Source organism: Onychomys torridus, chromosome X (genome assembly GCF_903995425.1).
Source record: "Onychomys torridus chromosome X, mOncTor1.1, whole genome shotgun sequence".
Classification (NCBI taxonomy): Eukaryota; Metazoa; Chordata; class Mammalia; order Rodentia; family Cricetidae; genus Onychomys; species Onychomys torridus.
Window position 1 is genome coordinate 38,563,747 of NC_050466.1, and position 288,358 is coordinate 38,852,104.

General features: G+C 38.3%; 1 protein-coding gene, 1 non-coding gene and 1 pseudogene across 11 annotated transcripts; 2 read left to right on the forward strand and 1 right to left on the reverse strand.

Moving 5' to 3' along the window:
* Positions 1-18,228: 18,228 nt before the first annotated feature.
* Atp11c (ATPase phospholipid transporting 11C) lies at positions 18,229-204,624 on the reverse strand. 10 transcript variants are annotated; one of them, XM_036174822.1, is made up of 31 exons: positions 204,576-204,624; positions 203,674-203,772; positions 122,938-123,057; positions 113,732-113,821; positions 111,486-111,566; positions 109,174-109,281; positions 103,057-103,185; positions 100,374-100,477; positions 97,653-97,703; positions 96,529-96,593; positions 96,119-96,200; positions 94,864-95,014; positions 94,020-94,217; positions 80,453-80,614; positions 79,655-79,806; positions 79,032-79,103; positions 75,286-75,359; positions 73,812-73,915; positions 72,985-73,166; positions 70,068-70,331; positions 64,370-64,544; positions 60,230-60,332; positions 58,564-58,709; positions 46,140-46,199; positions 42,598-42,725; positions 39,570-39,705; positions 37,398-37,463; positions 35,046-35,149; positions 31,443-31,596; positions 24,159-24,263; positions 20,666-20,726 (listed from the first exon to the last, which is right to left on the reverse strand). In XM_036174822.1, the coding sequence occupies exons 2-30, from the start codon at positions 203,698-203,700 to the stop codon at positions 24,162-24,164; spliced, it is 3,390 nt and encodes a 1,129-aa protein (XP_036030715.1). In that variant the 5' UTR covers positions 203,701-203,772; positions 204,576-204,624; the 3' UTR covers positions 20,666-20,726; positions 24,159-24,161. The 10 variants fall into 10 exon arrangements, with proteins under 10 accessions (XP_036030714.1, XP_036030718.1, XP_036030720.1 ...); XM_036174823.1 differs by lacking the exon at positions 204,576-204,624 and adding an exon at positions 204,484-204,554; XM_036174821.1 differs by lacking the exon at positions 204,576-204,624 and having other exon boundaries at positions 18,229-20,726; positions 203,674-203,856.
* Positions 55,274-55,379, forward strand: LOC118574859. Its single transcript, XR_004943756.1, has one exon. It is a non-coding gene; the product is annotated as a U6 spliceosomal RNA (small nuclear RNA).
* LOC118574869 lies at positions 128,945-129,040 on the forward strand (annotated as a pseudogene).
* Positions 204,625-288,358: the final 83,734 nt, after the last annotated feature.

Here is a 288,358-nt window from a genome sequence, read left to right on the forward strand (position 1 = left end):
CTGGCCTGCAGGGATACATGCAGGCAGAGTACTGTATATGTAATAAATAAATCTTTAAAAAAAAAAAACAACACAAAAAACAAAAAAACAAACATTTAGAGCCAGCCATGCCTGAAGAAATTATTCACTTCTTTCCTAGGTTTCCCAGTTATATAGATTGCTATGTTTTCTTTTGTGTTTAAACCCATTTGCATTTGGAGTACTGTCATTTGCAACTAAAAGATGCTCAACTAAAACATTAAGACTAATGCAACATATAACTTCATTTAATTCTGCACTAGTAGAACCTTGGTGGGGCACAGTTAACTGCAGGGAAGTTACCTTGACACAATATGCTAAGCTTGCCCAAAGAAATGAATGAACCAAAGCAATTACACAAAGACACAATGTTTCTTCCTTCTCAGGAAGAACCTCAGAAAACGAGGCACACCTTTAATCGCAGAACTGGGGCGGGGGGGCGGGGCAGAGCCAGGCAGATCTCTGTGAATTCGAGGCCAGCCTAGTCTACAAAGCAAGATTCAGGACAGGCACCAAAACTACACACAGAGAAACCCTGTCTCAGGGGCCAGGGGTGGGGGGAGAAGAGAAAGAAACTGAGGGAGGGAGGGAGGGAGGGAGGGAGGGAGGGAGAGAGAGAGAGAGAGAGAGAGAGAGAGAGAGAGAGAACATATCCTCACTTGTTTTTATTTTTTTCAGTTCCATCTTTTGTGATTTTAAAAACCTAAACTTTGCTTTCTGTAGAAAGTACTGTTTCATGGGTCAGCTTTTTCCCCCCCTGATATTCATTAAAAGAAATTGGTCCTTCAAAACTTGCTGTTCTGATGGTTACATGCTTTAAGAACAGTTCCAGTGCCACTATATTTGTAGGAAACAAATCTCTTCCACAAATGTCATCAGTCCTTTCATGAAATGCTTTGAGTACGATGAGGATATATTCAAAACAGAAATATTACTGTTTGAGGAAAAGTCGACTCTAGAGTAGCATTTGATATTATAACTCCTGACTCTTTCAATTTTTAGCTGCAATTAGTGATGAAGCATTTAGGTGTAATCAGTAAAGCGAAAGTACAGGGTTGACTGCTAAATTTCTGTACTGCCCAACTAATTATTTACTAAGGTTAATTAGGACTCAATACTGGCATTTGTGAGACAGTGTGATCTAAGAAAACCAGTGATACCATTCTGGTTATGTAGGTTGCCTGACAATAAAAAAGTATATACTTGACAGACCCAAAGAAAGCTTATTTATCATAACACACACACACACACACACACACACACACACACACACACACACACGGCTGGGTATGGTGATTCATGCTTTTAATTTCAGCACTGGGGAAGCAGAGGCAGTTCTGTGAGTTCAAGGACATCCTGGAAGACATAGGGAGTTCTTGGCCAGCCAGGGATACATAGAGAGAGAGATCTGTTCACGGTGGTTCTCTAGAGTGAAAAGAAAGACATCCCTTAGGTGCCCATGGAGGCCAAAAATATTGGATCCTCTGAGTCATGGTATTTGTGAGTTGTCTGACTTCTCTCTCTCTCTCTCTCTCTCTCTCTCTCTCTCTCTCTCTCACTCCTTATACTATAGCTCAAGATGTTCTGAAACACATTATACAGCCAAGCTATCCTCAAACTCCCAGTAATTTTTCTGCCTCATTCTTCTGCATGCTGGGATAACAAGGGTAAGCCACCTTACCAAACTCAAGATTTCTTTACTTTGGAGCCTACTCCTCTTTTGCTATGATAATTTTTTCCAACCCAGAACCTAGTTTTTCATTCATGCTATCTATCTAAGGCTGTCCAGCCCAGATAGACAGCTTTATCCAAGCCTCCTACAGCCGGAGCTGTGCACTGCCATATCAGGATAATGATAACCATTCTTATTTTGAATAGAACATTGATTTGGCACAACTTAAAATAACCTTGTAGCTGAATAAGAATCTTGCTATAGCTACCAGAATTGAGAACAAGCCTGGAGCCAGAAGCTTTGTGTGCTCACCTGATGTCTATAGCAGTGGGATTGATGTTTGCCTGAATAGTAGATTCCTCCCAGTTCACAGTGGTTCTCCAGAGTGCAAAGAAAGACATCCCTTTCGCTCTTTCTCCCCAGTGTTTAACTCAAGGATTTTTTCTGTATAAAACTTAGCCTAGGTAATATGAAATAGCAAAAGTAACACATACCATTTCCATTGTCTTCTTTTTAAATGTATAAACCCAGGGCTGGAGAGAAAGCTCAGCAGTTAAGAGATGCACAGTTAAGAAAGGACTGGAGTTTTGTTCTCAGCATCCAAGCTGGGCAGCTCAAAACCACCTGTAACTCCAGCTTCAGGGCAATCTGATGCTCCAGCCTTCATGTGTACCTGCACTTAATTGCATCCACAGATGGACACACATACATATGTTTTTAAAAATACATAAATTTATAAATTTACAAGGGTAAATTTTGGAAAGTCACAAGTGAATACAGGCCATTGTGGGAGGCTCCAGCTTAGGTGGAGTGGGAGAAAACCTCATGAAAAGACATATGGACCAAAGGGAGTTGGTGTGACCTTATACAACCTGGACATCCAGAAGACTGAGAGATGGTGGGTACTGCTGAAGGGCTGGAGGGAGACATATATCTAAAGACGGTGACATTCATTGACTAACATAGAGGAAGTCTTTGCCTCACCAGCCACACTTCTTACAGATGGACATCAGCACATTCCCCTAGCAAGAGAGCAAAAACTTTAGCAGGGGTGGGGGTGGGGTGACTGAAGAGCTCCTACTATTTCTTGGTTTCTCTTTCCATCATGGGATTCCCCTCACCAGCTTTTTAACACGAAAGCAAAAGGCTGGCAGGCAAGGAGTCCTTTCTGTGAGTTTTCCAATCAGCAATTCTGGGCCTGGTTTTTAAATATGAACAGACAGGCAAATCACCAAATGATAGAGGTAAGTCGCTCTGGTGGTTACTTTTGGGTTTCCCTGGCCTCCCCCCAGCCAGGCCATAGTTATTCAAACACTTAATCTGACTGCTGCCTTTAGGTATTCTGAACTGTGGTTAACATCTGCAAATCAGTTGACTTTAAGCAAAGGAGATAATCCTTGAAAGCTTGGGTGGCCACATTCAATCAGCTGTAAGGTCTTAACAGCGAAACTGAAGTTTCCCTGAGGAAGAAGTTCTGAGGCGAGTCTCTAAGAACCTTTCTGCCTGGGAGTTGGCTGCTCGTCGAGATAACTCCTCCCACCCCCACTCCTGCTCCTGCCCGCTCTGGTTTGGAGAGTACCAAGCTCTCTTATGTCTCTCTCTCTCTCTCTCTCTCTCTCTCTCTCTCTCTCTCTCTCTCTCTCTCTCTCATCAACAAATTATAGGTGTGTGTGTGTGTGTGTGTGTGTGTGTGTGTGTGTGTGTGTGTGTGTGTGTGTTTAAATAGACACACAGCTACACCCACTTACCCACATAAGACTCGAACTACAATTGACACAGACACCAAAGGCAAATAGCGGCCAACATGAACAGCAAAAGTGATCTGCTCCCTTCCTGCCTTGCTACACATCTCTTCCATACATTTGTGGCCTGATAGTCCTGCAGCCTAGTCCACTTGCTTTCTTCTCAGAACATAACCCTTGATGTTTCTCAGCACTATGATTACACTTGCCTGCTCCTCTGTGGTCAAGTTCCTGTTTAAATGTTATTTCCTCAACTGCCTCCCTTGATCACCCTACTGAAAATATAGTGCCATCTACTCTCACATGCTCCATCCCATCACACTGAATTATATTCTCAAATGAAGGATGACGTCCTTGTATTTGATTATTTGTTGGTACGTTTACTAGTTTATTATCTAAGAGTTTTCTTTTTTTTAATGAATCTTTTGGGAGGGATTGTTTTGGGTTTTTGAGACAGGGTTTCACTGTGTAGACCAGGGTGGCCTTGAACTCAGATTTGCCTGTCTCTGCCTCCTGAATTATGAGTCTTGCTCACTGTTGGATTACCATCATCTAAAGCAGTGCCTTGTCCTTTAATAGTTGATATATGGGTGGATTAGTAAGTGGGGATGGGGGGGGAGTTGGGGGTGGAGGGATAGGGGATGGGGAAGGGGGCTTGGAAGAAACAAATGTAATTCAGGAACAGGAGAGTTTGGAAAAAAACAAAGCAAAAAGCTAATAGCTATAAAATAAAATATTAAAGTCATTATCATAGTCTATATATAATAATGGATTGTAATAACTAAACCAATTGGAAAACAAGAAAGAAAGATCCTATACCTGGGGACATGATTGATAACAAAAAAAAAATCCCATGGTGTTGGGAATGTAGTTAAGTTGGAAGAATGTTTGCCTAACATTCAGGAAACCCTGGCTTTGATCCCCATCACTGATTAAAACTGGGTGTGGTGCATGCCACCTCACACCCAGCTCACAGAACTTCTTCTGGGTTAGCTTAGAATTCTATATTGACCCAAGCTGTTAAGCAAAATAATAGTCAAATATATTTACAAAAACACAGAGAAATCATTTTTTGTGAGATACTGTCCTAGTTAGCTTTTTTGTTTCTGGGATAACACCATGACCAAAAGGAACATGGGGAGGAAAGGGTTATTTGGCCTACATGTCACAGTCAGTCTACCTGCATGGGGAGCCAGCACAGGAGCTCACAATGGGAACCTGGAGGCACTAACTGAAGCAGAGACCACGGAGGAGAGCTGATTAATGACTTGTTCTCTATGGCTTGCTCCATTTGCTTTCTCATACAATCCAGGACCACCTGCCTGGGGTGGTGCTGCCCACTATGGCCTAGGATCTCCTATATCAATCATCTGTCAAGAAAATGTTGCATAGACTTGCCAACAAGCCAATCTGATGGAGGCATTTTCTCATTCCTCTCATACACAAGCTCAATGACAAAAAAAAAAAAAAAAAAAAAAAAAAAAAAAAAAAACCAAAAAACAAAAACAAAAACTAAGCAGTACAGAGATGTGAATAGTCAGAAAGCTCATCACTCAGAAAGCTTCCTTGGGAGATACTAGAGAAAGTAGTCTCCTCAAAATGAAGCATTACATTAACAAGAGGAAGCTACAGATTCTAAGGAGAAAACAATGGGAATACAGACAAAGGAAATTCTAGAAAGTGATGTCCCTGGAGAAAAGCAGGCTCAGGTCTAAGACAGAAAGCTAACTTTGAGAGGGCCCGTTCTCATTCCTTTCTATAACTTTCTAAATGATGAGCTTTCATTAGGGACTTTGGGTTCTTAGATGCAATCTTCTAGAATTTTGCAAATCAGAGAAGGAAATAGTGGGGATCCGTACCTTCTTCATTTTTAGAAACTTCTAAGCTTCTTACAAAAATTTTTACATTCTTTCCCCCAGAAACTTCCTGCCTCTCAAATCCATACTATGGAAGATTTGCCTCAAGAGATACCCTGTCCAAATATATGAGAGATGAGCTGGGCGTAGTGGCTCAGGCCTGTAATGCCAAGTACTTGAGAGACTGTGGTAAGAGACTGACACATGTTTGAGGCTAGCCTGAGGTAAAATAGAATGAAAACAAAATGTGAGAAATGTCACCATATTCTTTTAGAAGACTGTTCTCAAGATGACCTACTTTCATTTGGTCACCTTCTGGGGATCAAAGAGAACAGAATCCCCCCCCCCAAAAAAAATTTAGCATAAGCAGTAGAAAAAAGTCCTTTCTTTACTAAGAATATATATTCTAGTATCTAAATGTACAATTAGTCCTACACAAATTCAGGTAACACAGAGCACTTTCTCATGCCACAATTATGACAAAGCTCAGAGACATACATTTGGATTCCATGGGGCCCTCAGAAAGGTGTTTACATTGGTGTGTATGTGATGTGCATGGTGGAGATGTGTGTATGTTATAGCATGCTTGTGGGGGGCAGAGACAACTTTCAAGAATATGTTCTTCCCTTTCACTATGTGAGTCCAGGGATCAACTCAGGTCAAGAGCAGTAAGTGTCTTTACCTACTTGAGCTGTCTCAGCAGCCTGGAAAAGGAGTCTATTCAGGCCACACTAGTGGAAGCCCATGAACTGTGGACTGGTGGCTGTGGAGCCCCCATGGGACTGGACTAGGCCCTCTGGATATAGAAGACAGTTGTTTGGCTCAAACTGTTTGGGGGGCACCCAGGCAGGGGGATCGGGATCTGTCCCTGGTGCATGGGCAGGCTTCTGGGAGTCCAGTGCCTGTGGTGTGACACCTTGCATAGCCTTGGTGCAGTGGGAAGGGGCTTGGACCTGCCTAGGCTCAGTGTGCTGGGCTCTGCTGACTCCCCATGGGAGACCTCGATTTGGGGGATGTGGGGTTGTAGGGTGGCTTGGGAAGGAGGGCTGGGGGGTGGGAGGAGGGAGGAGGGAGGATGGGAGGTCTGTGGATATCATGTGGAGTGAGTAGAAAATTTCTTAATAAAGAAAAATGAAAGAAAAAAGAGTCGATTATGGAGATGGAACTAAGCAAGTATGGAGGACACTGTTTTAAATAGGAATATCCCAATATGGGAATAGTCTATTCACGCCTCCATGTTTTCCTTACATTAATCTATGGTAAAGATACTCTTACCACAAAAGTCTGTCCTTCAAACAATTGTGGCTCATTTTGTGTCAGCCAAAAGAAGCCACTGGAAACCCCATCCTATTCCAGTTAGCTTCACTTGAGACACATTCTTGCTCTTACCTTCTGATTATCATGCAACAAAGTTTCCAAACCAAACCTTGAGTTGCAATACACTCAGAACAAATCTGATAGAATCATACACTGTATCACAGTTTTATTTTACAAGGTCAAATTGGGAAGAAACCAACTAGTTCTGAAAGTATTTATGTACTGAATACATAAAGGAGTTTTAGAGTCTAAAAGAAAAATCCCAGGCCAGGCAAGCTATGAACCTCAGCAACTGCCTGGAAGATAGAAAAGAGAAAGAGAAAAAGCCATGTCTGCATGGTCATCAGGTATTTGCCAGATAAGCAACCCCTTGGCAGGGAAGAGAGGGGAATTTTAGGGAAAATGAAAAAGCTCCATGTACCAGAGAAAACATACTTAGGCCAGCATCTGAAAGAAGGAGAAAGGAGGGAAGAAAAAGGGAATGCTACACCTTTCTGAGAAGGAGCAGTAATAGTAGTGTTAGTTAAGACTCAGAAAGGTAGGGTGACCTGAACAGAACCTCATTTGGCAGATTTTATTTAATTTATAAGATTATAGCTATAAGTGTTGGATGCCTTTAATCTCAGCACTCTTGAGGCAGGTGATTTTCTGTGAGTTTGAGGTCAACCTGCTGTGAGAGTTCCAGGCTAGTCAAGGCTACAGAGACTCTGTTTCAAAAGATAATATACATATTATAAAAATAATAATTTACAATGTGACCATTTTATATATGTATACCTAGTGGAATGGCTAATTCAAGATACTATCAATGAACATAAACACACACACACACACACACACACACACACATATATATATGGTTGTGCATATTTTAACAATTCTAGGGATCAAATCCAGGGCCTCATGCTTGCAAGCCACTATATCCCAATCTGCTTTTTCTTCCTTTCTTTTCTTAAAATTTTTAGACAGGGTCTCTCTATTTAGTCCTGGATGGCCTGGAATTTGCCTCTTTTCTCCAGAGTGCTTGGCTTAAAGGTATGCCTTTGTTGTTGTTAGGATTTTTGATGTTTTTTGTTTTGTTTTGTTTGAGACAGGGTTTCTCTGTGTTGTTTTGGTGCCTGTCCTGGATCTTGCTCTGTAGACCAGGCTGGCCTCAAACTCACAGAGATCTGCCTGGCTCTGCCTCCTGAGTGCTGGGATTAAAGGTGTGTGCTACCACGCACATTATTTTTGTTTTTGACAGAGGCTGTTGTTTTCATTTTTTCAGAGTCTCTTGTATACCAGGCATGTGTAGAACTCCCTAGGTAGCTAGAGATGACCTTGATCTTCTTTCTAAGTCCACCTCCTGAGTTCTACAATTACTAGTGTGAACCACCGTGTTTGGTTTATACTGTGCTAAGGACTGAATCCAAGGCTTCATGTATGCTAGGCAAGCACTCTACCACCTGAACCTACAATTACATCCCCAGCCTACAATTACTATTTTTTTTTTTTTACCTTTTTCTTCCCTCAGGTTTTGTATTATGGGAACATGTAAAATCTACTTTCAGCAATTTCACCTGTACAATATATTGTCAACCGTGATCATCACCATGTACACTAGATCTCTTGAACTTGTTCCACTTGACTAACTGGAAGTTTGTCATTTGACCAACATTTTCTCACCTTTTTCCAACTCCCAGCCCATGGTAACCATGATTCTCCTCCTCTCTAATTTATTTTGTTTGTTTTATTTATTTATTTTTGAGACAAGATCTCACTATATAGACCAGGCTGGCACCAAACTTACAGATGTTGCTTGCTTCTGCTTTAAGAGTGCTAGGTGTGAAGTTATTCACTCATCCTCAGCTCGCAGAACTTCCTTCACTACCAAATCTAAACTAGCACACATTCTCACTCTTTGAAGACTTGTGTTGACTGCAGGGACAATAGAGTGTTCCAAAATCATATAAAAAGATAATGATAAGTGGACAAAGAGAACAACAGTTACAAAATACATGACAAAACAAACAATGGGCAAAAGAAATAAAATGATTTATTATTATTATTATTATTATTATTATTATTATTATTATTTTTGGTTTTTTTGAGACAGGGTTTCTCTGTGTAGCTTTGGAGCCTGTCCTGGAACTCACAGAGATCTGCCTGGTTCTGCCTCCCGAGTGCTGGGATTAAAGGCATGTACCACCACCGCCTGGCTGTTTATTTTTTTTAATGAATGGGAGGCCTTGCCCTTTCTGAGGAGTGGATGGCAGGGGTAGAAAGAAGGTAGGGGAAGGGAACAGGAGAACAGGAGGGAGGGGAAACTGTGGTTGTATGTAAAATCAATTAAAAAATAATAATTTAATTATTTCTATACTTAAGCAAATACTGCTACTATAGTTTGAATATGAAATGCCTCTCATAGAGGAACCTTTGTTGTTAAAAGAGAGGTTCACAATGGTGGTACTATTTGGAGAGGTTCTGGATTCTTCTGAAATTAGAAGTTGGGGCTTAGCTAGAGTAAATAGGTCACTGAGGATGGTTTCTTGGGGACAGGTATCTTTTCTTTAATGAAGTTATTTATTTTATTTTCCACGTGTGTTTTGTCTGCAGATATGTATGTGTGCTATGTGCATGTCTGGTGCCTGTGAAAGTCAGAAGACAATGTTGGATCCTTAGGAGCTGAACCATCTACCCAATCCCAGGGGATAGGTATATTGTCCCTGCTCACTGCCTGTGTTTCTGTCTTTTAAGTTGGTCTCAAAAGTATTTTGATTAGAGTAACATAAAGTTACTAATATAACTAACAAGAATCATGTAGTGCTTTTTCAGTAATTAGCTAGTAGAAAACTCCAGCTTTGTTTTATATAGTCTTTTATTCCCCACAGTCCTTTAATAATCAAAGCCAGTGGGTGGATGGCTTAGCAGTTAAAGGCTCTCACTATGCAGGACTGGCAACCTGAGTTCAATCCCTGCAAGGAAAGACCAAGTCCGCAAAGTGTTCCTCTAACCTGCATATATGTACTGTGCCACATGCATGTTCCCTTCCACCATATACACACAATAATAATAACGATTTTTTTAAGCAAGATGCTAATTGGAGTTGGCCTTGGCCTAATAGTCTTGCTGCCCTCATCTTTTGGGAACAATTAGTGCTGTCATTTGTTTTGGTACAGGTTAATACAGTTTTCTGAGGGGCTAGTTGTCCATTGGTATCATTTTTTTAAATATTAGTTGTTTTATGTGTGTGAATGCTTTACTTGCATGTATATATGTATACTACATGTGTTTGATGCCCACAGAGGCTAGAAGAGCACATTGAATCCCCTGAAGATAGAGTTACAGAAAGAGGTTTAAGATCCACCATTTAGATGTTGGGAACTAAGCTAGGGTTCTCTGCAAAAGCAGCAAGTGCTTTTAACCATTGAACCATCTCTCTAGCCATACATATCAGATTAAAAAGAACACTTTATTTATTTATCTCTATTTATTTATTTGTTTATTTATTTATTTAGTGTGTGTGTGTGTGTGTGTGTGTGTGTGTGTGTGCCACAACACACTGTGGCAGTCAGAAGACCACCTGTGGACTTCACTCTTTGGCCTTGGAGTTTTCTTGTTTTGTTTATTTGTTTGAGACATGGCTGTGGCTTGTTCTGCTTCTCTGATCTTCCAGCATTCACCATGATAACTGGCACTGGGTTTGTTTTTATTAATAAGACCATTTGAGATTTGTGTTACATCTGGCACCCAACATTCATAGTACGAATTCAAGAAAAAACTACTTGCTTGTGGCCTTGTGGGCCCCAGCTCAGACTCGAGCTACATATTGCCAGTCGTGGTGACACACTGTTTGGCTTTATTGAAGGAGGCAAGGCAGAAAGATCCCGAGTTTGAGACTGGCCCGGGAGGCTTGCTAAGGAGAAGCGGTGGGACCATGGAGGTAGAGGATGCTGCTCTGAGTTGCTGGCTCCTTCTCATCCTGTTGGTGACTGCAGTGATGCTGTTACCTGAGATGAAGGGTTTACTGCTGCTTGTTCAGAGAAGAATTGCCAGGACCATCATGTTACAAGAAAGCATTGGCAAAGGTCAGTTTGGAAAAGTTTGGCAAGAAAAACAGTGGGGAGAAATTGGTGCGAAGATTTTCTCTTCTAGGGAAGAATGTTCATGGTTCCAAGAGACAGACATTTATCAGACTGTGATTGCTCCAAACCACAGAGGAGACACAAAAAAAAAAATCTGCAGGGAACTATGACCAGGCCTAACAGCAAGTTTGAAATCTTCAAAAGGATGATGGGACCCCACAACGATTCCACACAGACTAGATAAAGCCATTAAGGGATTCCACACAGACTATGATAAAAGCCATTAAGGGGATTAACACCACCAAAAGATCTGTTTTGGACTACAAACTGCTCAGGACAATTTCGAGATGGCTAGCTGAGATGATCCAGCCTAACAGACTACTCCAGCAAGGACTTGAGACAAGCCCTGAACTCTCCCATTGTGTGGAGACTGGAAAAATGATACAGGACTTGACAATTAACCCCAAAATTTTCTTTTCAGGATCCCCTAAAGATGTCTTTGCCCCCAGAAATCAGGAAGTAATTTTAAGAACATGACATCCATATTCCCAAGAGGTGGGGTGGGTGATTTTTGGTCATTTAACGAGTTATGGATATTGTCATTGTTTATGATGCTTGGTTACAAGTTGTTAATTGCTAATGGTCAAAAAAAAAGCTAAACAAATGAGATTAGATACAGGGTTCTTATTTAAAAAAGAAAAAGAAAAAAGAAGATATAGAAAAGGGTAGATCATTGAATCTACTCTGAAAAAAGGGAAGATATGGAAATGATAAGATAGAAGGTAGATTTTTTTGATCTACTCAGAAAAAAAGAGAATATGGATAAGATAAAAAGGGAGATCATTGAATCTACTTTTAAAAAGGAACTACTTGTTTTAAATAGGATAAGTAATGAAAATTTTTATCTGAATCTGTCAAATGATAATGGACTAGACATTGTTAATTTAATTCTTGACTGTAACCTTTTATTATTTTAGAAAAAAAGGGAAATGGGGTGATATATTGAGTTCCCCAACATATTGTGCATCCTAATAAACTTATCTGGGGTCAGAGGACAGAACAGCCACTAGATAGACATAGAGACCAGAAAATGGTGGCACACACAGCTTTAATCCTAGCATTCTGGAGGCAGAGATCCATCCAGATATCTGAGTTCAAAGCCACACTGGAAATAGCCAGGCATAGTGACACACTCCTTTAATTCCAGGAAGTGATGGCAGGAAGGTATATAAGGCATGAAAACCAGGAACTAGAGTCTGTTAAGCTTTTAGGCTTTTGAGCAGCAGTTCAGCTGAGATCCATTTGGATGAGGACACAGAGGGTTCCCAGTTTGAGGAAATGAGGAATTGGCGAGGTGAGGTGGCTGTGGCTTGTTCTGCTTCTCTCATCTTCCAGCATTCATCCCAATAACTGGCAATGGGTTTATTTTTTATTAATAAGACCATTTGAGATTTGTGTTGCAAGACATGGTCCCATGTACCCTAGGCTGGCCTTGAATTCACTTAGCAGCTGAAGATAACTGAATTTCTGATCCTATAGCCTCCACCTCCTCGGTTATGGGGTTATAGGTATGTATCACCAAGTATACTGTATACAATGAAACCAGGGCTTTGTACATGATAGGCAGTTCTTCTACTAAGCTATTATACATTCCCAGCTTCTATATATGAGAATTTTGATCACATGTATACTTTATCCTAGAAATTCTTTATTTTTGATTTTAAATGAAGAATACTATGGAAAGAATGCAAATATTTGTGATGTTTTCATAATAGCAGGTAGCAGGAAAATAAGAAACCTATGCAAAGCTTGACCTAGTAGTGGTCCCAGCACTTGGGAGGCAGAGGCAGGTGGATCTCTGTGAATTCAAGGACATCATGGTCTACATATCAAGTTGTAGGCTGCCAGGACTACTCAGTGATCCCCCCCACACCCCACAAAAAACCAACCAACAAAGAAATAAAAAACTAGAAAGAAACCTAAACAGGAGCTGGAGCGATGACTCAGGGTTTAACAACACTTGATGCTCCTGTGGGTTCAGATCCTAGCATCCACATCAGGAGGCTCACAATCCTCCAACCTCAGCTTCAGGGAATATTATACCTGTTCTTGACCTCCATGCACACCTTTACACATGTGGCCGACACTCATACATACAGACACATTACAAAAAAGCCAGGTGTGGTTATGCACGCCTTTAATCCCAGCATGTGGAAGACAGAGGCAGGCAGACCTCTATGAGTTTGAGGCCAGCCTGATCTACAGAGTAAGATCCAGGACAGCCAGGACCACACAGAGGAACCCTGTCTTGAAAAATTAAAAAGAAAAGAAAAGAAAAAAGAAAGAAAAGAAACAAACATAAATAGTTATCAGCTAGGGAGTGTTTAAATTAACTATATGCATGAAAACAGTGGAACATCACTCATTTGTTTAATAGTGTTACACATTTGAAGTAATTAACGTGGAACAGCCTTATGATTTTTTTAATTAAAATAGAAAATAGTACATAAAACATTGTTCAGTTTATATAGTTACACACACACACACACATACACACACACACACACACACACACACAAACAGGTTGACATTCCAAACACTATAATTATCTGAGGGGACTGTGACTTATATAAGGCATTGTTTGATTCTCAGTAGATATCATCACTATAATCAGAAAAATATATAAACGCCTATTGGATTATTTTAAGTATGTTTTTCAATTTTATGTATGAGACTGGGTGGTGGTGGCGCACGCCTTTAATCCCAGCACTGGGGAGGCAGAGCCAGGCGGATCTCTGTGAGTTTGAGGCCAGCCTGGGCTACCAAGTGAGTTTCAGGAAAGGTGCAAAGCTACAAAGGGAAACCCTGTCTCGAAAACAAACAAACAAACAAACAAAATTATGTATGAGTGCTTTATCTGCATGTATGCCTTTATGGCTGAAGAGGGCATCAGATTCTACTATAGCTGGTTGTGAGCCACTATGTAGTTGCTGAGAATTGAACTTAAGAACTATGGGAAAGCAGCCCGTTCTCTTAACCACTGAGCCATCTCTCCAGCCCTTATTGTATTTAACAAGACTTCAGGTCAACTGAAATGCAACAATTTTCTAAGATAATTTTCTGAAATTATCCTCTGTTAGATATTTTCCATGTCTGAACAACCCATGCTTTGGGTTTTGTTTCTAAGTTTATTTAGTTAAACATTAAGCCATTATCTAATGAACATTCTTTTGTGGAACCTAGGATCATACATTTTCATATCTCCCACCTCTTTTTATTTGTTTTAGACATGGTATCACCATGTATACCTTACTGGTCTGGAACTTGCTATGTAGAGCAAGCTGACCTCAAACTCACAAAGATTCACCTGACTCTGCCTCCCTGCTGAGTTCTGGGATGAAAGGCTGGTGCCACCTCTTTTCAACTCAGCATTTGTGGGACAGAACACTAGCCTGATGTTTTCAACTAGTTTGGGTCACACAGAAGCTGGAAATATGAGAAAATGACCCCACTGATCAAGGCAGAGGAGCCACTCAAAAGTAGGAGTAAAGGAAGAATGGATGGTGTCAAAGACCTGGTAATAGTAGTCACCAGAAAAGAACCATGGAAGTTAGAGGCAGTGTCTGACTCATCACTTGCCTCCCTGTACAGCCAGACTGTACAGTCCTTAGTCACTCCATCATACAATTGTGAATAAACATAAGTATCCCAGCTCTGGTGTCCTCCAAGCATGTTGTTTACACCATTTTCTACACAGTAATCATGAACAACTCAGTATTGAATTAGAAAGGGTGAGCTGCAAGAGTTACAACAGGATTGAGGCTTTGCCTTAGGTATTGAAAGGATGTCTTGAAGTGCAAACCTAATTAGTTTTATTAAATAAAAACTGGGAGTCATATCAGGGTGAAAGCTGAAAGATCAGAGAAACAGAGCACCAGCCACTAGAGACTTCTTACCTCTTATCTGAGACCAAATGGGGGGCTGAGATACTGTCTCCACCCACCTTATATTCCATCTCCATGCCCTGATTGTCCTGGGATTAAAGTCTTGCACCACTGCCTGGCTCTGTTTCTCTTTTAGACTTGGAGCAATCTCATCTAGCCCAGGGTGGCCTTGAACTCCTGATCTACCTGTTTCTTTCTCCTAAATGCTGGGATTAAGGTGGGTGCCACCACTGCCTGGCTTCTATGGTTAACTAGTGGCTAGCTCCGCCCTCTGATCTCCAAGTAAGCTTTTTTGTCAGAATACCAACAAAATATCACACAACAGTGTCATAGTCATTGTTCTATTGCTGTGAGACAACATGACCAAAAATAAATGCTTACAAAAGAAAGCATTTAGGGCTGGAGAGATGGCTCAGAGATTAAGAGCACTGGTTGTTCTTTCAGAGGTCCTGAGTTCAATTCCCAGCAACCACAGGGCGGCTCACAACCATCTGTAATGAAATCTGGCGCCCTCTTCTGGCCTGCAGGAAGAACACTATATACATAATAAATAAGTTTTTTAAAAAGAAAGCATTTGGGCTGGAGAGATGGCTCAGAGATTAAGAGCACTGGTTGTTCTTTCAGAGGTCCTGAGTTCAATTCCCAGCAACCACATGGTGGCTCACAACCACTTGTAATGAGATCTGGTGCCCTCTTCTGGCCTACAGGGACACATGCAGGCAGAATACTGTATACGTAATCAATCAATCAATCAATCAATCAATAAATAAATCTTCAAAAAATCCTCAGATATATTAAAAATTGATAAAAAGAAAAAAAATAAAGCATTTAATTGAGGGCTTGCTTACAGTTTTAGAGGGCTAATTCATTATCATCCTGACAGGGAACATGGCAGCAACCAGGAAGGCATGGTGCTAGAGAAGTAGCTGAGAGCTTTACACTTGATCCACAGGCAGCAGCTAGGGATCAGAAAGAGACTGGACCTAGCATGGACTTTTGAAACTTCAAAGTCCACCTCCAATGACACACCTCCTCAAATAAGGCCACACCTTCTAATCCATCCCAAATAGTTCCCTTGATTCCAGAGAGACTCAACTATCTCAATACACAGAAGGTGGTAGATATGAAGCAGTATTACCTAAGACTAGACCATAAAGTCTAGCTCTTTCACCTTGCTCTCAGGATGGTCCTCTCTTATAAGGAGCCACCATGCTGTAAGGAAACCCAAGCAGCTCAGGAAAGACCTGCATGCATGAGCAGTAAGCCTGAGTAAGCTGCACTGCTGTAGCTGAGTAGCTCACCTAGAGCAGCACACACATTTGTCCACCACATCCCTTCCTGATCTGTCCATTCCAAAATAGGCAATTCGCTTTTTTCCCATCTGCATGTTCTCCTCATCTCCAAATACATAAGCAACTTATGATGTTTAAAGAGCAGGCATGGTGGACACATCTGCAATCCTAGCCTTTGGGAAGTGGGAGAAGGGGATCAAGAAGTCCAAGGCCAGCCTGGGCTACTCAGTGAGCTACAGGACAACCTGGGCTACAAACTGAGGCCCTGATTCACAAAACAACAAAGATTGGGAGCTCGAGAGATGGCTCAGTAGTTAAGCAAATATATTGCTTTTGCAGAGGACCCAAGTTTGATATCCAGATACATTATAAATTATGAAAGTTAACGACTCTAACATATAAACTCTTACAAATGATCAAAAAAAAAAAAAGAACAAAGAAAAAACATGTAAAAGCTCAAATCAATGAAGGGGAGAGGATAGGGATGTCACAAAGTTACTTTAAAAATTCAAAATTAAGGAATACCAATGAGTGTCAAGTGTGGTGGCCAAGTGCCTTTAAGGCCAGCACTCAGGAGGCAGAGGCAGGAAGATATCTGAGGGAGGCAGAGACCTTGGTTTTGTGACTTATTTCCCATATGCTCAATGAGGAAACTATCAGTACGTATCTCCTAAGGCTTTTGGGATTAGGAAACATGTAAAAACTATACTGTGGCTAGAACACTGTTACCTAAAACAAGGAGCTGAACATTTGGTGGTTTTACTAATAGCATGTTCTTGATAGTTCAGGAAGAAACTAAAGCAGCAGCAGCAGGTGACTTAGCAATGTGTATCCTTTCTTCTTCCCTACCCAAAGAATAGGGCCCAAAAACTTAACTGTCAGCAGGACTTCTGGCCTACCATGAGGTACCCTGTTCATTTTAGCCACCAATCTGTTTCCAGTTCTTGCTCCTAAGACCCCTGAGATCAGGCCTCACTTAACCCATAGAGGAACATTTCTTTAGAATGAGTGAACTAGGCACTAAGCTCTGATTCCTTGCTCATCCAATGAATGGGAAAAAGTGAATAAAAACAGGAAACTAATGCCATCTCTTTTTTTTTTTTTCTCTGAAAACTATTTCCAGAACTCGGGCCTCTTGGCTTCATTAGTATGCATCCAGCACTTTACTCATAGATGCATTCACTGAATAACCATAGTGATAACCTCAGCCCCTAACCTTTGCATGTGTTTCTTGCTGAAGAGGTCAAATCACTCAAGACCTCACAACAGTCACTGTATTGGCAATTGAAGGCAGACAATGCAGGGAGACAGAGAATGACCCATAAGGTTGGATGGGGGAAGGGAAGGAATCCTTAAGACTGACTTCAGTAAGTTAGAAAGCATGTATTACATATATGTGAAATGTTGGTAAATGCCAAAGGTTCATTAACTAGTGTCACAGCAATAAGCAAGTCTTTAATATAAAAATAACTGTGCTTCCACCTGAGTAGCAAATTACATTTAACAGAACAAGTCTCATTCCTTAACTCATTTGACTTCCATCACACTGGATAAGAGTATCTGAAACGTTAACTCAGATCTTGTTTCTGAATACAGCACATTTCTGACAACAATAAAAAGGAAATACAGACTAAACAGAGTACTAATTGAATTGAAAGGGTACCAAAATGAAGTGACTGAAGTGCAAAATGCAACACAATCAGATTTAGGTGGAGCAAACTGCTTAACAGCTGAGCATTCTTCCAGAAAGAGGTCTTTCTCAAGGCCAGAGTGTAGCCAGAGCAATAGAAGGAGGCATGAAGGGAGATGTGAATATGCACATCTTTGTACTAAATTCAAGCTACAGCAAAACTTCATCTCGGTTACTTAAGAATCAAATAGTTTCGATAGGTCAAACATGCAGATCACACAGAATATACATCACAATCCTCCCTCGAGTGTGTGGGCAGCAGTAAAAGCCTACCATGAACATTTAATATGCATTTATTGAGCTGGTTGGGTTTTATACTTTTTTTTTCTTGGTGCTTAGGGATCAAAACCAAGACTTTGGGCATGTTTAATATACACTGTATCATCATTACATCCTAGCTGGGTCTTTATTTATACAATTATAAAATATGGTCTTTTTAAAAAATTTCACAAGTTTCTTACCTCAAATTAGATACTGCCATAAAAAACCAGTTGAATTCATGGAGATGTTGTAGCAACCTTTTGTGAACTACACATGCAAACAGGAAATTAGAAACTTACTTCTTATCACTAAATTGCATCTATAACATTTTGATATCAAATTGATACTTTAAAAAAAGAGGCCCAAATATCAATTATATCATACCAAAGTTTATTGATTACATCAAATGAAAATTTCTGTAATGAAAAAGGCAAGTTGCATTCATAAAAGATGGCATTCACGTTCATTTTAGAAAGCAACAAAGTAGATGTAAAAAATTGCTTAAGTGAAAAATGTAATATTGCAGTTCCATTTTACAAGCTGAAAAATGATTTCATCAACATCTGCATAAAATCTGCACATTTATATACTGCATGTTATTAAAAAATTCCATCACTAAATTATGACTTTTGTAAATTTAGGCTTACATTTATACTGTTGCTGGTGTATATGTAGTAGATATGGAATGAATATTTCTGTTTAATAGGCAACATCCTCAAACAATAGACAACAGTTTGGAAAATACAATGGACATTTCGATAGTTCAAAAATCATTCAAATTATGGTAATATGGTCCTACTGTTTTCTTATTGACTTCTTGCCCTCTTCTGATATAAGAGTGGTTAGATTATAGTGCTAGGAATACTGATGGCTCATTTCAAGTTACTTCATCTGATAATCCCATGCTAGCCATGTTTTAGATCATTAATAAAAATCCTTCAAAAAGCAAACCCATGCTCCTCTGATTTGAGCTGCAGTGTACAATGTAATGTGTAACTGATATATAACTCTAAATACCCCTCACTTGCTTATTTAGATTTCTCTCCACTGCCACGTCACACATATTCAGTTTTATTTCTACTATCCTGGATATCCTGATTATATCAACTCCTCAATTGTTCTGCATTAACTAAGCCTCTCTATTTGGCTCTTATAGTTATTCACAGTCCTTATAGTTCTGATGTAAAATAATAATACAGCAGCAACAACAATGATGACAACACTAACAAAATAGCAAAGCTTTCCTGGGTTAGATGTTTTAGCTCTTTGGAATAGGCAAAGAATAGAAAGACTTTGCTTTCAGCAGATCACCTCAAATACAGGCTACAATAGCACACAGCACACTCAAGCTGTAAATGACACCTAACAAAATACTCAAAAATAATACTGATAGACAAGAACAAATTAAATTAATTATGGAATGGTTTCTGGTAACTGAAATTATGACCTTTTTAGAATTTAAGAAATATTATATCTAAACATCAACACAATATATATGGAAGAATCAAATGTGCCATATGGACTATATAAATATACTGGAATAGAATGAATCTAATACTTCCCTAAATCAAGATACAATATAAACATCAAATAGTACAGGCATGACAGAAAGAAAAAAATTGGAAACTGATAGAAAAATATTTTCTAAATATCATTTTAACTTAGCTTTCAAATGAATAAAGGCATTTCACACTTACTTCATGTTTTAAGTGAACTTATTAGGGGTTAAAACCTCTTTCTTATCCAGTAGTTTGAGGATCTTATCAAGGTCCACCTCATAGTTTAGAATTAGACTACTTCATCGTCCCAGTTAGCTATAGGAGACAACATTTATGTCTAAAGAGTCATGGCTCTTACAAGTTGAACTGTCTTGGAATGGATCTCTCCCCTACCAAATTGGTAACTTAAAAAAGTGCTGCATATATACACTAACACGACCTCTTTCAAATAAAAACCGTTAGTAGTTTAAAATAAGCTATTCCTCCTCTCTTTGCCACATAAAATTATAAAATACCAATGTTGAGAATGGCACTTATTTTTATATATTTAATCCATCTTACCTCATCACTCAGCAAAATTGACATTGAAAATATCTTATTGCTTAACTGTTTTGAGGGGCTACTACCCAAGTGACCAAAGTGTTTTATTTTCAAGTTTAAATATATAAGTGGTGTGTAGTTCAGAAGAAAACAAACCAAATAACCTTTTACAACCTTGTTTCTTCAATAATACCCAGAATTAACAGTATTGCACAAAGTATTCAAGGTATTTTTTAGAAAGGATATTATAGACCAAGACAATTAGCCTATGAATGAACAGAAGATGAACTAACTATTTGTCTGATGTAGTAATATCATTTAGTCCTTCTGTATTTTCAAGTATTCCTTTTATATTTGGAAAAAATAAGATAATCATTCAGCAGGAACGAGAAATGTGATACAAACAGCCTACGTCTTTTGCCAGGCAAAAAAGTTAACACTGTTTAGCAAAATCTGTTCATTTCCATTGCATGACTTCTACTTTATACTACTATATTTAAATCCATTCATGAAGTCAATGGGTTAAAAGAGCACCCATTTTATAGTTACTTTATCTAAATCCAGAATTCTAAGTATGCTTACTTTATACTTTCATATAATTCTTAACTTTTTGGCCATAATGGCTACTTACAATAACTGTAAATGGTTAGGAGAGTTATTTGGTATTTTAATGGACATTTATTCTGAACCCTACACATGAGAGTGGTTTTTGTTGCATATTGAGTATCCTGAGTTAATATCTTTTGTAGTTGTTCCTTCATGCTTTCTTTAGCTGCAACCACAGTCAATATGCTTGTAGGACAACAACATGGGCAGTTCAAGATTCGGATTCTGAAAAGGTTAAAATATAGAGTTACAAAATTTATTTTAGTAACAACATATAACCATCTGTTTAACATTTTAAAAAATAAAGCAAGTAGTAAATTTTGTTATGAGAGTAAAGCAACTGTTTTAACAAAAGTGCCAAGTTTTATTCACATGCAAGAGGGAAAAAAGTGACACAATAACCAGATTTATGATTTTTCTTCATCTGTCAGCTGAATAGTTCAGGCTTGCTCTTTGCTTTTGGATTGCTCCAGGGCTCTCCTAGTAGGTTTTCCCACTGGGACTGCCTATTACTGGGAGCTGCTGGAACACAGGATCATGATAGTTTTATCTCTAGCATCTAGTAAAATGCTTGGCATGTAGTAGATGCTCAGGAATTGAAGGAATAAGTTGCTTATTTTTTTAATGTGTGAATTATCTTTGAGTATGTATGTATGTGAGTATACATACGTGTGTGTATAACCATGTAGAGGGCAGAGGTTAACCTCTGGTGTCATGCTTAGGTGCCATTCATTATTTTGAGACAGGAATTCATTATGTAGCCTGGACTAGCCTTGAGCTCACAGAGATCCACCTACTTTTGCCTCCCAAGTGGTGAGATTAAATGTGTACAGCATGACACTTGGCATTCATTTTTAAAAAAAAAATTATTTATTTATTTATTTTTTTGAGAGAAGGTCTTTCAGTGGGACCTGGGCTTGCCAATGAACGAGGCTGACTAGGAATTCTCTTGCTTCGTCTTCCAAGGAATCCTCTCATTTCTGCCTTTGCAGCATTAGGATTATAAGTGCACCAGCAATATCTAGCTTTTTCTGTCACTGCTGGGTCTTGAATTCAGGTCCCTATGCCTGCACACCCAGGACTTTATAGCCCCAGCCCCTAGATTTGTGAATTTTGAGATGTTCAGTTTTGGAAATTTTCTGTGAAAACACTCCTTTACTAAAAAAAACCAAAAAAACCCACCACCCATATTATCAAAGTTATTTCTTCTTTTTGGTAGATGATATACTACAATTCAAATGACTCTTTTTCTTATTCACCATCTACTTAAAAGAAAAACCAGAGAAATATCCCTAATAAATCTGCAGATTCTTCTCTCTCCTCTAAACATCATTTCATGCTGTGATCAGGATGGAGTATAATAGACAACCTGAATATAAACACGGAAGTCATGTGTCAAGAATAGGGGGTATACCTTTGATTTTCCATGATAAAATCAAGCTTAAAGTTTGTTTGAAATGTATTTATTTAGAGTGTATTGTGTTTGCACATGCCACAGTGCATGTGTGGAGGTCAGAGACTAGCTTTCAGGAGTTGTTCTCTCCTTCCAACATATGGGATTGAACTCAGCATCTTTATCTGATGAACCATCTTGACGGTCTAAAACTCAAAAAATTTTGAATTACAGTAATGGAAGAAGGACTTAAAATGGTACTATTTTGTTCCCATTCTGAGATAACTTTCTTTTCATATTGGACTATAAATTCATTAGAATACCCTCAATTTCTATTCTTGTTTCTCAGTCTTCAGGTCATAATGACTTTAACCAAAATAAGGTTGCCACTCACCCTGAGAATATGTGAAAGAAATCAGGTCGTCCCCTTATCTACCAAGGAACAAACTCAGTGGCTGAATTGACAAATATTTTCCTTGAAGAAAAACTAATACTACATGAAAATCAATTCCTGGAAGAAATAACTACATTAAAAGTGAAAAACTTTTTAAACTTTTTTTTTTTTTTTGGAGACAGGGTTTTTCTGTGTAGTTTTGGTGCTGTCCTTGATCTTGCTCTGCAGACCAGGCTGGCCTAGAACTCACGAGGTCTGCCTAGCTCTGCCTCCCAAGTGCTAGGATTAAAGGCATGTGTCACCTCTGCCCGGCCTTTTTAAACTTCTTAAATTCTAGATATTTTAGTTGAGGCCCTGGAGAGACCAAAAGCAGTAGCAGTGTCTGCTACTCAGCAGAGCCCCCTAACCATAGACCATCTAAAGAAAGCAATCCAGGGGGATACAAAATTAAATGCAAATACTATAGCTGAGATGCATCTCATAGCTTACTTAGGACACAGCAATCCGAAACAAAATGGCCAAAGACTTTGAAGGCTACTAAGAAGTAAACTCATTACTAAGGGGAATAACATGCAGGTGAGTCATTTAAAAAATGTATACCATACTGACTGCAGCAAAAGAAGTCTGTTTCCAAAATAACACTGCAGACACAGAATGTGGTAAGTGACAGGAGGTAAAAGAACCAACAGATTCAATCTAGTAAAATGGGCTAAGGTAGAATAATAGATTCAAGTATATTGTCCCACAATTTTATTCATATGATCACATTTTTTTTTTTTTTTTTTTGGCTTTCTCAAGACAGGGTTTCTCTGTGTAGTTTTGGTGCCTGTCCTGGATTTTGCTCTGTAGACCAGGCTGGTCTCAAACTCACAGAGATCTGTCTGGCTCTGCATCCCAAGTGCTGGGATTAAAGGCATGTGCCACCACTGCCTGGCAATCACAATTTTTTATGTGCGCATAAAAATCAGCCCTGCTATAAACTGTACTGAGTTGCTTGTAGACAAGTTTATAAGTGAATTACTTGGGAATTACTCCAAATTCCCTTCAATGGATAAAATACCTTTCAGGACCTCGAGTGTCAGAGTCCTCTGCAGTAAGAAATACAGATTGCACATGAAAGGAGTCATTCTGAGTTCTAGGCTCCCTCTCATGATATATTAATTCCTCTAAAATATTTTTGAGGTAAATAAAACCAGTATTATAAAATAAATTTGTTTAGAAACATGAACTAGGAAACATTTTGTCAATAAGCATGCATCCCCCTGAATAGCTAGGAAAGATTTTACCTCTGAGAGCTGAAACATTTGGCTTGAATAAAACTTGACATTAAAAATGTTATAATTAGAGAACTGGATCATTAACATATATTTGGGGATTAGACGTTTACAAGGACATTAAAAATGTAAACCTACAAACATACAGACACATCACATGAAGGTACAAACACATTTGATTATTTTCACATAGTTCCCAGAAAAACATGCAATGCTAAACTGACTTGGTATTATACAGATGCAATTTTGGAATATTTGTTTCTCCAAATCATCCTTATAAGTCAAAATTATATTATTTCTAGATCAATATTAAGTATTTTCACATGATGACACCACCAAACCAATTTGTCCTTCACAAATCAAACATATTGTATTAATATTCAGCTCTGAAAATGTCACCATTATGAGTTTCAGCAAATTTAAAATATAAATTTCTCCATATTCCAAGCAATGCATCTTTATATTTTTGCAAAGAATAGTATAAAGTTCACCACACCAACAGCAGAGAAAATTTAAAGAGTGATATTTTCATTTTTTCTTTATAATGCTGTTAATCTGTTTCTTTAAAGCCAGCCCACTTGTTTAACACTAGGTACCTGTTACAATATATTAGATTCGTCTGAGAATGTTCGTAAAAGAAGAGGTCTGACTGAAGGTCTGGCGGATAATGAGTCAGATGCCCTTCTACAGCTCTGATTTCTCTGTAATAGTGAGGCAAAGATACTTAAAGCATTTGAAGATAGGTTAACCTACCTGGTGATAAAAATGTAGGAGAAAAAAAGAAATCATTTCCTACAGACTACTTTCCTGGCCCCAAAGTACAAATTATTTTACTACACAGTAAATGCATAACATTCAAATGAATACACTTAAAGGACCAAGAAAGTCTCCAATTCAAACTGGATTTTTGTGGTATAAGTGACATTAGCAGTATGTGGAAAACTTGGGTTTCTGGGATGGCATTGTAGGTTATATGGTAAGATGAGTCAATATGGCTTGATTAATGAACCTTACCATCCTTTTGGTGAACACCTCTGAGAGTTGTGCTGGTGCTCTGAGTGTGTCAAAAAGGAGAAATTTATGCAAAATGCTCTTGTCCTGATGAACAGGCTAGGTCTAACATCATGGCTTCTATATTGCATATCCCATATTACAAAGTTATAGTTTAAGTGTTTGAAAATTACTCCCTCTGCAGTAAGACAATTTAGAAGGTGAATAAATGACTAAAAGAAAATGACAAAATATTTTAAATATCAATAGAAAATGTAAAAATGAGTCATGAGAAGTAACTTTTTATGAAGAATCAGAAATGGTATCAGGCAATGAGAATGCAAGCAAGTTGGTACATTAAGAAAGGAAATCACCTTATTCACTCCAAGAGAAACTGTGATTGCTGGAAGTTTGAGAAAGCATGAAGATAGTAGATGTTCCTGAGGAAGGGAGGCGTTTCATTACCTTGTTCACAATTGCACAAAAGGTGGAAAATTGCAGTAGAAAAGAGAGAAATGCAGAAAGCATAAAAAAGAAGAAAAAAGAAAGAAAGAAAAGAAAAAGTAAATATTCTCTCAGATGTAAAACATTTAAAAAGAAACCTTGAGAACAGGAAGTAGAAATGACATGTTAGTTTTGAAGACGTTACTCACTAAAGTAAAAGTAGAGTTAGTTAGAAATAATCTATTATATGTGCCAACTGCTATTTTCCTGTATATCAACTTAAAATAATTTTGTTAATGGGGATATACTAGTTTAAATCAAATAATTCTAATATGCCTCTTACTAAAAAGGTTAATCTCTAATCAATAATTCACTACCTTAGGTTGGGTTAAAATCCATTGGTCAGAGAGCTCTATGTTCATGTTCCATCACAAATCATTAATGTACCTGAAGTAACTATACACATTATGAAAGAATTGACTGCTCCTTAGGCAGCTACAGGTTAAAAACAAACAAACAAACAAACAAACAAACAAAACAAAACTAACTAAAACCAATATAATGGGAAAACATTTGGTGCTGCAACCATCCTACCATTTGCCTCTGAATTAGTGGTTAATTTCCTTTTTTTCTAGCATAGTTTGATCAGCTTCCCTATTTTTCTTACATAAGAGACTTCTTTACAAAGGTAGGCTAAATTATTCTGAAGTACACATTTTTCAAACTCAAAAATTATAAGTTGTAAAAATTTAATTAGAAAATCTAAGAGATTCTTTTTCCTTATCTGAAATCATAACATAATTTGCAGAGTTAGCTTTGGCATTGCCCATGCAAGACAGAAGATGGGAGGTCATCTATGGATGGGGATGAACTCAACAATCCCTGCAACAAGATTAACATGATACCATGTCCCCATTCCCAAGTTTAATGTGCAAACCTATCTATTTAGACACTGCAACTATGAGCACATTTTGTTGTGTTCAAAAATATGTATTCAACCTCCAAAGATAAAAGGAAGCAAAAGCTTTAGAGGTCAATAGATTAGGTGTTTAGAGGACTTTATAAAAGAAAAAAAAAGGAAATATGAACATACAGAAAGCAGTAAAAAGCATGACATGAAAAGAGTATTCAAAACAATTAAAAAAAAACAGAGCTAGCAACTGGTAGTGGTAGGTGAGGACAGGTGATGATGAGCTAAAACATTGTAAAATGCATACATTCCTTTGCAGTCATCGATAGAGCTTTGAAAATAGCTCAAGTATAGTATGCCAAAGAGGCCAAGGATAAAGGCTTGTCCCAACAACCATGATTTTAGGATTTTTCCTTACAATAATATTAGAATGTAATTTTACTTTCAGTAATACATTTTTTTTCAGGAGTACTGCCTTCTGAATACATGACTGTATGTGACACTGTAAGTATTGCAACATGACTCATCATTACCATTTATTATTACAATGATGCTATATTTTCCAAAATGCATTCTCTGAGAACTTTACTTAGGTAGTTGACATTCTTTCTTTCTCTGTGTTTTCCTCTTAAATGGCTTCATATCTATACATTAGAATATTCCCTTCATATTTTGTGTAGACACCTCATACTAGGTATTGGAATGTTACTGGGTCATTTCCTACTAATCAGACAACTCTTCTCATGTCTAGCAGGCAGTGAAGCCTCCTTTTAGATTGAGGCAGATTATATGAGAAAACATTACATAACAAAAGTTGGAAAATCTTCTTGCTGGAAATGTAAAGTAAAACAATATTTACTAATTGCCTAGAAGGTACAGGGATATTTCAATGATTTACATGGAGGCTATTGTGTTTATATGAGATATAGCTTCCTGAAATACCTCAAATCTTAAACCTTAAAACTCATCTTCAGGTGTTATCTTGCTTCTTCACTGTTCAATGCTCAATGGTAGTCCCATAAAACATTGCCAACAGTATGGTTATGCAGCACTGTCATTTCATAACCTAAAGAAAAGCTTTACTGCTTTTTGGTTTTTTTGTTTTGTTTTGTTTTTTGTTGCTGTTTTTTGGGTTTTTTTTTTTTTTTTTTTTTTTTTTGAGTCAGGGTTTCTCTGTGGCCTTGGCTGTTCTAGAACTCACTGTGCAGCCCAGGCTGGCTGGCCTCAAACTCAGAGAGATCTGCCTGCCTCTGCCTCCCCAGTGCTGAGATTTAATGTGTGTGCCATCAACGCCTGATGTAAACTTTACTATCTTTAAAGATGGGGCTTTAGCTCAAAAATTAACCACCTTGCTGAGAATTAAGCTGAGAGGTAAATGGTTGAATTATAGTGAGCTGAGTGAGCTTATTTTCATTGAACATAGGTAGGAATGCATGCCTAACATGGCATAAACGCATAGATCAGAGAACAACTTGCAGGAAGAAGTTGGTTCTCTCCTTCCACCATGAGGGCACCAGGGATTGAACTCAGGTTCTCGGGTTTGGCAACAAATGCCCTTACCCTCTAAGCCATCTCACCAGACCCATGAGCTTATTTTCAAAGATATATTTTTAAAAATTAAAATTAGAAATTCATCACTTATAATCATTTATAGCTTACTTAGGCTTTTTCATTGATGTGCTTTTCTTTTTTTAAAATTTTATTTATTCATGTATGTGAGCCACGACATGGGTGCTGGGACCTCTGAAAGGGCAGCCAACTGCTCTAAGCTGAGCCATCTCTCCAGCCCTCGGATAGGGTTTCTGTGTGTAGCCTTGGCTGTCCTGGAACTTACTCTGTAGACCAAACTGGCCTTGAACTCATAGAAATCTGCATGCCTCTGCCTCCTGAGTGCTGGGATTAGAGGTGTGCACCATCACTGCCCCGCAAATAATATGCTTTTCTTTCTAAGTTTTTCTTGAGACACTAAATATTCCAAAAGCTCTTTTTATCTCCAGCCCATTGCAATTGTATTTATTCTTTGGTAATTTTATATATGAGTGTAAGATATTTAGATCACATTCATCTCCCCTTCCAATTCTTCCTACTCTGCATTCTTTACTTTTTGAGATTTATTTTATGTTTAAGAGTATATTCATGTTTGTCTGTAAATGGTAAGCATGGATGGCAGCTGTGTAGGTCAGAAGAAGGCATCAGCTCCCTTACAACTGTAGTAGAGATGGCTGTGAGCTACTATTGTCGATGTGGACTTGCATCCTCGGCAAAAACGTGCATTCTTAACTGATGAGCCATTTTTCCATCCCCATGAGCATTATTTATAATGCAAACATCATAACAGATCTTAGCAGTGCTGGGGGCTGCCATTATTAGCCTTTTTACTGGATATTTCAGGAGGAAGTTACTCCAATCTTGTTATGCTATCAAAAGCCATATAATTGATTTCATTATTATGTTTTATATCTGCTTACTTACTGAAGGGTTCAAAATGAACATATTTTATAATGTAACTAGAAGGAAAGTTCCAGAGAGCTGGAGGCCATGTTTGATTCATCCCTGAATTATCACCACCTATGCTAGTAGCTAATGAATGTATCAAGGATCCTCAGACAATATAAACTGAATTGTTAGGAACCCAAAATAAAGATGCCTTTATAATTATTAAATATATATTAGCTTCTTTTTCAAACATCATAGAGGCATGTTCACTACCTACTGTTAAGTCTCCTTTTAAAAACAGCTTTCCAAGACCCACTTGTGGATAGCACTGACAGGTTACCTGCTGCAGACAATTCTAGAGTATGTAGAGAATGTATAGTATGCTTACTGAAGTTAGGGGCACCTTCTACTCCAGATAGGGATATACATTTCAATTTCACCCTATTACAGAATCTGCTAGGCTCTGGGCATGACCCAGTGTAAAGTAACATTCTGCTTCAATTTAAAGTAAATCTACCCTCTTGTTTAACAAGGAATACTGAGCAAAATAAGAAATCACTCAAGATTTCACACAATTAGTCGTTAAACATAAAGACTAATATATTTTATGGAAAATAAGGTAGTCATTCTCCTTTAAAAGTTGGTAAAGTTGGTTTCTTCTTGTTTATCAATGGCCTAATGGAATCTGATATGACCTATGGTTGCCATGATTCTGTTGTATGCATTCGTATATAGTACCTTTGTGCATCTCCACAATGTTGTGCGGGGGGGGGGGGGGGGCGGCACCACCCCCATAGTGTAGTTCAGTGCCCACAACTGTTCTGACACATTTGTAACTCTCAAATTCCTACAGAGTCTGAAATACAATTTAGCTTCAGACACTGAATATATAGAGAGATGTTCATCAGCAGATGGTTCAACAAATGTTTACTGATTCAAAAAGGGTAAGAGTACATGAATGAATGAATGAATGAATGAATGAATGAATGAATGAAAATGATTATGAAAATTTTCCTGCTTGTTCAAGCATATTTTCATGCCAAGCTATAGCACAGATATTAGAATTCCCTCCTGTCATGGATATAAACCATGACAAAATTCATGCTGACCCACTGGTAACATTCTATGTTTTCAGTTAAAATTTGGAATCTCCTGTCTACATGGAATAAAAATGCTCTGAGTTATGAATCTATAGCTTCCTAGCAACATGCCTCCACTTAATGGTCTATACAAACATCACTGGACATTCCAGGTAGTGACTCATTTTTAGAGGGGGCCTAAGTAAGATTGGGATGATACATTTGAAGATTTTGAATTCTGAGTTTTGTTTTTTTGTTTTTGTTTTTGTTTACCTTTAAGAGCATGAAGCTTGAGTGTGAGCCATTTTGCAACATGAGCTCCATTATCACAAAGATAAACATTAAAAGCAGGCTAAAACGTACTTTTCAGGAAAAAAAGGAGAATAATTCAAAAGAACCTCCTTTTAAAATTCTGTATTGAAAAAGAATCTCTTTCCTTCCCTTCCTCCCTCCCACAGTCTCATGGTATAGCCAAGGATGGCCTTGAACTGTGATCCTTTTGTTGGATATTACAGGCATGGGACACTATATCCATTTTAGGTAATGCTGAGTATGGGATCCAGGCCTTTGCTCATACTAGGAAAGTACTCTACCAACTGATCTATATTTCCAGTCCCTGAACCATTTTTCTTCTTTCTTTTTCTTTTCTTTCCCTTTGTCTTACTTGAACATTTTTATTTGGCTATATGAAAATTGCCACTTGAGCCAGTCTGGAAGAAAACTGTTCCATCAAAACTACTTTCTATCCTAAAACTAAAAAAACAGGCTGGATGGAGCTAGTTAAAGGCCATTGAAAGGATTAAAAGTGTAAACAAATACAGTTTATCTATCCTAAAATTGTGATCATTATATCCCATAAGCCACATAAAAAAAGGAAGCTCAGAGCAATTCTGGTCACCTAGCTATCTATATACTGATTTCTTACACACACCCAGTACTGAGGATTAAACCTAGGGCCTCATGAATGTTTTCAAAGCTCTACCACTAAAGCTGTATTCCTAAGCCAACTTTAAAATTTTGCTGAAGACTTTTCTACTTTCATAATTTCACATCTTCAGGTCTACATGATGTCAGCCAACTGGGTTTCATAATTCAATATGCAGGACGACCCCTATGTTATACCAGTGGTGTGGTTCAATTGGTTGATAAATTTGATTAAATACATCAGGTGGTCATGACTAGACTACTTCCTGAAACTACTGCCTTAGAGGTGTTATAAGAGCTAGTTGATTTCAATATGAAAGAAACAGGAGTGAGCAAGTGTTGGCAGGAGTATGATACACTTAATGAGTCTGCTGTCAAAAATTTACCAGTGGTTTTTCAGGCAATTCTAACCTTTTCACTTTAAAAGCTTTTAAAGAAATGTTCAAAAGATACCAGGTAATGTGACAAAAGGAAATAATTTCTCTTTACAGAAATATAATTTAACAGTTAAAAATAAAGACACACTCATAAACTATCATGATTGTTAAAAGTGTGTCCTGGAGAGTAAGGATGTTAAAACCACATCCAAGGAATTCTCTTTGGGTGAAATATACTGCTAGGAGAAAGGGCTAGAAGCAACACAGAGATTAAGCAGCACTATAATCAAAGGAAGGGGATAGGTTTTAAAGAGGCAAATTAGGATTATCAAGTGAAAAAAATCTGCAAATAATCCACAGGGAAATTTCTAAGGTCAAGGCTGAAATGTTGGTGTGGAAATTCCTGATGTGAAAATTCTGAGATAAATACAAAATAAAGTCTTTTTTCCCTTTAAAAATTCCATATGGAGCATATGAGATACTCCATATGGATTGCTAAGGATCACACAGAACACTATTAAGGAATCTACTTACCACCTGCATTGGATAACGAAGTTTTTACTATACTTTTTTATGCAGAAGAGGAAATTAAGTGATGAACCTGCAAGGAGGGGTTTAACATGCTGTAACTAATGCAATTCTCTAAGTAAGGTTTTCAGTTCATGGTATAGAACGAAGCCTCTTCCAAATATTAGACTAAAACATAAACTTAGTTCTTACCCTGGCACTTCTTCTTCGTACATTCTTTACTACTATTAAGAGAATCTCAGGGAAAAGGCTGATAAATATTAGGAGAATTATGGCCAACCATGTGGACACAGAAGACAGCATTTGAGCAAACACAAAATACATTCTCTGTTGTTTCAAAAAAGGCCTAGAATGGAAAGAAAACACAGAATAGAAAAACAAATCAGTTCCTGTCTTTTGCATTTAAAAGGAAATCTTCCTCACACACATTAATAAAAATTATCTTCTCTAGAATATATCAAAAGCAGTAAACAAATTTTATTTACCAAGTGTTTAGAAAGAAAAGGGATGTGAATCAGGAGAATTGGAAACAATCATGTAATCAATTATAAAGCTGCCAAATGGTAACTACTTATGTGCATTGGAAAATGCCAGAGCTTAAACACATTTAAGAGAAATGAAGTTCATTTCCATCCTAGTAAGAATTTTATTTCTTCAGCTGTCTTATTAAAAAGAGGAAGGATTTTTTGCTCTACATTCAGAAATCTAACTTTTTTAATGAATTACCCCAATTGCCCCCTAAAAACTTCAGTAAAAATATAAAAAAGAACTGTACAGTCCACAGTCACTCATAAATGAAAAGAATCTACTTTTCTTGTCTACAAACATATATTGAGTAATAATTTGTGCCCAGGAGATAGATAGATGTCAGACTATTGTTAATAAGACAGTAAGCCTTAGAATCTAGAAATCCAGAAGAATCCTTAATCTGACATTTTATTTCAAATCACCTACTTAATTGTGAAGTGGAGTTGAGAAACACATCCCATCTCCCTTATCCTCTAAACTGTATACCACAAAATCTCACTATCTAAAGTATTGTTCTAAACTGAGGTGAAGGCAGTAGGCTGTTTAAGGTCAGGATGCATATCAGATAAATGATTTAGAACTCAAGGACTCTAGGTTGATAACTACTTGGGTCTATTTATTAGATCACTGATCATGTATCATACTTCATGAACTAGTTTTTTCTCTGACCTCCACAAATACACACTTACATGCAGAAACCCCTCCCCCCACCACATAATAAATTTTTAAAATCTTAAAAAAGGAGGGTTTCAATGTTTCTGTGTAAAATATGTCCAGAGCAATTAACTGTAATTCAGCTAGAGTTTTATATAATTTCTAGTCACATTTTGTTGGTTGCTTTATAATTTTAAGCTCATGTAGCTTAACCTGAACAATTCTACTTAAGCACAGAACTTGAAATAACAAAATAAAACAAAGATCTGGTCTTCCTTTATCTATGTGATATATGTGCAAGAGCCCTAGTGGGTACCTGAAGCCATGATTAGTACCTACCCTTGACAGTTTCCAATAATACCCATAATAAGATTTATAGAACATGCATGAAAAGACAATAATGAAATAAAATAAGACTAAAGACACCAACATCGTTAATTACTCTTGTACTTTGTTGACCCAAAATAAGGGTCAGTTGAATACAAGCATTGTGATACCATGACAGCTGACCTGAAAGTGAGATAGGTACTAAGCAATTTATGGGTAGGTGGCATATATGGCTTGAGTACACAGGACAAAGGGATGATTCATGTCTCTAACAGGACAGAGTTGGGTGGTGTGCAATTTTATCACACTACTGAAAACTGCATTTAAAATTTATGAATTGCATATTTCTAGGGGGTTTCATATGATTTATTAGTCTATGATTCACTGAGAACAATCCAAACCCTCAAGTGAAACCATAAGTAAGAGAAGACTATTGTACTTCATTTTCAGTAGGTATCACTTAATGAATGTAAATAAGTGTGACAAAGTCTTTTAAATGACTTAATGAGGAAAAATCTGTATGAAGGGCTCAAAATTGTTTAGGTTCTAGAAACATTTATTATTGTGGAAATTTGCCTAACTTTTGAATGTTCATTACAGAGTCACAGAATTATAGTATTCTGGGTAGACAACTACATACTGCATTTAGTTAAATAAAGTTTGGTTTGATTGTATAATACTAAAGAAAACAATGGTTTTTTTCAGTTTTGTTTGCTGTTCTTAATCATTAACTACAGAGGTGTCATATGTGCTATAATTACACCTTTTTATAAGTGATTCAGTGTGTGTGTGTGTGTATATGGGGGGTGTTTTATTTTGAGACAAGTTCTCACTATGTAGCCCTTACTGGTCTGGAACTCACTACACATCTCTACCTCCCCAATTCTGACATTAAAGGTGTGTTCCGCTACACCTGATCATATTCTTTTTCTTTCTTTCTTTTTTTATTATATTTGTGTTTTAATTTTACACATCAGCCATGGGTTCCCCTGTCCTCCCACCTCCCGCCCCCACCTTCCCCCCAGCCCCTCCCCTCCATTCCCATCTCCTCTAGGGCCAAGACTCTCCTGGGGATTCAGCTCAACCTGGTGGATTCAGTACAGGCAGGTCCTGTCACCTCCTTCCAGGCTGAGCAAAGTGTCCCTGTGTAAGCCCAAGGTTCCAAACAGCCAGCTCATGCACTAAGGACAGGTCCAGGTCCCACAGACTGGATGCCTCCCAAACAGTTCAAGCTATTCAATTGTCTCACTTATCCAGAGGGCCTGATCCAGCTGGGGGCGCCACAGCTTTTGGTTCATAATTCATGTGCTTCCATTCATTTAGCTATTTGTCCCTGTGCCTCTCCAATCCAATAACTGATGGAAGTGGATGCAGAGATCCTCAGCCAGGCCCCAGGTGGAGCTCCAGGAGTCAAATTGTCAAGAAAGAGGAGGGACTGTGAATTGCTGATCATATTCTTAAAAGATTTTATCTTAAATAGCTTTTCAAAGGAGAAACTTTTCCCAATTTGGTGTGTGTGTGTGTGTGTGTGTGTGTGTGTGTGTGTGTGAAGGGTGATACAGGGTCTCTTGTATTCCAGGATGGCACCAAACTCAATATGTAACTCAGGATGACCTTGAACTTCTGGTGATCCTGCCTCTCCTACTGAAGGAGAATGCTATCATTTAAGTGATAATAGGGTCTAAATCAGTGGTTTTCAACCTTCCTAATGGTGTGACCCTTTAACATAGTTCCTTATGTTATGGTGACTCCAACCATAAAATTACTTTGTTACTACATCATAACTGTAATTTTGTTGCTGTCATGAACAGTACTGTAAATATCTGATATGTGACCCTTCAAAGGGGTTGTGCCCCACAGATTGAGAACCACTGGTCTAAATGGACAATAATATATGTTTTAGCCAATGTTATCAGGTTGAAATGTCATAGAACAAGCATTTCTACTGGAAATCACATTTGTAGTCAGGCTATTAATTGTTTTATTTCACAGAGAGTTGATAATATATCTATAAATTTAAGTATTTGGGCAGAGGCTATACAAATATTGAATGATATATGAATTCAATCTCTTCATTGAATGAATGGACTAATAACATACCTATATTTGAAAATTTACCTAAAAGTAGCACCATTACAAGGTATAAGTAACTTCTAATTCATTAATATTAAAGATTAGCCATCTTATATACCAGATATAGTCAAAGCTTTAAAAGTATGTTTTACATATAAAGTATACATATATATATTGCTATTTAATATTGCTCACATATATATAGCTGCTTACCAAATAATTCCTCCCCAGAAGAATGAGAAAAAAACATAAAAGGCTAGAGAACCCCAAATCACAAAGTGATTTATCCATGTCCAGAATCGGGTATCCAAGGCGAGCTGAAATGACATGACACAATCATTTTTTTGACAGGCACAAACAATACTATGTAATACATTATGATATCTGATGATTTATACAGATACAATAGTTATGGGAGGATTTAGCCTTAGCTATGGCTTTAGAAGGGGCTGTAGCTAAAAGAGCAGAAGCTAGGCTTTTCAAAGTACTAAAGTAAGAATGCTGAGCACTGCCCTGAGGTCATTAAATTCCACAGTACAGGCATGAAAGTGTAGTTAAGTCAAGCAATTTATAGGTAGAAGGCTACAGATGTCTCGGGATTGAGTGACAGGTGACAAATGAAGCAACGGTAATAACTTGGAGGCCAAAGTCCCAAACGGAGTTACTTGCCCAAGGATATACAGTTATAAAATAGCTAGCCTGAGATGAATTGTAGTATTTATTTAAAATCCTACAAAAAAATGCTGGCAAGATGGTTTGGTGGGTAAGGTGCTTTCTTGGTAAGCCTGAAAACTTAATCCCCACTACCAAATAGTGACCTCTGACCTCCATAGGAACGCCTTGGAATAGAAATACACACACAAAGAGTAAAAGTTCTATGCTATTACTGAATTAGCAGATGAATGTAGATGAATAATGAAAATATTAGAACAAAAATATAAAGAAAACAGAGAAGTCCTATGACAATGATATTTCTGAATTCTGATTCAATCTAAGACTCTATGTGAAATATTACTAGAAGGATCAGATAAATTTGATTATGCTTTCAAGTATGAAAGCCCAATTCATGAGTCTTGAGGACAGCATTCAACAAGGTTTTATAGTATTATTACATGGCTGCATATCAATGACAATGATTTTGCCAAAATTACATTTCTTCTGTTGCATGGGTATTTTTGTTTGTTTTTGAGACAGGGTCTTTCACTCAGTCTGGCCTGGAACTCTCTATGTAGGCCAGACTGGCCTTGAACTTTTGGTGATCCTCTTGCCTCAGTCTCCCAAATACAGGAATTATAGATACAAACAATCATGCCTATCCCTGTCACATACCTTTATATACTTCTTTAACTAACATATAGGTAAATTTCAGTACTTAATAGAGCTTATAAAACTGTATTACCACCAAGCTCTTTTGCATACATGTCTTCTATACAGACACTTATTTAAGTGTTTTAAGCACTAAAATTCTTTTAGAGCCAGCCAGGGATCCTTAAATAGATGACAATTTTTCAAAGATTCAAGTTTTGTTTTTTTTTTTTTTTTGTTTTTGGAGACAAGGTTTCTCCATGTAGTTTTGGTGCCTGCCCTGGATCTTGCTCTGTAGACCAGGCTGGCCTTGAACTCACAGATATCTGCCTGGTTCAGCCTCTTAAATGCTGAGATTAAAGGCGTGCGCCACTGGCCCAGCAGATTAAAGTTTTTTTTTTAAATAAAAAAAAAAATGATTTAAGGGCTGGAGAGATGGCTCAGTGGTTTAAGAGCACTGGCTGCTCTTCTAGAGGACGAGGTTCAATTCCTATCTCCCACATGGCAGCGTGCAGGGGTCTCTAACTCCAGTCTGAAGGAGATCATTGCCTTCTGGTATGCAGATACCAAAGAGGGTGTTGGATGCCCTGCAGCTGATATTACAGGCAGTTGTGAACCTTGCAGCATGAGTGCTAGGAACAGAACTCTAATCCTAAAACTAAGCAAGTGCTCTGCTGAGCAATCTCTTCAGCCCTATGATACAAGTTCTCAACACGGAAATAGTATACGTATATATCCACAAACTTTCAGCCTGTTTATATGTAATTTAGTATAATGCCTTAACAACAGTTAACTTTTCCTTTGCAGGTGGGTATCAATTGTAGATAGCTTCTTGGTTAGGGGTGGGAATATATGCCCACTTCCCCTCTGGCTTCCAACACACTGTTTTTGAGTTTTTGTTTTGTTTGCCTGTTTGTTTTCTAAAGAGAAAGAGAGAAAGAAAAGGCATGGAATTAAGTGGGTAGGGAGGATCTGAGAGGAATTAGAGAAGGGGAAAAGCGTGATCAGAATATAATGAATGAAAAATTTTTCGAAAAATCCAGTTATTAAGAAGGAATATGTTTCCAAAAAGTATGGTGTCTGAATTTCTTAACACCAAAACAAAATAGCATAGAACATGTACTAGAAAAAATGATAAATAGTATACAAATGCTAAAACCCTTAGCATCAAATATTTTTAGTAAGCATTCAGACAAGGGCTTGGATAACATACAGTAACACAAAGATTACACAAAATATATCTGAATAAATAAATCTAACCTTTAGAGTTACAGTGAATACTAAGACTGTAAAAACAATGGTTCCAAATGTCCAGTTTCCATATATCTGAAAAACATTAAACAATTACATGTATCATAAATACATAAGCCTGCTAAAGAAAAAAAAGTCAGGTTTAATCCTGCATGTAACTTTCAAAGATCTTTTTATGAATTATTTGAGAAAATAGTTGATTAATAAGATTAAGTCACAATACTATATTTTCATGGATAGATATACCACACCTGTGGTTAGCTGGGTTCATTACCATGCAGCATCAAACAGGGAGTTCATGGGTTTGATAAAGGAGGAGGGAAAAAAATATTACTCCACTAGAAGCACCACTCATCAAAATAAGACATCTGGATGACTCATGTCACTAATGAGTTTGATATGTTTTTGTCCTACAATATAAGGAAGTTCTTATATAAACACAAGTGGACTCACATTTTTAAAAGTCAGTCTAATTATTACTACATCTGTTGGCATGTGCACACCAAAGAGAAGCAGTACCACTTATAAATCCAAACGATGGCAATGAATGGCACATAATGCTTACCAAACGCTGTCAAGATCTGAATGCATAACATTGAAACAGAAAATGAGATGTAAACGTTTTTAAAAAATAAAAAACAAAATAAGGTTACTAGAAGAAAAAAGGATTCAACCAATCATACATGGGTTTAGCTGCTGATAAAAATTCTTACGCTTATGTAATTTTAGCAAATACTTAAAAAGGATGGTGACATACACAATAAAATCTTAATTTGGACTTCATGACTTCAAAATGCATAATGAATCAGAAACAGCCTGGGCCAATGATTCTTATATACCACCTGGAATGTTGGCTAAACCCATGAATGTCAGTCAACATAAAGCAAATTTGAAGCAATTACTAGCCAGTTATATACAATTTTTGTGTCAAAAACTAAAAAGTAAAAGTCCCAAAACTACTCATAGGTGAAGGATCTGAGAAGTCATAAAATTGAACCTCTACCTACTAGAAGGCAAAAGTTGACTTGGAAAGCTAATGAGACTTTCCCAAGGATGCCCAAGATTTAGCAGGACCTTCTGTGGCAAGTGCTAGGTATATACATTCTAAGGTCACTTAATATTTTTCTAATAGTTACATTATGATTAATAATTAGAAAGGATTCATACTAAACTAACTTGTTAGTCCAAATTAGGAAGGCCTGACTCTGTTATCTAATTTCAAAGTATCATTCAAATTCATTGAGTTTATACTTTTTTTTTTTTATAAAGATTTATTTATTATGTATACAGCATGTATGATTACAGGCCAGAAGAGGGCATCAGACCTCATTACAGATGGTTGTGAGCCACCATGTGGTTGCTGGGAATTGAACTCAGGACCTCTGGAAGAGCAGTCAGTGCTCTTAACCTCTGAGCCATCTCTCCAGCCCGAGCTTAGACTTTTGTAAGAGATGTTAGTTGTGTAGGTTTCAGACATATTATATGCAGTAAATTATTTTTGAAACTTAGCTTTTTGCCTCATATTTATGATAGGTAAGAATGACCATAAAAGAAGAGTATCAAAAATGGCAAAAGAGAATACGGTGAAAGCAACATGCAAGGCACAAGTTTCAATTTCCCAGTGTGTGGCTGAAGGAAGATGGACACTTGTCACATCAATATTTCTCTCTTAGAGTATGGGTAGGACAAAATCATTCCAGTGTAACTGCTCACTGATATTATCACTTTCTCAGCAGAATCAACATAGCATTTTTCAAAAGAACACTGCACAACCACTCTGAAATAAAAGATTTTCCTCTTCACATATTTGTCTAACACTACAAAGACACATTAGCTACCCTCTTCAACTCCAAACATGGAAGGCTACTATGAATTAGAAATGCAGAAGGCCATGCTGTGCCGTAACATAGGAAAATATCTTTCTTCCTATTACAACACACAGGCATTAAGTCTAAAGTCCCAAGAACTCGATTCACTTTCTAAAAGCTATAAACAAATTAAGATTCTAGGGGGTTTGCTTAAGCTCTCTTCCTAAATACAGACATAAAAGTGATTTTCTTACTCCAGTACTTCTTTTATGTTAAAGACCTAGTAGTGTTAATAAAAATAATTTGCAAAATGATTACTGTAAAAGTGTGCGACAAATGCAGTACCTATAGGAAAAATACATGTTCCTTTTACCTTTCCATTGTCTTCTAAGGATGTAGTCTGAAAAAGGAAATAAGTTCCAAAGAAGAATACTGTCCCTTCAAAGGCAGCCAGAAATGTCCAATATAAGAAGGGTCCCAACTGTAACATAGCATTGCCAGTAATTTTCCTATAAGGAAATGGAGAGAAAAACTTAGGAATCTCTGTAAGCTGCTGAGTTAAAGATGAAAGGAAATACCAAAGATGGGCAGTAATCTGACCTTGTTATAATGAAGGGACTGCCCATCATGATGGACAGAAAGATTTTTTTAAATTAAGGGACAGACTGACTAAAGTTACATCTTCATGGAATCACTACCTGACCAAGACACTGAAGTAAACTGTAAAATATTGCTAATATTTTGGCCAAGCAACAGGATAAAATAACATCAATAATAATTATATACCATTTAACAGTTATTTATAAAATGGTACAAGCTGAGTTAAGATTGATCATCCATCCATCTACATACCTATAACTTTATACATGTATACATAAATTAAATCAGTATATACACACACACACACACACGTACATACATAAACAGGCAGAGAGAGAAAAGCAGAGAGAGAGTGTGTGTAAAAACTAGGTATCATTATTCTCATTTGCAAATAAATCTCAGAAAGGAATAACATAATGGTTCCCAAACTCCACACTTAATTAACTGGGGAATCTTTCAAAGCTAGTAATGTATAAAAAGACAAATACCGTATGTTCTCACTCACTTATGGAAGCTAAAGAGTTGACCACATAGAATTAGAGTTGCATAGAGGTTGCCAGAGACAAGGAACGTAAGGAGGATAATGAGAATGTGAATGATAGTTTTCAAAATACTGTTAAAGAATAAGAGGTAGTTCTAATGTGGTTTAGTACAGTAAGATAACCAGTTTATCAGTTTAGACACTTCAAGATAAGCCAAAGAGTTTGAAGGTCATCAGCACAGAGAAATGATGGTATCTGAGAAGATGTAAATGTTAACTGCTCTGATTTTTATCATTACACATTGTAAACATGTATTAAACTATAATATCATAATGCATAATCAAAAAATATTATAATTTAATAAATACCCCACATTCTGATTTTACTAGTAATATGTATAACCTGAACATTATTTTTAATTATCAATTTTACTTATAATAGTAATTATACATTACTAGCTTTGAAAGATTCTCAGTTAACTAAGTGTGGAGTTGTTACGCCTTTCTGAGATTTATTATTTGAAATGAGAGTAATGACACCTAGGTTTTGCACTGTCTCTCGTTTCTCCCTCTTCCTCAAGTGATTCTAATGTACAGAAATTCATTCAGTAAGAGACAGAGCTAATATACAGTGCTGCATTGAATTAACTTCAAACACATATTCTTTTAGCTGGGTCTTATGGCACACACCTTTAGTCCTAGCAGAAGGACTAAATAAGACATCTAATGAAGCAGATCTGCACAAAGAAGATGGCTTTGTGTATGTATCTTTTTTTGCTTCCATTTGAAATTTCTCATATCTAAGAGTGTCTAATTACTCAAACAGCACACCTACTGATAAGTCTACAGAATGTCATTGAACTATATTATCATAGCTGTAACATAAATGCAATGGTTTTTGGGACACGGAATGAAAACATGACAAATTATACAACTTTTTAACTTATAGGACTTTTAGGTGCAAATCTAAAGTTCTGGGGATGCTGTTTGTAAATAGAAAAAGAGAAGAAAGATGTGGCTGTTTCTCAGAAATAGGAAAAGGACCTCTCTGAAGACCTTTGGAGTGCCTATCAACTGCTAACCAATGTGGTTTTCTAGTCACTGACTTAGACTGGAACAAAAACAGAAAGTGATTCCTGTCCTTGTAAAAATCTATGAAAAAAGAATGGCAGGAGTATCATGGTATCCTGAATTCCCAGTCAGACTTTTTAGCCGCACTAAGATGAAAAAAACTGTTAGAAACTCAATATAGGTCACCCAACATGAAGGAAAGCATAAATAAAAACCAGGCATAAGGATCTGGAGAAAGGCTACGCTTGAGTACCTCTGTATGACAGGGAGCAGATGTTACCAGAACCTTCACTTTTTATTGCTTAAAGCTCAAGAAGTCAACTACACCTTCCTCCTCCTCCTCCTCCTCCTCCTCCTCCTCCTCCTCTTCCTCCTTCTTTCTCTCTCTCCCTCCCTCCCTCCCTCTCTCTCTCTCTCTCTTGAGACAGGGTTTCTCTGTGTAGCTTTGCGCCTTTCCTGGAACTCACTCTGTAGACCAGGCTGGCCTTGAACTCACAAAGATCAGCCTGCCTCTGCCTCCCGAGTGCTGGGATTAAAGGCATGTGCCACCACCACCTGGCACCTATCTACTCTCTTAACAAAAGAATTAGTTCAGTTTTCAAATTTCTATTAAGAATATGAAAACAACCAAATGTTTCACATCATATTTTTTCAAAATGTGAGTCATTAAGTTCTAAAGGTATAATGCATAATGTCACTGCTAAAATTCAGTAGGACACTGTAGAGGTCCATATACATAGACCAGGACTTCATGTTTATAAAGAAGTTGTCAGGGTAACAATAATCTGTTGTCCAGGAACAAGCTAAGATCAAGTTTGATCAAAGCAGGCACCCATTGCTTACAATGTTAAGAAGGTTAAAATTATACTTTAGGCTGGGTCACAGTTATGTGATAGCATTTACTTTGCATCTCTATAAAATACTGTGCAATAATTTATGACCTATACATGGAGCATAAGTATATCCATTTAAGTACAAAACTGATATCTAGGAAAATATACCACTCTCCTGTTGAATGATCTATTTTAGCTGAAAATTCCCAACAGAACCACTTATTGAACCAAGTGATCAATTCTGTGTCCCTCCTACCTGTAGATTAAATGAAACCCACTACTTAAAGTCCAGCATGGTGATTTATACCAGCAATACCAGAACCGACACAAGAGGATTTCACAAATTCTAACATGAGCTACACAGTAAGTTCAGACAAACTTGAACTATAGAATGGGAAATTGTATTTTCAACTTACATATACAATCTGGGATCTGAGGTCAGAGTATCAATGTTGATGTGCTGTTCCAGTAGACTGTAGGCCAGGATGGGCAGGGATGTGAAACAGATATTGTACATTGTAAGATAAGCAGCATCATAGAGTGGCTGAAAAGACAGACAAACAAAGAGGAAAATAATGTACTGATATAATTATGTATTTGTAAAAACCTGTAGCTAAATAGTTTTTTTAAAATGTGTTTTGGGGCAGCAAAGGAAACCTTGTAATAAAAACATTGAAAAATTCTGTATGTCATTATTAAAACCTGACCCTTTAACAGGATCTTAACAATATTTGCATGTATGCCTTATTTCTAATAGATATTAACTATTAACTTTATGTAAGATTTTTCAGTTGCTAAAAATGTAGATATTTAGTAGCTATTTTAGAAAAGACCAAATAAGTACAAGTAGGGAGTCCTTACAGAAACTAAACCATGTTGGCCTACCTATTTTGCAGATCTTTCCTGGTTAACACTTTATGTATTTTTGGTTAATGTTGTGGTATTGTGTTCCCCACAATATTGTGCACCCTAATAAATTTATCTGGGGTCAGAGAACAGACAGCCACTAGAACAAAGCCAGAAATGGTGCCTAGAAAATGGGAAGAGTAAGCCATAGCAGAAGTTGGGTGGTGGTGGTGTACGCCTTTAATCTCAGCACTTGGGAGGCAGAGCTAGCCAGATCTCTGAGTTCAAGGCCCCTTTAGAAACAGCTAGGCATGGTGACACAAGCCTTTAATCCCAGAAATCCAATCTTTAATCCCAGGGAGTGGGGCAGAAAGAGAAAGATATATAAGGCACGAAAACCAGGCACCAGGGTTAGTTAAGCATTTGGCTGGTTAAGCTTTTAGGCTTTGGATTCATTCTGGATGAGGACTCAGAAGCTTCCAAACAAGACCAGCTGAGGAACTGGCGAAGTGAGGTAGCTGTGGCTTGCTCTGCTCCTCTGATCTTCCAGCATTCACCCCAATAACTGGCCTCAGATTTGTTCTTATTAATAAGACCTGTAAGATTCCTGCTATAGGTTAATATTTTATAAGCCCAAATCCTATAATAAAGCTGTTTCTAGCACCCTCTTCTTGAGAATTCCTCTGGTGTGTGTACTTACTCTGTAAGAACTAATAAACCGAATTTGATCAACTGTAAGTATGAGCCTAGTGATCTTTGTCTTGAGTGTGTTAACAGGACTGAGCTCCCCAAACAGAAGTTCTACCCAATCAGAAGTCCTGAAAGCATTCAGTAAGTAATGGACGAGTGAACACAGATGTGAGTGAACACAGATGTCATACCACATTTGTAAATGATTGATCAGGAATTATAAACTTTTTCAAAAAATATTTCTAAAGATTTTAAAATGATGAGTATGTGTAGGTCTGTGTATGGGTAAGTTTATGTGAATGCATGTATCCAAGGAGGCCAGAAGAGGGAGTACGATCCCCATAGAGGCAGAGTTACAGATGGCTGTGAACTATCCAACATGTGCCATCTATCTACCTACCTACCTACCTACCTATCTATCTATCTATCTATCTATCTATCTATCTAACACTATCTAACATCTAGCTATTTAACACTGTGCCATCTCTCTAGCCTACAAAACTTCTATTGGAAAAATTTTAAGTATTGTTATGACCTTCATTCAGGCGAAAGTACTTATTGAGTTCAATGTATCTAGACACTGCTAGGTGTCATCATATAACCATTTGTGTTGTCTGATTAAAGGCATCCTACATTCACACTTACACACACACACACACACACACACACACACACACACACACACACACAGTAAATGTTCTCTGATTAATAAAATTCACTTAAATGTGACTCTAATCAATACAACTACATATTTCCAACCAGTGAAGCAAACACATAATTACAATGAAAAGTGATTTGAAAAGGATGTAAACAACTTGAACAGAACTTTTTTTAGTTTATTCACTAGTTGGCTTCAAACCATTAATAGAGAACATAGTAAGTACCAAGCACTGAGGACAGAAATGAATCTTCCTTATATTCATCCAGGAGTTCTGATTCAAGACAGAGAGTAGTTAGGGTATATAGGGAATTGGTAGACCCAGGAGGCATTACATTCTTTGATTTCAACAGAGAAAAAGCATGAGATATAGTACACTCAACATCTCAATGAAGTGAAAAGAATGGTTCTGCATAAAATATGGAGACAATTTTCATACTGTTTCTATGAACAAAGATTTAAGATCAGCAAAAAATATTTCATTGAAATAAAAACCATAAAAATGTGCTATACTTCTCATTTTCAAATCAGAGTACTAGTCCATGACTTACAATACTAAATTTGCTTTGGTAAATACCCATTTTCATGAAGAAATTAAAAGATAAACTCCCAGATTCACTGATATGTAATTTAGTCTTGAATTTACTTCAAACAAAACAAGCATCAATTTACTTTTGCTTCAGAATGAAACTTTAAGGTTACATGAGAATTAATTGTAATTCTTGGATGCATAATTAGAGGAGACAGAATGTTTCGCAAACAAGGTTTAGTTGATAATACTGCATTTTGCTAAACCTGTAACAAATGTTATCTTTTTCATGGAAAAATAGACAAGTAATATCCTAGGCTTCAGTAAGAATAAAGAGTTTTTTGGTTTAAGTAGTGTGATTCCATTTCTACATTTTCATAGCTCGCTTTCTGAACTCCAGAGAGTATCTAATGAGGCTATGGACTGAAAAAGATAGCCCATATGTACTTCAAAAACACAATATGCCGGGCAGTGGTGGCACATGCCTTTAATCCCAGCACTCGGGAGGCAGAGCCAGGTGGATCTCTGTGAGTTCGAGGCCAGCCAGGGCTACCAAGTGAGTTCCAGGAAAGGCACAAAGCTACACAGAGAAACCCTTTCTTGAAAAACCAAACCAACCATACAAACAAAAAAAACCCCAAAACAAACAAACAAACAAAAAACCAAAACACAATATAAAGCATGCTGCTGCCGGCCCTAACACAACTCCAAAGTAAAAATTAAAGATTTGTGTTTCATGCCACCTCCTCAGAGACCATCCCTTTACCTTTAACATTTTAAAGATGTCTGCTTAGTTTCTTCCCTAAGGTACTCAGGTCTCTGCCTCAATGTTCCAGATAACTCTTTTAAAATAGTAGCCTCTTGTCTTTTCACAGTATATCCTTTTATTATTAATTTATATTTTATTATACTTTATATTTTTTTTTTCAGGGCACCAATACTGTATCCTACATCACGTATTTGTCTGCCTCTTCCCTATTACTATCTTGCAAGCTTTAAAATGATAACATTTGTTTGTATCATTGCAATATCCTCAGAAAAATATTGCTTCCTAGCATTTAGACTCAAAAGAAATAAAGCTTTTTAAATTTGGAAATTCAGTCACAGATACCTGTGACAATGTGGTTATCTAGTTTGTCAACATCATTAAATTGTTTATAGATTAACCAAATTTCTGAGTCAATCATCATTATAGTTCTTGTATCTGCTACACTTCTACTAAGAAGGACACATACCTGTTGTGAGAATCCACAGAAGAATTGGTACAAAAACTGTGGCAAAATGAAACAAAGGTTCTGAAAAATATTAAGACCGAGATTAGTATTTTCACTTCATCAACTTTAAAAACCCAAACAGGGCACTGTACAAAGCCACTCCAAAATCCTTCTAATGCTAGAATGCAACAACTCTGTGTTGCAAAGATGTAAATAAGTTAGTTTCAAATGATTAATTGAAATCAAATGAATAATTCATAGTAACTTTTGCCCCTACCTAAGCTATTTCTGATTTTTTTTTTCCTTTTTGAAGGCAGGGCGTCACATTGTAGTCCAAGGTAGTCTGGAACTTGCCATATACTCCTATCTGGTCTCAAACTCATTGTTTTCCTCCTGCTTCAGCCTCCCATATGCTGGGACTACAAATGTGAGTTACCATGCCTGGTTCTCTATATTCTTGTTACAGGAAAGAAATGTGTTCATCTGACACGAACACCTAATGTACTGTCCCTTAAATATCAACTGGATTTATAGAATCACTATAGACTTACATAATACCCAAGTGTGTATTTTATTTCATTTAAATATTTTATTTTCAAATGTGTTTATGTGTGTATACATGTGAAGGCCAGAACAGGGTGTTGGAATCTAACTCCAGGCCTCTGCAATAACAACTACTGTTAGCCCCTAAGTTTCTGACCTCAAACATATATATTAAAGTTGATTAATAGTAATACATACTCAGAATATTATTATAGTTTATGTTGACACCAACAGTTATTAATGATACTTGCCTTTATAATGCCTCAATAAACATCATAGTTAAGCACCTGCTACAAGCAAAGATGGTATCAGTGGTCATTATCAAAATGAGCAGCCAGGTGTGGAAGCACAGGCCCTTAATCTCAGGACTCAGGAGGCAGAAGCAGGCAGATCTTTGTGAGCCAGCCTGGTCTACAAAGTGAGTTCCAGGCCAGCCAGGGCTATACAGTGAGACCCTGTCTCTCTCATACACACAAAGGAACAATCTTCTCTTCTAAAAGTTATCCTCTGACCACACACATGCACCGTATTAAATAAACAAAGATAAAAGAAATAGGGTGGCTGGTGGGATGACATCACCAGGAAAAGGCACTTGCAGGACAAACCTGATAACTTGAGTTTAATCCTCAGAACACATAAAGGTAGAAGGCTAAAACTGACTCCATAAAGTTGTTCTCTGGCCTCCACATATGGGCTGAATTAGGTCTTAAGGATGAACAGGATAGTAAGGACCAAGGCAAAGTAGTATTCATTTCAAACATGTGGTAAAGCCAGGCATAATGGTGTACAATTGTAACCTCACAGTACTCTGGAGGCTGAAGCAGAAGGAGGCAAGTTCAAGGCCAGTCTGATCTACAAAAAGACACATACACATTTAAAACAGCAAGACGATGACGACAACAACAACAACAAAACACCACATCCAAGCCAGGCGGTGGTGGCTCATGCCTTTAATCCCAGCACTCGGGAGGCAGAGCCAGGTGGATCTCTGTGAGTTCAAGGCCAGCCTGGTCTACAAAGCGAGTTCCAGGACAGGCACCAAAGCTACAGAGAAATCCAAGCTTTTAGGGAAAAGAGTCAGATTACCAGACAAATCTATATGACAAATGATCATGGAGATCTCCTATTAGGGGAAGGTAAAAAACAAACAAACAAACAAACAAACAAAAAAGAACAATAACAACAACAAAAAACAAAAAACAGTGAAGCCAAGCCCAACAGACCCTAACTCTGATGTAGATTACTAGATTTAATCTACTGTGGGAATATAGTTCTTATATTTCCTAGCTGTAGAACCAAGAACTAAGATAGCATTTTCCTGAGATCCATTTTTTATATATTTAAAACTGAGATTCTGCCGGGCGGTGGTGGCACATGCCTTTAATCCCAGCACTTGGGAGGCAGAGGCAGAGGCAGGAGGATCTCTCTGAGTTTGAGGCCAGCCTGGTCTACAGAGTGAGTTCCAGGAAAGGAACAAAGCTATACAGAGAAACCCTGTCTCAAAAAAAAAAAAAATTGAGATTCTATAATTTGCCTCATAGGAGGCTTGTGAAGATTAATTAATAAATGAAGTGCTTCTGTCAAACAACAAACTATTTTACACATGTTGGGTTCAATTACCATCATCATAATTATACTTTTTCCTTCTTCAATGTTTGGCCCAACAACTAGTTAATACAGGTTGGGAAGGCAGGGTTTTTAGCAAATCTGGCAACCTAGGATCAGTGATCATATATAATAGTATCTATACATTTTTCCTTCTATATACATATACATGTGTTATCTATAAACATTTTCTTTTCTTTTTATTTTCAAAGACAAGATCTTCTCATGTAACTCTGGCTGTCTTCAAATGTAAATAAACCAGGCTAGCCTCAAACTCACAAGAGGTCCACCTGTCTCTGCTTCCTGATTAAAGGTGTGCACCTGTGCTTGATTAATTTTTTTAATTTTTTATTTAACAAATGCATATATAGGAGTCTTGGCATCTGATGATATATATATATATATATATATATATATATATATATATATATCAAGAGGGATCACTGTTGATGACTCATTTGATGGGCTATAGATGACAAAATGAATAAAGAAGTGAAACAGGAGATGTTATACAAGTGGTGGACATCATACATGCTTGGTCTGCTAGATTATCTAGGGAATAATCTGGGGAAAGCTAGTTAACAGCTATCAGAAGAGATTGGTAATGGCCACAAAATCTCCAGTCTAGTTCAAAGTGAAATAGGAAACCTTCGAAATCAGAACAGAAAAAATTAAAACCTCAAGGGATAGCATAGTCTGGGGAATTCCCTCCTCTCTGTTAGAGTGACTATTGAAACTTAAGATAGAGTCTCAAAAACTGGCACAATACCCTCAGTAAAAGATATTTATAATAGAAAAGAAAGATGGAAGAAAGGGGACAAAAGTTACGCATAGTGGCTGCAGAAAAAAAGATTTTCAAAAAAACAAAAACAAAAACAAAACCCTTTTTCTTGGCAGTGAACTGGAACAGTTGTAGAATGCCATTTTAAAAGACCCCTGCTGAAAAAAAGACCCCTGCTGAGTTGATAGATTGGCAGGCTACAAACAATACATGATCTGAACCCTTGGGAAACTTAGAGTAAGTATTACAGAACTATAGGCTGAACCGATGGTGAAGAAACATTGCATCAAAACCTCATAGTACCCAACTAGGTGGAAACCTGGTCAGAGATAGTGTGAATACAGACAAAGGTTCCAAAGCAGAATATTCAAGATAACACAAAAAGCTAAATGAAATAAGTAAACAGAGGAGATGAAAATAGAATCCAACAAAGAGTTAGAAATGCTAAAATAAAAGAACAAATTGAAATACTGGTAACAAAACATTCAGTATGTCAAATTAAAAGCCCCTTAAAAAGTCTTACCAATAGAATGGATCAAAGTGAGGACAGATCAGGGTTTAAAAACAAGGTAGAGGAACTGAAACACAGGACAATGACAAAGATAAATTAATATGAAGACAGAGAGATGGCTCAGTAAGGGCATCTGCTGTCAAGCCTGACAATCTGAGTTCAATACCCAGGACCCACATGGTAAATGGAAAAAAATGACTTCTTCCAGATGCTGCAGCACTTGTGTATGAGTGTGTACATACACACATAAGTGCAAGAAGGAACACAAAGTCACCTACAAAAGCAGGTTCATTAGAATAATACAAGGTTTCTAAACAAAAACTTTAATGGCCAGGAGATCTAGAATGATACATTTCAAGCCCTGAAAGCCAACAGTCAACCAAATTGCTTCCAACAAAACTGTTATAATTGAAGGAGAAAGAAAAGTTAACTGTGATAAAACTGGATAAAAGAATTCATAACCACTAAACCACCTACACAGAAAATACATGAAAAGTTTCCTTTGGACTGAAGAAAAAGATAAACACAACCATGGGATTCAGAAAAAGAAGCTATAGTTAAGCAAACCAGGAATAGAAATAAAAGGATTTAATATATTTCAATATTAACAAAACTAATGTCTCAATTCCCCAACCAACAGACATAGATAAGAAGATTGATTAAAAAATGGGATCTATCCATTTTTTGCCTCCAAGGAATACACCTCAGCATCCAAGACAGATACAATCTTAGGGTGTAAGGATAGAAAAAGGTATTCCAAGCAAATGGAATCGGGTGGGGGGAGCAATAATACCAAAACAACAAGAAAAGGTGCCTTTAATAACCAACTCACAAACAAATAATTATCCTTATTCAAAAAGGTGTGTGTTGGAGGGTGAGGAATGTCTGGGTTAAATGACATCACAGATCAAATGAATTTAACAGTTTTCTATAGAAATTCTATCTGAACACAGCAGAGTGTAGTCTTCTCAGCATCCCATGGACCTTTCTCTAAAATAAAACATACAGTAACAACAGGACACAAAGTCAGCCTTTTTTTCCAAGATAGGGTTTCAGCCCTGGCTGTCCTGCAACTCACTTTGTAGACCAGGCTGGCCTTGCATTTACAGAGATCTGTCTCTGCCTCCTGAGTACTAGGATTAAAGGCATGCACATACCACCATCACCCAGCTCAAAGTAAGTCTTAATACATGAAGGAATATTAAAGTAATTTCTTGTACTTCACCTGATAAAAATAGACTACAACTAGAAACCAATAGTAAGAGAAACTACAGGCCATATACAAAATCACAGACATTATAAAACACTCTCTAATCCAGGTGTGGCAGCACACATCTTTAATACCAGTACCTATGAGTCTCAAGCCAGCTAGAGCTACAAAGTGAGTTCCAGGACAGCTAGAACTACATAGTGTGGCCCTGTCTCAAAAAAAAAAAAAAAGAAAAAGAAAAAGAAAAAAAAAAAAAAGACCCAGAGTCCTGCCTCTAGGACCTAGGCCCTGGGATACAACCAGTCCCCAGGAACCCCCACCGATCAGTGCCCCAGTTGCAGGCCACCAGGGAAGACTCCTGCAGGAAGGCTCTCCCACTGACATGCCCCCATTGGACCCTGCAATCTGTAAGACCCACGCCCTACCCCAAACATACCCATCCCTCTGCAAACTCAAGTGGCTTCCTGAGACACTGAATCCACCAGATCTCATTGGACTAAGAGAGTCCTGCATCTAGGACTTACGCCCTAGGTCCCAAGTCCCTGGGAACCCCCACCCATCACTGCACCAGTTGCCAGCCAGCAGGAAAGACTCTTGTGGGCAAGGTCCCTCACCAAACCCCCTGATCAGACCCTGCAATCTATAAGACCCACACCCTACTCCAAACCTACCCACCCCTCTTGTGACCCCAGTGGCTTCCTGAGACACAGAATCCAGCTCTGATTGAACCAAGAGCTAAGACTGGACCCAGTGTGGTCCCCTGAGACACAGGCACAGCAAGCACAGATTGGACAAAGAGCAGCTTGCTCAGGCATAGGCACCTCATGCACCTATTATAGGAAGAGATGGGTAGACGCCAGTGTAAAAATACATACAACAACATAAAGAGCAATATGGTACCATCAGAACCTAGCAGTTCTACAACAGCAAGACCTGAACATTAGAACATAGAAGAAGCAGAAGAAAGCAACATTAAAAATAACTTTATGAAGATGGTAGAGGCCTTTAAAAAGGAAATAAAAAATTCCCTTAAAGAAATTGAAGAAAAGACAAAATAATGTAAAGAAATTAATAAATCCCTTAAAGAAAGCTAAGGAAACCATGAAAAAGCAATTAAACATGTGAAGGAAATAGTTCAAGACCTGAAAACTGAAATAGAAGCAATGAAGAAGACACAAACCAAGGGAATGCTAGAAATAGAAAATCTGAGTAGGGCTGGAGAGATGGCTCAGTGGTTAAGAGCACAGGCTGCTCTTCCAGAGATCATGAATTCATTTCCCAGCAACCACATAGTGGCTCACAACCATCTGTAATGAGATATGGTGCCCTCTTCTGACATGAAGTCATATATGCAGACAGCACTGTATACAAAATAAATAAATCTAAAAAAAAAAAAAAAGGAAAGAAAATCGGGGTAAAGGAACAGGAACTACAGATGCAAGCATAACCAACAGAATACAAGAGATGGAAGACAGAATCTCTCGAAGAGGATAAAATAGAGGACATAGACTTATCAGTCAAAGAAAACACCAAAGCCAAAAAAGTCATAACACAAAATGTCTACAAAATCTGGGACACCACGAAAAGACCAAACCTAAGAATAATAGGGATAGAAGAAGGAGAAGAACACTAACCTGAAGGAAGAGAAAAATATATTCAACAAAATCATGGAAGAAAACTTCCCCAACTTAAAGAAGGAAATACCTATGAAGATACAAGAAGCTTATAGAACACCAAATAGACTAGACCCTCCCCAAAAAAGTCCCCTTGCCACATAATAATTAAACCACTAAACATACAAAATAAAGAAAGAATATTAAGAGGAGCAAAGCTAAAAGGCCAAGTGACTTATAAGAGCAGACCCATCAGAATAACACTCAACTTCTCAACAGAGACTCTGAAAGCCAGAAAGTCCTGGACAGATGTAATGCAGACACTAAGAGACCACAGATGCCAGCCTAGACTAATATACCTAGCAAAACTTTCAATCCACCATAGATGGAGTGAACAAGACATTCCAAGACAAAACCATATTTAAACAATACCTCTCCACAAATCCAGGCCTACAGAAAGCACTAGAAGGAAAACTTCAACCCAAGTAAGTCAGATGCACCCACGAAAACACAGGAAATAGATAACTCCATGGCAGTAAATTCCAAAGAAGGGAAATACATACACACTACAACCAAAAGTAACAAGAATTAACAATCACTGGCCATTAATATCCCTTACTATCAATGGATTCAATTAGTCTATAAAAAGACACAGGCTAACAGACTGGGTAGAAAATCAGGATCCATCCTTCTGCTGCATACAAGAAACACACCTCAACTTCAAAGACAAGACACTACATCAGAGTAAAAGGGTGGGAAAAAATTTATCAATCAAATAAACTTAAGAAGCAAGCTGGTGTAGCTATCCTAATATCTAACAAAATAGACTTCAAACTAAAGTCAATCAAAAGAGATTGAGATGGACATTACATATTCATCACAGGGAAAATCCACCAAGATGAAGTCTCAATTCTGAACATTTACGTCCCAAATACAAGTGCACCCACATATGTGAAAGAAATGTTACTAAAGCTTAAATCACAATCAAACCACACACATTAATAGTAGAAGACTTCAACACCCCACTATCACCAATGGACAGATCTGCCAGACTGAAACTTAACAGAGAAATAAGGGACCTAACAGATGTTATGACTCAAATGGACTTAACTGATTATCTACAGAACATTTCACCCTAACAAAAAAGAATATGCTTTCTTCTCAGCACCTCCATGGAACCTTCTCTAAAATCGACCACACGCTCGGTCACAAAGCAAATCTCAACAGATTAAAAACAAGAAACAAACAAACAAAAAAAACCTGGAATAACCTCCTGTATCTTATCAGACCACCATGGCTTAAAGTTAGATTTCAACAACAACAAAAATTACAGAAAGCCTACAATCTCAAGTTAGATTTCAACAACAACAAAAATTACAGAAAGCCTATAATCTCATGGAAACAGAATAATGCTTAACTGAATCACCAGTGGGTCAAGGAAGAAATAAAGAAATTAAAGACTTCCTAGAATTCAATGAAAATGAATGTACTACATACCAAAATTTATGGGACACTATGAAAGCAGTGCTAAGAGGGAAATTCACAGCACTAAATGCCCACATAAAGAAGCTGGAGAAATCTCATGCTAGTGACTTAAGAGCACACCTGAAAGCTCTAGAACAAAAAGAAGCAAACTCACCCAGGAGGAATAGATGCCAGGAATTGAGAGCTGAAATCAATAAAATAGAAGCAAAGAAAATAATACAAAGAATCAATGTAACAAAGAGTTAGTTCTTTGAGAAAATCAACATGACAGATAAGCCCTTATCCAAACTAACCAAAAGGCAGAGAGAGAGCGCATCCAAATTAACCAAATTAACAAACCAGAAATGAAAAGGGACACATAACAACAGACAAGGAAATCCAGAAAATCATCATGTCATACTTCAAAAACCTGTATTTCCACAAAACTGGAAAATCTAAAAGAAATGGACAATTTTCTGGATTAGTACCCTATACCAAAGTTAAACCAAGACCAGATAAACAATTTAAATAGACCTATAACCCCTAAGGAAATAGAAACAAGAGACAGTTGTGTAGCTTGATCTGCTCAAGGGGCTCCCTAGAAGTAGGATCAGAATCCATTCCTGGTGCAGGAGCAGGCCTTTTGGAGCCCACCACCTATGACAGGAATACCTCTCACAACCTTGAGGCAGGGGGAGGGGCTTGGACCTGCCTCTACTAAATGTACCTCCCTATGGGAGGTCTTATGTAAGAAGGAATGGGGGGTCGGTTGGGAGGGGGAGGCTAGAGGGGCAGGAGAAGGGAAGAGGGGAATCTTTGGTATGTAAATGAATAAAAAATTTCTTAATAAAGAAATACTCTATGGAATGATGAATAGATCAATCAAGGAAGGAATAAAAAAATCAGAGATCTGAATGAAAATGAAAATACAACATACCAAAACCTATAGGCTAAGTAGTCCTGAGAGTGAAATTTATACCTATAGGCATTTTCATTAAAAACATCAGGTGGGGCTGGGGATTTAGCTCATTTGGTAGGATACATGCTCAGCCTGTGTAAAGCCCTGTGTTCAATCACCAACAGCACGTAAACTCAGCATGAAGGCATTCTCAGCTATACATTTAGTTTAAGCCCAGTCTGAGATATATGAGACCTTGCCAAAGAGAAAAGTCAGAGCTAAGAATGTAACTTAGGGCCTTGGAAAAGCAAGTACAATCTGAATTCCAAAAGAAAAACAAAAAAAATATTAAAGTTAGAAATTATTGAAATGGTCAGGTGCAGTAGCACACACTTTTACACTTTTAGTTCCAGTACTTGAGAGGCAGAGGCAGGTGGATCTCTGTGAGTCTGAGGCCAGCCTAGTCTACATAGGGAATTTCAGGCTAGCAAGGGCTATACAGTGAGAAATTGTTTCACAAAATAATAACAGTGCTCACTATAGCAGCACATACACTAAAATTGGAAGGATACAGAGAAATTAGCATGGCCTCTGCACAAGGATGACAGGCAAATTTATAAAGTGTTCCATGCTGTGCGATGTCCTTCTGTGTGTTGTAAATATGTGTTGCTCTCATCAGTTGATAATAAAGCTGTTTGGCCAATGGTGAGGCAGAATAAGTTAGGTTATGTGGTACAATCAAATTGAAGATGGAGATGAAGAAGGGTAGAATCAGGGCAGACACCAGCCAGTCGCCGAGGAAGCAAGATATAGAAAATGAGGTAACAAGCCCCGAATCATGAGGCCAAACATAGATAAGAAATATGGGTTAATTTAAATGTAAGAGCTAGCTAGTAATAAGCCTGAGTGATCGGCCAAGCATTTGTAATTGATATAAAGCTCTGAGTGGTAATTTGGGAAGTGACTGTCAGTTATAATTGGGTATATGGGACAGAAAGCTCTGCCTCTGGTTACAGTTCTATATTTTTGATAATACTTATTTACTGTTGGTGGCATTGCAAACAGGTGAAGCCGCTATTAAGTCAGTGTGGAGAAATCCCCAAAAGCTACAAATAAAACTATCATATGACCCAGCATATACCATACCATATGACTCCTTGGCATATGTCCAAAGGATGAGAAAACCTATTCCACAGATACTTAGCCATGTTTATTGCTGCTCTATTCACAATAGCTAGGAAATAGAAACAACCTAACCTAAATGTCTTTCAACCAATGAATGGATAATGAAAATGTGAGTACATATACACTATGGAATACTATTCAGATGCAAAGAAAAATTAAATCATTAATTTTGAAGGTAAATGGATGGAACTACACCCAGAAAGACAATTATCACATGTTCTCTCTCACGGGAGGCTCTTAGTTCCAAATCTTTAGATGTGAGTACATATCCTGGAGTAACTGTAGAAACCATGAAAGTAAAAAGGAACCATTGTTTTGGGAGCCATAGAGAAGGGAATACAAGTACAAGTGATCTGATTAGGGAAATGGGAAAAATGGGGGCTCTAATTTGGAGGGTGGAGGAGATAAATACAGGAGAAAGAGGGAGAAAGGTGAAGTTATTGTAAGAATGTTTGAAAAAGTCATAAGGAATCATACTGTTAACTATATACTTAAAACACAAACCTATAAAACACGTGTCTGTGTATAAATATACATATACAGTTTAAATGAAATTTTCTCATCTGGGCTAACAACTCTCCCTCCAAGAGCCAAAGACCATCTAGCAAAAAACCCAATAATAGGCATAAGAAGCACCTCTTTTGAATTATTGGTTAGCAAAAACACAGTCTATTTCTATTGCCCTTGGTTGCTCCCAAGAGGTGGAAGAATTAACTCCCTATTGCTGAAGATACCATACACTTCAAAGGGCCTGGAGGCCTGAGTTGAAACTGACCTGAATGTGTCTTACCTGAGGAATAGCATTCAGAAGTTATCATGCAAGCTTCAAAAGGAGGGAGGCAACCTACAGTCCTACCCAGCTATGAGGCCTATGAACTATATTGAGAACTAGAATTGCATAATAACTCTAAGAGTGCAGTAGTGGCCCATATACCCTGGTAGTAACCAACAGCTCTCTAATTGGCTTTAAGACACAATCAACAAGAGGGAAATGATGACTGGTACTGGAAACACAGCTCACTACTCAGTTACATTCTAAACATTTGCCCTTATACCTACAGATTAGTAAGTAAAGTCCTCATCTCTCATCCAAGAAACTTGTTTTAGAAATGGGCAGATAACATTACAAAAAAACACAGTCTAATACAGAGTTGTGGAGCTCAGTACCAATAGATACATGTACAAAACAACTCCCACACCTAAGGCTCAGGGAACGCTGAGGAAGAAGAGGAAAAAAGATTGTAAGAGCCAGAGGATCAGGGAATTCAATGTGAGATTATGTCTCCTAGTTATATTAGAAGCTACATCCATTGAATCTCAACCAACATGACCACCTAAACACCAGCTTAACAAGGACAACAACAAGAGACATACCAAAGTGGATGGAGAAAAGACCATGAAGTGTCAACCCTACACAAGGAATGACAAGCAACTAAGGAATGCCAAGAGTGGGAGAAAGTCTTCCCCAGGAAAGGGCACACCAATTGGTTATCTAATACCAAAAATAGTCAGCCCTGAAAACAAACACACACACACACACACACACACACACACACACACACACACACGGATATATATATATATATATATATATATATATATATATATATATATATATATATATATATACATCCAACATTATCCAGATTGAGCAGGTTATAGTCAGGAAAAAATATATGCATATACATACATACATACATATATACATATACATACATACATACATACATACATATATATATATATATATATGAATGCTACAGCAATTAATGAAAAAAAGGGGCCATGAATTTGAAAGAGAATAACAGGGATATATGGGAAGTTTGGAGAAAGGAAAAGGAAGGGAGAAATGATGCATTCACATTACAATTTCAAAAATAATAGAAGGAAAAAATGAAATGATAATATCCATATATACACACACACACACAAAAAAAAAACTCAATGAAACAAGCACTTGATTCTTTGAAAGGATACAAAAGATCCATGCATCCTTAGCTAAACAAAACAACTCTTTGGCCTGGATCTATACACTCTTATTAGATAAAACAGATAAAACATTATTATATTTAACTTATATTTTAATAAAGTTGACTTCAAAATTAATCTCAAATCTTTAATATCATCAGTAATGCCTTGGTTTTGATTCACATAAATTAAATTGCAGCGCTCAGCATTGTGGTACACATCTATAATTCTAGCATGTTGGAGGCTGAGACATGAGGAGTGTGTGTTAGCCCCAGTTACAGATGACATTTGATTCTTTTATTCCAAGCACTTGGGAGGCAGAGGCAGGCAGATTTATTTGAATATGAGGCCAGCCTGATCTACAAAGTGAGTTTCAGGACAGCCAGGACTACACAGAGAAACCCTATCTTTTTTTTTTCCTTTATCAAATTTTATTTTGCTTGAGATGCCTTTGTACAGGTATATAATGTTCACCACAGCCACTCTATAGATTGTGACATATGTGTCAATATAATGGCATCATCGATGTAAACATCTGAAATGAGAAACCCTATTTTAAAAAACAAAAACAAATATAAAATGATTCAAATTTAGGCTAAGTAGCAAGATCCTGTTTCAAAAACAACCCCTTGTAAAACAGCTAAATTATAAACATTTGATCACATACCTTGTAGAAGAAATACTGTACAAGATGTGCTATTCTCACATAATATAGATGTCCATGAGCCAATAGCAGTTTCTTTAAATGTTTAAATTTTGGAACAGAATAATCACTATTCCTGGCTGCCTGGCGACCTTCTTTTCCTTTAATACCTAAAGAAAGAATATCTCTGTATGGTGATAACTTTATAGAATGAGCAAATGCCTGATCTGTTTTTATATTTTTAAGCTGATTAAACATTACAAATCAAATGTATACCTTAGATTTACTCCTTTCAAAATAAAAAGAAGCTTTAACAGTGATACTGAGACTTGGCAAATAAAAGTATGTTAATTGATGATCAGCTATTTGTTAGTACAATATCAAACAGTAAGCAGAGTCATTATTTCAACCATCGCAAAGCAAAAATTATCTGGAGGGAAAAAAATTCACCTGAATATATATATATATAGTGTATGTGTGTGTGTGTGTGTGTGTGTGTGTGTGTGTGTGTGTGAGTGTGTGTAGCTGAGGATCAAACCCAGGGCCTTGTGCTTGTTAGGCAAGCACTCTACCACTGAGCTAAATCCCCAACCCCTACCTGGACATTATTTAAAGCATTCAGTATGTGCTTAATTGTGCACAACACTAAACTAGATGTAATATTAAGGCAACTCAGAGGTCTGGGGTTTGTGGTCAAGGAAATATGAAGAGACAGTGGAACCTTTAATTGTACGAAACGGAATAGCTTCTCATGGATTTTATGAGCCATAGGCCATTTCCACATTGGGTAATCAATGAGCAAAACTTAGAATTCCATGCTAAATCATTCTACTTCTGAATGGGAGAGGGAATTTGGGAATCCAAACTTCACTATAATAATGTCCAAGATATTAATTCTATATGTACTCCCAATCCACTGCCCAATGTTGCTGAGGTGTTAGGCTGGGTGCTTAATAGCAGTCTGATATGTGAAAACTTTGTGTAGGTGCTAATATAAGATAGATAGGATACTTTATTTACAAAGAGCGATATCCACAGCAGGTGCTAGAAAAGCTGTTGGTGTATGTCAACGTAAGACTTCAACACTATAGCCCATGGTACCCATAAATACCACTGTATGGAAAATGAGCCAGCCAGTGACAATTTCTTAACCTTTAACAATTAACAATCTCAGACAGAGAGAATAATAATAGAGTAGGTAGCCTGGCCAGAGGTGTAAAAAAAAATTAATAAAATGTCATGCATACTGTCAATATAAGAACTACTCAATTAATTTTGACACAAGATGGTTTGAAAAATCCATTTTGTAGTCAGGAGGTGGTGGCTCGCACCTTTAATCCCATCATTCAAAGGGCAGAGACAGGTGGATTTCTAACTTTGAGGCCAGCCTGGTCTACAGAACAAGTTCCAGGACAGGCAGGACTACACAGACAAACCCTGTTTTGGAAATCCAAAAAGAAAAAAGGAAAAGAAACAGGAAAACTCCACTTTGTTTGGCACATATAATATCCTCTAACTACTATGGGAAGGACCTTGGAATGGTCACTATTAGAAGAACTCTTTCACTAAGATTAACAATTATTCACAAATTCAAATTCCAGACGAGTAACCAAAATAGAGTAAGACTGATTTAACCTAAAAAGCAATACTGATGATGATACCTTATAGAGGTCATCACATTGTTTCTTACCTATTCCCACATGGGATTCCAAAATCATACTGACATCATTGGCACCATCACCTATTGAGAGTGTTATGGGGCTGCCTTTCAAGTTCTTCACCATTCTCACAATCTAAACATAAAATACAAAAGAGACAGAAAAGTCAAAAGCAGAATGTGTAATAACTCACTGGGGTTTATTTACAAGTGTAAATGCAGGTTTTACAAACAGAAAGGTAGGGGTTGGGGATTTAGCTCAGTGGTAGAGCACTCACCTAGCAAGCACAAGGCCCTGGGTTCAATCCTCAGCTCAAAAAAAAAAAAAAAAACACCAGAAAGATAGCTTGTATATATAATGTGTGAGAGTCTTGTCGGGTGCAAAGTAGCATAGTCATTTAAAATGCAACACTAGCACCCCATTTGATTCTAGGTCTGTACATGCATAAATGTTCAAAACCTTTCCTGCCATGCTCACTAAAGGTTGGCATGTTTCCTTCTTTTGCCATCTTTCCACATGTTCTTTTCAGATTATATTGTTGAATATGAGAGAGTGGAGGCCGTAAATTGGATCTGACATTAACATGTACAAAGCCATCAGAACAAGAATGAAAAAAATCAGAACAGTGTTTTGGTTACCTCTTAATCCCTTCTTTCTGAAGACATTCCTATCTTCCTTTAGAATACCCCACTGATAATTAAAGAACTTATGCTAATCTTATGCTCCTATATGGCTGCCAATTACAACTCTCCCCACTATCCACTATGGTTTGTTTTCTCTTACAGATAGCTACATTTCAAAGGGGCATTTTAAGGAGGTGAGATTTGTAGAAAAGTGCTGCAAATTCCATCACTTTCCAAATAGTAACTCATCCAGATGTGAAAACAATGCTATGTGGTTCAATGCTGTGTTCAGGACAAATACTGAATAAAAAATGGTCGCTGATGGTATTAAACGACTTCTGCTTCAGGGATCTCCAAAACCTCCTGGGAAATTTACTTAGGAAGAATATTTAGTTCAAAGCTGCCTTTCCACTCTGTTTCAAATAGTCATCATTTGCCATCTACTCTCAAGACTCCTTGGGACTTAGTAGCCTTAACGTGACATATTTGTTTCAGCCGCTAAATAATGCTTTCCAAAAAGTTTGTCCCCTTGCTTTTCCAAGCTTGTTAGCATAAATAAAATTCATTTTCAACATAAATTATGTGATCACAAATAATTTATGCAAGGAACATAATATTTCTTTAAATAAGGCTCAGTAAGGTTTTAATTTATTAAAATCATTTAAAAAATCCTACATGTCCAATATCATTCAATACAAAAATGAAGTGAAATGTTAGCTTTTGCCTGAGCACTCTCATTAATTTGGTTCCTATTAAGAACTTTACAAAAGATTGTCAGAAATAATCTCTTATTTCTGGAAGTGAAAGAACTGAGGACAAAGCTAGAGAATCCAAACTCAATTCAGTTTCAATGGGCTATGATAACGGTTAAGTAATTTGCACTTGGTATACCATGTGCAGCAATAATTTATATCTCAAGGATTAAAAATTGCAACCTGGAAGGCAATATAACTATCAAGGTAACCACCTTCGCAAGAGAAACATAGATTAAGTTGAAAGATTATAATTTTTCCTTGTAGAAAATAATAAAAAGATTTATGGTTACTGATAATAAAGTCATGAATGATTTGGTAATGTAAACATGTATGTTTTTTTCCTAATCTCTTGAAGTTACCCATATTAAGAATTTTTCTCCAAACTGTAGGTAGCTTTCAAGAAAAAGAGGCAATTTAACTAAAATAGCTTTTTTCATTAAGTAGAAATATATGCAATATACCATTCAAAATAATATACTAATATAAAAAAGAAGTATGGCCATTGAAAAGTATGCAAATGAAAGAGTTATAAATACAAGCATATGAGATAACCAGCTAAATAACAAAGATAACAAAATGTGGTCTCTGTACAGGAGTATATGACATTATCCAATTATCCATATGAAAGCTAGTGAGATGGCTCAGTGGGTAAGAACAGACTTCTGCAAGTCATTTTCTCATCTTCACATGTCCACCAAGGTACATGTACCACTCAATCAATCCATCAATAAATGTAAGAAAAAATTCCATGTAAGAAAGCTATGGTATCAAAGAAGAGGAAAGTATTCACCAATTAGGCATTATTTTACAGAAGAAATCATGATTTAAATAACGAAATACTAATAAAATTTGTGTTTGTAGGGAAAGAATAGGGCATTCCAAAAGAAAAGGAATGACATACAAAAGACACACAGGAAAGTAAGAATAGTAAACATTCATAAACTAGGTCTGGTGTGACTAGATCAATGAATTTTCACATATGGATCATGGATTCATATCAACATGGAAGGATATTGTATAAGTAGCACAGAGTACAGAAGGCGCTGGTAGAAAACAAAATGAAGAGGAAATAAATGGAAGCTAGGAGGCTACAAATGAAGTTTAATGAGCTACTCAGTGTCTGGCTCTGGAAAGAAGTTAGAAGAAAAACAAGTAGAAAAAAACTAGTAAAATGTACTAGAAAGCATATTTTGATGGCTAAAGCCACACACAAGAATAAAGCATGAGGGTAGTCAAAAAGTAAAGGTTTTGGGTTTAGAAAGTTGAAACCATAGTAAGCCTGGTTATAGAAATAAGTAGGAGATGCCAAAGAAAATGATGGCTAAGCTGCAGAGAAGGCAGTTGGGACAATAAAGATAACACAAGAAGATGGGTTTGTAACAAAATCCCAAAGATTTGGACAGAAGGTAATGACTCAAACATAGACATAATAAATAGTCTAGAAAAAGTAACTATAGTGACAAAGATAAAATATACTGAAGCCTGAACCACAAGATACCCCATGTTCTTGGTAGGAGAAAAAATATGAGCAACATCAAAAGGTTTCATGAAAATGAGAGCTATGACAAAAAATAGGTGGAACAGTCTATAATGTGAGACATAGGGAACAAATAAAAATGGCCCTAGTAATAGGAATAAAGTAAAACAAGGGAAGAAACAAACTATTCAAGAAAATTGTAAAATCTGTCTAGGATACTAGAATTTAATGTGATAGTAGAGATTCAAAATGGAGATGTCTAGCAGACAGCTAGAACCAGGAAACATACTCTTAATAAAAAGTCAGGACTAAAGCTTTATCAATGGAAGGCAGAGAAATTGAAGAGTTAATCTAGACAGGGAGTCCATAATGTGAAAATCAAAGAAAAATTTTACCACAGAAAAGGAAAACTATTAAGAAAATACAGGATAATGGGCCAGAGAGATGGCTTAGTAGTAAAGAGCACTGGGTGCTCTTTCAGAAGATTCAGGTTCAATTCTCAGTACCAGTGTGGCAGCTCATGAATGTCTATAACTCCAGTTCTAGTGGTTCTGATGCTCTCTCATCTGGCCTCTGGAGACACCAGGAACCCAAGTGGTGCAGAGATATACATGCAGGCAAAATACTCCCACACATAAAAATAAAATAAAAATCTAAAAATACAGGATAAAACAAAATGAAAAGATAATATAATGCCAAAGAGGGGGGAAATGTCAGCATTTTGGGCAAGCACAGAAATCAAGGAAGATTTTGAGGAGAATGTAAACGATAGTGTCAACTGTAGTAAACAAACAAGGAAAAGAATATTGTTTAAGGAATTGAGCCAAGTTTATCTATAACCCAGCCAGCAGAGTAGTAAGAGAAGAAAGATCAGGATACATAAGGCTAATAATGCCAAGGGGAGGATGAACACTGGGCAGAGGCAGTAGGAACTAAGTCTAGAAGGTAAAGAACTGGTCAGCAAACTTGAGGGCACAAAGTATAGTACAGGTTTAAAATAATTTGAATGAAGAGGCAGATGTATCATAGGAGAATACTAGTGCTTTGTGCACAGAAGAAAGGCATATGCGTGTGATTTTATTATTTCTTCATCTTTTTATAGACTTGAACATTTTTTCCTTTTTTATTTAAAAGTTTTTTCTTATTCTCTACTCAAACAAGCAATGTTTACAAATAAAACCCCTATTTAAGCTTCAAAGAAAATTAAAATGATTTGGTAGAGACTGTAGAGTTTGTTCACAAAGAAGGAAAAGCCAGGGAGAGAAATGAGATGTGTGAAGAGGATCCAGAATGGAAAATTAAGTAATATCCAGTTACCTGGGCTTTTTGTAATGGTGCCATCCGGCAGCAGAGCACTGCAGTACATTTCATACAGATTTGTAGGAAAATGCTTTTATAGTTGTTTGAACTGGAGTCTTGACTAGAATTTAGTATGAGAGACAATGTGGAGCCATCAATGATTAATCCATATTCCTGATGCTCTGTCCATGCTCTGAAAAAGATACAAAAATGTGTATGAATCTATTATATAATCAGAATTAACACCTTGATTTTATTTTGTTTTGAGACAGGTCTCACATAGATCAGGCTGTCCTTCAACTCTCTCTGCAGCTGAGGATGTCCTCCAACTCCCTGATTTCCCTGTCTCCCCTTCTTAAGTCCTGGGACTATAGAAATGCACCACAACTCGCTGCTTGATTTTGAGTTTCTTAATCACAGAGGTGACTATCCCAGATGAGACAAGTCACCAGATCTAATTCCTTCATCTATTCATCCCAAAGAATGAACTGCCTCTAATGATAGCACAACAGTGCCTTGTGGTTAGAAAAAGTTCTTTAATTAGGGAGAAAATGAAGGAGGAAATGTCAGCATTTGGTGGATATCACAGAAATCCAAAAAATACAGTTGGTGTTTTTTTCTTTTAATTTTATTGTGTGTGTATGTGCACGCGTGCAGGCATATGCACATGCATGACACATGTGTGAAAGTCAGTGGGCAACTTTCTGGAATTGGCCCTCTCCTTTTACTGTTGGTCCTGGAGATTGAACTCAGGTTATAAGGCTTCTTCTATAGCAAGTGCTTTTAGCTGATGAGCTATTTCACTGGCCTAAGAAGGAGAGTTTTAGGGAGGATGTAATTGATAATGTTAACTTCAGTAGAGAAATGAGGAAGAGAACAAAGTGGATTGTACCAAGTTTGCCTATAAAGAAGCCTATAGACTAGTAAGAACAGAAATAACAGGGTACAAGGGGCTAATAGTACCATGAGGGCAAGGACTACCCACAGTTAATTCCACATTCTAAAATGTGTAAAAATAAAGGTGGTTGTGCAGTCTGACTCTATAAAAAAATTTAAAGTGAGTCTTTTGAACTACAGGTCAATTAGTCAAACTAATGTGAAATGATGCAAAATTTGATATGAAGATAAATAATCAGTTAACTTGAAACTCCTAGGAAACAAAATATCAAATGACTTAGGGGCAAACAAACACAGTATCTTTGCCTGAATGACAAAAGCAATTCATAGAACATGGTTTTTCAAATAGGACCAAACAAAAGAACATTATATAGCTGGGCAGTGGTGGCACATGCCTTTTATCCCAGCACTCAGGAGGCAGAGGCAAGTGGACCTCTGAGTTCGGGGCCAGCCTGGTCTACAAAGTCAGTTCCAGGACAGCCAGAGCTACACTGAGAAATTGTGTCTTGAAAAATCAAACAACTCCCCAAAAGAACATTATATAAATACATACATACATAATTTAAATGAATATCATTCGTTATCACCTAATGGTTCTTAACCCAGGCCTACCTATATTAAAATACTGTCCATGCCTGGTTTCATTTGTAGACCAAGTAAATAAGAAAATATTGGGCACAAATTGGTACTGCACAATTATATTAAAGTTTCCTTAAGAAGTTCTAATGTCTAACTATGACTAAGAGGCATTTAGGTGCCAAGAAAACAAATGTAAAGCGAGATGGAGGTAGGAGGATCAAAAGTTCAAGGCCAGCCTGGGCTACATGAGCCCTTGTTTAAAAAAATCAGTTTCAAACAGTTTCAAAGGGTGGTCACAGAATAGTTCTCTAAAACTAACAAAGCAAGCAAGCAAGCAAATAACCAAACAACAAAGTCATGAACATGAGAAGGGGGTTTGTAGGTAGGTGGAGGGGGTAGTAGAGGTGGGAGAGATTTGGATTGATCACAATCTGAATGCACACTGTGGTAGTTTGAATAAGAGTGTCTGCCATAGGCTCTGACATGTGAACACGTGGTTTCCAGTTGGTAGCACTGTTCGGGGAGATCTAGGAGATATGGCCTTGCTAAAGGAAGTACATCTTTGGTTTCAAAGCCTCATGCCATTTCCAGTTAGTTCTCTCTGCTTTGTGCCTCTGATCTGCCACCACAGATTCTTATTCCTCTGGAAACATACATCCAAATACTTAACTACTATATGTTGCTTTGGTAGTGGTGTTTTACTACATCAATAGAAAAGTGACTAATACACACATAACACAAGTATGAAACTTCTCTCTCTCTCTCTCTCTCTCTCTCTCTCTCTCACTCACACACACACACACACACACACACACACACACACACACACACACACAAACTTAAAATAGACCAAATTCAATCAATTTTCTGTTGCAATGAGGGGAGCAAAACAGCATCCATTTAATTTCTGCTCAAGCAATCTTGGGTGCCCTTTGAGAATCAAACTAGTAGAAGCAGTAAATACAGGAAAATTTCATAATTATAGCTTTACTTATCTACTTTAATGCTATTCAAAGTTTACTGTGTAGAGGGGTTACTTGGCTCACTGATTAAGAGCACTTGCTGCTCAATTTTTTGTGAGGTGAGACACTTGGAAGTCACATTTAAGGCAGAGAAGAAAGAAGTGAAGGGAAAAAATGTATGTTGGGCACACTAGAAAGCAAATTAATCCTGCTTCAGGCCTTTGGTATGATGACCTGAGTACCTGTGGCTAATGGAGAATTACCAAAGGTTTCAGGGTAAAGTTGTGATATGGACAGTACTTTAGTATTTAAAGACCTTATCTGGCAGGGTGGCTTAAGGTGCTGAATACACATGATAGGCACATGATTTGAAATATCAGTGGTAACTGAAGCTTGGCTAAGGCTTGGTGGATAATATGAATTCGAAAAAGGAAAGGAACAAAGCTGGCAAAAGGATTCTGGATCTGAAGCCTATTAACTTGGGAAAAGACTATGCCTAATTCAAAACACACAACCAGGAACAGAGAAAAAACATGAAGTAAGTTTTCCAAAATGCCTGGCTTATTCAAATTGAGTACTACATATTTCTATTGACTGACCTATTTTCTTTCAAACTTATTAATGGCCTATCTTCATTGTGATGATATTAGAAGGTAGGGTTTTTGAGAGTTGATTAGGTTTAGATAAAATCATAAGAGCAGGACCTTCAAGATGAGATTTGTGCCTGTTATGAACTTAATTGTGCCTGCAAAATTCTGAAATACAACCACAAATGAAGTTATTAGGAGACAAGATCTTTGGAATTAAGTTTAACTGGGTTCATGTTTTGGAGCAATTGCTTTTATTTGAAGAAGCGACACTAAAATAATCGGTTATCTGAAAGTACTCACCAAATCATGACACTCTGATCAAACTTTCGGCCCTAGAATTGTGAGAATGATATCTATTCACTGTCTATGGTGTTGCTACAGCAGCCTAAGCAAACTAAGAAAAACTGACAAGTAACATTCATTGTAATTTGGACTGACCATATATGTTATTTGACTAAAGAAAGAAAGGAAACATTTCTCATAGGCAATTGATATGAATATGCAACCTCACTATCAACAACAATAGTTGTTTTAAAAAGTGCCATAGCCTTATGAATGTGGCTTATTAATTTTAAAGCTTATTTAAACATCAAACATGTAGACAGACTATGCATAAGCTTAGCTGTTAAAAAGAACAGGCTCTGAAATTGTACAGACTTGTTCAATTTCTTAATAACTGTATGATTTTGAGGAAGTTACTTTATCTTTATGAGCCTCAGTTTCTATCTATGAAGAGAATTAAAATTGCCTAATTGAGTTGTTAAGAGAGCTTAAATGAGAATAATCATACAAAACACTTAACAGTATTCCATTAAGAATTGGAAAACATGGCTGGAGAAAGGCTCAATGCTTAAGAGCACTTGCTGCTCTTGCAGAGGATTTGAGTTCAGTTCCAAGTACCCACATACCCATATAGATAGCTTGTAACTGCCTATAACTCAAGTTCTTGGGAATTCAGTGCCCTCTTCTAACCTCCAGTGGCATAAAACACATGCAAGCGCGCGTTTGCATGTGCACGCGCGTGCACACACTGCATAATTTACTGATAAAACACCGCTACCATAAAATACAAACAAATAAAGAAGATTTAGTTTATTCTTTATTACATTTGTGGGTATGTACACATGAGTGTAGATGCCCATAGAGGCCAGAAGAGGTCATCAGATCCTTTGTAGCTTGAGTTATAGGTGGTTGTAAGCCACCTAATGTAGGTGATGGGAATTGAACTCAGGTTCTCAGGCAAAACAGTATGTACTCTATGTCCTTTTAATCAGATTCATCTCTCCAGCCCCCCAAATAAATCTTCAGGGAAAAAACAGGAAAATAGTCTTTCCTACAGGAGGTCTCTGCAATTACTGCAGGTACAGCTGGTGGTATTCCAGAAAAGGAATTCAACTTACTTATGGCTACACTAAATTCAAGCAATTAACTTAGACAACAAGAAGAACTGAAGGATGTCTTATCTCTGGGCACTGAGTTGTGAATCAGAAAGTTTTCTTGAAACCCTTAGCCTCCATAAATCTTTTCTTGTTGAAGACAGAATCAAAGTTTATTCATGTGGTTCCTGTTGGAGTACTGAGGCACAAGAACCCACACAGAAAATGGCACTCGGACCTCAAAATTTGTGGAAACTTTACAGAGACTGATGTTATTGTATACAAGATGCCAATGTTTAGAAATTGAACTAATTTAAATTTTTTTAAATGAAAACAACTACTGTTACAATGCAGAAATCTCACTACTGATTATACATAAGAGCAAAATGAATGTCAAAGAGACATATGCACTCGAGTGTTCATTTCAGCACTATTCACAAGAGCCCAGAGATGGAAACAACCTAAGTTATCTATCAACTAATGAATAGGTGAAAAAAAAAAAAAACCAGAATACTATTCAGCTACAAAAAATGAAATTCTGTCATTTGTAACTAAATAGATGACATGGAGCTCATTATATTATGTGTAATATAATGAGCAAGTAAAACAATCAAGGCACAGAAAGACAAATAGTATATGATCTTATTCATATGAATCTCAAAGCATTGATCTCATGGAAGTTGAGAATACAAGGGTGTACCAAAGGCTGAGAGAACAGGTGGATATAAGGATGGGGAGAAGCTGATCAAATAATATTTAGACAGGATGAAGAAATTTTGGTATATTACCTGTAGAGTGGGGTGACTATAGCTAACACTAATGTACATAAATTTCAAAATGCTAGAAGGAATGACTCTGGAAGTTTTTACTGTAAAGAAAAGTGCTTTGGGGAAAAAGTGTGTTTAGCTATAATTTAAACATTATACAGTATATGCATGGATTAAAATATGACATTAACTCATTAGCATGTACAATTTTATGCTTTTGTGTACATGTGAATTATAAAGCAAGAGCTGGGATAACTCAGTGGTAGAGTGCTTGTCTAGAATGTGTGAGGCCCTGGGTTTAATTTATAGCACCTCCAAAACAAACAAATCTTGAGAAATCTAATTTTCTTTTACATTAAGAGAGGGATAAAGTGACAAATGATCTTAAATGGACCGTTAACCAAGTCCTCTGGGGAAGGTTTTAACTTACAAGAATAAAACATCAACATGGAATGATAAATTACAGCAAATAGAGTCTTCTGCAAAAGCATCCATTATTTACATTTGTATCAATGTATAAATAAGAAATAGATTCACTTTCTTACTTTTTAAGGCTTCGAGTGCTTTTAGGAAATTCATGCAGCAACTTCTTACGATATTCTATTAACAATTCATGTAATCGATCTTCTTTCCTTTCACTTTCTTCAATGGTTTTTGTGGTCAGTTCCAAGAGTTCAGTATTGGTTTGGAAAAGGCGACAGGCATAGCAGGTGGATTTGGCTGTTTCCATCTTGTCTCCAGTAAGCACCCAGACTTTCAAGCCAGCTGCATGCAGAGCTTCAATGGTCTCTGCAGCCTGATCTTGCAGCCTATAAACACAAAGAAATCTTGTTAACCTCTAAAATTCATGACACAAGAAGATCTGTTGAAGCAAGCATTCTTACAGCTCACTAGCAATACAATTCTAGAATTTTGACTTCTTATCACAGTTGTGTTATCTCTGGCAAAACTTTTCTTACTAAATTGAATTTCAAACAATGAAGTTCAGAAAATTTCATATTTCTTGAGGTAACTGGTAACCAGTGGCAGAATAAGAATTGAAACTATAAGCAAAAATATCCAGAAACTCACCAAATGTCTATATTCATTACCAGTTTAAATGCATTTTTTAAAATGACATCTCACTATGCAACTTTGACTGTTCTGGAACTTACTATGTAGAGCAGGCTGGCCTTGAACTCATAGAGATCCCTGCCTCTGCCTTCCAAGTGCTAGGATTAAAGGCATAAGCCACAATGCCTGGTGAACCACACAAATTCTTAACATGTTCCAAAATGGAAAGAGCTAAAACATTCTAATTAGATATGGGGACTGTGAGTAAATTTCTATCTTTGAGGAGCTGTTAATATTAGGAAAGCTGCTCAGTATGGTGGCTTGCCTTAATCCCAGCACATGAGAGGCAGATGCAGGTAGATCTCTGTGAGTTTGATGCTAACATGGTCTCTATACTGTGCTCTAGGCAAGCCAGGGCCACATAGTTGAGATCCTGTCTCATAAAAAGAAAAGTAAGTAAGTAAGTAAATAAATAAATAAAGGAAACCCAGTAATTTTTATTGAGATTTTAAGAATAATTCTAAAAGGTAAAGATAGAAGAATGACACAATCTTTGGGTTCCTTTCATCTACCAGAGTATCAATGAAATTTTAGAAAAGAGAAAAAAATATTTAGAAAATAAAATTTGTTAAGAGGAAGAGAAAGAAGAGACATAGGAGGTAGGAAAGAGCAATAAAGGAGAGAAAGATGAAAATATATGCATGTATGGGAGTATTACAATGAAACTTCTTAACTTTTTGTAATATACATTAACAGAATTTTCAGGAGGGGCCGAAGAGATGGTAAGGAGTTCAAAGCATATATTCAAAGCATTACTCCTTCAGAGGACCCTAGTTTGATTTCCATTACATGTGTCAGGAGCCTCCCAACAGCCTGTAACAACCCCAGTTACAAGAGATCAGATGTTTGTCCTACCTGGGCACTCCCAAATACAAGGCATTCTCATTCCCCAACACCCATTTTACACACACACACACACACACACACACTTAAAAAATGAAAATATGATACTCTTAAAAAAATTTCTGGGCAGAAACTGAGATGGAAAGATTTTAGAGAAGATGAGGATGAATAAAAAAGAGGAGATTGGGCAAGAGGGTAAACAAAAAAAAGGGGTATATGGAAAAAATCATGTGGAACTTGCTAGTTTATAAGCTAAATAATAAAATATAATTAAAAACATATAGAAATTCAATGAGATGTACAGACATTGGGTTTTGGCAAGTAATTGTTTGAATACTTCAACATAGCTGCATGGTGTTTTGTAGCTGCATGTTTTGCAAAGTGATGTTTCTAAAATGAGTTTGAATATATATTTGTACACTATGTGCATGCCTGGTACCCAAGGATGGCAGAAGAAAGCATCAGATCCCTCAGTACTGGAGTTATAGATGACTATGGATACCATGTGGATGCTGGGAAATGATCCCAGGTTCTCTGGAAGAGCAACCAGTATGCTAAACCACAGAGCCATCTCTCTAGTCCCCTTCTCTTAATTTACAACACTTTGAAAACTTGTACAATACTTAGGAATTAAAACATTACTTCAAACAGATTACTGATCAAGTCCTGACAGAGCTTACCTTATATATTTAAGTCTTATTTTTAATCTTATTTTAAAATACTCAAAAATATATTCTGGCTTGTTGAAGCATGTTAAAATCTTGTGCTGTTTTGCTTATTTACCAAAATTTTACCCATTCTTCTATGTAATAGCTCAAATAATGATTCTACAATCCTGCTTTATGTACTATAAGGCTGTTTTATAAAAGTTACATAAACAATTAGATGATTTAGTAAATATTCAAAAAAACTATAATGATAAAGGATTCATTTTTTTCTAAGATACATGTATTTAATTTGAAACTATTTCCAGAGTTCAAAATCTGCTGTATTTTTTTTTTTACTTAGTAAACCAATCTTTAGCTTTATACAGACGGCAATGGTAAATGATGTATTTCAAAATATCTGAATAAATTACTAATCTGGGTCATACTACCCCAAATGACTGGTCATTAAAATGATAAAAGTAGACCTGAACAAAGATGATACAGTAGATACGCTAATGTGGCCTGGGAAAGCTCAGGAAGATATAAAGAACTACAAATAAGTAAGGAAATGCTGGCTGAGGGAGGAGAAATAGTCTCCCCCAGGGAAGTGCACACCAACTGGTTATCCAATACCAGATGGTCAGCCCTGAAAACAAACATACCAGTAACATTATATGGACTGAACAGGTATATATTTTTTTAGGAATACACACACAAACAGCCAATTAAAGGAAAAGAAGCCATGAATGTGAAAGAAAACAAAGTAGCATTGGACATGGGAGGTTTTTGAGGGAGAAAAGAGAAGGGGAAAATGATGTAATTATAACTTCAAAAATAATTAGCAAGAGTATCTAGTTACTTGTCTTCCACAGCAGTGGCTCCAATTAAATTCATGTTTGTCTCAATCTCATCAAAAATGTTTTCCAGTTTTTCTTCTCTATCTTGTAGGGCCATTTTTGCCTCTATTAGTTGTGTATTAATTCTTTCAAAATCATCAGGAGCAATTTCTTTGAAAGCTACACAAAGAGTCCGATACCCATCCTAGAAGCAAAGCAGAAGGTCTACAGTTACGTCTATAATAGCTGAATGTCACACTCTTATAAAGGTTTATTTTAATTATGTGTTGACTGTGTGTCAGTGTATGTCTCTGTATGGTTATGTGCACATGAGTGAAGGTGACTGTGGAGGCCAGAGACATGAGATCTCCTGGAACTGGAGTTGCAGGTAGTTATCAGCTACCTACTGTAGGTACAGAGAACCAAACTTGGGTCATCTGCAAGACCAGTGCATGCTCTTAACTGCTGAGCCATCTCTCTAGCCCCAGTCATATTCTTGAAATGCATTTGCTTTATTCATCTGTACAAGAGAAATTCTGACACATTTAATTTTTTAAAAAGAACAGAATGCAACTAAAAAGTTAACTTCAGTCAAGTTCTAAATAAATAATAGCTCTTTTGAAAAGATCCTTGAAACATCTTCACCAAGTACTAGTTCTGACCACAATATTGATCTAGAATAATAATAGTTTGTTAAAATAAAGAATATAGAAATATAACCAAATTTCTAAGTACAAGAAGTAGAGTATAAAATAAATTAAATTAACTTTAATAACTACTTAAAAATGATAAACATAGTTATATGCAGTATTTCTCCATTTACTTATTGAAGGGAGGGGCATAGACTCACCATTGCATTACGTTCCACATGAGCTTTGGTTAACTCAATTTCATGGTTATGCACCCTAGGAAAAATTGATGAATCTGCTCCTTTACAGAAAAGTAGTATATCTCCTAAAATAAAGAATCAAAGTACTCAACCTGGAATTTGAAGACTAGTATTAGGATTTTAAGAAGGGGTAACATTGTTAAGATGGCCTCTCTCATGCAGCTGCTATATATTTTTGAATCTGTCTTGCAATGTTCAAATGGAATGAAATATATAGAGCTTTAGTTTGGCAGAAGAGCAATCACCATCTCTCCAAAACATACAATAAACAAACCAAGTATTACTACATGTACCCTGCTATAGTTTCTCCCAGTAAATTATGGACTACTAGGCTGTGTCAAGGAACTCCAGATGACTTATCTTTGAAAATGTAGCCAGTCACAACCTAGAGCCAAGAACCAAACTCATGCTCCAACAGCTTGAATTCATTTTGAATAAACCAGAACAACACTTGCTTATGGGCTGTACTGGGAAATTGAAAATATGTTTGTAGAATGCTGATATTATAAGTACAGTTTTAGATCATGTACTGTTGAGCATTAAAAGGTACTTTATCCTTATGAGGCAAATAGCTGAGCAAATTAAAAAGTGTAGCTTTGGAACCACTGACCTTTGCATATCATTTTTGCAGGCATTTTACCATTTGCAGAAGAATATGGGTATAGATATGCACATATAAAAGTAGTAAGTATTTAAATGCTAAATGTTTCATTTCTAATCACACATCTGAAGTGTGTTTAAGTCATAAACAAATTTCATGGAGACATACTAAAACCAATCTCATGACTTTTCAGTCATCCCGGAAAGCATGAGTATAGTGAACCATGTTTCTCTATGTGTTTTTCTTTATTCTCCTATTCTCATTAAAGAATTTGCAGCAGAATTAATACTAAAATAAATCAAGGATACTTTGAAAACAAATCTCTTAGGCCAAAGAAACACATGTGCACACATATACATATATCTGAGAGCTTTCAAATAAAGTAGGCGTGCTCTCCCATGGGTTTTTCAGAATCTTAACAGAAGACAAACTACTATAGTGCCTTCCAAAAACACTGAAGAGCCTAGACATGATGGGACCCATTTCTCTGAAAGGCAAGTTTTATTCTTTCACAATTCTTAGCTCTGGAATGAAACAAAAATGCCCTTTCCCAGAAACTTGACTTAATTATACATTTCTACTTGACTTGTTTTCAAGGATAACAAGTAGGAGAATAAGAGAGGTCAGAGAAGGATTGAAAACCAGCCACTCTCTGAACTCTAGACTTCTAAATTGGTAATTCTAGACCATTCGGTGATATAGAGGTGCTGTTTCAGTAAAATCTGCAAGACTGCTTAATCCTAAACTACATAAAATGGTTATTTCCTCAAAAAGTTGATAAATAAATCTTACAAGTAGAAAAAGATAGAGAAGTCAAATTTTAAAGATGTGTACCTCCTTGGGTCTTTACAATTACACTCATACGTCGACGGACAGAATCAAAATTTAAGGTGTGGAGAAGTTCATACCTTTAGGAAAGGAAAGACAAAAAAGTGAAATACCTCAACTATGCTGAATAAGAAAAAGCACATGACTGAAACATCTTAATGAACGCAAAGCTTTGCTCTTTGAATGTGGAGAGCTAGCTTTGTATACAATTGCTACTTTCACTTTTCTTTGGAATTTCTCTGCATGTAGAGCATGCTGATAATAGCAGTGAAAGTTATTTTTATTTTCTCACTGTATAACTTATAAAGAGAGTGACTACATAGGAATGGAAAACAAAGAACTGGCTCACCAAGCCAGTTCTGGAGGGGGTATAGTGTGATTGTAATTTTTGAGTATCTACTGTGGGGTTACACAATGTGCTAGGTTCTGAGGAACTGAGATGAATCTGCCAAAGACTTCTGTCCAAAAACTTACCATATTATAAAGGAGACAAAGGATAATGAACATAACTATAGTCCATGTCCATGAAATACTTAAATCAAAAACATTCAAAAGGGAGAGACCCGAGCACAGAAAAAAGGCCTACTGAAAGAAAGCTTCCTGGAAAAGGGTATGTGCTGGATTCTAAAAGAATGACATGATGAGGAAATGGGGCTGACTCTTAGAGCATAGGGGAGAAAATGTATGAAAGCATGCATACATCTGGCACCCAATGTTCATGGTACGAATTCACGAAAAAGCCTCTTGCCTGTGGCCTTGCAGGCCCCAGCTCAGGCCCAAGCTACACTTGGCCGGTTGTGGTGGCACACTGGTTGAATTTACTGAAGAAGGCAGAGGCAGGAGGATCCTGAGTTTGAGGCCAGCCTAGGAGGCTTGCTAAGGAGAAGCTACGGCCGGCCGGGGACTAGCTACAAACAGTGGCGGTGGAACTATGGAGGCAGCAGCTGCGGTTCTGAATTCCTGGCTCTTTCTCATCCTATTGGTGACTGCAGTGATGCTGCTGCCTGGGACGAAGTGTTTACTACTGCTTGTTCAGAGAAGAATTGCCAGGACCATCATGTTACAAGAAAGCATCGGCAAAGGTCAGTTTGGAAAAGATTGGCAAGACAACTGGTGGGGAGAAATCACTGTGAAGATTTTCTCTTCTAGGGAAGAACGTTCATGGTCCCAAGAGACAGACATTTATCAGACTGTGATTGCTCCAAACCACAGAGGAGACACAAAATCATCATCATCATCATCATCATCATCATCATCATCATCATCATCATCTAAAGTGAACCATGACCACACCTAACAGCAACTTTGAAATCTTCAAAAGGATGACAGGACCCAACAAAGATGAATTAATGTGGACTATGGTAAAGCCATTAGCGCCACGGAAAGATAGACTTTGGACTACAAACTGCTCAGAACAATTTCGAGATGACTGGCTGAGAGGATACAGCCTGACAGACTACTTGAACAAGGACTTGAAACAAGCTCTGCACTTTCTCATTATGCAGCGGCAGCTGGACAAATGATACAGGACTTGACAATTAACCCAAATATTTCTTTTCAGAATATCCTAAAGATATCTTCACCCCTCAGAAAGCAGGAAGTAATTTTAAGAAAACGACGCCCACATTCTCAAGAGGTGGGATGGGAGGTTTTCAGTTGTTTAATGAGTTATGGATATTGTTATTGTTTATGATGATTGGTTACAAGTTGTTAATTGTTAACCGTCAGGAAAAAAGCTAAACAAGGAGACTAAATTCAGAGTTTTTGTTTAAAAAAGAAAAAGGAGAACATAGATATGAGGTAGATCACTGAGTCTACCCTGATAAAAAAGATAAAGAAATAAGATAAATGGGTAGAGTTGAATCTACTCTAAAAAGAAAAAGGGGGAAGATATAAAAAAATGACAAAAGGTAGACTACTGAATCTACATTTAAAAAGGAACTACTTATTCTAAATAGGATAAGTAACAAAAATTTTTTTGTCTGAGTTTATCAAATGTTACTGGACTGAACATTGTTATATATTAATGGAGTTTTTAATCTGAATCTGTCAAATGTTAATGGACTAGACATTGTTAATGTAATTCTTGACTGTATATATTGTATATACTTATTGGATATGATTTTTCTTGTATTAGTTATAAGCTTTTTAATTTTAGACAAAAACAGGGGAAATGTGGTATTGTGTTCCCTGAAAATTTGTGCAGGCTAATAAACTTATCTGGGGTCAGAGAACAGGACGGCCACAATATTAATCACGAGGATAGGCAGTGGTAGCACACACATTTAATCCTAGCATTCCAGAGACAGCAATCCCTGTGGATCTCTGTGAGTTCAAGGCCACACTGGATACAGCCAAGCATGGTGACACACCCCGTTAATCCCAGGGAGTGATGGTAGAAAGTAGAAAGGTATATAAGGTGTGAAGGCCAGAAACTAGAAGCATTTGGATGGTTTAGCATTTGGCTGGTTAAGCATTCAGGCTTTGGAGCAGCACAGTTCAGCTGAGATTCATTCTGGATGAGGACTCAGAAGCTTGCAGTCTAAGGAAACCAGACCAGCTGAGGAACTGGTGAGGTGAGGAAACTGTGGCTTGTTCAGCTTCTCTGATCTTCCAGCATTCACCCCAATAACTGGCCTTGGGTTTGATTTTATTAATAAGAGCTTTTAAGATTCCTGCTTCAATGCATGGCAGCCATGGTTCACAAAGACTTTAAAGTTCCAATGTCTGGAAAACTCAATGACAGAAAAGCAAGAGACAATGTATTCAAAGTATGCAGGAGCTTAGAACTGGGAACTCTGGTGCTATTTCAGAAACATTGCATTTTATCTTAAAACAGTAAGAAGCCAAAGAAGGGTTAAAGAATATAACAACATTCCGAGATGGCTTAGATTTGTCTATGTATGAATGAACTATTAATTAGATTAAATAATACAGAAGAGTTAAAAAAGGAGGGACTTGTGAGGGAATATTTTTATTTATATTTCACAGATAGTTCAGCAAGACTCATTCTGGCTATTGGACAACATGTAAATCAAACTGAAACTTCTACTTCAAACCCTCATTTTTTTATTAAGAAATTTTTTATTCATTTCACATACCAATCACAGATCCCCCTCTTCCCTCCTCCTGTCCCTTTAGCCTTGTCCTCCTCAACTTGTGCCCCCATTCCCTCCTCCAACAAGGTAAGTCCTCCTCCCACAGGGAGTCAGAAGAGTCTAGTCCATTCAGGAGGGGCAGGTCCAAGCCCCTCCCCCTGCCTCAAGGCTGTGTGAGACATCCCACCATAGGTAGTGGGCTCCAAAAAGCCTGCTCATGCACCAGGAATGAATCCTGACCCTACTGCCAAGGGGCCCCTTAAGCAGATCAAGCTACACAACTATTTTGCTTATACAGAGGGCCTAGTCCAGTCCCATGGAGGCTCCACAGTTTTGGTCTAAAGTTCATGAGTTCCCACTAGTTTGATTTGGTTGTCTCTGTAGGTTTCCCCACCATGATCTTGATGCCCCTTGCTTATAGAATCCCTCCTCTCTCTCTTTGACCAGATTCCTGGATCTTGGCCTAATGTCAAACCCTTATTTTGATACTCTGAAAAATAGGTTTTCCTACTCCAACTCAATTTATATAAAATCCTTAAATAGGAGAATACAGTTCAATATTTATAGGTACATAAGTATCTTTCCTTTCTGAATCCATTTAATGTACACAACTGGGTTAAAAAGTAACAAATATCAAAACACAGAGCTACTTACTCTTCTATTTCTTTTCTTTGGTTCTCTACTCTTATATGTCCATTCCAATTTCCCAAAAATGTGAACCCAAACCTATCAAAAACAATAAAAAGATTTGTATCTCTTCAAGAAACAATTAATTTCCTCTTCTGCTGTCATTACCTATCCTTATTAATGCCTTTCTCCTTTTATGTCAATCTCCAATTGCATTTCCCTTTTCAGGATGAGCTGACAACAAAGAACAAGCTAATGACTGGCTACTACTGAATTCAAGAGAAAGACAATGTAATTCCAATTTTGCAGCAAACACAGTGTGTGACCTTATCGGTACTTAGTCATCTTGAATCTCATGGCTAAACTGGATTGTCAGTTACCAAATGACATTAAAACTGCTGGCAGCACTCAGCAAGAACATGTGTTGTCCAAAAGCTGCCACTGTTACATGATTTATAAAATAATAGGACAGTTTGGGCTAGTGAGTGGGATGTATAAATAAGGCAACCTAATCAATGCATCATTATTTTCTTTTTGAACTTACATAATAGGAGAGGCACATGATAGAGTTACTGAAGCGAATGAAAAAACATTAAACGAACTCCTACCCCCCTGTGGTTTCACTTTCACAGAAGTATAAGAAAGCTTACTTTTTTGCTCCTTTAACCAAAGCTATTTCATCTGGTGAGGAGGAGATATAGGTGAATTCAGCTGTTTCTGTAGGTCCATCAACAGCATCATTTGTTTTAATTTCTACAGTGTGACATAAACACAGAGCACGCAAAAAGAGCTCTTCTCGGTTCTGTAGAACAGAAACAGAAAAATGACTATTATTTCTATTTTTATCACTAGGTAAACACACATTGCACAAAGAAAAGGTTTAAATTGACAGAATGTTATAATCTCTAGGAAACTAACTAATGAAAATTTATAAATTCCCAAACCTCAAACAAATATCTAGCAACTAACATAATTAATGGTTCCTAGTCTGTATCCCTGGAATATGTATTAACTCATCCAGATTAGTGTAGTATCACCTATACCTAAGGTGGTAACTTCTTCATGGCCTAAGAGGTAGTTAGGTATCTAAGGCACAATCAAGCAAGGGTTCATGTGTAAGGAGCCTTTGATTTGTTTAATATGAAAAAACTAGAACTTTAATGATTTGATGAGACAACATTCTCAGAGGTGCTGATATTTTTTTTAAAATGTGAATCCAAGTTCATGTTTTGTTCAAATGCCATTTCCTGTAATTCTACCTGTACGTTCTAGTTTTTTATAAATGCTAAAAGTGTTAACAAAAGAAAGGTTTAGTCAAAAGTACAAATGGTTATTCAAAGGTCTGTATCATGCACCATTGGAAAAATTCTGTATTTCTACTATGTAGGGATAAAGCATGCTTACAAAGATTGATTTCTCAGGTAAAATATTAATTTGGAAAATGTTACCTTATCTGCTTTATCAAAATAGGTTAAGGGTCCATCAGTTTGAGATAATCCATCAGCTTCCTGAGTTGTGCCTTTATATTTGTGCCCATCAATGCAACATTCAATGAATTCCATGCTATTTTCAGTGAGTGTGCCAGTCTTATCTGTAAATACATAATCCACCTAAAAACAAAGACATAAACATATACATGTTCTTTAATATTGTTAATTTTTAGCCAGCTATAAGAAAGCAGTCCTATTTCCATAGCCATAGAAATCACTTCTTCTAAGACTTGTCAAATGTTGGAATTATAAATGCAGGATTATCAAATGAATGAGAAAGTTGTGAGCATTTTTAAAGACACTGAAACTTACTTAATGTAGAAGACTAACAGGACAGAAAATTGTGACTATTTTATTGAGCTAAGCACCTTTAATTTAATCCTTTAATGTTTCTTATAAGGTAAAGTAAAAAGTCAATTTCCCAATGAAGAAAACAACATAGTGAACATCCCCCCACCAGCATGTACACAATCCAGTGGAAAAATGTAATAGAAATGTACCTGGATTACCAATAAAAGGAAAAAAACTGGTATTTTCTCCCTTGAAAAACACAATTAAAATGTTATTACAGTTTATAAATTCATTGAGTGTATGTGTATGTGTGCACATCATAACACATAACATGCATGCCAATAAACAGAGGATTGAGGACAACTTGTAGAAGACAGGTGTCTGTAGCTGGAAGTTTTCCTGTGGCCCACCCAGTCCAACAGCTGCTCGGACCCAACTGAACACACAGAGGCTTATATTACTTACAAACTGTAAGGCCTGTTGCAGGCCTCTTGCTAGCTAGCTCTTATATCTTAAATTAATCCATTTTTATTAGTCTGTTTTGCCACGTATTCCACAGCTTTACTGGTCTGCTGGTATGTTGTCCCCTTGGTGGCAGCTGGTGTCTGCTTTTCCTCTCCTTTCTCTTTCTGTCTCTCAGTTTGGATTTCCTGCCTGCCTCTAAGCTGCCTTGCCATAGGCCAAATGGCTTTATTTATCAACCAATCAGAGCAACACATATTCACAAAGTACAGAGAGATATCCCCCATAATGTAGGATCCAGAGATCCATCTTAGGTCATCAGGCTTGTTGACAAGCACCTTTGTCTGGGGAACTATCTTGTCAGGACTCAATAAAAATACTGCATTGATGGCAGTGTGGACAGGGGAGAGACGCTTTTCCACTTACCCCTCATTGCCTCTCATTGCCTGCAACATGACAGACAAGGTAGCTGACATCCTCCTTACCAGCTGCAGCACTCAGGAAAGGGGGCCCTGCTTCTTGCCTGGGCAGCACAATAGAGCTGACCCTGTTGGCAGAGGTGCAGGTGAGCTAGCCCCTAAGTGGGATAGCTGGCCCACCCCCGTCTGCCATGTGGTGGTAAGGGCAAGGGAAAGATGCCCCACCTTGCCCCTGCCACCTGCGGTGACAAGGGAGCTGAACCTCCTCCTTACCAGTTGCAGCACTTCAGAAGTGGACCCTGTACCTCACCTGGGCAACACAATAGAGATGATCCTATCAACTGGGCACAGGCCCCTCTGAGAAGATGAGCATGGGATATCTTGCCTCACCCCTCATCTGCCATATGGTGGTGTGGGCAGAGGAGAGTCATCATCTTCAGTCACTCAGTCACACACACACACACACACACACACACACACACACACACACACACACAGTAGCACGTGGAGAGCTGGCCCAGTCTCTTACCAACTGCACTCAGGAGAGTGGCCCCTACACCTTGCCTGGGCAACACAGTAGAGCTGGCCCTGAAGGTGTAAGTATAGGAGAACCGACCCTGAGGATGTGAAAGAGGAAGAATTGGCCCCACCCCTTCCTTATCACTGCAAGGGGTGAACTAGCCAGGGCAATGCTGGAGAGCTCACCCTGGTGGTGAAAACAGTGGAGAGCTGGCGGACTGATCAACCAGGCAACTACCCAGGCCCAGGCCCAGAGTTAATGAGTTGGCCCACTCCAACATCCACCTATCTATGACCTGCTGAAGGACGCCAGTCCTGCAGACCCAAAGCTGCAGGATTTCCATGACACAGGGCAACAACAGGATATCCAAGAGGAATCCCAGTGAGGGCCCAGCATTGATAGTGCAGCAGAAACCAGAGGCCTCAAAGACTTTTTTTTTTTTTTTTTTTTGGTTTTACAACAGGGTTTCTCTGTGTAGTTTTGGTGCCTGTCCTGGATCTCGCTCTGTAGACCAGGCTGGCCTCAAACTCACAGAGATCCATCAGCCTGGCTCTGCCTCCTGAATGGTGGGATTAAGGGCATGTGCCACTACTACTTGGCCAGTCAAAGACTCTTTGCAATGAACACTTTCAAGTAAAGATATATGGATAAAAGGATTTACCCCGTGACTCACTGTGTCACACTATAGCTTCCAAGAGGAAATTTGTCCTTTTTTCCTCTTAAATTTTATTTTATTTTACAGGGGAGGTTGCAAGGGCAGATACAAAGGGGTGGGAAATGAATGGGATCATGATGCATGATGTGAAGGACACAAAGAATAAATAAAAAGGTTTAATAAAAAATACTGCATTGATGTAAAAAGCATTACAACTATAGAACATATCATACAGAAGAGAAATGTTGACAGTTATCTAGTTAGGAAATACAATAGGTAAAGGGTAATAAAAAACTACAAGTTTTTTCCATTCCTATTTTCTCAGGTATTCCTAAAAAATGTTTCCAAATTTAAAAAAAGCAATTAATAGGTTAAAATATAATATGTATGTATATTTTTACAAATAATGGAAAATATGCTAATGAAATAAAATTTCCATTATAATAAGTCATTTTGAGCATTTTATATGTCATTTTGAGTCTTTTTATCTATTCTATTTATAACATCTGGCTTTTAGAAACCCACAATTTTATCCTCATTTCTGGTAATGTATGCTTAAATAGTTAAAATTATGGGCTGACAAGAACCAGTATAAGCACAAGATTAAGGTTTTTATAAGGTATGGTAAAAGAGATGAACTCTAGCAGTAGTTGCTTTCTAATTATTTTTCAAAGCTTTTCATGGTAGCAGCACTGATATAAATAAAGCATTCTAGTCTTCCTTTTTCCCTATTAGCCAGCCAAGGTTGAATTCTCTTTAAATTGATCCTAGTGGTATTACTTGTGCATCATTTAGATTTTTCTAAATAAACTGAAATTCTTTGAGGCTTTCTAGTCTTGATAAAAATATTCACTTTCAGTTTTCAACAAATCCTGGGTTGCTTCACATCATGCATTTGGATTAGTATTAGCCCATTTAGTCTCTTTTGTGTGTATGTGTATGTGGAGACCAGAGGAGAATTTTGGGTGTTGTTCCCCAGGAACTGTCCATCTTTCTCTAGGATCTCTTACTGACTTAGCACTCCCCAAAGAAGCTTGTCTAGCCAGTCAGTGAGCTTCAGGATCTGCCTATCTCTACCTCCCCAGTGTTTGGGTTAAAGTACATGCCGCTATGCTGGGCCTTTTCTATGTGGTTCCCTAGGATAGTTCTTATATCCTTGTGCTTCTAAAGGAAACACTTAACTGACTGAGCTATCTTTCTAGCCCCCTTTCAGAATCTTAAGGTATTAGTGTTAAAGGTGGTAACTTCAAAGTAAAATATACAATTCTTTTGTCTCTGTGGAACAGTATGGAGAGTAAAGGTCTGTAAATACCAAATCTTGAAAGTATAGGGCAACAAACTATAAACTAAAACAGGTATCTTATTTTCAATTTTAAATTCCTAGGCAATGTTGATTCTGTTGGTTCTAGAATTGGAATACTTAAAAAACTATTCTCATATGCCATGTACTAAGGGAAAGTAGACATGGGGCTAGCTGTGGTTAATATTAAAAAGTATTTTCATATTTAAAGGACAGGGATAAAAGGAGAGATTGCTGCTTAGCCCTGCCTCACAAACTGATTCTTCTTCTTTAATGATAGCTTTGAGCCGGAAGAAAAGACTCCTCTCTATCAGCAAAGTTAAGTTCATCATTTTATGGCTAGAAAGCCTATGCTAGTTGTATATTATAAAATATACATTTGATCTGCTTCTCTGTTTTCTAAAATAGCTTCTTACACATATGGCATCTCCAGCCTGGTAAGAATGTTATTTTGAGACGACAGGTCAATGAGTGTGTGCTCATATTCAGCATGGTGTAACAATAGAAGTATCTCCCTAGATATTCTTGTTTTTCTGGTGATGTTACAAGAGAAGTAGATGCAGATAGAGGACTATGCAATATCTGCTAATACAGGATGCTTCTATGCCCTCTTTCTCCTTTCACAGACTACCTCAATTTCCTTCTTTCTTTTTTAATCTGATGCAATGGCTATAGGACTAGGGTGAAACTATTAAGTGCTGGGCCTGGTGGTACAGGTCGATGATCTCTGCTGCCAAGGAGGCTAAGGTGAGGGTATTGCCAAAGTCAAGGTCTGTCTGAGCTGCAGAATGAGTTCAAGGCCAGCATGGGTATTTCAGGGATATCCTCTCTCAAAAAAGAAAAATGCTAGAAATATATCTTAGTGGTAAGAGGCTTAGCTAGTACGTGTGAAATCCTTGGTTTAATTTCTAGTATTGAAAAAACAATCATATATACAAACATACACAAAACAAACAAAACCCACAACTGCTGGAAGCATAATGACTTTGAAGCAAGAAATTTCAAGTTTTTCATTTTTCCTGTAGGGAATAGGATGCAAGATTCTATAAATGCTAAGCAAGCAGACTAAGGGAAGGGTTCCTCTTAACTAGCTGCCTATAGTCTAGATAATCACAGTAGACAAACTAATTACCCTTCCAAAAGTGAGAAATTTTGGATATAAAAAAAAGCAGGAATCACAGTTGTGGGTCGCAAATGAATAAATGGGATTATGTAATGAGGGCAGTCTAATACTACTTAATACCTTAAAAGGGGCTCTGAGAAAGAGATGACAGCGTCACCTAGTTCAATAAAACAAAAGCCTGCTACTCCTAATTTTAGAATTGGACCGTTTTGGATAAACCTATATTTCTCAATATTCTCACCCTTGGAGACATTCTGGATAATGAACTATGGTAATTATTAATGACTGAATAGGATTTTAGCAATTTGTCATTACCATTTGGGGCTGTATGTCCTCTTCATGTAAAGGGATGGGTGACTGAAATGGGGAAAGACTGTTACATTATGAAATATCTAATATTAATAATCTGTCTCTTGAATACAACTTATAAAAACCTCTGGTAATCACTAGAAAGCGATATGTATCTTTTATATACTAATGAGATTAACTGGTGGTCTTCTATGGCTAGCTATCCTTCTGAATAGCAAGTTACTAGAGAAATTAATGCATTAATTTGATGGCTGAAACTTTCATCTCCATCTCACAACCCCTGTGGGGGAGGATTGTTGTAGAATATTATTTTAAGGTGTGTTACTTTTGTTTATGTTGCATTTGTTTAACTCTGTGAACCTGTGTTACTGTGCCTGTCTGAAACATCTGACTGGTCTAATAAAGAACTAAATGGCCGATAGCTAGGCAGGAGAGAGAGATAGGTGGGGCTGGCAGGCAGAGAGAATATATAGGAGAAATCTTGGAGGAGGAGGAGGAGGAGGAAGAGGAAGAGGAGGAAGAGAAAGATAGAGGAAGAGAAAGATAGAGGACTGAAGAGATCAAGCAGCCAGAGAAGGAGGAGGACTCCAGGGGCCAGCCACCCAGCTACACAGCAAGCCATGGGGTAAGAGTAAGATTTACAGAAGTAAGAGAATGGGAAAAGCCCAGAGGCAAAAGGTAGAGGGGATTAAAGTTAAAGAAAGCTGGCTAGAAAAAAAGCCAAGGTAAAGTTGGGCATTTCTAATTAAGAATAAGCCTCAGTGTGTGATTTATTTGGTAGCTGGGTGGCAGGCCCCCCTAAAAGAGTAAAATACTAACAACAGAGGATAAAAGAGCGGGAGGTTATCACCAATGGCCGATGATTTAAGCAGTTGTATTATGCTTTGTTATTTCTATTGAACCTTCAAAACAAAACAAGAACGACTTTCAGATAGCTGATCATGCGGAGATTTCCTGAAGGCTGGCACAGTGGAGGTGGCATTAGAGGTCTGCACTCCTTCCTGTGTACCTTGTCTGCGGTCATCTGGTTACTCATCTGTATCTTTTTTCATAAACATTTAAATATAATGATAAGCAATATTATGTTTCCCTGAGAGTTTTGGGTCATGCTGTCAAATTAATGAAATTCAATCAAGAGTCTATGTAAATTTTCATTATAACTGGATGATCAGAATCACAAAAAAAACCCCAAAACCTGCACTTGTGACTACCATTTGAATGATGACAGTATTGTGGGTTTCTCTGAGACTAGTGAAGGAAAAAAAATGATTCAAGAACTCTTGAACTAGACTGAACACATGAAGTTACCTATTTTGTAAGTAAAAATTGATTAAACAAAACTAACAAGTGGTTCAACCTAAGGGGACACTTCAGAGGCCTAGCTTTATCACTCAAATCTTGAGAAAAATCTTTTTTCTTTAAAGTACAATATTTGATGGATAAGACTATAAAGTATTAGAATTTTTTTAAGGTGTGTTACTTTTGTTTACATTGCATTTGTTTAACTCTGTGAAGCTGTGTTACTGTGCCTGTCTAACACACCTGATGATCTAATAAAGAGCAGAATGGCCAATAACAAGGCAGGAGAAAGAAAAGGTGGGTCTGGCAGGCAGAGAAAATAGATAGAAGTAGAAATCTGGGGGGAGGAGGAAAGAAAAGAGATGGAGGAGAGAAGAAAGAAGTAGTCAGAGAAGGAGGAGAACATCAGAGGCCAGCCACCCAGCTACATAGCCAACCATGGAGTAAGAGAAGAAAATGGGAAAAATATCCAAAGGCAAGAGGTAGAGGGGATAATTTAAGATAAAGAAAGCTGGCAAGAAAGAAGCCAAAATAAGGCCAGACATTTATTTATTGATTAATACTGACCAAAATAAGTCTTAAGAGTCTTTCTACTGTCCCTTACCATCTAATGTTTCTGATTAATTATAATCATACTAATATAGTTAGGTCTAATATGTTTGCCCAAGCAGGTAGTGGATAATTTCAGTTTTTTTTAACTTCATAATAGTAACTTAAGTACATAGAGCATATCCCTAGTACATGTTAAGACCTCAAAACAACAGCTCTATTGAATTAGTGGAATCAGAATTTACACTTAAGAATGATAATGTTAGGGCAGTGGTGTCACATGACTTTAACCCAGTATTTAGGAGGCAGAGGCAGGCAGATCTCTGTGATTTGAGGCCAGCCTGCTCTACAGACTGAGTTCCAGGATAGCCAGGGCCACACAGAGAGAAACCCTGTGTTGAAACCCCCCCTCCCAAAAAAGAATGATGTCATATAACTAGATATAGCTACAAGACTGGGGGATTTAAAGGAGAAGGATAGTCCTACAACCTTTGCAAGAGACATTAAAACCATTCAGTTTTATGAAAGATTGGTATTTTTAATCAAAAATATCTTATAACCTAGTTAATCAATCTGTGTTTTGTTTCTTACACTAAGCACTGTCCTACGATACCTTTCTATACTGTTTTAATACCAATGGGTCACTAAAGCAAATATTTACAATGGTCTTGATGGCAATGAAATGATTTTTTTAGTAACATAAAAAGCTCTACAGCTTGAATTACGGCTCATAAAAGAGGAAATTGGTTATACTTAATTTTTTGTGTAACAGTCCATTGCAAGCTAAATGGCCTAAGAAACTATTTCAAGACCTCTTTGCATTTTTATTCAGGTAGTTTCTACACATACAAGCTAATAATTATTCTAAGTTGTTTAGTCATCATACTAATTGAAGGAGTGATCTGCCATTAACTTTGTGATTTGGAGAAATGATAACCATATCCAGAAATGCAGAGTTTGGCTGGGAAATTGAATGGCAATTGAAATAAAAGCAGTAGCTTCTTTCCACTGATCAAATTTACCAGATCATTACCCAAAGCTCTACTTAACTTCTTGTAGTCGTAACACAATCTAGAATGTAAGAGCCAGACAAGACTATTCCTATAGGTAATAAAGGTACTGCTGAAGAGGAGATAAGAGGAGATCTGAAAGAATGAGGTAAGAGTCCTATCAAGTGGAACCTGGCCTGGGTATCCCGTCTGCCTCTAGGATCCATTAAGTTTCAACTATGGAATGATATCTATTATACATGCATTAGTGGCTGAGGCTAGCCTTAGGCTATCTAATGCCCTGTCTTCTGCTTCTGGATAGAAAAATCCCTACAACCAGGCAACAAACATGACACAAATTTACTTGGCATCAAAACTGTACTGGTAGCTTGTGCATTTAAATGTTTTCTCATGCCAAAAGCCTGTAGAATAATACCTTTCATTAGGATTAAAGTAACTATTCAACTTGGCCCCTTACGTGCAAATATGAGGCTTAAAAAGGCTGTTATCAACTGTGACAGCTCAATTAATTAATGAAAGAATCTTCTGGAAATACCTAAGGAAAATGTCATTGTTCCATTTATTTCTTGCACTGTTTCAGCATTTCCAGAATCTATGAGGAATGTAGACTCCAAGGTCTGAGCTACCAGTGTCCTGCAGTCAGTTCTAAACAGAGCAGTATATGCAAAGTCCTTTTGCCCTTCCAATTGCAATTGTGAAATGGTACTTTGGATTAGACAAAGGTTGTGTCAAGAGTGGAAATAGAGGCTAGAGATATGGCTCAGTGAGCACTGGCTGTTCTTTCAGGACCCAGGTTCAATTCCCAGACCTATGTAGCAGTTTACAACCATCTGTTACACTAATCCTAGAGGATCTGATGCCTATTCTGGCTTCCAAAGACACTGCACACACATGGTCCAGAGACATACATGCAGCCAGGACGCCCATATACATAAAATAAAAATTAAAAAGGGAAGATATAGAAAGTATGATCATTAAAACGGCTAAATTTAGTGAGTTTTGAGTTAAAGATGCAAATCAGCGCCATTTCAAACAAGTGAGAAGCTTTTTTCTAGCTATAGTTTCATGTCTGAATTTGTATTTTCTAGTCACAGAAATGACATTTATACTACTCTAATATAACTATCATGAGAATTAACTGCAAGCCAAAAGATTCTCTCCAACAATAAGCATCAATACATAACATACAGTAAATTTAGACAAGGGAAAAATCTATCTCAATACTAATAAGAAAGCTAGGTCAAATGGCACAAGTCTGTAACAGATCTACTTGGGAAGCAGAGGGAGGAATATCACAAATTGAAGGTTTTCCTAAGCTACAAGGTGAGTTTAAAGCCTACCTGAGCAACTAAGTAACTCCCTGTCTCAAAAGTAAAAAAGAAGTGAATGTATTAACCAAGTGGTAGAGCATATGCCTACCATTCTTGATATCTTAGGTTCAGTCACTAAGACCAATAAAAACAAAACAACAATGAGAAAAGCACCTAAGAAGTCATGACTTGTAATTACAGCTTGCACTGTATTAGAAAGAAAATGCACCTATACTAGAAACAAGGGCACACGGTCTTGGTTACACTGTTATGAAGCAAGTACACTGGGATATGGTGTTGAGAAGGAAGTAATAAACATAGCTTGCTAGGTCTATGTTCAATGTGGTAAGAAATGTACCCTAGAAAATGTGAATATAGAACAACCATGGTTAACAATATGCATGTGTAAAATAGCTACATTTTATTACACCTTACACAAATGATTCAAAAGTAATGAAAACCACAAATCCTGTTTATAATCTAACAACTGGTGAATTTTTATATGGACTTCTATAATACTCAAATGTATAAATTTTATCCTTTGCAAAAATTCTAGTCAAAAAACTGAAGTGACAGTTGTAAAAATACCATAAACCTTTAATTATTTGTCTGTATTAAATATTTTTCTTTGAGTTATGTATCAATAGAAGGAATGGTTACTGTGGTGATTTTGATAAAAATGGCCCCATAGGTTCATAGAGAGTGGCACTATTAGGAGGTGTGGCCTTGTTGAAGGAAGTGTGTCACTATGGGGGTGGTCTTTGATGTCTCATATGCTCAAGCTAGGCCTAGTGTGACGCTCGTTTCTGTTGCCTGTGAGTCAAGATGAAAGGCTCTCAGCTATTTTTCAGCACCATGTCTGCCTGTACACCACCCTGTTGCACCATGAAGATAATGTACTAAACCTCTGAAAATATAAACCACCCAAATTAAAAGTTTTACACTATAAGAGTTGCCATGGTCATTGTGTCTCTTCATAGCAATAGAAACACTAATTAAGAGAGAAGTTGGAACCAAGGACTGGGGTATTGCTATATGTTTGACCATGTTTTTAGAGGAATAGGGACTTCAGGTTAGAAAATAAGTTGAAGGCTTTAAGTAGATCTTAATGGACCATACTAGTGGGTACATGGAAGACAGTGGTGCTAAGAGTGATTTGAACTGTGGGGGCCTGGCTCAAGAGGTTTCAGAGAAAAATGTTCGTATATGGCCTGGAGACTATTCTCATGATGATTTGGTGAAGAATGTGGTTGTTTTTTGCTCTTGTCCAAAAAGTCAGCCTAAAAGTAAATGGAAGAGTTTTGGATAAACTGCATTTGAAGAGGAGATTTCAAAACCAGCCTAGGGTTCATTGTGTCATATGGCTACTAGTGGCCCTACTTATGGAGATATATAATAAAGAGGAGCCCACTGACAAAGAAAAGTTACAAAATGTACAATTTGAGGAGAAAAGGAGAACCAGGAAGTGAAATACAGCTAAACCCTGTGTTCAAGCAGATAAACAGATTTAAGAAAGCCTGATGCAAATGGATGGAACTAGAAAATTTCCTGAGTGAGGTAATCCAGACTCAGAAGGACAAACATAGTATGTACTCACTTATAAGTGGATACTAGATGTGAGGGAAGGGAAGGGATGGCCAGACTGCAACCCACAGCTCCAGAGGCTAGCTAGTGAGGAAAGACTCTAGGAGGGACACATGGATGACCAAGCGAAGGAGATGTGGATGAGATCTGCATGAGTGGACTGGGTGTGGGGGGTGACGGAGGGCGAGGAGTGGGGGATGAGAACATAGGGAAATGGGAGGGTTGAGCTGGAGCGGGGACAGAGTGGGGAGGGAAATACCGTGATGGATGGGGAAATCATGGGAATGGGAAGAGGCAGGATACTGGGGAGGCTCTCAGGAATCCACAGTGATGACCCCACCTTGGACTGCTGGGTGCCTGGACTGGTCTACTCTGGTGACAGGTCTAATGAATACCCTAACTGTCATCATAGAGCCTTTGTCCAGTTACTGGATGGAGGCAGATGCAGAGACCCATGGCCAGGCACCAGGCTGAGCTCTGGGAATCCAATTGATGAGAGAGAGGAGAGATTCTGCAGGTGGGGGACATCGAGGGAGGACATGCAGAGATGACCGGCCACACTAGTGGAAGCCTGTGAACTGTAGACTAGTGGCTGTGGAGCCCTCATAGGACTGGACATGGCCCTCTGGATACGGAAGATGATTGTTTGGCTCAAACTGTTTGGGGGGCACCCAGATGGGTGGGTGGGGTATAGGGATCCATCCCTGGTGCATGGGAAGGCTTTTGGGAGTCCAGTGCCTGTGTTGTGACCCCTTGCACAGCCTTGGTGCAATGGGAAGGGGCTTGGACCTGCCTAGGCTCAGGGAGGTCCCACCTACCCTCTTCTGCCTCCTCATGGGAGATCTTGTTTTGGGAGATGTGGGGATATGGGGTGGCTTGGCAGAGAGGGCTGGGGGTAGGAGGAGGGAGGAGGGAGGAGGTGGGATCTGTGGGTGGTGTGTGAAGTGAGTAGGTGAATTTCTTAATAAATAATAATAATAATAATAATAATAATAATAATAATAAAAGAAAATCCTGATTAAATGGAACAAAGAGAATGGTGACCTTATGGCAAGATCCTACCTAGCTAGTTTTCCAACTTGTAAAAAGGAATTAAAAAAAAGCTTAGAGCAAGGTGTGTTGATACACACCTTTAATCACAGAACTGCAAAGGCAGAGGGAGAGGCAGGTGGATTTCTGAGTTTGAGGCCTGCTTGGTTTACAGAGCAAGTTTCAGGACAGCCGAGTTTAGGCAATGAAGGAATGCATCAAAAACAAAGCTGGTGAAGATATAATTGAATGAGGGGACTATGTTCCAGCTCCAGCAAGCAGTAGAACTTGGCAGCTTTGGCTACATGGTTCTGGCTTTAGAGTCAAGGATGGAAGAAAGGGGTTATGGAATCTCCCTCCACCACTAAGGAAAGCTACTGAGGCCAGCCATGTGTCAAGGGTGTCCTTGCACAGAGGCCAGGAGAAGCCACTGTGTGAAGCTATGAAGGTAAAACATGGATTGCTTTGGAGACCTCAAGATGTAGGAGATGTCAGAGTTGTGGGATACTTGTACACTGTGAAGATGTGTCTCTGCCAAGGCACATTCTGATTGGTTTAATAAAGAGCTGAATGGCCAATAGGTAGGCAGAAGAGGATAGGTGGGACTTACAGGGGGAAGAGAGTAACTCTGGACACAGAGGAAATGGGATATACTGTACTGTGGGTAAGTAAAAAGCTGAGTGGCAGAGCACAGATTAATATAAACAGGTTAAGTTTTAAGAGCTCATTGGGAACAAGCCTAAGCTAATGCCAAGCTTTCACAATTAATAAAAAGTTTCTGTGTCATTATTATTATTATTCGGGAGCTGGTGGTACAAAAGAAAGTCCAAATGTACCTGTAAAGAAATGCTGCTAACAGGGAGTAGAATTAGTCCAAGAGAAAGAAGTGTGTAATAGTCAACAAAGTTGGAGCTGGAGATCTGAAGAGGGTTCTGACATCAGACATGGAGATGAAGTTTGGAGTTGGTTTTTGGTCCTGCCTTGGTCCAACTTTCCTCACTATGCTTCCTTTCCTCCCTTTTGGAATGGTAATGTATATCCCATAGCACTGTATGTTGGAATTATGTGATCTGCTTTTCATTTTTATTTTACAGGGGATTACAGTTAAAAGATTGCTTGCATCTCTTTGAACTTTTTAAAATTTTAAACAATGTTGAGACTGATAGACTATTTGAAGTTAGTTGGACTAAATGCATTTTGCATTATATGGCTATAAGCTTATGGGGGCCAGGGAGTGGAATGTGGTGGTTTGAATAAAAATGGCTCCTATAAGTTCATAGGTAGTAGCTCTATTAGGAAGTGTGGCCTTGTTGGAGTTGGTATGGCCTTGTTGGAGGCACTGTGTCACTAGGGGATATGCTCTGCAGTTTCATATGCTCAAACTATGCCTCATGTAGCATTCACTTCTGCCTAATGATCAACATGTAGAAGTCTCAGCTCCTTCTCTATCACCATTTCTATATTTACTGCCATCAACATAATGGGCTAAACCTCTGAAACTGTAAGGTAGCCCCAATTAAATGTTTTCCTGTGTAAGAACTGCAGTGGTTATAGTCTCTTCATAGCAATAGAAACCCTACTTAACTAAGACAGTTACATGTATTGGTATTCCACACTAGAAAAGATTTTTACTCTATTTAATTTAAGCAAAAATTGTGTTCTCACCTGACCAAGTTCTTCATTAAGGTCTGATGTGTTAACCAAGGCTCCTTCATTAATTTCTTCATCAAAAAAGTCTTTATCCCATGAAATAAAAAATGAACCTAAAAATTTCTGCATTTCTACTGTGACATACATGGAAACAGGGATAATAAAGTTGAAGAGAACCATGAATGACAAAAAGTCGGTGAACATTTTCAAAACCTAAAATAAGAGATGGTTCATGTTAATTTGATTCACAGCCTCCTCAGATGAATACAATATAAAGTGGCTTTCTTTCCATTTCAATGCTTAACATACTATTAATATAAAGAAACTTCCTAATGACACTGTATTGTGATAGTCAAAATTATTAGTATTAGGAACATTTTAGGCTGAGCAATGGTGGCACATACCTTTAATCCCAGTACTCAGAAGGCAGAGGCAGGCAGATCTCTGTGAGTTCAAGGACAGCCTGGGCTACAGAGTAAGCTCCAAAACAGCCAAGATTGTTACACAGAGAAACCATATCTCAAAAAAAAAGAACATTTTAGAACACTCTTAATTTTATCTATATTTTTTAGTATATGTGCTTTCCACCTCATTAAGTCCTAAGTTCCTTCCATTCATAGGTAGGAATATTCAAAGTTTATACATGGATTTGCACAAGTTCATATTAAATTAAAATGCTTGAAAGCTCATTATTTTTTCCAGTCTCTTAGGGAAAGGGTTAAAAACAAGCATAGACATATATAAAGTAAGGTATAAAATTAAATCTAAATCAAAAGGTATCATTTTTTTCTAAGCAGTGTTTTAGTAAAGGATAGGCTACTTACAAAAGAGTTAACATTCCTCATAGCAAGTTAATTACCTTAAAAGTTTCCCGTTCCTTTTGAGTCTTTTGGTTATACCAAGGTTCATCATTGTATGGGGTACTTTGCCAAACATATTTTAGAGTTGTGCATACTGCAGCTTTGGTCAGTAAGATAAATAAATAAACAATCAAGAAGGCATTAATAGATCTGAAAAATAAGATATTATGTCTAATTACTTAAGACATAAGCAAAATATAAATTTAAATTGTTTAACTTTGATTTAGTTTAGTCTTAAATATCTAAAGACTCTCCTATGTATATTGTTATAATCATATCCCAAATTTTACAAAAGAACCTTAATTATCACAGCTGAAGAATCACTGTTAAATGGCAAAATGGAAAATCTAGCACTGAACTGTTTATTGATCACTAATGTTCTCCAAGGTACAATGTCTGGCTTGTCAAACACTCCTTTTAAAATAAGTGGAAACAGACATATCCATATGTATTAGAACCTACTTAGCCTCTATATAAAGTGTAGTTTGTATTGCCTCCTCAAAAGACTAAATATTTCAAACTGAAGGTAGAATAGCAAATGTGAAACCTCAAGCTCAGCATATATTCTCTTTAATATTATTTCAAAGTATAGTTCTGGGTAATGCACAATGAGTCATATCCATATATGCCTATAAAGAAAGAAGTGTTCTGGCATGGTAGTACGTATAATCCCAGTAGTTGTTAGGCACAGGCAGGTGGATTACAAAATCAAGATAATCCTCAGCTCATGTAGCTAGTTTAAAATCAGCTTGGGCTGCATGAGACACTGTCACACACATATAAAAAAAACCACATAAAAACTAAATTTTAAAAAGAGAAACCCCTAGTAGTGGCACCTTCCTTCATGATCCAGGACCACTCCAATGTCTACTAGAACAATATTGTAGAACCAACTTGAACATATCTGCTAAAGGACTCCAAATTCAATAACAAAAGGAAATGAATTTTACAGTTTAGGTAAATAGTGCCATTTACACCTATGCAAGCTCAGTTAATTCAATTATTATCTTGGAGACCTTTTCTTCGTCTGTAGAGTTCAAAGAACCTAACATTAATTACTTCATAGAATTATTCAGAGGATTAAATCAAAGCAGACATAAATCAGCAAGGACTATTTCATGAACAAAAACAAGTGCTTAAAATGATAGCTGCTATTATTGTGGATGATGAGTTTCTGTATTGTTATTGGGAGTTACCAAAAAAAGTAACTATTTCAATCAATAATGACTAAAAAAATTTGTGGCGCATACTAACTTTTCGACAGCAGAGCGTTTCTGAGATTTCCCTTGGTAGTTCAAAGCCATTTTGGTTTCCATCCCAGTGTAAACAGCAACTCCTAAAGAATAATAGAGTATATTAAAAATCTGCTTACAGGTAAATTTGTTAGCCAACCTCCTACCTATTTGGTTCTGTGAATTCTTCACAGTCTACAATGGTAAAAATTCTAAGTCTTTCTACTCATCAGATGATATATCACTCATATTAAAATTTAAATTGTATAAAGTATCATACTATTGTTAATTTATTATCTGATAAATTATCAACACATAAATATACATTCAGAATAAAAGGCAAGTATCTGCCATGTTCACTTTTAAACATGCACTATTTATTCATAAGCCTTATGAAAAACATTTTAACAGCATATTTTTAAAGTTGTTCACCATATATCTTCTTGGTATTTTTAAGTGTAGCTCCTTTCAGCAAAAGATTTTCAGGTCCCAAAGACCTAAATGAAAAACAATCACAGTTTATCAAAACAACATACAATGTCATCAATAGTGAGGACATATTTTGCCCTGACACACACCCATCTCCAAGGGGTTCAGAATGTATCTATTTCTACCATACACTTACTCCCTAGAATGAGCAGAGTGATCCCTCTATCTGAAGTGACTTGAGGGTACAGCCAGATGGAAGTGCACAGTACAAGAGTAGCCAGCAACATGCAGAGATACAGAAATGCACAGAAGGATCAAGAGATTATGACTTATAGATAGCAAGAAAGAGCTATAAGAAGTGAGAAACAGAGGGTCACAGATAAAAAAAAGACTGGGAAGGCAAATGCAAAGCTGCAAAAACACAATAGCATCTTCATAGAGAAGAAACCTGACTTTTGGGAGATCAAAGCAATTTGGAAAAGCTGAGACAATTAACTATGTGATAAAAGAGGAAAGAAAGCATCCTATTTGTATGAATTGCCTCATAAATGATTAATCTTACATTTTATTTAGGTCCAAGTAATTCTTCTAGTATTTTCCTCACTGTCTAGACACTCAATTACTTCTAGTTTTATTTTCAACCTTGTCAGCCACTATACAACCAAGGAAAATATATGCAATGTCTAGGACAGTTTTGGAAAAGCAGTCAACAGGTACAGAGCTCTGATCTTTTTTTTTTTTTTTTTTAAACTAAAACTTTTCGGTATATGCTTTATTACGTTTGTGTAGGTGCACATGCCACAGAGTATGTATGTGTAGTGGTCAGAAGATAACTTTATGTAGTCAGTTCTCTCCTTCCACCTTTAAAATGGGTTCTGGGGATTAGACTCAGGTAGCTAGGCTTTCGTGGCAAGTGCCTTTATTGGTTAAAAATTTGGCTGGTGATTATTTCAATAATAATCTACACAACACAAAGAGACCCTACTATCATCACCCAACAATGACAAGGTTAGTTATCTTCTTTCACTGTATTGAAGGAAAGGTACTTGATTATTTTAGTGGGTTTAAAAGAGGATTTAAACATTCCCTCCTTCCAATAGGATAGATAAAAGGAATAATAAACTAACCTGGCAACAGTCTCAACACTATCACTATAGATACTGATTCGCCCAACAAACCTGTTAAAAACAAAAAAAGAAAACATAACACCAAGTATAAAAATCCAAATACCAGCAATTGGAAATTCATCAGTTTACAAATAATGAAAAATATAAGACTGAATAAATTTAAAATTCTATTAAGCTTTTGGACAAAAGTTACACTGAAATTATAAATTATATAACATTTAAATCTAACCTTTAAAATAATATGACAAACTATAAGAGTATAAACAAAGATTTTAAATTAACTGAAGCTCTACTTGGTACTATACACACAAAAACATTATGATACATTTCTATAAATAATGTGGCTTTTATTTTAGATTCATTTGAAGAAGAATGGTTTCGGATACTATACACAATTTTCAAAATGAGTAGTTCAGTGATTTTTACAGATGAGCCTGCTTATGAATTACAGTGGGTAGAAAGAAGCTTATTAAACAACAGACGTCTAGGTCCTATCCTTAAACTTCTGTGTCAGATTCTCAAGTGATACTGGTATAGGTAGTCCCAGCTTCGACTTATAAAATTACAAGGCACACTTGACTATATCACCTTGAAAATGTTGTTTGTATGTGGCAATTGATCCGATCCAAGCACTTAATATGGCCAGACACAAAGTAACCCCCATTTCTGCAAAATAGGATAAGAAGGCCTAATCCTTCCTTACTGAGACTTTTATATTTACTTTGTAATTTGCATTATAGTGTTTTCTTTATAGAAACTTGCTGTGGGATGTTCTGCATGCTGTGAATGTATTGCTCTGATTGGTTGATAAATAAAAAGCTGTTTGGCCAGTAGCCAGGCAGGAAACATAGGCGGAACAAACAGACAAGGAGAATTCTGGGAAGAGGAAGGCTGAGTCAGGAGATGCCAGACCTCTATCCAGGGAGCAGCATGTAATGGCACACAGGTAAAGCCATGGAATACGTGGCAACATATAGATTAACAGCAATGGGCTGAGATTAAATGTAAGAGCGAGTCAGTGGAAAGCCTGAGCTAATGGACAAACAGTTTTAATTAAAATAAGCCTCTGTGTGTTTACTCAGGACTGTAGGACCACGGGAGCAGGGTGGGAACAGGAAAACTTCAGTTACAGAAACTAGTGTATTACTATATTATATAGTCCAAATGCTTTTAAAACATTTTGTTTTTTAGAATATTTTTATTAATTCTTTGAGAATTTCATACAATGTATTGTATTTTGATAATATTCACCCCTGCAACTTCTCCCGGGTTCATATCTACATGCTCTCTTTTAAAAACCTATTCATTTTTAATTGAATCTCTATAATATGTGCATCTCTGTGTTTGTGCTTGTGAATGCATGTGCCCAAAGAAGCCAGAGGCATCACATCTCCTGGAGCTATAAGTGGTTATGAGAAGCATCACATCTCCTGGAGCTATAAGTGGTTATGAGAAGTCTAATGTGTGTGTTATGCATGCTCTTAACCACTGAATTATCTCTGTAGTACCTCAATTTAAATACTTTTATATATAAAATAGGAAGATCTATCCATTTACTCTGTTAATTTTGAAAGTACTGTAGATGTTGAAGATACAATAAACTAAAAAGGCATATTCTCTGCCATAAGAAAGATAAGTGAATTTGATAAATACAGTACAAGTGATTTCTATCAGAGTGGTAGAAATACTTGGTATTCTGAAGTCACATTAAAGGGATTCAGCTTAGTAAATTAGAATAACCTTGACTACCCTAATTTCTCCTTCAGATTTAAGGTAACTGTAAAATCTGGGAATTTCCCTTATAAATATGCAAGTATATTGATTGATAACCTTTGTTCATTGAGTTCTTGAAAGTGGAGAAAGTTTTTTTTGTTTTGCTTGTGGCTCTAGTTCTTAGTATCAAGATAAACATAAAAAAAAAAAAGAAAGAGGAAACAAGGAATGAAGTAGGGGATGGGGATTAACATTCTCATAGTAGGATATATTTCCATACTAGAGTAAATCAAATCCAGTCATTTGGTACTCCATTATGACCAACAACATGAATTAACATGATGGCTTGCCTATATAGTGGATGTTACCTGCAACAGTGGTATAGGATGAAATGAATTAAAAACTATTATTACACCCCTCAGCAGTACCACAACCTAATTCAATTAACCAATCCTAGAAGCTAATGCCAAATTTTTGACAACCCACAATGAATATTAATCAGAAAACCTACATCCATGAGCCAGAAGAAAACATACCAGTTTACTGGTCCTTGAACTTAATGGCTTATTTAGGACAACAAACAGCCTATTTGAAATCTTCAGTTCATCATAATCATTAACAAGAAAGGATGCTGTGCCTACTAATTGCACTGTCCCATATACTCTTGCTTGTTTCGTGTTGGATAAGATGTAAAAGGTTTATTTTTTAATTAACTCTGAGAAATCCATTAGTTTAATAGATGAGGCTTAGGAATAACAATCTAAAAAAAAAAGTAACAAAAAGAAAAGGGGGAAAAAAAAACATAGGATGTCTAGGCCCACAATGAATTCTCTTAGGCTGATAATGAGCAATGCTGATTTGATTCATTTCCTCTCCAGGAGAAAGAACAGCTCATAAAAATATACGCAAGAGTAGACTGGTAAGTAAGTAGTGGGTGTTTCTTTGCTATACTGGTGGCAAAAAAAAAGAAGCAGAGCCAACAGCAATAAAGTGAAATAAGGTGCTTACTTGTAGAGGTCAGGTTGAGGCTGTTCACATTCAATTGCTGCTCGGAGGTTATCAATGGATTCGGCTGTACACAGTGCAATGGTATCTCGTACTGCATAATGTGTCTATATGAAAGCACAAGATAATCAAATATAAAGTATTTCTTTTCTTATAACTGTATAGCCAACTGATTTCAGAAACAGCACATTTTAGAATAAGAGGGTTGGGCAGAATATTATAAATGTTGATGGACATTCTACACCATTCTTAAAATATGTTACATATAACTAGGTAAACCTGTTCCAAAAGGATTTCAAAGGTAAAAGAAAAACAAAAACTTTCCTTGACACTGATGTGTATTATATTTGTAGCATGCATGTAATTAACTGAAATCCCCATGAAGATTTTAACATTTTTTCTCTTCTATTACATAAAAGTTTAAAGATTTTGAAACTGTTCAATATGGATGTATTTTATATAGAAGCAGAAAGATAATGTCTTATACTCAATGATTAAAATATTCTACATATGTGTACCATACTCTTAATTCATCCAAAATGCAAGACAAGATCCAATGAGCCTATTTATAAACTGTCAATAAAGTTTAATGCAGATTCAAGTACTATACCACTTATGCACAAAGAAAGCTATTGACACAGTCTTTAGAGATATTAGAGAACTTCTTGCTTTACATTTAAAATTACTGTCTGACTTTAAGAATTCTGATTTATTGCCACTTAATGAATAAAAGAAAACTGAAAATTTTCTTCCCCTAAACAATATCTTCAATGTTAGAATCTTTAGGTAGATTTCTCTCTCTCTTTTTTTTTTTCATTTTTCAAGACAAGGTTTCTCTGTGTAGCTTTGGAGCCTGTCCTGTAACTCACTCTGTAGACCAGGATGACCTCGAACTCAAAGAGATCCACCTGCCTCTGCCTCCTGAGTGCTGGGACTAAATTCGTGTGCCACCACGCCAGGCTAGACTTCTCTATCTTGATAATCCCTAAAATATAACTCAGTATTTGAAAAGACTAAGACACCAGTAAATTAGTGTCACATGCTTGAAATACACAATCTGTAAATAGTAACAAGTAAAGCTTTTATTTCACACTGAGTCCTTAACTGCACAGGGAAAAAACAAATAGGAGACTTCCCCAAAGATATACCCACATGATGGGTGATGGTACCCTGCATGCTGTGAATTGTTGTTCCCATTGGTTGATAAACAAAATGCTGTTTGGCCAGTAGCCAGGCAGGAAGTACAGGATAGATAAACAGACAAGGAAAATTCTGGGAAGAGGAAGGCTGAGTCAGGAGTTGCCAACCAGACAGAGAGGAAGCAAGATGTGAAGGCAGAACTGAGAAAAGGTACCAAGCCACGTGGATAAACATAAATAAGAATTATGGGTTAATTTAAGTGTAAGAGCTAGTCAATAATAAGCCTGAGCTAATGGCCCAGAAGTTTTAATTAATATAAGCTTCTGAGTGATTATTTTGTAAGCAGCTGCAGGGTCTGTGGGGTTGGGCAGGACCAGAGAAAACTTCAGTTACACCCACATGTGAGCTCATTAGTATTACTACCCTTTTTCTTTTAAACAGGATCTCTCCATGCAGCACTGGCTGATTCAGAATTCCCCATGTAGACCAGGCTGGCCTCAAACTCACAAAGATTCATTTGTCTCTGCATCTCAAGTACTGGGATTAAAGGCATGTACCACCACACCGAATCAGAACTCCTTAAAGGCAGCACAGAAAGGATAAGTCTTTATGCTCCATGCAACACTAGATGACAACAGCCCAAAAATGGCTTTGACAGAAAGTACCAGCAGAGTACACTATCACCCATTTTGATTAAATTGACTATAACGTACTTAAAATTCATCCAAGTTACAATAAATAAAACATTTATTAAACTATTTCCTAAGGTATTAAAACATGTAATGAAATTAACTCCATATCAGACTGGGTATATCACAGTAATATCACAGGAATAGTTATTTAATTTTGCGTGTATGGGTGTTTTGGTTATATGTACATCTGTGTACTATTTGTGTGCCTAGTGTCCAAACAGGTCAGGGCATGCCCAAGCAAGCCAGGGACTCAGGTCTCCTGGAACTGGAATTACAGCTGATTGTGAGCTACTATATAGGTTTTAGGAATTGAACTTAGGCCCTCTAGAAAAGCAGTTTGTGCTCTTAACTATAGCACTATTTCTTCCGACCCAGAATAAGTGCAACCCTTTTAAAATAAAAATAGGTGAATTAAAGTTACAATATTTGAAGTATTTTTGTAGTTATGTAGTTTGAGCTCACACATATTCTCACTCATAAAAGCCTAGGTTAGTAAAGTAGCTCAGTGCTAGTTGTACTGTGCATGTATGAGCCAAGAGTTCAGTCCTAAGTACAGCAACAAAAACACAAAGTTAACTCAATTATTTCAATATTAAATCTGAGTGGTGCTATAAAAATTGTGATGGCTTTTTTGGTTAGGGCATGGCTCCCTGCATCCTCAACAATGTAAACCTATTCTCCAGGGCGGGGGGTGTTTACTCAGAAGCTCAAATATAATTACATAACTGTCTACAAATACAAAACCTACATGAATAGTAAAAATGAGGTAAGGGATCAAGGAGTGTTAGGAGACAGTACTGTCTCATTAACCATTCTGAGAATAAAATGCTCAGGTCAGGTTTAGTCTCCATTACCTTGCAATTAGATTCACCATCAAGACTGGCTGTAGTGACATAACAGGTTCCATCAGTTGTGCAGGATGACAGAAGAATAAGATCACAGGGAAAGGTTTCATCTGCCTGTACTTCTACTACATCACCAACCTAAAATAGCAGAATAAATATTTTCAATTCTAAACAAAGCATTCAGTATAGCTCACATTAAAGCTACAACTTTCTTAAGAGCCATCTACAGATTTGAGACTTTGAGAGGATCTTAGCATTCTCCAGCACATGCAAAGAAATGAAAGACTATTACTAAACATTCAGACTCCTCTTAAAGGGCATAAGGACTTCGGATACTTCCTGTCCTCTTATGAGAAATTCTGACATCCATGTGTTGTTCTGTGTTCTCTGATATTCCTGAAACTGATATGCAATAAGATAATTCCTCTGCAAGATGGCTCAACAGGTAAAGACACTTTGAAGAGGAAGAGTTGAAACATCCATGGGTTCTGTGTAGCTGGATTACAGATCTCTGACATTAGGACCAATAATAATAAAAATTAAAGTATTTTTTTCTATTTTAATTAACTTATTGCAGGTATATGATATGTGTGGGTCCATGTACCACAGTGAGTACTTGGAGGTCAGATGAAAACTTGTGGGAGTCATATCTCTTCTTCTACCATGTGGGTCCTTGGAACTGAACTCAGGTCATCAAGCTTGGTAGCAGATGCCTTTACTCACTTAGCCATCTCTCTGGCCCTCCAATCAATTCTTTTTTTTAATTAATTAAACTTATTAATTTATTTTACATCCAAGCCACAGTTTCCCCTCCCTCCTCTCTGGAATATTCCTTCGCAGTGTGTGAATATATGTCACTGTAATTGGTTTAATAAAAAAGTTAAACAGCTAGTAGTTAGGCAGGATTTTCAGGGCAGAGTCTGGGGAGTCATGAGGAGATGCAGAGAAAGCAGGACATGAAGTTGTCCTACTGAGAAAAGGTACCAAGCCACATGGAAGAGCATAGATAAGAAATATGGGTTAATTTCTCACTCATAGGAGGATACTAGATGTAAAACAAAGATGACTAGACTGCTACACAACTCCAGGGAGGCTACCTAGAAAACGGGACCCTAGGAAAGACACAGGGATCACCCAATGACAGAGAAATGGATGAGATCTACATGAACAACCTGGACGAGAGTGGGAGAAATGAAGGGCAAGGTTTGAGGGAAGGGAGGCTTGGGGGAGCAGGAGATCCCAGCTGGATCAGAAACAGAAAGGGAGAACAAGGAATAACAGACCATGATGGATGAGGACCACATGAGAACAGGAGTGGGCAGAGTGCTGGAAAGGTCCCCTGAGGTCCACAGTGATGCATCCTCTGTAGACTGCTGGCAGTGGTCAAGAGAAAGCCTGATCTGACCTAGTCTGGTGATCAGATGGCCAAACACCCTGACGGTCGGGCTGGAACTCTCATGCAGTGACTGATGGAAGTGGATGCAGAGATCCTCAGCTAGGCTCCAGTTGTCGAGAAGGAGGAGGGACTGTGGGAGCGTGAATTGTTGAGTCCAGGATTGGACAAAGCACAGGGACAAAAGGACAGATGAACGGAAGCACATGAATTATGAACCAAAGGCTGTGGAGCCCCCAGCTGGATCAGGCCCTCTGGATAAGTGAGACAATTGAATAGCTTGAACTGTTTGGGAGGCATCCAGGCTGTGGGACCTGGACCTGTCCTTAGTGCATGAGCTGGCTGTTTGGAACCTTGGGCTTACACAGGGACACTTTGCTCAGCCTGGAAGGAGGGGACTGGACCTGCCTGTACTGAATCCACCAAGTTTAAATGAATCCCCAGGGGAGTCTTGGCCCTGGAGGAGATGGGAATGGAGGGAAGGGGATGGGGGGAAGGTAGGGGTGGGGGAGGGAGGGGGGAGGACAAGGGAACCCATGGCTGATATGTAAAATTAAAACACAAATATAATTTTTAAAAAGGGAAAAATATGGGTAAATTTAAGTTATAAGCACTAGTTAATAATAAACTGAGCTATTGGCTGAACATTTATAATTAAAAAGTCTCTGTATGGTTATTTGGGAACTGCACTAAGCTCCCCCACTTGCCTTAAAGCTTGGTAAGGCAACCCAGTAAGAGGAATAGGTTCTCAAGAGCCAGCTAAAGTGTCAGGGACAGGCTCTACTTCCAGTGCTTGGAGTCCCATAAGTAGACCAAGCTATACAACTGTCACACATATGTACAGGGCCTAGGTTGGTCCTTAGCTGTCTGTCCAGGGTCTTAGAGCTCCTATGAGCCCAGGTTAATTGTTCCTGTGGGTTCCCTTGTAATGACAATGAGACACAGCCCTCCACCAGCTCGTACAATCCTTCCTCCCTCTCTTCAACAGGATTCTGGAGTTCAGCTCAGTGCTTGGCTGTGGATCTCTGCATCAGTTTCCATCAGTTATCAGACGAAGCTCTCTGATGACAATTAGTGTAGTGGGGGGCATTTCGGGGTCAGGTGTAGTGGATAGCCATCCCAGCATTGGCCTGGAAGTTCCAACCCCCATTGAGGCTTCGGTAATGGTCATGCCCACAAGGCAGGGCAGAGGAGGAAGCAGAAGACCAAGGATCGGAAAGAGAGCTCGCGCTTGGTTCCCGGACCCTGGACGCTGGAGGTAGACCGAGCAGAGTTCTCCAGAGAACACCGCCGGACTGCGCCATCCCTTTCCCAGACCCTGCAACCTACTCCTTCATTTGTAAGTTACCCCACAAAATAAACCTCCCTTTTAACTACGTGGAGTGGCCTTAATAATTCCACCAATAGGTAAAAACTTGGTGCAAGGGAAACTCCCACAAATTTACAAAGATGACCCCAGCTAAGACTCCAAGCAATAGTGGATAGGTAGCCTGAACTGCCATCTCCTTCAAGCAATTCTTAAAAGCTACAGTGACAGTTAAGTCTCCACATGCTTGAGAGTTAAGAGTGGACAATTGCTCAGCTCTTTTCCACAGGCTCCTACTATGCTCACGAGAAAGCATGAGGACCTAAAAGGACCATCTTTACTGGTACAGCCACAGGAGTGATCAACTGGGGAGACAGGCACAAAGCATGAGAGCATCATGAATCCCTCTTTATAGGAAGCATAAAGCTAATTTACATCTAGGACAAATGCAGAGAAGAGGTAGAAGAAAGAAAATACAAGCAAGCTGTTGCAAGAGATGAGATAGGAAGCCCATTTATACAAAGAACCTGACTACCATGAGAGACAGGACTGTTAAGACTAGAAAACTAGTTTTATATTTCATATAAAACTCAGGGGCATAGTGCCGACATTGAGATTGGTATAGGAGAACCAATAAATTACTCTGTTCCTCTCTGACATTTCATATTAAGTAACAAATAAGAAACAGCAGTATACTGCTTTGAGAAAGAGGCATATACTGTTAGTCAGGCTATCTGGAATATGGTAAAGGAAGATGGTGGAAAAGTAACATTAGGAAAAACACTCTAGCACCCCAGGTCCAACACAAAACTCAGCATAACTGCCATCAATCTTTCAAAAGAATTTAAAGCCCAGTAGTGTATTAAAAATAATCATAATTACAATAAAAGAAACAATGGCAACCTGACTAGACTGACCCAAATACCAAACACTAAAGTTCTGACAGAAGCAGAGATAGATCCACTTCAGAAAACATGTACTACTAATCTCCATATGAAGATATTAAGTCTAATGAAGTGGAAACTTGTATCACATAAAAACCTATATTTGAATGTTTGTAGCAACTTTACTCACAATTGACAAAAGTGTAAAGTAAAATATATTCCTTCTCTAGAAGGTAGATGATCAAGTAAAATGGTATATTCAGAAAAATTAATATTACTCATCACTACAAAGAAATGACCTATCAAGCCATGAAAAGATATGGAGGAAATGTAAATGTTAACTAAGTTAAAGAAGTCAGTCTCTTAAAAAATGGCTATATATGGTATAGTTTCTACAATATAATATTCTGGAAAATGCAAAAATATGTAGTAATAAAAGTGATTGCAGGGATTAACGGAGAATGAAGAATAATGAGGCACAACTGAAATTATCCTATATGATGTTTCAATGTTAAATACATGCCATATATTTGTCAAACCTCACAGAATAGACAGCACTAAGAGTGAACACTAATGTAAACTAAATTTTATATTCTAAGGGAGGAAGTTTACTGATGTTTATAATAGAAAAGGGTCCTTATATATAGCAGAGCATTGGCTGTAAAGCTATACTTCGTTAAAATTTGCTGTGAACAGGTTGACCCCACCTTGGTCTGCTGGCAGTGGTCCAGAGGGTGCCTGGACTAGTCTACTCTGGTGATCAGCCTAGCAAATAACCTAGCTGTCATCATAGAGCCTTTGTCCAGTGACTGATGGAGGCAGATATAGAGATCCACGGCCAGGCACCAGGCTGAGCTCCAGGAATCCAACTGATGAGAGAGAGCAGAGATTCTGCAGGCAAGGGACATCGAGATCATCAAGGGAGGACATGCAGAGATGACTGGTCACACTAGTGGAAGCCCATGAACTGTGGACTGGTGGCTGTGGAGCCCCCATGGGACTGGACTAGGCCCTCTGGATACAGAAGACAGTTGTTTGGCTCAAACTGTTTGGGGGGGCACCCAGGCAGGGGGATCGGGATCTGTCCCTGGTGCATGGGCAGGCTTCTGGGAGTCTAGTGCCTGTGGTGTGACACCTTGCACAGCCTTGGTGCAGTGGGAAGGGGCTTGGACCTGCCTAGGCTCAGTGTGCTGGGCCCTGCTGACTCCCCATGGGAGACCTCGATTTGGGGGATGTGGGGATGCTGGGTGGCTTGGGAAAGAGGGCTGAGGGGTGGGAGGAGGGAGGAGGAGGGCCTGTGGATAACATGTGGAGTGAGTAGAAAATTTCTTAATAAAGAAAAATGAAAACAAAAGGAAAAAAATGCTGTGAACATAAACCTGTTCTAAACAGCAAAGTTTATTATTTAAAAAATCTACTGGCAACCAAAAAAATTTGATGTTGCAAAATCTAAATGTCATCTGGCAGGGATCTTATTTGGTAGAATAAGCAAACAATGATTAATTTGAATAAAATATGAATACCACCTTGCTCTGTAAATATATACAGTATACCCCCTGTGCAAAAATGGTTTGGTAGTTCATTAAAATTATCATAAGACTAGCAATTCTCAACCCAGGCATATACTCAAAAGAAGTGAAAACTGACATTCAAACAAGAAGTTGTCCTTGAATGTTCAAAGCAGCAATATCTATAGCTGCCCCCAATAGAAACATTAGGTAGTAAATAAAGAAAACGTGGTACATAGACTGTTATTGTCTAACAATCAAAAGAAATGAATTGTTGATACATGCCACAACACAAATGAATTTTTAAAATATTCTGAAAGATGGAAAACACAAAGTTCATGTAGTGGATTATTTCATTCATGTAAAATATTAAAACCGTAAATTCATTGAGAAAGGTTAGTGCTGACAGGGCTTGGGTAGAAGAAATAATATGTAATGAGTATGGAGTTTCCTTTTCTAGTTATGTAAATAGCTATGGTTATATGACATAACACTGCAAATGCAATGATACTGATTCGTATATTTTCTTTTTTTCGTTTTTTTGTTTTTTCGAGACAGGGTCTCTATGTAGCCCTGGCTGTCCTGAAACTTGCTTTGTGGACCAGCCTGGCCTTGAACTCAAGAGATCCACCTGCCTTTGTCTCTGAGTGCTGAGATTAAAGGTGTGCACCTCTAGCACCCTGATTTGTATACTTTCAAGTGTACATTTTTTTTTTTTTTTTTGGAGCTGGGGATTGAACCCAGGGCCTTGCACTTGCTAGGTAAGTGCTCTACCACTGAGCTAAATCCCCAACCCTCAAGTGTACATTTTTATCTGCAAGACTGATTGCAGTTGTCCTGAGTGGGGCCAGGGAGATGACTCAGAGTGCTTGCTGTGTAAGCATGATGACTTGATTCTGAACCACAGAATTCCTGTCAGAAAGAGGGAATCGACTCCAGAAATCAGGTCCTCCGAACTCCACACATATTCTGTGGCATATATGTACACATACACACACACACCATTAAGAGTCGCTTTAAAAGGTAAAACAGTACCTTGATTTTTTCACTTTCTTTTCTCACTCGTTCTGCGTTTTCAATAATGTAAACAGTGCTTTTGTTAACTTCATTATCAGCTCTGTGTCTAAGCCAATCTTCATATCCCTAAAGATAAGAAAAATTGTATTTATAACTTTATAATGTTAATTTAACACAGAATGCCACAAATACAATGATGAACACATTATTAGAACATTTGAGGCAAACTTTAAACATACTCTTTAGGCAAATAGCTTTATTGTATTATAAGGTTCCTTAATTCTTCAGATATATGTTAAAGATAAAACGGGTATTAGAGACTTAACATTCTTAATTGTGAAAAACTATGATTTATTCCTGTAGTGCAATGCCTACGTTGTCTGTAAGTCTGAAGAATTAAGGAACATTATAATTTTTAGAATTCCTAGCCACTCCCTGAGCTACATGGCCGCACATGCACTGTTCAGTAAATAGGCAAGATGCTTAGTCAACCCAGGGCCTTATGTCCTATGTAATTCCTATGCTGGGTGATCACGTAATCTATGCACAGGCTTGGCATAGCTACATAAGCCCATATGCACATGTGCGGGGGAATCTAGGAAACAGGGTCCCACTTATCCCTCTGCCCCTCTTCCTGAATGATCTTTCCATAGGTCTAAGCACCCTCTTCTGTTCCTTTCCTTTAATAAACTCTTATAGTGGGTTTTGTTGTACCTCGTGGCTTTTCTCACATGGTAAACAGCACCACTTAATGAGTAACATTGCACAGCTTAATAAATAACAATAATTACTTCTACTTTGTTGGAAAGATTTATTTGTTTGTTTTTATTTTATGTGTGTTGGCATTTTGCCTTCATGTATACCTGTGCACCATGCGTGTGCAGTGCCTGGGGAGGTAAGAAATGGGTGTCAGATTGTCTGGAACTGGAGTTATAAATGGTTGTGTGCTGCTACATGGCTGCTGTGAATAGAACCTGGGTCCTCTGGAAGCGAAGCCAGTGCTCTTAAATACTGAGTAATCTTTCCAGCATGTCTTTCTACTTATAATTTGAAAAATAATTGTTCTGACATTTTATTATAAACTTAATCACTTAGAAATGGAATTTTTCTCATGCAGAAAGTAGGAAAATTTGAAACTGTTTTGCCAGAGAATTTACACTGTAGAGATAACAATTAAAATTCTCCACTGACTTAATGATTACAGAAAACAGAAATTAGTATTTGCTTTTAGAATTAAAAAATAATCAGAGAGATTTAATGGTTCATTTTCCTTTAGGCTTTTCATGTGGAATAGATTTAAGCTAAAAGAGCTAAGAACGCAGGATGTTCATTTCAACATGACCTCCTCTTTTTATATCCAATGCTTATTTTCCCTCATTGTAATATCTGTGCCTTTTCAAATATAATCTGTTTGGAAAAAAATCTCGATTGCTTTTTCTCCCTCTTCCCTTTGTTTCTCCTCATTCCTATTCTGTCCCTCTTTATGAAAACACTAGGCTATCATTTCATAGGTACATTCTCTGGTGCTGACGAAGAAAGGAAGGATGTAGCATGAACTAGGACTGGAAGTACAATGAATCAGTAAAGCCCTTTGAAAACCATGCTACTTTTAGAACTAAAAATTTATGATATTAAGGAAAATAATCTAGATAGCCAAAGGGAAAGAACATTCCAATTCTTTATTTAGCAATGAAATACATAATAAAACTATTTGTAAAATTCCTGGTAGGCAAGAGAGAAGATCAGATAACCCTAGGAGGAAAGGTAACCTTGTTCCTTCAATCTACAAGTTTCCTTAAGGTACTTTCAAAAAGCATGTTGATAGGTACTATCTAAAAATATGTTTGCAAATAAGCAGATCCTGGTCTGTTCCTATACAGTTAACCTACCTCTCAAAGTTTTCTGTTTAAATTTTCAATTTCATTTGGACAATTTTAAAGGTACTAACACATAAAATGTTCAAAATACTTCAAAGACAATCACATCATACCACCTCTGAGAGGAAAGATAAAACTCTCCCCTACCCAACACCCACCTCAACAGTATTACTGATAATGTAGGAAACAATAACTAAAATTCATTGGAATGTGAAACTTTAAGATATATCATATTAGAATAATTAATGAACAGTAAAAACCCACTTCCCATTTCCCTACTGAGCCAAACTTTCTACTTGTACTTTGTATTATGTTTATACCACATATATATATATATATATAGATAGATAGATAGATACTGAGGAGGAAAAGAGTAAATAAATTAGAGAATTTACAAGAAAACTCAAACCAGCTTGCATTGAAGGCCAGGCATAGTTTAAGTAAGAAATTTACCTGCTTGATTGCGGTAACAGTTATAACAAAGAAAAGTGGAAGTCCACTAGTAACTGGGCTGGTTGGTGTGTCTACTGTGACCTACATAAAGAAATTAAATTGAAAATAAAATTAGCTATTAACTCATATGTAGCATTTACATGTTGCAAATATTTCAAAATACATTCCATTAGTGAGATGAATACTAACTTTAATTATAACAAAAACAGTCTATACAACAGTTAATTTAAGACAATTCAGCACTAGTTTTTATCCTAGATTAGATGACCTCATTTACTGAAATATGCACATTGGTTTATCAGATAACGGCTAAAAAGCATTCACTGTGCCAGCCCCTGTACTGTTACCATCCAGCTGCTAGAAATATTGCTTAAAAAGGATGGAGAGGTCTTTGTCTTCACATAGCTGAAAGTTTATAAGGAAAATAAGACATTAAAGCCAGTGTACAGATGCTGAGATCCATGGGGTACTTAGGCGTTAACTATTTCAAAGAGGGTTCAGGTACAATGGACAATATACACAGTCTCTCTTCTAAAAGGGGAAAGTGACATGTGTATAAGAAAATAAATTAAAACAAAACAAAACAAAACAAAAACCAATGCCAAAAAAGTGTGGTGTGAGATAGTGTTGGAGAGGCAGGCATGAGTCAAACTGTGCAGGGAAAGCTGTTGACTTTTGATTTATTCATTCCACAGGGAAAAGTAACAGGAAAATTTATTCTCAATGCTTTGTGAAAGACAGACCGGAAGAGAGTAGGAGTGACAGGGGTCTATTTGGGAGGCTATTACTGGGATCCAAGTAAAAGATGATGGCTTGGATTAGGGTAGAAGTAACAGATGTGGAAAGAGGCACTGAAGATTTTCAGTAAGAAAAACTGGCAGGGCTGGTAAGTAATGAGCTGTAACTATTGATTGCAGATATCTTGCAAGTGTTTGATTAACATGCCTGGGAGAATGTTGCTGCTATTCACCAAAATAAGAAACATGGAAGGAGAACTAGATTTGAGGAGGGGGATGGTCATGATTACAATTGGTTTTCAAATCTCACTATCATCTCCAGCCTCCAGTCAGACCTATTCTACCCGACACAAACAAGTGTACACATAAGACTTATAGACGTTTACAAGGTAGATATTTCTTTATGCAACCTCTTCTCTAGTCCTGAGATGCTGGTGTAGCATTCTCTGCCATGGAAACTTCTTCTAACCCTTCAAAGATCAGTTGAGATATGACATACTTTTGAAGCCCTTTTAATCTGTTAAGTCAATACGTGACTTTTTACAACTTTAATATAAATTCCTTAAGGGTAGAAAAAATCATTATTTGGATCATCATATTTTGTTTTGGGGACTACTGTACAACACACTGTAGGGACTGTAGGTGGTTAGCATATATTTGCTTAAATAAACTTAATTAAATGCACTCTTTAATAAACTGAATGATTCTTGCAAGCAGAATCCATCTCATGTCTCTAAAACAAAGTAACAGTTTCCTAGAATCAATGGGGAAAAGCCTAGGCATGGTGGCACATATCTATAATCCTAATATTTGGGAAGATGAGATAGGAACTGTATACTGGCTGGTTTTGTCTACTTGACACAAGCTACAGTCATCAGAGAAGAGAGAGCCTCAGTTGAGAAAATGCCTCCATGAGATGCAGCTGTAAAGTATTTTCTTAATTAGTGATCAATGAGGGAGGGCCCAGTCCATTGTGGGTGATGCCATCTCTGGACTTGTGGTTCTGGGTTCTATAAGAAAGAAGGCTGAGTAAGTCAGAGGAAGCAAGCCAGTAATCAGCTCTCCTCCATAGCCTCTGCCTCAGTTCCTGCCTCCAGGATCCTGTCTGGCTTGAGTTCCCGTCCTGACTTCCTTCAATATGAACAGTGATATGGAAGTGTAAGATAAATAAACCCTTTCCTCCCCACCACAAAAGCCCCTGGTGTTTAACAAAGTAAAATTGTTAGTTTAAACTATTTTTAATTTTGATATATACCAAATCAAAGTTGTTATACAATATACATTTAAGATAAAGATACAAAATCCATGAAAAATTAAACAATAAAATAAAATCTCATTTCTAATACAACTTTAGAAACCTGTAACATCACATAATTCTTGAAGTACAATTATATTTCTACCTAAAAATAATAACCAAATATTTTTAAGTCACAGGACAACTTAAAATTATAAATTGTTTGAAACAACCAAATTTCTTAATGTTGAAGTGGCAGTTCATGGAGTTCTTACCTGTACAAGGAAAATGATGAGAAAATAAAAATTCGCAATTCTTCTAAACTGTTCAAACAAATTCTTTGGGAGGAAATTCCAAAGTGTATACTATAAAAGAAATTGAGCCAAAAGTATTATTGGAAAAGAAACTTGAAATGTCTTATGATCATATAAAGTATTTATTATAGCAAACAACTGAAAACACATACCACATGTTACATCAGCATATATATATAGAGAGAGAGGTACAGAAAACATTGTTTTTTTCAGAAATAAAGCTTCACTGAAGATTTCATTTGTCATCTAAGTACTACATTTTTTTTATTTCTCCAACCCAATCTAAAACAAATTCCTTGCTATATGGTCTCATATCATATTACATGTACTTTGACAGCATTCATTACCATAAAAACATTAAATATTAGCTTTTTCTAAACACTGTAAAACTTTTGTTTGCCATTAGTGAGTTCCAGTCATTTTATCTCTCCCATTTTGTAAAACCTGTATGTAAATGTCATAATCTCCCAACCTGACTGGACAAAACTTTTGTTTGCTGAGTTGCAACTCATTTAATTAAACTTCATTACAATCCATTTACAAAAGATTATGAAGTCAGACACCAACCAATGGGAAAAACACAGTCACCATTAGCATTAGAATAAAAACCAAGTGAACTTGCTGTCCTGGTGTTCCTGCTCTTCCATTTTGTGAGTAGCTCATTTTTCTGATCAAAATTAGTTTTACTTTGTCAAGACACTTTAATTGGAGTGATGACCTCTTTTTTTAAGACCCTGAACTTACTTTTAACAATTACTATATGTTGTAAATGTGTATATGTTTTCAATAAGGTTTTTCCCTCAATAGGCAATGACTTCCATAGAGATACATCATTCAGTTGTCTTCCCTAATATTCCTTCTAACAATTTCTGGTATAGATAAAAGTTTTTGGATGAATGAATGAGCACATGAACATGAGTTCTCTTGCCTTGGGCTGATCACTTGAGTTCAGATCATTGTCAGAGATAAACTTTTGTCTCTATCAGTACTGCCTATCTTCATGACTGCTGAGAATGTGTACATAGGTGAAAAGGTATTCACGCAACCTGAGTGCATACACAACATGTAATTTCTTATTAATGCCTTAAGCTCAATGACTGGGCCATTTAAAAATCAACAGAAGTAAGACATATCATAATACAGAAGACTTGAAACCAGAATGAAAAAAAAAATCCTTTTAGGGTAAAAGGCTAAATTTATACTTGGAAAGTCTCTATTCCAATTATTTGCATATCATGATATCCACTGATAAAGCAACTGGAAAGCCAAAGTCTCAGAGCATGACAGACTATATGAGAATTTACTAATAGCTTTAAAGCTTTTAAAATTTATTTTAAAAGAATTTTATGTATTTATTTTGTGGATAGGAGGGGATGAATGCACTATGGTGTGCATATGGAGGTCAGATGATAATATTGTGGCATGATCTCTCTCCTTCCAACCTTTATGTGGGCCTAAGGTATCAAGTTCTGGTTGCCAGACTTACATGGCAAGCTTCTTTTACCACCTGAGCCATCTTGTTGGCCCCTAACACCTCTTTTAAACAAGGCTTAGGAGCTCTCAAAGTTCAGAGAATCTTAAGAGAAAGAAGACAAAAGAAGGTAAACAGCTACAGTAGAACTGTGCTGGACAGGTTTTGGTTTCTTCTTGTTGTTGTTCGACACAAGCTAGAGTCACCTGACAAAAAGGAATCACAATTGAGAAAATGCCCCCATCAGAATGACCTTCAAGCAAGCCTATGGGTAGTGCCATCCCAGGACAGGTGGTCCTGGGGTATATTAGAAAGCAAACTGAGCAAGCTAGGAGGAACAAGCCATTCCTCCGAGGTCTTCAATTCCTGCCTCCAGTTTCTGTCCTGATTTTCCTTCATGATGATAAACTGTAAGGTAAAGTAAATACTTTGCCTCCTAAAGTTGCTTTGGTCATGCTGTCTTATCACAGTAATAGAAAGCAAACTAAGATAATAATCAACAGCCAACTGAAGAATAATTCTAAGGTCCAAAAGAGGTACCTCAGAGAAGACCAGGGACATGGCTCAGTGGTTAAAGAAGAACAGGGTTCAGTTCCCAGCACACATAAGGGCTTACATCTAATGTCCTATCAGAGGGCACCAAGCATGCATGTAGTGTACACACACACACACACACACACACACACACACACACACACACACAAAATGGCACACATGCACACAGTCAAAATACTCATAATGTTTTAAAAAGTAAATGAAATGCCAGGGACACTTTTAAGCCCAGCACTGAGGGACAGAGGCAGCCAGTTCTCTATGAATTGCCTAGGCTACATAATGAAACTGCCACAAACCAACCAACCAACCAACCAACCAACCAACCAACCAACCAACCAAAAAATTAAGTGCTGACTGAGCATGGATGTGTATTATTTGGGAGAGAGTCTACATTTTTCATGATATTCTCAAATTTGCTTGTGATAAAAACGATAAGCATTCAAAACCAGTGATACAGTCACTTTGAAACCCATATAATCCAAAACCAGAATTTAACTGCCCCCCCATCAATTTGAAGTAAATAAATAAATAAAATTTAAACTCTAATAAACTGCTAGTAACTGAACTTCCAGGACACTGACCTCCTGCTCTCTAACTAAACATTTTTTTTAAAAGTTAAACAGGTAAGCATTAAGGCCACTTAAATGTCCTTATTGGGTAATATTAACAGATCAAAGGGAACTTTTTTTTAAATCTAGTCTCATTAGGCTACTGCTGTTATTTTGCAATGCTTAGGATTCAAATAGGGCTTTACATAGCTACACCACTGAAGGACATGCTTTCTTTGTCCCATTTAATCAGATTGACTTTTCCCTTAAGAACTTTGGTTAGTCCTTTCATTGGAAACTATTGCTCTTCTTTCCTTCATCAGGACATGAGCTAAGATCTCAGCGTGTTGTAACCTCCCTTACCATAAGTTCTTGGCATGGTGTTTTACAAGAAACATAAAGATGTTTGTTTCAAGCAGTGTCTCATACTATATACAGCCCAGGCTAACCTCAAAGTTAGAGCAATCGTCCTGCTTTGGCCTACCAAGTCCTAGGACTACACTGAGACTTTTACATCAAGAAATCATGAGTAAAATTTGTACACTGGCCATTTAAATCACTGATTTAATTAAAAGGCAAATTAAGATACAATCATCTATTCTATATACTAAAACCAACATTTTAGCACAGATTAAGAGAATTCTTTTTAATGAGCTTTCTAATTAGAGGCAAAATGGAACTATAGACATATATATGAAGTTATTAAAATTTAATTGTTTATCTAAAAACTGAACTCTCACACTTGGTCTGCTGTTACAAACCAAAAACAATGCCAATCACAGGACAAAAGTGGAAACAATAGTTGTTTTAAATACAGTGATGAAAATCGATTTTCTGTCCTAAGTTCTTGCCTAGAGGAGTAAATGTATCCTTATACTATTTTTAGAAATAATTTACTCATATTTTATGTATGTAAGTGTTTTTGCCTGTATGTATGTCTATGCACCATGAGTGTATCTGGTGCCTATGGAGGCCAGAAGAAGCATTTGAAGCCCCTGGGACTGGAGTTACAGAAAGGTGTGAGCCTCCATGTCAGTGCAAGGAAGAGCGAGCGCTCTTTACTGATGAGCTGTCTCTCCAACTCCCCTTTATACTATTTAGTATAGAACTATAAAATAAAATGTTAGTCCAAATACTTAACACATTTAACTGTTTCTACACAAAAATACCAGCACAGCAAGTTTTGTTTTGTTTTTGATACAGGGTTTCTCTGTATAGCCCTGGCTATCCTGAAACTCTGTAGGCCAGGCTGGCCTTGAACTCACAGAGATCTGCTTGCCTCAGCCTCCTCAGTGCTGGGACACAAGGCATGTACCACCACTACTGGGCTAAAATCCCTCACAGGTGTACCCAGCCACTTAGGTTTTAGTTTGTTTGTATTTATTTTTTTTACATTTATTTAGGTATATATTTTATGTATATGGGTGTTTTTGTCTACGTGTATGCATTGGATCCCATGGAACTACAGTCAGAAACTGTGGGCCGCTATTCGGGTGCTTGGAATTAAATTCAGGACATTTTGAAGAGAATCCAGTGCTCTTAACTGCTGAGTCATCTCTCCAGACCTCCAAGTATTTTTTTTATAGAAGACATTTTTCACTTATTTTGTAGTTGGTACATACACATGGCTTCTAAAACTGATACTATATGAAAAAGTTGTGTTACTGCCTCAAATATCTAAAAGCATCTAAAACCATTTTTTTTTCAAATAAATCTCCAGGTGTATGAAGGAGGGAAGCTGAAATGAGTATGAACTAAGAGACTGAAGGCTGCATGAGAGTATGGGTATGCATAGCTTAATGATAGAGTGACTAGCCAGCATGCATGTGTTCCTATGCTTGATCCCAAGCACCAGAGATGAGAAGGGAAAAAAACTGTTTTTATGTAAAGTTCACCAAACTTTTCACTTAGCATTAAGAATGCTGAGGATAAAGCTCTAAGTAATGTGTTCTAGTGTTTCTGTATAGGACCAGCAATGTATAGGACCAGCAAAAGGGAAATCAAGTTGGACGTGGTGGCACATGCCAGTAATCTTAACTCAGGAAGGTGAGGTAGGAGGATTGCCAGGAGTTCAAGGACAGCCTGGACTACACAGGCAAGCCAATTTGGGCAAAATAACAAAACCTTGTCAATAGCAAACAAACAATAAAAAGGAACAGGGAAGGACACAGGCAAAGATGAAATAGTAACTATTTAAAAAGTAACTGATAAAGTTACCAGCAAACTGAACTACACAAAGAAAACAACCTTCTGTAACTACTAGAGCTATCCAGATGCAATAGAATAAAAAAGCAAGATTAATTATCAGTAAGTATCTATATTGGTAACTGTTCACTTTGCTGAATTACTATATCCACGTTACTATCAATTTCCTTTTATGTTGGCATTAAATGGAATTCTGAGCTTCACAGTTTACCTTCATTTTTACTACTAACAACGCCACACAGAACTTTCATTTTTCACACTGTTCAAGCCACTGTAACTTCCAATCTCTGAAAAGTCACTGACCAAAACTGAATTAGAATTTACTACAATTTGAAGGTTATTTTTAGTGCATTAGACAAAACTAAGAGAAAGACATCTTTTCAGTTTTAATAAACTGCACTATCGATGACTCTGGTTTTTGTCATTTATTTGTTTGTTGTATGTGTATGCAAGAACACACATATGTATGCCACAGTGTACATGTAGAGGTCAGGGGACAACTGATGAAAGTCAGTAATCTTCTTACTCCATGTAGGTCCCAAAGACTGAACCCAGATGTGGTGGTACACACCTTACCCACTGAACCAATTTACAGGTCTCAATTCAGTTTTTTGAATTAGGGAAAATTATCTAAAATTCTGATCCAAGACAAGTTTAACTTTCTAAATGAATTATGTATAGCTCACTGATTATTTCACTGAAGCTCAGAATTTGTAAAACAGAACAAAACAAAACAACCAAACAAACAAAAAACCAAAGTTAAAAAAAAAAACCTAAAGAACTTAAGGACAATTAGCAGTGTAATTAATGTTCCTTTTGTCAAGGAAGGGAATTTCCAATTTTGTAGCAGCTACAAAATTCTGGCGATAACCAAAAGTCTCTGCAGAGTGCTTTAAATTATTGATGCCTCAAGGGACATTTTTCCCCCTAAGGAAGTATTTGTGTTCCCAGAAGAAAAAGAGACACTAACTTTATAAGTAAATAAAATTTAAAGGTCAAAGTGTTTCTTCAGTGTTCCCTGTATTAACAACATTCATTCCCTGTTACATTGACTTTACAGGGGGTTATTTGTAAAAAAAAAAAAAAAAAAAAAAAAAAAAAAAAAAAAAAAAAAAAAAAAACAACAACAACAACCCAAGTGTTATTTTATGACAAAATAGAGAAAGGAAAATAACACTTGCTACTGTTGGAGCTGGAAGACAGCAAGACATGTTCTATAAACTGTATATTTCTTCTATTAAAAGAGTATGGTACAGGGCTGGAGAGATGGCTCAGGGGTTAAGAGCACTGACTGCTCTTCCACAGATCCTGAGTTCAATTCCCAGCAACCACATGGTGGCTCACAACCATCTGCAATGAGATCTGGTGCCCTCTCCTGTATATATAATAAATAGATCTTTAAAAAAAAAGAGTATGGTACAAATATATGGAACCAAAAGGTAATGTGAGGAAGAGGCGGTCCAATTATAAAATTATTGGTTTCTCCAGAGTAGATCCAAAGGCCCTCTACTAAAAAGGACCCTCTCCATACATTCGAATCACAAGAGTCCAAGAAAATCAATAGTAATGCACTGGAAAAATCACAGAAAGACAGCATTTACTAGGCATTAACACATTCCAAACACAGCAGTAAATGCTTTATGTATATCACTTTATTTTTATCCTCACTACAAATGAACAATTCAATATACCTATTTTATAAATAAGAGATCCCGCCCCCCCCCAGACAGCGTTTCTATGTGTAGCTTTGGACCCTGTCCTGGAACTCACTCTGTAGACCAGGGTGCATAAAAGAATTAAGGTTCAAGGTCTTTTGTTTGTTTGTTTGGTTGGATGGTTTTTGTTTTTTGAGACAGGGTTTCTCTGTGTAGTTTTGCGCCTTTCCTGGAAAAGGTTCAAGTTTTAACTTCCTACTCAAAGTCTTTGAAGGTGGTGGCGCATACCTTTAATCCCAGCATTTGGGAAGCAGAGGCACGCAGATCTCTGTGAGTGTGAGGCCAGTCTAGGTCTATGGAGTGAGTGAGTTCCAGGATAGTCAGGGCTACACATTGAGACCTTGCTTCAAAAACAAAGACAAAACAAAATAAAAAATCCCAGAAGTCTTCTGTCCCCAGGGTTGAGGCCTTTGTCAACAAAAACTTGTGCACTATTATCACTCATTATACTAAGGTTATGGTATTAACATTTCTTTCTAAACCTGATAATATTAGCACATGAGAGGTGGTGGAAAAAAAATAATAATAATGTGAGTTTGAGGCCTGCTGAGCTATATAGCTGGTACAAGGTCAGCCTGGGTTACCTATCAAGATTCTGACTCAATAAAAACAAACAATAAAAACATTTTCTTCTTTTTCTGAAATTACTATATTGCCAATTTCTCTTTGTTTTGCTCAACAGTTGTTTCATTAAAAAGCAAATTAGTTAATTAGAAAACCTATAATGACATTCAGAGAAGGGGGAACAGAGGTATCTTAGTCTTTATCTGTACAAAAATGTTGACTTTTGTATCATGGTTTTGTTTAGAAACAGATTTTTAGTTCTCATGTGCAGTTTGAAAAATAAATACAAAAACATGGTATTGCAGTGTTTTCAATGCAAACAAAACTGGAAGCTACATAAAATAGGGAAAAGCATTCCATTAAATACATAAAGACTGAGAACAAAAGTAAAACAATTATCATTAATTTAATGAAAAATCATTATCAGCATATTACTTTATCGTCTTCCATATATGGTAATATAGAAAATCGTAATTCTTTCATTTTGATGTGGAAAGAAAAAAAAGAGGAAGGTGTACAAATAGTGTAATGTGAAAAGGGCTCTTTTCTTCAAAGTTACTGGGCCTTATACAAAGTTTTGTTTCTGTGTTTTCACTGCCTGCTTGCTTATCATGATGGGAACTTTCTTTGGGTTTCTCTAAGTCAACAAGATGAACCTCATAGGACCTTTTAATTCCACGAATCTATGATTATGAACCAAAGGTCTATAAGTGATTGCTTAGTTGGGTAACACAGTTAAAATCTGTAGAGCAAGTACAATTCACTATCCCAGATACAAGTATATAAGCCCTTAACTGAGGATAAAATTTCTGTGACAAGGCTTAAGAGTAAAAGAAAATCAAAATTTTATCTGATATATCACAGTGTTCTACATGCCTATATACATATCTGTTCAGTTTTCACATTTATATTTTACATATTAATGTTTTCTTTTTTGTAGAAACAATGTCTGATACTATACAATCTTGTTTCTCCTGGAACACAAAGAGAACTGTTTGCTTCTGCCTATAGTTTACATATTAATCTTTGAACTAAAAACAATCTCCATTATGCCATTACCTAAAGGAGAAACCAAAGGAATATTTGACTACCAAAATGTGGTGTATTATTAAAGGAAGGATATGATTTTGTGTTTCAGGTCCTGACTGACTGCAAGTGTATACTGAATTAAATGTCATGAATGTTTTAGCTCTCCCTTGCCAGGCTGCATTTGGAAATCAAGAACATTATCAAAATATGTTCTATGTTATAAGAGATGATAGTAAACCAGCCATCTACTACCTAGCACCTTGCCTGGTCTGCCAGTAATAAAGACCAGTAAATTAATATTAGCAGAGTGATGACTACTGGGTACTAAGAGCTGTAAAAAGTGTTTTCACATATGAAGTATTAGCCAGTTCATAAACTGTATTGATTAATTTGACAAAGGTGATATAGCTAGCAAATAGTTTATCAAGATTTAAATGCAGGTGTTCAAACTTGCAGGCCACTGCTCTTAGCTTATAACACACTTAAGTAAGACCCATTATTCAAAAAGTGATGGCTACTGTGATTAAACATTACAGGCCATAGGTCAAGCAGTATACAGGTAATATGTACCCTTTTAGGAACCAGAAATACAAGTCAGAAGATAGGAGAGAGAAGAGATGCAAATGAAAGTCACTAAGCACCCTCCAAAAGACTGTAAATTATGTATAGCCTAATCCTTTCAAAGGCAATTCAGAAAGCTTTACACAAGAAAGTAATTACGAAGCCCCCACAAACCTACAAAATGTTGGCAAATGTCTGACCACTGATAAACACTCCTTCTCAGCACAATAATGACTACTCATTGCACATTTTAAGGCCTAAAGTTAATGTGCATAATCAACAGGCACTGTGAATCATAATGGAAGGCAAGTGAAAGTTATAACCAGAAAAAATGATGGGCTTTTTAAAAAGTAAGCTACCTTTCAGAGGAATAATTACTACAGTTGGTATTATGATTTGTTTAAGTATATGACCATGTGTGTATACATATTTAAGTGCACCAGCTTCCTTAGAAGCATAAATAAAAATATGCAACTTTATATAAGCATCCAATGAGTTTAAAGAAAAAACACAACTTACCTTAGATGAGACTATTCTATTATCACAAAATCTTTGTGCAATATAAGTTTCCATTCCTGAAATGGGATGATTGCCAACAAATACTGTACGTGTACCAACTCGTTTCTCTTCTCCAGCACACTAACCAAGAGAAAGAAGGAGAAGGTCAGCTTTGCACCATATTTCTCCATGTTTTTACCAAGCTTGGAATTCTGAGGAGTCGGAGTAGCAGGGAAATGTGAAAACCTTGTCAAGGAATTAAAATTCACAAATCTCTTAGCTGTTGACTTAGCAAAGTGTTGTTTGAACCAACTGGTCTAAAGCTAACAGTACAATACTATAATAATATACTAATTAAAGAAAGCATCTGAAGGCATCTAGAGAAATTCACCTCAAAATATGGCACCCTGATATGCTGATAATTTAATAATAAAGGTTCTTGGAAAGAAGTAGATGTAAAGTGTGTTTACTCTGATACTCTGCTGGATACTTCAAAGAAGAAAGCAATTGCATTTATTCTTCTCCACATATTTTCTTTAACTAAACTCGTATCTTCAGAAAGAACATTGAATAATAAACAATAAATACTTGGACAGATTTCTGATACAAGCTTTGTCTATCTCTTATGCAGGTTCATTCAATTCCCCAAACAATAATTTTCTAATCACTATGTAAGTCCCAGACACATCCATCCACTTAAACTCATTTTTTACTCCTCCAATTGTCACTCTTCATCTTCTCATCCCCTATAAACCAGGGTTCATAATAGGTTGAAGGGTAGTTCACACTTGTATATAAATATGTATGAGGATTGCCACAAGTTTGAGGCCAGCCTGGTCTTAAAAACCAACCAACCAAACAAACAAACAAACAAACCTCCCAAAACAAAACACCTCAAAACAAAAAACAACTGCACAAATAAAAAGGGTTTATGGCTATCTGGATCCCATTTAATTAGTTGAGTAACTGCAATTCTTTGATTCTCCTAAAACACATCGTAAAATTAATCAATCTAGTGTAAACTTATGCTAGTGAAATTTGGGACAGCATCTTAAAGAAACAACACTGTATTTTTTTACTGCCAGCTATATTATTTCACCCACAGTCCAAATGATGCTCAACTATTATCTTTACAACAACATGCTAACTTAGAAGAAGTTAGACTGGGGATATTTAATTTATTATACAACTTCTGAGGATCTTCTTGTCAACAAACATATCAGAGAACAGAAAGCACAATGCAAATTATTTCTAAACCTGAAATAATTACTAATAACTATTTAAGTCAGAAATCTTATTAATGAGGTGATCATCTTTTTCTACAAAGAAACAGTGATTCTTCGCCTTTATATGAACGTTTCATTGTGATCTCTCAGAGTCTATTGTCCTAAAGTCTCACTTAAGACAATATATTTCTAGTGTTTCTTTTATATATTTTAAAAGTAGACTCACTGTATTTAAAAGACCCAAAGTAATGCTCTAGTGTATGTAAAATTCTCTGGGACTTCACAGTTCTCTCTCTTAAAAACATTTAAATGTTTATTTTATATGTATCGGTGTTTTGTCTGCATGTATGTTTGTTGCACAGTGCCCAAGGAAGCCAGAATAGGAGACTTGATCCTCTGTAACTGGAATTATGTATGGATGGTTGTGAGCTGCCATTTGGGTGCTGGGAACTAAACTTGTGTTTTCTGGAATAGCAGCAGTGCTCTTTACCAATGCACCCTCTCTTCAGTCTTCTGTTCTCTTTGCTTAGAATAGAATACATTTTCTTAAATATACAAGATAGTCTTTTGATAGATAGTAGAAAAAGTTTCTAATTATACTGATAGGAAACCAGTATCTTGGATCCTCATTCTTATTTTTTAATAATTCCTCAATTACAATACTTTGAAATACTAGCCACAAGGAGTTTTTGGTGAGTTATTCAAATGTCAAATATGTAAATCTTTAAAATAATGTTAAAAGAAAGACTACTTAGAATTTTCAGTCTTCCAAATGTCTACTGTGTTTGTATATATTACTGTCTGCATTTGTGTCTTGTGAAGATACTATTTGTAAAATTTACACCAAAAAGTAATAATCACCCTGAGTATAAAGCATCTCTGTTTTGCTATTTCTAACTTAAGCTTATGAAATAATTAATAAAACACAGCCTTCAAAATTTGTACAGAGTCAACCAAAAATAATTGGAAAACACTAACAGAGAAACTCAGGCTTGGTATTTATCTCAGTAGTAGAGTGCTTGCCTATCACATATAAGACCCTGGGTTCAATTACCACCACCATAAAATAAACACATTTTTAAAAATTAAGTAAAGGTTAACTGTGGGAGTAGAGGATGTCCTAATTGAATGTGTGTTGTTTACATGAGCATGCATGTCAAGTATCCCAGTGCCTCAGACCAAGGCGACTGGCAAAGCTTTCCCTGAGTCAGGCTCAGAAATTACAAAGCCTTCCTTCCCCTGGTACATGTGTGGATGTTGATACTGTGTGCAGAAAATGTCTAATGCAGCTTCCTCCTCCCGGATGTTTGCAGCCTAAGACTGCTTCCCTATAGTGACCCTCTCCCTACTAGATCAGCTAAACTTGCTTCCTCATTCAGCTGTATACAAAACCACCTCCTCAATTCACATGTATAAAATAAATATGATGGGTTTTCTGGTGGCTGTTGTTGGTGTGTCTCCACCAGCGCCCACAGACCACCCAACCCCAGATTTTCTGTATGTATGTCTGTTGTTTCTTCATTCCCTGCCCTGATGCCCTAGATTGTGTACATGGTGCATTGACATACATGTAGACAATACACCCACACATAGAAAAATAAATAAATAAAAATTACAGCAGAAAGAGTGATGAGGAACAGGAAGAGGAAAGCGAGAGGGTAAGTGGAGCAGGATATTTCTTGCACTGCCAATATAGCTTCTCCCCTCCATAGTGGCTACTAATTAGCTTAAGATGAAAATGAACTAACACTTTCCCAATTTTAAATTGTTTTCAACTTCTTTGGTCCTAGAAAGAAAAAATATAATTTTCAGGCACATGTTTTTATGAATCCTCTTCAGCTGAATGACATTTACAATTTTACTAAGAGGTTCCCACGCACATATTACCTCTCTGATCTCTTTTCAATAAGGCTTAAGTAATATCTATCTCCATAAATTCAAGAAAATGGATTGAAATTATGTGCAAGTAGGTGTATATTTATGTACAGATCCTAGAAGTGGTTGTTAGATGGTAATATGGAGCCTGGGAGAAGCTGTATAATATCCACTTTCCAAATTTTTCAAAGTAGGTCTTTTATTCTAGGGAAGGTTTGAATTTGAAGCTGCCCGAGGACTGGAGATGGGGTGATATGAAGCAGGTGTCTTTTCCATGCCTGGTTTACACTAATTATGATGACACTGGAATCTGGTTGCATTTCCTGCAACTATGCAATGTAAAAATGAAATAAAAAATGATTACTCTGAATTTGTATAAATTCACTGTACCTTTCCACTTGTTGCCCATGTAGAGTGTTAAACTATAGTGTTATTTCCCATGATTTTGAATAATTTAGGTGCTTTTGCCAAAGCAGAGAAATCCAAGAAGGAAACACTAAAAAACAATCACCTTTGTATGGCAGACAATGTAGTCTTGGTCTAGGAGTATGTAATTCCTGTCACTAATTGAGTCCATCCTATGTTGGACTGAGTCCCATCCAAATGTCTCTAAGAATACTATTGTTTAACCCTGAAATAGGCTAGCACCAACTCTATTTTACTGACACATCACACACTATTTAAGAACTTTTTTTTTCAAGATTTGTTTTTATGTATATTGGTGTTTGCCTGTATGTATGTCTGCGTGAGAGTACCATATCTCCTGGAACTAGTTACAGACAGTTGTGAGCGGTCATGTGGGTGCTGAGGATTGAACCTGGGTCCTCTAAAAGAGCCACCAGTGCTCTTAACTGCTGAGCTATCTCCCCAGCCCCAAGAATTATTCTTATAGCTATAAAAACATTAAAATTATAATTAAAACATATATAAAACAGAAACTTAAATTTCTTTCTCAAGATAAAAATTACCTTCCTGAGGCAGCTCTTGGGAAGCAGGACTGGGAATTCTAGGCCAGTTAGGCAATACAGAAACCCCATTTTAGCCGGCGGTGGTGGCGCATGCCTTTAATCCCAGCACTCGGGAGGCAGAGCAAGGCGGATCTCTGTGAGTTCGAGGCCAGCCTGGACTACCAAGTGAGTCCAGGAAAAGGCGCAAAGCTACACACAGAGAAACCTTGTCTCAAAAAACCAAAAAAAAAGAAAAAAAAAACAAAAAAGAAACCCTATCTTAACGAACAAACAAAACCACATCCCTGTGCCTAGACATTAACACATACACACACACTTTATACCAAAAATATCACTCAATAAAAACCAGAGCAAAATGCTATTCTTAATTATGACCACCTTTCACTCATGTCTTTGATATTATTTTTAAAAATGAATGCTACTGGAAGTATATAATTTGTTTCTTGATTGCATCCAGACCTTTGACTGGATAACAACTAAAAAAAAAAAAAAAAAAAAGGAAAAAAAACTAAGGACCTCAATACAATACTGTCATTATAAAAGCTAACAATGGAGTGGACACAAAGCCTCCCTCTCCATCCTTTTCAGGTTTGGCAAACAAATGTATTACTTAGCCATCTATCTGTGAGTATTAATCTTGACCATGTATCACCTTTACATTCACATTGTTACATGGGCCTACTGCTTACTATTTAATTTTTCTGGGTACTTTACAGGTGAAAAAATTACACAGCCAGGCCTGAAAATTCCTGCTAACAGACTGTATTAAAAATGTTTACTGTCAACAATCATCCTGCACATTTTCAACATAGTAGTCATAATCCTACCTACATTTTTTCAGGTTACAATACTTAAAACAATTTGCTTTTACATGAAAAAACTAAAAAGAATTATCATCAAATATTTAAACTGCTCACAAAATTAAATTCTCCTTTTATTCATTTTGTATGTGACTAGTCTTCCACTCAGACCATTAATAATAAAACTTACAGGCATTAATTTAATGCAAAGGTATCTGTATTATCAGCACATAACCTTAGCAGATGTTATCCTTGATAATTACATAACAGTTTCTATTGGAGATCCTTCCTCTCTGATTTCCTGTAATTAATAAAAGTGGGCAAAAATATTAATTAAAACTTGAAAGGAGCTGGAGAAATGACTCAGCAGTTAAGAGCACTAGCTGCTGTTCCAGAGAGCCTGGGTTCTATTCCAGTACCCACAGGGCAGCTTCCAGGAAACCTGACGTCCTCTTTTTTGACTTCCCTAGGCACCAGGAATGCACTTGATACACAGACATACAGACAGGCAAAGCACTCATACATATAAAATAAATAAATATAACTTAAACTAAAAAAAAAACTTGAAGACAGAAATGATTTTAAACTATTAACACTCCTACCCAATGCTATTTTCTTCTTTATAGCATTAGTACTTTTTTAACTGCACAGTAAGTCTGAAAACGGACAAATTATCTCAAAGCTGAAGAAAAAAATCATTTGATCAAAAGTTAAAATGCCTATTTAAAAGCCTTCTAAAGTCGGAATACTATCCTATGATTTGTGGGGAACAGTGCAGGGAAGAGAATAGTACAGTGCCAGGAAATGACTGCAGTGTATTAAGCTTCTTGGTTAAAATTGCTATAATGTGTTTAGTGGTAAATTAACTGAGATTTCCAAACTCACTCCATTGTAACAAACTAAAGTGAATAATTCTGACATTAATTTACAGTCATAATGCAAAAATGAATCTTTTTTATTTCAAATTTTATTTTTTATACGGATATTTGTGTTTTAATTTTACATATCAGCCATGGGTTCCCCTGTCCTCATCCATCCCGCACCCACATTCCCCCCAGCCCCCCCCCCCCCTTCCCATCTCCTCCAGGGCAAAGACTCCCCTGGGGATTCAGCTCAACAGGTAGATTCAGTACAGGCAGGTCCAGACCCCTCCTTCCAGGCTGAGCAAACATATACTAAAATTGTAACGATACAGAGACGATTAACATGGCCCCTGCGCAAAAATGAATCTTAAGAATGTACATTTCATATTTTGCTTTTACTGCAACTTCTTTTTTAAAGAATATTTGAATTTTTTATTTAAAACATTTTTTTATTCATTTTATATACCAACCACAGATTTACTGCAACATTTTAAGTAATCAAGCTGTTTCTCCCTCCTTTACCAGAAGAAGTAAAGCAAACTTCCAGATAGGATATTTTATTTGGTTTTGACTTTAGAACTTAATTATGGTCATATTTACTGAAATTTCTAAACATCAAAACACAATTAAGTACATGAAATTCTTATGTAGATACAAACTTGGGCATTACCTGCTGACGGCATATTTAACTGAAAAAAAAAAACTGCTATAGGTAATACTATTTTAGCTCTACACAAATAACATCAAATTCGGCAGGCACAATACCTTAAAAAAAAAAGAACATAAGAGCCTAGATAAGAACAACACTTTGTTGGAAGTTTTCAGTTGGACTTTCATGATATTAATGTGTTGTACTGAATAGTTCAATTTCACCAGGAACCAACCCTAAGCGTTCCCACACCATGAACACCATGTCCTCACCCTAAGTAACTCAGAGCTACAGAAATGTAAATAAAATTCCACCTTCCTAAAAGATAGCTAAGTGAGTCTATGGATCAAAATGCTGTAAGCATCTTGTGATTCACAATTTTAACAGGAATTTAAAAAATGATTCAGAGGTTGCTTTATTTAAAGAATGTAGCCTGTGTCTCCCAAAGTTCCTAATGGTACACAGCAACTTAACTTTACTAATAGTATCTTTCAAGTTAGATATAGCCTAACAAAACTCATACATAAACATGTCTTTACAAGGTGACAAAGTTATCTTTTGTTCTTGCTACCCATATCTGTATACCACCTTTTATTCTAAACACTTAACAAACCTTAAAACTCTAAATAGGAAGGTAACTAAGTCCTAAAATCAGACAAAGAGAAGCTGGCAATCCAGCTAAGCACTGATGAATACCCTCAGAAAATGGATGAATACACATACAAAGAGAAAGCAAGAAGAAGGCTTCTGGGCTAAGCAAACCTGGGTAACCAGAAAACAGAATAAAATACAGATTACAAACCTCAGAAGCAGAAGGAAAAGATGGAGCCATTTGCATACTGACTTGAAATTTTCCAACAGAAAAGTAGCTAAATTGTAGAGAAAAGGCTGCAAGTCATTAAGAAGTTGTTCCAATCCTTGTGATCCTTGCAAAGTTTCCTGGAACTTAGGATGAAAGCCAATTTTGGTTTAAGGAGTTTATGTACTTCTGTGGGAGGTGCCAAGGGCAGCAGTAGAGGACCTAAAAGAGTCAGCTGGAAGCAGCACTCTGGTGGCCAGCCCTCTGTTATTGTGCCACTTCATATGAGCCTGCTACTTTTCTCTAAAGATCCTAATTTGCCTTGGCAATATCACTTCAAGTATCTTTTTTTTTTTTTTTTCAAATATCAATATCCTGGCACAGCACCATATTCTTTTCTCATCTTGGCAAGTTTTTTTTTTTTTTCCTTTCTCTAATCCCTATCAAAATAAACAAACCACAATGACAATTACATTTCTTAGGATAGTTCACTAAACTTAAATTAAAACACACACACACTTGATTTTTGTTTGTTTGTTTGTTTGTGTTTTTGTTTTTCAAGACAGGGTTTCTCTGTGTAACAGTCCTGGCTGTTCTAGAACTTACTCTGTAGACCAGGCTGGCCTCAAACTCACAGAGATCCACCTGCCTCTACCTCCAAAGTTCTGGGATTAAAGGCATGTGCCACCACCACCAGGACACATTTGATTTTTTTCAAACTGGGTCCCACTATATAGCACTGACTGGCCTAGAACCAGGGTAGCCTAAAACTCACATACAGATACATACACCTGCTTCAGCTTACTGCCTAGCTTATCTGAAAGCTTCGGCTTACTGCTTACCTTAACTGAAATTTTAGTTTTAGACCCATGAATAGTTTGAGATACAATCTAGGTATTCGTTATGAATCACTGAGGTTTTCCTCAAGAAAATGACTTTAATTCTAAATTCTGAAGCTTCAAAAATTTGTACAAAAATACATGTAAGGCCTAAGAAAATGGTTTCTGTAGAAAGGAAAATTCTCCTTATGATTTAGAGATCTCATTATAGGTATGAGAGGTTTTTTGTTTTTGTTATTTTTTTGTCCGCCCCCCCCCCCCGAGACAGGGTTACTCTGTGTAGCTTTGCACCTTTCCTGGAGCTCACTTGGTAGCCCAGGCTGGCCTCGAACTCATAGAGATCCACCTAGCTCTGCCTCCCGAGTGCTGGGATTAAAGGCGTGCACCACCACCGCCTGGTGGTATGAGAGTTTTATACCTCAGCAGCAAACAGCAATATCTAGAAAAAACAGCCACCAGGTATGGGAGGTACCTTCACTCAATATTATTACCTAGAAGAGATAAATTCTCATTCAAGAACTACTTTTTAGGTCAAAAAAGAAAAAAAATACTACAATGTAAGAAAAATTCTGGCTAAAGTACAGACACAGAGAGAAAAGAGATATATGATGGTGTGAACATTATATATCGGTATCATTATTGCAAAACTGGTATAAAATTTCCTAGAAAGTTCTACTGGTTTATATATATACTTGAGTATTTCCAGTGAACCCAATGGATATATTTTCTAGTCTAACTGCTAAATATACAGAAAGCAAATGAGGTAGGAAAAAAGAAGTCCAATTTGTAAATGTAACTAATGAAAATAACATATTCTGGCCATTATTAGCTTATTTTGTAAAATCTCCCAAAAATTAGGTATAATGTTCCTGACTGGAGAAGTAGCTCAGTGGTAAAGTACTTTCCTAGCACTACTGTAAATTCATTTTTAAAAGGAAAGAATGAGAGACAGAGACAGAGACAGAGAAACAGACAGGCAGAGAAAGACAGAGAGAGACAGAACGAACAGATTTTCATCATGGCACATGATTAAGGAGAGATGGCTCTGGATTCTGACTCACAAATGATAGCCAGTGACAGCCAACTTCTTTGATCAGTTCTTATTAAAGAAAAGTCTGTCAGCCATTTGAACTTCCTCTGTTGAGAATTCTCTGTTTAGTTCTACAGCCCATTTCTTAATTGGACTGTTGGGCGTTTTGATGTCTAATTTCTCGAGTTCTTTATATATTCTGGATATCAGCCCTCTGTCAGATGTGGGGTTGAAGACCTTTTCCCATTCTGTAGGCTGTCGCTTTGTCTTGTTGACCATGTCCTTTGCTCTACAAAAGCTTCTCAGTTTCAACAGGTCCCATTGATTGATTGTTTCTCTCAGTGTCTGTGCTACTAGTGTTATATTTAGAAAGTGATCTCCAGTGCCAATGCATTCAAGACTACTTCCTACTTTCTCTTCTATCAGGTTCAGAGTAACTGGATTTATGTTGAGGTCTTTGATCCACTTGGACTTAAGTTTTGTGCACGGTGACAGATATGGAACTATTTGCAGCATTCTACACATTGACATCCAGTTATGCCAGCACCATTTGTTGAAGATGCTTTCTTTTTTCCATATTTTTGTATATTTTTGGCTTCTTTGTCAAAAATTATATGTTCATAGGTGTGCGGATTAATGTCGGGGTCTTCAATTCAGTTCCATTGGTCAACATGTCGGTTTTTATGCCAGTACCAAGCTGTTCTTTTTTTATTACCATAGCTCTATAGTACAGCTTGAGGTCAGGGATCATATTCAACATTCCTAATTATCCGGGAAATGCAAATCAAAATGACTCTGAGATACCACCTTACACCTGTCAGAATGGCTAAGATCAAAAACACAGAAGACAGCTTATGCTGGAAAGGATGAGGAGCAAGGGGAACTCTCCTCCACTGCTGGTGGGAATGCAAGCTTGTACAGCCACTTTGGAAATCAATAAGGCACTTCCTTAGAAAACTGGGAATCCATCTCCCCCAAGACCCAGCCGTAGCACTCTTGGGCATATACCCAAGGAATGCTCAATCATACAAGGGCATTTGCTCAGCTATGTTCATATCAGCATTGTTTATAATAGCCAGAGAACCTGGAAACAACCTAGATGCCCTTCAACTAAAGAATGGATAAAGAAAATATGGTACATATACACAATGGAGTACTACTCAGCAGAGGAAAACAATGACATCATGGGGTTTGCAGGCAAATGGATGGATCTAGAAAAAATCATCCTGAGTGAGGTAACCCAGACTCAGAAGGACAAACATAGTATGTACTCACTCATAGGAGGATACTAGATGTAAAAGAAAGATGACTAGACTGCTACACAACTCCAGGGAGGCTACCTAGAAAATGGGACCCTAGGAAAGACCCAGGGATCACCCAATGACAGAGAAATGGATGAGATCTACATGAACAACCTGGACGACAGTGGGAGTAATGAAGGGCAAGGTTTGAGGGAAAGAAAGCTTAGGGGAGCAGGAGATCCCAGCTGGATCAAGAACAGAAAGGGAGAATGAGGAATAACAGACCATGATAAATGAAGACCACATGAGAACAGGAATAGGCAGAGTGCTGGAGAGGTCCCCAGAAATCCACAATGATACCTCCTCTGTAGACTGCTGGCAATGGTCGAGAGAAAGCCTGACCTGACCTAGTCTGGTGATCAGATGGCCAAATACCCTAACGGTCATGATGAAACTCTCATCCAATAACTGATGGAAGTGGATGCAGAGATCCTCAGCCAGGCCCCAGGTGGAACTCCAGGAGTCCAATTGTTGAGAAAGAGGACTGTAAGAGCGTGAATTGTTGAGACCAAGACTGAAAAAGCACAGGGACAAATAGCCAAACGAATGGAAGCACATGAATTATGAACCAAAGGCTGTGGAGCCCCCAGCTGGATCAGGCCCTCTGGATAAGTGAGACCATTGAATAGCTTGAACTGTTTGGGAGGCACCCAGGCTGTGGAACCGGGCCTGTCCTTAGTGCATGAGCTGGCTATCTGGAACCTTGGGCTTACATAGGGACACTTTGCTCAGCCTGGAAGGAGGGGACTGGACCTGCCTGTACTGAATCCATCAGTTTAAAATGAATCCCCAGGGGAATCTTGGCCCTGGAGGAGATGGGAATGGAGGGGAGGAGCTGGGGGAAAAGTGGGTGCGGGGACGGGATGGGGGAGGACAAGGGAACCCATGGTTGATGTGTAAAATTAAAACACAAATATAATAAATAACAAAAAAAAAAGAAATTACATTGGAAAAGAAAAAGAAAAGTCTGTTCTTGAAAAAAAAAAAATTCTTTCCTGTAAGTGAAGGATTAGGGGACAAGATATGGAGTGAACAAAACCTAAGAAAATATGCTCTTGGTAAACATTTACATCTGTATTTTTTTTTTCAGAATGAAACCTGAAGAAAACAGTTTTTTGTTACTTGACTTAATTTTTCCTTATCTCTTGCAGAAGTTAAGTAAGTACGGCAATATAAAACTTGAAACACTGGGCCAGCACAGATTTAACTTGAGTAATACCGCTGTGTTAGATGGAGCCCTTGAAGGCTGTTGTCCAAAACACACACATTAGTCTTTTAGAACTTGTTTAGAACTCTGGCAGCAAAATTAGTAATTACTTTCTCCCTTTGTCGTAGAGTACACGATCACTTGAGTACTGTACCAGAATTAATGCCATTGTCTCTATATTCCCTTACTTTCTCCAAAGCTTAGTTTTTAAAGTTGCTGTGCATGACAGACACTAAATGGTCGCCTGCCCCCCTTCTTGTTTGTGAGACAGAGGCTTACTATGCAGTCCTGGATAGCCAGAACTCACTAGTAGACCAACCAGACTGACCTCTAACTTTTAGAGCTCTATCTGTCTCTGCCTTCTAAGTGCTGCTGAGACAAAAGATGTGTACCATACCTGATCTAATTATTCTTTAAAAAAAAAAGATTTATGGGCTGGAGAGATGGCTCAGAGGTTAAGAGCCCTAGCTGCTCTCCAGAGGACCTGGGTTCAATCCCCAGCACCCACATGGCAGCTCATACCTGAAACTCCAGTTCCAGGGGATCTGATACCCTCACACAGACATACATGCAAGCAAAACACAAATGCATAAATAAATAAATGAATGAATGAATGAATGAATGAATGAATGAATGAATGAATAAAAAATAAATGAGCAAATAAATAAATAAATAAAGATTTATTTTTACTTTGTGTCTAAGTATTTGCCCTCAGGTATATATATGTACCATACATGTGCCTGGTGTTTCCAGGGGCCAGAAAAGGGCAAACAATCACCAGTAACAGGGCGTACAAATAGCTGTAAGCCACCATGTAGGTGCTGGGAACTAAACCTGGTTCTCTGCTAGAGCAGAAAATATTTTTAACTGCTGAGCCATCTCTCCAGTCCAAGAGACTATTTTTTTTTTCTGAAAATCTAAAAAATTTCACTTTTATGTGTACTGGCGTTCTCCCTGCATGTATATCCATGCACAATGTATGTGCCCTACAGTAGATGCCAGAAGAGGTTGCCAGATCCCCTGAGACTGGAATTACAGATGACTGTGAGCTACTATGTGGGTGTTGGGAATTGAACACATGTCCTCTGAGGAACAACCGATGCTCTTAAGTGCTAAGCCATCTCTCCAGCCCTAGGACTAATTATTCTTACAAGATGCTTAGGGGATTTTACAGAAATCAGCAAAAGTTTTGAAGTAAAAGAGACTATTTGTATTATACTGAGGCATAGAAAGAACCCATCAAATACATAATACATAATAATTTGTAAATTTTAAAATACCTGCTTGCTTTGTTAGATCTCAATGTCTTTGAGGACTGCCAATTAGGAACCCATAATAAACATAAATTGTCAAAAATAACAGAATTCACTATTCAATTTTTCCACAAATGCATTACATAGAACAAATTAACAATAATGTTTCCTTATAGAAGGACCAAACCCAATCCACAACCCCCTCTCCTGGCTCCACAATGCATACTTACATAGTAAAAGTTTTTAAAAGTTTACAAAGAACCACTTTAACTTTGTGTAAATTAGTCTTTCCCATGATTATTTGATGACAGGACTTTCTCCCTAAAGAAGACACCATGGCATCACACTTAATATATGGTTTGGGAAGTGCTACTTCAGTTTTACTGCATCAAACATTTAGGCTTTAGCTATGCTAGATTCTATTGGCAGGAAAAACACACAGCATTCACAATTAGCCATACTGGCAAAGGATTCAAAGATATGAGGTAAGATAAATGGTAAGATTATGATGTTTCTATCTTTATATAGCAAAAGTAGGTAAGTAAAGTATTTGGTCATACCCCAAGTAGAGGTTTTTGCTTCTAAATTTCAATTATGAGAGGCTAGGTACCAGAAGATCTTGATCTTAATTACCTTCTGATCTGTGTGTGTCTTAGGAAAGCCCTGGTACTGGAGTCTTTGTAACTTGCATAGGGTTTGACTAGATGATTGCATCTAAGAATAACATTTATAGACATATATAGCACTGAAATCTTGCAATGCAGCTTAAGTTGTACGATTTGGCCACCTGATTCAGCCAAGACTTTCTAAAATAAAATATTTCAAGGCCAAGGAAGAGATTAAATATTTGAAAATAAAGAATACTTTTCAAAAACACATGCTAGCTCCAAGACATAAAGATGAGAGAAGATTAATTTTCATTACTTACTTTGGAGAGAAAAAGACAGAAAACAAGGAGAAAAAAAACAAAAGAGATATATATTCTAACCTCACACTACTAAATAACACTAAAGTGTTTGCCTTTATTGTTAATTTTGGGCCGGTGGGATGGTTTACCACATAAAGGCATTGCTGGCAAAGCCTCACAATCAAAGTTCAATTCCCTGAACCCACATGGTAGAAGGAGAGAACAGACTCCCACAAATTGTACTCTGATCTCTACACACACTGTGGCTTATACACACAAACAAATGTAATAAAATGGTTAATTTTATATTGTATGAATTTCACTTCAATTTTTCAAAAGTAATTCTTTTGTCTACTGGCTGGGGATTGAATTCAGGGCATTATGTACAGTAGGCACAGATCCTGTTACTGAGACAGACAGACAGATAGATAGATAGATAGATAGATAGATAGATAGATAGATAGATAAAGATTAGATATCCCCAGATAACAAGATAAATTTACTAATGTTAATAGATTCATTAACCAGTATTAATTAATCTTCTAGTATATACAAGGCACTGGAAACACAGTGATAGATTTTATACAGTATCTGTCTTCAAACAGCTTATTGTGGGAGAGACAGCTCACAATCGAAGACTCAGAAAAAAAAATTAGGTAACTGTCAACAGTAAAAGCTGACACAGTCAGTGTCACACAATAGTTACAAAACACAAAGCAGATCGCACCAGTTCTCCAATCCTACTGATAATGGTTTCACATCAATCTTAAACAATGTAATCTAACCTGCAAGGTCTTACACATAGTCTAGTTCTCTCCTTGTCTAATTTCATATCTTGCTTTATACCTACTTACCTCACCTTTTTTATTTCTCTGTTACAACCCATAGTCTTCTTTCCATTACAAGTGAGCCTTAGGCCCCTTCCTGCCTCACAGCTCCTTCTACTGCTTCTCTCAGCACAGAATATGCCTATCACTTCTTTGCCCACAAATAATCATTCTTCTTTTTTTATTGAGTTTTTTTTTTATTATATTTGTGTTATAATTTTACACATCAGCCATGGGTTCCCCTGTCCTCCCCCCTCCCCCCTCCCCCTTACCCCCTCCCCTCCATTCCCATCTCCTCCAGGGCCAAGACTCCCCTGGTGATTCATTTAAACCTGGTGAATTCAGTACAGGCAGGTCCAGTCCCCTCCTTCCAGGTTGAGCAAAGTGTCCCTGTGTAAGCCCCAGGTTCCAAACAGCCAGCTCATGCACTAAGGACAGGTCCTGGTTCCACAGCCTGGGTGCCTCCCAAACAGTTCATTCTTAAGATCTCATCAACCATCGTTTTCTTTTCTTATTCTTTTGTCAGAATCTTATGTAACCCAGTATGGCCTGGAACTTGCTAGGAAGCAGAGAATGACAATGAGTTCCCCCTGATCTTTCTGACTCCACTTTTGAAGTGGTGAGATTACAGGTATGTGCCACCATACTCAGCTCACCATTACTTTCTCTAAGGACAAACCAAGCCAAAAGACTAATAACCTGTTCTATAAAATTTGTCTGTTGGGGGTCGAGACAGGGTCTCTCTACATAGCACTGGCTGTCCTAGAACTCACTATGTCAACCAGCTAGCCTTGAACTCACAGAGATCGGACTGCTTCTGCTTCCAGAGTGCTAGGTCTGTATCACCACACCCAGCTCTGTTCTATAAAATCTTCCCTACTCAGAATATACAAGCAAAGCAAAGCACAAAGTCTCAGCTAATTTCTCAAAAATCTGTTAATTGCCAGTCTCCACTAAAGTATCCTCAAACATACCAGTTAAACTTAACCCAAAGAAATCCTGTATGAATCCCCTGACTTTGTAGAAAATGCTTAAAAAAAAAAAAACAACTCTTTTCATTAAAGAGCTAGAGAGATGGCTCTGAGGTTAAGAGAGCATACTGCTGCTCTTCCAGGACCGAAGTTCAGTTTCCAGCACCCCCATCAGGGAGCTCACCACTATCTGTAGGTCCAGCTCCAGCGGAACCCAATGCCTCTAGCCTCTGTGGGCATGTATGCACATAGTCACATGTGTACTAATTAAAATTTAAAGAAAATTCTTCTGATTATTTTCAGAAAAAAACAAGGCAGTGGTTATGACAATAGCAACATTGTATAGTGACTTTTTAGTGCTTCAAACATATTTTCACACCGTTGGTTATTGTTAATTGATTTACATAGTCTTTAAACAATTTTATCCCAAGCAGTGTTCAGATTAATCATATCCAGCTGATTAAACAGTTGATTAAAACTGGTATCTAAGGCTGTTTCTATTTAGAAAGTCAGGAATTAGGCTAGAATTAATCCTTAATATAATGCTGTTTTTATGAAGAAAATCAGATTAGGTTAATATTACTCTGACTTACAAGAAATGGAAAACAAGACTAGTATGTTTGTTTTCAGTGTTTTTTATCCTAAGTATGGAATGCTTATAAATACAAAATATTTGTTCCTGATATAAGCCAAGCACTACTAAAATCCAAGTATTGTTTCTATTTGGTCATAGTAATAATTTGCTCCTATGATACTAGACAGGGTGGTATGGAAACGGAAGAAAGACAGTATGTTGAAATGACTACTACAGCAGGAAAGAAAGCTATTTGTTCACATAAAATTCCAAATAAGCCAAAGAGGCTACCAGGCCACAAAACTGATCATTTTACTGCAGCACTGCAGAGATTTTTCTTCAGTCATATTTGTTTATATCCAACACCATCTTCTCCCAATCTTTCTCACTCTTTTTTAGATTTATTCACTTTATGATATGTGTGGGTGTTTTGCCTGCATGTATATGTGTGCATCATGTATGTGTTGGGTGACTGGGAGAAGTCAGAAGATGGCATCAGATCCCCTGGAATCAGAGTTATGGATTATTGTAAGTTACAGATAAATTCGACCCCCTTGTGGGTGCTGGGAATTGAAGCAGATCTTCTGTAAAAACAAGTGCTTTTAAATGCGAGCCAACCTTTTCTCCCACTCTTGTACTGTGTTCTTTGGCCCCTGCTCAGGCTTGTCAGAAAAGGCCTGCTATATGTTTTCACCTGGACAGACACTGTGCACATGTGAACATACCTGTGAGATGGACATAGAATTTTCATGTAAGAACTGCAGTTATGTAAAGGAAAAGAATAAAGAATATAAAGAACAAAGAGCAGCACACTGTAAGAAATTCCCCCCCCAAAAAAATCACTTCAAAACGGAAAAGAATCCTCCAAATAATAATGTTTTGATTCAAACTCTGCTGTGGTGCCCTACCCCTCCCAGTATCCCCTCGGGAGGCAGAAGTAGGAAATAACTAAGTTCAAGGCCAATATGGACTAGGGAGAAGGTTTGTTCAGTTCAGTACTTTACTTACCTCACAAACATGAGGATCTGAGTCCAATTCCCAGAAACCACATAAAAGTGCCATGCCTGGTACTATTTGCTTGTCACCCTAGTGCTGAAAAGTCATAAAACGATCCCTGGGCCACACTGGCCAGCCAGTGTTGCCTAACTGATGAGCTGCAGGATGAGAGACCCTGTATCAAAGAGGGTTGATAGAATTCCTAAGGATGGCACCCAAGGTTGTTCACATACACACATGTATAACCAAAGACAGCCAGATACATAGACACACACACACAGAAAAAATAAACATGAAGGATGAGGAGAATACTAAAATTCAACATGGAAAGGATATTTACCTGTAAGAAAAACTTTTTATTGATAATCTCAAAACAAATTAGTGAATTTTCTTCCTTATATTTTGATATCCCTAAGATCTTATGTGGAAAACTACTCAGACACCTAACTGGTATTTTAATCACAAAAAATGACTATCATTAGTTTTTTGGCCACTATGTTTTAAGTAGAAGAGATTACAGTGAAGTATATAAAACTTGTCACTCTTCTTACACACACTCATTAATAAAGACACACACTTTCTTGCTCTAGAGATGACACAGAGTAAGATCCTATTAAGATTTTGTTGTTTTTTTGAGACAGGTTTCTCTGTGTAGCCCTGGCTGTCCTTGTACTCAGAGATGTGCCTGCTTCTGCCTCAGAGTGCTGGGATTAAAGGTGTGCAGCAGCAGCAGCAGCAGCACCACCACCACCACCACAAGGCAACCCTAATAAGGTTTTTTTTAAAGATTTTTTTTATTGCTTTTCTTTCCTTCCTTCCTTCCTTCCTTCCTTCCTTCCTTCCTTCCTTCCTTCCTTTCTTTCTTTCTTTTTCTTTTTCTTTTTCTTTTTCTTTTTCTTTTTTTTTCAAGACAGGGTTTCTCTGTGTAACAGCTCTAGCTGTCCTGGAACTAATTCACTTTGTTGACCAGGCTGGCCTCAAACTCACAATCCGCCTGCTTCTGTCTCCCAAGTGCTGGGATTAAAGGCGTGTGCCACCATGCCCCGCCTAGAAGATATTTTTAATGAACGGGTGACTTTCTTAGCAAAGTCTTTCTAGTTTCCTTAGCTAACTATATTCTTGCAACTAAGAAAATTCCAGGTTCTAACTCAAGGACATCATGTCCCCATGGTTCTTTAGGCTCTCACCTTGCTTTGGTCCTTTTCATAGTACACGGGCAGGATTTGAATTCCATGACCTCTACATGTACTCCGAGGTTACCTGCAATTCCTGGGGATACTCCTCTATCTAGGAACTCTTATCCTTTAGTCATTCACCTTTATCCATTCTACAAGGTTATCAGTGGGCAAATAAAGGCAAAGCTGAGACAAAGCTTGATCACTTCACTCTTTCTGCTTACACTCTAACTCTCAGTGTCCCATTTCAGTTAGGGCTAGACCAGTTCCTGCCGTACACAAGTTTTTAACACTATGGGTTTGACCAATATCCAAACAGGACTTAAATGAAACAAACATATAAATACATTTGCAGTACACTGTTAAATAAACATAGAGGAATAAAGGAAAAAGGATCACTGAAGGGAAGAAACTGACCATGAGCAGGTTTAGTTTAAAATTTCAAGGACACTAATGAATTGTGTATCCAAGTCTTTGGTAATTGTGGCATCTTACCTAGAATTTTATCAAATGAATTCTAAAAAATGTTGTAGATTTCACATATGCAACACAGCTAGACTTATATGCTTTGACAAAAAAAAATATTACCTTTTGGCCATACACTGTGCTTGGTTTCAGGACTAGTCTAAACATATCTGACTTCTATCAGCCATTCTAACTATTCTCTCCTCTGGAAGTCCCTATTAAAGGGACCTGATCTCACCACACTGGTCTTCTGTCTTATTCTCTCTACAAGCATCTCAGTTTACTTTCAATTGCTGTTTTCTTGGACTGGAATTACCTGGACGAGTCTCCATAAAAGTAAACTTAAGGCCAATTAATACCAAATCCAGCAACCCAATTAAAAGCCCTAGTAACAACTGGAAACCAAAAATACGCAAAATGGGGAAGCCTTTACACAGAGCAGATAAAAACTTTACATGACAATCACTTTACCAACTGAGCCATCTCTCCCTAGCCCTGTCTAATCTTTTAATGGGTATATCCCTTATTGTTCAATATTCAAATATCAGAGGTACTCTAAGTTTTGTGATAATGATCTTCTTTCAGAGGGCATGACAATTATCACAATGTTTCAGAGTAGACAATATGTAAGATATGGTAAAGTAAAGGAGCATACAGGTAAAGTATATGGGTAATAGAGCCAGATGTCTGGGTTCAAGTACTGAGTTTGCCACTTACTAGCTATGTGAACTACAATATGTTCACTGACCCCCCACCATGTTTCAGCTTCCTCACTATCTAAAAGGAAATAGTGGGGCTAGAGAGACGGCTAAGTGATCAAGAGCACTTGCTGCTCTTGCAGAGGATGTGGGTTTGGTTCCCAGCATCCACACAACAGCTATAACAGTAACTTCAGTTTTAGGATATACAATGCCCTCTTCTGACCTCCACAAGCATTGCATACACAAGGTATACTTACATACATGCAGACAAATACTCATACACATAAAATTGAAATTTAAATGGAAATGGTGATGACTTATAATATGCACACAAAACAGTGTCTTCATATAGTGAACACTAAGAAAAAGATCATTATTCTCATACAACACAATGGAAACATTCTTTGTTTACCATTTTCTAACAAAAGAGATAAAGTTCTTATGAAATGGAAGAGAAAAATAATAAGGCTATAAGATCAAATGACCACAAATATTTCATTATTCTATGCTAATCAGATAAGAACTTATTAATTTAGTGTATGTGTGTATGTGTGTGCAGGTAAGCAATGTACATATGTGCACACATCTCTGGAAACCAGAAGTCAGTCTCAGATGTCTTTCCTCAGGAGCCATTTACCTTGCTTTTTGAAACAGGATCTCTTACTGGGAACTGGGACTTGCTAATCAGGCTTGCTTATCAGGCAAGACTGACTGGCCAGAGAGCTCCAGAGATTCTTACCTGTCTCTGAGCCCCCTAAAGCTGGAATTACAAGCACATGTCATCAAACTCAGCCTTTTATATGGGCAGAGACATAACTTAGGTCCTTTCTAATGCTTGCTAGACAAGCCCTTTACTTACTGAGCTATGTGTTCAATATTTTTCATTGGCTTATAAACAAAGGCAAAATGATATATTGTGACTTTACTCATAACCATGAAATATGCAAAATGCTTTCAAAGGGAGGAAAACAAACTTCTCAAGGCTCCTCAAAGGTTATAATAAATGACTCATGGCTGTGTGCAGTAGCAAACTGGAGGGTCTTGGTAGGCAACAGACTAGAAGCAAAAATAAACAGCAAGTGTAATCAAATGAACACACTCTGGAATATCACATAGCTCTGTAATGCTTGCCATTCAGGGAAGGCTGGGTGCTGGGCATAAAAGGGAAGTGTCTACACAGGCAGGCAATAGGAAGAAACCTCCCATCCTGTCCTGGTAACACCCTAACTAACAGGAAGAAGGCAGTCAGAGTAGTGGTTCTGCAGAGGGCCACAGATTTAGAAGTGTAAATAATTGATCTCAGACAATCACTTTCACCTATGATCCTTTCCAAATCAAGTCAAATAATCTGTGCATGTAGACATGTATTGTGAAATCCGAAAATCCAAAGGCCTGTTCCATTTTACTGAAACCAAAATTTCAAGAAAAGAAATATGTAAGGCAAAATGATAAGCATCATTCTCTTGCTAAAGTATGAAGAAGCTAATTTCACTAGAAGATCAACTTTGAATCTCAATTCATCTCTTTTGAACCTCAATTTTCCTATCCATAAAATGTAGGAGCCAAATGAGAAGATCCCCATGAGTATCAGTTATTCAGATTTATAAAAAGTTAACATGTTAGAATCCTAGAGAAGGAATATTTCACATGTTTGAATGAACATAAGCAGTTATGTACTTAAAGAAATATCAAATGTTTAAGATAAAAGATTGAGATTATGACTAATGTTAAGTCCTAGGAGACATACTTGGCTGTGTCTCCTCAGTTTCAATATGCTTAAACCTCCCCATCCATTGTGTTCTCATTATTGGTGATAAGCCACAGTTCCAAGAGAGCCTCAAAGTCTCTTTTGGGAGCCCATAGCGTTTAGTCAGTTAGTACAAAACCAAGCCTCACTTGGTATTTCAGCATCAAGCCACTTCTGTTAGAAGCAATGGCTCTTGTGTTTGATTTTAATACCCATAGTTCTGTTCTTACTTTGATATACTCATACTTTTCTCTGAAATATCCCTGACTTACCTTGATCCTAAAAATTAAATTGCTTTAAACATTTACTATTGATAAATACATTAATGGAAAAGCTGGAACACTTATGATAATTTCTCTAAATTTCTTATAATCACAAGTTCTGGAGGAGTTCCTGGTTTAGTTTTGAGACTCTATAGCTTAGACAGGCCTGGAATATACTATGTAGCACAATCTGGCCTCAAACTCATGGCAATCCTTTGGTTTCAGCCTCCCAAGTGTTAGAATTACACGCATGGGCCATCATGTTCAACTCTTCCACCCCATATTCATGACCTCACTGTTCCCTCTCCTCCCTCTCTCTCTCTTTCTACGATTATACTATGCCCTGCAGAATCTGCTAGCCCTGTTAAGCACTTTTTCTTCAGACTTAAAACTGGAAATTCTTCTCTGTAACTACCCACATATTCTTCAACATACCTCTAACTTCTACCACCCAGAGTTTCTATTAGCCTCTGCATTGCTTGTATAGTCTACCAATTCAACCTCAACACCTCATCATACCTTTGGCTCACATCATGTGAAGACAGCACCAGCTTTTACTTCTCACATGGCCATCTATTCAACCTAAGAATATTTGACCTCCTTCACTTGGGTCATTAGCAACTCTTTTATTTCATCTCCTTCCAGCATCTGATGAAATTGTAATGTTAATGTGTACAGTCAGCTCACTCCATAGTTCTTTGACTTCTTTATCTCTAGTGACCTTTAACATCCATCTCAAAATCTCTATCAAAAACAGATCTTTGGTCACTTATTGACAATGAATGAAGACTTTGAAGCTTAGCTTTCACTCTTGTTCTCTACAATAACTCTTGCTATACAACTTGGAAGTCCATCATCCACACAAGATACCCCCCAACACATACACACATACACACACACACACACACACACACACACACACACACACACACATGCACGCACACACACACACAACTTCTCTCTGATCTAAAAACCTACAAGTCTCAGAACTCCTTTTCTAAAATCTCACTTTCCACCCAAGTGTACATTTCAAAGCTTTATAATTCCCCTCAGGTTGCCTTCCATACTTCTTCCCACGAGCCCCCTAGCACCTGCATCACTCAATCAAGGCTATCTAGTCCTGAGAAACCTCTCCTATTTCCTTGCACATAAATGACAGCTATTGCTGTAGTTTAAAAAAAATGACATCTCTTCTGTTCAAGGCTGATAGGGTCTTCACCTACATTTCTTCTTTTCTTCCTTTCAGAAACAGGAGCCCTCTTATGTATCCCTGGCTGTCCTGGAACTCACTATGTAGACCAGGTTGGTCTGTAACTCACAGAGATTCACTTGCTTTTGCCTCCCGAGTGCTTGGAGTAAAGGTGTGCCATTCCCATGCCTCACTACCTCCTTTTCTGATCTCCACTTTCTCATCTTTGTGCAGCAATGTTATCATACTGCCTCCACATTATCAAGCCCCTTCATCACTACTCTATCTCCATTGTTCCTTACCTTAAATATGGTTAAGCACTTCTTTTCTTAAAAGAAAATTCCTTGACAAACGATCCTCCTTCTAGTCTCTTCGTCCTTCTACCAGGACCAGTATGAAGGGACAACTTTAAGGACAGAGATTATTTTGTTTTGTTCATTGGTATATCACAATTACCTAGAGCAATGCCTGACATGCAATAGGCACTCAACAAAGAAATGACAACCCTCCTCAAAAAAGATGCTTTCAGAATTTCCTCATGGTTCTTCTCAACCGTCTTTCTCTTTAAGCTGGTTAATATCTGGCCCTATATTCTCACAATATAAACTTTCTGAATCCAATGGAAATTTACAGTTTAAATTTGTCTTCTGAATTTTCTCCACTCCCAAGAAATGCAATCACTTATATTGAAAATTTTAATTTCAGAAATTGAAATGTTAAGATAAATTATTGTAGTATTATTCATAATAGCTAAGATATTGAATCAGCAGATGAATGTACAAAGTAGGGCATGTACACACATACACACACATACACATAGACACTAGATTGTTATCAGGCATAAAAACAAAATCTTGACTTTCATTGGATTAAATTGAAAGACAAACCAATTAAGTAAAATAAGTTAGACAAGTACATTTTCACTGACATGTGGAATCTTTAAAAAAGCTGTCTTGAAAGTAGAATGTTGATTAGTAGAGACTGAGAAAGTGGTAGGTTGGGAAAAGGGAGGTTGAATGTGATTAGTGATATCTATATCTATAGATATAGATAGAAATGTCAACCGAACTCCATTAGTATGTATAATAAATGTATGTCATTAAAAAATCAACTAATGTTCTATTTTCCACAGCTGCACACATAATAGTTTAACAAGGCAAAATATTATTATGTGTTTAAAAGAGTATTCCATAGGATTAGATTTCTCCATATGCTGTGCCAAATCTGAATAACAAAGACCTAAATATATTCCTACAACAGACCAATATTATAGTCACAGTATGTTACTTCCCAGAATGTGGGCACAATCAACCCCATGTGAATGACAGTAGTAAAGAGAATACCTTAATGGACCTGAAAACAAAATGACTTTTCCTTACAAGCACAGTTTTCTTTTTTTACATTTGTTTTATGCACATGAGTATTTTGCTTGCATATATGTGCCTGGTGTCCATAAAGGTCAGAAGAGGACTTTAGATCCCCTGAAACAGGAGTAATGGAATGCTGTGAGCCAGCATTTTTTTTTTTCAAGACAGTGTTTCTCTGTGTAGTTTTGGTACCTGTCCTGGATCTCACTCTGTAGACCAGGCTGGCCTCAAACTCACAGAGATCCGTCTCGCTCTACCTCCTGAGTGCTGAGATTAAAGGTGTGAGCCACCACTGCCCAGCGAGCAGGCATTTTCTACAATGTATATGTGTCTAGTTTCATGGAGAAAGGAACCAAATGTTTAAATCCAGAATGATGTAAATAGCAACTATCAGTAGCATATGCAGTACAAATAAAAGGTATGAAATAGGGAAGATTTTATAAAACAGAAGAGCTTATTAGTATTTTTAATGATTATAATTAGAGAAAGTATCTATTCCTATGTCATCCCTAGGATAAGACAATTAAAACTACACCACTGATTCTAGCTGTCTTTGCCCAGTGATTGGAAACCATTAATGAGTTACTTCAAATCTAATTTAACTTTACAGACCAGGGAAGCAATAAAAGGAAAACAGATGTACACATAGGTTTTAAGAGGTAAGAGAAAAGAGTAACAAGTTAAAAAAAAGAACAATCATTAAGTAAAGTATCTATCTCATTGCACAAAGAACTTTTTCAAATTTCTTGTTTCCAGTTCTTCCCTCTCATATTTCCTAGATTCATTTTTAAAAAATTTATTCATTTAAGGTGTATGGGTGTTTTGTCTGCATATGTGTTTGGGCACCACATGGGTGCCTAGTGCCCTTGGATTCCTGGGGACTGCAGTTTACAGAGGGTTGTGAGCTGATATATGGGTGTTGGGAGTCTAACTCAGGTCCACTGGAAGAGAACAGCTAGTACTGACAACTGCTAAGCCATCTTCTAGCCCCTCAATTTGGGTTCTTAATGGCCTTCAACAGGAGAGAATTCATACTTAGTACTGTATCTATGCTAGTGTGGTTATGGGCCCAAGAGGAGAACCATTTTTTTCTAAACTAAGATAATATATAATGTGGTGGTATTGTGTTCCCAAAATATTGAGCACCCTAATAAATTTATCTGGGGTCAGAGAACAGACAGCCACTAGATACAGAGCCAAAAATGGTGGCTAGAAAATGGGTCAGAGCAAGCCATAGCAGAAGCTGGGCAGTGGTGGTGCACACCTTTAATCCCAGCACTTGGTGGGCAGAGCTAGGCGGATCTCTGTGTGTTCAAGGATACAGCCAGTATGGAGACACACACCTTTAAACTCAGAAAGCAAGCCTTTAATCCCAGGGAGTGATGGCAGAAAGAGAAAGATCTATAAGGTGTGAAGACCAGAAACTAGCAGCATTTGACTGGTTAAGCATTCAGGCTTTGGAGCAGCACAGTTCAGCTGAGATCGATTTGGATGAGGACTCAGAAGCTTGCAGTCTGAGGAAACAAGACCAGCTGAGGAACTGGCGAGGTGAGGAAGCTGTGGCTTGTTCTGTCTCTCTGATCATCCAGCATTCACCCCAATAATTGGCCTCAGGTTTGATTTTATTACTAAGAACCTTCTAAGATTTATGCTACAATATAACTATTTTAAATACTTATTCTTACACTCCCAGATAAATGTAGCTTTTATCCCTATCAGTGAGTCTTCTTCTTACATCAGATGGGAGACTATTATAAAAATCCACAACTGATCAAAATGTACAAAGTAAGTAACTGTGCTGTGTCTAACCCTACCGATACATCACCAATGCAGCACTTTAAATTAAGGAAAAAGGAAAATTGTGGAAGAGGGGACAGAAAGATTATAAAAGCTAGAAGAGCAGGATATATTCTGTTTGATAGTGTCTTCTATAGGAAAACTATACCCATAAACTACAATATAGTTGCCTGAATAAGAACAGCATAATGACAACATCATTTGGCTTACCAACATGGACAGGGTAAATTCCACATGGTTCCTAGGTGACCAATGACTGCTGAGAGAAGGAGAATCACTCTCCTCCAGGGATGAGCTCCCATATATGTCTAATCTGAAACTGTCAGCCTTGAGCAAAGCTAAATTAGACTCAGCAGGATTGATTATTGATTGATTCATTCATTCCACAGATATTTAAAATTAGTATTAATATGTTAGGTTCAGAAGATATCAAGGACTGGAGAGATAGCTCAGAGGTTAAGAGCACTGGCTACTCTTCCAGAGATTCAGAGTTCAATTCTCAGCAACCACATGGTGGCTCACAACCATATATATATACTGAGATCTGCTGCCCCTTCTGGCATACAGGCCAAACACTGTATACATAAAACAAACAAACAAAAAAGAAGATATAAAGAAGAAAGACTGCAATTCTAGACATGCTCTAGAAGTCCCAGTTTAGTGAGCTAGTAAGTGGACACTGATACTGTATGCTGACAAGTGGAAAGATTGATGTTAATAATAATAACAATGGTTAAAATATACTTAAGACTTACATGGTATTATTTAAAGCATTTTGTATGTATTCACTCATTTAATCCTTATAACAACTCTATTAGTTTCCCCATTTTATAGATGAAGAACCCGAAACACAATGGAGTTGTGTGACTTATTCTAAGTGACTAGAAAGGAACAGAGCTAAGATTTGCATTTTAAAAATAGACCAATTCTCAAGCCTGCATCATTAGGCACAATATTACCCTGTCTTAGGTGAAAGTATAAATCATGTTTTTGTTATTCTGGATAATAGTCCTCACAGCAGAGCTAAGATGTAAGTGAGTTTTGTTTATTTGCTTATTGGAGACAGGGTCTCACCTATATAGTCTGGCTGTCCTGGAATGCAGAGGCCAAGGCAGGAGGGTTGATTTTTGTTCAAGGCCAGCCTGGGCTACATAATGAAGTCTATCTCAAACTAAATAAAAGAACAAAAAAGACCTAGTACAGCATCTAACCTGAGTTGGCACTCAGAAATTATTAGCTATTATTAGAGAAATAAACAAAAGGTATATAGGTATCTAGATAAGTCCAAGCCTATCAAGGCTAATTTGATCAATGTAATTAAAGTAATATGTACAAAGAAAAAGTAGTAAAACCAAATACTTGCAATATTCATATTGACTCAAAATAAATTAAACTCTCTTTCCTTTTTAGTCTGTGTGAAATAGGAATACTTAAGATGGACACAGGGTATCCCTCAGACAAGTTGCCTGACTAGAGTAGGTAAATCATCCAGTTCTGGCGTCAGAGTGAGAGATCCTACCTCAATATATGAATATGGAAGAGAGTATCAAGGAAGACACCCAACAATAACCTCTGGCCTCCATGTGCATATGCATAAATGTATGTCTTCTTGTGCACATGCAAACGTACATATACATGTGTTTTTTATACCACACACATATACATGAAAAAAGAAATTATGAAAAATGTTAGTAATAGAGGCATGTTTAAGATACTATAATAAGGCTGTCAAGATAATTCAGTTGTTAAAGAAATGTACCCGCGACCAAGCCTGATAACCTGAGTTTGATCTCCTAGACCAACATAATGGGAGATGAGCACCAACTCCCACAAGTTGTCCCCTGATTTCCACATGTGTATCACGGCACGTGTGAGTACACACATACATGCAAAATAAGTAAATCCAGTTAAAATTTTAGGCTGCTATAAGGGACATAGAATATAGCAGTTCTACTCTGGCTATCTCAAAGAAGTAGGATACAGAACCGCACTCACAGAAGAAATGGCATTTGAATGAGGCCTAGGATTTCAGCAATGAATGGAAAAGTGACAACTCCAGAGAAAGGCAAGCAGGAGCCAATGTCTGGAAGCATTTGGCAAATACCCAGAAGAGTCTGCCATATCTAGTAGCTTGTAAACAATGTAGTACGGCCATAGATTAGGATACTGGAGAGAAAAAGAGCCCCAGGAAGGTGTTTTTAAATATAGGCCTGAGAAAACCAGTGAAGACTGCTGAGAAACCAAACACAACCAGCATATTAAAGAAGAAACTATATGCTCACGCTCCTTGTGGCATTATTCCCAATAGCCAAGACATGAAAACATCCTAAATATTCACTGAACAGGTCAAGTGAAAAAAATGACATATTGTATAGTGGAATGTTATTCTGCCATTTGTGATAAGATGGATGAACCTAGAGCACATCATAACTGGTGAGAGGCAATTATACAAAGAATGACAATTACTAAATGATGTTCCATTTTCAAAAGTTGGAGGCTAGATATAGTAGAAAAAGTCTTTAATCCCATTACTCAGAAGGCAGAGGCAGGTATGTCTTTGTGAGTTTGAGTCCAGCCTGGTCTATAAAAGAAGAGCTTTAGGATAGGACTGCATAGTGAGACTCTGTATCAAAAGAAAAATGTTGAACTGGACAAAGATTAGAATGGTGGTTGTCAAAGGCTGGCGAAGGTAGAGATAAGGAAACACTGATCAAAAGGATTCAAATTATCAATTATAAAATGAACAAATTCTAGGGCTTTGAAGTACATCATAGGTAGTGCTGAAAGAATTAATTTGATTGTGATAATCATTACACTATGTATATATACATAAAATCATCACATTGTACACATCAAATACAACTTTTATTTCTTTTTTTTAAAGCTGAGGATCGAACCCAGGGCCTTGTGCTTGCTAGGCAAGTGCTCTACCACTGAGCTAAAACCCCAACCCAACTTTTATTTCTAAATCAAATGTTTTAAAATATGCTTTTAAAGAAAACTGCAAGGGATGTAGTTGTAGTCTAGTGATATGATCAGTTTGTCTTGAATTTAATCTAGTATATGATTAGTATGTCTTGAATTTAGTTAATCCTCAAAACTAAAAGAAAAAATTAGTAATATAAAAGAAGACTTGAGGAGGGGGGAGGTTAAAAAAAAAAGACCTGAGGAAGAGCTTGAGAGATTGGCTTACTAGTAAGAACACTGAATATATACTCAGAGAATCTGAGTTCAGTTCCCAGCACCAACATGGCCACTCAAAACAATTGGTAACTCCAGTTCTAGGGGATCAGACACCCTTTTCCTGACCTCAGTAGGCACCAGGCACACACCTGATGCACATACATAAATCCAGGCAAAAATCATTCATACACATAAAAAAAATGAAAAAAAAAAGAAAGCCTGAGAAAATTATAACATTACTACTCTGTATCATAACAGCACAGTTATAGTAACATTTGACATATTTAAAACACTTTCTAGATCAGTGGTTCTCAATCTTCCTAAGGCTGTAACTCATGTTGTAGTGACCCCAACTATACAATTATTTTCTTTGCTACTCCTAATAGCAATTTTGCTGCTGTTATGAATTGAATATAAGTATATGATATGCAGGCTATCTGATATGTGACCCCTGTAAAATCCCAGGGGTCATGACCCACAGGTTAAGAACTACTGCTCTAGATGAAGAAATATAGGGGAAAAAAAAACTTTAAAATTCAAGATTATTCAGGCTGGAGAGATGGCTCCATGGTTCCACAAACTAGAGTTCAATTTCCAACACCCACTTTGGATGGCTTATAACTGCCTTTAACTCTAACTCCAGGAGATCTGATGCTGTCTTCTGGCTTCTGCGCGCGCGCACACACACACACACGTTTTACAAAAATCTAACAGTTAGGATTACAATTATTTGAAGGGAGGGGTTGATTAAATACTAGGAATTAAATATGGAGGGATATCTGGGATGACTAGCAATGTTCTATTACTTTATATGAATAATGCCTTCTACTATGTTTGCAAATTGTAAAATTGTTTGCAAGTTACACTTCTTTGATTTTTAAAAAATTCTTGTACCATTTTACAATAAAGAAAATCTGAAAACAAAGTGCATCATCATGGTATAGTGTGATGGCACATGACTTTAATCTTAGCACTTTGGAGGCACAGATAGATGGTTCTCTGTGAGTTTGAGAACAGTTTGATCTATACAGCAAGCTCCAGGCTAGCCAGGGCTACATAGTAAGATCTTGTCAAAAAAAAAAGGGGGGGGGGGGTTGGGTATGGTGGCACAAGCCTTTAATCCCAGCACTTGGGAGATAGAAGCGGGCAGATCTCTGTGAGGTCAAGGACCAGATTCAGACAAGGATAGTATGAGTTAGATGGTGGAATTAAACCAGCTTCAAAAGCATGCTGAGAGTTGACTGCTACACACTTCTAGAAGGGCTCCCAAAGGAGATAGTAGTTTAGAGGAAAAGACTCAAGGAGAAATTTCAGCTTTGGAAATTCTGAGCAAAAGACACCTTCGGGAATTCAAATATTAATTTTCCAATTTCTTAATTTATGGCTTCCCCTTGCCTTGGTACACATGTGTATAAATAGCAGTATTTATTATATTAGTCATGATTCAATTCATGTCTTTGGCTATTAAATGGATTGAGAGGTGCGTTTTTTTAATTAATAGGGAATGACAGAAAAGGACAACGATTAGAAAAGATAGTATAAATGAATACATAAAGAATAAGTTCTATGGAGAAATTATCATCTCTGTTGACATTAAAATACAAAAGTAAGAGATAATCCTGTATAAACAATGCAAGGTAAAGAAAAGAGGATATAGAAGAACTAGTGGGTCAAGTATTTCCTAACCTAAACAGCAAAACTAAAGCATCATACATTTACCATATTTTCACATGCCTGGGAATTTCTGGAGTTAGGCATGTGGAATCTAAAGAATTGAAATGTGAAGATGATACTAATTTGAACATGAAATATCAACATGAGAGAAGAGTTAATGAGGAAGAAGAGGGGGGAAAGGTATCATGTACTAGGCTGAGACACAAGGGAGAAACAGGCAATTTTATTCTTTAAGTCAAAACAAATTATCCTCAGTTGGGAAGAGATAGGCATCAACAATTGTGTGTTAGATAAATTGCAGTATAGTGCATGATAACTAGAGTCTTTAGACTACTGTGCTGAGTTATCACAGAATAGATGCTCAATGAACATGATCATAATATTCCCTAGAAATATTAAGATTTTACTCTCAGTTCCCTGCTTCTACACAGTTGAAAACCTCAACATGCATTCTCTATTAAATCCTTATACTAAGCCCATGAGATAGTTGCTGTTTTATCCATCCCCATGCTAAAAATGAAGGAACTTGATTCCACTCAAGGGGTAACTGGGGAAACAAGAAATACAGACACTACACAGGATTGATTCAAGTCTGTGTAGAAGGGGGCACCTATCTTTCATAAGGTCTGATCCCACTACAGTAGAATATTTCATAATGACCTGGAGTCAAATCTCTAGTTGCTGATAGAGTGTTTTCTTAAGCCTTATCTGCAGCATGTTTATGTTTTGTAGTAATATGTGGCCAACTGTCTATTCTTTTCATCAAAACTATGCCCAACATCTGGCTGAGTCACCAAATGCCGAGATGAATGGACCTTCATTAATTCATACATCACAAACTAGACTGCCAAATTTGTCAAATTCTATTACAGAAATTATAGCTCTTCTACACTGAATACTAAATATATATGAGTGATTAGCTAAGACTTTAAAATCTCTTTGCTCTATGGAAATTTCCATTCTGGTAGTAGTTGTTATATGAGATTTGATCTTTATCACACTTTTCTTGGCAATAATAAAATTCCATTTCCATCAACTGTGCTTCCTCTCAAGAAAAGCTCCCCCCCGCTTGAGAAATATTCACTGTTTTCAACAAAGTTTCCAACAATGAATCATGTTAAACAACTGGAAGATGCTTTTTTTTTCTCTCACTGTTTTACATCACAATTTATTTTCCCTAAAAATGACAGTTCTGGGATAATATATACTTATTTAATAAGGGGGAGGAGAGGAAGAGGAGAGAAGAGACAAGGGAAAGAAAAATTAAATCTTTTATTCCTCTTCATGTACGACTTTGCTCAAGCAGTTCACTCTGCCTCGATTATTATGACCCTACATATATTTCTGTGCCCTAAAAAGTGCATTCCTTCAATATTTCCCAAACAGCTATCAGATATTTGATCCTATAACAGCAGGTAGTAAGGACACAAACTGAGGAATCGATGAGGCACATATTTAGGGTAATCACTGTAGGGGTGTGATTGTGAACACGGAGACATTCTTTCAAGATGTGGAGCAAGGGGAACTCTCCTCCACTGCTGGTGGGAACGCAAACTTGTACAGCCACTTTAGAAATCAATATGGCACTTCCTTAGAAAATTGGGAATCCATCTCCCCCAAGACCCAGCTGTAGCACTCTTGGGCATATACCCAAGGAATGCTCAATCATACCACAAGGGCATTTGCTCAGCTATGTTCATATCAGCATTGTTTATAATAGCCAGAACCTGGAAACAACCTAGATGCCCTTCAACTAAAGAATGGATAAAGAAAATATGGTACATATACACAATGGAGTACTACTCAGCAGAGAAAAACAATGACATCATGGGGTTTGCAGGCAAATGGATGGATCTAGAAAAAGCATCCTGTGTGAGGTAACTCAGACTCAGAAGGACAAACATGGTATGTATTCACTCATAGGAGGATACTAGATGTAAAAGAAAGATGACTAGACTGCTACACAACTCCAGGGAGGCTACCTAGAAAACGGGACCCTAGGAAAGACACAGGGATCACCCAATGACAGAGAAATGGATGAGATCTACATGAACAACCTGGATGACAGTGGGAGTAATGAAGAGCAAAGTTTGAGGGAGGGAAGGCTTAGGGGAGCAGGAGATCCCAGCTGGATCAAGAACAGAAAGGGAGAACAAGGAATAACAGACCATGATAAATGATGACCACATGAGAACAGGAATAGGCAGAGTGCTGGAGAGGTCCCCAGAAATCCACAATGATACATCCTCTGTAGACTGCTGGCAATGGTCGAGAGAAAGCCTGACCTGACCTAGTCTGGTGATCAGATGGCCAAACACCCTAACGGTCGTGATGGAACTCTCATCCAACAACTGATGGAAGTGGATGCAGAGATCCTCGGCCAGGCCCCAGGTGGAACTCCAGGAGTCCAATTGTTGAGAAAGAGGAGGGACTGTAAGAGCGTGAAAAAAGATTGAAAAAGCACAGGGACAAAGAGCCAAACGAATGGAAGCACATGAATTATGAACCAAAGGCTGTGGAGCCCCCAGCTGGATCAGGACCGCTGGATAAGTGAGACCATTGAATAGCTTGAACTGTTTGGGAGGCATCCAGGCAGTGGGACCAGGACCTGTCCTTAGTGCATGAGCTGGCTGTTTGGAACCTTGGGCTTACACAGGGACACTTTGCTCAGCCTGGAAGGAGGGGACTGGACCTGCCTGTACTGAATCCACCAGGTTTAAATGAATCCCCAGGGGAGTCTTGGCCCTGGAGGAGATGGGAATGGAGGGGAGGGGCTGGGGGAAGGTGGGTGCAGGGGCGGGAGGGAGGAGGACAGGGGAACCCATGGCTGATGTGTAAAATTAAAACACAAATATAATAAATTAAAAAAATAAAAATAATGTAAAATACAAACACAGAAATATCAGAAAAAGGTTTTACAGCTTGACTAGTAAGCAAAAAACATACATGAAAATCTGTTACTTTACCCTTTTAACAAGCAAAAAGTAAAGTCCAATCCTGGCTGGGAGTGTGTTGGGTGTGTAGCACCTAAAGTTGATGGAATTAACTTAACATAAAATATTTCAAGAAATTTAAAAATATGTTCATAAAAAAAGAAAACATTTTCCAAAAGAAAACGGTTTAAAGTGGTTCTTTTAAGGTTATGTAAAGAAAAGAAGGAAAGGCATTTATGGAAGTCAAGTGGATCAAAGCCTTCCAACTACAAGGAGCATAACTGATAAAGGACTCTGCTCCCCAAACCCTGACCCAAAAAATCATGCTAGTATTTGTGATGAAATCATGCCTAAGAAGGAAAAGGATATGATATAAAAAAAACTCTCTGTAGCATTATAGAGGATGGACTGGATGAGGCAGGAAACACAACAATCTCTATATTACTTCCATTTTGTCTTCTAGTTTGTAAAGTCCTTGAGAATGAAATTATATTTTTCTTCATTAAAAAAAATCTTTCCTAATTTTTAGAATTGGGTTGAACATAAAGTAGCCTCTTGTGAGGTCTAGCTAAACCTGTAAGGCTGGGCCATACCTTATCATTTGTTATTTTAGTTAAAGTTACTCTAAAGTTTAGTTGCCAGTATTTGGACATTCTTATTGGTACACTGGAACCATTGTTCAGCTAAGTGAGAAGGGGTATCTACATGTTTGATGGGGTAGAAGAAGTTATTCACAATAGTTCATCTCTCTTACTCATTATTTTGTGAATTCCTTGAAAGATGAACAGCTAATCAACATTATTTATTATAATTTTGAGGACAAAGGTAGACAACAGATATCTACTTCTGAATATCTACAACATCAATGAGGTTAAAAGAGCCAGAACATTTTCAAGGCTCAAAGAACTTTACTAATGAACAAGGAAAAAAAAAACACAGAATCAGGTCCTGGATAACCACTAACTAGTCAATGATATATTCAGTAACAGGAAAAAAAAATCTCTCTAGAACCCATTTTTCTCTTAACTAAAGTGGAACCAAGTACCTGGGAATTAGAATCAGGATAATTGAGAGTTCAAGGCCAGTCTTAGCTACATAGTGAGTTTCAGGTCAAGCTGGAAAAAAATTACACTTTGTTTAAAATGTATAAAGAAAAGAAAGGATTGGGGATTTAGCTCAGTGGCAGAGCACTTGCCTAGCAAGCACAAGGCCCTGAGTTCAATCCTTACGTCCAAAAAAAAGAAAGAAAAAAAAAATGGATATAGATAGTCAAATTTAAAAATACTAAAGTCTTTAAAGAAAGAGTGAAATAATAGAAATGAAAAAGACATGTAAAGATGAGAAATACACAGGGAGTCTGGATCCTGTGGTATTGTGTTGACTTTGAATATTTTGAATAATGATGAGTGAACGACAGCTGCTGAGAGACATTCGATTATAAAAGGGACTGCTAAATTAAGCCAGCCTAGATAGTTTAGGGTTCACTTAACTTTAAAATTGAAGTAAGAAAATATATTGCATTGGGGGAGACATTATGCTTTTATTTCCACAGGAAATAAAATTCTATTGACTGATCCCTCTGCATGAGAGCAGTTCTGAGACTGTACATCAAATGTTACATCTAGTTTTGCCAAGAGTTGACCATTATCTCACTTGTTTCAGAATCCTCTAAATATTCTGTTGCCCCAAGACAACAAGAAAACAGTGTAGAGAATACAACAACCACATTTTCAAGAGGTGGGGTGGGTGGTTTTTGGTCATTTGGTGGGTTATGGATGTTAGTTATCATTTTAGTGGAGGTATTGTAATATAGGTTAAAAAGACAGCTATTAACCTCAAAGATTTTACATTGGTATGGATTTTGGTATATTGATATGAATTTAAAGTTATTCTTTTTATACTTTATCCCTCTATCTATTCTTGTTTAAGGTATTGTACATATGCAGCTCATTTAAAAATGTAATGTATAATTAAGAAATGCAAGCTAGTAGTTAGTTCTCTATAATCAAACTTGTAGTCATGTTAGGTATGTTTTCAAGGTTAAAAAATACATTTTAGATAGATAGGTGATCTTCAAATGCTTCAGAGAACCAAAGAATATGACAGTCAGACACATCAGCTCCTGGCAGCACCAATATACTTCAGAAAAAGATGACAGATATTGAACAACGTCCATATGGAGTTTGCTTTCATTGTGGCAAAGTTAGCCATTTAGGCAAGAAACTGCACTTGCCTCAACTGCTGACAATATACTGTACAAACTGGACAAGCAAGACACAAAGGAGAAAGTGCCAAATTTGAAAATAAGGTGGGAGAGTCCTTCAAAATTCTTGCTTCATAGAAAAGTCAGCCAAATATTCTAGGCTTGTAGGCTGAAGACAGATTCCCCAGCATTGCACAGGAACTTTGTGTTACTGTCCAGGCAGCCAGATGTCTCTGTTGTTTCTATAGTTATGGAAATGTCTTGCACGGCACTTCCTGTTTAATGAGGTAATATATCCTGCTGGGGTCTTTGATACCATTGAAGACTAGGTAAATTAGGTAAATTAGGTACAAAACTTTGGACTCATCAAGAAAGGATAGAAAATAGTGTTGTTGGTTTTTTTTTTTCAAATTTGCCAAATACAAATGGACTGGTTGTTGTACACATAATTCTTGATAACTGCTCTTATTGTATATAGTTTTACTATATTAAAGTTAAAACCCTTCATTTTATTTAGCCAAAAAAAAGAAAATTAGTTTCAAAACAAAAACAAGAAATAGAAGGAAGATGTATTCTCAATGGCTATAAAAAGGAAATAATTAAATGAAAAGGTGTGGTCCACGTACTTTCAATTCAGTAAAAATGAATTTTAGGTCTTGAGTTATAACTCAATTGGTAGAATATTTATTGAACCTGCACAAAGCCCTGAATTTGAAATCCAGCATCACTTGAACACAGCAAGATGGCATATGATTGTAATCCAAGTACCTCATAGGTAGAAGCAATAGAATCAGAAGTTCAAGACCATCCACAGCTACATAGTAAGTTTGAGGCCAGCCTGAGATATGCTATATCCTGCTTACAAAAAATGTAAAAGGAAATTTTTACAAAATAAATTTACCAGTTGGGAACAAGAGGAATCAAAAGAACCAAAAGGTAAAAACAAAACAAAAAAAAATTCTAGATTTCTGAACAAATGTGATAAACAAAACAACAATTGTATTCACTGTAACAACAGCTTGCTTGAACCACAGTTTGAGCTATAAGCTTAACATATTTACTTAAATGTTATGTAACAGAAAGATTGTACTCCAAACAGACTACTGATAATAAACCGATTTTCAGAAACATCAAGGGATAGTGTAATATTATTTTAAAAAATCTCCAAATTCTATTGACTTTCCATATTTTCATGTATACATTTGGATGGAAGAATACTACTATGAAATCAAATAGTGATGGCAATCAACTTCCAGAGGCCATAGATTAGTGTGGGCTTGGAGACAGCTGTTTGTCCTGTTCCTGTCAGCTTTATGCACTTTCTTGAACTCTTTTTTTCCTGATTCCTCCCTCGCTTGAACTGACTTGAGGAAACACAAAGTTCTTGGGTTCTACTCGTGATAACCAAAATAACTTTACTGGAAAAGTAATCATTACCTCCAGACAGCCTAAAGTGGTTTGTGTTCATTAAGAAGAGAGTCTCAGGAGTCATAAACAATCAGACCTACATGAGTCAGGAAATAAAATGTCATCTCCAGTCCTCTGTGTTGAAATAACCACTTCCAGACCGGTAGAAAAACCCAAAGCACACAAGTGAACTTTTAAAAAGTTTCCAAACTGGGCTGGACATGGTAGTACATTACTTTAATCCTAGCACTCAGCAGGCAGAGGCAGGCGGATCTTTGTGAGTTCAAGTTCCAGGACAGTTTGTTTTACGTAGTATTGAGTTCCAGGACAGCCATGGCTACATAGAAAAACCCTGTCTCAAACAAACAAACAACCTTCCAAGTTGATCATTACATAAAACTGACATTGTTTTGACAGTGGTAAAGGAAACCATGTTCAATTTGCTCAAGGCTATTCTGGCAAAATAAATAACTACAAAATCATTCTAAAAGTTTAATTTGTCAATCTTTAAAACTTAATTATTTTCAGTTGTGAAATACATTTCATTGTAGGAAAAAACTACGTGATTACTGAGTATCACTATGTTGAACACATTCCACATGTGAAAATATTTACTTGTATTACCTATATTCCGCATAATAACCCCATGTTGCTGTAAGTACTCTAGAATTGTCACAAGTTCCAGGCCAGCCTGGGTTCCACAGTTAGTTCTGGGACAGTCTGGTCTGTAATGTCAGACTCCATTTTGTTGTTTTTGTTGATTTTTTTGAGGGGGCCAGGGGGTTTTAAGACAGTGTTTCTCTGTGTCGCTTTGACTGTCCTGAAACTCGCTCTGTAGACCAGGCTAGCCTCGAACTCACAGAGATCCGTCTGCCTCTGCCTCCTGACTACTGGGATCAAAGGTGTGCACAACCACTGCCCTGCAAGACTGTTCTTAAAAAAGAAAAAAAAGAATTTACTAGTTTATAATGCATTTTTTAAACCTGGACCAGAGAGATGAGTGTGTCATAAATTTTTAAGTAAATGGCAGACCTGAGAGCTCAGTTAAGATACACCCAAAGCCTAGATTCATAGATCACAATGAAAAGTGTTTCCTCTCCCTTCCTCCTCTCAGAAATTTACAGGGTAATTCTAAAAGTAATATGGGGAATATGTATCTAAGACAGCCCAAACAATTTTTTGTATGGTATTGAACCCAAAAAACTCACATATGCTAGGTATACTTACTGGTATACTTAAACTCAACAATTACAAAAAAGAAAAGTTGAACTACTCATATCAATTGATTAAAAATACTTTATAATATTCAAAGCAGTGTGGTATTAGTAAGACAACAAATATATAGCTCAATAGAAAGACTAGTGTCTAGAAATTGATATATATTCTGACAGTTTCTTTTTCATAAAAATGCCGAGTTAATTCAACAGACAAAAGGTAGTTTTCCTAAACAAATAATGATGGGTCAACTGAATTTTAAAAAAAAAAAAGAAAAGAAACAAAAACCTTACCCATGCATAAAAATCAACTTGGTCACAGGAGCTCTAAAATTTATGCAAAGAATCTAAATATTTATGAACTTGTGTTGGGGAAATAGTTCTTAGTACAGAAAATTCATGAACATTAAAACAAAAAACTAAAAAAACAGAACGCAATCCAAAACATAAAACTTCTACTTCTTAAAAAATTATTATTAAAAATAAAAAGGCAAGATATAGCAAGATGGTTCAATAGGTAACGGCAGCATGACTACCTGAATTTGAACCCTGGAACCTACATCTGTATACACAAATACACATAAAATAATAATAATAAAAAACCAAGCCACAAACTGGGAAAAAAAGAAAAAACAAACGCATACTTGATAAATAAAGAAGTATAATCTAAAAACCTCAAAACTGTATGATTAAAAACATCCACAAGGTAAAAAAGAATGCTAACAAACACTTGCTCAAAAATGACTCGGCAGGTAAAGGTACCTGCCATCAAGCTTGACTGCCCTAGTTCCATCCCAAGAACCCATATACAGGGGGAAAAGAGAACCAAGTCCCACATGTGGTCCTCTGACTTATACATGTGTGCATATGCAAACACACAATAAATAATGTAAAATGTAATAAAATATTAGTAATTGTGGAAAATGCAGAATAAAATTAAAAGGAGAAATCACTTTGCATCTATAAAAATTTCTTAGCAGGGCTGGAGAGATGGCTCAGTGGTTCAGAGCACTGGTTGCTCTTCTAGAGGACCTGGATTTAGTTCCTAGCACCTACAGTACAGATCATAACCATCTAAAACTTCAGTCCCAGGGGATCCAATGACCTTTGCGCAGGCATCACCAGGCTTGCTGACAGTATACTCACATACAGGCAGGCAAAACACCCATACACATAAAATAAAAATTAAACAATACAAATACCAATAAATTCTTAAAAGAAAGACAGTAAAAAGACATGGAGCAACTTGAACCTTATATATCATTGTTAAGTATCAAAAAGGTTATGGACACTTTTGAGAACAGTTTGATAAATTTCCATCAAATTAAACCCATGCATTCAAAAAAACTCAGCCATATAAAACATATTTCTAAGTTTTCACCTAAAAAAGGTGAAAAAAAACCCTAAGCACGTATATTTAAGCATCTTTATGCAAAATCACTAAAACATGAAAATACTCCAAATGTACATCACCTGGGGAAATAGATAAATGTTAATATAACCAAATAGGGGAAAGTCTACTAGCTAATGAAAGAGATTAAAGTGGATAAATAGGACAAGCATGATTCTCAGAAGCATTGCACTAAAGCTAGACTCAAAAGGTTGTATTTTGACTCCATTTATGAAACTCCAGAAATTAAAAACAATGACACAAATCAAATATTCAGTATGAATATTATCACGAAAACAGACAAATGTTGACAAGCAAAGGATAGGGAATAGGAGCAGAACTTTTTATGCATTGATGGTAGGAATGAAACTCATTTTATGCACTATTTATAAAAGATTTAAAATCAGATTAAAAAACTAGTAGGGCTTGGCAATATAGGAAGGGAACTAACTACAAAGGAGCACAAGGTGATACAAATTTTTATTATTTTATTTTAGCTGTTTACAAATTATCGAATTTTACCTAAATTCATACATGTACATACAATTGCATGTACCTAAAATATATATATCAATAATCCTGAAAAAATGAGTATGACTTCAGAGATATCTGTAACCAATAAGAACTAAAAATGCTGATTTCTGATCATGAATTTAAAACCAAGGATAAGATATGGACAGCAGACAGATCTCTAATTACTAATTGATAAGATTATGCAAAATAGGTCTCTGATAAGATGCCAATATATACATAATTTAAAACTCAAACACACTCATTTAGTATGTAATCAAAATAGGCCAACTGAAGATAATAAATAGCCACTAACTGTCTTTAGCAATTGCTTGAGCTTATATATTACTCATTCAAAGCCATGTCCAAAGATACAGGCATCTATTCAAGTACTAATTCCCCTTACTTTATAAGTGTTCTGATTTAGAAGGGAAAGGGGAAAACATTTTGTTCTGTGTAATTTCTTTCTTTTGATTGACATTCTGCAGGTTCACTTACCTTGTCAATAGATGCTATAAAATGGGAAAAGGTGAAGAGTTGTCCAAAATTCCTGAAAGGCCTTTCTGGCTATCAAGGTATTCACTGACAGTTACAGGCAGGTGTATAGCTATGGGCAAGCCAGAGTATATGATCATGGATTTGCAGAGTGCTATGGCAAATTAGTAAGAGTCTTTTAACTAGTGCTCAATGAGGCCCCAAAGAAAATCTAAACTAAAAAATACACTATTGAATATTATATTCATTAATTCATCCAATAACTCTTCACTGTTCACTACGAGTCTGGTTCTATGTTAAAGGTGAAGACACAATGATAACCAGGTTTAGAGTCATCTGCAATCTTCTGGCAGGTAATGGTGGGAGGTGTATGACGTGAGCATCAAGCAACAGGCCAGAGTACTTAATAGAACAAGAAAGCAATAGCTGTGATTTAATTCCTTGTTGCATACCATTTTCCATCATGTTTTCAGTACCCCAGAGTTCACTAGACAGACAAGTGTGGCAGTCACTCTAGGTGGCATTAGAAATGTCGGTAAAGCATAGGATAGCGAAAAAACTGCATAAGTTTGAATTACTGACAGGACTTTAGATGGATGGAGCGCATCAGATGCTTAGAGGTAAACTTAAGAGTAGTACCTAGGAAGAAATCCCAAATAGGCAAAATGTACATAATTAGAAAAAGACAAGGCAGCAAGAACTAGAGGCATAGGAAGGTAAGAGGCATGCATGAAGACAATGAGCAAGGAGAACGCAGACAGAACTTAATGGAAAAGTTGTGACAGTCAAATTAGTTGGTGGGCATCAACAGTATGAGGACTGAACAATGGAAAGTCCAATCACATGAATGGTCTACATAGAACTCAAGTTCCGAGAGAACTGGCTGAAACAAAGCATATTTTTACCCTTGAAAGAACAGATATAACAACTTTCTTATTTTTTTGGTTTTTCGAGACAGGGTTTCTCTGTGTAGCTTTGTGCCTTTCCTGGATCTCGATTGGTAGACCACGCTGGCCTCGAACTCACACAAAGATCCGCCTGCCTCTGCCTCCCGAGTGCTGGGATTACAGGTGTGCGCCACCACTGCCCAGCCAGATATAACAACTTTCTACAGGTAGGACTTTACAAGGCTGGATTAAACCAAGGCCTAGTTACTGGCACAAAAATACAAAGCTAGTCATAACAACAATGAAGAAGTCAAGAGCTGTCTTAGCAAAACACACTAAGTCAGAATGAGACTGGCAGAGATACTGAACTGCTAAGCTAGCAGCCTTAGGTTCCCAAAATATTTTTCAACTTAGGATGAGACAGAGACCAAAGCCTTGTTCAAAGCTGACCTGCCTCAGCTCTGTCCACAGGAAAGCTGTGTAAAGACAGAAATAAACATACCACCACAGTCCTTACAACATTGACAGTTTGAAGCAAGCCCATAGAGTTGCTAAGAAATCATGGAAGACAGAATGTAGCCAGTGTGGTGGCTCACATCTGTAAATTAATCCTAGTATTCTGTGAGGCTGACATAGGAGGCTCAACATGAGTTCCAGGTCAGACTGAGCAACACAGTGAAACTCTGCCTTAAAACAACAAGCAAACAAAATCCCAACCAAACAAGCAAACGGGGGAGGGGAGGGGAGGAGAGGTCATATGAGAAGAACAGAAGAAAACGAAGGAAGTCCAGGGATCTCTCTACATTTTCTATCTACTACTACTTCACTAATCTAGAATACTTATCATAAAATGTTCTACAGCCCACAGGCATTACCGCCAAATTCATTCCTTTTTGTATTTATAGCTCATATTAAAAATATTAATCCCTCATCAGGTCACTGGTCCAGACTATGCCTCCAACTATATCCAAACTGTCTTGTGGGAAAGCCAGATACTTTCAACAATTTGCTTTATGTATTTCATTATGAATATAACATGAATGTGGTGATATTGTGTTCCCCAAAATATTGTGTCAGAGAACAGGATAGCCACTAGATAGAGGCCAGAAAATGGTGGCAACATGCCTTTAATCCTACCACTTGGGAGGCAGAGATCCATTGGGATCTCTGTGAGTTTAAAGCCACATTGGAAACAGCCAGGCATGGTGACTCACGCCTTTAATCCCAGGAAGTGATGGCAGAAAGCAGAAAGGTATATAAGGCGTGAGGACCAGGAACTAGAGCTGATTAAGCTTTTAAGCTTTTGAGCAGCAATTCACCCAAGACCCATTTGGATGAGGACTCAGAGGCTTCCAGTCTGAGAAAACAGGATCAGTTGAGGAATTGGCAAAGTGAGGACGCTGTAGCTTGTTCTGCTTCTATGATCTTCCAGCATTCACCCCAGTACCTGGCTCCAGGTTTGTTTTTACTAATACAAACTTTTAAGATTCTGCTACACATGAAATTAGGATAATAGGACTATTTTGCTAAAATGGACATTTTGCTACTTTTAGTTCCCATTCTGAACTATAAACTTATACAGTTTTAAAAGGTTTAAACAATGCTCAGTCCTATGTGTATTCTTACTGTGCACAGAAAAATCTAAAGACCACTGAAGAGATAAACTACAAAAAATATTATGCAATAAACTAGCAACAGACCCAAGAAACCCAGATGGCCTCTGTTCCTTTCATGTTTGCAGTGTTGCTAAATCTGGTAGAGATGCCTATCATTAGGGAACAAAATCCAGTTAAACGCATTCATTTGTAATTCTTAACTCTTCCCACTGAGCTCAAGCATAGTTGAATGGAAAATACTCTTTCCATCCTCACAGTCAGTCCTTCATACTTAACAGAACTGAAATCCAATGGAGGTTACCCAATTTAGATTATCCAACTCCAAAGCAAAAGAAGGCATCAAGAAACATCATCTGATTATGAGATTTTGCTGCTGAATAAAATTAATCAAATTCATCCCTCAGGATCATCTGTAGTATGGCATATTCATTCCTCGGTGTTAACAATCCTGTAAGAAATTTCAACACAAGATGTGCTTGTGATGTTTACCCTCAGCACTATTGTGATCTTCATCTGTTACTGTGACTAGTATTTGAGGGACTGTAATAAGCAGGAGGTTGCTCAGGTTCTTATTGTTTATAGTCTTTTGTATTTATAGTATATTAAAGATATGAAGACAGAAATACTCTTATTTGGGGAAATAATTTATATATAGAAGTAACTGAAAAGAGAAAACATGAAAATATAATAACTAATAATTCATGAATAACTGAGTTGGTGAAACATGCAAATGTATTTCAATCACTTATTGATATTTTCTTTGCAATGAAGAATGTTGTTGAAAATTTCAATAAATTCCTAACAGATAAACAAATATGTATTGTACCTCAGCTATTTGATCAACTTTTGTTACCTATAATTTATAGGATGTTCATTAAATATGACTTATTACCCTAATTAGTAACCACAGACCTTGAAGGAAAAAAATAAAATTTACCTAAGAAGCCCACGTTTTCTTTATCTTGAAGTAAATTCTGTTGAATAAGTACATGAACCTTTTTCTTTCTCCAGAATCAGAGATAAAAATCATTACAAATTTGTATTCTAAGAAAATGGTAAATTTACAAGGGAGAAATGTGACAGATATTATTTCATATAGGTGTAAAGTTTATTAGTGACAAGTCACACTGATACTATGCACCATGAGAACTGGGAGAAGGATGCAAGCAACTTTCGGGAATCTTGCAGGGTAGACAGAGACAGCTGGCAGCCTGGACTGTCACCTAATGTTCCTTTGTAAAGTTGGGGCATTTGTCTTCAGCCCACAGGGCTAGAGTCTCTTGGTCACTTCTCTCAGTGTCCTATAGAATGTCTGGCAGTTTCCTCTGCAAAGCAGGAACCTGAAGGACCATTTTGTCAAGCAAAGCTTAGTGGTCACCTTTTTATGGGTCCTGCATGTCCAGTTGATCATGCAGTCCAGGCAAGAACAGTTTCTTGCCCAAATGGCTATTTTTGCCAAGGTGAAGATAAGATATGAAGTGTCTTCAATGCCCATCCTCCTCTCTGGAGTAAATCGGTGCTGCCAGGAGCAGACATGTCTCACTGTCCAGAAAGTCTAAATTTTAAAAATATTTTAAATGCCATATTCTGTAGGTCTTTGAAGTGTTTGAAGATTACCTGTCTATCTGAAATATATCTATGTATACTGAGAAAACTTAACATGACTACAAGTTTGACTATCATAGAAGACTAACTGATCTGTATTTAATTATCCATTACTATCTAAATGAGTTGCATAAACATAATACCTCAAACGAGAGTAGAAATATATATACAGTATAACAAAATTAACTTTAAGTTTGTATCAACAGACTAAAATCTATACCAATGTAAGACATTTTAAACAAGTTGTTCTTTAAAAGTTCATTAATCTACCCTTTCATCCTATATCTACATCATATCCCCTTTTTTTCTTTAGAAAGAGATCACATTTATAATCAACCCAATTTAAAGAAAAATATTGGTTTTTCTCTGTACCACACCAGACGGCTCTTCTGATTTGGGACACAAGAATCTCTTAACCTTTTCTTTTAACAATATGCTTGGGTTTAGAGAAGGAGTGAGCCAATTCCATCTCCAAAGCCAGCTGGGAATTTGGGCATAGTTTCTCTTACTACTTCCTGCTGGAGGGGGGCGCTGTATCTTATGGGGACACAAAGAAAATTTTAGGATTATGGAGTAGTCTGTGAAGGTAAACCTCTGAGCCAGTTGCCTTGAAACTATTCTGGATGTCAGATCATCTGGGCCATGGTGTCATCGGAGACCTTTCAGGTGGTCTTGGCTGATCAAACCTGATGTATCTTAATCTGGAACAAATCCACAGCCTCTGGCTTTCTGTGGAAACAAAAGCAGAGACTCTTTTCCAAAGCAACATATCCTTATATCCAAATTTTGAAGTCAAGGTGCCTTTAAAATTTACATATTTGTTTAACTCAACAGCTTTTATGATCAAATCTTTTTCTGTAGTTAAAAATCCCATAGACACCATAAACCAGATTCTCTGTGTAATATCCATCTTTGTAAGACTGAAAGGCCGCTGTGGCTGCTGGCTCCGCCCACCGCAGCTTCCCAACATGGCAGTGGTACAGTTTACTGCCAGCTGTGGGTCTGGAGCTTTGTGTACTATCAACTATCAGAAGCAGTTATATTAAAGCAGTGCATAGCCCAGAAACTTTTTTTTTTTTTAACTAACAAAGGCTAAATCCACCATGTAGCAGAGTAAAGTGCCACTTGTAGATTCCTCATTCCCACCACACTGCAGGTCAGACGCACAGGCCAGGAACCTGCCATAGTAGCTGAAACTGGCAGGCTGCCACTAACTTGAGAGAGACAACTAGGAAGCTGTTTTTAGCTCCATTTTAGAATCTTTTTTTCTCAGGTCTTAGGTGGAAACTCTTATCAACACGTTAGGCATCATTTGTAGTTGGAGAGCTTCTCTCCAGGTTCCACCAAGCCACATGGCTTGTGGCTTACCGGTGTCTTTACATGTTGCTTCTCATGGCAATGGCTGGCAGTGTCCCCTCCCAGCCTTCCTGTTTCCAGCCTTCTCTTCCTTGTCCCACCTACCCTATCCTTCCTGCCTGGCTACTAGCCAATCAGCACTTTATTTATACAGAGTGTCTACAAAACAATTTCCAGAACCACCAGGGCTACACAGAGAAATACTGTCTCAAAAAACAAAAAATCCATGACAGCTAAGTATGATGTTATCTTAGATAGGATTATTAACAGAAAAGGCACATTAGGGACCAAGGAACTTGAATAAATTATGAAGTTTAGTTACTACTAATACATCAGTTTTAGGTAGGCATGGTAGTGCATGACAGTAATCCCAGAACATCTGTGAAAGAGGAAGGAAGATTGCTAGACATCCAAGGCCTAATAGGCTTAATCAGTGAGTTCCTGCCCAGTCAGAGCTACCCTAATAAGACCTTATTTGTTTGTTTTTAATTTTTTAATGAAAAAAGAGATTGTTTCGTGCATAGAATGCCAGGCAGAAGTTGAGTACAGATCCCCCAGTTCCTACATAAATACTAGGTGGTCATGGCAGCGCACCTATACTACCAGAGCTCAGAAGGTAGAGAAAAAGGTTCCTCAAGCAAGCAGGCTAGCCACACTAGTCACATCATGGAGCTCTAGGTTCAACTGAGAGACCCCCAATTCTGCAACTGAGTAAAACTGTTGACATTAACCTCAGACTTCCACACATACGTGTACACATGTGCATGTTCACAAGTGTGCATGCATGTATACACATACACACATACACACATACACACACACACACACACAGAGCATGCACACCGTACACACATAAAACTTGTTAAAAAACCAAAAACAGGGTTGGGGATTTAGCTCAGTGGTAGAGCACTTGCCTAGCAAGCGCAAGGCCCTGGGTTTGGTCCTCAGCTCCGGAAAAAAAAAAAAAGGCAAAGACAAAAACAATTTAATATTGGCTCATTAATTGTGAAACATGTATATTAATATAGTAAAATGTTAATAACAAGAGAAACTAGGTGTGGTATATATATATTGGAAACTATAACACCTTCACAAATTTACAATTATATAAAGTAAGTGTACCAATAAAAATCAAAACAAAACTTAAAAATTAGTACTAGATTCTTCCATATAATAAACATATACAATTAGATACTGGATAGCAACACTGACAAAGTAACTATATAAAATAAAAATATTCTCTACCTACCTTTTATAGTATTTCTTTCAAATTCAAGAAGTCTAAGACCTCATCAGCTACAACAAATTAATAAATTTATGCAGTAAAAATTCCTATTTTTATCTATTTCCTTTATTATGGCAGATATACTAGCATCCATTGTTTGAAATGTATCTAAACACAGTGAGATTTATTACTCCCTATTTAATGAATTAAACAGGAATCTATTATTACTAATAAAAAAATAAATATTACCTTCAATGAAAAGTTAATTGCTTACTTTTCTTCCAGAACAGTCTTTCTGAGAAGCACTTTAAGTGAACATTAAGAATCAAAGCATGAAATATGGATAGGGAGAATAGCAAGGAAGAGAGGATAGGACTGATAGAGACAATGTTCCTATGACATATCTGACCCTGGTCAACAGTCCTTAAGCAAATATGAATCCCACCCCCCTCATTCTTTGCTCCCTCTAAATCTGATAATTATTATGAATGAACCTTCCTTATAGTATGTGCCATATATTGCTTTGTTTATAACAGCCTCAAGTTTATGTGAAGTAATGAAATTTTTCAAATCCTGCTAAGCCGGTTAATATATCAAATGCTAGCCCAGTAGTGGTGGTGCACTCCTTTAATCCCAGCCCTTGGGAGGGAGAGACAGGTAGATCTCTGAGTCCGAGGCTAGCCTGGTGTACAAATCGAGATCCAGGACAGCCAGGGCTACACAGAGAAACCCTATATGAAAAGCTTAAAAAAAAACCATATTGCAAAATGCACATTTTCAGGTTGGAAGTATCTCTTTCCTTCTCCTATCAAAGGCGTTAATTAGCAAAACAAGCAAACCTTTTGTGCTGCATCTATTTTTTTAAAAAGCACAGTAGAAAGGCACAAACATTAAAATCATTTTAGTGAGTTCTCAATCAAAAAAACTCTAGTTTACAAATCTAACCAAATCTTTTCACAGAATCATACCTACCAGTCAACTAAATTCTAGTAACACAGGCAAACAGAAAAGGCTTAGAAGGTGATGAGATAACAATCAATGTGGACAACTGCCAGTAACAAGTACAAATGCAAAACTACATAAACTTCCCACATAAGAGCCCCAGAATAGTCACTAAAATATCAATTTCCATTTCAAAACTATTCATCATCAGAGTATGCTTCACAAATAGAAAAAAACTTGATGATTATTTTATGTGTATAAGTGTTTTGCCTAGATGTGTGTATGTGATCCACATATGTGCTTGGTGTGTATAGGGACCTAGAATTAGGTTACAAATAGTTCTGAGCCACCATGTGGGTACTGGAAATTGAACCCAGCTCCTCTAGAAGAACAGCCAGTGCTCTCAACTGCTGAGCCATCTCTCCAGCTCCTACACCTCACAATTTAAGTAAACATTTTAAATATACTAAGTACATATAACCATTTCCTAATTAAAGGAGATGGTAAAAAGCAATGTATAAGTAAGTTCTCAGCAAAAGAGACATTGCTTGGAACCTCTTTATACAACAGGTTGTTAGGCTATGCTTAGTGTCTTGATTCTACAGAATATGGTATGGAAATAGAAAAAATAGTATCTTTTCAGTAGATAAATCTCACAAATACTATTCTACATAGGTGATTTAAAGGCAACATTGTGTTGGTTTACTTTTGTTAACTTGACATAAAAGAAAGCACTGAGGAAGTTAAATTGAGGAATTGCCTCCCCCAGATTGGCCTGTAGGCATGTCTGTGGGACATTTTCTTGATTGCTGATTAAGTGGGAGGGCCCAGCCCACTGTGGGAGGTGCCACCCTGGGACAAAAGATAGCTGATTAAGAAATCAAGATGAGTAGACCAGGAGCATTCCTCCATGGTCTCTGATTTGTTTGGCTCCTGCTAAGTTCCTACTGTGGTTTCACCTCTACTTACAACTGTGATGTGCAAGTGTAAAACAAATAAACACTTTCCAACCTCAAACTAGTTTTGGTCAGTGTTTTATCATGGCACCACAAAAGAAATTGGGACAAAAACGAACAGTGATAAGTCATGCTGGTGATGTGTACCCTTGATATGTTATATAAATGGCACTTTACTGCCTCTATAAGCTCAATAAGCCCTTTTAATAATCAAATTTTTAAAAAATCAGGCTGGGCAGTGGTGACACATGCCTTTAATCCCAGCACTCGGGAGGCATAGGCAGGGACAGATGGACCTCTGTGAGTTCTAGGCCAGCCTGGTCTACAGAGCTAGTTCCAGGATAGCCAGGACTGTTAACACAAAGAAATCCTGTCACAGAAAAAAACAGACAAATTGTGATCAAGAAACATTACACAAAATATCAATGTACTTCATAGAATTGTCAATTTCATCACAATGAAACAAAATCTGAGAAACTGTCACAACAAAAAGCCTAAAGAAAGATGATTAATAAATTATTCTGGGAAGCAAAGACAAAAAATACCATTAAAGGAAAACTGAGGAAATGTAAACTAATATGGTCTTTATTTTAAAATAATACCTCAAGATTGGTTCATTCAGTGTAATGTGTATATTATTAATACTGGTTGTAGGATATATGGAAATTCTCTGAACTATTCCTAACTTTTCATCTCTTCAACCCCAGAATGTACTTTATAGCTTCACTTTGGATGTTTCAGCAATTAAAAGCACTTATTCTTGCAGAGGACCTGACTTTCATTTCCAGCATCTACATGGAAGTTCAAAACCATCCATAATTCTAGTTCTACAGGATTCAATGCTCTCTTCTGAACTCCAAGGTCATTAGGCATGTACATGGTACACAAACATACATGCAAGCAAAACACTTAAACAGTTAAAATTAAATAAATAAATAAGCAACTGTTCTAAAGTCTTTTCTTAGTCATCTTCCCCCCTATTCTAATAAGAATGACAATCAGTGAGGACTGGATGCCTGCAATATGAGAGAAAAAAGCAATTAATTTTCTATGGGTCACCTAAGAGCATCCAGGTAAAATGGTTTTGTCAAAATTGTGCATTTGAGTCAAAAATGAAGCAAATTTAGAATTAATGACAAAATTGGGGATGAGTGACCTTTAACAACGCAGCTAATCCTTCAGCTTGATGATGTGGTACAGTTCTGGTGTCTCAACACAGCCGAAAATATACACATGAAAACAGTGCTGATGTTTCATGATACTTAAAAGAAGCCTAATGAAACCACAATACAATAAGCTTTAGCAAACAAACCAAAAGACATACCACTTGTTTTTATAAACAAAAAATTTAAAGCTAAATTCTCCAATACTTACTAACACTCATGGACACTGTTAGTTTTACAATCACTTTCTGGGTTTAACAAGATAAAAGTTAGACTATAGAGGGAATCACAAATGGAAAACACTTTTTTTAAGCATCTAAGTTTGTGTTGAGTAGGCAGACCTTGCTTACATTTCAGATTATGACTGACAACATCTACTCATTTAATCTCCAATACGCTTACAGGAGCTGGGGCCTTCTGAATAGGTTATAAAAGTGGATCCTTAATGAAAGGTAAATAACAACCCAGCCACAAACCCTTTAATCTATAACAGTGTCCTGCCTGTAAGATAATACAATAGTAGCACAAAGCTTGTAGAAACCAATATCTGATTTGACTTAAGGCCCATTCCATGAGATGGAACCCATACCTGACACTGCTTGCATGATAAAGAACATGAAATTAAATAACCCAGGGATCTAGGGAAAAACCAAATACTAGTGGTCTACTAAAAGAACATTATCAATAAAAGGACCCCTAATGACATTCTGCTATACTCATAGATCAGTGCCTTGCTCAGCCATCATCAGGGAAGCTTCCTCCTGCAGCAGATGGGAAAAAATACAGAGACTCAGAGCCAGACATTATGCAAAGAGTGAAGAGACCATTCCAACAAAGCCATGCCTCCTAACAGCCACTCCCTATGAGATTATGGGGGGGGGGAGGGTAATTACATTCAAATTGCCACATTCCACTTCCTGGCCCTCATAAGCTTGAACAATGTCATAATGCAGAATGCATTTAGTCCAACTTCAAAAGTTCCCATAGTCTATCACAGTCACAACAATGTTTTAAAGTCTAAAGTTGAAAGTCTCTTCTGAGATTCATGTAATCTTTTTTTCATTTTTTTTCATGCAATCTTTTAACTATAATCCCCTGTAAAATTAAAATTCCAACACATAATGTTACAGAATATACATTACCATCCCAAAAGGTAGGGAAGGGAGCATATTGAGAAAATAATGGACCAAAGCAAGACTGAAAACCACCTGGGCAAACTCCAAATTCTGCATCTCCCTGGCTGATGACAAAACACTCTTCAAATCTCCAATCCTTTCAGCTTTGTTGACTGAAACACTTCTTTCTCTTGGGCTAGTTCCACTCCCTTTTAGTAGCTGCCCTCAGCATGTATCCCACAACTCTAGCATCTTCAACATCTTGGGGTCTCCAAGGCAATCCAGGCTTCAAATTCACAGCTTCACGCAATAGCCTCTCCACTAAGCCTCCATTCAGGGATACCCCTGACACATGCCTCAGTAGCTTTCTTTAGATGAGGAAACAAATTCCATAACCCATTTTTTTTTCTATCCTTAACTCTAAAGCCCAAAGGCTGAAGCTGCCAAGTTCTGCTGCTTGCTGGGGCTGGAAAATGGCCCCCTTGTTCAATTATAACTTCAGCAGCTTTCTGCCCTTCACTGCCTAAGCTTGACTGTCCTGAAACTTGCTCTACAGACAAGGCTGGCCTCAAACTCAGAGATCTGCCAGCCTCTGTCTTCCCAGTACTGGGATTAAAGGTGTGCCCCACCATACCTGGCTCTAAATTTTTCTTTAGTTCCTTTTCACAAGTTGGAAACTTAGCTGGGTGGGATCTTGCCCATAGGTCACCACTTCCTTTATTATTATTTCTTAATCCATTTATTTCCTTGAACACAGGACTTAGCCCCATTCCACTTCCTGGCATTCTTATTTCCTAAAAATTTACATTTTGTAATCTATCCTGCTCAGCTAGTTCCTTTTCATTATATATCTTTATAAGCATGAATACTAGTAATCACAGGACAGAGTTTATACTAGGCTATTTTGAGATTTTTTTTCTTCCAATGGAGTTAATCCAAAACTCTTCACTTTAGCCTCAGGCAGACACTTTGGACCTTTCTTCACCAAAATATCACAAGAATGATCTCTAGGCAACATACTAAAATTCTTCTCTGAAACCTCTTGAGTGAGTCCTCAACAGTTCAAATAACTCTTAGCACCTCTGTCTTCCATGCTCCTACCAGTATGGCCTATTAAGCAGTGCTTAAAGCATTCCACTAATTTCATAACCCAAAGTAAAAAAGTCCAAATTCCTCCAAACAAAAACATGGTCAGGCCTATCACAGCAATACCCAGTAACTAGTACCAACATCTGTCTTAAGAGTTTTTATTGCTGTGAAAAGACACCATGACCATGGCAACTCTTATAAGGAGTTTAATTAATTGAGGAAGCTTATTTACAGTTTCAGAGGTGGCATGCAGGCAGATGTGGTGCTGGAGGAGTAGCTGAGCATACTACATCTTGCAGGTAACAGGAAGTCAACTGAGACACTGGGTAGCATCCTGAGCATAGGAAATCTCAAATCTGCCCCAACAGTGACATACTTCCTACAACAAGGTCATACCCACTCCAACAAAGCCATTACCTCCTAGGAGTGCCTCTCCCTATGAGATTATGGGGGTCAATTACATTCAGACTACCACAGTATATACTGTCTTCCAGTTTTGTGTTTTTATGGGATTACCAAGTGTGCTAACAAGTGGGTCTCTGTGTCAATATTTGTTTTTTTCTGCCTTTTCTTGGGTTCATTTCCTTTTGTTTCTTTTGTCCTCTTCTGATGTGTTAATTTTTAATCTTATTATATTTTATATTATTATTACCCCTTAGAAGCCTGTTTGTTTTCTAATGAGAGATAGCAATGAAGTAGATGTGGGTAGGAAGGGAGATGGGAGGAACTGGGAGGAGTGGGGGGGGACCATAATCAGGTATATTATCTGTGAGGGTAAAAAAACTAATTTCAATAAAAGGGGGGGAAGTCTTTGTTCCCATACTGAAAAAAGTGGATCCTTTGTTAATGGGGACCAGAAGCCAAAGAGTTTAGCATCCCACTCTTTTTGTTGTCATGTGTTGTTCTTATTAGGCACCAGATCTACCAGATCCCTGATCCTGGACTTTCCAGGATCCAAAAAGAGAGAGAAGTAAACTACTGTTATTTGAGCCACCTAATCTGTAGCACGAATCTTAAAAGGTCTTATTAATAAAAACTAACCTGGAACCAGGTATTGGGATGAATGCTGGAAGATCAGAGAAGAGAACGGGCCACACCTAACCTCACCTTGCCAACTTCTCAGCTGATCCTGTTTCCTTAAACTGGAAACCTCTTAGTCCTCATCCAGAATGAATCTCAGCTGAACTGCTGCTAAAAGCCTAAAAGCTTAACCAGATCTAGTTCCTGGTCCTCATTCCTTATATATCTTTTTGCTTCCTGCCATCACTTCCTGGGATTAAAGGCATGTGTCACCATGCCTGGCTGTTTCCAGTGTGGCTTTGAACTCACAGAGATCCAGATGGATCTCTTCTCCAGAATGCTAGGATTAAAGGTGTGTGTGCCACCAATTTTTTGGCCTCTGTTTATCTAGTGGCTGTTCTGTTCTCGGACCCCAGATAAGTTTATTAGTGTTCACAATATTTTGGGGAACACAGTATCACCACACTAATCTGTCGTTCTGTAACATGGAAAGGCTGTTGGATATTGCTGGGCCTAATTCCTAGTTTCTGATACAGTAGGTCTAAACCAGATGCCTGAGAGTCAAATTTCCAATGCCTTTAGGTGATGACACAACTTCTGTCTTCTCTAAACATTCCAACATTTTTTAAACAAATATGATCAAATGTAAGGATTTAATTTTTAAGGTCCAAACCAAATTTATGTCATTTGAGGATTTTTCTCTTCTTTTTCTTCTACAGCAAGTGAGGTCTTACTCCAGTTCTGAACACTGTACTAAAAACTGGCATTACGAGTGTAGTGAATAAATAAAAGCATGTATCCTTTTAAATTTTGCTGTAGGATGGGAGACAGCTAACAACTAGTTCTACATGATTCATTATTAAAATTATAACTGCTGGAACTAATCAGTCTGTGAGACTGATTAGTCTGACCTCATATATGGTCAGAGATGACTTCCTTAAGGAAGTAGTGCCCGAGTTTAGTTCTGAAAGAGTAGAAATTGGGTCCTGAGGCAAAGCATTCCATATAGCATCAGTTGCAAGTATAGTGAAAATAAAATGCAGTAAGGCAGTACAGCCCAAGGGAAGGATGGCATGAATACAGTATAGAAAAGATAGATGTCACACAGGTAGGCAGGGCCAGACAGGCACACTGTAGATATAAAGGAAATCACTAAATATTCTTGGAATAACTTAATGTGTATCTTAAGATTCATCAACCTAGTTGCTTTGCAAAGACAGATTGTAAGCAGAATTTAGTAATGGATAGGGTAAGAAGAGAAAAGACTCAAGACTAACTTCCATGATGTTATAAAATGCTAGAACTGATCATTTGCCTTTTCCAGACTGACTTGATCTTTGCCCTATGAAACAGCATGAGACCAAAAATGGATTTTATTTGTCCTTAGGAAAAGACTGGGCTCATAAAAATCTTAAACAGTAGGATGTAGGATCAAATTCCCCCCATCTAAGAATGGAAAATCTTTTTGAGAACATTATATTTAAGCTCAAAGTTAACCTATTGTCTCTTCACAGTAATGGAATCAAAACTGACAGTAATTCATCTCGTTCCACTGTCTCTGAAGTACCTTATTTTTAGATTTTTAATGGCATTTATGACTTTCTGTCATGTATTTTCATTATACAACTATATATCTTTTCTCTCTACACTCTTAAGTTCCATAATGAAACTTTATGGTTCAACAAAAATAAGAAGACCTAAAGCTGTGTACTTCAACATAGATGTGTTGGAGCTACAAATAGCATTTAAAAGAACAGATAGTATGCCATATGTGTGTGGGTGCTTATAGAGGTCAGATGAGGGTGTCAGAGCCCTTGGAGCTTACAAGTGGTTGTAAGTCACCTGATGTGGTTGCTGAGAATCCAACTGTAGTCGTCTGCAAGAGCAGCAAGTGATTTTAACTGCTGTGCCATCTCTCCAACCCCGTTTTTGAACAATTTTATATCTTATGCTCTAGTATGAATCCATTGATCCGTTTTGCTTTTTTTTTTTAAAGGAACAAAAGGATTTATTTCAGCTTACAGGTCATAACCCATCACTGATGAAAATCAAAGCAAAAACTCAAGCAGGAACTTGTAGCTCATCCTCCTCTGGTCTTAAAACAAATATGGTAGATAGGAAACTCCTGAAATCCTCACTACTCAGAAAACTGACATAGAAAGATCCCATGTTGAAAGTCTTCCTTGGTCACATAGCAATTTAAGGCCAGTCTAGGTAACAGAGCAAAACCCTGTCTTAAAATAAAAATATTGAGCCAAGTGTGGTGGTGCACTCCTATAATCCTAGCACTGGAGAGGCAGACACAGATGATCCATGTGTGCTGAGCTCATTCTGGTCTACATAGTTCCAGGACAGCCAGGACTACAAGCAAGTCCTTGTCTCAACAAAAAAACAATAAATAAGTAAATAGATGATTGATAGATAATTAAAAAACATGAATATAAAAAAGTATAAAAATGATTTTAAAAAAAGAACAGGAAGAAAATTATGTCTTGTGTTAATATTCCCCAATATATTGTGCATCCTAATAAACTTATCTGGGGTCAGAGAACAGAACAGCCACTAGATATAGAGACCAGAAAATTGTGGAACACACACCTTTAATCTTAGCATTCCAAAGGCAGAGATCCATCTGGATTTCTGTGAGTTCAAGGCCACACTGGAAACAGCCAGGCATGGTGACTCATGCCTTTAATCCCAGGATGTGATGGCAGAAAGCAGAAAGGTATATAAGGAGTGAGGACCAAGAACTAGAGCCTGGTTAAGCTTTTAGGCTTTTAGCAGCAGTTCAGCTGAGATCCATTTGGATGAAGACTCAGAGGCTTCCAGTCTGAGGAAACAGGATCAGCTGAGAAATTGGCAGAACTGGTGAGGTGAGGAAGCTGTGGCCTGTTCTGCTTCTCTGATCTTCCAGCTTTAACCCAATACCTGGCACTGGGTTTGTTTTTATTAACAAGACCTTTTAAGATTCATGCAACAATGTTTCATTAAATAAATGTTTTGAGTACAGAAGGAACAAAGTGCTTGTTTATTACATTTAGATTTAAAGGCACATGCAAATATAATTTAAAAAATTAGTAGGGACTGGGGGGAGAGATGGCTCAGAGGCTAAGTGTTCTTGCAGAGGACTTGTGCTCAGTGGGGATCAGATGCCCTCTTCTGGACACTTGAAGCACCTGCACACTCACATGTGGACATTCCCACAGACAATACACATACATATACACGCATAATTAAAAATAAAAATAAATCTTAACAAATACTAAAAATATTGCCTTCTGTAATTGGAAGGACTATTAAGCAAAAAGAGGTTGAAGAATTAAAGGCAAGGATGGAAATATTTCCACTGGTTTGTGTCACCAAATCCTTAAAAGTGCACTGGCAACGACAGATTAACATCAACTAGAATTCTGTGCAGATTTTGATCATAAATAATTTCTATACTTACAAGAAAACCTACACTCCAATAGTCTGAATCATATGCTAGGCCAAGATCTTAGTTATTATCTTTCAGGGGGATAATCTTATCATCTATTAAAGCACCAAGGGGAAAAAAAGAAACTCAGTCCAAAATCTTATATAAATACCTCAGCTTCGATCCTCACATTATAACTCACTAATATATCATTCATTATTTAAAGCCTTTTTGTACTGCTTGCTATGAGTGAACCTGTGGCACAGTCATGCCTTTGTACTAACTAAACACTTTCAGATGAGATCTAAAATTCTAGACTGTTAAAACTAATCCTGCTTTGTGGTCTAACAAACCTCAACAATTGCTTGCTCAATAGACTCAATTTTGTCAAATGACACTTTTCTTAAGATAGGGTCTCACTATGGCTCAGGCTGGCCAGAAACTCACTACAAAACCCAAGCTGGCTTAATAAAACTCATGGAGTTTTTCCTGCCTTGCCTACCAATGGCTAGGATTAAAGGAAGGTGCTACCACAACAGCTCAAATGATACTTTCTCAAGAGGTCTTCTTTTGCCACTCTATGATTAACTCCAGGCAGGTATTTTTATCTTCATTCTGTTTTAGTTTCCCTTTGTCATTCATTCATTACTAATAATTTCACATGACATTACATATCACTTTCATATCATACACATTAAAATTTCTGTTGTCTAGAACCTGAAAACCAAATGTTAAAGAAAGCAGAAAGAGCCTACTTAGTCTAGAACCTAAGATGGCTTCATGGTTTAAGAGGCTGACAACTTGCCCTTAATATGCTCTTACATAACAGAGAAATGAACACTTTTTCAGGCCACTAATTTAGAATTCTTTGCTACATCATCGTATCCTTTTAAAACTGATATCTCCTCTTACATTAGAATGTAAGTTAAATGAGGGCAGACTTCTGTCTGATTTGCTCACCAATGCATTTCTAGCAAGCAGAAGACAATATATGGCCTATGGTAGGGAACTCCACGAATATGTGTGAGCTGCTTAAACATAAAACTTTTTTTTTTATTATAACTACATCAACAAATCGCATTCATTACATCAAGAAGTTGAGTTCACAAAAATCCAAATTGTATGCAGGTGAGATGGCACACACCTGCAATCCTAGCATGTAGGAGACTAAGCCAAAAGGAGTGCAAGTTTGAGGCAAACCTGGGCTGCCAGCCGCTGCCATGACAAGGAAGATGTAAGGTACAGGTAAGCCACGAACCAAGTGGCAAAGTATAGACTAATAGAAATGGATTAATTTAAGATAGAAGAACTAGATAACAAGAAGCCTGCCACGGCCATACAGTTTGTAAGCAATATAAGTTTCTGTGTGTTTACTTGGTTGGGTCTGAGTGTCTATGGGCCTCTCGGGTGAGAGAGCTTTGTCCTGATTCTGGGCCAGGTAGGAAAATTCTAACTACACAAAGACGTTTCAAAAAAAAAAAAAAAAAACCAGCCACTCTAGATTCCCATCCCACCCCCAAAGGTCTCATCTTCAGCTGCAGCCTCTCTGGGGTCAAAGGAACCTTCTAGCAATACAATACCAAGGGGAAAATTGACATCCTGCTAAGGACTGTGAGAGATAGCCCTATATAAAAACATAGGAATGAGCTATAAAACAAAAGCAAAACATCCAAAGACTCATTGACAACATCAAAAAAGTTTCTGAAACTTGTGGACAGTTGTTTATTTATGTGAAGCAATCTTTTCTCCTTCCCCAGACCCGGAAGTTGGAACCCTCATGAATGTTTTGACAGTGGTGGTAAACTGGCTCAACATCACTGCAAATCTTAGCCATGAGAATAAACAAGAGATAATTTGCTACAATTTGCTCTTTTCAGAGAAAAAAAGTTTAAATAAATTGATACTGGGACAAGAGACTTAATGGATATAAACTACTCAGCATGTATCTACTACATGGACTCACAAAAATGAGATTTACGTTAAGATACAATACAACCTAAAAGGTTGACATGAGTATGTCTATTGTTCCTGTCCATTATAGTTGTTTCAGATCTTCCTCCAGGGTTAGAAAAGAGATCAAAACTATAAATTTCTTCATTACCAACCAGTTCTCAAAAAAAGCAGGAAATAAATAAATGTTTTTCTTTTAATAAGAAAAGAAACCCCCAAAATTTTACATTAAAATTGGAAACTCAGGCTGGGGAGATGGCTCAGTGGGTGAGAGCACTTCCTTGGTCAGCAAGCAAGAAGAACTAAGCTGAAATCCCCAGCATCTACACAAAAAAGCTAAGTGTGACCATGCACACTTGTAACCGAATCATGGTTGGGGAAGGAGACAGGAGGATTGCTAGGGCCTGCTGGCAACCAGCTAGCTTCAGGTTCAGCGAGATCAGATGCACAGCACAAGATCAGGAGTTCAAGGCTAGCCTGAGCTACATGAATGATATATCATTTAAAAACATAAAGACAAATGTGGTGATAACACATCTATAATCCCAGCATTCTATGGGTAGAAGAAATGAGATCACCTCTGTCTCTGCACATTGCAGAGTTGGTCTGTCTGTCTGTCTGTCTGTCTGTCTCTCTCTCTCTCTCTCTCTCACATACACACACACACACACACACTAAACTCACAGTAGTACATAATTGCCATCAGTGCTAGAGAGTCTGAGGCAGGAGGATCATCCATGGTTTGATATAAGCCTGAGTAACATAAGCAAGATACTTTAGCCCTCTACCCCCCAAAAAAACAGAGGCAAAAAAGAATGAAAATTTTATAAAAAAGATTGGCAGGTGGTGGTGATTGCAAGATGACTCAGAAGAAGTGCTTGCCATCAAACCTCAGAAACTGGGTCAAACTGGGTCTGATCCTCAGAACTCACATGGTGAAATAACTGACTCCCAGAAGTTGTCCTCTGACCTCCACACCTGTGCTGTGGCAATCCTTTACCCATATTCACTCACAAAATAAATAAACAAAGTAAAAGCAAACAGAAACTTGCCATGATAGTTCTTCATTGTCAACTTGACTGGATTTAGAATCAGCACAAATCTACAATGATAAATGTGCTTATGAGGGGGTTTTCAGAACTGTTTAACTAAGCAGGGAAGACCCACCCTGAAAATAGACAACACCAACACTTTCCTTGTCAAAGCAAAGTTCTCCTTAAGATGCTTTTGTCAGGTATTCTACCAGAGCAACAAGAAAAGTAACTAGTAAATTTGTTTATGGAAAGACTGTAAGAATGATATGTGTGGCTCAATAGTGGAGTGTGCTTGTTTCAGCATGAGCAAAAGGAAAAGAGGAAGGAGAAAGAGAGGAAGAAAGGGAGAGAGGAAAACACAAAAAGCCACAAATTTAAATAAGATATTGGTAATACATAAAAACAAAAAGGGCCAGGTAGTAGTGCCTTTAATCCCAGCACTCAGGATTATGAGTTCAAGCCCAACCTGGTCTAAAGAGTAAGTTCCAGTATAGCCAAGGCTACACAGAGAAACCCTGTCTTGAAAAACAAACAAACAAAAACAGGAATACAATGTCTCATAAATCAATGTCAGAAAAAAAATGTCAAAGGAAACAATCAAAATGAGCCACATGTGGTGGTACATGCCTTTAATCCTAAACAATCAGGAGGTAGAAGACAGGAGGATCAGGAGTCTAAGGCCAACCTTGGCTATATAGCAAGTTCAAGATCAGCATGGATTATATGTATGAGACCATGTCTGAAATAAAAAAAAAAAAAGAGCATGGAGATGTGGCTTAGGTGCTTAAGGGTGCTTACTGTTCTTGCTTAGGATCTAGATTTCATTCCTAAAACCCCCAACCAGCTCACAAACCCTATAACTATAGTTCCAGGGAATCTGGCACCCCCTTTTTAAGCTGTGGGTACCAGTACAGATATGATGCACACAAAACTCTATCACATGCACACACAAAAACACATTTTTTAAAAAGTGAAGAAACACTGAAGCATTATTACGTATTGAAAACACACACGGCCCACAAACATAAGCAGATGATTGACTTCAACAGTAATCAAAGAAACATGAGTTAAGATCAGAAGGAAGTAAAATTTCTTTCTTTCTTTCTTTCTTTCTTTCTTTCTTTTTTTTTGAGACAAGGTCTCACCATGTAGCTCTGGCTGTCCTAAAACTCATTATGTAGACCAGGCTACCATTGAATTTCAAGTCATCTGCCTGCCTCTGCTTCTCAGTGCTGGCATTAAAGATGTGTGCCACCATGCCAGGCAAGGGGAAGTAAAATTAATTCCAGCTCTCAGGAGGCAGAGGCAGGTAGACCTTTATGAGTTTGGGGCCAACTTGGTCTACATAGTGAGTTCCATCTAGGACAGCCAGGGCTATGTATGTAGACAGATCCTGTCTCAAACCACCCCTCAAATGTATAATAATGGAAACCCAAACTACTATGATAACATATTAATGTAGCTATTGAACAATTTATGAAGTTTAAGACCTATTGTTACTAGCATGTATGAAATTTCCTTCATGTAAGCTTGAGTGTGTATGTATACAAGCATATATCCTACAGATATAAATATACACACCTAAAAGCATACTGTTCATAAGAACAATAAAAACCCTGGAGAAACTGGTCCACTAAAATAAGAATAGCCAGGAGTCTGGAGAGTTGTTAACTCAGTTGGTAGAGTACCTGGCACATAAGCATGAGGATCAGAGTTTCATCCCTAACACAATGTAAAAGCCATGGTGTGTACCTGCAATCCCAGTACTTAAAAAGCAGACAAAAGAATCCTTGAGGCTTGCTGGCCAGCTAGTCTAGTCAAATCAACTAGTTCCAAGTTGATTTGAAACCCTGTCTTGAAAATAATATGGAAAGCAGTTGAAGAAGATAACCCAGAACTAACCTATGGTGTAGACATATCATGTACCCCCCCCACACAAACTAATAATGAATAGATATTAAAAACAACAATCAAAATGAAGGAGGGACATATTCAGGTAAATTCCTATGATGGCGAATTTTGACTATCTAATTAATAGGGTTTAGAATCACTATGGAAACAAATCTTTGAGTATGTCTATGAAAGATTTTTCTAGATTAGGTTGGGGTAGGAAAAGCCATCCCAACTACAGGTTGACCCATTTTACAGACTGGGGTCCCAGACAGTATCAAAAGAGAAAGTATACTGAAGACAAGCTTTGTGCTTCCTAACTGTGGATACGTGGTCAGCCTCTTCATGCTCCTGTATCCATGCCTGGAACTGGAAGCCAAAATCAATCCTTCTTAAGTTGCTCATATCAGGTATTTTCTTGCAGCAGTAAGTCAAGTTAACTAGTTCACTTCCTAAAGTGGATTATTACTCAGCATGAGTAAACTACACGTATATTTTAAACAAGCAAACAAAAACCCACAGAACTTTATAGGGTCTTAAGATATAGTGCAAGAGCTAAGAGAATCTGTTACTCAATCATGAGGACCAGAGTTCAGATTCCAACACCTACCCACATTGAGCAGCTCAAATACACCTGTAATACCAGCTCCAAAATGTCCCAATGCTCACCTTCTGACCTCCGTGGACACCACCACACATGCACATACCCTATCAGACACATAGACACAATTGCACACACACATAAATAAAATAAATCTTGTAAAAAATATAATACTGAGTTTACACGTTATTAGGCATTTTGATAATGCTCTAAATAAGAAAAAAGAAATAATGTATTATGCAGGCTTGCACATAAATGTGTTTAAGCATTTTTTAGATGGTATCTCAGTATGTAACCCAATGACCTCAAATTTATCATTTTGCCCAGGCTAATATTCAAAACCCTACTATATCATTGAGTGCTGGAATTGAGTGAGCATCACCACATCTGACTTAAAACAAGTAGTTGTTTATAAATAATGAATTAATTATAAAAGCTGAAAGGTTCACCAGGAGTGGTGGCACACACCTTTAATCCCAGAACAGGGGGGACAGAGGCAGGCGGATCTCTAAACTTGAGGCCAGCCTAGTCTACAGCGTGAGTTCCAGGAAAGCCAGGGCTACAGAGAAACCTTGTCTCCAAAAACAAAACAAAAGCTGAAAAGTGCACAATAGTAGGGAAGTAGATGAGATCTGACAGTAACATTATAGGTAAATAACATTGTAATTTCTCAAGTTAGGCAATTGACATTTAAATGTTTATTATGCACTGTGTTTTTATCTATTCTGTATGTATCAAATATTACAGTTTTAAAAAATTTAAAATTTAACTTAAATTTAAAGATAATATCTGGGGCTGAAGAAATGGCTCTGTGATTAAGAGCACTTTAAGAAGACCTGGGTTCAGTAACACCAGTCCCAGAGGATCCAACATCCTCTCCTGGCTTCTGTGGGAATTGTACACACGTGGTACACAGGCATACACGCAGGCAAATCACCCATATGCATAAATTAAAAATAAAAGTTAAACAATTTAAGTGATTTTTTTTTTTCGAGACAGGGTTTCTCTTTGTAGCTTTGCGCCTTTTCCTGGAACTCACTCTGTAGTCCAGGCTGGCCTCGAACTCACAGAGATCCGCCTGGCTCTGCCTCCTGAGTGCTGGGATTAAAGGCATGGACCACCACCGCCTGGCAATTTAAGTGATTTTATACTGGTAGTTTGTGTACCATTAAAAAAAAGTCACTGGTGGTGCACGCCTTTAATCCCAACATTCAGGAGACAGAGGCAGGTGGATCTCTGAGTTCCAAGCCAGCCTGATCTACAAAGCAAGTTCCAGGACAGCTAAGGCTGTTACAAAGAGAAACCCCTGTCTTGAAAAACAAAAAAAAAAAAAAAAAAAAAAAATTCTGTCCCTTACCTGAAAACTTGCATAATGCAAGCTATATATTAGAAAGTAAACAGACACTTGTTAATGCAATGAAAATTTTATAATTACCTCAAATTATTAATTCTAAACATGAATTCTAAAAATCAATTATACCTTCCAATTTGATTACATTTGATTTTATTTTGATTACACTGCTTCATTAGTATCTTTGAGAGTAATACATCTAAATTTATCCAAGAATATTTAATTACACTCCTTTATAGCTCTTCTCGTTATTTTTTTTAACAAGGTCAAAAGTCTAACTTATTTCACAAGTGAAAATGACTTTTTAAAAAAATAAGTTATTAATCCCAGCACTTGGGAGGCAGAGCCAGGCAGATCTCTGGGAGTTCGAGGCCAACCTAGACTACAGAGCAAGATCCAGAACAGGCACCAAAACTACACAGAGAAACCCTGTCTTGAAAAACCAAAAAAAAAAAAAAATAATAATAAAATAAAATAATAATTAATTAATAATAAGTTATTTACTTTTATGTGCATTGGTGTTCTGCCTGCATGTTTGTGCCTGTGTGAGGGTGTCAGATTCCCCTGGAGCTAAAGTTCAGACAACTGTGAGCTGCCGTGTGGGTTCTGGGTGCTCTTAACTGTTGAGCCATTGCTCCAGCCACAATAACTTTTTAAACAGAATGTACTTTAGAATCTATTTCATGAAGTGAGTCCTTTGCTTATAGCTGTCATCCTTTTGGATGAATTAGACTATAATAACCATGGAATCCAATCCATTATTGGTTCCCAAGTACATACTTATATATCCACCATCCATTTACTTCCTGCTATCTATCTATTTATAATACTTAATGTTTCCTAACAGCTGCTACTCAGCTACCCAGTCCAAGAACTACCTCTCTCTAACCACTTATTGTAGCTAATAAGTTTTACTTTACAGATCTATTGCACTAGTCAATGCTATACTTAGGGGTTATGTTGGCAAACTTTATGCTGTGTGTTTTTAACTGCTATTAAAAATAAACATTTAAGCTGGGTGTGGTGGCATGAGCACTTGGGAGGTAGAAGCAACAAGATCAGGAGTTCAATGCAAGTCTGAGCTACATGAGGCACTGTCTCAAAACATAAAATAAGATAAACATAAGACAAATGTGCTTGTACACACCTTTAATCTCAGCATTTTAGGAGCAGAGGAAAAGGAGATCACTACAGCTCTGAGTTTAGCTTTCTACAGAGTTCCAAGTCAGCTAGTGACACCTGGTCTCAAAAAAACCCAACTTATTTGAAAAGAACTATGAGAGGCAACTTGGCAGCTTCTAAAAACCATTAAAATACAAAATTATAGCATGGCCTAGAAATCCCATTCATATATACTCATGAGAACTGAAAACATGGTGATATAAATACAAATACAAAGCAGCATTATTTATAACAGAAAAAAGCAAAAGTTACACATCCATAAGCTGAGAAACAGATACATAAAATGTGGTATATCCATGTGATGGAATATTATTCAGCCTTAAAAGAATAAAGTACTGATATATAATATAGTAAATAATGAAACACTGAAAAAATGCTAAAGAAAACAGTTATAACAAATATATATTGGGGTCTCACTATAGAAGCTGGGCTTGTTCAAACTTGCTAACCTCCTGCCTTAGCCTCTTGAATGCTAGGATTACAAGTATGGACACAAAACTCAGTTATATCATTTCAAGTATGTGAAATGTCTAGATCTGGTAAATCTGGTAGAGAAAGGTAGATTGGGGACTATCAGTGGTAGGTGTGGGAAGAGAATTGGGAGTAACAACTGATAACCACAGGGTTCAGTTTTAAAATGGTGGAAATATACTCTAAAATGCTGGATTTTTATATGACATGTCTCTTTCTCAATTTTTTTGTTTTGTTTTTTGTTTTTGTTTTTGTTTTTGTTTTTCAAGACAGAGTTTCTCTGTGTAGCTTTGCGCCTTTCCTGGATCTTGCTCTGTAGACCAGGCTGGCCTCGAACTCACAGAGATCCACCTGCCTCTGCCTCCAAAGTGCTGTGATTAAAGGCGTGCACTATAACTTCACTTTGATTCCTAGTACCCAAGTGAAAAGCTAAATGTAGTAGCACATTCTTATATGAGAGTGCTAGGGAAGTGGAGACAGTTAGATCTCTGGAGCTCACTAGCCAGTGCTGAGGATGTCTTTCTGTATGCTCTGAATGGTGCTCTGATTGATTGATAAAATGCTGATTGGCCAGTAGCCAGGCAGGAAATACAGTATAGATGGGATAAGCAGAGAGGAGAACTGTGGGAAGTGGAAGGCTGAGTGAGGAGTCGCTGCCAGCCACCATGAGAAGTAAGATGTAAAAATACCGGTAAGCCACGAGCCACATGGCAAGGTATAGATTTATAGAAATGGCTTAATTTAAGATATAAGAACTAGATAGCAAGAAGCCTGCCACAGCCATACAGTTTATAAGTAATATGTCTCCATGTGTTTACTTGGGTCTGAGCAGCTGCGGGCCCAAGTGGGACTGGAGAAAACTCCAGCTACAAGCCAGCCACCCAGCCTGCTAGCCTAGTGTACTTGGTGAACCTCAGGTCTCAGTGAGAGATCCTGGTTCAAAAAAAACAAGTGGATGGCTCCTAAGGAGTGATACCCAATGTTCACCCCTGTCCTTCACATAAATATGCACTTGCACACATATGTATACCCTATATACACATGTAGACACATATATACAGGGAAAAAATGGAATATAAAAGATGGCTACTCCATTTATTGCTAGTATCACTAGATCAGAAATAGTGCCATTTATTAAATCATAGCAAACTAAAGGACCAACAAATATGAAAAGGCAACTATGAATTGAACTAGAATGGTAGTTTTCAGAAAGCGACACCAGCTGGGTGTAGTGATACACTGTTCATAAAAAAAAAATCACAATTCATGCTCTACTCTTAGAATGGTACAGTCTTGAATACCTATTCCATAGCCATGTTATCTAACAGACCTCAAATGGAAGTGTTAAAGAATGTGCTCTTGGGGCTGGAGAGATGGCTCAGAAGTTAAGAACACTGGCTGTTCTTCCAGAGGTCCTGAGTTCAATTCCCAGCACCTAAATGGTGTCTCACAACCATCTGTAATGAGATCTGGCTCCCTCTTCTGCCCTACAGGAACACATGCAAACAGAACACTGTATATGTAATAAATAAATAAATCTTTTAAAAAAATGTGCTCTTAAGCAGGCAGTGGTGGCACATGCCACCAGCACTCAGGAGACTGAGGCAGGCAGATCTCTGTGAGTTCAAGGCCAGCCTGGTCTACAGAGTGAGTTCAGAACAGCCAGAGCTACACAGAGAAACCCTGTTCTTCCTTTCTTTTCTTTCTTTCTTCGTTCCTTCCTTCCTTCCTTCCTTCCTTCCTTCCTTCCTTCCTTCATTTATTTATTTATATTTATTTTTTAATTTTTTTGGTTTTTTGAGACAGGGTTTCTCTGTGTAGTTTTGGTGCATGCCCTGAATCTCGCTCTGTAGACCAGGCTGGCCTCAAACTCACAGAGATCCACCTGGCTCTGCCTCCTAAGTGCTGAGATTAAAGGTGTGTGCCACCACTGCCCAGCAAGCCAGCATTTTCTACAATGTGTATGTGTCTAGTTTCATGGAGGAAGGAATCAAATGTTTAAATCCAGAATGATGTAAACAGCAACTATCAGTAGCATATGCAGTACAAATAAAAGGTATTTAATCCTATCACTTGGGAGGCAAAGATTCATCTGGATCTCTGTGAGTTCAAAGCCACATGGGAAACAGTCAGGCATGGGTGACTCATGCCTTTAATCCCAGGAAGTGAGCCTTTAATCCCAGGAAGTGATGGCAGAAAGCAGAAAGGTATATAAGACCTGAGGACCAGGAAGTTAGAGCTGGCTAAGCTTCTAGGCTTTAGAGCAGCAGTTCAGCTGAGATTCATTCTGGATGAGGACTCGGAGACTTCCAATCTGAGGAAACAGGATCAGCTGAGGAACTGACGAGGTGAGGAAGCTGCGACTTGTTCTGCTTCTCTGATCTTCCAGCGTTGACCCCAGTACCTGGCTCTGGGTTTGATCTTATTAATAAGAACTTTTAAGATTCTTGCAACATCTGAATGTTGGCTCTGCATCCCGAGTGCTGGGATTAAAGGAGTGTACCACCACAGCCTGGCTCAAAACCCTGTCTTGAACCCCCCCCCAAAAAAAAAAAAAGCTTTTAAACAAAGGTCTGACTCCCGGTCTTTTAAATAAATGACCACCAGGGCTAAAGAGATGATTCAGAATTCAAGACAGCCTGTTTCTCTTTCAGAGGACCTGGGTTTAATTTCCAGCACCCACATGGTGGCCCATAACCATCTGTACCTCATGTAATCCAACACCCTCTTTTGCCCTCCAAGGGCACTAGACATACACACACACATAGGCAAAACATCCATGCACATAAAATAAAAATAAATCTTTAAAAATTTTTAAATAAATGACCACAAGTACTCAAGATTATAAATCAGTAGGAGGGTTAAGTTTCTGAAGGTATCTATCCATTATTTAAACCACACAACTCAAGTACCCAATCACATACGTCTGTATGAAATAGTAGTTTATTACCTCAAATGTTAATTTCATTTCAGTACCCATTTTACTGTCCCAAATCACTGGAGTCATGATTTCAGAAACGAGTTTATGGATAAAGTTGTACAGCTATTGTAGAGACCTAAAGCTGCCTGATAACCAGTCTTATTATCACCTTTTATAAACTCTAAATTTTATCATAGAAAACAAAACTGAAAAAAAAAAAGAAAAAGAAAACAAAGCACCAAAAGGCAAGGCTGTACTCTTCCTGCTATGTTATAGACTAGATGCTGGTGTCCCTTCCCTCCCAAATTTATATTCTGAAGTCCTAGCCCTCATTTTGATAGTATGATGAGATTTTGGGGAGGTTAACTAGGTAATTGGGTATAACTATGAGAAATGGGATTAGTATTCATCTAAAACAAAAGCCAGGGCCTCTTTCCAAATGTCTATTTCATATGCTATTCAAGAGGGCAAAGGGCAGGCATGATGATGCCATGTCTGTGATCCAACACTGAGAAGGTGGAGGCAGGGGAATCAGGAGTTTGAGACCAGCCTGGGCTACATAGAGACGTGACTCAATCAATCAGTCAATCAATTAATCAATCAGATACTAATGATATATTGGCTTCACATGAACATTGATCTTATATGTATATCATCTGTCTCAAGAACAGAGCTTTTATCTTATAACCCTCTGTAGCCCTTAATAAGATGGAAGTATTCAAATAAAAGCTTATGACTCATATAACATTTTCAGAAAAGAAGCCTAAGCTAGGTATAGTAGCATATACCTACAGTCCCAGTTACTTGAGAGGCTAGATTCCCTCCCCTCCATATGTATGTATGTGTGCGTGTGCGTGTGCGTGTGCGTGTGTGTGTGTGTGTGTGTGTATGTGTATGTGCACGCGTCTGGGCATGTGGACAAATGTAAGCCTTCACCTTGTATCTTAGGGTTTCTATTGCTGTGAAGACATACCAAGACCATGCAACTCTTATAAAGGAAAACATCTAATTGGAGTGGCTCAGTTACAGTTTCAGAGGTTCAATCCTTCAATCCATTATCATCACAGCAGGGAGCATGGCAGCATGCAGGTAGACATGTACTGGATTTAACTTGATCAGAAGGCAACTGTCACACTGGGAAGTATCTTGAGAGTATGTGAGAGCTCAAAGCCCACCTCCACAATGACATACTTCCTCCAACAAGACCACACCTACTCCAATAACTCCAAATAGTGACACTCCCTCTGGGGGCCATTTTCTTTCAAACCACCATATTATACTCCCTGTCCCCAAAGGCTTGTAGCCATATCATAATGCAACAATGCATTTAGTTCAACTTCAAAAGTCCCCATAGCCTACCACAGTCTCAGTCTCAAGAATGTTTAAAAGTACAAAGTTAAAGTCTTTGCTGAGATTCATGCAATCTCTTAACTGTAATCCCCTATAAAACCACAATCAAAAAACAGATTACATACTTCCAACATACATGACACAAGATACACAGTACCATCCCAATATGTAGGGAAGGGAGGATAGTAAGGAAATACTGGACCAAAGCAAGACAGAAAACCAGCTAGCAAACTCCAAACTCTGCATCTCCATGTCTGATGTCAAAATGTTCTTCAGATCTCCAATTCCTTTCAGCTCTGTTGACTGAAACACACTTATTTTTCTTGGGCTGGATCCACTCCCTGTTAGCAGCTCTCTTTGGCAGGTATCACATAGCTCTGGCATCTCCAACATCTTGGAGTCTCCAATGCAATCCAGGCTTCAAATTCACAGCTCTACTAGGCCACCATTCAGGGACACCCTAACATATGCCTGGCCTCAGCAGCTTTCTTTAGGAGAGGAGGCAAATTCCATAACCCATTTCTTCTATCCTTAACTTTAAAGCCTGAACCATATGACCGAAGCTGCCAAGTTCTGCTGCTTGCTAGGGGTAGAAAATGGCCCCCTTGTTCAATTACATCTTCAGCAGCTTTCTGTTTTTCACTACCTAAGCTTGCCTGTTCTGAAATTTGCTCTATAGACGAGGCTGGCCTCAAACTCTGAGATCTGCAAGCCTCTGACTTCCCAGTGCTGGGATTAAAGGCTTGCACAATCACACCTGGCTCTAAGCTTTTCTTTAGTTCCTTTTCACAAGTTGGAAACTTAGCCAAGTGGATCTTGCTCTGAGGTCACCATTCCCTAATCTGTCTCCTTGAACAGATTTAGCTCTATTCTACTTCCTGGTGTCCTTTCCCTCAATCTGTACATTATGTATTTTATTTGTTCAGCTTGCCCTCTTTCATTATAAATCTTCATCCGAGTGAACACTAATAACCACATGACAAAGTCTATACTATGCTGTTTTGAAATTTCCTTTGCCAAGGGAATTAATACAAAACATCACTTTAGCCTCAAGCAAATTTTTCAGACAAGGGCAAAAGCAGGCACATTCTACACCAAAATATCCCAAGACTGGTCTCTACATACTAAAGTTCATCTCCTCTGAAACCTCTTGAGCCAGCTTCTGGACAGTTCAAATCATTCTTAGCACCACTGTCTTCCATGCTCCTACTAGTATAGCCCATTAAGCAGCACTGAAAACAATCCACTGCTTTCATAACCCAAACTCTCAAAGTCCAAATTCCTCCAAACAAAAGCATGATCAGGCCTTTCACAGCAATACCCCAGTCCCTGGTACCAACTTCTGTCTTAGTTAGGGTTTCTATTGCTGTGAAGAGACAACATGATCACACAACTCTTATAAAGAAAAACATTTAATTGGGGCTTGCTTACAGTTTCAGAGGTTCAGTCCATTATCATCATGGTAAGGGAGCATGGCAGCATGCAGGCAAATATGGTGCTGGATACAACTTGATCAGAAGGCAACAGGAAGTAGACTTTCACACTGGGAAGTATCTTGAGCATATAGGAGACCTCCAACACCGCCTCCACAGTGACACACTTTTGCAGCCCTCCATCAAGTCTACACCTACTCTAACAAGGCCATACCTCCTAATAGTGGCCACTCCCTTTGGGGGCCATTTTCTTTTCAAACTACCACACCTTGCTGGATACAGGGGGCTCCTTCTACTTTGGTAAGTGGGCTTCTGTAGACTCTCCCGTCTCTGCCTCCAATCTCCCAGCAGGGTTGCAACTGAGATTACAGACACTTGAACTACTGCATCTAGCTTTTATGTGGGTTCTGGGAATCTGAATTAAGGTCATTAATCAAGTGCTTTTACACACTGAGCCATCTTCCTAGCCTATGTTTTCTTTAAAATAAAAGGAAGAGGAAAAGGAACTTAAGTAAATTGCGTACAGACAACTTAATCCACATTGCCACAAAGTAGATTAATTGTGAAGCTTAAAGGTCATCCCCACTGCTCTCACAATAGGTATAGCTTACATAATCTTCCCCACCCAGCTGTTATTTATTTGTGACAGTTCCCTACTGGTTTCTGCTCCCTAGTGATCTACTAGATTGCTGCAGAATTGTTACTTTTCCTTTACAACAGTAAATAGTCTGAAACTTGAGACTAACCAGAAATATATTTCTGAAGATTTCCCTGATTATTCAACTCAAAACTGAAATAAAATAATATTTATAAGTATTGTCTTAAATTTATTAGCCTGATAATAAATAATAATTTCTCTCTATATATATGGTATTTTATATATATATATTATATATATTATATATATATATATATGGTATTACAGTAAAAATACTCATCAGTGTGCTTGCTATATGGAATTATATTGCCTAATAGGATCTTTATATTTACTGCCTATAAACTAAAGTATATATAGAATGAGATATGAGAAAGATGCAAATGAATGTTGGGAACATGAACAAATATATGGAACAAGGAGAGATCTGGGTAGTTATGAAAGTCCAAATAGAAATCCACGAACTTAGTGATACTCCAGAGAGGAAACCAGCAAGTGTTGACGCTAAACTGGCAGAAACATCAATACTTCCTGGCTCCCCCACTGGGTGTACCAATTTACTACCGGTAGGTTGCTCTTCTGCTGCAAGTGACAAAGAGGGAATACTGTCAACAATATGAAAACTCATTATTGGGAAGCATGGTTGTGGTAGCACTGACAAGGTATGATTTCTATTAGTATCAGATACAGACTTGACTCCAATGCTGATTAGCTTACTGTCCTTGGAAGTAATTTTCTTTCAATATCAATATTTCATAGCAGCCTTCAAACAGGGTTGAGATTTATTTCACAACACAACTGCAAATCCTTCATGATCTGCAATTCCTCTGCCCTATGCTCTTATATTTGGATATGTGAGACAGGGTCTCCTCTTGCTCAGGCTATCCTAGAACTCAATGTACAGCTGAAGTTGGGCTTTGAGCTCATTATCTTCCCATCACTGGGTTTGTAGGCATGTACCACCATGCCTAGATTGTTCTGCCTTTGCACTACCTTATATTCTTAGTACTAAATACTAAGTAAGAGTTATTCTGAATGCAGATAAACTACACTTATCACAGTGAGTAAAATGACATAAATCAAATGGGCTTGGTGGCACATAGCTACAAGCCCATCACTTGGGAAGCAAAAGCAGGAGGATTCAGCATTCGAGGTCAGTGTGGGCTAAATAATGAGTCCAGGTCACTCTGAGCTATAGAGACAACCCTATCTCAAAAAAAATTTTTAAAAAGTAATACAAAGCTCTTCTAGAGTTAACACTGCATCTTTGGTTTTCAAAGTAGATCTGATGTGTTAGTGGCATTAGAAAATGTGTTATCAACTGTACTTAACAAAAAGCATACAAATGTACTTATAATTTTAAAAGCTGAAAACTGTATATTAATTACAGTTTTATGAAATGCCAAGAAAAGGGAATAGTTTACAGGTTCTCTTTCTGATGAACAGAGAAAAATAGTCTCAGTAAAGGGCAAACTTTTTCTGGCCACTTAGTGGGACACATAATTATTATTTTTTGCTCATTCAAAATAATAGCATAACACACTATTGAGTGAAAAGGATATTATTTATTATTTTCCTCTGCTATATGTTTTTTTTAGTCTAAAACAAAGAGGCTTCTTAGTGTCTGCTTTTTCAACTGATAATTACTCAGTTTGTGTTTGTTAATTCAGTTCAAAACAATTACAAGTACTTACTGAGCATCTTTGGTTTACCTATGTTTAGTGTAAAATCATTGTCAAAAACAGTTTTGATTTTTCCAAGAATATATTGGTGAAGAGGACTGGACTAGGCAAGTACTGTTACATTAACACTTCAAGATAATGTGGACTAGAGGAGCCTAAAAAGCAAATAATATCTCCTTGAACCAGGTAAACTTCTTCAACCCTCTCACATTATGTTAAATATTTTTGGCACAATATCTGTACATTACAAATACAAATCAACTTCCTAAACCAGATATTGTTAATCCAACACTATCTAAAAACTGTATCTTTTATAACCAAGAAGTCAACCAAACTGGCAATCCATCCAAACACTGCAGTAATTGAGGGGCTGCCTGCCAATGCGGATAGGGCATCCTGTGTCCATATCTGCAGTGCTGAACACTCATTCATCATTAATCTGCAGTAGTATTAACATATGCTGCAGCTGTACTAATATATTTGTTTGATGATCATTACTGATCTTCACTTACACCAGGTCAGAAAATAAACTTTGAGTGAATAGAAATAACTTGTGAAGCACATCTAATTCTCCTGGAAAGTCAGAACCTTCTTCTATCCAACCAGAGAAAGCATCCCATCTCAGGGATTTCTGACATCTCAGAAGTTATCTTTTTAAAGCATTACAGATATACAGGAAACTCAACAACATCAGGAAGAAAAAAAAAAGAATTTTTATTTTCCATCCTGTATGCGTGCCCTCTTTGAAAGAACTGATCAAACACAGTTGATAAGCAATCAGCTTTCACTCCTTCCACTAAACACACACACACACACACACACACACACACACACACACACACACACACACACACAAACAAAAAAAAATCCAGCATTTGAATTTGTAAAACAAGCTAATTCTTTGAACATCATGAAGACAAAGGTTTTCTTCCAGGGGCCACTGGTCACACTGCCCCACAGGGTGGTTCTAACACCCCTTCTGGCTTCCACAGGCACTAGGCACACAGACATATATGCACACAAAACACTCATACTCATAAAATTAAAAATAATGGAAATAGTTGGTCTTGCATATACCTTTAATGTTAGCACTCAGGAAGCAGGTGGATCTCTATGATTTAGAAGCCAGCCTGTTCTACATAGTAAGTTCCAGGCCCCTCAGGACTACATGGTGAGATCTTATCTCAAAAAAAAAGAAAAGAAAAAAAGGAAGGAAGGAAGGAAGGAAGGAAGGAAGGAAGGAAGGAAGGAAGGAAGAAAAGAAAAGAAAAGAAAAGAAAGAAAGAAAGAAAGAAAGAAAGAAAGAAAGAAAGAAAGAAAAAAGAAAAGAAAAAAACCAGAGGCTAAGCGTTAAGAGCACTACCTCATCTGGAAATGTGCCTAATAGGTATCTTTGCTGCAAGCAGCTATATGGATGCTCTGGGATAGCAGTTAGGAGATTTACACATAAGATTGTTTTACCACCATAAAAATTAAAGTAAGTTTCTAACCCTCCCCCCTCAAAAAAAAAAAAGACCACTCTGCCTGCTTTTCCAGAGGACCCGGGCTCAATATCCATACAGACAAAACATTCATACACTGAAAAATAAAAATAAATTTTAAAATGAAGGTTGCAATATTAGCAACAATACAAACAAAATCAACAAAGAAACCCTTACTGAAGGCATTGAGGAGACACTCTTAGTTTTGGATTGTTTAATCAATAAAGAAATACTTGGGGAGAAAAATCTGTTTCTACCTGTGTAAAGATATATTTCAAGCCAGACATGATAACACACGCCTGTAATCTCAGCACTCGGGAGGCCTGGGAAGAAAGATTTCAGAAGTTTGAGACTAGCCTAGAAGTACAAAGTGAATAGGTTAATCAAGGTTACCCAGCAAGACTCTTTCAAAGAGAGGAGAGGGGAGTGAAAGGGAGAAATGAGACTTACTGGTTTATCTTTTCCCCCCCAAATTGCAGTAGATCATTCCTAAATAGGTTTCTCATTTTGCAAAAAGGTCAGCCTAACAACTATTTTCAAAAGAACAATTTACCAAGCATATGAAAGGCACCAGTTATAATCAAATTTTTATCTGGCATCAAAGCCACTAGAAAATAATGTTATACAATTTATTTTTGGTACTAACACAAATAAATAGTAAGTATATGACATTAACTAATTCATAAAGATCACATTTTGTGGGATACCACAAATTATACAATTGTAGTCATCTTGCCTTCTTTAGCTATAGTTATGAATATAATAAAGCATCTCAGTATAGGCATCTTGTCTGATATATTCCCCAGGACCTACCATAAGGCCCAATAAGTAGTAGCTGCTTAGTGTTTGTTGAATGAAACAATGCCCCCTATACCATAAATTGACTAAATCACCTACAAAAGAATATATTATAGTCAGTATAGCTTCAGCATTTGATGTATATATTGTAATTCCTAGAAAACAACTAATTGGTGTGTGGTTTACTTACCCTCATGCCCATGAACTAAAACTCCTCATTCTTAACATCATTTCACTCTGAACAAGAACAGGGCTCACTATAAATCACTGCTCCTAAGTAAAGATTATTATCTATGTGAAACACTGAAAAGCTATTTTCTCAACAGTTATTCATTAAACATCTACTAAGTACCAAGTATAGTGTTAAAAGCCACCCCCAATTGCTGACAGTTTAGAACACCCTTTCTCTATTGTGGTTTGTCCTCCAACTATCTAGGAAAATTTAATTTATTACATACAATATATATCCTAGAGATTACGGCTTCTTTCACACTTGAGAAAGGCGAGTGTAGAAAGCATACAAATTAATAGGTAATTATAATGAATGCAATATGGTAAAAAGGGTTGCTTTTAGGTAGAAGTAAGTTTAACTGTCAGAACTATCTGGTAGATGTCAAAAATGTATAGGTCTATGTTAATATTTACATGAGTGCAAAAATATTGTAATACATCATGCAGACATTTCAAAACAAAGCAAAATAAAATGAGTATATTTGACACTCAGCAATATCAGTATAAGTTTATTAGGGAAATGAAACAGGAAAAAAACTTGTAATTACTCTTATAATTTTACAAGGAAGCCAAAAACTTTCTTGCTTCTGGAACAAAAAGCAGTTACTTGAATTATTTCGTTAACTGCCTTTATACATTTTGTTTTATTAAAGTAGCCTTACCCTGAACTCAAAGTAATAAATAAGCTACCTATTTCATTTTTATTCTGCATTTTTAGCCCTATTTAAAATTTTCATTTTTCTTGATGTAGCCTAATTTTCCCCAGTCTCTTTGGTAAGGCATTTTTTTTACAGAACCAATGCGATTTAAGTAATTCTAAAATCAGTGATACTTATTTACTCTAGTTTTCCACACTACTACTAAGCTTTTATTATCAACGACCTGTACTGTCTAATATCCTTTCAACAAATTAAATTGACATCACCCACTCAACAAAATCACCTAATTTACTTTATCAAGACATTTTATTTGAACTTTTAGCAAGAAATAATTTAATAAACTAAAAGAGAAATTTGTGACAGACTGTCAATAAACTTTTTAAGCCTACTGATTACAAAACTTTATACAAAACTATAAAATTCCTATAACCACTACAAATTTTATTAAAAGACACAATGACATCAAAGTCTATGACCTTTGCATCTTACATTTCAACTATCAGGACTTCCAATTAAATATGTCTTTGAAGCAAATTAATTGAAGAGGCAAATCTATGATTACATATCTGTTGTTTTTACAGAGATGCTGACTAGGAACCAGTAGTGCTCTTAAGACGTCCCCACAGGTCTAACTCCCAAAAGGCTGTCCACTAAATCCACTAATCTCCTTCCACCTCAAACTGTCAAAACCTGGGCATAATGGTGCAAGTCTGTAATCCCAGCACTAAGAAGTCTAAGGCAGTGGATGGAGAAGAAAGAAGCTAGATGTTGCGATACATGCTTTTGATCCCAACACTCCAGAGGCAGAGGCTGGTGGATCTCTGTGAATTCAAGGCTAGTTTATTCTACACAGTGAGTTCCAGGATAGCCAGAGATAAATAAAAGATCCTGTCTCAAAACAACAAACAAACAAATAAGCAAAAACCCAGGCTGTCAAAAGGAAACTGATACTGGCAGTTGTAGAAAACACCTGCAATCCCAGGACTTGGAAAGTTGGAAGCAAGGATCAGGAATTCAAGGTCACTGAGTTTAAGGCCATCTGCAGCACTACATGAGACCGTCCCAAAAAAATTTTTAAGAGTTGTAATTTATCAGAAAGGGCAATTATTAGTGGCAAAGATGTCATGCCATGGCCATATCTTTTAAAAGTACAATTAATTGAGCCAGGCTGTGGCGGCGGGGGGGGGGGGGGGGGGGGGGGGGGCGGCAGCGGCACATGCCTGTGAGTTCAAGGCCAGCCTGGTCTACAAAGCAAGTTTCAGGTCAGGAATGTTACACAGAGAAACCCTGTCTCGGGGGAGGGGGGGTGGAAGTACAATTAATCACTATTTCTTTTAGCTCAAAAAGAGAAGATCTGGGGAAAGAAATGACATTTAAAAATGACTTGACAAACACAAGTGAGCTATATGAAGATGATGTGATTCCTGAGTGTGTCTTAACTCCCATCACAGGTTTAAGATACAAAGAAAGCCTATTTTAACACATAGTCCTCTACTGTTCAAAGACCAACACAACTAAATTGACATAACATTCAAAGTCAATTTCAGAGGCATATGACTGTCAAAAAAGCATAATCGATTTTGAAAGAATTCATAGCCCTACCTCTAAACATTAAAACAAGTGTAAGAGTAACACAGAAGAACTTGGACTACATCTACTAGGCTGTATAAGTTCCAAATAAATCTTTAATTTACTGATCTGGTGATTTAAATGTGTATACTACATAAAGAATGTGGTCTATGTAGATGACAGTATCGAATGATTTACTAATCTAAGGGATTTAAAATTTAAAATTTTCCCTCCCCACCCCCCAAATTTAAAGCCATTTTTGCAGTGAGAATTTGAAAATGTTTGAAGGTATATTCAGTACAATGATTTGCGTTTAATTCCTTGCTCTAGGCCTAGGGCTCAGACAGAACTCCTAAGAACCTTCCAGCTAACAACACTGGAACAAATTCTTAGGACTTACCTTAGTCAGGGTTGTGCAGTAAAATGTGAGCAGCTGGACATCTTGGTTGAAACAATGAGGTCAAAGCTCCCTTTAGCATTAGCAAAAGTGAGTCTCTGCAGAAACCTTGAGAGAAATGCAAAGTACCAGCAAGCTGGCACCTCAACAACTGCTGCAAATTCTACTGCATGCCCTAGCTTTGTGGGCCAGCAATGCTTAATTTTTACAGATACAATGCAGATCACTCTCAGCAAAAGAAAACTGCTTTTGGATCAACACTGCTTGTTTAATTTCAAATGTCCAAAGCCTTAAAAAAAAATGGGGATGAGCATGTCAGCATCTTAATTTTGTGCTAATGAATTTAACATGACTTGGAGACCAGTTGTTTTGTTACCATTTGAGTGCCATGTGAAAAGAATACCCTTTTTCCTAACGCATTACAATTAGCTTTCTTGTCACCTTTCCCTTTTTATCACCCCAAAACAACACTTCAAAATCACAAGAACCTATGTGAAACAGAATAGGAGGTACAGTGCTCTTTTACAGTCTCAGGCTAAATGTGAGAACAAATTTTAAGTCACTTGCTTCAGCGAAGCATCCAGCACACTCCATTTCCCATGGCTCTCCAAAGCCTTGATATGCACCTTTGCTGCTCAATGCCACAGGTACTAATCACCTCCACCTTCATTTGCGTGTTCTGGGTGAAATAAACATTTAGCAAAACCTTAACAGAGTATTATTATGGTGACGATATCCTAAAAGGGGACATATTAAGCAGGAGACATTTGTGAAAGTTTCAAATGTAGAAAAAATAAGGGCAAATTCATCCGACCTATGAAAACTATATAAGCAATGACTTAATTATAAATGAGTGCACAAAAGGTACCAAATTGTCAAGTTCTTAATCTATGCCAAGAGTGAAGGGGGACACACTCAGCATTATTCTCCTTAAATAAAAAGGAAAAGAAAAGTTAAGGATGAACGCTTTCTTTCATATCCCTGGCAGAAATAAAATCCTATTCCCGCCACCACCTCTGGAAATTAAGGAAGTTGCTACAAACAGCAGCGAGTAAGTAAACTGCTCTACTTTGCTCCGTTCTTAACGTACCCTCTGAGTAAACAGGTTAATCTAAAAAGTCAGTAGCAGCCAGAAATCGCTCCTCCTCCCCATTCCTAACTCCCCACAGAAATACAATTCCCTTTTCCGGGGGGGCTCGGGATGGGGAAAGGTGGCCAGAGGAGCTCGACTGCAGGTTAGAGCAGAAGGTCCTCTGCGAGGCTTCAGATTCAGGCTCTGCAACGCTGGCGCAGCCTCCCCGCCGTCGCTGCTGGTCCCAACCCACCCTGCCAGCGGCCCTCGCTTTTTATCCTGCCCTCAAGGTGAGCTTGGAGGCTCGGTCTTCAAAGTTTGCCCGGCCTCCGCTCAGCAGCCACCCGCCGGGCCGAAGCTGGGACGAGGCTGAGTCCTGCTTTAGCCTCGGGCTCTCTTGGCCCCCAGCTCTTCTTTTGGGCCACAGTGACAGATCTAGGTTTACCTCCATGTGCTCGTGGCAGAGGAAACAAAAGAAAGCTTCTTCCCTGATAATCAAACGCCATCTTCCACTAATTGGGAAACTGAGGGATCCCCGGGGAGCCCCCCACCCACCCCGAGTTCCCCGTGTCTGCCGCTCCAAGGCAATCCCTCGTCTAGAGGCAGAGTTCCTTAGAACCCGGAGAAGCCTAGGCTGAAAAGGTCCTGGAGACAGGGGTGGGACACCACAGAGCCCCACCTGCCTCCCCACCCAGGCCACCCGAAGAAGCATGCTTCCGTTAAAATGGAAAGGAGGGGGAGGGTGGCGCGTCCCACTAGTCCCTCACACAGCGACTAGGAAGGAGCGAAGGGGCCAGAGAGCCGGCTACCCCGGTCCGCCCGGAGCCGCGGCAAGTGGACTCACCAAACGATTCAAGGTCCGGCGGAACATCGCGTCCAAGGCTGCGGAGTGTCAAGCTGGGCTCCCCTGGGCTGTCTGGGAAGGCGCCGTCCACAGAACACACTGCGGCGTGGGCCCACGGCGCAAAGCGGACAGCTAGCTTGACTGCCCCGCCGCCAGCCCGCCGCCTGCCCTCCTCGCCTCTGCGCGCCCCCGCCCCCGGCCGCCCGCCCGCCCGCGCGCTCGCGGCCCCGCCTTCCCCGTGGCCCGCCCCCAACCCCCCCCCCCCGCCCGCCCGGCCCGGGGGCGGCGACCCCGTCGCTCCCCTTATCTGGCCCCAGCACCGCCTGGCGCTCCCGCCGCAGCCCGCCTAGAAGCGAGCCCGGCGCGCGGGGGAGGGATGGTGGACGAGCGTTAGGCTCTCCCTGCGGGAGGGGGGCGCTCCAGCCTCCCCCTTCAGCGCCTTACACTCGTCCTGCTGTTAAACCCCCGCCCGACACCCCGCTAGCTTCAGCGGACGCCTCTCTAGGGCGTCCCCCCGCCTCGCCTGACACTACTCCTAGGTGACTCCCAGCCCTTCGTCGGCCCCGCGCTTTCGCCTAGCACTTCTGGTTGAGGAGAGCCTCGGTGCGGCCCACCCCGAGGCCGCCGGCCGCCCCTGCCTCCTGACGAGGAGTAGCAGCTCACTAAAGGAACACTCGGAACTAACGGGCGACTGAGGAGACCTTAGCGCGGGCGGGGCGGGGCGCGGCGCGGGCGGCGGGAGTAGTTACAAAAGCCGCCCCCTACCTACTAGGCTACAAACATGAGAGGCTCCCCTCGGTTCCCACCTACATCGTCTTCCCTTTCTCGTATTTTGGGTTTTTCTGCTTTTTCCCTTGGTTTTGGTTTTCTTTCGTCCAGCTACCCCACCTAAGCCCTCTTACTTCCACTTTCTCTGGGAGGTTGTAAAGTCGGGCTTTGTGTCGTTGCTACTGCGCAGCGGGGCGGGATTTCCCTGCCACCCTCTCATAGATCACCCGCCCTTTTCATTGTTCCTAGTGCACCCTGGGAGTTGTAGTCCAAAAGTCTCTCAGCCCGCTACAGCGAGCTGGGAGCTCCCCCATATGCCCGGCTAGGGTTTGCTCATAGTGTTGAGAAGGAAGCTGCTGGGACTTAAGGGCCGAACCAAGGTTCTCCTTATCATCTGCGTGTGGAAATCAGAAACACTGGGTAGATTCTTAGCTGTAGGAAATGTGATGAGAAGGATAAATTACATAAAGTTCTGAATGCTGAAAACCTTACCCAGAACTCGACATTTACTCAGCGTTAAGTCCTGCACGCCCTCAACTTGCTAACTTTAAATTGCAATGCACAAAAATTTAAAACTTAAAAATGAAACCTTGGTCAAGAATTCCCTTGAGCCTGGATAGCTCTACCCGCTCCCACCCCTTTTTCCTCCGCCCTCTGAGGCGGGGCCCTAGGCTAGGAGCTGAGAACTTTTGAATTCTTCTATAAACACTTTAAAGAAGTGGGTAGAGGGAGGTCTTTAGAAAGAGACAAGTTCTCCTGCCAGCCTAGAATGGATAGACTCAGCTACTCCGTTGACCTATATTGTGAAGTCCTGAAGGGCTTTTATTGTGAGGCTAGGGTACTTCCCATTTTACCCCCTGAACGTTATTTGATTTCAACCAACATTTAGTGGATGTTTTCTTTCTAGATGCTGGCTACAATGATGTATTAAAAGACCTCCCTAACTGAATGGCTGCAGGGAAGTTACAAGGAACAAACACATGAAATCTACACGTTAGAATGTAATGGTTTCTAATGCCAAAGGAAACAGAGGAGAGGATAATGCCTTTAAAAAGAATCTGGGAAGCTTTCCTGAAAACCATGAAATTTTCATTGGGTCAAGCCTATAAAACAGAGCTGCTGGAAATTAACCCAGCCTTGGAATGTGGGAAGGCTTTGGAGGAGCCCAGAGAACAAAGTCCTGGGTAGAGAGGGAGAGGTCAGTTGGAAAGTACAGGGCAACCTAAGAAAAAGAACACAGCTACTCTGTCAAGGCAGGAACCGGGACACATGTGGGTGGGACATTACAAATGAAAGTTAAAACCCCAAAGCATCCTTAGAAACAAGCTCTGAAGTCTGACCTTGTTTCTGTGATCAAGGAGAAGCCCAACCACAATAAAGTACAAATGCAGAAGATTTAAATTAGTTCCTAAATGGTCCTAACTGCCCATAGGTAAAATCAAGCATTTCTACTTTTCCTATGCTATGGCTCCTCTGTTTCCCCACACTTAAGGATATGTCAGCGATTTTTAAGAAATCTTAAATTTGTAGTAATTAGGTATTAGGATATTTAATTGTCAACACAGATCTAAGATTGTGCTCTCTACTACTCCAAAGAATTGGTTTTAAATGCAGTTGTTTTTTCCCTGGCTTTACTTTTATTGAACACAAAAACTATTTTAATTTCATTTACTAATTATTTGTTGAATAACTACTATGTGAATAACTACTATTCTGAATACTGGAATGGGGTTGAAAGAAGTTATTACCACTCATTCTGTAATGTGCATGGGCAGAAATGAAGATGTTCTGAAGAGACATTGTGTCTCCTGATTATATCATATTGTGGAAACAATGGATGCCAAGGAAATGGGAATTTACCCAGGAAGGAAAACCCCCGTGCCAGAGAGTGAACTTGTTCAGAGAAAAGAGATTTTACACAGTTCTAACAATTTGTCAGACCACCTCACACTATGAGACTGAAGTCCAGACTGTGATAGGATGGGTGGTGTTAGGTGGGACCGTACTTGGCTGAGACTGCTTTGATGTGCATGTCTTTGGGGAGAGGTATTGGAAGGAGCTGCCACTGGATTTCGTTGTCTTTTATCAACGTGGCCACATTGAATAATTTTTTTTCTATTTTCCACTTTTAATCGGCTCACTGAGGGTGGGTGGCCAGATCTGCCTTGAGTCACAGATTGTGACCCCCAAGTTTGATAACAATCCAGGCAGTAGTCAAGAATCTTTATCAATGAAATACAAACATTTTGACAAAATAAGTAGTAGAAAACTAATTCAGACAGTTTGAGATGGAAGTTCTTATTGGTAAATATTTTTCCACATCTAGTTAAGCAAATGGAAGAAAATGTACTCTGCTTATACATTTGTACAGATAAACTTTAAAAAAAGGACATTCAAAATTTTTAGTGTTCTTTCTCACTTTTTAAAAATATATTACTGGAGCTTTAAAAGCAGTGACTTTAAGATCCCTCAGGACATAGTAAGAATTGTTGCTCACATTTCATTTGTTATTAGCATTCCACTATCTTCTTGTCATCCTAATTTATTTCAACACAACACCTATACTCATGAGTCCTGACTAAATTGCTCCACTATAAAAATAAATTTTCATACCAATCAAACTGTGCTTACCAAAACATGAGATTTATGCAAAAGCAATTTTTGTTTGTATCTCAAGCTCAACCTGAAATTAGAGTTGATCTCACATACACCTCATGGAGTCACTCCTTTGTGATATTTTTTAAGAATAGAAGAAATTAATTTTGTCCTTTTCAGTGACTTTTCACAGTTTCCAAAGAAAACCTAGGTGTTATGGATGACTATGAAAAGCAGACCATCAGCTAACATTTCTATTCAGCCAGCTCCATAAACAGAGCAGCAGAAACTAACTTCCTCCTGGTGAAACTGTCACAGACAGTAATGGCATATAATGCCAACTTTTCCAGAGTGTCAGCTGACCTCAGCAGAAGCCACAGTTTCCAGGAAATTCAGGAAGTAGTCTGAGTTCTTCTCAACTTGACTAGGGATAAAGTTTGAACCCAAGGGATGCAAAAGAGTGATCCATTTGCCCTGTTTCTATGCAAAGCACTCAGGAGCCCTTCTGTGTCTGTACTCCCATGCCTTTTGCACCTTCCCATCTTCTACTTTGAAAGATTACCAGAAGGAATGCAAAACAAACAGTAGGGTACAGCAGGCCAACCTGTAAATGGAGACAAGATGTATAGAAAATGAGGTAACAAGTCAGGAACCACATGGCAAAGCCTAGAGAAGAAATATGGGTTAATTTAAATATGAGAGCTAAGTAGTAATAAACCTAAGCCATCAGGCAAGCATTTATAATTAATATAAGCCTCTGAATGATTATTTGGAAATGGCTATGAGGGTGGGACAGAGAAAAGCCTCTGGGCTGTGGAATTGTGTTCTATATGCTGTGAATGCGTGTTGCTCTGATTGGCTGATGAATAAAATTCTGATTGGCCAGTAGCCAGGCAGGAAATGTAGGTGGGATAAGCAGACAAGGAAAATTCTGGGAAGAAGAAGGCTGAGTCAGGAGTTGCCAGCCAGACACAGAGGAAGCACAATAACAAGGCAGAACTGAGAAAAGGTACCAAGCCATGTGGCTAAACATAAATAAGAATTAGGGGTTAATTTAAGTTTAAGAGCTAGTCAGTAATAAGACTGAGATAATGGCCAACTAGTTATAATTAATATAAGCCTTTGTGTGTTTACTTGGAAAGATTTGTCCAGACCGGCAGCAGGCCAAGACACAGGAAAACTTCTAAATAAATTTGGCATACCAATGCAGGGCTCTCCAATTTCCATAAGGCCTAAGAGAGTTTAAAAAGGGCTTCTAAACACACAATAATGGAGCCAAAAACAGCTTTCTACTTCATGTCTCATGCGTGTTGAGATATAGAGACACCAAGGTACAGAGAGGCCATGGCATGCAGACTTGAGCTACTGTAGGGGGGGGTCGTTCACAGCATGTGGGCTTGAGTGCAGCATGGCAGATTCCAACCACTCTACACAGTGGCATCTGCAAGCCACATAGCATGGTGCATGGTGGATATAGCTTTTGCTAGACTGCTGTGGGATTTTCTGTATGTTAAATGTGTTGCTCTGATTGGTTAATAAATAAAACACTGATTGGCCAGTAGCCAGGCAGGAAGTATAGGCGGGACAAGCAGAGAGGAGAATTCTGGGAAGTGGAAGGCTGAGGCAGAGAGACACTGCCAGCTGCTGCCATGACAAGCAACATGTAAGGTACAGGTAAGCCACAAGCCACGTGGCAAACTACAGATTAATAGAAATGGGTTAATTTAAGATGTAAGAACCAGATAGCTAGAAGCCTGAGCCATTAAGCCAAATGGTTTAAATAATATAAGCATCTGTGTGTTTATTTTATAAGTGGGCTGTCGGACTGCCAGAGCTTGGTGGGACCTGGAGAGAAAACTCTCTAATTACACTAGACACAAAAAAAGGAAAGAAAAAAAGGCTTATAGGCTACACATCGCTGAATGGAAGCATAGACCCACTGCTTCACAGAGGCAGCAATGAGCATGGTTCCCCCATAGCTGGCAGTAAATGTAGTTCTACCATATTGGGAAGCTGAAGTGGGAGGAATCAGCAGCTAAGGCTTCTGCTTTAATACTAGCCACTGCAGTTTAAAGCAATAGATTCACAATAAGACAGATTCAGATGGGATAAACCATAAACAGTTTACAGTGTGTGTAAAAATGTATGTAGGCTTGGAAGAGAGAGGAAAAGGAATATAGAGGAAAAAGAAATAGAAAGTTTTAAAAAAATAAAGTCTTTAAAGAGGAAGTAAATGTAATATAAAAATATGAGCCATGTAAAGATGGAAATCACACAGAGAGTCTGGATTATATTGTCTTTGGAATTTTTAACTGCAGAGAGACATTTGGTTGTAAAGGCTACTCAGTTAAACCAGTATATATATTTTAAAGGTATCTTGACTTCAAAATTTGGGTCTAAGGATATGTTGCATTGGAAAGGAGGCTCTGCTTTTGTTTCAAAAGGAAACAAGGGGCTATGGATTTGCTCCAGCTTAAGATGGATAAGATTTGATTAAGGCAGACCTCCTGAACCTTAACAGATGGTTATAGCCGGTCTTCCTAGGACTTGACCATAACTCTTAATTTTCTCAGGATCCCCATTAGATTGCCAGCACCCTCATACAGCAGGAAGTAGTATGAGAAGCTATGCCCAAATTCCCAAAATATTGTTTATGAATGTTTATTTTTATTTAAATCAGGTTGAATATGAATACAATCTCTTTCTAAAAAAGAAAAAGGGATAGTATAGATATGATAGGATAAAATGGTAGATTATGGAATCTACTTTTAAAGAACAACTTGTTTAAAATGTTTTACATTGCTATGGATTTTAGTTTATTGATAAAAAATTAAAATAAATTTTGTTATACTATATGTATATTTCTACTCTCGTTTAAAGTATTTTGTTATGCAACTCATTTGAAATTGTAGTGTATAGTTGAGAAATACAGATTAATAATTAGTCTTCTATGATAATCAAACTTATGTTACTTAAGTTTTCTAGGTATACATAGATACGTTTCAATTAGGTAGGTAATCTTCAAACACTTCAAAGACCTATAGAATATAGCGTTTAAAAAGTTTTTAAAACTTAGACTTTCTGGACATTGAGACATGTCTGCTCTTGGCAGGACCAATCTACTTCAGAGAAGATAATGGGCATTGAAGAAACTCATTATGGAGTTTGCTTTTAATATTACAAGAGTAGACATTTGGGCAAGAAACTGCTCTTGACTGGACTGCTTGACAGTATGCTGTATAAACTTGACATGCTGGACCCACAGGAAGGTGACCATTGAAATTTGCAAGGTGAGATGGTGCTTCAGGTTCCTGCTTCACAGAGGAGACTGCCAGACATTTTATAGGACACAGGAAGAAGCAACTGTGAGACTCTAGGTCTGTGGGATGAAGATGGATTCCCCAACATTACAGAGGAACTTTGGATGACTGTTCAGGCAGGCAGCTGTCACTGTCATTTCCAGAATTTTGGAAGTTGCTTACAGTGCATTTCCTATTTACTTAGGCAATACTATATCCTTCTGGGGTCTTTGATGTAGTTGAAGACTAGATAGTTATAATTATAGTTTTCCTTAGTCATGATAAAAATAAATTAGATATGAAACATTAGACTCACAAATATAAGATAAATAGAATATTTTCTTTGATTTTGCCAAATACAAATAAACTAGATATTATAACATATATAATTCTTGCTTAATAACTGTTTTATTATATGTAATTTTACTATGTTAAAGTTAAAACCTTCCTTTTTGATTAGACAGAAAGGGGGAAATGCTGTGATATGGTCTCTCTTTACCCTGTGAATATGTGTTGCTCTCATTGGTTGATAAATAAAGCTGGTCAAGGTAAGGCAAAATAAGGTTAGGCAGTACTGTCAAACTGAAGACAGAGATGGAGAAAGGTAGAGTTGGGTCAGATGCCAGCCAGACACAGAGAAAGCAAGATGAGAATACTGTACTGAGAAAAGGTACCAAGCCACATGGCTAAACATAGATAATAATTATGGGTTAATTTAAGTGTAAGTGCTAGTTAGTAATAAGCCTGAGCTATTAGTTGAACATTTATAATTAATATTATGCCCCTTTGTGGTTATTCCAGAACTGGTGGGTGGGAGAGAACTGTCCAGTTACATCAACCTCCATGTGAAGGAGATCAAACTGAAATACAGTAAATCAGCAGGAAGTGAATGGTGAGGTAGAATTACATCTTCCACTTAGTCCTAATAGTTTTTAAAGGAAAAAAAATGAAACTGTTACTTCTGAATCTAAATTGCCCATTATCAGCAAGTTGAAGTAATCCAACTGGATATGTTGAGCTTTCAGACTAATCTCCTACAATTTTTGCATATAAAAATGTCCTTCTGCTTTGCAAGGCTAGCCTTGATGTTTAAGACCTATTTTGTCCAAATTATCCTTCTTGTTAATCCTTTCCAAATCACTGTTCATATGACAATCAGAAAAATCTTTGAGAAATAGATCAAATCACTCCCCTCATGGAGTCATGCATGCCTCTAATCCTAGTTCTTGGGAGGATAAGGCAAGAGGATTGCCTCAGGTTCAAGGCCAGCCTAGGCTATAGAGACTTTGTCTCAAAATACTATAAAAGTCACTGTCTTTCTTATGACTTTTCAGGGGCTTCCCTGTTGTGAATGTTACGTTAACTATGTAAAAGTGTGTTAAATTTTTTTAGGCTGCATTTGTTTAACTATGTAAAGATGTGTTACATTTGTTTCCTCCCTAAGGCACCTGATTGGTCTAATAAAAAGCTAAACAGCCAATAGCTAGGCAATAGAGAGATACATGAGGCTGATGGGCAGAGAGGAGGATGAGAGAAGAGAATGAGGGGGAAAGAAAAGGAGATGCCCAGAGGCTGTAAGCCAAGCAGCCACCAGCCAGCCAGATACAGAGCAAGCAGTGCAAGTAGGACATACAGAATGAAAGAAAGGTAATAAGCACCAAGGCAAAATATAGATGAAAAGAAACAGATTAATTTATGTTGTAAGAGCATAAGATAAGGCATTCATAACTAATATTAAGTCTCCTTGTCATGATTTGGGAATTGATTGGTAGCCCCAAAGAAAGCTTGCTACACTTGCCTTTGCTTTTAGCAAACGCCAGAATCCTCCCAAATATCACCTACAATATCTTGAATACTCTGACCCCTGCCCTCCTCTCTAGCCTCAAGTAGGTAACTGTCCCTCTGACTTAGATAACTACTCAGTTCATTATTTGAGTTTTCCAAGCTCCCTCCTTCCCAACAGCATTTGCATAGGCAACAATCTCTGCTGAAATGCTTTTACTTGTATTAGCTATTCATACCTCAGATCTTAGCTTAAATGTCACTTGTTCAGATGGGATCAGGGATCCCTATTATTGTGCTCCAAATAGTTTATATTAATTAAATTCTAGAGTACTAACAGATGCGGTTCATAGTCATAGAGCATGGAACAAGTCCAAGGAGACTGAGGATGATCTAATATGGTTTTGCTTTCAAAAAAAGAAGCAGATGTATTCTACTAATCACTCATGATATGGAAGGCAAGCAAGGTTCTAGAATTGCTCATTAAAATGATGGGGTCAAGAAGCAAGAAAGCATTCCAACCCAGAGAAACAGTTAAGATTCAGAAATAAAAATACTTCACTAAGTGGTATAAATAGACCTGTCTGGAGGAACAATGTCTGTACACTGAGGAGTGGTAGTAAATGGTGTGTGTGTGTGTGTGTGTGTGTGTGTGTGTGTGTGTGTGTGTGTGTGTGTCTGTCTGTTCTTTTTTTCTGGTGATCAAGTCTGTCTGTCTGTCTTTTTTTTTTTTTTTCTGGTGATCAAATCCAGGACATCATGCAGGCTACACAAATGCTATGCCACTAAATTAGCCCTATAGTCAGAAGTTTTCCTGTGTCCCACCTGGCCCATGGCCAGGACAAATCTCTCTCACCTGCCAGTCCCACAGCCATTCAGACCCCCCCAAAACACACAGAGGCTTATATTATTTACAAATGATGTGGACTAATGAGTCAGGCTTCTCACTGGCTAGCTTTTACATCTTAAATTAACCCATTTTTATAAATCTGTATTTTGCCACATGGCTTGTAGCTTACTGGTACCTTTACATCTTGCTTCTCATGGTGGCGGCTGGCAGTGTCTCCTCTGTTCTGCCTTTCTCAAGTTAGAATGTCCTGCCTAACCTTATTCTGCCTCACTATTGGCCAAACAGCGTTATTTATCAACCAATCAGAGCAACACATATTCATAGCAAACAGAATGACATTACCCATCATAGCCCCCTATCCCAATTATATACTAAAGATATAAAATATGAACCTCCATTTTTAGGAAGCTACTAGAATGTATATTCCATCAAATAAGAATATAAAGCAAGAAAGAAGACATAGGACTCAGAAAACAGGCATAAACATTAAAGAAAAAGAAGAGAATTCTCTGGATGATAATGAATGGGAATTCAAGGCAAGCAGTTATGTGGCACACCTGAAGAGATTAAATGAAAGTAAAAGAAGATCCAGGAGAGATGCTCTAAAAGAAAAAAATCCCAATTACCTGATTGTTTGACTATATAGAGAATAGTATTAAAAAGAAAAGATTTACTGCCCTAAGGAAAAAATTAGTAAGAAATTAATGATAGACAACCCCCCCCAGAACTAAAGCAAACAAACTTTAAAAAAAAACAACAACTAATTATCTAAGTCTAAAGGAAAAAAGGAAGTTGCTCAAGAAAACAAATGAGTCATAATAAAATTTGACATGGCTCCATGGTAATAGAAACTTATATAACCAAAACTATTTAAATAGGATATTAGGAGGGGGATGGAGCAGTGTTAAAGTGCTTGCCCGTGAGTTTACTGACATAGGATGATGGCAGAATAATTTGGAGAGAATTGTATTGTGTGAAACTCAAATCTTTGTCTCCATACTAAAAAGGTACCTAATTGATTGATTGATCAAGAGATATTGAGTGATCAAGAAATATTGATGGCTTTGGTTTAGATATGAAGTATGTCCCAACATATTTATGTGTTGATGACATGAACTCAAGCTGGTATATCTAGGTATCAAGAAGTGATAGAATAAGGCTTTTCAGTTTGTCAATGGATTAATATACTGATGGACTCATATGTTGATGGCATTGTTAGGAGGTAGTAAGTGGTAGCACCTGGTCGGGGGAAGTCAATCTAGAGGATGTTAGTTCCTAGGAGATAGGAGTTACTTTGAAGAGTATGATGTCCCTGTTCTTCCTCTTCCATACAGCATAAAGTAAACTACTATGTTCTGAACACCATACTGTCCCTCAGTGGTCTTCTGGCCATAACGTCTTTAGGCCCATAGCAGTGGAGTGTGCTGACCAGTGGCAGAAATGTCTGAAAGTGTGAGTCAAAATGAACTTTTCCTTCGTAATGTTGTTTTTCTCAGATCAGTTGTTTATAGCAACTTAAAGCTAAGGCATTGGTACAAGGACTTTATTTGGAAATATATACCTAAAGCAGTTAAAATTGTTTTAAGTTATCACTCTAGAAATATAGATCAGAAAGTTGGTAAAAGTGGAACAAGAGTCTGATCTTTTATTTGTAAGCCTTTGAAGTCAATTCAGCTTCTGAATATAAACATCTATCACTTTCAAACATAAAAATTAATTTAAAAAAGAATATATAGCCTTTTGAGTGGACACAAAGAAAGAGTGGGGCCGTGGTGGAGCATGCCTTTAATTCCAGCACTCAGGAGGCAGAGGCAGGCAGATCTCTGTGAGTTTGAGGTCAGCTTGGTCTATAGAGAGAGTTCTAGGACAGCTAAAGCCACACAGAGAAACTCGATCTCAACCCCCCTCCCCCCAAAAGAACAAAATAGAGAACATTACAAAAAAAGACAAGATTAGTAAGTAAATCTTCCCCTTGGGGATGTGAGCCTAGATTCAGGAGTAATAAGACAATCTTAAATAGCTGTCACTTCTGTTGCATGTATAATGATACACTAGCTTATTTCTATTTACTAATTTGATACAGGTAAGTACAACTGTTATCCTCCATTTTGTAGATGAAGAAACTGATGGGTTATGAACCTTAACCAAAGTCCTAGTTAGAAAACAGCAAGGAAAAGAGTCAAATGTGATGTGTAAATCTAATCAAACTTATCAATAAAAACTAGGAGTCAGATAGCAGGCTAAAAATCTGAAAGATCAGAGAAGCACGGGAGCAGCCACCAGTGACTTCCTACCTTCCATTCCTCTAACCAAAAAGGCCAAGATCCTGTCTCTGCCCCCATCTTATCACTTCCTGTCTCCTCTCTTTACAGACCTCTAGACCTCTATGGTTAACTAGGGCTAGTTCTTCCCTCTGACTCCAAGCAAGCTTTGTTTGTCAGAACACAAACAAAATATCACACAACACAAAGGGGTTAAATTGATTCCAAATCCATGATTTTGGAGGCATAATTTATGAGTTTTTATAATTGATATAATATGCATGTCAAATAAAAGGAGTGAATCTAAAATTATTCTAGGAAATTAAAGCTTCCTTAGTGGAAGAATGGTGTTCATTTATTACTTATTTCAAAAAATAGTTATTGAATATTGACTACCCCAAAGTAATGTGATGGAAATAGCTATGAATGTGAGAGATATGATCCCTAATTTTCCAGAGCTTACATCTGCCATACCCAAGAAAGTCATTCAGAGGAAACACCAGTGGAGAAAGTTATGAATTAATCTTAACTATGTTGAAATAGTAACAATGCTCAAAGAAAAATGCCTACTGTGCATTAGGGCCTGGTATATGTAGTATGGTATGAATTATTCCTAGCCACAGAAAATAAGAATTGAGAAAAGTTATTTCATTTAATGCTTCATAAATCATGTATGAGCTTTGAGATTAAAATTTCAATGGTTCAATGGTAGTTGGACTCAAAGCCAGATTTCAGGAGTTTATAGGTATAAACTGTTCATTTGCATAGTTTGATGGTAAAAGGAGGAAATAAAATGTACAGTAGTTAGTTATGAGAGCCACTAAGATTAAGCTATATCCCAAACTAAATGAACATATACATATTTCAAAGCAGAAAGAGAAGCCAGGCATGCTGGCACAATTTATAATCCCAGTACTGGAGAGGATGAGGGAAAAGGACAGTTTAAAGCCATCCTGGATACCATAGTGAGTTCAAGGCTAGCCTCAACTACATAGTGAGGTGTTGGCTGAAATACCAGCAACATACAAGAAAGCAAAGCACTCAATGAAACAGAGTGAGAAGAATTATTTAGAAAAGCTAAATATTTCATGAAGAGAAGACATTTCAGGAAGTAGAGAATGCAGGACACAGATTTGAGAAGAGAGGAGTGAGCGTTCTTTCTGGAGACAAGAAAGAACACTGTCAAAGAGGAGAAGAGAATGGATCTTTGTGTTTTCTGGTGAAGAGGATTCATGAAATGAGTGATCATGGTCTTCTGAGAAATGCTTAGTTTGGATGAGAACAGACAATTGAGAAAGATGATGGAACTTCATAAGGAATAGAATAGAATCTGAGATGCAGACCTAAAAATGAACAAACTATGTGTGTACTTTACACTTCTATTTCCTCTACTTTCCATTGTTTGAAAATAATAGCAGGTTGCACATCCAGTGTTCCTGATCAATTAATTCAAATTTTATCTCATCCAAGCCATCACTAAAGTGCAAAGATTCAGGCAGGCTGCCATCAAAATCCATTTAAAATGGCTCTCTTCCCAGCAGTGATAGAGATGTAAACTCCCCTTAACAATCAAATCTAACCTTGAATTAATTAATATCCCTGTTGGTATCTGTTTTATTTTAAGTTGTATAGTTCTTACTAGCTGAATTTCTAACATTTGTAATTCCATTTGGTACTCTTCAGCAAGTATTTAGTCTGCCCTGCTTGCTAAAGTGTTTGCCATTTTGGTTCTATTTAATTCTTGTCACAGGTTAAAACTGTGATTACCACCAACATTTACAAAAACAATAAAATGCACAAAATAGAAAATGCACTTTGAGGGTATGGGCTGTGGAAAGTTATATGTAAATCAGGATCATATATGTCTTACTTATCTTAGTCCTTGTTTTGGGGGGAAGAGCATGGCATATTGAAAATGTTGACTAAGGAATTAATAGATATCCATGTGCTACTAAGGAAAGACACTAAACTGTCTAAGAGGTGTCAATACTGTCTGTGAACTAGTTGCTTCTTGTGCAAACCTCTTACACATTCTGGACCCTATTTGTCCCATGTGTAGATGAAGGCATTGGATGACTTATTAAATTGCTCCTGGTGAAAATATTATGATTTTGGTTGAGACAGGGCCTCAAATATACTTTGTAGACCAAACCAATTACTTCTCTACCTTTTGACTAAAACCAAGTATAACCTAAACAGGTCTTGAAGTTGTATTACCCCTGATTTTACCTGCCTGGTGCTGGATTAGAAGCCTATGCTATCACACCTGGTTTGAATTTTTATTATTATTATTTTTTGAGCTGAGGATTGCACCCAGGGCCTTGCACTTGCTAGGCAAGTGCTCTACCACTGAGCTAAATCCCCAACCCGAATTTTTATTATTTTTATATGCTATTTTAAAGAAAATACAATTTCAGTTTTTTAGTAGTACTATTTTTGATTTCTATGAGAAGCTTGTGCTGGGGCTGGCTAGTAACTCAGTAGTAAACTGCTTGCTCAGCGTGCACAAGGCCCCAGTTTCTAACTGCATCTCTGAAAAAAAAAATTCAATTGTAGAAACTTGTACTAAATCCCTGGCCAACTCAATGAGCAAGGAATGAGTAAGCCTGTCCCTCAGGCTATCTTTCCTAGGTATGCTAGAAATCTAGATAAGCTACTCAGATATGTAATTCTTTTTGCTTGTCAGTCATTTGGTTATAGAGGCCAAGGTATGGACTGAAGGAAAGACAGCAGTATGACAAGAGTAAGGGCCTTTGCTCTTCAAACTAGCATGCCCTGAGATCCCAACCAGACCCTATCACACATGCATACTACAATGACCAAAGGAATCGCTGAGTGAATGAAGTGCTGAGTAAATATGTATTTAGACATGAGCAAGGTCTGTCGAGGACTCCAAGACTAATTGGCCATGGTTAATTTGCAAAGCCATTACCCATATGAGCCAGGCTCAAGAGGGATGGCAAAGCTTTCATCGGGAATCTGAGTGTTTATGAATGATTGATCAGTGTGTGCAAAGACTAGCAACTTCAGCGTCCTCCTCTGAGATGTTCATAGCTTGAGACTGCTCTCCCCTATAGAGACCTACTGGGACTAGCCAAACTCTCCCCCTGCACTGTAACTAATAAACACTTTGAGGTTCTGCATTGCTTCCATATTCTGCATTTGTTTCTAGCTTCATTCCCTCACTGCCCATAGTCAGGGTTCTGGGACCCAAGCCACACAGAACATGACAGTATACCTCTACAAGATGATAGAATACTGCTAGGCACACCAGATTTTATGTACAAACAAATGAAATAACATTTATTTTTGTTATGGGCAGGCTATGTCTTATCCTTACCTGAGAGACATTTAGTATCTACTAGCACCGTTCAGTAAACCAGGAAGTTCTTTTTTATAACAGGAAAAAAAAAAAAAAGAATCCAGGTGAATGGGCAGCTATCTCAGCAGGTGTCTACCAGATTTTCTTGAAATTTTGCCTGCCCTCATTTAAGCATAACTTAAAAAAAAAACCCTTCCTGGAATGCTCAGGGCTCTTATATAGTCCTCTCCTTATGAACAGGAAAACAAGATCTTATCTCTTCATCCAAGAATTTCAGGATTTTGCTGGGTGGTGGTAGGACACCTTTGATCCCAGCACTCAGGAGGCAGAGGCAGGTGGATCTCTGAATTTGAGGCCAACTTGGTCTACAGAGAAGTTCCAGGACAGCCAGGGCTACACAGAGAAACCCTGTCTCAAAAGTAAAAAGCAAAATGAAACAACAACAAAACAACATCAACAAAAAAAGAATTTGAGGATTTCCAGAAGTATTTAGTTGTTGATGTAAAACACAACTCTTACCTCAAAGGGAATAAAGGTTTTTTTCTGCTGCTAAATATGAGTGACCATGTCCTGGGAACACAGATTCAGTTTACCCCAATCACCATGTTCCAACATGTTAGCAGTTTCATGAAGTATAGTATACTGTTTAGTTTTTTGTCAACTTGATACAAATCAGAGTCGTCCAGGAAGTGGGAACTTTAGTTTCTTCTGCCCTGATTAGTCTGCCTTTACGTGCCAATACCTCTTCCTTACTCCATTCTCCCTATACTATGTTGCTTCAATCAGTGTTTTATGAAAATCTTTCTAATCTATTCTGGCATGAGCCTAACACATTCAGTGACAAAAGAAAGCTTAAACCCATCAAATATGAAATTACATTGTAATTTTCAATAAACTTTAGAGAAAAGCTGTTTTCTTCACTGTGGGTATCTATATAGATTGCTCAGAATCACCCAGGCAACCAATTAGAATATTGGACTTCAAAGACACAATGGTCTTGTCATTCTTCACAAAAACCTAATTAGATCTTCTCCTATAGAACACTACAAGGACTGTAATTGGTAATGTCTCAATTTTTGCTCAGCTGTAAGTCATAATTAATAATTAAATGATTTCTCTGGTAACTGTCATTCCTTGACTGCTGAGCAATATAATACCTGTTGTACTTTATCATTATTTCCAAATGACCCCAGGCATCCACAAGAAGTTTAACCCACTTTAATCACTGTGAGTCTCTAGCCTACCCAGCCCATTGCTATATCAGCATTGTTATCCAAATGAAGTTAGCTAAAAGGAATGGATCAGTCACAAAAGCATGGAATGGATTCTGTGGACAATTCGTGTATGTTTTATTAGGCAGCAGTTTAGTTTTTTTTTCTTTTCTCTTTAAACACTAGATTGTTGGGTTCTTTATTTCTTTCAGGAGTGCCTATCCTATTTATTTCTTAGTCCATCAACAACTGGGTGTTTTCCAAAGCACAGAATTCTCGATAAAGGCTCTGATTTATCCACTCTAGAGATGGAAACTTATTGCTTAAGTCTAGCTTAGGCTACCTAGCTAGAATTTTCTCAGAAATCATAAACAGCCAATACAGCAAAAAACAAAACAAGAAATAAAAGTAGCCAGATATGGTATACAGGCCTGTATTCTAAAACTTTTATCATATTAACCAACGTTTTTAATGATAAAACAGAAATGTTCAAACAAATAATGTTTATAATTGACATAATTACATAAATCCCATCAACATTAATTATTCTCTCATTTAATTGTTCTACTTTAAACTGTCAATTGTATTATCAACAGAGACTAAATTCCTACCATTGTAAAAATGTTTTCCAATTTTTAATGTGGGGAAAAATGTTCCTTTAACTAATTCCTTCCTTTAAGAAATCCCAATTGACTCACCAAATATGCTGACAATGATTCAGATGATGGTGTGGCAGCAGCCTGAGGAGGGGGCCTAGCGAAAGCCAAAACCCACCGGTAGAGGAAAGAACCATAAGATCCAGCATGGGGAAAGTAAAGTGTATGAAAGTGGCTAACTCCTATGATTTTGGGAGCCCCAAACCTATGGAGTTTGCTGTAGAGAGGCTGCAACAAAAACTTAGCAAGCAGGTTAGGGACTCCCAGCCCAAGCGGGCTGGAGAGTCCAGCCACATGTAGCTCTGGACTGAGCCTGTGGCTTTTTTGTGAATTTGTGCCCCAAATTTTGGGCACCAGATGTAACATGAATTTCTAAACAGTCTTTTAATAAAAAAATCCAGAGCCTGATATTGGGATATATGCTGAAAGATTAGAGAGACAAAGGAAGGTAAATACCTCTTACCTCACCAACTCCTCAGCCTGTAAGGGTTTTCTATTCAAAAAGCCTCTAGCCAAAAGGGGTTCCTCAGCCGAAAGCCTTTAGTTCCTGTCTCCTCATGACTTATATACCTTTCTCTGCCCAGCCATCACTTCCTGGGATTAAAGGTGTGTGTGCTTCCCAGTACTGAGATTAAAGGTGTGTGCCACCACTGCCTGGCTCTGTTTCTCTCCTAGACTGAATCAATCTCATGTAGTCCAGGGTGGCTTTGAACTTACAGAGATTCAGATGGAACTCTGCCTTCCTAGTGCTAGGATTAAAGGAGTATGCCACCACTGCCTGGCTTCTATGTTTAATCTTGTTGCTTGTTCTGTTCTCTAATTTTCAGGTAAATTTTATTAGGTTACACAATATATCACCACATCTTACCATCCTGGAAAGCTTTATATTTGACAATCCCACTTTATCATCTCTGTTCCTTCTATTAAACCAAGTTTTATAAGAGACATTCACACAGAAGCAATATATTCCCTTTTCAAACTAACATCACTCTCTGAAGTTGCCTATTTTATTGTAATAATCTATAATGCATGTCATTGCTCTTGGAGCAGTCAAGAATTTTCTTTTAGCAGCTTCATGTAGATGAACATTCAGAAGTAAAGAAGCAAGAAGCTTAAGGATAATTCTTGTGTCCTACTATGTAACCACACAATTTGACATTGATTTTCTTACTTTGCAAAATGCCAGAGAAAGTAAGGAAGTCTACTGATGATAAATATGGTCATTTCTTAGTATTTCCAGGCCTAAATTGTATATAATTACAGATTATCTTTTAACCTCATATCTTCTTTAGGTATTTACCGTTATCTATTTTTTGTCACTTCAATGCAATTTTTTTTTCAAGTCAGGGTTTCTCTGTGTAGCTCTGGCTGTCTTGGAACTCACTCTGTAAACCAGGCTGGCCTCAAACTCACAGAGATCCACCTGCCTCTGCCTCCAGAGTGCTAGGATTAAGACATGAGCCACCACTTCCTGGCTCCAATGCATTATTTTAAAAGCAGCCAAGCCAAGTGTACACCTTTGTAATCCTAGCACACAGGAGGCTGAGGCAAGATAATTAAGAGTTCCAGGTCAGCTGGGGCTACTTGCGAAGTTCCAGGCTACTGTGGATTATACAGTGAGAAAATGTCTTTAAAAATAGCCCATTTTATCATGACAGTTAAGGTGCTTGGCCATCCGATCACCAGAGTAGGTCAGCTCAGGCACTCTCGACAATTGCCAGTAGTCTACTGTGGAGGTATCTTTGTGGATTTCTGGAGACCTCTCTAGCACTCTGCTTCTTCGTATTCCCATGTGGTCTTCATTTATCATGGTATCTCTCTCTTGTTCTCCCATTCTGTTCCTGATCCAGCTGGGACCTCCCGCTCCCCTAACCTCTCTTTCCCCCGACCTTTGCCCTCCATTACCACACCCCCCACCCCTAGTTTGCTCATGTAGATCTCATCCATTTCTCTGTTATTGGGTGATCCAGTGACTGGTAGAAGCAGATGAAGAGATCCACGGCCAAGCCCCAGGTAGAGCTCCAGGAGTCCAATTGGCGAGAGAGAGAGAGAGAGAGAGAGAGAGAGAGAGAGAGAGAGAGAGAGAGAGAGAGAGGAGAGGAGGGATTATATGAGCAAGAGCTATTGAGACCATCATTGGAAAAAGCACAGGGACAAATAGCTAAACTAATGAAAACACATGAACTGTGTACCAATAGCTGAGGAGCCTCCATGGAACTGGACCAGGTCCTCTGGATAAGTGAGACAGTTGTTAGCTTTAACTGTTTAGGAGGCCCCCAGGCAGTGGGACTGGGACCTGTCCTTGGTGCATGAGCTGGTTTTTTGGAACCTAGGGCCTACGCTGAGACACTTTGCTCAGCTTTGGTGTAGGGAGGAGGGGACTGGACCTGCCTCAACTGAATCTGCCAGGCTGGGCTGACTCTCCAGGGGAGACATTGCCTTGGAGGAGGTGGGATTGGAGGGGGAAGGCTGGGGGTGGGTGGGAGGAGGGAGGAGAGGGGAATCTGTGGCTGATATGTAAAATTAAATTATAAAATGAAAATATTAAAAAATAGCCTATTTTAAGCTGGGTGGTGGTGGTGCATGCCTTTAGTCCCAGCACTTGGGAGGCAGAGGCAGGTGGATCTCTGTGAGTTCAAGGCTAGCCTGGTCTACAGAGTGAGTTCCAAGAAAGGCTCCAAAGCTACACAGAGAAGCCTTGTCTCAAAAAACCAAAACCAAAAAAAAAAAAAGGCCATTTTGCCATGAAAAGATATGTGTAAGGAAAGTGACTAATGATAGTGTTTTTTTATTAATGAATTTTTAATGTCCAGGGAATGTGACTATATTATTCTTATGTTGTATTTTAAAAGCAAATTGTGTATGACAGATTCATGACAGTTTATTTCCTCACCTTCAGCAGTCTTCAGTGTATTTGGACTTAGATAAGTGGACAGTTCTAAGCAAGTAAATCTCTGAAAGTTCTCAGGTATCAGTTATAACCAGCCCTCAATTACTTCAGAGATGGCTCATTCTATGCATAATATGAAGAATTGCAAAGCTAATATAATTTTTTGTTTGTTTGGGACAAGGTCTCTTTGTAGTGCTGTGGTTGGCCTGTAACTTGCTATAAAGGACAAACTAGCCCGAAACTCGCAAAGATATGCTTACTTCTGCCTCCCTAGTACTGGAATTAATGGCATGTGCCATCATGCCTGGTGAAGATAACATTATTTTTAATTCTTATTTCCAAGATCAAAACAGTACTGGAGCAATTGTGAATTGTACATAGATAACAATTAGGGAGATATTTGGCTGATACTTTTACAGAGCTTGTTTCTTTGGAATTTTTATGTATATGTGTTTGCCTGCATGAGTTTATGTATAGCACATATGTGTAGAAGCCGGTAAAGGCCAGGAGAGAGAGTTATATGCCCTGGAATTGGAGTTAAAGGCCATGGTGAGTAGCCATGTGGGTCTTCTGTGTAAGTAGTTAAGTGATTTTAACCGTTGAACTATTTCTCCAGTCCCCAACTTTACTGTTTTGGCCCTAGCCTTCCTTTGGACCCCAGCATGTGTTTCATTGTAATTATTATGATCGATGTGTAGTTTTCACCATGGGCCCCTTGCCCTTACTAGCTACAGTACGTTAGTTGCTGAGTGAATTCCAACACTTGGATGGATATCATAGAGTTCCAGGAGTGTGTGCTGGACGTTGAGCCCTCCATGTAGGTGGCAATCTCTAGAGGAGGAGGTGTGCTTAGAACTGGGTGTTAGGAATTTTTCTAAATCATCCAGAAGGAAGCAGGACTGGGAATCTTAGCCAGTTTGGAGTCTATAACAAAATACCATAAACTGAGTGGCTTATAAGCAACAAATTTATTTCTTACAGCTCTGAAGTCTGGGAAGTCCAAACTTAAGGCAGTAGCAGATGTCTAGTGAGGGCCAGCTCTATAATTTGTGGGTGGAACCTTTTTGCTGTGTCTCACAGGGCAGAAGCATGCTCTTCAGCTCATTATAAAGGTACAAATCCCATTCATGATGTGCTCTATTTTTATGACCCCACTGAAGGACTTTATAACCATCCTATACAGTACTAGGTTTCAACCACATGAATTTGGGGCAAATATAAGCATTCAGTCCATAGTACAGAGCTACTTCTAACAAGCACTGTGTACTATAGAGAAAGGTACAGTCTTAAACTGTGTATTTTCCACATAAATATTAAAAAGTAGAGCTGGGGATTTAGCTCAGAGAGCTTGCGTAGCATGTGCAAGGTTCTGGATTCCATTACCAGCACCACATATCCCACCCCCCAAATGAAAATTACTTCAGGGACTGGGAGTTCTATGGTGAAACATTTGCCTCATATTCATAATCCTGGGTTTGACCCCCAACTCTGAAAATACATTCCCAGTGCCTGAAGAGATGGCTCAATGGATAAGAGCTCTCCCAGAGTACCCAGATTCTATTCTCAGCATCCACATGACAGCTCATAATTGGATGTAACTCCAGTTCCAGGGACTCTCTCTTCTGGCCACCTTGGGCACCAGGCTCACAAGTGGTGCTCAGGCATATATGGAGGCAAAACACTCATACACATAAAATAATAAAAAATTAATTTAAAAAATTAAAAATACATTGCCAAGTGGTAACAAAGCTCATTGGTAGACCACTTGGCTAGCACACATAATACTCTGGGTTTACTCCTCAGCACTGAAAAAAAAAGCTACATAAATAATGTCAAATTGGGCCTTTCATTGAGAGCTAATTCAGGGGAAAGAGCAGTTAAGCATATCTACTTAAAATTTCTTTCTAGATGTTTTTATTGTATTTTATAGTTTAATTTAATTTTACATATCAGCCATGGATTCCCTTGTCCTCCCTCCTCCTGCACCCCCCACCCTCTCCCCAGCCTATTCCCCATTCCCATCTCCTCCAGGGCAAGGACTCCCCTGGGATTCACCTCAACCTGGAAGATTCGGTCAAGAAAGGTCCAGTCCCCTCCTCCCAGGCTGAGCAATGTATCCCTGCATAGCCCCAGGTCCCAAACAGCCAGCTCAGGCACTAAGGACAGGTCCCGGTCCCACTGCCTGGTGCCTCCCAAACAGTTCACTAATCAACTGTCTCACTTATCCAGAAGGCCTGATCCTTCAGCTGAGGGGCTCCTCAGCTATTGGTTCATAGTTCATGTGTTTCCACTAGTTTGGCTATTTGTCTCTGTGCTTTTTTCAATCATGGTCTCAATAATTCTCAATCATACAATCTCTCCTCTTTCTCACCAATTGGACAACTGGAACTCCACCTGGGGCCTGGCCGAGGATCTCTGCATCCACTTCCATCAGTTACTGGATGAGAGTTCTAGCACTACATTTAGGGTGTTTGGCTATCTGATCACCAGACTAGGTCAGTTCTGGCTTTCTCTCAACCATTGCCAGTAGTCTATTGTGGAGGTATCTTTGTGGATTTCTGGGGACCTCTCCAGCACTCTGCCTATTCCTGTTCTTTTTTACAGTGCATGGTATGGATGACGTATCTGTATTTGAGTATCTCGCTGGTCTTTGCACATAGGATAGCATGCATGGCTTTTCTAGACTTGGAGGCTGAACTGATTTTACTGCACTGTTTGATACAAATAGTTTTTCTTGACATGAGGGCCTAGATAGCAGAGGCTGAGTTTGTAGAATGTCCTCAGGTATCATATCAGGTTGACAAGCTGATACTTTGGGTACCCAGGATGATATAGCTGCCACATTTTCTTTGTTGAGCCTGAAATGCAGAAAACTCAGGGTGCCATAATTTAAAACAAAAGTACTGTTGCTATCATCAGAAAATATAATGCTAACTTACATTATGGATATTTTTCCACAGTAAAAGTAAACACAGTAACTATTAGAGTGTGCTGACACCTGCAACTCATGTTGCACATATGAATTAATGACTGATTTTCCTTAAAGAATATGTTTGCAGCCGGGTAGTGGGGGCACATGCCTTTAATCCCAGCACTCAGGAGGCAGAGGCAGGCAGATCTTTGTGAGTTTGAGGCCAACCTGGTCTACCAAGTGAGTTCCAGGAAAGGCACAAAGCTACACAGAGAAACCCTGTCTCGGAAACAAACAAACAAACAAAACAAAACAAAAAGAATATGTTTGCTATTTCAAAGGCATCAGATAACTTATAGTCCATGTATGGAATGATACAAAGTTGTCAATAATAATAAAGATGTGGCACACATGTGTAATAGAATATTACTTAGATATAAAAATGAAATTTGCTGGAGAAATGGATTTGTACATGAGTAACCCAGTATAAAAGGACAAAGGAAAAATTCCACTAGTTTTCTCTCATATGAGGATACTAGCTTTATTACATTACATCTAGTGGAGTACCTGTGCAGATCAGGAAACAAAAAAGCAAATGTGTATTGTGCAGGGAGTTTGTGTACCTTAGGGAGGGAGGGTAGTAGAACACAGATACAAAGAAACATGGACTCTGAGTGGAAATGTTTAAATAGAGAGGGAGGCAGAGAGAGAGGGAATTGGGGAGATGAAAATGTGGCATGGAGGAGGATTAGCTGGAATAAAGGGAGTATAAAGAAACTGGAAAGCTAGATATACCTGCCTATGCAATAACAGTTTGACTGTTGGAGTAACAAGGGCTAACTAACTGCTCTCTGAATGGATTCTAGATCCTCTGTATGGGGGATGGGAAGGGGACCAGTAAGCTTGGCTAACAATTCAAGTAGAGGAGGTAGTACACCCACAGGAGGAATGTACTTTTGATGGTTAACTAAACTGATAGAGCAGCAAACTGCTTTCTAAATACCTATGTGTTTATACTCACAGACAAAAGCAGCTTCAGACTTAATCAAAGAAGCCTCTCCTTGGAATGAACTGTGGAGAATGTAGAAAATAAGTCATGAATGTGGATCTAGCCCCAGACAAGTCACTTATAACACCACTTCTTAGAATCAGGGAACCTTGTAGAAGAGGTGGCCAGAAGTATTTAAGACCTGGAAGATAAGGTAAAGGGCTAAGATGAAAGGCCATTGCCTACACTCGATGATGCAACTACTGTAATCATTAACTCAAGAAACTATAGTTACCTGCATTAAGACCATACCAAACACCACCGTCTCATTGTCCATCCACACTCAGGTGATCGTTCAACAATCTATCTCCATCTATCTGGGCCCCCTTGATTGATCTCCAATGCATGAAATTCAGTAAGAGTGGAGACCCTCAACCCTTATATACCCTTAATTTTATCCAAAGTGCACAGAGTGATTTGATGTTTGACTTGTAAATGAGTTTAGGGTCTCAATTCTTAAGGGGAAAATGTTAGGTAATTAAACAGATATAGTTTTGGAGGCTATTGAAAAGGGACCCTTCCCTTCCATCACCTTCCTCTTCCAAAGTTTACTATACTGAAGACCCCATGTCCCCTCTGAGAAGGATACAGACCCTGTCCAGCAAAAAAGACAATTATTCCCTGTTTTTCCCCTATATAATCAAAACAAAAGTCAGGAAATGTTATCCATAGTCATGACATTTTGATTAAACAGTGACAGTTTTAGAAACAAACATAAATTTAGAATGAAAGTAACTTGTTTCTCTAGATTCCTGCCTTCCTTTCTCTATCAACCTCCAGTATGAGACCAGCCATGAAAAATATTTATTACTCATCTAACATCTTTAACTAACTCACTGGTTACCCTGGGCAATGAGCAGCTATAAGTCATAAAAGGAATTTATTCATTGGTTTTTTTTTTTTTTGTCTTTGGTTTTTGAGACAGGTTTCTCTGTGTGTAGCTCTGATTGTCCTGGATCTCACAGAGATCCATCTGCTTCTGTCTCCTGAGTGCTGGGATTAAAGGTGTATGCCATCATCACTTGGCTGATTTTTTTTTTTTTTTTTGAGACAAGGTCTCACTTTTTAGCCTTGGCTGACCTGGAACTCACTATGTGGATCAGGCCACCCCCTTCCCAATTTTCTGTCCCATAACTACCCCAGATTGTAATCAGACAGTGAGCTCTTACTCTTTTAATTTAAAAAATTAATTTTATGTATATGGGTATTTTGCTTGCATGTATGTGTTTGCACCATGTATGTGCTTGGTGCCTTTAGGAGTTAGAAAATGACAATGGATCCCCTAGACCTGGTGTTAGAGGTGATTGTAAGCTGCTATGTAGGTGCTGAGAATCAAACCCAGGACATCTAGAATAGCCAGTGCTCTTAACTGCTAAGCCATCTCTCCTTACAACAGAGACTTCTTCTGAAGAACTTCCTTTTCCCCAAATAAAAACCTACACTATTGGGGCTGGAGACATGGCTTAGTGAAGGGTAAGGTTTATAGCTCTTAACTATTGTTCTGACTTCTTGGCTTTTAACTCTGCAATTGGCCCTGTGTTCCTTATTTTTAAAAGACTGTTGCATCTACATTTGGCGCCCAACGTGGCAAGAATTCATTAAAAACCACTTGCTTTGGTAGTTGGTCCAGCTTCCCACATGGGTGGGCCAGCACCCTAGCTAGGGCCCCGGCTCCCTAGCTCAGGCTTAGCTTGGTTTAGGACTCAGGCCCAACAGACCTTAGCTACAAGCAGTTACCGCCACAGCTGGAGTTACTTGCTTAAAAAGCCGGTGCTAGGAACAACTCAGGCCTGCGGGAGCTACTGCTAATTGCAGTAGCTACATGCAACTGCAGATAGGCTGCTTTTGGCTGAAATAGGAACACATGGTTGGATTCAAGCTTTTAGCCAGAACATGGCTACACTTTCTTGCTCTCTCTCTCTCTCTCTCTCTCTCTCTCTCTCTCTCTCTCTCTTCCCACCTCGGACACTAAGTAGCTGTTTTGAAATTCCCTCGGATTTCTACTGTTCTACTCAGAATTGGTAAGTCAATTATATCAGATATTTTAAAGGAAACTATTTAAAAGGGAATTTTTTCCACATTAAAAAAAATGGGGTTTATGTGTACAGTGGAAGAAAATTGGACTTTGTTTGAAATTTTAGGCAGTCTGACAATGGAACAACTATATGAGAAGATTAATGTTGATCGAATAATGCACATTATTACTCTTCTTATCCTTATTTTACTATTTTAAAAAATAGTCAATTTAAGTGCCAGGATAAAAATTTTAGAAAAACCTGTTAAACCTGTTAAAATGAATTATAGAGAAATTCAGATTCAGACAGAAGAAATTAACAGTGAAATTGTTTTAAGATTGGATTATAAGGTTACAGAAAGAAAGCCTGTTTTCACACAATCCCCCTTAATTTATCTGGTACCATACAGCAGCTACCTGGTCAAGTGAATACACAAAATATTTGGACTCCAGTTGAAATGTTAGACTTACAAAGGTTTAAGGAGGCAATAGTATCTTATGACATGCATTCCCCATATGTAAAGCAAATGTTAAACTCCTGGTCAACTTATAATAGGATTATACCACAGGACTGGTGGGAGCTGGCACATGCTGCTCTCGAACCCAGACAACAGCTCCAGTGGCAAATGTGGTTCAAAGAGGAAGCTAAAAACATAGCAAAACAATGTAGGGATAAAGGTATACAAGTCTTCCAGGATAAGCTTGTTGGAGAAGGCCAATATGCTGCAGCACAAACACAATGTTTATATGATATTCAAACCCTAATTCTATGTTGAATGGCAGTCTTGAATGCATGGGACAGAGTTGAGGAAAGAAAACTGAGTCATTTACAAAGGTTATACAGGGCCCAAAAGAATTTTTCACAGATTTCTTACAAAGACTGACTTCAGCAGTAAATAGAATGGTCCCAAATTCAGAAGCTAGCCAGATAATAATCGAATCTTTGGCTTTTGAAAACACAAATGTAAGAGAATAATCAGGCTGTTAAAGGCAAGATCTGCACCCTTGGATGATTAGATTAGAGACACAGTTAATGTTGAGGCTCATGATCATGATAATACATGGATAGGAAAAGCAATTTCAAGAGGTTTGAGGAATGTCAGATGTTTTGGATGTGGAAAGCAAGGATATTTGAAAAGAGACTATAAACAGGGCACTTCTAGAAACAATGTTTCTTCAAGGAACAATGGCAACAGACTGCTCCTTCCTTCTGGAGTATATAGAAGGTGTGGTAAGGGAAGACACTGGACCAACAAATGTAGATCAACAAGGGACAGACAAGGAAATACTTTGCCTTAGTCTTCAGGAAACTCCCAGATGGGCCTCAGGCAGGCCCCCACAGTGAATCCAGTTCAGACCTTTCCTGCAGTTGTAGAGGAGATCCTACTCAGAGCAATTAAATAACCAAATGCCTATTGGAATAAACCAGGCTACTCAGAGTAAGGGAACAACTGAGACAAAGAGAACAGAAAATTCAGGAGAAAACATAAAGAAAAATTTTTGGCAAACTTCTATAAATGAACAAAGACCAAAATTAACAACAACAACAAAATAATAAATGGTGTTTTGTTTTCTGGTCTGGTAGACACAGGTGCTGATGTGGCCATAGTTGCACCAAAATTTTGGCATCCAACTTGACCTCTTCAGGAGGTAAATGTTCAACTGTTAGGAATTGGAACATTATCTCAAGTGAAACAGAGAGCAATATGGCTCAAATGTGTAGGTCCAGAAGGACAGAGAAGAAAATTAAAACCATATATGGCTAACATAGCTATGAACCTGTGTGGTCAAGACCTGTTGCAACAATGGAATACTCAGATTAACATCCCTCCAACCTCAGAAACAAATCATAAACTAGCACATGCTTCTGAGAGAAATATTAGAAGGTATTATTCTAATGAATGGTCACCAGCCATCCATATTATACAAGAACAGGGCACAACAACTGATGATCTTCCAAAGACACTAACTGCTCTACCTTTAAAATGGTTAACAGACAAGCCTGTATGGGTTCATCAATGGCCTTTAACAACAGAGAAACTCCAAGCTTTAGAAGAGCTAGTAGAAGAACAGTTAAATGCTCAACATATTGAAGAATCAACCAGCCCTTGGAATTCTCCTGTATTTGTTACTAAAAAGAAATCTGGTAAATGGAGAATGGTAACAGACCTTAGAGCAATTAACAAAGTAATTCAGCCAATGGCCTCTCTACAATCTGGAATTCCTTTGCCTACTCTGTTACCTAAAGGATGGCCTCTCATAGTTATTGATTTAAAAGACTGTTTCTTTTCAATACCCTTACAAGAAAAAGACAGAGAAAGATTTGCTTTCACAGTGCATACTTATACTAATTCTCAACTGGTTAAAAGATTTCAATGGAAAGTCCTCCCACAGGGAATGTTGAATAGCCCAACTCTGTGCCAATATTTTGTACAACAGCCATTGGAAGTGATATGTAAAAAATTTCCTAAATCTATAATTTATCATTATACGGATGATATTTTACTAGCTGACTCAAATGCAGATACTTTAGAAAGAATGTTTGAAGAAGTAAAGAAAATTTTGCCTTGCTGGGGATTACAAATTGCTCCTGAAAAGATACAAAGAGATTCTATTAATTATTTAGGATATAAAATAGAGCTACAAAAACTTAGACCTCAAAAGGTCCAAATTAGGAGAGATCAACTACAGACTCTTAATGACTTTCAAAGATTATTTGGAGACATTTCTCATCTATGAACTATTGTTGGGGTAAAAAATGATGAACTGAATAATTTGTTCAAAACCTTAGAAGGTGACAAGGACTTAAATAGTCCAAGAGAATTATCACCTGAAGCTGAGAAAGAAATGGACTTGGTAGAAAAGAAAGTACATGAAGGACACATGAACTGTATTGATCCAAAGCTGGATTGCATTTTGGTTATTTTACCTTCTAGGCATTCTCCTACAGGAATATTAATGCAGAGAGAAGATATTATATTAGAATGGATATTTTTTACCAAATAAAAAAATTAAAAACTATGTGGAAAAAAATCTCTGACTTAATTTTGAAAGGAAAATTGAGACTTCGTCAATTAGCAGGAATAGACCCAGCAGAAATTGTTGTACCTTTAACTAAAGAGGACATTAAAAAATTATGGACAGAAAGTGAACCTTAGCAAAGAGCTTGCGGTAACTTTTTGGGAGAAATTAACAGCAAATATTCCAAAAGCAATAGAATTGATCTTATAAAGAGAGCTGATGGGATCTTGCCTTGAATTGTATGGGAAAAACCCATATCTGGAGTTTGGACATTTTATACAGATGCCAACAAACAAGGAAAGGCAGGTAACAAATCAGAAAATTTAAGTAAAGTGGTTCAAGGTCCTTTTAATTCAGTTCAAAAATTGGAATTGTATGCTATTCTGTTGGTATTAACTGGATTTTTCACAACTTCTCAACATAGTTACTGACTCTCAGTATGCTGAAAGAGTAGTATTACATATTGAGACTGCAGAATTTATCCCTGATACTTCAGAAATAACTTCACTATTTATTCAATTAAAAGATACGATCAGGAAAAGGAGTCATCCTTTATATATAACTCACATCTGATCCCAAACTGGTCTGCCAGGACCTCTAGCACAAGGTAATGATGAGATTGATAAATTATTGATAGGAAATGTGCTGGAGGCCTCAGAATTTCATTAAAAAAACATGTCAATAGTAAAGGTTTAAAAAAGGATTTTTCTATAACTTGGCAACAAGCCAATGAAATAGTAAAGAAATGTCCTACTTGTTCCTTCTACAATCAGATGCCATTACCAGCAAGATGTAACCCAAAGGGTACTCAGAGGAATGAAATCTGGCAGATGGATGTATTTCACTTTGTGGAATTTGGAAAATTGAATTATATACACCATACCATTGATACTTATTCAGGATTTCAATGGGCGACTGCTTTGAGTTCTGAAAAGGCTGATTCTGTAATCACTCATTTGCTAGAAGTTGTGGCCATCATGGGTATACCCACACAAATTAAAACTGACAATGCAGGCTGGAGAGATGGCTCAGTGGTTAAGAGCACCAACTGCTCTTCCAGAGGTCCTGAGTTCAATTCCCAGCAACCACATGGTGGCTCACAACCACTTGTAATGAGATCTGGTGCACTCTTCTGGCCTGTAGGGACACATGCAGGCAGAATACTGTGTACATAATATATAAATAAATCTTTAAAAAACAAACAAACAAACAACAACAAGAAAAAAAACTGATAATGCTCCATCATATGTCTCTGTTAAAATGAAACGGTTTTTTGCTTATTACAATATAAAGCATATTACAGGTATACCACATAATCCTACAGACCAAGCAGTTATAGAAAGATCCAACAGAACTCTAAAGGATATGCTAAATAAACAGAAAAGGGTAACAAAAACCCCCAGAAATAGAATGCATAATGCTCTATTAACTTTGAATTTTCTCAGTGCTAATGAGAAAGGAACAACAGCTGCAGAGAGACATTGGATAATAGAAAGAACTACAGAATTAAATCAGCCCATATACTTCAAGGATGTGCTGACCTCAGAATGGAAACCAGGGTATGTGTTACGTTGGGGACAAGGTTTTGCTTTTGTTTCTGCAGGAGAAGATAAGCTGTGGATACCATCAAAACTGATAAAGGTTCGATTTGAACAAGAGATATTTCTTAATTAGAGGAGGTGATAGTTCATCAACCGACATGACCATCCAATTTAAACTAACTCATACCATTAGTACATGCCTTTTCATTTAATCAGATATAACTTGCCAAAAGGGAACCTCCCCAAAATTAGTCTTGGGGAAGGGTTTTGGTTTTTGTCCTTTAGGAGAATGAAGGCTAAGGAATCTGAAGAACACTGGACAAATGAGACAACTGAAGAAAAGGGATAAATCATCTATCCCAGGAAACAGAGTAAAATGGCATATTGGTATATCATCTACAAAATTTCGTAAGTCTTCCTAAATGTTTGTTTCTGCTCTTCTCTAAAAAAATTAACACTATTGGTCTTCTTGTAGTCCCAGTTCAATTAAAATTTAAAGCTGACTTTGGAGCTGGAGAATGCCTCTCTCTTTCATTAAACTCAAGCATGTTGTTAAAAGGAAAATGGAAACTCCCCGTATCATACCAGAAGAAAGAGCCATCTTCTGACATGGGACAGGAGAAAAACCAAATTAATTAAGGAACTATTCTATTACTAATCTCAATTCTTTGATTCTATTCTGATTCTTTAAACTTTTCTTAAAGTATGAATTTTATATCAAAATTTACAAGATTAATATACATATGCATTTTAAACTTCGTTAAGATAAAAATGATCATATAGAGTACTAACTAATTAGCTGGCTATACATGTCTTTGTGTTCAAGTCTCTTATTAGTTTTCTGCAGGACATCCCGGCCAGGCCTAACATCAACTGAAATCTCCAGGAAGAAGATGGGGCACCACAACAACAATTCCACATGGACAATAATAGTATCACTAAGCTGACAAACATAATCTACAGATCAGCTTTGGACTGCAAACTACTCAGAGCAATTTTAAGAGGGCTAGCTGAGATGATCCAGTTTCAAAGACTACTTGAATAAGGACTTGAAATAAACTCTGAACTTTGACATTATGGATAACAAAGAATTTTTCCTAGAATTTGACAATTAACCCAAAATTTTTTCTTTTCAGAATAAAGATACCTTTGCCCATACCCAGCAGGAAGCAATTTTAAGAATAAAATGCCCACATTCCCAAAGAGGTGGTGAGGGGCAGGTGGTTTTTTGGTCTTTTAATGGGTTTTGGGTCTGGGATAGTTTTCATTGTTTAGGAGAGTTGGTTACAAGTTGTTGTTAAGTGTTAGGAAACGGGCTAGGCAAAGGAGATTAGATTTAAGGTGCTTGTTTAAAAAAGAGAGAAAAAAGAAAAAGACAATTACTAGTTTTAAATATTTTACATTGGATTGGATTTTTTTATATTATATACAAATTATATATAGATTGAGATTGTTAGAATATGTCATACACATCTTTCTAACCTTGCTCAAGATATTGTACTTATACCATTCATTTAACAATGTAATGCAATTTGCTGATCATTGAATGTTATTATAACCAACTATTAGGACATATAGAAATGAAAATTAGTAGTTAGATACTACAATCAAACTTGTAGTCATATTAGGTGTGTTTTCAAGATTGAGCAGATATATTTTAGATAGATAGGTCATCTTCAAACCCTTCAGAGATCTACAGAATAAGGCATTTAAAATGTTTTATAACTTAGAAATTTTTTTTGTTATGACTATGAGACATGTCGGCTCCTGGCAGTACCAATGTACTTCAGAGAAAATATGGGCATTGAAGAAACTGCATATAGAGTTAACTTTCATTGTGGCAAAAGTTAGCCACTGGACAACAAAGTATCTTCAAATCAACTGCTGACAAACAAAAGGACAGACAGGATATGAAAAAAAAAGGACTACTGATTTTTGCCAAAACAAGTGTGGTTTTGGCATTAACAAAAGGCATCTTCTGAAGCCAGGACAAAATGGCACCATCCCTGAAGTGGCCTTTGCAATCCAGAAAAGGTACCATGCCCTTTTCTTCAAAGGCAGCTGAATAGGTAGTGGGTTGATGGCTTCTGATGTACAATGGAACAGCAGCTGAAATAGTTATTCTTGAAGAGTAACTAAGCTCACACCTCTCAATAGTAGACTGGCATTTAATAGAGGGATGTGGAGAAGAATGGGATGCTAAGATGAAGCCACATATACACAGCCAAGAAGAATGGACAGCTGAATTAAAAAACATCAACAATTTCCAGAATATAAAATCCTGAGTCCTGATATGACACTAGTGGAACTCAGGTATTTCTGGTACGTGAACTGCTCTCACCAAATGTGAGATCGAACTGTTGACCTTGTATACATCTTAATTCACAAATGAGTCCATCCGATATACTAAGCCTATAGGCTGAAGATGATGCCCCAACACTGAGGAGAAACCTCAGGTGACTGTCCAGGCAGCTGGCTGTTTCTGTCAACTCACATTTTCTTTTTTCTTTTCTTTTCTTTTCTTTTTTTTTTTTGGAAGCTGTTTGCATGCACTTACTGTTTTTATTTTTTATTAGGTAACATTATTTCCTTCTTGGATCTCTGAGGGAATTGAAGCTCAGTTAGTTATAGTTATAGATTTCCTTGTTAAGAATTTCAGAAAAGAAACTCACTAAGAGGTGTAAGTGTATAAATTTGAAAGATGTTATAAGACAGTTCTGTTGGTAATATAAGTTAGGATAGAAAGTGAATCAGATACATTTTGGACTTGCCAAAATAGGATAGATAATGGAATTATTTTCTCTGAATTTGTCAAATACAAATGGACTAGACATTGTTTAGGTATTTATTGCTTATAGTTATTGTACTTTTATATATAGTTTTTCTTATATTAGTTATAACTTTTTTATTAAAATAGAAAAGGGGAAATATGGTGATATTTTATTTGTTCTGAAATGTGATTTTATTTGTATGTTAATAAAGTTGCCTTGGGGTCAGAGCAAGCCATAGCAGAAGCTGGGTGGTGGTAGTGCACGCCTTTAATCCCAGCACTTGGTAGGCAGAGCTAGGTGGATCTCTGTGTGTTCAAGAATACAGCCAGCATGGCGACGCACGCCTTTAGTCTCAATACCAACCATAGAAAACCTGGAGGTCTGTACAGACAGGCAGTGATGAGGAGGTCATGTGGTTGGGTTTACAACCAATGAGAAGGTAGAACAAAAGTCTATAAAAAAGAGAAAAACATAGGAAGTAGCTCTCTTGCTGAGGGAAGGACAGGAGTGGCAGTGAAGGGTAAGGTTTATAGCTCTTAACTGACCTCTTGGCTTTTAACTCTGCAATTTGCTCTGTTTCTTATTTAACAAGACGGTTACTTCGACAGCATAGAGATTAAGAGTACTTGCAGTTCTTGCTTAGAACCTGTGTTTAGTTAACAGCACTGACACTGTAGCTCATAACCAGCCTTAACTCCATTTCGAAGGGATTTGATGCCCTTTTTTGGCCCTTGTGGGTCCTGCATGTACATGATGCACATTTGTATATGCAGACACATACCCATACCTACAGAAGTAAACAGTTTTGAAAAGCTTGAACAATTTTTGAGTTGCTTGTCCCCTTGCCTTTCTTTATCATGGATCTTAACTTAAAACCCACGTAAAAATCTGTGTATATTAGCACATGCCCATGTCCCACATGTGAGAGAGAGGTAGAGACAGGAAGATTGCTGGGGCTTCCTGCCTGTGAGCCTACATTTAGGTTTAGTGATAGGCCCTGTATCAGTGCTATAAGGCAGAAAATGATAGAGCAGGACACACCTGACATCCTCTTCTTGTTTCTACATGTGTACACACACTTGTGCACAAATACCTCATGCACACACCCACACACATACATACACACACACTTTTCATTCTTTAATGTGTGACTCTTACCATTCTGGTGATGGGACCTCCTTGATCATATAATTACAATATACTAAACAAAAATAGGTAAAGGTGAAGGCTACGATCATAATTTCAACTACAAAACTGAATAGGTGTTTCCTAAAATCATCCATTTTTGATCCTGTTGATTCAGTGGTTTTATTAACTGCAAAAAGATTGTACCATCAGAAAATGTTAGGTAACAGTTTCCTCCCACTTTGAGAGTGGTTTGACACTATACATTGAAGTCAAATGTCTTTCTCAATGATTTTTTTATTTTACCTCTATGAGTGCTTGCCTATGTGTTTGAGTGTTTGCTTGGATGCATTTATGTACACCATATCCATGCATGCCTGGAACCTGGCAGAGGTTAGAAGAGAGTGTCAGATACTCTGAAACTGTTGATATAAGTGCCTGTAAACCACCATATAAGTGCCAGGAACTGAACTGAATCTTCTGTAAGAGTAATAAATGTTCTTAACTACTGAGCCATCTCTCCAGTCTTCAGTGATTTTTTTTAAGTTTAAGAAAGTTTCTATTATAATTTTTTTGTGTGTGTGTGCATGTAAGTATGCAAGTGTGATTCTCCATGCATGTACCTGTGGTGGTATTTTCCTCTACCACTATCTTATTTTTTGAAATATCTCTCTGTCTCTGTCTCTTTTTCTGTTTATCTGTCTCTCTCTGCATCTCTGTCTCTCTCTCTGTTTGTGTGTATGTGTGTATGTGTGTGTGTGTGTGTGTGTGTGTGTGTGTGTGTGTGTGTACACAATTGTGTATAAATGGTTTTGTCTGTGTATGGAGAAGTGTATGTTTCAATGTACATGTGGAGGTCAGAGGACAACCTTGGGTGTCATTCTGTCTTCCACCTTGTTTGAGACAGGGTCTCCTCTGTTGTTTATTGCTGCACTGAGAAACAGGCTAGCTGATTCATGAGTTTGCAAGGATTCTCCTGTCCGCCTCCTATCTCACTGTAGGAACACTGGGATTATAGACGACTCGTCATTTTGCTCAGCTTTGTGGGGTTCTGGAGCTCTGAATTTAAGTCATCACACTTGTCCAGCGATTGCCTTACCCACTGAGCCTTCTTTCCTTGAGCATATCCTGGCTATGAATGTCAAATATGAGTAGTATCTCTAGCTAATCTGTGTCATTATCGGCATTACCTCTGAATCATGGGTGGTTATTGCAGTAACTAAGATTTCGAGCGTATGCTGTGCATGGGTGAGTACATTTGAGTGTTACTATGTGAATGTATGTGATAGCAAACAGGACAGGATAACAACACATTATGGTCACACTCAATGGTATGTTAGGAACAGCCACTTCAGAGGCTAAGAATGAAGGGTCATTTCAGCGCAGGTACTTGAAATGAGCCTGAACAACACAATAAGAACCTGACTCCAACAACCAAACCCGAATCAAAACAAACCCCTGATACTTAAGTCCTATGGTAGATTACTTACATGAGGTTGTCTAGTTTGGTTGGCAGACTGGGTGTTAAAGGGAAGTCAGAATAACTCTGTATTCTTTCGGTTTAGAATTTCCATATAGATCTTAAAATATCAGCTATTGTCCTCAGAATTCTTAAAGACCTCATAATCGTAACACCATTATAACAATGCATTTCTTAATCTGGCATTCCTAATAACACAATAAATTAATAATAGATAATACATTTTAAACATTAAGCTTAGGCACATGCCTGTGGTGGTGGTAGTGACAGTAGATGATTCATTAGTGTGGTTTCTATCTAAACAACTGATTGTTCAAATGGACAAGAACAGGACTTAAATATGAACGTTCACGGCCATAGTGTGGCCAGAATGTTTCTTTGGCTAAGGTTACCTCTGTATCTTATCTGCTTCAGGCTGGTCTTGGGGTTTGTGACAACACTGTCATTTTGCATCAGATCCTGACAACATAATCTCAGTGTGGAAAAGCCGTAAGTTTTGTGCACAGATCTTATCAAGTGATTTTTAAAAGTTTATATTTTTATTTTATGTCCGTGAATGTTTTGTTTACATGTGTCTGTACACCATATTTATGTAGTACACACAAGGACAGGAAGACAGTGCTAGATACCCTAGAACTGGAGTGTCATTAGATCCTCCAGAACTTGAGTAACGATTGTTAGCTGCCATGTTGGAATGGAAAATTGAATCCACATTCCCTACAAAAGTAGCCAATGCTTTTAACCTTTGGAGTCATCGCTCCAGCCCCTCAAATGATTTTTAATCACTTTTAAATCAAATCTTTGGTCTAAATGAAAACAAGATTAAAGAGTTTTTGTTTTGTTTTGTTTTTTTGAGACAGGGTTTCCCTGTGTAGCCCTGGCTGTCCTAGAACTCAGAGATCTGCCTGCCTCTGCCTCCTGAGTGATGGTATTAAAGGTGTGTGTCCCCACAGTCCAGCATATTACAGGATTGTAATCACAGATAATGTTCTGGTTTGAATGAAAATGGCTACCATAGGCTTATATGTTTGAATACTTGGGCCGCAGCTGGTGGAACTGTTTGGGAATGATTGGGAGATAGGCCTTGTTGGAGGAGTTGTATAGCTGGGTGGGCTTTGCGATTTTACTCATTGCCAGTGAGTTAGCTTGCTCTCTCTGTCTGCCTTGGCTTGTGATCCATTGTGAGCTCTCAGCCACTACCTGTTTGTTATGCCTGCCGGCCTGTGCCATGCCCCCTGCCATGATAGTCATGGACTCTAACCCTCTGGAACCATTATCCCCAAATTGAATGCTTTCTTTTCTTAGTTGCTTTGGACATGGTGTTTTGTCATGGCAATAGAAAATTAACTATAACAGGTATTGCAATGATTAGTGTTAATTGTCAACATGTTCTAGGATCATCTGGGAGAGGGGCATGCCCATGAGAGGTAATTACCTTGGTTATGTAAATTTATGTGGGAAGATACATTAATTGTGGTCAAGGCATTCCTTGGGCAAAGAATCCTGGACTATATAAATAGAGAAAGTGTACCAAGCACTAATATGCATGCATTTATCACTGTTTCCTGCCTGTAGATATGGTGTGATCTCCTGCTTCAGATTCCTGCCGCTTTGACTTTCCTGCCATGATGGACTGTCACATTGAACTGTGAGCCAAAATAAGCTCTTTCTCCCTACTATTTATTTTGTTAGACTATTTTTATCAAAGTAACAGGAAAAAGAAACTAAGACAGTTGTGAAACAGAATTTTGTTTGTTTGTTTAAGACAGGGTCTGTAGTTAGAAGTTTTCCTATGTCCTGCCTGGTCCTGCAGCCACTTTGTCCCAAGTAAACACACAGAGGCTTATATTAATTATAAACTCTTTACCCTATGGCTCAGGCTCATTATTTACTAGCTCATATATCTTAATTCAACCATTTCTATTAATCTATGTTTTGTCATGTTGCTTCATGGCATTACCTGTTCTCTCACATCTTGCTTCTCCTGGTGTGGCTTGCAGTGTCTGCCTGACTCCACTGACTCCACATGGATCCATAACTTTCTTTTCTTTTTTCTTGTTATTAATTTTCAGCATAAAAAGTAATGGATTTCAGCCAGGTGGTGGTGGTGCACGCCTTTAATCCCAGCATTCGGGAGGCAGATGCAGGTGGATCTCTGTGAATTCAGGCCAGCCTGGGCTACAGAGTGAGTTCCAGGAAAGGCGCAAAGCTACACAGAGAAACCCTGTCTCAAAAAACAGATAGATAGATAGATAGATAGATAGATAGATAGATAGATAGATACATACATACATACATACATGGATGGATGGATGGATGGATGGATGGATGGATAGATAGATAGATAGATAGATAGATAGATAGATAGATAGATAGATAAGCAATGGATTTCATTGTGTCATTTTAACATACACATATCAATTGACTTGGTTCTTCTTTGCTTCCCTACTGTCTCTCCTATTGCTGTTGCCCTCAAGTAGTGTCCCTTCTGCTTTCATGTCATATGGATGCCATTACTCTCTCTTGAGCTATCTCCTTCCCTCCACTTAGATCTCTTCCCCTCATCTGAAATCCTTTCTCTGTTTTCATGTTCTACTGTCTCAGCTATGGTTTCTAGTGCCATGATAAAACAGGACCAAAAGCAACATGGGGAGAAAAGGATTTATTTGATCTTAGAGTTCCACATCACAGTCTATTATCCAAGAAAGGACAGGAACCCAAGGCAAGAACCTGAAAGCAGGAAATGGAGCACAGGCCATGTAGCAATGTTGCTTAGTGGCTTTCTGACCCTGCTTTCTTATAACATCCAGGACCACCTGACCAGGGTGACACCACCCACAATAAGCAAGGCACTCCCACATCAGTCAACAATCAAGAAAATACCCCACAGACTTGCCTATAGGCCAGTCTTATAGAGGCATATTCTCAAATAAGAGTCCATGTTCCCAGATATGTCTAGGTTTTTATAAAGCTGACAAAAATCCATCAGTATATTTATATACACACAAATAACATACACACAATTTAAAGCTATATTATGTATTTGAGAGAAACATTAAAGAGGTTAAAGCCTCATGTTTTCCCTCTGACTTACTGATGGATGATGTAAAGGAGTAGTTGGAAGAGCTCAGGATTTGGATGTAGGTAATTAGGTGATTATTTATCCCTCTCATGACATAGAGGATGCAGGAGAATGAGATTTGAGGAAAATGAGATTGGAAGAAGGGCTAAACTCAATCTGGAGTTTTGTCTGAGATTCCCATGAGGTATTCAAATACAGATGTCCATGAGCCAGTTAGGTCATCAGCATTTGGAAAAGGACTTCCCAATGCTCTTAATGCCATTGGAAGACTGGGAAGCCTATGGCCTTTGCTCAGCATAGTATTTTTAAATGGAACAAGTGAAATGAATCAGATTACAAAGAAATGATACTGATACAATTATCAAATAGAAATATTATGATGTAAGAATATATGTAATTATTAATTTATTAAATTATCTGATAGTAAATCTAATAATGCCTATAAGCTGAAATAATAAGTATCAATAATATTTTGATATATAGGCAACAACCATGATATATGAAAATATGTGATTTCTATCAATGACAAAGTCATACATATTGGCTTGTTATCTATATTAATAATTGGAAGAAATATTAAATGTGCACTAGAGATTACTAAATATCAAAGCTTAACATTTTCAGCCTGGGGAGACATGTATCAATAAAGGGTTTGCAGAATAAGCATGAAGACCTCCCTTAGATCCCTAACAGTCCAGTAAGCAAAACCTGGGAATGGTGGATTTATAATCCCAGTGTTGAAGAGGTAGGGACAAGGGGATCTCAGAGGCTCACCATCTAGCCAGCCTAGCCTAATTGGTGAGTTATAGGCCAATGAGAGACCCTGTTTCAATAAACCAGGTGGATAGCACTTAAAGAAAAACAACCAAGGTTTACCTCTGGTCTCCACACACATGCTTATAATGTGTTCCCACAAACATGTACCTGTACACATACAAACACACTCGCAAAAATTATGGGTTTTGTTTGTTTTGGGTATTTCAAGATAGGGTTTCTACATGTAGCCATGGCCATTCTGGAACTTGTTCTGTAGACCAGGCTGGCCTTGAACTCAGAGATCCACCTGCCTCTTTCTCTTGAGTGCTGGGATTAGAGGCATGCACCACCACAGACTAGCCAAAATTTATGTTTTTATCTATCCTTTCGTTTGCTTGTTTGTTTTATTTTTTGTCTTTTGAGACAAGGTTTCTCTGTGTAAATCTGGCTGTCCTGGAACTTGCTCTATAGATCAGGCTGGCCTCATACTCACCGAGATCTGCCTGCCTCTGCCTCTTGCGTGCTGAGATTAAAGTAGTGCGCCACCACCCCTGGGCATTTTTATCTACTTTAGTTTACATCCAAATTCTATTCATGGTTCTGTTTCAAAAACCCAATCTAGATGCTAATTCTAGTTAGTAGAAGTGGGTATGAACAACCCAGGGAGAGGAGGTAAAGAAGAATGCCGAAGACCAAAGTCTGAGGGATTCCTATGTTGAGAATTTGGGTAAAAGAGGCTGATCCAGCAAAGCAAATGAAAGATACTCAGTGGAACAATGGAGGTAGAAATCAGATCTCAGTGGGTTGCAGATTAATCAAGAGCTGAGAAAGAGATATTAGCTTGTTTGCTAGTTACTTCTTTTCTATTGCTGTGATAAAATACCACAGCCAAAAGCAACTTATAGATGAGTTTATTTTCAAGTCCAGTTCCAGAAGGAGGGGCCGTAATGCCAGGGGGAAGCATGGAAGTAAGCAGCTGGAGCAGGAATCTGTGAGACCACATCTTCAAATGCAAATGTGAAGCAGAGAGAACAAACAGCCTGGACGTAGGGCATGGATATAAACTCTCAAAACCCACCTCTACCTCCAGAAAAACTTCACCTCATAAAGGTTCCATAATATCCTCCAAAAAGCACCTCCACTTGGGACCAAATACTTGAATACCTTCGCCTGGGGGAGACATTTCTCATTTAAACCACCACAGCTGATATATACAATTGTCTTCATGTTTGACTGTAAACAGTGGCAAGACCAAATTGCTAAGTTGGACAGGGGCTGTCTTAGTTGAAATGCCATGCCAATGAAAAGCGCAATAGGGGCTTCCTAACTGACAGATGTTTAGTACTCAGTTATGGAGATTGGTTTTCTAGTTTGTTTCTCTATTGCTGTAATAAAATACTGGTCAGAAGAAATTCAGGGGAGGAAAGGGTTTATTTGAGCTTACAAGTTACACTTCAACAAAGCCAAAGCAGGAACTCAAGGTGGGAAACTAGAGGCAGGAACTGAAGCAAAGACCATGGAGGAATACTGCTTACTTGCTTGCTCTCCATGGCTCATGAGCTTGCTCTTTCATGTGACCTAAGACAGTAAGTCTAAGAGAGGCCATTATCATGTAAGCAGATAATATACTCAGAAGATATAAGCCTCCCACCCCCTAGCTATACTACTGCTAGGGATTTACCTGAAGGATCCCAAGGTCAACATATTGCAGAGATATTTTCACAACAATGTTTATTGCAGCACTCTTCACAATAACTGTGTAATGGAACCAACCTTGGGATCCAACAACAGAGAAATGGACAAAGAAAACGTCATATATGCACACAGTGGAATTGTGCAATGGAAAAGTACAAATCATTTTTAAAGGAGGTAGGGCAGAGATCTGAGGACAGTGAGGAAGGCTGGAAACAGATGCTGTAGGGAATGGATAGACTAAAGAAACTATCAGATGTGAGAAAAGTTGGGAGTTGTGCTTTTCTCTGGATAATGAGAAAAACTATTTTTCTTTAATGATAAAGCTATTTCTATGGTAGGTGATAGGTTCATTAAGTTAAGAAATTAATCATCATAATTAATCCTACTTGGGAAATAGATGTTAATCAGAACTGCTATATAGGAGAGTATTCAATTTACTGAGGAGTTTTCCCTGACAACCACATTCTGTCAGTATATGACTAATGGACCAGCATATACTATTCAAAGCGTTGACTCATCTTGGGGCTCTGGGCCGAGGCTCCTAAAACAGAGGCACCAGACGATACCTTGCTTAAGCACATGACCTAGTCTCTCTTTGTTTGGCCTATTTTTTGCCTGCCCTGGTTTCTGTATCACCCTACTGACAAGGGACATATGTAAGACATTTCTCCTGGAGAGGTATATATGCATTACAGATATGTGGCAATGGGAAAGCAGACTGCATTCCCACAACTAGATTTGCTCTTGTAGTTTTGTGTTGTATCACCAAGAATTCACAGTATTCAATTCAAAAGTGAGGTTTCTTCTGTGTTATGGAGGCTTTTAATGTGTGGAGAATTGTGTGTGTGTGTGTGTGTGTGTGTGTGTGTGTGTGTGTGTGTGTGTAAACATTAAAGAAAAGTAGTAGTGTGCTACTAGAACTGAGAATAACAGATTTGATTTCATTAAGGAGGTCTAGGGCCAGTTACATTGTAGGAACTATACTGGGGCTGAGTTCTGGAAAACAAAAGACTATGAAAAAGTTAAAGAGAAGTGTCTCTTAGTGAAGGAGACAAGCACATGTGCAAAAGCACTGTGGTGGAGGAGGCAGTGGCAAACTGGAAGAACCAAATAAAGAATACATGTGGTTAAAAGAGAGAATGTGAGCTTCTCTTCCCACTTAATAGACCTGGCTCTTCCCTCTCCATGCTGCCCAATAGACCTCATCCCACCTCACCTCATAGTTGTCTGGAGTCTTCTGAGCCCTCCCTTCCCTACCCATCAGTAGCCTATGCTCCTTTACTTTCCACCATCTGGTGCTTTTTTGTTTTTCTTGTCTTCTGTGACCTCACTTCTCTGAGATGCTAGGTGGGCATTCCTCTCACTCTGTAGGCCTCCCAGCTTCCCTGGGATTTTGCTTCCGTGTGCTGCCAGGCTGCTAGGCTCCTCTGGGATCTTTCATCTCCATACCTTAGACTAGGCCCACTCCTTCCTACCCTGTAAACTTCTTACTCCTCTGGGTCCTAGTATTCCCAGGTAGGCCTTGACCCTCCCAACACATTAGGCCTCCCTACTACACACCCATCTTCCCCAGATATATCCCTAATAACCAATTGGCTGGAACTTGTTAAGTACATTATTGCTTTTCTATCGCTGTGATAAAACACCATGGAGCAAGGCAACATGTAGAAGGAAAAGTTTAGTTGGAGCTTACATTTCCAGGGGGTAGGAGTCTATCACCATCATGATGGGAAACATGGCAGCAGCAGGCAGGTCACTAGAGCAGAATCTGACAGCTCACACTCTGATCCACAAACAGAAAGCAGAGAGTTCACTGGGGATGGCAGGAAACACTTGAAGCCTTTAAAGACCACCTCTGTGACATACATTCTCCAACAGGCCACGCCTTCTAATTTTTTCCCAAACAGTTCCACCAACTGATGACCAAGTATTTGAACATAAGAGAGCCATTCTCTTCAGTCCACCACATCAAAGTAGGACAACCAAATGTGGAGAGCCACACCAGAAATCAGCTTAGGAGAGGAACAGCAAGAGGTATGCTGATTTTGGACAGTGTCTCTTCCCATGAACCATAACAGACCCCTAAAGACAACAAGTGATATAACCTGCAACTCTCATTACCAGTTCCACAAAGGAAAACAATATCTCAACCATCTTAGAATTTAATCTCTCATGAACATTGTACATAACTCCACTTAAGAAAAGTGATTTACAGCCAGGTGTGGTGGGACTCATGCCTTTAATCCCAATGAGAATTATCTAGAATTCAAAAGAGCAGTTATATTCAAACCTATATTCAAATAATTCCAAGGAGATATAAACAAAAACAAAGAGCTGAGTAGAATAGGGACATGAATGCAAAATATTAGATCTAATTCAACAAAGAGAATTGATGAAGAAAATCTAAATTAAAATGATGCTGGAAATGAAAAACTTAATGAACCAGATTAAAAAGGCAATGAAAACCATCTAAATAGAATGGATCATGTAGAAAACAGAGTGTGAAGCATAGAACGCAAGGTAGATGAATTGGATTACTGAGTAAATCAGAGACCAGCCCCCAGCTCCCATCTGCCCTGGAGCTCCCATCTGGACCAGAGGTGAGTACCTGGGGTCACACCCAGAAAGGCCCACACCTAGGTCCCAGCCCTGGGCACCAGCCATTCCAGGGAAGACCTGCCCAACTTGGCCCCAGGTTCTGGGCATAGGGCAGGATCCTTCCAACCCCACCAGGAAGGTTCCCCTTCTCTAAGATTCCCCAGCAGACCCTACAATCTCCACGCCCTGCCCCCACATCCATTGGCCAGAGACCCCAGCTACTTCCTGAGACATAGAAACCAGCCCCCAACTTCCACCCTGCCCTGGAGCTCCCATCTGGAGAAGACACAGAGACCCCAGTGACTTCCTGAGACTCAGAGACCAGCCCCCAGCTCCCATCCGGCCAGCACTCCCATCTGGCCCAGAGCTCCCATCTGGACCAGAGCTTCCATCTGGACCAGAGAGAGGCTCCCTAAATCTGTCAGCTCTGTCTGGACCAAGTGAGATGATAAGACCAAGAACAAATCCACAAGGAGATGGGCAGACGTCAAGGCAGAAGTACATATAACAAAATAAAGAGCAATACAGCATCACCAGAACCTAGCCCTTCTCCAACAGCTAGACCCTAACATCACAGAATGGAAGAAGCAGAAGAAAACAACCTTATAAGTAACATCATGAAGAGGCTAGAGCCTTATACAGAAGAAATAAAAAATGAAGTGGAGAAACAGACAAACAAAAAATGGGAAGAATGCTATAAAAAAACTAGAGGAAAGGACAAATAAAGCAGAAGAAAACAATAAGTCCCTGAAAGAAAATCATGAAACAGCAGGAAGTAATTATAAGAAAATGACGCCCCTCTCCCAAATGTTTTATTTTCTCAGGGTTATGGATGGATGGTTGTGGGATTGGGGGTGGAACAATGAAATTTGGACTCAGTATTCTATTTTAGAAAAGAAAAAGGGGAATGGATAGGTATAGGATATTAAGGTAGGTTATGGTATATACTAGTAAACTAATTTAGTATAATATCAGCCTTAGATAAATTGCACTGTTCTGGATTCTTGTATATTGGTACAAATGTAACTATTTTCATATGCTTATTTAAGATAATTTGTATATTGATACAAATACAGAACTATATTTGTTGTAATGTACATATATTTCTACTCTTATTTGAAATGTTTGTATATTGATACAACTGTAAAATTATATTTGTCATACTGTATGTATGTTCTACCTCTATTTAGGATATTTTGTATATTGATACATATTTAGGGTTATTGTCATATTGCATATTGCACTATACATTCCTACCTCTGCTTTAGCTGTTTTGTGCACTGCCACAATTTTGAGGTCATTGTCCTTCTACTGTACTTTTGCTTACAGACTGTTTACTTTGGTTACATGAAGCCTTAGTCCTTAGGTTATTTAGATAGATAAGACTTACAGATTTATAATCACCTATGCTTGTCATTTCTATAGTTACATTAGTTAGGTTGTCCAGATTTACAGAAACATATATCAGATGGATAGGTAATCTTCAAACACTCCATAGACCTAGAGAATATGGTATTTCAATGTTTTGATAATTTAGAATTCTGTTAACATTAGACATGATTGCTCCTGGCAGCACCGATCTGATCCCAAGGGAATGTTGGGCTTCTAAATCATTTCCATTTGGAAGTTTGTCTTCTTCTTGGCACTTAATGGCCTGCTGGGAAAAGAACTGCCCATACCTCGACTGCTTACAATACAAATGCTGTCCTTTCTGGATGAGCGGGACACTAGGAAAAGTGACTTCTGGACTCTGCCAAGACAGGGTAAGATGGTCTTTCAAAATTCTTGCTTATGAAAATGGTCTGTCAGATACTCTAGGCTTGTAGCCAATCTGAATGCTCCAAAAATGCTGAGAAACTTTAGGTGACTGTCCAGGTTGGCAGCTGTCTCTGTTGTAGCAGGAATCTTAAAAAGGTCTTATTAATAAAATCAAACCCGAGGCCAGTTATTGGAGTGAATGCTGGAAGATCAGAGAAGCAGAACAAGCCACAGCTTCCTCACCTTGCCAATTCCTTAGCTGATCCTATTTCCTCAGACTGGAAGCCTCTGAGTCTTCATCCCAATGGCTCTCAGCTGAACGGCTTCTCAAAAGCCTGAGGCTTAACCAGGCTAGTTCCTGGTCCTCACGCCTTATATATCTTTCTGCTTTCTGTCATCATTTCCTGGGATTAAAGGCATGAGTCACCATGCTTGGCTGTTTCCAGTGTGGCCTTGAACTCACAGAGATCTAGGTGGATCTCTGCCTCTGGAATGCTAGTATTAAAGGTGTGTGTGACACCATTTTCTGGCCTCTATCTACTGGCTGTTCTGTTCTCTGACCCTAGATAAGTTTATTAGGGTGCACAATATTTTGGGGAACACAATACCACCACACTCTGTCTACTCTCACAAGATTCTCAAAAGTTGCTTGCATCCATCTCCTGTTTTCTCAGGTATTATTATGTTCCTTATCAGGTCTTTGATGGAGTTGAAGACTAGATAGTTACAGTTATAATCTTCTCATATCTTGGCTAGAACATATTAGTACTAGATTCAGAATCTTCAAGATAGGACAGCTATTGTAATCTCAGTAATTTGACATTTCTGGACATTTAGCATGTATTTATTGTTTGATATTATTCTTGTTGGTTGTAGTTCCATTTTTGTTTATGTTGGTACTGTTGGTCTTTATGGCACTCTTGCCCCAAAGGAAAAGTTACAACACACAACAGAATCCACTAACAAGAGTTTTGTCAAGACAAATAGAAAGGGATAGATGTGATCAGGCCTGTGGAAAGACATGTGTGAGGGAGTGATGGGGGGAACATGGCACTGCTTTATAAAGGCCAGGTCACACCTGCACACACAGGCCCACACGTAGAGATCATGAGGTAATGTCCACGCAACTACATGACTGTGTAACCATGGGGCATGGGTCACTATGTGGAGTGTCTCCCTGGGCATGTGCGACCATGGGTCATAGTTGGAATTCTTATCATCCTGGACTCTTTGCTTTTTATAAAAGATGACAGATGAGTGGGTATGGGATGTCATTTCTCTCAAAAACTGCTTCTAGCTGACTTGGTGGGCATAGGTTGGCTCCTGAGGGGGAATAGGGAAGGGAGCTTCTGAAGTTCAGGATGATGGGCTGTCTGTCGTCTGTTGCTCTGGAGTTGTCCATCCTTCATGGCCAGGAACCTTTGGTCTGACAGAATACTTGTGACACAGAAAAAACTTAGAGAGAAAAGAATCATTATTATTTCTATTTTATTTATAGTGTTCCCGGAACAGGGGAGTTGGAACTTATCAGAGGTAGATCCAGCCTGTCCAGATGGATTTAAGCTGGTTTCTGGAGCTTGGGAAAATTTTTGAACATGTTAAGAAGCAGCTGTGAGAAAACTAGTGACCATAGTAATGTTTAGTACTCTGCTTAATTTTTACCTGAGACAAGCTTTATTAGAGGTAGTTTATTTAAGGCACCTGTTTCCTTTATTAGTTTAGCATTTAGGAGACACACATGATCAATTGCTGAGCATTGAACAGTGGTAGACTGTTACATTAGAGTCTGTTTTTGCAGAGCCCAAATACTTTTGGGCCTGGGAATGTAAATACCTTTTGATTATTACTGTTTTTTTTTCCTTACTGCCTGTATATTTTGATGGTCCTTTTGCCTCCGGCTCTGTGTGGCCCTAATTAGGAAAGGAGGAACTTATGGGGTGATACTCATTTGTCTAGAATTGATGACAAGGCAGTGGATCCTAATGTCCTTTGGAGCTTGAGAGAACAAGTCCATGTCACTGTATATGAAGAGAGGCTTTTCTGAGATGGAGGTAAGATAAAAGGTTTTAAATGAGCCAGGCGGTGGTGGCACATGCCTTTAATCTCAGCACTTGGGAGGCAGAAGCAGGCTGATCTCTGTGAGTTCAAGGCCAGCCTGGGCTACAGAGTGAGTTCCAGGAAAGGAGCAAAGCTACACAGAGAAACCCTGTCTCGCAAAACCAAAAAAAAAAAAAAAGAAAAAGAAAAAGAAAAAAAAAAGGTTTTGCATGAGACAGGTGGACCCAGTGGGGAAAGTCCTCAAGTTTAGCAGCTGTAGGGGTCACAAGAATTACCTTGAAGGGTCACTGCCACTTAGAGGAAAGGGGTGAAGGGTACTGGTTTAAGGGGAAAGAAGAACCTGATCCCCAGTGTGGATTGGAGGTGGACAAGGATTGTCACATGGCTGAGGTAAGGGATGGTCTGCAAAGTTCCACAGGATAGACCTTAGGTGACATAAGAGAGGAGTTAACAGCCTGTCTAGAACAGTTGGAGGGTTGGATAGAAGACCTGGTGTTAGAACCGGCCATCCATACATTAGTTCAAATGGAGAAATTGAAAGAGGCTTTTTAGGAAGAGCCCTGAGCCTGAGAAGAGCCAGAGGCAACAGTCTTACCCAGTCGAGGTGAAGTTCATGTGACATCTTAGTAAGAATGGTTTTTAAAGACTGGTTGGTACGCTCCACCTTTCCTGAGGGCTGAGGATGGTTTGGGATACGAAAATGCCAAGGAATGTTAAGAGGCTTAGCTAGTGTCTGGAAAACCTGGAAGGTGAATTCTGGACCATTGTCAGACTGAAGGGAAGCAAGAATCCCAAACCGAGGAATAATTTCTTGGAGAAGGAGATCTGCAACTGTCTGAGCCCGCTAATTAGAAACCGGTATGTCTCCACCTAATTTGAAAATGAGTCCACCATCACAAGAATGTATTTAATTTTCCTTATGGTGGGCATATGGGTAAAATCAAACTCCCAGTCAGTCCCTGGAAGGGTGGGAAAAGGCTGACTCCTGTACTTGGTATTGGGATCTGTTTTTTTCAGCAGATATCACAAGAGGCAGTAATAGTTCTTAAGAACTGTAAGTCCTCAGAGGTGTGCTGCAGGTGAGCTTTTACGAATTGAGACAAAGCAAGATTATTAGGGTGAAAGAGTTGGTATAGATAGGAAAGAATTTGCCTAGTGTCAGGGGTTCCCTGTGAGGGTGTGAGCTACACTGTATGGATTCCCAGCAGTGGGTGGGGTAAGACTTGGCCCTGGAGGGCCACTGTCCTGGCTGCCTGGTCAACTTGGTTGTTTCCCTTAGAGATGATGGAGCGATCAGTCTGATGAGACTGGCAGTGGACAATTCCTATAGCCTTGGGGGGGGGGGTGGGTGGGAAGCCTTTAGCATGGCCATTATTTGTCCTGAGTTAGATATAGATCCCCCCTTTGCTGTGAGGAGGCCATGCTCCCTCCAAGTAGCATCGTGGGACAGGAGGATATGAAAAGCATATTTGAAGTCTGTGTAAACATTTAGAGATTGTCCCCATGCCAATTGGAAGGCTCAGGTGAGAGCTATCAGCTCAGCCTGTTGGTTAGTGGTGTGTGCGGGTAATGCCTGTGCTTCTATTTCCTCAGTATCTGACACTATGGCATAGCCCGCTTTATGGGTCCCTTCGTATAAAAAGGAGCTGCCATCTGTGTACCGGGTATAAGAAGCCTGAGGCAATGTGCCCTCCTGTATGTGTGAAGGGTGAGGTTCCTCTAAGGTTTCAGTGCAGGAATGAGAAGGAGAATAGTCAGCATTAGGTTGAGGGAGGAGGCTTGAAATATTAAGAGGTGGACAGGTCTGGAAAGTAAATGTGGCATCCTCTAGTAATGCCACCTGGAGAGAAAGAACCCGGGAAGGAGGTAAAGTTTGTAAGCCTTTGTAAGTTAAGATGGGACAGATTATGGTGAGACAAGACAGTAATAGGTGACCCAAAGCTTAGCTTCTTTGATTCCTGAATAAGGAGCTCAGCAGCTGCCAAGGCATGGATGCAAAGTGCCCAGCCCTGACTGGTAAGGTCTAGCTCTTTTGACAGATAGGCTACAGGTGCAAAGGAGGGTCCCAGCTGATGCCCTAGAGTTCCCAGGGCAAATCCCTCCTTCTCTGCTACATAGAGGGAGAAGGGATGGGTTAGGTCTGGGTGAAGTGCTGGGGCCTGGAGAAGAGCCTGTTGGAACTTCTGAAAAGGTTTAGTGACAGGATGGAGGAGGGGCTCATGTGGAGAGCCCTGAGCTGCCTCATATAAGGGGTGAGCAAGGAGAGAAAAAGTGGGAACCCAAGACCATAGGAAGCCAGCTATTTCTAGGAAAGACAGAATATCCTATTTAGTAGAAGGGACTGTAAGAGACTGGATTAGATGCTTTCTATCTACAGTAATAACCTTATGGGTTGGAATAATGGTTAGACCCAAATAGGTGACCTGGGGAGTGGACAGCTGAACTTCAGAAGGGGGTACCCTGTAACCTCAGCTGGATAAGAAATTTAGGAGAGCAGAGGAGTTAGTTTGGCTAACCTGTAAGGATGGGCTACTGAGTAAAATATCATCTACATACTGTATTAGTTTAGAGCCAGGAGGAGACAGAGAAAGCAGGTCAGAGGCCAGAGCCTGACCAATAAGTGTGGACTGTTCCTGAATCCCTGTGGCAGGACAGTCCAGGTCACCTGTGTGGACAGATGAGTGTCAGGATCAGTCCAGGTGAAAGCAAAGATATTTTGAGACTGAGGGCTGAGAAGAATAGAAAAGAAGGCGTCTTTGAGATCCAGAACGGAGAAGTGAGAGGTTCCTGAAGGGATAGTGGACAGGAGAGTATAAGGGTTAGGCACTACTGGATGAAGAGGGACTATTGCAGAGTTAATGAGCCAGAGGTCTTGAACCAGGCAGTAGGTTCCATTGGACTTTTTAACTGCAAGTATGGGGGTGTTAAAAGATGAAGATGTTGGGCAGAGCAGCTTTTTCCTGAGAAGGTCAGAAATGATAGGTTTAAGTCCTCTTAGTCTCTGGAGTGAGAGAGGGTACTGAGCTTGGGTAATGTATCTGGTAGGGTCCTGTAAGTGGATAGTAATAGGCTGATGGTGCCTAGTGATGGAATGGTTCTGGGTGTCCTAGACTTTTGGGTCTACCTGAGAGGCTGTCAAGGCAAAGGAACTGTTGGAGTTAGTAGGGTGGGTGGCTAGGAGAAAAAGAAGAGTTGCTGCTGGTGTGTCTGGGGTGAGGCAAATGTGGGGAGCAAATGAAATGGATGCTCCTACCTTAGCTAGAAAATCCCTTCCTATTAGAGGCACAGGGCAGGTTGGCACCACTAAGAATGTGTGTGTGAGAGGTGATGGGGTCTGGTGAAGTAGATAAGGCTGTTACTCTACCCCAACAATAGAGAGACGAGGAGAGGTAGGCCCCCAAAACTCTCTCAGGACAGAATAGGTAGCTCCTGTGTCCAGAAGGAATGAGACGGGATGCCCAGTTATTGTTATCACTACCCTAGGTTCCCAGTGTGAGATGAAAATGGCCAGGGCGGGACCCGGGCAGCATCAGTCATCACTGTAGGCCAAGCCTATAAAGACAGCCATAGGGTGGTCTTCATCTGGCATTCCTATGCTGCTATGTGCATTAGGACAGTCAGCTGACCAGTGACCCTTTTGGCAACATTTTGGGCAAGGCCCTATTGGTGCCCTCTGTGGGGCGGTGGTGCAAGCCTGGGCCCAATGACTGTCTTTCCCACACTTGAAACAGGAACCCTGTGGCCTTCGAGGAGCCGGTCAGATAGCTTGTGCCAGCATCAGGCATTTATTTGGGGCGGGGGGGGGGGGGCTTTCTCATCTCTCCCATGGTATACCTTGAATGCTACCACTGGCACATTTGCTTGTGGGGTCAGAGGGCCATTCTTAAAGCATTTAAGGAAGCTCTGTGAGACCAAGTGGGTCATCAGAAGCTGCCTGCTCTCTGGGCTTTCAGGATCTAAGCTAGTGAACTGAAGGAGAGACTTAGTGAGCCGTTCCAGGAAGTGACACGGATTTTTGTCCTTATCTTGAATTATCATTTTTAGTTTTTCATTGTATACTGGTTTTAGGGCAGCCTTATGGAGGCCTGTCAGGAGACTGGTAATAAACCTATCTCTGGCTAGAGACCCGCCCTGGGTGTTATAATGCCAATGTGGGTCTTGATTAGGAAACCCCCCCCCCCCCCCCCCCCCCGAGGATGTTCGAAGTTAGTTTGTTGACCCTCATCTACATGCATCCTAGCCTGCTCCCACACCCACCTGCACTCCTCAGGAAGTAGATTATAAGCAAGTATCATGTTTATGTCATGAAAGGTGAGACTATAGGATTGAGTTATATATTGAAATTGTTTAATAAAGGAAGCAGAATTAGAAGTATAAGAACCCAGCTTAGTTTCTATCTGAGAGAATTCTGCAAGAGAAAATGGTACATGGATCTTAATCAGTCTAGCCACACCAGCCACCTCTCGCAAAGGTTGGCGGGTTTGAATGGCTGGAGTCAGGCCCTTTAGCAGTCCGAGAGTGGGTAGCAGGAGGAGTGAAGTTTGGAGCCAGGGCCTGGCCTTTGGAAATGGCTGCTGCTGCTGAGAAGAAGAAGAGGAGGAAGCCAGAGGAGGAGCTTAAGGAACAGATGCCCTGGGGCAGGTTTGGGAGCAGAAATCCAGATAGGTGGAGGTTTATCTACAGGATCTAGGGCCAGAGACTCCGGAGTCAGGGAATCGTCTGGTTCAGGCATAGCTAAGAGCATATGAGCAGGAGAGAAGGAATCCAGAAGAGACGGTTTAGCACTGAGAAAGAAGAAAGCTATGATATAGGGCAACTCTTTCCACTTATCTGTTTGTTGGCAGAAGTTAGATAACTCCCGTAAAATATGGGGATCTAGGAACCACTCAGAGGCCATTTTTTTGTTATTTTCTAAGGCATATTGGGGCCATCTCTTAGTACAGAGACAGATAAGCTTAGGAGGCTTTACGCAAGGCATTAAGCTGAGAGGTTTTAAAGCATCAAGAAGGCATCCTAGAGGTGGGACTGATGGGGTTGGAAGCCTTATTTTCCATGTCTGCAGCAGAGAGGCAAAACATTTAAAAAAATCAAAAAGCAAACATGATCCCAAACCAAGGCCCCCCAGGTGTCCCTAAGGCCAAGGATGGATCTGTACCAGGCACAAGCTGCCAGATGACTGGTCAGCCAAAAGGCAGGGGAAGGCATAAGGCTTGTGAAGGCAAGGAGACCCTGGGAATCCAGATAGCATTTTCTGCTTCATCAAGCCAGAAAAATGTGTTGGCCTTACACAGCCTGAGGATGTACCCAAAGATGGGTGTCCAACTGTGAGGAATAGCTCAAACTGGGGACATGGGAGATGGCTAGAAATTCAAGCTTGCGATAGGAGTCAGAAAAGACCATGGTCAGGAGTTCCCCCAGTTTCAAGGATACCAGAGGGATGCCAGATGCTCAATGGTCATTACCACAGATCCAGGAAACTGTTTACACTGGCTGAAAAGTGGGGGACTCACCAACTGAAGCAGCTGTGTTGTGTGAAGGATTCTATGGTCAGGCAAATGGACAGTGGGCTGTTGTGGACAGAGCAGACTCCCCAGTTTACAGGTTTATAGGCACAAGGCACTCGGAAGTGCCTTTTGGGCCATGGCACCAGATGTTGGTTTTTAAGGCACTCTTGCCCCAAAGCAAAAGTCACCACACATGACAGAATCCACTAACAAGAGTTTTATGAAGACAAAGAGAAAGAGATAGGTGTGATCAGGCCTGTGGAGGGACAGATGAGAGATGGGGGAACATGGCGCTGCCTTATAAAGGACAGGTCACTCCTGCGCACACAGGCCTATGCTGTCACGTCCACACAACTACGTGACCATGTAACCATGGGGCATGGGTCACTAGGCAGAGTCATCTAAGTGTCCCGCTGGGCATATGCGACCATGGGGCATGGTTGGAATTCCTATCAGGTACCATTTGTTTTCCTAGACAATACTTGATAAATAAACTTTGTTTTTACTTTTTTATCTTCCTGGAATTTTTGCACTGATTTTTATTTTATAGTGTTATATTAAAACATCATTTATCTTGATAAACCAGTTTGTAGGCCATTGCTTAAATTAGGTGTAATAGTTAAGCATCTCACTGGGCCTACCCCTAATCCTGGTAACAATAAAATAACAGCAACAGGCAATATAAAGAAAAATCTGGAGTTATAAACTATATGCAATAAGGATTACTTGAATGAGCCACCACATCTGCTAACAGAAGTATTTTGTAACTCCAGATTTTAATATAACACTATAAAATAAAATTAGTGCAAAAATTCCAGGAAGATAAAAAAGTAAAAACAAAGTGTGTGTGTGTGTGTGTGTGTGTGTGTGTATGTGTGTGTGTTCATGAGGCCAGAAGAGGGCATAGGATCCCCTGGGGTTTGAGATACAGGCAATTGTGAGCCACCATGTTGATGCTGGGATCCAGACTGATTCTCTGGAAGAGCAGCAAGCACTCTTAACTCCCGAGCCATTTGATAGCACCATATCACACATTTTAAAGATGGACCCAAACCTGTACTTACCCTAATCCCAGCCATACATCTTCAGTCTGCAGGGTATTTTTACTATAATAAGTAAAGGCACAGGATTCAATAACTCAGCGGGGTGTTTCTCTATAGGCCCATGGCCCACAGACACCTAGGAATCTTTCAAGGTCATCTGGCTGTTATATGAATCTCAGCAAAGAATGCCAGCACAGATTTTTCTCTCTTGGCTCTCCAGAGTTGAGCATTTGCTGATGTTCTAATTTCCTCTGTTATATCTGATGGTCTTGTTCACAGTGTCTTGCCAGCACCTTTATCCTGAAAATAACAGTACCTCTACCCTGAAAATGTGAAGTTTTGCCTGATCTCTTTTCTGCCATTGCAGCCTTATGGCTCTCTACTGCTCCCCTCTGGTCCTCAACTGACATTGCAATGTTATATAGAACCTTTTAAACTTTTCTTACTAGATTTTTTCTGTTGGTTTGTTTGTTTGAAACAAGATTTTGCTATGTAATCTTGGTTTTCCTGGAACTTGCTATGGACTACCACTCCAGCCTGACTGTATTTGTTTGAAACAGGATCTTATTATGTAGTACAAGTTGACTTTGGACACACTGTGCATAGCATGTCAGAGCAGCATCAGGTGGTATTGAAGTTCAAGGTGTCAGCCTAACAGGAAGCAACTCCCTGCTGGGTGAATCTTGAATAGACAAGGCCTGAGACTCCAGACCCCAGAATGGCTTTTGCTTCTGCTGTGCTTTTACATATTTGCTCTATCTTTCTCAGGTAGCTGGCATGGTGTGAATGGGTGTGGCTAGGCCCCCACTGCTTGTAATGTAGTGTATTTATCTCATGAAAACATCCCATTCTACTGGACATTTTCACATGTGGATTATTTTGAAGATGATTTCTTCTTAAGCTGTACTGTTTAATTGATAATAATACTGTTAGTTTAAAGAGTTTTGATGATAAAAATAAAACAAGGAAGTATCACACAGCTAGAACACATGAGTTTCTATTAAAGAGCCATATAGACTGTGGCTTAAGTTAACGATTAAGAAAAACAATTGAGTCCCAGTAGCCCAGCTAGTTTAAATTCTTTTAATCTTAATGTTGGGAGATGTGTTCACAGGTTTTGGGGTGCATGATGGCTGAAACAAAGCTTCGAAAAATAACCAAAGTTAGACTAAGATGTTTTGTCAAATAGCTTTGAGGTGAAAAATCCAAGAAAACAATCTAAAATTTTAGAAAGGCACATAGTTGAATGAGGAACTTGTTAAGGTCAGGGAATAAGAACAAAGCAGCCCAATTATTATTAGATGATGTGCCTTTCTTACTATGATTGGTTGATGACCAAAGTTGATGATAAATATCTTATACCCATTTCTGCCCTCAATTTCCTGATATAAAATAAAAAAAAAACTATTGATGAGGGGGTATGCACCCTAACGGTTTAAAGTAGAGCTGACTGATTTTTTTCATATATAAAAGTTTAGGTTTTGTGATTCCTTATAAGATTACCTTTCAAGATAAGTAATAAATTAATTGGCCCTTTCTTTGCAACTGAAAAATGCAGCCTGCCAATAAAAAACCTGACTGAGAAGAATATCTTGCTTGCCTACATGGTTAATTTATAACAAGTTGCTTGGGTATAAATGTATGTGGATTCTTGGGATAATTTGGTTTTCACCTGTAATACATAAAATGTTTAATTGTGAAAAGGATATGGAAAACATGCTGTTTTTTTACTTGTATTCATTGTAATCATTGATGAGAAACAGAATGTAACCACATTGTAATTTTTATATTGCCTGAAAGATTTTGCTGGGGTTTATAAGCTGTAAGGGAACAAACAAAGATAGAGTTAAAATGTGTTAGAAAGAAAGCATCAAAAACGAAAGGGCTAGAAGGAAAGCATCAAGAATGAGAGAATTAGGAGGAGAACATCAAGAGAGTTAGAAGGAGAAGGAAAACATTAAGAGAAACAGAAAGGCCATTTCTGCATAAGAAAAGAGAATATAGAACACAGAATGAAAAACATAGAATAATAAAGAAGGAAACCATCAAGAGAGAGTGTGTCTTTTTCCCTAACCTCCTCAGATAGAAAAGTCTAGTACTCACTGACTGTAGATTTCCCTTAGCGCCCTGTGCTTTTAGAGGCTGGACCTCCAAGGCAGCAATACCTATGTAGCCCAGGATAGTTTCTAACTTTCAGTTCTCTTCCCACAGATTCCTTAGTATTGTGACTATAGGCATGAGCCGCATAGTCATATCCACTTTCCTGTGTCCACTGCGTTCTTCTGACCTTTTGAAAATTTCTTTAAATATGTTTTACTCTCAGTCTACCAGATGCCAGAAATCTTCATTAATATTTCTCATTGCATTTTAAAATTCCTTACGATATATATCAATCTATTATTTTTCTGGAAAAATACAATAGCATGGTAATAATAAAATTTATAGACTCATTTTCAGCACACTCTATTTTCACTCTAGAGATAACTCAAATGTTTGATGTACATCTCTTAGATCACTTTTTAAAGATATTTAATTTAAATTATGTGTATGAGTGTGTGGGAGTAGGTACATGTGAGTGCAGGTGCCCATGGAGGTCAGAGATATCAGATCCCTTGGAGCTGGAGTTACAAGTGGTTGTGAGCCAAACAAACTCAGGACCTTTGCAAGAGAAGCATGTGCTCTTAACAACTGTGCCATATCTCCAACCCTCTCAAATCACTTTTGACAGTCTAACTTGCATATCTATGTACATGATGAACACACACATGCTTCATATAAATGGGTTCTTTGTGTAGTATTATTTTCAGTATAGGTTTTTACTCACAACTATTCATACTCTGATGTTCATGGTAGTATTTCTCATAATAGCCAAAAGGTACAAAAACTCAAATAAATGTTATCAGTGGTTAAATGAATAAATGAATAGGTTACATTCATTCAACAGAACATTATCCAACCTTAAAGAGGAATGAAATTTCAATATACTTCATAATGTTAATGAACCTTAATGACATTATGCTAACAGAAAAGTAATATGTTGTAATTCCACTTATATCATATATGTACAATGGTAAAATTCACAGGGTCAGAAAGCAGAATACTAGCAACTAGGGACTTGGTAGTGTGGAGAATATAAAATTATTTTTGAGTGAGGACAGCATTTTTCTTTGAGATCATGGAAAAATTTTGAAGACGGATATTGTGATATTATATTACAACATTTATGAGCTAGGTAACTTTTGAGGAAGTTAGTGCTTCTGCATTTTATGTTGTCATCTTTAAAATTGGAAAAATAATAGAAGCTTCTAAATGGAAACATAAGACTAAGTTAAATAATTCATGTGTGGCATTTAGCAAGGTGCCATCACATAAGAAATGATGAAGAAACATTAGCTTTGGGGCTGGGGATGTGGGTCAGATATAGAGCATTTGTATAGTATGCACAAGACCATGTACATCACAAAAATAACGATTGTTGTTGGGTGTAGTGCTTATCTTAGAGAATCAGTGACATACTCCATACTTTCTAGAGTTATCACATTAGAAAGGACAATAGGATGATGGGATGATTAAGTAGGCCTTCAAGGATCTATTTCTGATCTTTATATGAGGAAATATAGCCAGGCAGGAAATATAGGTGGGATAAACAAACAAGGAGAATTGTGGGAAGGCTGGAAGGCTGGAAGGCTGAGTCAGGAGATGCCAGCCCTCTGTCCAGGGAACAGCATGTAATGGCACATAGGTAAAATATGTGGCAATATATAGATTAACAGAAATGGGCTGAGTTTAAGTGTAAGAGCTAGCTAGTAAGTGGTAGACCTGAGCAAATGGCCAAGAAGTTTTAATTAATATTAAGCCTCTATGTGTTTACTTGGGTCCAAGCAGCTACAGGACTGGCAGGTGAAAAAGATTCGTCTGACCATGGGCCAGGTGGAACACAGGAAAACTTCAGCTACACCTGTGTCCATGTGCCTTCCCTTACCACCGCAGTTAAGTTGATCCACATAGCTTCATATAACTTTCAATGAAATACAAATAGAATAGACACAAAATTATTAAGATTATGGATACTAAAACAACACAGTCAATAACTTGATCACATATATGTACAGGTATTTATATGTGGAACCTTATGCCACCCCCTTTCATAGACATGAGTTTTTATCTGCTAAGAACAAGAAATCTATTATTTTGAAAAATGACTTCTTTTTAATCCCAATCAAGTAGTCCTGAAAAAAATTAACAATTACAATGTACTCCCTTTCTGGCCTCAAGGGTAGGTAAGTGGCTCAGGCTAGTTCACTAATAGTTATTTCCTGTCTCTGACCATAATGACTCTCTCTCTCTCTCTCTCTCTCTCTCTCACACACACACACACACACACACACACACACACACACACACGCAAGCGTGCGCGCACACGCGCACACACACACACATACACCCACAAAATTTCAGGGATGAGAACCTGTAGGAAATATCTATAGTGCTAGAAATTATGTTTTATTATGTGCCTACTAATGTATTCTAGTTGTTATTATATAAATTATGCAAGTTTAATCTGAATTTTTGGTTCAATTTCAATTTATTCAGTGGCTGACACTAGTGAAATGGTAATAGGTTGATTTCTATAAGGTTTTGACCACCCACAACTCTTTGCCTATTCTGCCATCATGTGGACAAGGAGCATAAACATCAAGAAGATAATTGCAGACGGTTTCATTTAAAAAGGGCTTTAAGAGCCTTGAGTAGTGGCATATGCTTTAATCCCAGCAGAGGCAGGAGGATCTCTGAGTTTGAGGCCAATCTTCTCTACTTAGTGAGTTCCAGGACAGCCAGGCTACATAGAGAGATCCTGTGTTGGCGGGTGGGCTTTAAAAATAAGAGACATTTATTTTCCTTGCAGGGGTAGAGGAGAAAGGGAGGGACACAGAGAAAAAACCTGAGTCTGAACTAAAAAATGAGACTAGTAGCTCAATTGTTGGCCTAGTATGCACAAAACCCTGGGTTCAGTGAGCCAGCACCCAATAAAGTGGGCTTGGTGGTACACACCTGCAATCCAATCCTACTACTCAGGAGGTAGAGCAAGAAGGATAAAAAAGTCAAGGTTAAGGCCAGCCTAAACTATAAAAGACCTCGTCTTAAAACAAGCAAACAACCCAAAACAACAAAGATTGCCAGACTTTTCATTCACTTTTTCTAACCAGTTCAGGTTGTAGGATTTACTACTCCAAATGCAATGCATCCAGGAGAAACTAGTATTTACTTAGCACCAGTAGATGCCAGGCAGGATATTCTTCCAGTTCTTGCCTAAGTTCATACTGCATAAATGGCAGGGATATGAGATGCTAAAAATAAACAACTAGAAATATAAAATAAAAATTCCATTAGTAAATTATGTATGAAAGAATGTAAATGATGTATGTGCATAATATATATAAAACTTATAAAGTCAAATAATAAAATGAATATTTGTGAACCCTTCAACTGACTTAATACCAACATTCCATGGAGTTTGCTTGTGTGCTTCTGACCCTACACTTCCCTTTCCTTGACCTGAGGTAGCCCCTCTCCTGACTTGCTTTTCCATTCACTTGATAACCTTCCCTCCCCTCCCCTCCTCTCTTTCCTCTCCTTCCTCTTCCTCCTTTCCCCTCCTCCATCCTTTCTTTCACCAGGTTCTCATGTTGCTCAGGTTGGCCTTGAACTCTTTATCTTTCCTATTCCACCACCTGGGGGCAAGGGTTATGGGATGTCCAACCATACCTGACTCACTCCCTTGATTTCCTTAAGATTTTGTCTCTGAAGCAGGTGTCTCTAGTTTTTCTTGACTCTGAGAAATGTAAGAATGGAGGGTTGGAAGTGTAGCAGGTATATCACTAAGTTTTACCATGCATGAGGACCTGGGTCCCATCCCTAGCACAGAAAAAATAAAAAGGGAAAGGGGGAGGTACTTTTATGTCTCTCCTATAACTTGCTTTATCCTTGTGTATAATGTAATTCTTCTCACTGACACACAGGATCCTACTACATGAAAGTACTTAACCTTTCTTCTGTTGCTGTTAATGTACATGACTTGTAGTGGATGTGTACAAGGGTTTTTCTGTGGAGCTTCTCCCTGAAAGAGAATGTGTATATTTCAAGGAGTACAGATTGTGATGATATTTTATTTCTGCTGAAATGTGGTGATATTTTATTTGTATGTTAATAAATAAAGTTTGCCTGGAGATAAGAGGAAATAGCAAGCCATTAACACAAAAGTCAGTCAGTGGTAGCATACACCCTTAATACTATCACTTGGCAGGCAGGGTCTCTGTGTGTTCAAGGTCACACTAGGGAACAGAGCAAAGTGTGGTGACACACACTTTTAATCCCAGTACCAACCATAGAGACGTGGAGGTCTGTATAGACAGGTGGTAACAAAGAAATGAGGTAGCTGGGCTAAGAGCCAATGAGAGGGCAGAACAGCAAGGCAATAAAAGCCTGGGTAGACAGGAAGTTGTGGCATTTTGGAAGCTACAGAGCTGGTGAGGTAAGGTGGTAGGTGGCTCTCACTATTTCCCTGATCTCTAAGGCTTTTACCCCTATATTTGGCTCTCAGTTTTTTATTTAATAAGACTGCTTTGAAATTTGGCTACAACAAATGTCTCGGTTTTATAAGAAAACTAGTATCCTTCCCCAAAGAGGTTGTATTAGCTTATATTCCTCCAGAGTATATGACTTCCTACTGGCACCCATGCTTGTGGTATTTTAAAGTTGCTAAACCTTTACATTTTAATCAAACTAGTGGCTGTAAAAAGGTATTATAGCCACTGTGGTTTTTCAGGAGTTTGTCAAATCTATATTTTCAAATTTAGTGGTTTTAAGTCATATCCTTTAGTGGGGCTGAGGGAGAGAATTCCAGGTGCCATAAACCATTAGAGTTATCTGAGTCAGGTCAGAGGTTAGTGCATGTGTGAAACAGAAGCAAAACCAGCCTATATGGGGCACTATGAGCCCCATTCTGCTTCAGTCAGCTCCTTTCTTCCTACATCACATCTTGTCTGACTTGACCTGTGGCACTTGCCAGATTTCACCTGCTATTCCTGACCTCTTCTGACCAGCCACAATTATTGAAGCATGCTATGTGGTGAATTCTTGTTATAGTTTTAGCCATACTGGCTCAAACTGGATCATGGGCTTTTTGTCTTTTATCAGCTAGTCATAAAATTTGGATGAACTGCCAGAAGGTAATTTCATAGCATATTTCTTATCATTCTATCACTGGTCCACTGTCAATTCCTCTTTGATCACCATACAACTTTGAAATTGATTTTTGGTTGACCTTCTTGCACTCCCTTCTCTCTCCCTACTCTCCATCCAGCACCAATGCTTTCCCTGCCACTTACTCTCATATCTCATATGTTCTATTACCCTCTGTCTTAGTTAGGGTTTCTATTGCTCTGAAGAGACACCATAACCATGACAAATCTTATAAAGGAAAACATTTAATTGGGGTGGCTTGCTTACAGTTCAGAGGTTCAGTCCATTATCATCATAGCTAGACATGGTGGTGTGCAGGCAGACATGGTGCTGGAGAAGGAGCTGCTACATGTTGATATATAGGCAACAGGAAGTAGACTGTGACACTAGGAGTAGGTTGACCATAGAACGTAAAGCCCACCCCACAATGACACACTTCCTCCAACAAGGCCATGCCCACTCCAACAAGGCCACACCTTCTAATAGTACCACTCCCTTTGGGGGCCATTTTCCTTCAAGCCACAACACCCTCCTTGACTTCTTTGTTTAAAGCCTTTTCCCCCTTTCACGAGTCCTCTTCTAGTTTCTTGGCCTGTGTACACACCCACCCTGACATAAATACACATTTATAAAAATTAGAAAATGAAAGAGAACATATCTATCTTTCTGAGTTTGTGCTTTAATATTCATGAAGTAAGTCAAATTTGCTTTTAGCTATCTATGGTAGTTAGATTCTGAGGATAGTGTTTGATAAACTATACTGCTACCTGGTCTTCATGTTTTTCTGCAATCCTTACTCTCATTAAAATGTAGACTGTCCTGTCTTGGTGTTAACCAATAGAATGCTATAGAAGGGATTGTCTTAGTTAGGATTTTTATTGCTGTGAAAAGACACCATAACCACAGCAACTCTTGTAAGGAAAATATTTAATTGAAGATGTTTGCTTACAGTTTCAGAGGTTCAGTCCACTATCCTCATGGTGGGGAGTGTGGTGGCATGCAGTCAGATGTGGTGTTGGAGTAATAGCTGAGAGTTCTACATCTTGCAGGCAACAGGAAGTCAACTGACTGTCACACTGAGGGAAGCTTGAGCAAAAGAGACCACAAAGCCTGTCCCTATAGTAACTCACTTCCTCCTAATAGTGCCACTCCCTTTGGGACTTCCAAACCACCACAGTGATGTTGTATCAGTTTCAGTCCTACTCTCTAAAAGAGCTGCCAGTGTCTGATTTCTATCTCTCCAAGTAAGATTTAACCAATTACACAAAATTTTGTTTCTGTGGTGTGTCGGTGGGTGCATCTTACTGAATATATATGGACTCTTGTTGTCATCATTCCCCAAATGTAATATAAAAATTATAGGCATACAATTTACATTGTATTTGATATTGCAAGTAATCTAATGATACTTAAAATATGCAGGAGGATGTGCATAGGTTATATGTAACTACTTAAAGCCAGTCTGGTTAGCATGTGATTGTAATTGCTTTGGAGACCAGTGGAACTTTATAGTTCTTTAAAGTTCAGTTCAATAAACCTACAGAGCCATGATAGATAATAGAATGTTGATAGCTTTAGAGCAGTAAGTTTGGGGGCTAGAGAGATGGCTTGGGGCTGGAGAGATGGCTCAGCAGTTAAAAGCACTGGTTGCTCTTCCAGAGGTCCTAAGTTCAATTCCCAGCACCCACATGGCAGCTCATAACTATATGTAACTCTAGTTCCAGAGGATCTGACCCTTCACACCAATGCACATAAAATAAATTTAAATAAATTATAAAAAAATAGAGTTGTAAGTTTTAGAGTGGTTTGTTATGCAGTAATAGAGAACCAAAATATAAAAATAAAAAATGACAGCTACACATACTGGCAAACACTTCCAGTACTTGGGAGGTTAAAGCAGAAGGATCATGAATTCAGGGTTAACTGAGCTACATAGCAAGACATTACAACAAAGCAAAATAAATGAAATGAAACATTCAAAGTATGGTAGCTCAGATTTTCAATCCCATCACTCAGAGGTAGTTTGGGCTACATGTTGAAATCCTATCTCTAAAACAAGCAGAGAGAGAGAGAGAGAGAGAGAGAGAGAGAGAGAGAGAGAGAGAGAGAGAACAAGAACAAGAGAAAGAAAGAAAAAAGAAAAGGAAGGAGAGAGAGAGAAAAGGTAGATAAAAGGCAGTGCTGCCATAAGAAAAAAAAACTGAAAGAAACTGTGCTGGCTAGTTTTCTATCAACTTGACACAAGCTAGAGTCATATGAGAAGAGGGAACCTCAATTGAGGAAATGCCTCTCTAAGATGGGGCTGTAGACAAGCCTGTAGGACACTTTCTTAATTAGTGATTGCCTGGGGAGGCCCCAGCCCATTGTGGGTGGTGGTATCCCTGGGCTGGTGGTCCTGGGTTCTATAAGGAAGCAGGCTGAGCAAACCATGAGGAACAAGACAGTAAACAGCACCCTTCCATGGCCTCTGCATTAGATTCTGCCTCCACGTTCCTGCCCTCACTGCTTTTGATAATGACCACGTAACTGTGAGTTAAATAAACCCTCCCCCCCAAGTTGCTTTTGGCCATGGTATTTCATTATAGCAATAGTAACCCTAACTAAGATAGGTATGGCATTAGGCAAAGCTGGAATGACTTTGTAGAAACTATTGGGAAAGGCTAGAAGGACCTACCATGGTGGCACATGAGGCAGAGCGATCTGAGTTCAAGGACAGCCTTGTTTATGTAGTGAGCTCCAGGACAGCCAGGCTTATATAGAGAGACCCTGTCTCAAAAAAGTAAAACAACCAAAAAGAAGGAGGAAGAGGAGGGGGAGGAGGAGGAGGAGAGAGACAGAGAGAGGGAGAGAGAGGGAGAGAGAGAGAGAGAGAGAGAGAGAGAGAGAGAGAGGAAGGAAGGAAGGAAGGAAGGAAGGAAGGAAGGAAGGAAGGAAGGAAGGAAAGATTAGAAAGGCATATTCACTTTGGGGGGCTCTTTGCTACCATGTAAAACTTCCTGCTATGGAGTGGTCTTAAACTAGAATGAGAGGAGGAAGGCTCAGCCTGCTCACCATCCCACTTAGGCCTCCAGATGACTCAACCCAGCTGCTATCTTTTAATCTAATGACAACTTCCTAAGCTATCCAAAGTAAGAAGAGCTTTAGAGCTTTCTGAGACAAGGTCAATCAGAGAACATGTGAGATAGAAAACTTGTAGCAGGAATCTTAAAAGTTCTTGTTAATAAAATCAAACCTGAGGCCAGTTATTGGGGTGAACGCTGGAAGATCAGAGAAGCAGAACAAGCCACATCTACCTCACCTTGCCAGTTCCTCAGCTGGTCCTGTTTCCTCAGACTGAAAGCCTCTGAGTCTTCATCCAGAATGAATCTCAGCTGAACTGTGCTGCTCCAAAGCCTAAAAGCTTAGCCAGCCAAATACTTCTAGTTACTGGCCCTCACGCCTTATATACCTTTCTGCTTTCTACCATCACTCCCTGGGATTAAAGGCTTACTTCCTGGGATTAAAGGCATGAGTCACCATGCTTGGCTATATCCTTGAACAGATGGATTTCTGCCTCTGGAATGCTAGGATTAAAGGCGTATGCTATCACTGCCTATCCTCATGTTTAATATTGTGGCTGTTCTGTCTCTGACCCCAGATAAGTTTATTAGGGTGCACAATATTTTGGGGAACACAATACCACCACATAAACTAGTTATTTAAGCTGTTAAAATTAGATCAGTGTTTGTTATCCAGAACAGATAAACAAGCACCTTTTCTTACCTCAGTCCTTCATTATTCATAAACTTCTGTACATAAAATAGCCTCCTCCTGCCCTGTTCAGATTCAGTAACTTGGGGTACAGAGTTCCATCAAAATAGACTTTTACTATGTTGCTATGGCACAGATTAAAGTCTTGACTTTGTAATCATATGGTTCTCAGGTCAAATTCCTGCTCTTTTGAATGCTAGCAGTATAAACTTTTGGTAGGTAATTTAAGTATTTGAAGCTTTAATCTGTCAAATTGGGCAAATAGTACTTAATTCCTTCCAAAGCTTGTTATGGGAATAAACATATTCAATACTTCAAAGGTATAGATCCTGTTGTAGAACACAGACGTCTGAGTAAAACAGCCACTATCTTCATAAGATCAGCTGTGCCTGCCTACAAGAGCCCGTCATGATATGGTCAATGGACTGTTGATATTACCTCATAAAAGGAGGGCATAGGGACTGCCATTGGAACCTCACCTGACTTTCCAGCCATTACTCCTAGTCATTTGTGTGCAATTCTGCCCTAATTGTAGCCTAGGGGGTCCTAGAAGTTACTGGGCAAGGTGAACAGAAGAAGGCTTCATCTATGCAGCTTTGGGGTCACCCACACTAATATAGACAACTGCTCATCCATGCTCTGTAAGAATGCTCAAAAACTCTGGTTTCCTAGCTTGAATGTTGAAGGAATAATACTTTGGTTTGTTGTTGGGACCTTCTAAAGCTGGTAAACATTATTTATGTCTTCTCAAGGAAAGAATTCTTGCAATAGGCACACAGTTGCTTTATCATCATCATCATCATCATCATTATCATCATCATCATTATTTTAATCAGATAACCAGGAATTAACCATACTAGCCCATTGAAATTCACAAGTTCATCAAAATGCTCTCTCTCACTGAATCCCAGCTTTACACCAACAAAAATGCTGTCTGACCATTGTTCAATCTACAACAATCAGGTTATGATCTGAAGAATCACTCCCTACTTGGGTTACTGTTCTAAATCTATTAAATCTATTCTCTTTCAATCCTTGGCTACAGTCTCTCAGATACTATATGCCATTTGGGAATTTGCTTCATGAGCAGTTCCAAGGCATTGCCTTGAAATTCTTTCACACAATCTTGGCTGACTCATTGATCATTAGCTTATCTGCACCCCTGCCCCCTCAAATAATTGACAAGCATCAAAGAACTCTCCAATTGAAACTTTGTTCTGAAACAAAGCCAGATCCCATAATAAACTCTAAAAGCCTATCCTAAGTCCAAGGAATTCATATATAGTATAAAAGTTCACAGTAGGATCTGACAGTGTGGTTCAGTGAGGAAGTGAATTTGCTTAGCTTGAGTGAGGGTCATGTGGTTGGGTTTACAACCTCCATCCCCAACAAACATATGTGCAAACATACACATGCTTTCTTCTGGACTTTGGCTTCTAAGCAAGGTGATGTGAAATCATATACATTTATTATTTTATGTTAAACAATGTAAAAAATAGCAGACAAATTATTGGAAATAGTTTCAAGGTATCATCAGGAAATCAGGGGCAGTGATCCTTGGAGATAAAAAATAAAGTGAATACTACACTGTGTATCATTACTACTGAGGGAGAATTTTTAAGACAGAGTATGTGAAAGAGTAACCTAGATAAAGACAGGCAGACTTTCTATGGGTTTATAATCCATGTAGAAGAATGATTTATGGTAGTAAATGTAGATGCAACAGTCTTTTAAAAATAAGAAACACAGAGCCAAATGCAGAGTTAATAGCCCAAGAGGTCAGAGCAATAGCTAAGAGCTAAAAACTTTACCCTTTACTGCCGCTGCTGTACTTCCCCTCAGCAAGAGACCTACTTCCTGAGAGTCTGTCCTTTTTTTGACTTTCTGTTATGCCTTCTCATTGGTTGTAAACCCAACCACATGACCTCCTCCTCACTGCCTGTCTATATAGACCTCCTTGGTTGGTATTGAGATTAAAGGTGTGTGTTTCCATGCTGGCTGTATCCTTGAACACACAGAGATCCGCCTGGCTCTGCCTCCCAAGTGCTGGGATTAAAGGCATGCGCCACTACCACCCAGCTTCTGCCATGGCTTGATATTAGCTCTGATGTTTAGGCAATTTTATTTATTAACATACAAATAAAATCACATTTCAGTACAAATAAAATATCACCATAAGTAAGAGCAAGGACAGGAGAGGAGAAACAAAAGGTTGTTATTACATAGATCTTACATGTAAAATGGCATAATAACAATTGGAAGTGTACTCTGATAAGATGAAGATGTGTTCAATGAGCTGAATTAATTGCTAAAACACAGATATGGCTAGTAAGTTAACAAAATGACATCATAAAATGGATACTCCAAAATGAGACAGAAAATTGATGAAAACTGGAATTTCTTAGCTGAATTGCTGCACACAAAAATTGAGTGGCTGTTACCCACAACTTCTTAAAGGAGAAGTAATTAGTATTATTCTAGATTCATATGGAAAAAGTTAATTCACTGCACAGGGTATGTGAGGGTTAATGAATAAGAATGGCTCTCATAGGCTCCTATGTTTGGATGCTTAGTTATCAGGAAGGGGCACTGCTTGAGAAGGATTGGAAGGTGTAGACTTGCTGGAGTAGGTGTGACTTTGTTGGAGGAAGTGTGTCACTGGTGGTAGGCTTTGAGGTTTCAAGAGCCTTAGCCAGGCCCAGTGTCTTTCTCTCTTCCTGCTGCCTGTGGATGCATGTCATGTTTGCATGAATGTCACCATGCTTCCTGACATGATTACAATGGACTTAAACTCTGATTTGTAAGCCAGCCCCAGATAAATATTTTCCTTATTAAGAGTTGCCGTGGTCATGGTGTCTCTTCACAGCTATAGAACACTAAGACAGGGTAGATGCCTTTAGTCATCAGGGCTTAATTCCTTTGGAGACCTCAAGTGGAAAAAGATGCTTACACACATAAATATGATACCATCCACCCACCTCACAGAAATGCTTTAGGGCTTATCAAGATAATGTCTGTTAAACTCTTAGAAGAAACACTCAATGCAGCATCCTAAGAAAATGCTAAGTTTCTGATTTATTATGATTAGATTTAAAGTTTATAAAATGTTTATTTTTTCAAAATAAAAAATTACATCACTTTAAACATCTGAAGTGCAAATGAAACTATTCATAAATATGCCACATAGAGTCAAATTAACATTTAGGATGCATATTCACCATTTGTCTTTTAATACACACAGTTTTGAAAACAAGTAATATCTAGAAGTTTGAACCTCTGTTTTTTCCAAGGCAAGATCTTGCTATGTAGCCAAGACTGGTCTGTTTTGTATTATGTATCCCAAGCTGGCCTTAAACTGACGGAAATTCTGCTTCAGCCTCCTGAGTGCTGGGATTACAGGCACACACCATCATGCCCAGCTAGAAGTTTAAAACTTAACAAACAGCTTCCTCTCTGACATTAGTGAGCACATAAGCTTTTGATGTTGAAAGGAATTTGAGCAACATACCGAGACCCAAAAACTAGAAGTGATTTGATGGGTGCAGGGCAGAACCAAGTATTGCAGACATCTGTATAGTTAGATATCTTAGTTTTCCCTACACCTGTGTTATTTTTCAGGTTGAATAGACTGTCCTTTTCTCTAAATTATCTTTTCCTACTTAAGAAAATTAGCTAGAATAATGAAGGAACAGGAACATGGCTAACACATTTTTTTTGTTAAATCATGATTTGTTAATTCATTCAATAAACAACTTCTGAGAACTTGGTTAGATATGTTATCATGATAAACTCCTCTTAATTTCTTTTCTTTTTTTAAGTTGGATTCACAAATCAGACATAGTTACCATAGGCCCAATTGCTTTTTAACATGTTTTTAATTTAATGTTCCACAAAGCCAGTTATTACACATGCAAATTAGTAAACAAAGATGTTTGTTGGGCAACAGAAAATCTGCAAGGTAATTGCTGTCTGATGTCCTAAGCATATTCTAATGGATTTTGAGATACCCTTGAAATTCTATACAGGCTTTTCTGGAAGAACTATTTTGAAATAGTTTGAAGTGATCTGTAAATGGTTTTAGATAGCTTGTAGATTATGACCAACATCTCGAAGCACATCTCTAAATGCTGGCCATATTCAAAGGGTGCAAAAGATCAGGCTTAAAAATTGATGTAATAACAAAGTAGGGCAGAGTAGAATGGTGTGATTTTAGGAGCACCTCGAAGGCTTTCTTGCCCAACATCCTCTTTTCCCATCACATCACATGTGTGAAATTCTTTCATTATAAATTGGAGCCATACAACTGAACAGCTGTCATAGTGGAGATTCATTAGGGAACTGAGTGGAGAGGACTATGAAGGAAGCCATTGCTGTGAAAAGCAAGTAGCTTTACAAGGTGGTCAGTCTAGGTCCTTTCCATCTCTTTAGAGACAAAGGTATGGAGTCTTTTGTCTAAAGCTCATTTCTTTTACATGCAGTTAACTTCTAAAACAAGTTTTTCCAGTAGAAGTATGCTCTGTTTATCCTGTAGTTCTCATGAATTATGTAAAACTTTTGTGCTTTGCAACTCAAAATTGATCAAATGTACTGTTATGTAGGCTCAACTTTTTGTTTGCTTAAAGTAATGTCTATTTAGCTATTTCAAAGCAAATGAATTTTAATCAAACTATTTTGTTCATATCCAAGTGGTATATAACAAAAATCTTAATTTGTCCTCCTTAATCCTTGAATTATCTGAACAAAGTTTCTTAGAGGGAAGAAATAGACCAACATCACTGTCTAGAGGATTATGATTTAACCTGTGGTCTGTTATAGAGTATTTTATTAAATATCCTTTTCTATCAGTCTTCATCCAGCCTTAACAGTTTCTGAAATGTTGAGGCATGGATTTAAGTGACTCATGAGAAATATATTGAGTTACAGTATAGATATGTTACAAATTAATGGCAGTATGGACCTAAAGTAGACATGAAGATAAGCAGAATGAGCCATTTTAAAGAAATGAACAAATCTAAGAATACTACTGCCAGGCATATCTAGAAGATAGGCCTGCAATCCCTTTGTCTTATCTCACCATACTAGTCATTATTATATTCTGTATTATATTGTACAACTGGGTAAAACTGTTGATAACTTTTTCTGCCAGCAGCCTGTGTGCTGCCATCTAGTACTATGAAAGCTAGCAAGGAAGGAGGATGTGACGGCCGGTTTCCCGAAACTCCATCCGCCATCACAAGATGGCGCTGACTTCCTCCCAGGGCGGAGCCCTGGGTTGTTTACCACGTCGGCTCTCCCGTTCAACTCCGCCCAGTAACAGCAATGCACCAATCCCAATCCGCCTAGTGTATCAGGCCAGCAGAGCACGCCCACATCCTGCATAAAAAGCCCCGTCAACTGCCATGGTCGGGGCCCCTCACCTCCAGCTCTCCCTCAACCAAGCAGCGCTTCAATAAACCGTGATTGGGGAAGAATCCCTGTGTCGTGGCTTTCTTCCCTGCTGGCCGGGGCTCGCCGCAGGAGGACATATTCTGTGACCTGTGTGTGGTATCTGATTTTATATATATATAATATATATATACCCATCTACATAAATATAAAATGTTTGTGGTTTGAGTTTACATTTATCTAATGGCTAGTGATGTTGAACATTGTTTCATTAGTTTATTGGCAATTTATGTATCTTTGTCAGATAATATCTATTTATATCATTTTTTTTTTTTTAGATAGGATCTTTCTATGTAGCACTGGCTATCCTGGAGCTTCCTAGGTAGACCAGGCTGGCCTTGAACTCACAGAGATCCTCCTGCCTCTGCCTTTTAAGTGCTGGGATTAAAGATGTGTGCACCACACCCGGCTCCTTTGTCCATTTAAGTTGGATTTCACTTTTGAAAAATTATAAAGATATTTTCTATTCTACATGTGAATTTATTATCAGATCTATAACTTGTTCTCTCATTCTGTGAGTAGTCTTTCTATTATCTTTTAAATTAAAAATATTTATTGTAAATGAACGTAGTGGCACATGCCTTTAATCCCAGTACTCAAGCAGAGAAGGCAAATCTCTAAGTTCAAGGCCAACCTGGTCAACAAAGACAGGACAGCCAAGGCTACACAGAGAAGCCCTGTCTCAATCCCTTCCCAAATATTTATTGTATGTATATGATGTTTTATGTGTGTGTGTGCATACATATATGCCACAGCACACATATAGGGTCAGTTCTCTCTTTCCATCTGTATATAGGTTCTGGAACATGAACTCAGGCCATCAGACTTGCATGGCAAGCACTTTACCTGCTGAACCATTTTACCAGCTTTCTTCCCACTACCTTGATAGTGTCCATTAGAATAGAAAAGCTTTTCATTTTGATGAAGTCCAATTTACACATATTATTATTTGTTGCTTGTGATTTTGGCAACATTTCCAAGAAGATGTTGCCACATTTACTGTCGTAAAGATTTCTGCCTATGTTTTCTTTTGAGTGTTAGTTAATGTTAACTTTTACATTTAGGTTTCTGGTCCATTTTCACTTTTATTTTTTATTTCATTTTTGTATATGATAAAGGTTAAAGGTTTCTTTCTTCTTTGGAAATAGTGTCTTGTTATGATCCATAGCTTTTTGAGTACTGAGGCTATAGGCATGTACCATCATGCCTAGTATCTAACTACAGTTTTTTTTTTAAAAAAATTGGTTGTTATTTTGTTTGTTTATTTTGAGACAGGGTCTTACTACAGCTGTAGCTGGCCAAAAACTTACTATGTAAACTAAGCTGGCTTCACCTCATAGAAATTTACTCATCTCTGCCTCCTAGTACTGGGAAGGTATATACCACCACACCCAGCCTTCTAACTACATTCTTACAAATACAGATGTTCAGGTTTTCCAGCACCATTTGTTGAAAATACTCCTTTTCCAATGTACCCCTCTTCCCCATTAAATAGGGTCATACGAATTTTTCTGGATATATATATATATATATATATATATATAGTATTCACTCCAGACAAAGAAGGCATTGGCAAAAACGAAGAGGGGCATCCATATAAGTTTAGATTGCTGAAACAATGAGTTTGTTGGAATTACTTACTAAAGCATGGGTGGTTATCTAAAAGCTATTCCACTGGGAAGTCCTACTCTAGCACAGATGACTAATGAAAAGCTGTACCACAGAAGAATCCTAACCCAGTCAATTGTTTACTGATTGTATTGGTTACATTGCCATGATAAAATACAATGACCAAAAGCAACTTACAGAAGGAAAAGTTTATTTTGGCGTCTGATTCCAGAAGGAGAGCCTATAATGGCAGGGAGGCATGATGGTAGGCAGCTAGGGCAGGAATCTAAGTAATAACAACTTTATCCTCATGCAGAAAGAAGAGAGTGTGAACTAGAAGAAGGGCAAGGCTATATACTCTCAATGCCCAATCCCAGATATACTTTCTTTAGCAAAACTCCACCCCTTAAGTTTCCATAGTCTCCCCAAAAAGTGCCACAAACTGGGGACCACATATTCAAATACCTGAGCCTATGTGGGCATTTCTCATTTAAACCACCATATTCCACTCCCTGGCTCCCATAGGTTTATGGTCATATCATGATGCAAAATGTATTCCATCAAACTTCAAATGTCTCCATGGTCTATAACAGTCTCAATACTATCTAAAAGTCCAAAGTCACTTCTGCAACTCAAGTCAATATCTTAATTATGGCCCCCTATAAAATAAAAAATCAAGTTACATACTTCCAATATACAGTGACACAGAATATATACATTTCCATTGTAAAATAAAGGAATGGGGGCATAGTGAACATAGATAATCTTACTTTTTCCTTTCTAATTTTGGAACTTTTATTTCTTTTTCTTGTCTGATTGTTTTGGCTATGACTTCTAATAAAATGTTGACTTCAGATTCCCTCCTCTCTCTCATCAACTGGACCCCTGGAGCTCTGCCTGGGACCCAGCTGTGGATCTCTACATCAGCTTCCATCAGTCACTGGATGAGGGTTCTATGATGTCAGTTAGGGGTATTCAGCCATCTAATCACCAGAGTAGGTCAGCTCAGGCACCCTCTAGACCACTGCCAGTAATCTATAGTGGAGTCATCTTTGCAGATTCCTGGGGACCTCTCTAGCACCCAATCTCTCCCTATTCCCATGGTGCCTTCACCCATCTTGGTATCTCCTTCCCTGCGCTCCCACTCTTCTTCTGATCCAGCTCAAACCTCTTGCTCCCCTAAGCTCTCATTCCCCTGTCCTTTGCCCTCCATTACCTCTCCCCCTCTCCCCCAGCTTGCTCATGTAGCAAGAGATATCGAGATCATGATTGGAAGGAGTACAGAGACAACTAGCCAAACTAGTGGAGACACATGAACTGTGGACCAGTGGCTGAGGAGCCCCCATGGTACTGGACAAGGCCCTCTGGATAAGTGAGACAGTTGTTCAGCTTGAACTGTTTAGGGGACCCCCAGACAGTGGGACTGGGACCTGTCCCTAGTGCATAGGCTGGCTTTTTGGAGCCCAGTACCTATGGTGGGACACTTTGTGCAGCATTGGTGCAGGGAGGAGGGGCTTGGACCTGTCTCAACTGAATATACAAGGTTCTGCTGACTCCCCATGGGAGATCTTGCCTTGGAGAAGGTGAAAATTGGGGGTGTGTTGGGGGGAGGGCTGAGGGGTGGGAGGAGGGAGGATGGGGGAATCTGTGGTTGATATGTAAAATAGATGGAAAATCTCTTAATAAAAAAAGAAAAGGGGAAAATGTTGAGTATAGATGGTAAAAGTGGGCATCTTTGCTTTGTTCCTCATCTTAAATAAAAATTGTCTTAGTTTTTATGAGTCTGGATTACTTCCTTCAGGATGATATTTTCTAGTTCCATCCATTTGCCTGCAAATATCTTGAGGTCATTGATTTTTACAGCTGAGTAATACTCCATTATATATATGTACCACATATTCCTTCTCATTCTTTGGTTGAGGGGCATCTGGGTTGTTTCCATGTTCTAGCTATTATGAATAATGCTGCTATGAACATAGTTGAGCAAGTGTCCTTGTGATATGACTGAGCATCCCTTGGGTCTTGTGCTGTGGATATCACTCTGTGTAAATAAAGTTCTGATTGGCCAGTGGCCAGGCAGGAAGTATAGGCAGGACAAGAGAGAAGAGAATTCTTGGAGGTGGAAGGCTGGGTGGAAAAAGATGACAAGATGTAAGGTACTGGTAAGCCACAAGCCATGTGGCAAAGTATAGACTAACAGAAATGGGTTAATTTAAGATAGAAGTAGATAACAAGCAGCCTGCCACGGCAATACAGTTTATAAGCAATATAAGTTTCTGTGTGTTTACTTGTTTGGGTCTGAGCAACTGTGGGACTGGTGGGTAAGAGAGATTTGTCCTGACTGGGCCAGGCAGGAAAACTCTAACTACAGTCTTGAGGTAGATTGATTCCGAATTTTCTGAGAAACCACCATACAGATTTCCAAAGTGGCTGTACAAATTTGCACTCCCACCAATAGTGGAGGAGTGTTCCCCTTGCTCCACATCCTCTCCAACATAAGCTTTCATCAGTTTTTTTTATCTTAGCCATTCAAACATGGTATGTACTCCTCATAAGTGGATACTAGAGGTAAAGCAAAGGATAGTCAGATTACAACCCACAGCTCCAGAGAAGCTAGGAAACAAGAAGAACCCTAAGATGGATGCACAGATCACCTTGGGAAGGGGAAACAGATGAAATCCCCAAAAGTAAATTGGGGATGAGGGAGGGCAATAGAGGGGAGGGCATGGGGAATGAGAACATGAGGGAATGGGATGGTCAGACTTGGGGAGGAGCAGAGTGGGGGAGCAATAAAAGAGATAACTTGATAGAGGGAGACATTATTGGGTAAGGGAGAAACCTAAAGCTGGGGAAATTATCAGGAACCCATAAGAACTACCACAGACTAGACTACTAGCAATAGTGGTGAGAGTGGCTGAACTGGCCTACCCTGGTAATCAGATTGATGAATATCCTAACTGTCAACATAGAGCCTTTCTCCAGTAACTGATAGAAACAGATGCAGAGGTCCACAGCCAAGCACCAGGCCAAGTTCCAGGAGTCCAGTTGAAGAGAGGAAAGAGGGATTATATAAGCAACGGGGCTCAAGATCATGATAGGGAAATCTACAGAGACAACTGAACCAAGCCCAAAGGAACTCACAAATTTTAGACCAACAGCTGTGGAACCTGCATGGGACCAGACTAGACCCTCTGCATATGGGAGATAGTTGTGTAGTTGGGTCTTTTTGAGGAGTCTCTAGCAGTGTGATCAGGATCTATCTTGAGCTGGCTTTCTGAATCCCATTACCTATGGTTGGACACCTTGCTTACCCTTGGTGAATGTACCAGGCCTAGCTGTACCCCCTTGGGAGAACTTACCCTGTTGGAGGAGGGGACGAGGGGTGAGTTGGGTGGGGAGCTGAGAAGGGGGGGGATCTGTGGCTGGTATGTAAATTCAATTAAAAATATGAACAAAATTTGTCTTAGTTACTTTTCTCCTTCTTTGACAAGACATCATGACCAAGGCAACTTAAAATAGAAAGCATTTAATTGGGCTTACAATTTCAGAGAGTTGGAGTCTGTGATGGTGAAACAAATACATGGTGGTAACAAAAGCTGAGAACTCACACTTTGATATGCAAGCAGGAGGCAGAGAGAGCACAGTGGGGAATGTGCCTTTTGAAACGATAAAGCTTGCCCCTAGTCACATACCTCTTCAAAGAATGCCACACCTCCTAATATTCCCAAACAACTGGGGGAAAAGTATTCAAACATATGAGAATATGGGAGTCATTCTCATTCAAAGCACAACAGAAGTCTTCATACTTTCACCAATGTTGTGATTTGAATTTAACATGCACTTGACAGGCTCAAGGGAAGACTTTAGGAGGTGGGGGCTGATTTGTGGAAGTAGATCAAGCAGGTCCTTGAAAGTTATACTCCCCTTGGTATTTCCTGCTTGCTGTATGATAGAATGTAAACAAGTTGCATGATTCATCTGCCATAGATGGATCTGTCCTGTTGCCACATCGTCCCCAGCACCATGGACTTTCTGAATCCAAGAGCCCACATAAGCCTTTCCTCTCTTCAATTGCTTCTGTCATAAGCATATATTTTGTTATAGTAATCAGAAAAGCAAGGAACACACAACCGTAGAGTATGATGGTAAGTGGAACTTTCCACATGAGTACTGTGTCAATTATGACCATATGGTGCGTCCCCTTCTGTTTCTATTTTGCTTTATTATGAAAGGATGAATGTTTTCTTATATCTTTCCATAATAAATTAGAAAGATTATATATTTCTCCTTAATTGTTGTATTGCATTGATTGATTTTCATATGTTGAAATATTGATACATTCCAGGAGCAAAACTCAGTTAGTTATGATGTAAAATGCCCCCTCCCCACCCCCAAGATAGGGTTTCCCTATGTAGCCCTGGCTGTCATGGAACTTGTTCTGAAAACCAGCCTATCTTGTAACTCAAAGATTTGCCTGCCTCTGCTCCTGAGTGCTAGCTTGGATTAAAGGCATGCTGCACGCACACCGCCCAGCAGGTAAAATTCTTTTAATATGTTATTGAATTTAGTTTTCTATTGTTTTATTGTCGAGTTATTTTCAGTGCTCAAGTTCTAACCCAGGATTTCGCTCCTTTTAGGGAAGTACTGAGCCACTGAATTTAACTCTAACGGTGTGCAAAATAAGCACAAACTGACCGATTTTAAAGCTCCTTCTCCAAGTTACACCTTGCCACTCATAGCCTCGTCCTGATATTCTAGTAGCCTTATCTACTTAGGTCAGTATTTACATCCCGTTCGGACTCTTCCCATAATCCTGCGGGTTCCAGAGTTCCAGCATTCAGCCCTGCTCCCAATTCTTATCTCACTGGGACAGCCCCACCTTCTTCCTCCAACTGTATGACTCATCTCAGGGTCAGGTTCCAAAGCTCCGCCCACATGACAAACGTCAGAACTCAGTTGCACGCTAGAACTCCTGTGTCAGCACCCACCTGGTCAGGATCCAGGCCCCAACTCTTCCTCACTGCTCCAGTACACCCTGGTGTTCCAGTAGCCCGACTACCAAGGTGAGTACTCACAGCTCTGCCCTGCTGCCCAAGAAACTCTGTATTGTGCCAGTTCACATCCCTAACGCTTACCAGGTACTCACAGGCCAACTAGGCACTTCCTCAGCCCCACCTCATCAACGCTTAATCTCAAGACTTGCAGATCTGCCCATGACCTTTTCCAGACCCGCACCCTACAAGCCTCCAGCCTTCTAGCGGCACTATACTACAGTAGCAGCCACTCACAACGTTAAGAATCAAAGCTATGTCCACATTTTCTGTGTCGCCACACACAGCTCCACTCTATACTGCTAATTGCTTGCTTTCTCATAGATCTCCATTCCCTTCTAAGCTCCCCATCCTCCCTTCATTTCCACATTAACACTCCCTCAGGACCCCTGGTTCCTTTTCTCACTTGTTTCCCTTTCTGGTCACCTACTTACAAACCCTGTTTCTGCCCTGATCTGCCAGAGCTCTTGAAGGCCCAGTGAGTTCAATAATGTCTCTTAGCATCAGTTTTGCCTAGTGAATAATTACAAAAGCAAGTGGCTTTGTGTCCATGGTTGGTTTTGTCTGTGGGCTTGATTGGCTGCTTATTTTTAGCTTATACATTTTTAATGCAGGTGCATGTATGTACATTCATAACTATGTATGCAAAAGTCCCTTGAAAAAGTGGTGGTAAAGGGTGGGGGAAGGCATCAGTTTATGCTTACAAATGCCTTTGGCAGCATCACCATGGGCTCATAAAGCAGGCCCAACAAACTCTGTTCTCCATGACATTCCCTAGCCTCTGACCTGGGTATGGATGCCACTCATCCTGGACCTGGAGGACTGGCCAGGGCATAGGGAGGTAGAGGACTTTGCTGCCTGATGGCCACAGGCTCCAACCACCAAGTCATCCTGAGTCTTATGGTCTTGGGACAATAGCAGAAGGGTGCATGGAAATTTTAGGAATGGATTCATTCTTGCCCATAGGCTGTAAACACATTGAGATCCCAGACTGTGAGGGCTGCAGGCCTCGTGTGTGTGTGTGTGTGTGTGTGTGTGTGTGTGTGTGTGTAATATAAATGTTAAGCTATTATTATTTATATTAACACTGCCGTTATAAAGGCAACTTATGGGCATGTAGTGAGAAGATTGTGTTTAAGATCTATGTGTATATATGATTATATATGTATACAACTTGGCATAAGTGATATATAATTTATATTATATAATGTATATAATACACACAAGTGAGCCAGCCATCTCTCTAGTCTTCATTAATTCCTAACTTTTAAACTACACAGTATTGTTTATGTGTTGTCTTTTTTTTGTTTGTTTTCCGAGACAGGGTTTCTCTGTATAGCTTTGCGCCTTTTCCTGAATCTTGCTTGGTAGCCAGGCTGTCACAAAGATCCGCCTGCCTCTGCCTCCCGAGTGCTGGGATTAAAGGCCTTTGGCACCACTGCCCAGCTATGTGTTGTCTTTAAAAAACATTTTTGTGGTGTACCTGTTCATGTTTGTGTGCATACACATGTTTGTGAGTGTGCATGTGGAGACCAGAGGTTGCTGTTGACTGCCTTCATCTCCTTATGCTCCACATTACTTTTTGGACAGAGTCCTGTACTCAATGTGGAGCTCACGAATTTTTCCAGGTCAGTGAGCTACAGGGATTCTCCTGTGTCCACCTCCCCAGTGCTAGAATTGCAGACATATGCCACTATGCTGGTATTAGGGAGCAGAACTAAAGTCTTCATGATTCTGTAGCAAGCATTTTACTAACTGAGCCATCTCCCCAGCCCCTTTTTATCTTTTAAAATTTGTTTCTTTTGACTAGCTTGCAAAATAATGTGATTCATTACTGCATTTTTGTATAATTCATTGATTCTTCATCTCTTTTTGTCTTTGTCCCTGTCTTTATGTCTCTCTCTCTTTCTGCTGTAGAGGTAAAACCAGCACTTTATGCATGGTAGATAAGAGTTCTTCACTGAGTTGCATCCTCAGGTATCCTCTTTAACATATTATTAGAGAAAAACAGAAAGTTGAAGCAAATGACAAAAAAATATTAACAGTTAACTGCATAGTGTGATTACAGGTAGTTATATTTAGTCATTTTCTGTATATCTGAAATATAATTAACTTGTATATTTAATACCTGTAGAATGTAGTTTTGAACTAGAAAACATTATACATATGTTAGGCTATTATTATTTATATTAATACTGCTGTTATAAAGGCAGCATGTGGGCATGTATTGAGGAGATACACTTAAGTTGAGAAATAGCCAAGATGTAATTCCAGCAGATAGTTCTAACATTCTAAATTTTGGTTAGATTTTATTTACACATGAGTAAGGGAAAGTATTGGTTAAAAATAGTCCCATTCTGGGAAGAACAAAAACAAAACAAAAAAAAACACCACTTAATGCTAAATATAGCAATGGAGAAAGTTGAAGACCAAACATCAAAACAATTTCTCCTCCTCAAAGACGAGCTGAGCTGTCTCTGCTGTGAACTCTTCTTTCCCATCTGTTTCCCTGTGTTCCTGTAGAATTGAATCATACATGGTGTTTTAATATTTTTTTTTCTGATTTGTTCTTCCCATTGGACTGTGAGACAAGGAGGTGAACTCTCTATTTTACCTGCCACATCCCATGTTGAGGATAGCTTATGTTTAAACTTTGTTATTATTTTTTTCTTTACACAGTTCTGGGGGATCAAAGCCAGGACTTCATGTATGTTAGGTAGACACTCTACGACTGAATGAATCACAACCCTCTCTTAATTACTTCTTATTTTATGTATATGGGGGTTTTGCCTACATGTATGTTTCTGCACCACTTGTGTGCCTGATGCCCACAGAAGCCAGAAGAGGGAAGTGGAACTGGGATTCTTGGTGGTTGTGAGTCACTGCATGGGTGCTGGGAATTGGATCTGGGGCCTCTGAAAGAGCAGCCAGTGCTCTTAACTGCTGAGCAATATCTTTGCCTTCTTTTCTCATCCACTCCTTAAAACTTAGGTCCAGAAAGCCTTTCCTCAGCCCCCTAATTTGAGTTGAGTCCTTTCTTCTGTATTGTATAGTCCTCTGTGCCAGTTCCTGCCACAATGTATGACATTGTATTACTATCACTCCATGTTTAAATTTCTCTGTAGAGCCAGTAACCTGCTTGTGGTCAGTGGCTTTGTCCTCCTGTTGTTAAGAAAAGGGACTGAAGCATAGAGGAATCTTAATAGTCACAGGTAAGGCAAGAAAATGTATCAATTCTGTAATTAAATGTCCTAATTATATGTGTGTAGCAGATGTCTGGACTGAATTAGAATTGAAATGCAGCTGGTGTGTACAGGTGAATTGTAATTGCCATTATTAATTTGATTCTTAGCATACAAGCAGCTAAAAGACACCAAGACCTAGCTGAGGGTATATATAGATGGGCACATTGCAAAGGTCATAATTAACATGGGACAGTATCAATTATATGATGGTGCTTTGTTTATCTTCATTTTTCTCCAACCCATCTGATTACCTATTTAGCAGTAATATATGTAACATATTAGCTGACCAAATTAAACACTTATTCTTTTTGTTTTCAAGTAACAAACTAGTGTTTATTAAACACTCACTAGTTCCAAAACAAGATAGATATTCATATTTAATCCTTCCCAAAATGTATTACAAACACTATTATTACTCCATATTATAGGTGAACAAACTGAGACTCAGAAGACTGAATTACTGACTCAAACTCACTATTTAAACCCAGGTAAATTGTTTAGAAACCAACATTGTTAAGTGTCTGTTATATTTCATTTCTTTTTTAAGGTGTGATGGACAGAGGTAAAGATTCCTTCTAGTGATCACTGAATCCAGGTGACTACTTCCCTATAGGGTGGGGTAGTTAGTGACATTTATAACTAATAGATTATAGTTAAGATGATGGGCCATAACTTCTTTGGGTAGGTTATAAGATATGGCAACCTTTGTCTGTTTAGCCCAACATCTACCTTTTTGGCTTAAGATATCATGTTGAAGAAACTTGGGCAAGGATTTTACTGAGGCCTATAATCAACTGTATCAGAACCAAGACCCTTGGTTTCACAGACTATAAGGAACTGAATCTTACCACCAATCATTTGAGTCTGTATACAAATCTTTCCCCAGCCAACCTTCAGAAATGTAGAACTAAGCTCTGGTAAACACTTTGATTTTGGTGTCATGAGAGATTCTGAATAGGAGGACTCAAGTTCTGCAGCACCTAGATCCCTGACCTACAGAAAAAATAACATAAGAAATATGTGTTCTTTTAGACTATGAAACTGTGGCAATTTTTCTGCAGCAATAGGTAACTACTATAGGTATTTAAGATACTACTGAAACTGTGTTATACAAACTCCAGGCTTGTTGGGCTATACTTCTAATTTAAATACTTGGGAGTCAGAGGGAAAAGGATAATGAGGTCAAGGCCAGCCTAGGGTATTTCAAAACCCCCTTTTAAAACAAAACAAAACAAAATATTCCATCATTTTCAGGAGTTCTTTGTTCAGGGTTGGAGACCCAGGAGATTTTTCCCTTTCATGTAACCATGTCTGTTGGTGTTCTATGACTAACATTATACAAACTAAGCAGATTGTATTTATGTATTTATATAATAAATATGTATATATCCACACAATAACAACAAGTAAAAACAAAGAAGTGAGAGAACATGAATTTGAGAGAGACAAACATGGGTTGTACATGGAGGGACTAGAGGGAGGAAAGGGAAAGGGGAAATGGTATAATTATACTTAATTTCAAAAAATACTTCAAAAGGTGTACAAAGCAAGCTAAGCTATACAGTAAATAGTATAAACACGGATGTTTACTATATGTCTCATACTGAGTGCTTCACATTATTAACTCACAGTGCCCCTATGAGGTGTAAAGTTTTTGATCATCCCTATTTTCTTTTCTTGTATGGAGATGTTTAAGCAACCTGGCCACACATATATGTAATGACAAAACTTGGGTTTTCATCCAGGTGTTCTGGCTCTGAGAACTCTATGTAATAACCACTCTTATATTGTGACTCCAATGCCATACTTTCTGAAAAAAAAAAACATGGCAGAACATGGCTGCTAAATTAATGCAAGATTTTAGCAGTAAACATTTATTTTGAAAGTATAATGTTTAAAAGTAGGAAAAATCTGTTTTTGCCTATCATGGTTCTAGCAAGAAAGGTCTCTGAAAAAGTGACTATGAAGGATAATAATAAGGCATTGGTATAGAAATGGATGAACATTTAAGTGGACTTTTGTATAGACTATTTAATTTAGCCAAATGTTCTGAATTAGAATGACAAAGTACATTATAGTCTACACTTGAAAAATTTTAAAAATATTTGTTATTATTTTTAATTATATGTGTGTGTGAGTCCAGGTACCTGCGGAGGCCAGCAGAGAGCATGAGATCACCTAGACTTGAATTACAAGCAGTTTTGAGCTGCCTGATGTAGGTTCTGTGAACCTTTCTTGGGTCCTCTGCTCCTTTGCAAAAGCAGTATATGATCTTAACCACTGAGGTTGAAAGCAGAATCAAATAAAGAAGCATGATTAGACATGGTGGCACATACCTTTAATCCCAGCTCTTGGGCAGCAGAGGCAGGCAGAGTTCTGTGAGTTTGAGGCTAGCATGGTCTACAACATAGAGAATTTCAGTCCTGCCAGGACTACATAGTGAGACCCTGTCTTATAAAAACAAAATCAAAAGAAAGAAAAATCAAGTTAGACCTGGAAAACTGTATATTATTCCCACATTAGTATGTTACACACAAAAAATGATCAGTCAGCAGAAAAAAACTATTTTCATTTTATTTGTTTGTTTGTTTACAGGCAGGGTTTTACTGTGTAACTCTGGCAGACATAGAACTTGCTATGCAGATTAGACTGTTCCTGATCTCACAGAAATCTGTATGTTTCTACTCTTCAAATGCTGTGATGATAGGTGAGCACCAAACCCCTGGGCAAACATGTTTATAATTTTAGAATTCTGTGTGATTGGGAATTCCTGGGTATCAGATAACAATGGCAGTCATGTGATTCTACAAAAATTCCAATATTACCTCCAAAATTAATGCAGAGCAACAAGAAGAGAAAAATAAAACTACAAAAAGTCATATGCTTACAATAATTTGAAGAGAGAATAGCCAACTTCAAAATAAGTCTGAGTAAAAAGAGAAACAAATACCAAATTTTCGTGTGTTATTGCTCATGCTCTTCCATTCCTCTCACTTGCCTTTTTACAAGGCTTTGTGGGGAGGGGAAAACAGAATAAATATCTAATGGGCCCATTACCAGAAAGTTAAAGCTCATCCTAATTAAAAAAATCTAGATGGGTCAGTGTGCATGCGGGGTGTGTGTGTGTGTGTGTGTGTGTGTGTGTGTGTGTGTGTGTGTGTGTATGTGTGTGTGTGTGTGTGTAGACAGACTTTCTTTTTTGCCACTAGCCCCAAATAATGACATGGAGACTACTTATTAATTATGAAAGCTCAGTCTTATAGCTTAAGCTTTTTCCTAACTAGTTCTTATAACTTAAATTAACCCATTTATATTAATCTCCATTCTATCACATTGTATGGCCTCTCTTCCATCTTGTACCTCCTCTTTCTTCTCCATGTCTCCTGGCATCTCCTGTGTGCCTAGATTCTCCTCCTCTTCCTTTCTTTCCCTGGAAATTCCTCATATACCTTCTGCCTAACTATTGGCTGTTCAGCTTTTTATTACACCAATCTTAGCAAATACATCTTCACACAGTGTACAAATATCCCACAACATTTGTGTGTGTGTGTGTGTGTGTGTGTGTGTGTGTGTGTAAGAGATTTAAAAGCACATGTAATTTAAAAGTGCAGTGTTTGAAATTGTTTATGAGAAAGAAAAAGTAAAACCAGTGGAGAAGAGCTTTTGGCAAATGAATGTTGGTTGTGGGGAGCCAAAATTTATGTCCAAATAGAAAAAGATAACCATATGATTTGGGGATCTGGCTCAGTGGCAGAGCAGTTGCCTAGCACGTGTGAATCTGGATTAAACCCTCAGTGCTTTGGGGAGTGAGGAAAGGAAAGAGGAATACAATACAAGAGAACACACGAACTTAAGAAGAGCAAAAATAACTGCAAGGCAAACAGAAGAAAGGAAGTAATTAAGAGCAGAAAAATAATTTACACAATGAAACCAAAATTAGTTATTTTGTTGAAAATATTAATAAAATTTATTAACTTCTGGCTAAAAAAGAGAGAAGACTAGGTATCTGGACTTGGTTGTATGTAGACGAATTTCTAAATGATCTTATTAATAGAAGACACGGAGCCAGATATAGGGATGGAAACCTGAGAAATAGCAGAGTAATATGAACAGTCACATGTTAGCCTCACCTCACCAACTCCACAGCTTCCAAAAGGCGAGATACTTCCTGTCTACCCATACCTATATGCCTTGCTGTTCTGCCATCTGATTTGCTCTCTCTGTCCAGCCACATCACTTCCTTTTCCTGCCCAGCTCTGTCACTTCTTGTCTGTCTGTACAGACCTCCAGACCTTTATGGTTAAC

Bases quoted from the DNA above. Each gene is read 5' to 3' on its own strand.
- Atp11c (XM_036174820.1), bottom strand. From the start codon at position 130,135: ATGCAAATGGCTCCATCTTTTCCTTCTGCTTCTGAG. The intron at 64,545-70,067 runs GTAAGAAAGTGA...TATCTTTTTCAG, and splicing joins AGCACTCGAAGCCTTAAAAA to AGCATGGACAGAGCATCAGG. The intron at 37,464-39,569 runs GTAAAAGGAACA...AATGTTTTTCAG, and splicing joins CCTTAGAAGACAATGGAAAG to ATATATGGAAACTGGACATT.